General features: G+C 47.4%; 28 protein-coding genes, 2 long non-coding RNA genes and 1 pseudogene across 71 annotated transcripts in view; 14 read left to right on the forward strand and 17 right to left on the reverse strand.

Annotated features, from left to right (window-relative positions):
• Window positions 1-402, reverse strand: part of denr (density-regulated protein) — a 2854-nt gene extending 2452 nt beyond the window's left edge. The window contains exon 1 of the mRNA XM_057018662.1: window positions 249-402. The gene's annotated coding sequence lies outside the window, so the exon portion shown is untranslated. The remainder of the gene's footprint in view (window positions 1-248) is intronic.
• Window positions 403-505: 103 nt separating this feature from the next.
• On the forward strand, window positions 506-4137 carry ccdc62 (coiled-coil domain containing 62). 3 transcript variants are annotated; one of them, XM_057018652.1, is made up of 13 exons: window positions 506-893; window positions 979-1019; window positions 1101-1256; window positions 1338-1530; window positions 1664-1770; window positions 1838-1939; window positions 2029-2200; window positions 2301-2402; window positions 2472-2560; window positions 2811-2911; window positions 3054-3162; window positions 3260-3467; window positions 3578-4137. In XM_057018652.1, exons 1-13 carry the CDS (start codon window positions 839-841, stop codon window positions 3703-3705), a joined length of 1563 nt encoding a protein of 520 aa, XP_056874632.1. In that variant the 5' UTR covers window positions 506-838; the 3' UTR covers window positions 3706-4137. The 3 variants fall into 3 exon arrangements, with proteins under 3 accessions (XP_056874632.1, XP_056874631.1, XP_056874633.1); XM_057018651.1 differs by having other exon boundaries at window positions 507-893; window positions 1604-1770; XM_057018653.1 differs by having other exon boundaries at window positions 508-893; window positions 1604-1770; window positions 3260-3445.
• A 94-nt stretch (window positions 4138-4231) lies between these two features.
• Window positions 4232-11730, forward strand: LOC130517052 (huntingtin-interacting protein 1-related protein-like). The gene is made up of 33 exons (XM_057018639.1): window positions 4232-4515; window positions 4649-4712; window positions 5020-5162; window positions 5255-5311; window positions 5392-5472; window positions 5543-5619; window positions 5707-5768; window positions 5851-5991; window positions 6066-6123; window positions 6206-6281; window positions 6410-6544; window positions 6634-6756; window positions 6827-7010; window positions 7088-7176; window positions 7248-7364; window positions 7455-7556; window positions 7636-7830; window positions 7929-8039; window positions 8112-8306; window positions 8386-8533; window positions 8626-8712; window positions 8793-8900; window positions 8990-9126; window positions 9205-9315; window positions 9395-9453; window positions 9536-9566; window positions 9652-9714; window positions 9806-9906; window positions 9984-10089; window positions 10164-10287; window positions 10371-10432; window positions 10627-11187; window positions 11265-11730. Exons 1-33 carry the CDS (start codon window positions 4435-4437, stop codon window positions 11301-11303), a joined length of 3828 nt encoding a protein of 1275 aa, XP_056874619.1. The 5' UTR covers window positions 4232-4434; the 3' UTR covers window positions 11304-11730.
• A 440-nt stretch (window positions 11731-12170) lies between these two features.
• Window positions 12171-18568, forward strand: rilpl1 (Rab interacting lysosomal protein-like 1). Of its 3 annotated transcripts, XM_057018655.1 has the most exons (9): window positions 12171-12856; window positions 13553-13700; window positions 14195-14313; window positions 14574-14810; window positions 14936-15106; window positions 16016-16173; window positions 16246-16350; window positions 16761-16848; window positions 17469-18568. In XM_057018655.1, exons 1-9 carry the CDS (start codon window positions 12569-12571, stop codon window positions 17472-17474), a joined length of 1320 nt encoding a protein of 439 aa, XP_056874635.1. In that variant the 5' UTR covers window positions 12171-12568; the 3' UTR covers window positions 17475-18568. The 3 variants fall into 3 exon arrangements, with proteins under 3 accessions (XP_056874635.1, XP_056874634.1, XP_056874636.1); XM_057018654.1 differs by lacking the exon at window positions 16761-16848 and having other exon boundaries at window positions 12190-12856; XM_057018656.1 differs by lacking the exons at window positions 14936-15106; window positions 16761-16848 and having other exon boundaries at window positions 12215-12856.
• Window positions 18569-18673: 105 nt separating this feature from the next.
• Window positions 18674-23456, reverse strand: kmt5aa (lysine methyltransferase 5Aa). Of its 2 annotated transcripts, XM_057018660.1 has the most exons (8): window positions 23256-23456; window positions 23109-23159; window positions 22049-22196; window positions 21680-21962; window positions 21521-21596; window positions 21220-21279; window positions 20812-21002; window positions 18674-20725 (listed from the first exon to the last, which is right to left on the reverse strand). In XM_057018660.1, exons 2-8 carry the CDS (start codon window positions 23115-23117, stop codon window positions 20515-20517), a joined length of 978 nt encoding a protein of 325 aa, XP_056874640.1. In that variant the 5' UTR covers window positions 23118-23159; window positions 23256-23456; the 3' UTR covers window positions 18674-20514. The 2 variants fall into 2 exon arrangements, with proteins under 2 accessions (XP_056874640.1, XP_056874639.1); XM_057018659.1 differs by having other exon boundaries at window positions 23109-23454.
• Window positions 23457-24573: 1117 nt separating this feature from the next.
• Window positions 24574-36046, forward strand: sbno1 (strawberry notch homolog 1 (Drosophila)). 2 transcript variants are annotated; one of them, XM_057018637.1, is made up of 33 exons: window positions 24574-24911; window positions 26781-26900; window positions 26984-27088; window positions 27202-27432; window positions 27574-27709; window positions 27972-28072; window positions 28151-28247; window positions 28393-28553; window positions 28657-28790; window positions 28883-28973; window positions 29054-29215; window positions 29327-29462; window positions 29548-29653; window positions 29738-29891; window positions 29985-30167; window positions 30299-30396; window positions 30479-30633; window positions 30714-30905; window positions 30977-31144; window positions 31217-31386; window positions 31517-31648; window positions 31731-31866; window positions 31988-32100; window positions 32181-32252; window positions 32328-32427; window positions 32516-32590; window positions 32676-32822; window positions 32898-32992; window positions 33072-33158; window positions 33297-33434; window positions 33512-33588; window positions 33757-33950; window positions 34129-36046. In XM_057018637.1, the coding sequence occupies exons 2-33, from the start codon at window positions 26781-26783 to the stop codon at window positions 34269-34271; spliced, it is 4209 nt and encodes a 1402-aa protein (XP_056874617.1). In that variant the 5' UTR covers window positions 24574-24911; the 3' UTR covers window positions 34272-36046. The 2 variants fall into 2 exon arrangements, with proteins under 2 accessions (XP_056874617.1, XP_056874618.1); XM_057018638.1 differs by having other exon boundaries at window positions 27577-27709.
• A 406-nt stretch (window positions 36047-36452) lies between these two features.
• Window positions 36453-39062, forward strand: LOC130517066 (cyclin-dependent kinase 2-associated protein 1). Of its 4 annotated transcripts, none has more exons than XM_057018667.1 (4): window positions 36453-36610; window positions 38052-38152; window positions 38263-38389; window positions 38473-39062. In XM_057018667.1, the coding sequence occupies exons 1-4, from the start codon at window positions 36583-36585 to the stop codon at window positions 38538-38540; spliced, it is 324 nt and encodes a 107-aa protein (XP_056874647.1). In that variant the 5' UTR covers window positions 36453-36582; the 3' UTR covers window positions 38541-39062. The 4 variants fall into 4 exon arrangements, with proteins under 4 accessions (XP_056874647.1, XP_056874648.1, XP_056874646.1 ...); XM_057018668.1 differs by having other exon boundaries at window positions 36568-36610; window positions 38055-38152; XM_057018666.1 differs by lacking the exon at window positions 36453-36610 and adding an exon at window positions 36998-37200 and having other exon boundaries at window positions 38055-38152.
• A 229-nt stretch (window positions 39063-39291) lies between these two features.
• On the forward strand, window positions 39292-47550 carry LOC130517054 (M-phase phosphoprotein 9). Of its 2 annotated transcripts, none has more exons than XM_057018640.1 (24): window positions 39292-39455; window positions 40130-40401; window positions 40483-40630; window positions 41270-41359; window positions 41441-41946; window positions 42036-42201; window positions 42342-42408; window positions 42531-42634; window positions 42808-42924; window positions 43004-43425; window positions 43548-43697; window positions 43769-43856; window positions 43955-44170; window positions 44381-44428; window positions 44554-44618; window positions 44727-44828; window positions 44981-45139; window positions 45218-45363; window positions 45461-45721; window positions 45891-46011; window positions 46095-46180; window positions 46248-46432; window positions 46584-46649; window positions 46734-47550. In XM_057018640.1, exons 2-24 carry the CDS (start codon window positions 40166-40168, stop codon window positions 46833-46835), a joined length of 3651 nt encoding a protein of 1216 aa, XP_056874620.1. In that variant the 5' UTR covers window positions 39292-39455; window positions 40130-40165; the 3' UTR covers window positions 46836-47550. The 2 variants fall into 2 exon arrangements, with proteins under 2 accessions (XP_056874620.1, XP_056874621.1); XM_057018641.1 differs by lacking the exon at window positions 39292-39455 and adding an exon at window positions 39688-39989.
• Window positions 47551-47804: 254 nt separating this feature from the next.
• Window positions 47805-71311, forward strand: LOC130517051 (membrane-associated phosphatidylinositol transfer protein 2-like; annotated as a pseudogene).
• An 807-nt stretch (window positions 71312-72118) lies between these two features.
• LOC130517056 (kinesin-like protein KIF2A) lies at window positions 72119-78660 on the reverse strand. Of its 2 annotated transcripts, XM_057018648.1 has the most exons (21): window positions 78502-78660; window positions 77617-77711; window positions 77340-77450; window positions 76892-76946; window positions 76613-76732; window positions 76172-76272; window positions 75961-76056; window positions 75767-75821; window positions 75534-75696; window positions 75344-75434; window positions 75207-75270; window positions 75040-75131; window positions 74821-74963; window positions 74543-74747; window positions 74314-74424; window positions 74168-74235; window positions 73875-73964; window positions 73394-73532; window positions 73212-73313; window positions 72926-73061; window positions 72119-72855 (listed from the first exon to the last, which is right to left on the reverse strand). In XM_057018648.1, the coding sequence occupies exons 1-21, from the start codon at window positions 78560-78562 to the stop codon at window positions 72770-72772; spliced, it is 2184 nt and encodes a 727-aa protein (XP_056874628.1). In that variant the 5' UTR covers window positions 78563-78660; the 3' UTR covers window positions 72119-72769. The 2 variants fall into 2 exon arrangements, 1 of the variants encoding a protein (XP_056874628.1); XR_008947632.1 differs by lacking the exons at window positions 73875-73964; window positions 74168-74235.
• A 12912-nt stretch (window positions 78661-91572) lies between these two features.
• zswim6 (zinc finger, SWIM-type containing 6) lies at window positions 91573-111620 on the reverse strand. The gene is given in 15 exon segments (XM_057018870.1): window positions 91573-94115; window positions 94201-94282; window positions 94360-94523; window positions 94628-94785; window positions 95640-95775; window positions 96149-96409; window positions 97019-97165; window positions 97251-97397; window positions 97472-97648; window positions 97929-98108; window positions 98842-98992; window positions 99097-99245; window positions 99962-100229; window positions 100231-100319; window positions 110960-111620. Coding segments are annotated over 15 exon segments (3399 nt in total). The 5' UTR covers window positions 111387-111620; the 3' UTR covers window positions 91573-93252.
• LOC130517171 (uncharacterized) lies at window positions 111612-114702 on the forward strand. Of its 2 annotated transcripts, none has more exons than XR_008947652.1 (3): window positions 111612-111714; window positions 113735-113841; window positions 114248-114702. It is a non-coding gene; the product is annotated as an uncharacterized LOC130517171 (long non-coding RNA). The 2 variants fall into 2 exon arrangements; XR_008947651.1 differs by having other exon boundaries at window positions 111623-111755.
• Window positions 114703-121269: 6567 nt separating this feature from the next.
• Window positions 121270-130190, reverse strand: LOC130516829 (aryl hydrocarbon receptor-like). Its single transcript, XM_057018129.1, has 11 exons — window positions 129920-130190; window positions 128379-128557; window positions 125282-125388; window positions 125129-125218; window positions 124628-124739; window positions 124267-124394; window positions 123803-123993; window positions 123622-123731; window positions 123391-123532; window positions 122059-123304; window positions 121270-121963 (listed from the first exon to the last, which is right to left on the reverse strand). Exons 1-11 carry the CDS (start codon window positions 129976-129978, stop codon window positions 121868-121870), a joined length of 2460 nt encoding a protein of 819 aa, XP_056874109.1. The 5' UTR covers window positions 129979-130190; the 3' UTR covers window positions 121270-121867.
• Window positions 130191-130812: 622 nt separating this feature from the next.
• On the reverse strand, window positions 130813-133663 carry mat2al (methionine adenosyltransferase II, alpha-like). 3 transcript variants are annotated; one of them, XM_057018131.1, is made up of 10 exons: window positions 133539-133660; window positions 133176-133350; window positions 132828-132905; window positions 132509-132631; window positions 132322-132434; window positions 131934-132077; window positions 131606-131824; window positions 131341-131523; window positions 131072-131205; window positions 130813-130998 (listed from the first exon to the last, which is right to left on the reverse strand). In XM_057018131.1, exons 2-10 carry the CDS (start codon window positions 133249-133251, stop codon window positions 130896-130898), a joined length of 1173 nt encoding a protein of 390 aa, XP_056874111.1. In that variant the 5' UTR covers window positions 133252-133350; window positions 133539-133660; the 3' UTR covers window positions 130813-130895. The 3 variants fall into 3 exon arrangements, with proteins under 3 accessions (XP_056874111.1, XP_056874110.1, XP_056874112.1); XM_057018130.1 differs by having other exon boundaries at window positions 133176-133663; XM_057018132.1 differs by lacking the exons at window positions 133176-133350; window positions 133539-133660 and adding an exon at window positions 133021-133155.
• A 307-nt stretch (window positions 133664-133970) lies between these two features.
• Window positions 133971-135789, forward strand: si:ch73-234b20.5 (uncharacterized protein LOC449923 homolog). 2 transcript variants are annotated; one of them, XM_057018138.1, is made up of 3 exons: window positions 133971-134132; window positions 134705-134875; window positions 135279-135789. In XM_057018138.1, the coding sequence occupies exons 1-3, from the start codon at window positions 134130-134132 to the stop codon at window positions 135414-135416; spliced, it is 312 nt and encodes a 103-aa protein (XP_056874118.1). In that variant the 5' UTR covers window positions 133971-134129; the 3' UTR covers window positions 135417-135789. The 2 variants fall into 2 exon arrangements, with proteins under 2 accessions (XP_056874118.1, XP_056874119.1); XM_057018139.1 differs by lacking the exon at window positions 133971-134132 and adding an exon at window positions 134176-134463.
• Window positions 135067-139157, reverse strand: LOC130516831 (heterogeneous nuclear ribonucleoprotein D0-like). 7 transcript variants are annotated; one of them, XR_008947595.1, is made up of 9 exons: window positions 138868-139157; window positions 138614-138782; window positions 138282-138443; window positions 138012-138143; window positions 137831-137927; window positions 137475-137624; window positions 137303-137395; window positions 136872-136973; window positions 135067-136109 (listed from the first exon to the last, which is right to left on the reverse strand). XR_008947595.1 is itself a non-coding variant. In XM_057018134.1 (8 exons), exons 1-7 carry the CDS (start codon window positions 139032-139034, stop codon window positions 137328-137330), a joined length of 945 nt encoding a protein of 314 aa, XP_056874114.1. In that variant the 5' UTR covers window positions 139035-139157; the 3' UTR covers window positions 135067-136109; window positions 137303-137327. The 7 variants fall into 7 exon arrangements, 4 of the variants coding, with proteins under 4 accessions (XP_056874114.1, XP_056874115.1, XP_056874113.1 ...); XR_008947594.1 differs by having other exon boundaries at window positions 136872-137395; XM_057018134.1 differs by lacking the exon at window positions 136872-136973.
• A 275-nt stretch (window positions 139158-139432) lies between these two features.
• Window positions 139433-142655, forward strand: enoph1 (enolase-phosphatase 1). The gene is made up of 6 exons (XM_057018137.1): window positions 139433-139723; window positions 140267-140368; window positions 140702-140904; window positions 141168-141300; window positions 141422-141545; window positions 141818-142655. Exons 1-6 carry the CDS (start codon window positions 139640-139642, stop codon window positions 141955-141957), a joined length of 786 nt encoding a protein of 261 aa, XP_056874117.1. The 5' UTR covers window positions 139433-139639; the 3' UTR covers window positions 141958-142655.
• A 796-nt stretch (window positions 142656-143451) lies between these two features.
• On the reverse strand, window positions 143452-147366 carry LOC130517442 (transmembrane protein 150C-like). The gene is made up of 8 exons (XM_057019326.1): window positions 147219-147366; window positions 146776-146875; window positions 145386-145439; window positions 145282-145317; window positions 145147-145214; window positions 144952-145079; window positions 144704-144881; window positions 143452-144498 (listed from the first exon to the last, which is right to left on the reverse strand). Exons 2-8 carry the CDS (start codon window positions 146871-146873, stop codon window positions 144314-144316), a joined length of 747 nt encoding a protein of 248 aa, XP_056875306.1. The 5' UTR covers window positions 146874-146875; window positions 147219-147366; the 3' UTR covers window positions 143452-144313.
• A 2118-nt stretch (window positions 147367-149484) lies between these two features.
• LOC130517443 (transmembrane protein 150C-like) lies at window positions 149485-151518 on the reverse strand. The gene is made up of 8 exons (XM_057019327.1): window positions 151389-151518; window positions 150955-151054; window positions 150703-150756; window positions 150599-150634; window positions 150464-150531; window positions 150269-150396; window positions 150023-150200; window positions 149485-149819 (listed from the first exon to the last, which is right to left on the reverse strand). Exons 2-8 carry the CDS (start codon window positions 151050-151052, stop codon window positions 149650-149652), a joined length of 732 nt encoding a protein of 243 aa, XP_056875307.1. The 5' UTR covers window positions 151053-151054; window positions 151389-151518; the 3' UTR covers window positions 149485-149649.
• Window positions 151519-153712: 2194 nt separating this feature from the next.
• Window positions 153713-154785, reverse strand: LOC130517444 (transmembrane protein 150C-like). The gene is made up of 5 exons (XM_057019328.1): window positions 154751-154785; window positions 154616-154683; window positions 154421-154548; window positions 154173-154350; window positions 153713-153969 (listed from the first exon to the last, which is right to left on the reverse strand). Exons 2-5 carry the CDS (start codon window positions 154680-154682, stop codon window positions 153800-153802), a joined length of 543 nt encoding a protein of 180 aa, XP_056875308.1. The 5' UTR covers window position 154683; window positions 154751-154785; the 3' UTR covers window positions 153713-153799.
• A 4375-nt stretch (window positions 154786-159160) lies between these two features.
• LOC130517441 (transmembrane protein 150C-like) lies at window positions 159161-161716 on the reverse strand. Its single transcript, XM_057019325.1, has 8 exons — window positions 161587-161716; window positions 161155-161254; window positions 160905-160958; window positions 160801-160836; window positions 160666-160733; window positions 160471-160598; window positions 160223-160400; window positions 159161-160020 (listed from the first exon to the last, which is right to left on the reverse strand). Exons 2-8 carry the CDS (start codon window positions 161250-161252, stop codon window positions 159836-159838), a joined length of 747 nt encoding a protein of 248 aa, XP_056875305.1. The 5' UTR covers window positions 161253-161254; window positions 161587-161716; the 3' UTR covers window positions 159161-159835.
• A 185-nt stretch (window positions 161717-161901) lies between these two features.
• Window positions 161902-172678, reverse strand: sec31a (SEC31 homolog A, COPII coat complex component). Of its 5 annotated transcripts, none has more exons than XM_057018443.1 (28): window positions 172474-172678; window positions 171497-171576; window positions 171091-171214; window positions 170811-171009; window positions 170636-170731; window positions 170352-170492; window positions 170110-170252; window positions 169916-170015; window positions 169680-169841; window positions 169138-169290; window positions 168812-169042; window positions 168654-168728; window positions 168514-168555; window positions 168144-168398; window positions 167907-168015; window positions 167606-167784; window positions 167406-167532; window positions 167171-167316; window positions 166849-167022; window positions 166448-166681; window positions 165903-166004; window positions 165392-165491; window positions 164692-165033; window positions 164160-164215; window positions 163830-164078; window positions 163389-163508; window positions 163235-163306; window positions 161902-163152 (listed from the first exon to the last, which is right to left on the reverse strand). In XM_057018443.1, exons 2-28 carry the CDS (start codon window positions 171573-171575, stop codon window positions 162973-162975), a joined length of 3990 nt encoding a protein of 1329 aa, XP_056874423.1. In that variant the 5' UTR covers window position 171576; window positions 172474-172678; the 3' UTR covers window positions 161902-162972. The 5 variants fall into 5 exon arrangements, with proteins under 5 accessions (XP_056874423.1, XP_056874422.1, XP_056874424.1 ...); XM_057018442.1 differs by having other exon boundaries at window positions 164641-165033; XM_057018444.1 differs by lacking the exon at window positions 165903-166004 and having other exon boundaries at window positions 164641-165033.
• Window positions 172679-173228: 550 nt separating this feature from the next.
• On the reverse strand, window positions 173229-181069 carry lin54 (lin-54 DREAM MuvB core complex component). Of its 7 annotated transcripts, none has more exons than XR_008947613.1 (16): window positions 180894-181058; window positions 178312-179107; window positions 178020-178131; window positions 177790-177920; window positions 177445-177600; window positions 177096-177297; window positions 176893-176966; window positions 176585-176779; window positions 176396-176481; window positions 176214-176285; window positions 176033-176135; window positions 175816-175953; window positions 175514-175716; window positions 173924-175396; window positions 173538-173585; window positions 173229-173343 (listed from the first exon to the last, which is right to left on the reverse strand). XR_008947613.1 is itself a non-coding variant. In XM_057018449.1 (14 exons), exons 2-14 carry the CDS (start codon window positions 179053-179055, stop codon window positions 175195-175197), a joined length of 2418 nt encoding a protein of 805 aa, XP_056874429.1. In that variant the 5' UTR covers window positions 179056-179107; window positions 180941-181069; the 3' UTR covers window positions 173229-175194. The 7 variants fall into 7 exon arrangements, 2 of the variants coding, with proteins under 2 accessions (XP_056874429.1, XP_056874428.1); XR_008947616.1 differs by having other exon boundaries at window positions 173852-175396; XR_008947612.1 differs by having other exon boundaries at window positions 173229-173585.
• A 339-nt stretch (window positions 181070-181408) lies between these two features.
• On the forward strand, window positions 181409-184540 carry cops4 (COP9 constitutive photomorphogenic homolog subunit 4 (Arabidopsis)). 3 transcript variants are annotated; one of them, XM_057018450.1, is made up of 10 exons: window positions 181409-181558; window positions 182057-182136; window positions 182226-182377; window positions 182466-182569; window positions 182658-182811; window positions 182881-183031; window positions 183148-183318; window positions 183388-183503; window positions 183605-183689; window positions 183953-184540. In XM_057018450.1, the coding sequence occupies exons 1-10, from the start codon at window positions 181485-181487 to the stop codon at window positions 184084-184086; spliced, it is 1221 nt and encodes a 406-aa protein (XP_056874430.1). In that variant the 5' UTR covers window positions 181409-181484; the 3' UTR covers window positions 184087-184540. The 3 variants fall into 3 exon arrangements, with proteins under 3 accessions (XP_056874430.1, XP_056874431.1, XP_056874432.1); XM_057018451.1 differs by having other exon boundaries at window positions 182057-182132; XM_057018452.1 differs by having other exon boundaries at window positions 181506-181562.
• A 436-nt stretch (window positions 184541-184976) lies between these two features.
• Window positions 184977-186528, reverse strand: LOC130516974 (placenta-specific gene 8 protein-like). Its single transcript, XM_057018453.1, has 4 exons — window positions 186337-186528; window positions 186163-186262; window positions 185959-186083; window positions 184977-185469 (listed from the first exon to the last, which is right to left on the reverse strand). Exons 2-4 carry the CDS (start codon window positions 186245-186247, stop codon window positions 185365-185367), a joined length of 315 nt encoding a protein of 104 aa, XP_056874433.1. The 5' UTR covers window positions 186248-186262; window positions 186337-186528; the 3' UTR covers window positions 184977-185364.
• A 2048-nt stretch (window positions 186529-188576) lies between these two features.
• adamts6 (ADAM metallopeptidase with thrombospondin type 1 motif, 6) lies at window positions 188577-226216 on the forward strand. Of its 2 annotated transcripts, none has more exons than XM_057019212.1 (25): window positions 188577-189059; window positions 190047-190466; window positions 190558-190940; window positions 192279-192453; window positions 193082-193305; window positions 193420-193503; window positions 194082-194227; window positions 195587-195630; window positions 198262-198367; window positions 200315-200461; window positions 203822-203963; window positions 207195-207302; window positions 208873-209018; window positions 209686-209749; window positions 211107-211209; window positions 212361-212494; window positions 213628-213751; window positions 214281-214361; window positions 215322-215485; window positions 216834-216972; window positions 218441-218570; window positions 219930-220134; window positions 220230-220406; window positions 222194-222350; window positions 223202-226216. In XM_057019212.1, the coding sequence occupies exons 2-25, from the start codon at window positions 190367-190369 to the stop codon at window positions 223309-223311; spliced, it is 3393 nt and encodes a 1130-aa protein (XP_056875192.1). In that variant the 5' UTR covers window positions 188577-189059; window positions 190047-190366; the 3' UTR covers window positions 223312-226216. The 2 variants fall into 2 exon arrangements, with proteins under 2 accessions (XP_056875192.1, XP_056875191.1); XM_057019211.1 differs by having other exon boundaries at window positions 190050-190466.
• A 5431-nt stretch (window positions 226217-231647) lies between these two features.
• Window positions 231648-249605, reverse strand: cwc27 (CWC27 spliceosome associated cyclophilin). The gene is made up of 14 exons (XM_057018518.1): window positions 249389-249605; window positions 249016-249112; window positions 248606-248718; window positions 248383-248526; window positions 248131-248229; window positions 247942-248039; window positions 247666-247735; window positions 247489-247565; window positions 247376-247409; window positions 247119-247288; window positions 239697-239800; window positions 235023-235126; window positions 234835-234941; window positions 231648-232151 (listed from the first exon to the last, which is right to left on the reverse strand). The coding sequence occupies exons 1-14, from the start codon at window positions 249428-249430 to the stop codon at window positions 231989-231991; spliced, it is 1422 nt and encodes a 473-aa protein (XP_056874498.1). The 5' UTR covers window positions 249431-249605; the 3' UTR covers window positions 231648-231988.
• A 541-nt stretch (window positions 249606-250146) lies between these two features.
• ppwd1 (peptidylprolyl isomerase domain and WD repeat containing 1) lies at window positions 250147-253711 on the forward strand. Its single transcript, XM_057018513.1, has 11 exons — window positions 250147-250334; window positions 250459-250561; window positions 250702-250805; window positions 250973-251093; window positions 251176-251623; window positions 251700-251890; window positions 252190-252379; window positions 252454-252635; window positions 252721-252802; window positions 252881-253063; window positions 253273-253711. The coding sequence occupies exons 1-11, from the start codon at window positions 250205-250207 to the stop codon at window positions 253414-253416; spliced, it is 1878 nt and encodes a 625-aa protein (XP_056874493.1). The 5' UTR covers window positions 250147-250204; the 3' UTR covers window positions 253417-253711.
• Window positions 253463-257617, reverse strand: trim23 (tripartite motif containing 23). 4 transcript variants are annotated; one of them, XM_057018514.1, is made up of 11 exons: window positions 257462-257617; window positions 256784-256946; window positions 256542-256663; window positions 256182-256460; window positions 255887-256069; window positions 255587-255802; window positions 255375-255509; window positions 255170-255299; window positions 254984-255094; window positions 254746-254870; window positions 253463-254669 (listed from the first exon to the last, which is right to left on the reverse strand). In XM_057018514.1, the coding sequence occupies exons 1-11, from the start codon at window positions 257558-257560 to the stop codon at window positions 254490-254492; spliced, it is 1743 nt and encodes a 580-aa protein (XP_056874494.1). In that variant the 5' UTR covers window positions 257561-257617; the 3' UTR covers window positions 253463-254489. The 4 variants fall into 4 exon arrangements, with proteins under 4 accessions (XP_056874494.1, XP_056874495.1, XP_056874496.1 ...); XM_057018515.1 differs by having other exon boundaries at window positions 257468-257613; XM_057018516.1 differs by having other exon boundaries at window positions 257425-257580.
• mzt2b (mitotic spindle organizing protein 2B) lies at window positions 256977-260034 on the forward strand. 5 transcript variants are annotated; one of them, XM_057018521.1, is made up of 5 exons: window positions 256977-256995; window positions 258041-258229; window positions 258350-258513; window positions 258947-259084; window positions 259530-260034. In XM_057018521.1, the coding sequence occupies exons 2-5, from the start codon at window positions 258057-258059 to the stop codon at window positions 259676-259678; spliced, it is 624 nt and encodes a 207-aa protein (XP_056874501.1). In that variant the 5' UTR covers window positions 256977-256995; window positions 258041-258056; the 3' UTR covers window positions 259679-260034. The 5 variants fall into 5 exon arrangements, with proteins under 5 accessions (XP_056874501.1, XP_056874499.1, XP_056874500.1 ...); XM_057018519.1 differs by lacking the exon at window positions 256977-256995 and adding an exon at window positions 257832-257937; XM_057018520.1 differs by lacking the exon at window positions 256977-256995 and adding an exon at window positions 257832-257927.
• A 6333-nt stretch (window positions 260035-266367) lies between these two features.
• The window catches only part of LOC130517364 (uncharacterized), a 5736-nt gene continuing 2325 nt past the window's right edge, over window positions 266368-269778 (reverse strand). Inside the window, exons 2-3 of the long non-coding RNA XR_008947709.1 lie at window positions 266805-266914; window positions 266368-266644 (exon numbers count right to left, since the gene is read on the reverse strand). This is a non-coding gene — a long non-coding RNA (uncharacterized LOC130517364). The remainder of the gene's footprint in view (window positions 266645-266804; window positions 266915-269778) is intronic.

Here is a 269778-nt window from a genome sequence, read left to right on the forward strand (position 1 = left end):
CATGTCACTTACAATGATTGTGCAATGTAGACAAACTACCAAATCGGATATTTTTTCTCCTGGGGTCTTAGGGTGGAACATTTCCAAATGTTGTGTCACTGGCTTTATTCATTAAATAACTTTGAATCACACAGCTGTCAACGCTAGCGCATCAGTTTACTGGGATTTAGCTTAGCTGCTAAACATCTTGATAACGTACAGCAACAGAACAAGACGCAGTAGTATGGATGATATGTCGAGTTACGTACCCCACAAAAGTAACTCTTATTAATGTCCGCTCCGTAAAACCACCAGCATTTCTAGCGTTAGTCAAAGTTTAAGGAAATCATTCTTATTGAATGAGGTACAGTTGGTGAATGGTGATATACTTTGAGCACGCCTTGTAACGCTTCTTATTCGGTTGATAATTGTATTCACTAGGTCGCAACAGCGCCCCCTCTTACTCGGAGTGTGTAACTACAAGCAAATACGTTGGTATGACGTCATTGGTAGTTCCACTTCGGCTAGTTGACAAAACAAGTTTAAAGCTAACAATAGTCAGAGCTCAAAGTTTAATATACAGTATATATTGCACCTACAGTGTTTAGTAATGCCGAAGGGCAATTCTGACATGTGAAAGAATTCGACTTGCTTAATTGGACGCGTTTCTTTTTTTAATGTTGGAGTTGCTTTCAGAGGTGGAACTTTAGCCTTCCTTACTTAGCGAGCCGAGGGTGCACAGAGGATGCACGCACGGAACCCACTACAACAAAGAAAGAAGCACAAAACTGTTGGTGAAAAACAAGAAATAATGTGTGTTGGACCATGCATTAGTTGTTCCGGGAATTGTTAGGATGCTATGGACGAAGGGATCGCGGCGAATGGAAACGCCTCACGCTTCCCTTGGTCCGATGGTAAAAAAAAAAAAACACGTTCTCGATTATAATATAAATGTGAAATATGTACATTCCCCCCAACTGATATATTTTTCTGTTTTAGACACGACAGCTGAGGTCTGGCACAGTACTCCAGTCAAAACCGTCGGTGACATTTCCATTCAGTAAAAGCCGAAAATGCCTTTTTATAGACTTGTTTATATATTTGCCTTTTTTAATTTTAAGGAAAATGGTTGCGTGTCAAGGGGCAAACCAAGGGTGGTGAAAAGCTTGAGCATGTCTTCACCCCCCATCCCAGCTGTGGACCTGGGTGCCTCCAGCATGCGGAGATCAGGTCTGGGCACCGATCACATCCAACAGGCCACCATCCATTGTTTGCAGGTGCAAATCCAAATGCCGCGTGATCTGAAGTGTCTCTAGGGTTGCACGTGCACGTGTGACACGTGTGTCTTTCTGTGAAAGTTCCACGCGAACGACCCGGGTGGCTCCACCATCCAGCGGCAGAGAAGAGAGCTCCAGCTGCTGATGGCTGAGCTGAAGGACAGGGAACGGGAGCTGAACGCCATGGCTGCCTCTCATCACAAGCAAATTCAAGCCTGGGAACAAGACCGGCGGCGGATGCTCACGATGGAGCAGAGGTGCAGACATTTGGACGGTGAGGACACCAACCGTGAGGATCCACACACGCGTACGCCGCTGTAGGAAAGAGATTTACGCTGTCTGTGCAGAGGAGCTGCAGAAACGCAACGAGGTGATCAGAGTTCTAACTAAACGTGCCTGGGTGGTAGAATCCAGGGAGAAGGAGGTCCAAAAGGAACTCCGCGTCGCCCGAGAGCAGCTCGGTGAGTTCCGGCAAAAGCAGCAGTCTATCAGCCAAAAATGCGAAGACTTTGAGGTACGGTTTACACGACGATGCAAAAATAGGCCAGAAGCGGTCAGGAGGTCACTGTGGTGTCTCTTAGGAGAAGAACCAGAGTCTCAACTCCACGGTCATGACTCTTTCCTACAAAGTTGGCTCTCTGCAGGTCAGGGAGGAGGAGCTGAGTTCCATGCTCAAGCTTAAGGTGCACCATATGTTTCAGTCGTGTAACCTTTGTGATGACATCTAGTCTTTCGTTGGTCCCTAAATGTAATGCCGTTTTCCCCCCGTCAGGACAAAGATGTGGTCGAGGCTTCCGGCCACATCATCGAGCTGACGGTGCGTCTCCGAGAGCTGGAGGCGCTGCTCAGGGAGAGCCGGTCGAGGGAAAATAAACTCCTGAAAGACTTGGAGGAAATGAAACGCCGGCACAGAGACGCAAAACAGGGACTCTCGCAGCTTAAAGGTGTGCATGTCGACCCTGTTTCCTCTCCAAATGACCGCTGGCTTATGTTTCATCTGTCTCTCGGTCAGTCCGTCAATCCTGCCTTCTGTTGTTGCCGTAGAGGAGCTGCAGCAGCATTTAACGCAGAGCAGCACGCAGAGGGAGGAGATCATCCGCCTCAAACAGGAGCTGCAGCTGCTTCACAGGGACCTGCTCCTGTCTGGTACGAGAGCCGCAACGCAGCGGACGCGTTAGCGGCTTCCTGACCAACTGTTTCCTCCTTGGTCACCAGGAGAGGGAGACAGCTGGAAAGATGAGCTGCTGGAACTGGCTCGCTCCAAACAGGAACGCACCGTGTCGGAGCTGCGCTGCCTACAACAGGTACGCCGTCTCGCCTGCCGTCCCTCCCTACGGCCGCCGCAACACGGGGCGCTTTCATTTGAGAGCGCCGAGGCGTGTTTCCTCATTCCTGAAGGTGAACTCGGAGGCATCTTTCTGGTCCGGCAGCATAACTGAGTGGGAATTTATTTCTCTCTCTGGGTCATTGTCTTGTCCATGATGGTTATCTAAACAGCTTAACAGTAAAAATAGGTTTGAATTAGAGGGAATATCTTCCCTGTGTGTCCCTCAGGTGTGTGAGAATCAGCGGAATGACCTGCAGCTCCTGCAGTTGAACCTGGAGCGCGCCCATGACACCAGGAGAGGAAAGGTCAGCCAGGGGTCAGACGGCAGGTGATTCTTTCAGAGGGAAATCTCAGTGAATGCAGACAGCTTTCCTGGGGGCGTGGCCTTGTTTTCTGAACTCATAATGAGGCATTGTGGGTACTTGGATTACTAATGTTTTAGCGATGTCTCAATCTTTTGGACGTCTCAGTCAGGGGGAGACAAAATGTGTCCCTGTGGACAAACGCTCACCTTCGGCATTGGGGCTGCAGAATACAGTCGTCGCAGACCTGGGGGGCTACTCCACCCACCTGATGGAGGTAAGATGATGTCATCTTTATGACTAGAAATAAAGATGTTTGTGACATCACTCTGGGAGTCTCCTTCCATTTCCTGGCCTGGTCTCTCTCCCACCAGGCTGACGTCCTTTCGTCCAGTGGTTCTCTGCAGCAGCTGCTGGAGGAGTCCAGGCAGGTCATCATGGGCGCTTCAGAGCACAGCGGCTCAACGCCCCCCAGCCTCTTGCTCAACAACCCTTCGACCACCGACCGCCCTCGGAAACACCACACGTGTCATTGCTGCCACACCGGGACGACGCAGAGGGTGGGAATGGGTTCCACTTCAGGTTTATTTTGGATATCTCTGTCCAGGGGTGCAGTCACAACAGTGGTGTTCGGCCTTTGCTTTGGGTGTGCTATGACAGAACGTGTTTTATTGTCTTTTCTCTTTCAACAGGATGGTGGGACTCCACCCGCAGCCGTCCCGCCACCCCAGCCAGACACGTGGACGACCTCACCGTAGCCAGAAAACACCCTCCAGGATCCACCAAAGACAACAAAATCAGTGTTATTGAACCTTTGTAATCAGACAATCACAGTTTTGTTAAGAAAATAATGAATCTACACAGACAAAATAATGAAATGTGCTTTCAAAACACCTGATCCAAAGTAGTAAAAATGCTAAAGATGGAGCCTTTTTACATTCTTGATTCTGTGGGTTTTTTCTACTGTTTGTGTATCAGACATTAAACAGCACATATTGTGCGTTTTTAAAAGAGAAATCTTATCTATGATTTTGAAAAGCTTTTATTGCGTGAAGTGGGCGAGATGTGAAACCAGTCCTACAGGGCTGTGGAGTGCTGGCTCTCTGGTCTTTCCAGTTTCACTGTCGACGCATTCAACTGGCGACTGGGAGCAAATTAGCCTTCGTGTTTTCTTTAGTTTTTATTACTTTATTTTGTAACTGGGTTGTTGTGTAGTTTTAAACCAAATAATAAAAAAGACATATTAACGCCATATTAGTGACAATTTTCTTTCCTGATTTTAACATTAACTCGTCCCTGATTTATTTTCCTGTGCGCGTTTTTACGCATTTGGCAGCGCTGTTTACGCACGACGGACAGGTTTTACGTTTGGATCGAACAAAAGGGAATCTGAGCATTACTGGTCTTCAGAAGGTAAATGAAGGATGACTTCTTTGTTGTCGAACTGACCAGACGCACCAGTTTTTGCCTTGAAGCGGAGCAAAAGCGCCGACGAGCAGCCGAAACTCGGGTTCATAGAATCGAGCCTTGGCCGGAGTGAAGCGACAACATGAGCAAACAAAAGACCAAAAATGAAAATAAGACTGAAAAGGCTCTGGCTGCGGAGAAAGAGCAATTTAATAAACAACAGGTAAGTGTCGAATTTGATGAACGCTTCTATCAACAGCCCTTTAAAATCCTCTTTAATCAACGCCGGTGCAATAATTAACTGATTAAATCTCGTATGTAAGCAGTTACTTTGATCTCTCTCGTGCTTCTTCCAGCTTCAGAGTCTCAGTAAAACGATCACGTCAGCTGAAGTGCCACCCAAACAGAAGTATGTGCGCAGTATCCTTTCGTGTGTTTTCGGAGCCAGACCTGCTGTGAGCTGTTTCTGGTAGTTTGACGTGTTTGATCGGGCTGATATTTCAGATTAGGTTAAAAAAAAAAACCTCTGTTTGTGCCCCTTATTCAACAAATCTCAAAAGAAAAGTGTAACTGTGAAGGAAAGTTCCTCTCAACTATCTAAAAAGTTTAACAAGAAGGGCTGCTCCTATAGGATCCATATGTAAAACACCAGAGGAATCCGTGTATCTCTACAAACTCGGGTCAGTTTGGGGGTGATTGTCATGTAGGTTCCTTGACGGCCGTTAAGCGATCATCATGGGAACCCATAAGGAGGGGGGCGCGACCAGCTTCTGGTCCTACACCCTGAACCTGCCTCTGTCCAGCAACGCCCTGATCAGCTGGAAGTTCTGCTACCTGCTGCACAAAGTGCTGCGCGAGGGACACAGAAATGCACGTCTGAGCCTCGACATCACCTCATTTCACTCTAACCCCCCCCAAAAAAATGTCAATTCTGTTTGACGCGTGTTTCCTCTGACGTGCAGGTGGTTCAAGACTCTTACCGACACTGTCCCACCGTCAAAGATATGGGTCATCTATGGGTCAGCACACGTGGCATTATAACACAGCAATAACACACACGTTATGTGTCCATTATGATTGGAATTTCTGCTCTTCCCAGGGAAAACTGCATGATCGGTATGGCCACATTGTTGCCCTGTATGCCAAATATCTCTGCCTTAAAATGGAATTTAACGCAAAGGTAAGTGGGATCCTGCTGTGTTTGTGGAAAACCCCCTGATTCATTTGAACACGAACCTCCTTTTGAACAGCACAAGGTGATCCCTGGTAGTATGGAGATCAGTGACGAGACTTTGCACAGGGAAGCAGGAAATGACATGACCAAAGTGTACGTTTTTCTTGTTTTCCCTGCCAAATGCCTATTTTTTTAAGCCATGCGTGTAGTTGGCGCTGAGCTGGTGTTCTCGTGTTCCAGGCTGGATATGACGCAGGAACTGCTCGACTGGCTTGATGCTGCACTAAAGATGTCTGACACGGGTGGGTGTGTGCAGTCTTGGGGTTTGTTTTCATCAATAGCCACTATCCTCATGCTGTCCTTTCATTTGGTGATTGCCTGAAGTTCTGCGTCAGATGGACGCCAACGGGGTCAAGAGTACGACTCCGGCAGGACATTGCCGGCTGACTCCGCTCGTCCCGCTCATACTGGACTGCACCTTCCTCTACCACTTCTCTGTCCTGTTGATGTTTAAGCTTCACAGCCGTGAGTATCGGACAAACCTGTTCACCAACACACTTGGCTCAGACCTCACGTCCAGCACTTGCTCGGGTTTTCAGGCATCGCCGCAGACGTTCTCCTGGGACATCGAGAGCGCTTCCGTGATTTATTCATGAGGTGGGTTGTCAAGGTTGAAGGTGCGAAGGCGTTCCTTTGTGGTGGGATTATTCGTTCTTATTAGCGCTTTTCTCCTCCGCAGCCTCACACAGTTTTTCAACAGAGCCAGAGAAATGGAGTTCTTTAAGAGGATCATCCAGATCCCAGACCTGCCGGATGTAAGTGACACTTTTCCACACATTTTCCCACGTGTGTTGCTCTTCAATGCCGATAGGAACAATGATATTGATAATTCAATGGCTGTGGGGGTGGTTTCCCATCACGTATACCTGCTTTTACCCCTCAGTCTCCTCCAAACTTCCTCCGAGCGGCTGCCCTGGGCGAGTATAAAAGGCCCGTGGCCGTGATGCCGAGCGATGAGCAGGAGGAAGAGGAAGCCGAGCCACAAGCGGAAAACAGGGAGTCGCCTCAAATCACGCAAGTGTGTTTCCAGGACAGAAAAAAGCGAAATGATTCATTCAACCTTTATTTCCTGGAGCCACGACTAACATTTTGCTTTCTTCACGACAGTATTATTTGCTCAGTCAGGCGGGATCCCCCGAGGCTTCCACGGAGCAGCGGGAAGCAGAGAACGACGGCCTGAAGAGAGAGCTGGAGGTTCTCAAACCGGAGCTCCAGCTCATCAAGACTGAGGTAATTTCCGGGGCCGTGATTTCCTGCCATCTGCGTTACATGGCCAGCATCACTTTTGTCTCGGTCTCAGGCTCAGAGGTGCGTGACAGAGCTGAAAGCTCAGGTCAACCGTCTGGAGGCCGAAGTCGAGGAGCAGCGTGCGCACAAACAGCTCGCCATGGTGGAAAACGAACAGCTGCGGCTGGAGGTGGAGGGCCTGCGGTCCGCCAGCGTGGCCGGCGTGGGGGCTCAGATCGGGTTAAAAGAAGCAGACAGTGAGCGCAAAGAATTGTGTCCCGGGGGATTAAGTGAGTTTGTGTGTCACCTTCATCTTGTCCTTTTTCATCCGCAGCGAGAGCTCAGGCGGCGGAGCTCCGCTTCTCTCAGCTGAAGGAGCGACACGCAGAGCTGATCACCAGTCACGCAGATCTAATGAAAAAGGTGAGCTCTTGCTTTTTTGCGTGTGAAGAAAATGCTAAAAAGTTTCTTACGGTGAATTTGAGTCTGTGCAGAACGCAGACACGGCGAGGCTCCTGTCAGCTACCAAGCAGGAGCAGGACGACCTGCTGAGAGCCAAACGCCAGGTGGAAAACGAGCTGGAAAATCTCCGGCAGGAGAAGAGGAACATGGTGAGACACCGGCAGGAACAGGAAACACCTTCAGTTGGTGCGCAAGCGTCCCGGATGTGTCCTCAGCTGTGCGCCTCCTCTCCCGATCAGGTCAATCAGCATCAGCAGGAAGCTCAACAGCTGAACCAGGATCTCCTGCAGCAAAAGGCGGAGGTGACGGCGCTTCGCAGCAGCCTGGAAAACAAAGAGAAAGTGAGACTCATCCACACCAACTTTCCTCCTGGCGTATTGCTGCTGATCTCTGTCTAAATCTTCATTTGCTGTGTTTAAGGAGGGATCTCAGGTCAGCAGCAGCCTGGCAGCTCTGCAGGCAGAGCGGGAGGTGCTGCTGCGCGCCGCTCGAGAGAGGGATGCTGAGATCGCCTCCCTGAAGCAGCAGGCCCAACAGCAGCAGGGCTATCAGGACCTGGAGAGGGACCGGCTCAACCGAGAGCTGGAGGCCCTGAGAGCTCAGCTGCAGCAGCAGGTAAACGCGCTGGTCGTGCACAGGAACTCTTTTTCAGTGTTTCAGGACTGCTGCTGTTTGAAAGGCGCTACCTGCTTGTTTTTGCTGCCTTTCCACAGCTGAGCATTAATGCGGAGCAGAAGCTGGAGGTCGACAGACTGAAACGAGAGCTGGAGATGGCTCGGGCAGACCTGGCCCGGGCAAACAGCAGCCTGCAGAGCAGAGAAATGGTCGGAGTCTTAACTTACTCAGTAGTTCTGCGCTGGAAGAAAACATAGTTGAGCGGTTTAAATGTTCCACAGAGCGGCACCCAGCTGAGCAGCACGCTCGCAGGTCTGCAGGCGGAGCGGGAGGTGCTGCTGCGCTCTGCGAGGGAGCAGGAGGCCGAGCTGGGCTCCCTGAGACGGCAGGTTCAGCTGCACCACAGCTCTGTGGAGACGGAGCGGCAGAGGAGCAGCGTGGAGCTGGGGAGCCTGCAGGCCCAGCTGCAGCAGCAGGTAGCGCGCTCGGGAGCGGCGCGGTGGCGGCGAGGCGCGTCCCGTTGACCTTCTGATGAGTCTTTCCGTCTCAATGCAGGCGTACCGCGAGAGCGAGCTGGCGCAGAAGCTGCAGGAGGAGCAGTTCTCGCTGCTGCAGTGTGCTGTGGTGGAGGCCGAGGGCATCATACTGGATGCCGCGTCCAAGCTGGACGACCCCATACACCTGTGCTGCATCAGCTCACCTGGTGGGAACCAACCACCGATGTTTGCCCTGCTTTAATAAATCAGATTTAGCATGGAGGAAGCTCAAGATTTGTTGCCCTCTCCTGTTTTTCAGATTATTTGGTGAACCGGGCCGAGGTCACGCTGGCGTCCTTAGACAAGCTGCAGCAGAGCCACATGGTGTACCTGGGGAACAACCACGGTCCGGGACCATTGCTCCCTGTTCAGATTAGAGCCTGGCCGCGTCTCTGATTCTCTTCTCTGTGGTGTGATTTCCCTCAGACGCGAGCGGTTTGCTGAGGTCGGTCACGCAGTTCTCCCACCTCGCCGCTGACACGCTGGTCAACACGGCGGCCACGTCGCACTCGGCTCCCACCGACCAGGCCGACCGTACGAGCCGCACTCGCACCCGTCCGGCAGATCGACTGACTGTGTTCCGAACGACCGGCTAACGTTGCCGCCTGCTTCGTCTCTCTCAGGTTTAATCGAGAGCTGTCGTGACTGCGCCAACAGCCTCCTGCAGTTCCTGAAGGACCTGAAGTTTCAGAACAGTCTTCCCGGAGCAAACCCGTCGGTGGTGCGCTACACCGTCCAGCGCATCCACGCTCTGGGACAGGTGAGGCGCGCTCAGCCCGGTAGCCCAGCAAACCTGACAACGCTACTTCCTGCACCTCTGACGTGCCTGTGTGTTCAGGAGCTGCGCCCAAAAGGGCAGGACGTGCGGATAGAGGAGCTTGGCTTCATGGTGGATAACGAGATGATCGCTACGTCCACCGCCATCGAAGAGGCCGTGCTCCGGATGGATGTGAGGACGCGCTCCTCTCCGTCAAAGCTGGGACGCTCTGCTCCTGCTCCTGTTAACGGGCCTCCTTCTTGTGTTTCAGGAAATCATGACAAAGGCAAAGAAAGACACCAGCGGCATTCATCTGGAGGTCAACCAGAGGTAACGTGGTGTCATCTGTTAGTGCATTCACTGTCTCCTGGCTTCGACTGGCTTCGTGCATCTAATGTTTCCTGTTTTGCAGCATCCTGGGGTCCTGCTCAGATCTAATGAAGGTCGGGATATCCATTTTACACACTTCTCTGCGCTCCATTACATATTTCCCTCAATATTCCTCCTTGTTTGCTCTTTGGTCTGCAGGCTGTTCATATGCTGGTGACAGCTGCTACTGACCTGCAGAAAGACATCGTCGAGGGGGGCAGGGTGAGTCGATGGGGAACCCCATCGGGCCGTTTGGTTATCTCGGAGCAGAAACCACAGCCGAGTGTGATATGTTTACATGCCCTTCCTGTAGGGGGCAGCCACTGTTACGGAATTTTATGCCAAAAATTCTCGCTGGACGGAAGGGCTCATCTCCGCTTCTAAAGCTGTGGGCTGGGGCGCCACGCAGCTGCTGTGAGTGTCAATGCAAACGTCTGGTTATCATCTCTTCTCCAACTGGAGGCTAAACTCCCTGTTGCCTCTGCTGGTAGGGACTCGGCTGACCGGGTTGCCAGTGAAAACGGTCAATACGAGGAGCTCATCGCCTCCTCCCATGAGATCGCTGCAAGCACTGCGCAGCTGGTTGCTGCCTCCAAGGTAGGCAACATAAAGTTGCTCTGCGAAGCCTCTCCGGCCACATTCATGCTCATATTTAAACTGTGCTACTGCAGGTGAAGGCCGACCGCAGCAACAAGAAGCTGAATACGCTTCAGCAGGCCTCCCGTCACGTCAATGACATGGCCGCCGTGGTCGTCACCTCCACCAGGCACGGGCAGCAGCAGATCTCTGACCAAGGTGAGGAGATCTTACGCAACGGCCCCATATTAGAGGGGTTGTTGTCCACAAGACTGAGCCCCGATGCTCTGATGTGTTTCCAGGTGTGATGGACTTCTCTGGGCTGTCTCTGATTAAACTGAAAAAAGAGGAAATGGAAGCTCAGGTGAGTGCGTTTACGTTCTCGTCCCCTCCGAGTCCTAAAATTACAGAGAAACTTTGAAAAGCTACTCCTCAGTGAGAGAGTGGCTCCGTGTTGGGGTACGAGTTAGGGGGGAAAAGTGAGGTTTTGCGACAATAATGGCCGCGTCGTTTAAGTTCCGTGTGTATTTTGTGTGACTGGATACTGTCGACCTGCAGGTGAAGGTGCTGCAGCTGGAGACGCAGCTGGAGCAGGAGCGGGTCCGTCTGGGGGAGCTGAGGAAGAGGCACTACGTGCTCGGAGGCCCTGGAGCCAACGGTGGCGATGATGACGCCGATAGCTTCCCACCGCCACCACCGCCAACGCTGCTGGACTCCACAGCGGAGCTCCAGTCACTGCCACAGGCGCAGCCTTACCTGAACACGCAGAGCTCCCCCCCCATCAATCCCTTCGCCCCAGCTCCCACGCAGCCCTACTCGATGCCACAGCCTCACACCTACTCGCAGAGCCACATGTTCACCCCTCCCGCTCAGTCCTTCGCCCCTCCTCAAACCTTCCCGTCCTCCCGTCCGTACATCCCCGCTCAGCCCATCGTGCTAAACCCAACCCCGAATTACTTCAGCCCTCAGACTAACTTGCTGTCGCCGTCAAACACTTCGGGCCGCGCCCATTCGCCGTCTCTGTCCAAGAAGACCCCGCAGAACAACACCGAGGCCGGCAAGAGCTCCTCAAAAAGGTCAAACATCTTCACCAAATCCGGAAGCAAGCTGAAGAATGCAGTGAGTGCTGGATATTCCTTTGCACGCCTCGATCAGATCCAGTATGTTTATGCCTCTTTTTTCTTTTCCTGTCACAGTTCAAGAAAAATGAAAGCGGAACGGGAGCAGAGTCTTGAAGGTCTCACCTAAGAAGACTGATACAAACAGGACGCATTCCTGTCGTTGTGTCATCTGCGGCTCTTTAAAGTGCTGTGGGTACTTGATGGCGTCACACAATCAGTGTATTTTTGATAACATTGCTAATTAAAAGGTGGTGGAATATTTCCAGACTTATTTTATGTACCTATGGGGCTGGAATATGTGAGTGCAGAGACAGTGATGGTGATCAGAGGTCTGAGGAAGAAGCTGCTGGTCTCAGCACATCCTTGGTCCAGGTCTGAGAGGCTACTCCCAATAACCTTTTGGGCCTTGATCCTTGAGTCTCTCGAACAGCTTGTAGATAGGGAGACGGGCTGGTAGCATAGATTTTTAATCTAGGCTTGTAACTTTTACTGTATTAAAGATCATTTGGTACGCTCCTAAATAAATTTAAAAAAAAGGAAATGTCCCATGTCTCGCCAACATGTTACATGTTTAAACTTTTATTTGACTATATTGTGATCTAAAACACCCACCGCCGTCAAATACAACACAACAATGCAGAACTGAATTCCAGGGAAAATTGTGTCATCTATCGTGCACAATGCGCCCCTTTTAATATTCCATTAGGAGCACATTCTGCAATTTATTGCTAAATTAGCACGGGAACGTCCACGAACAATTAGTTTGATGATGGTTAGACCACGTGAGCCTTTCCCGTGAGCTGTCATTTATCCTCACAGCGACCTCATCTGTCTGTAATTTCCGTCATGCGCAAAACAAACTGCAGCCTCACCACCATGGAAGTTGCCACTGCGACTCCTGTGCGCTCCGAAGTGGAGCTGCGTCAAGGCGGCGGAAATTAAGATTGGAAAAATCCCGTGACTACAAAATACTTTATTTCAAAGTAAAAGCAAGATGAGGTCATGTCAAAGGAAGGGGCGGCGTTTTGGACCCGTTTGGTTTTATTTTGAAATCCCAAACCGGAAGTCTGTATTGTAAATATGGCGCATAGACGGTGGGTTATGGGCAGGACAGTGATGGGCCACAGCCGCGGAGGGTCTCCGGTCACAGCCGATATTTATTCCAATCAAATCAAACGGAGGCCCCGAATCTGCTGCCGGCGATGGAGAGAAGACACTTGTGGCGTTTAATGCGGATTTTTTAGTGCGTTTATCAGCCATTTCGAGACGCGCAGCCCTTAGAGTTGAGCTCACTCGCCAGAATTGTCCCGGAGGAAGGAAGTTTGCTGTAGCGGGGGAAACATAATAGGATAGCGGGGAGGGCCAGAAGAACCACCGCCATGGAGGACTCCGGGTCTGCCCTGGAGAAGAATGTGGCGGACCTCACCGTCATGGACGTGTATGACATCGCCGCGGTGGTGGGCCAGGAGTTCGAACGGATCATAGACCAGTACGGCTGCGAGGCTCTGTCCAGGCTGATGCCCAAAGTGGTGCGGGTCCTGGAGATCCTGGAGGTGATGGTGAGCCGCAACAGCATCGGCCCGGAGGTCGAAGAGCTGCGGCTGGAGCTGGACAAGCTGCGCCTGGAGAGGTTGGATCGGATGCAGAAGGAGAAGAAGCACAAAAAGGTCAAAGGACAAACAACAACAACAACAACACTATGCATTAGCTACGTATAATGTCAATTTTTGAATCGACTGCAGTTTATTTGAATGCACTTATTTCACATTTACATTAATCCCAAAAACCTTGTTTTTTAAACAGGGGAGCAGAATATACTGCTGATTCAAAATAGTGGTGTAATTTCAGAGAAACACGGTGGCTGTAACCATAGTAACTCATCAGCAAATGATAGCCTGGGTCCTGATTTGGATTTGTGTTGGGGTTTGTCCTTCTATAACCTGTCCTTCTACGCTGTATGTGGCACAGATATGAGGGTCACCGCTCAGAGTCGCCTCTGCTCTGTGCAATAAAAATAGTCCAGCTGTAAGTTTCTTGTGACTGTGACTCAGTCGCCAGGTCACTGAATAACAGAGTTTGTGCAGCAACAGCAGTTTAAAATCTCCTACGTGGAAGTCTGGGCTGGAAAAAGGAACATATACTGTATGAGGCAGGAATAGCTTCCGTCATTTTTTAATGCAAAAGTTTGCTCCACCAACACCGTGGAAAAGTCTTTTGAAAGAATCTTGAGAAGCACGACAGATGTTCCCACACTGACAGGATGTGCTGCCGGCTGCACATGACTCACTTCCTGTCTGGGAGCTTCATCTTTGGGGGATTCTGGGTGTGAGCAGACAGTAACGGAGAGTGATGTGTGACTTCAGGAGCTGGAGCTGGTGGAGGACGTCTGGAGGGGAGAAGCTCAGGATCTGCTCAGCCAGATCGCTCAGCTGCAGGAGGAGAACAAAAGCCTCCTCACCAACCTGTCCGTCAGAGACCCCCTGAACGAGGAGGACCTGCAGAGGCACGAGGGTGCGCGCACGTGCTGCTCAAACACACCCAACACCAGCTCACACCCTGCATCGCAAGGTTGCTTCGAAATTTACAACCCTCAGTCAGCAGGTTGAGGAATCTCAGAGGAACCTCGGGCATTAGCAGACATTTGGAATTTTATATTTAAATTTGGTCATCTAAATATTTATCAAGAAAATAATGGGCAGAGATACAACCAGCAGGAAAATAAATATTATTACACAAAATACATGCTTTTACCTCTCTGCCTCTCTCTCTCTCTCACACACACACACACACACACAAAGCAAGTCCTTTCTGCGTCTGAAGGGGAACCAGTCTTGTTTCCACAAAGAGGCCACAGTCAGCCCGAGATACTGTGGACAAAACAGTCTCAGTGTACCAACACACCTGCCACACACACACACACACACACACACACACACAGAAAAGCCAAATGGTTTCTAAAACTCAGCTGTTCAGCATCGTTTTTGTTGGCTTATTCGTGTACTCAGGTATGACGGAGAGAGAGAGGCAGGTGATGAAGAGGCTCAAAGAGGTGGTGGACAAGCAGAGAGACGAGATCCGGGCCAAGGATCGAGAGCTCACCCTGAAAAACGATGACATCGAGGCGGTGAGGCTTCTGTGTTTGCCTCTATCACGTTATCTCATGGAGAAATTCATTGGGAATGTAATCAACAGATACTTGGTCTCATTTGGCTGAATTTCTTCACGATATTGATAATATAACGACTCCAGCCACTGACATTAGCGTTGGCAGAGCGACCCCTAGTGGCGGAACTCAATAATACAATTCTACAACTCAAACGTTCCTCAGTGTATTCTCTGATGAGACCAAAGCTCTGTTCACAACACGTGCGTGTCTACGTGCAGCTCCAGCAGCAGCAGTCTCGCCTGATGAAAATCAACCATGACCTGCGGCATAAAATTTCTGTGGTGGAGGCGCAAGGGAAAGCGCTGATCGAGCAGAAGGTCGAGCTGGAGGCCAGCGCTCAGGCTCGGGACCAGGAAGTCGGTGTCCTTCGGCAGGAAGTCGCGCGCCTGAGGGAACGACTCCAAGGAGATCTGGCCCCTGAGGAGGCTCCGGCTCAGCCGCCCTCACCTGCCGAGGTAGCTCTTCCTGCGTGTGAAAGGGTCAGCGCGACGACCTTTGTTGGTCTCCTGTCGCACGTTGCGGGTGAAAACATGCTCCTTTAAATGCGTCGGGTGTCACAATACTTGCTTTCCTCCGTCAGAGCGGTAAAGGCTTGAGAATGCTGGCGGGGGTGGAGGGCTGGTCAGGCAGAGCTGACCCCTCTGAGCCAATGTCGGGCAGGCTTGATGCCGCCGTGCCACCCCTGCCCGGTTCCCTCAGTCCAGAGGGACGCATGAACGAGGAAGACGAGGACGAGGCGGCGTTGATTTGGGTAATGCGGCGCTCTGACTACCGAAGCAGAGTGGTGTGACTGTAGCTCCAGCAAGGCTGCTTTAAAGAAGCACGTTGTGGACTAACATTGGTGTGACCCGCGACCAGCGCCAGAGTGACTCGGCGCGGGTGTCGATAGACTAACAGAGGGGCGACAGGACCCGTGGCACCGGTGGAGCGGACGACAGCACGGGCGACCTTTCTAAATATAGAGGGAGCCTCTAACAGCACTTGGCTATGACCTTTAATGCGCCACAATCCTGAGAGTCTGACACAAATACTGAAGCAGGAAAACAGATCTGCACCTGTAGATTTGGCTATTTCCATACACACATGCCACACACACACACACAAAAGCTTTCTTCCGTTTGTGTTTGAAAGAGACTGGGATTGTGAGCAGCCTTACCATGAAACAGCATGGACCCGGACTTATTTCTCATAAAATGAGTCGCATGAATGGCCTCTGCCTGATACTGAGGTGACAGCCGACACAGTTCAGCCATTTTGTTGCTGCGGGCGTCCCAGAAATCATTGCTGATCCTGTCAAGGAGAAGGAATGGACAGGAAACGAGACAGTTATGTAATGGGTTATTTTTGGCTTCCCGTGCATGAGCGCCAGCTGCACGAGCTGCGTTGTCCCTAACGTTCTGTGCTTTTGAAGTGTGGGTGGTCAAAGCATCAAAGAGTATTAGTTGAAAGGGGGGAGGAAGGCTGAAGTGTTGGAACGAGGCCTGATGTCTCAGGTTTCACCCTTTGCCACCAGGAGGCGATGTGCGATGAAGACATGCCTGCTGTGTTCCAATATTTTACCCAGGTATCCTCGCTCCCTCCCAACCTCCCTTCTTCCTTCCCGCCCCCCTCTCCTCCGGTTTTACTGCCTCCGTGTCACTCGTCCTCCCCTCTGCGGCAGGAGGCCTTGTGCGACGAGGAAACGGGGGGCGGCCTCGACCCGAAGGACCCCAACCGGCCCCGCTTCACCCTGCAGGAGCTGAGGGACGTCCTCCACGAGAGGAATGAGCTCAAGGCCAAAGTGTTCATGCTGCAGGAGGAGCTGGCTTATTACAAAAGGTGCACCTGCGTTATTCTGCGGGGGGGGGGGCGCCGATCTGATGCTGATGATTCTGATGTTTGCGTTGGCAGTGAAGAGACAGAAAATGACCCCGTGACCCCAAGTCCTTCGCCCTCGCCAGAGCTGAGGAGCCGCTCTCGTTCTTCAGCGCAGCCCGAGTCTGGAATCAAACGCCTGTGAGTGGTTCCTGCCGGTTCCCTCGGCCCGTCGTGACCTCCGCCCCCGTTTCTCCTCTTTCCGCTGCTTCACATTCGCAATTAACATCATGTATTTAGCGTCGGTTGATGTGTGATCGACCTTTAAAATCACTAACCCGGCAGCTTTTCCAAAAAAGTGACAAATCGTTTGAACGTAAAGGCAGAGGCGACGTCCTAATGTTCCTCCTGATGCATTCTGGGAGATGTGACCCGCCTGCTGTGTGCTTCCCTTGTTTGCAGCTGAGCATCATTTGATTGTGTAGATAAAGTGTTTTATGTGAACTGTAAATGGTCTTTGGGTGGAACAGAGGCTCGAAGTTGATGTTGGTCCCTCTCCCCCCCCCATCATGTCCCTTCCTGTTTGTGCATTCTTTGCCTCTGTGTAACAGGATCTTCACAGCAATTATGCCGATGGTGGCGGCTGGTTTGATCCCCGATGACCCCACTTTACAGCCAATCAGACGCCTCCTATCTACTGTATGGCTCTTTATCCGCTCGCTTTCTCACCGCTAACGGTCTCCAGCAGATTTGCACGTGCTGGGGTTGCAGTTTGAACCTTTATCCCAATTTTCCATATTCTGATTGGCTGATCGTGGGGGCTGTTTTATTCAAAATTGTTGCTGGAATGTTTGTGCTGGTCATGAAAATCAGCCAGTTGGAATATGAACTTTGAGAGTGTTGTCTGATCTCCAACACCATCTGCTAGAAACGCTCCCCTCAACCCTAAAATAACTGTAGAAACTGAATTTCTTTTCATCACTTTTCTTGTGCTTTACTAAATTCTCATTTTTGTCTGAATAAGTAGAAAACAAGAAACATTAACTCGACTTACATGAGTATAAAGTGCTGTTATGTACCATTTAGCATCAATCAGATAATAGACGGTAGCTAAAACCCTGCTGGCACTGGCGCGCTCACCGTTTGACTGATAAAATCCCTTCTTATCGTTTAGTCAGCATCGTAACAAATAAATAACATTTCTGGCAAGATATGCACATCAGCTGGGCCTAGCAATGCTAATGCTACACTCTTATGCTGACACCTGTCACCCTGTTGTTAAAAACACCCCTCTCCACCTCTCCGTCTTCTCCTCTCAGGTTTAGTTTGTTCTCACGAGACAAACAGCGCAGCCTGCAGCGAGGCGATCACCTGGACAGCAGCTCGTGGCCGGCGAGAGACAGCGTGGACACAGAGGAAGCCCAGGAGGCCTTACAGCACCTGTAGTCACCAGCAGGGACCCACCGAGGTTCATTCAAACACCAAAAACTGGCTTTAGACGCTCCCGTGTTCTTCACTCAGCCAGTTTCGGCCAGTTGTGTACCAAACCATTGTTAGCGACTCACAGTTACTGAAAGCTCATGGGCTCATCGTGCAAAGGTCAAAGGGAGGAAGAGTGAATGGGTGAAGAGGGAAAACTCAAGTCGACAGACAGGAAGTGTGAAGTTGTAGCTGCACGAAAAGGCTGAAGGTTCACGAGAGGTGCGGGGACGGAGGACGCGTCCCGCTCTTCTCAGAATTAAGCTGCTAAGTGCTTTTAAAAGTGCCGCCGCAGAGATTTACTCCCGCCATAACTGCTGCGCTCCAAGAAGTTCACTGGGTTTCTACAATTACGCGTGCAGCAGAATCACCAGCAAACCTGCGACCCCGATTCTCTAACCGTGTCTGGGATTTAATGTTCAACAAAAATCAGCACAAATGTCCAGGCGGTGGAACCTGAGCAATAGATATTGACCTCTGTCGAAGCGGAGCAGCTCCCAAGTCATTTAAAAGACGTATTTATTGAAGATGTGGAATGGAAAAGCACATAAAAGATCATTGGAGGTTCTAAAGAGCTTTTATTTGCCAGTACGTCTCCAGTTTAGCAGCAAATGCAGCTACGAGGAAACGGGTTTCCACCCTTGTGCGCCTATGCATTGTTTACAGTAAACACCTTTCCATAGCCACATCGTCAGGTTGCTAATCACATGTTACTGACAGAATTGGGAAGACTTTTAAAAAAAAATGGAATGAAAACAAGGCGTCGTGTGTTTTACAGCTGTGGTGTTTTTAGAGATGGAGAAAACATTTTAAAATGGCCCCGAGAAGGAATAAAGAGGAGGAGGAGGAGGGCTGAGGAAGGCTGAAGGTGTTTAATGCCGTTGGACTGCACATCCAGAGAAATCATCTGTTCAATAATAAAAACTGGGGCAGATCCTCAGCTGTGTCTGTCTGCTCACGCCTGTTTTAGCTCCTATACAAGGACGCCGTTTTTAAGGTTACTGTGTTACTTCAAAACATGTCAACACACACACTGTTGTGTTCACTTGCATATTTTTTTATTCCCCAGAATTACAGTTTGTTCAGAGCTACAACAGCAAAGATCTATCATCCTAGAACAGGTCAGTGTTGCCAATGTGGGCCATTATTGCATTTGTTCGCTACTTTCAGTAACAGGCTGGAATATTTGGAATAGTTCAGGATTGGATTTGTCGTTTCCTAACCCAGAACACACTCCGAAAGCAAATAAGTGTTGACAAAAAAAACAACTGATTAAGACTCAAATCAAATTCATCTTTTTAAAAAAACAATTACAATTGAGGGGGGTGCAAACAAACTTCAACCAAACACCAGCCGTAGGAAGAAGAAGATTTGTACAGCAAAATAAATAAAAACAGCAAAACATCCCCAGAAATGTGTTGCGCTGCTACATTAGTAACGTCAGACCGGAAAGTTTGAATCTGGATTCTTGTCCTGAGTCACTGAAATTTAACTTTGATGGCGCAGTTAAAGTAACGCTGACACCCCAGCAGCAGTGAAGCCTGGTAACGCTAACCTTCGAGTCTGTCGTGTAAAAGATGTGTGTGTCCACACACACACACACACTCGCTGCAGCACCCAACATGGATGAACCCTGTAGATGCACCTTTGCCCCTGTGATGAGAAGCTACTGCGTTTATTACCAAATAAGACGCTGCCGCAGGGCTGTCGGAGGAGAAATGAACAGTGACTCATTTAATCAAATTAATTTGAAAAAATAATGTGCTTCTAGTTTTAAAGATAAGGAAATAGAACTCAAATTCACAGGAAGAGCCGATTGGAAAACTCCAGGAAGCTTTAAGGTGTTAAAAGTGGATTATCTGGTGAAAGTGAAATACTTTAAACCTACTAATACGTCACCTTTGGTGCATCCCGCAAATACAGATTCAAGAGGATGAACGAGACGTTGTGAGAAACACGTTTACCGACTGCGTTCGCGTCCTACAGCTACGACCGGGCTCAGAGCGACCACGGAGGGGGGAACGATTACTCGTAGATTGAAGCTTTGGGGAGGGGGGGGCAGGTGAGGTGATGCATCATGGACCTGCAACACTGCAACAGGAAGCCAATAAATATATTTACAAAGTGCAGCCAAAGTGAGACCGTTTGAAGGTTTCTGATAGACGCCAGCAAAGATATTTGCTTTTTTTTTTATACAATAATAATAATTGATTTGGACGCCGTCGGTTCACATGCTGCGGAGTTTAAACATTAAAAAAATATCTCAGCTAAAATGTATAAAAAGACAGAAGGAGCTCAATGGTTTCTGCATCTTTGCAACCCTGCGTGTTAATTTACACCGGAAAATAAGGAATCCTTCGGTCCGCCGACACACGCGGTGCAGCTGGCGTCCAGAACTGGCGTCCAGAACTGGCCCGTGAGGGAACCACTCGCTACCCTCCACCGCGCGACTCCCGACGAACCAAATCAAACTCCGCTCTGACAATATTACCCAGTCCCCCCTTTAAAGGTTTAGTCAGTTTGCATCTGGTAGTTTTGGGTGATCCAGAGGGGTCATAAATACAACGACTGGAAACTACTAATTAAGAAAAAGCATTATAAAAACGCAGGGCCTTAAAGGAGACCTGCATGCTGGAGGAGAATCCGTCTGTCGGAAATACAAAATGTACAAAATAAACGTCCTGCAAAACAACCACAATGTTCCGTATTCAGATAAATAAAACGGTACAGAAGCCATCTGACGAGGCAGATGGATCTCAACTGAACTGTGACACTCCCGCGGCCCCTCCCTCCAACAGTAGGGGGCGCCTTCTGTTCCTAAGGCATTCTGTACAGCTAAGAAGAGGTGTGTGTGTGTGTGTGTGGGGGGGGGGGGGGGTTCAGCCATCAGTATTTGAGCCACGGGTGGGCCGCGATGGAGGCTTTGCTGCGGTCACCATAGTCGTACAGCAGCTCCTCGCCCTCGTCGATGTTCCGGGAGGCGACGAGGATGAGGTGCGGGACGCCGTTGATGTCGTGGAGTTTGGTTTGGCAGTTTCCGTTCTTGCTGTGGTTTATCAACCGGCCCATGCGGCCGGTCTCTTTGGTGGCGTCCACGCTGCACAGACCCAAAAAAAAAATAAAAAAATAGGCATTTAAAACCACGCTGGGCAAAAGGAAATCCTAGAAAAGCAAATATCGGACCAGTATTTCTTGCAGAGGTACTGGAAGTAGTACATGTAGCAGCCGGTGGCGGGGTTCTGGGCATATTCTGCCTCCCGCTTTTTGGCGTCGGTGAACTGCAGCAGGTCGCCGTGGTACTCCACCACGTACTCGCCTTTCTGGAAACACCGCGTGGCAAACACTGCTCTGCCCTTTCCTTCCACATGATGCACCTCCAAACAAAAATACCAAGAGTAGCGTCAAGATGCTAAATATGGCCGGAGTGGAAGGGTTTTATCTCCAACTCGAGCCGAGCCACCTCCGACCTTTCAGTGTGTGGAATGAATCAGCCATTGTGATGAAAGAGCCAACGGATCAAACCTCCCTGGTAACGTCCCAACAAGCATTCCCAACATTCCTGATAGGGAACCTCAAACTAGATCAACGTACCTCCATTCCTTCCTCTATTCCGTTGGTGATGAGATCATCTATCTGCTTCTTCTCTTCACACTGGTAACAAAAAGGACGGTGAGAACGTTGCACTGAAGTGGGGGGGAGGGGGGGGGCATTTTCACCTTTTATCCACCTTGTCAGGACATCGTTACTTTTACCATCTTTTTGTAGCGTCGAGCGTTTGTGATTCGATTACTCCGCTCGTGCGCGTTTGTGATTCGATTACTCCGCTCTCGTGCGATTAAAAGGTGAAAAGGGCCCCGATGTTCAGACGGGTTGGTGGGGGGGTTCAGCTCACCTTCAGCTCCGTGTTGCTTTTTCTTGAGCTTCGTCTTATTGGATAGTAGTCGGTCACTTTTCTGTTTCCTCCAGCTCTGCAGCAGAAAATACAAGAACCGTGGGTCACCTGTGCGACAGGGTCATACTGCAGCTCTTCTCTAAAGACACCACAGCTTACGTTCTTTTGGCTGATTTATTCCCTTTAACCTTGAAGTGGACTCTCCTCTGCCGGCTGTGTAGAGCCCTGCTGTTTTTGCTGTTGTTGTTGTGGAGGGGAATGGTGGTGGTGAGGTTGTTGCTGAAGGGCAAAGAAAGGTCAGCGGGAGGACTGAGGCAGGTCTGAGGAGGCGCCGGCTGTTCGTCTGACCAGCAGAGTGAACGCTGGCTGCGGCTGCTCTCCATTTCTGGGAAATCTGTCTTTGAGTCTTTGGGTGTGTTGCTGATGGTACCGGTTATCCTGTCTGGAAGGGTGGAAAGATTAGAAATACAAGAAAGAGAGCATTTATCCTCAAATCTTCAGCAAATGACACAATAAGCAGATATTTACCGTCTGCCTGCCTCTGAGCACCGTTCGCTTGGCGGCATATCGGAGAGCACCTGCCCTCTTGGGGCTTGATCATCTCTTCATCATGAATAGATGATACAGAATTGGTGCAGTTAAAGGCAGTGACAACGGGACTATTGTACAGCGCCTCCTGTAAAAGAGCAAAAAAAACCAACATCTATGACATGATGGACACATCAAACTGTCTTTTCTATAACAAAAATACAAAGCCAAACAAATGCTTAAAAACACATTTACCTGTTTTGAGATCAGACGAATGTGGCAAAATGCAAAATCTAAAATGTTACGTTTCTTTGAATGTGAATAAAAACATTATTAAAGCTTTATTTAATTAATACAAACGTTTTTGGGTTGGAAAGTTGTAAAATTTTAGAGGCAAGTTAATCATGTCTTACACATTTGAAACAAAACGCCCTAAACTAGTCACGTCTGTTTCGTCCAGGGGAGAATTCTGTCTGAATTGTAAACTACTGGTGGAATATCTGAAGTAATGTAACGGATTACTCGGATTACTGTAAATTTCCCCGTGTGGGACAATAAAGGATCTGAATCTACTCGAGTAAATGTCCGCCGTTACTTCCGGAAGTGGTGTGGGCGGGGCCCCAGGAGGGATCCGGGCTGCTCCACCCAGCTGTCCCTTTAAACAGACTGTCATGGCACGAATGCGCCCTCAACTCACGATAAAATCCATCATTCCGATCAAACTTACATTTCAATCTGCACCTGCTGTAAAGCCGCGACCCTCCCCTCTTACAGACACATTTAAAACCTCCGCTGTCGGTAAAACTGCTCTGCTCGGCTAACTGACACATGGAATTAGCATGTTAGCTAAGCACTCAAACAAAAAAGGAACCCGATTGTAACTACTGCACAATATTTGACTGTTACATTCAGAAACAATTCACCCAAATGTGACGGAGTGCTAATACGCGCACGCCCGCCAGTGTAGCTACGTTTCGAAGGAAAGATTTTAACATTTAAGGCGGCTTTCATTGAGGTGATTTAACCTGTGTTGTGGTGATGCCCCAACAAGCAAACTTACACCGTTCATGTCCGACTTGTTTTCGTGGCTCCTGGATTAGAACCAGCGTTTCCTTTCGGAGGAAAGAAAAGAATTCAAGTTTTAGGCCGGTTCGAGATGAACCTCCCCCGCTCGTAGAGCAACGTCCTCCGCGCAAGCAGCTCCTTCCCACGGCGATTTTGTGCCACTCTTTCTATTTTTAAAGCACCACAAGCTCAGCCGAGGAGGACCCCACAGCCCCGGTTCGCCATTTTTCAACCAGTCGGTGGAGGAGAAGCGCAGCGAGGTCGCCCTCTGTCTGCAGGCTCCGGCAGATAGGAGCCCCGAGTGGGTTAAAGAAGAGAGACAGCTCCGAAATCAGCTCCGAAAATGCTCCACACGCTGCTCTCGAGGGTGAATTCAGAGTGATTTAAGGGCTGAGGGAGGAAAACCCCTTAATTGACTGATTGATTGACGCCTTGATCAATGAGTGTGCATGATAATGGCATATTGTTATCATAGAATGGGTAATATGAAGGGACTGCGTGAGTCAGTCTTTAAAAATGTGATTAATTGACAATGTAGAAGCAAGTCCTTGAAAAAGCAGACAAAGGAGCTGCTTTATTCTGTCACTTTTCATTGTTTGTCTGCTGGAAACCAAATATATAAATAAGCTGTTGTCAGCTGTTGTAGTTTCAAAACTTCTCTTCCAAACCCCTTGAAAAACATAAATGACAAAATAATAATGTATTATTATATATTAAAATATAAGTTAATGCCCCTTTAAGGGATTCTATCTCAGTGTTAAGAATAGACTATTTCACTGTTTATCCTGAAAATACTACTATTACTACTACTACAGTGAAACTACACTACTACTACTCGCCATAATAACAGTAGTCTATATGAGAGTGATATTAAATGTAATAACTATTTCTCCGTGATTTATACAACCATATTACTATTTTTCTCTTGTATTACTAATTTGTACTCATGCCACTGTACTGTTACTTCTCTTTTAAATTACCGAAGTGATATTATTAGGGCTCAGTTATTTAGATGTTTAACTATTTTTGTGGTGACTCATTTTACAATTGTGGAACTTAATTAATACATTTGTCTCATACAATGTCTCTTAAACTGTGTGCCTTAAACTGTTTTATTCTGCGAATGTGAAAGCATGCTCTCTATATTTGCTGTAAAATGCTAAATTAATCCAGACAATTAAGTCATATTTTCCATTTGTCTTGACGTATAAATTTAATTTGGAAAAAAAACCCAGCTTTGTTGTAAACCCATTTTTGCAGTTTCATTTTATAAGAAAAAAGCACTTAATTTGCAAACAACGTGGATTTACAATAAACAAAATCCTTAATTTAGTGCCATTTTTAGCCATATTTTCAGAATATTTAAATCTAATGCAGCAAATTATTTTATACTCATGAAAACAAGTAGATACCGAAGAGAAAAGAGACCAACGAAGAAGACGTTCTATTGACGTCACTTCCCGTCAAGCGTTGCTTGGTCACGTGACGTCGTGTTAGCTCGCTGGTTCTGCTATGTTTGTCGTATGTGCTAATGTTATAGAAATGCGGAATTTCGTGAATATCTCAACCCATCGTCGTCCAGGGACGCACCGCAGCTCACGCAAGACCGATTTTCGTCGATACCGCGCGAGGAGGTTGACTGCTAAAACGCCCGCTGCTGGCCTGCGTGTCACGTGACCTGCATGCGGCTGAGCGTTTGATAAAAAGATGGCGTGAGCTGAGCGAAGCGACGAGGACAACAAACCCTTAATTACGGAACGCTGCCGATAGCGAGTCGGAGAGGCAGTTCAACTGTCAAGTAAGTTGACGCTATTGTAAAAATCTACAGTAGTAGCTTGGCTGACATTAAGGATTCAATGTTGCGCTGAGAAGAGCCAGAAGTCTTTTAATAAATGTAATTTTTTATTTAGGATAGGTAAAACTGGCACACAGAGTACCCAGGGTTTTACGTTCCCGGTTGCTAATGGTAGCTACCAACTGCAAGTACACAAATATTAAGACCTCCCTCAAGAATTTCACAATACAAGGGGGTTGTCAGCTTGTCCAGCTATTGTATATTGGGTCGTGAAGGACATCCTATGAAACCTTGGGAGGTTTTTACATGCTCGGTTTTACTGCTGTAGTTAGCTTGCTAACCTCATTTGACAGGAGCACGATATGATCTACGGTACCCAACGCAACTAGCAAATTTTAAAACACGTCATGTCTGATTTGTTAAATGCTCTTCTGCGTTACATCTGAGACACGGGATTGAAAATATACAATTATATTATCTTCAATTCAAGTATATTGCAATGTACAAGGTACATTGGTAGCCAGGAGCTACCATTGACATTTGTAATATGTTTGTTTTTTTTTTTTAAAACTCAATAAGTTGTTTTCCGTATTTTCAAATTGTTGGATTTGGTTACCTACTGTTTTGCTTGTTGTTTTGCTAACTAAAATGAAGTGAATGCGAGAGTAACTTTGGTTTTAGTCCGTTAGCATTCTGTGTAACTAAGCTGTGTCACCCTGGTTAATCGGGGCCTGTAAGCTAGCTCGTGTGACTGTCAGTATTTAGCTCGTGCAAACGGGAGCTATTTGGGACACTTAAACTGTATCGATCGGTAATCGGTTTACTCTAACCGTGCATTACAGTTAAGATCTGTTCAGTCTGGAAATATTGAAGTAATAGTGCGTGAAGGAAGTTAAGTTGAACGGGCGCTATCAGGAAGTTTAACGGACTCGGGGGTGGGGGTGAAACCACGTGTTGTTTTGGGTCATTTCGAAACCAGACTCGCACATTTAGCATATTGACCTTACCGTCTGAAAGAGGAATGTGTGATTATATTACTTTTGGTCAAGAATAAATGCATGTTTCGACCGTGTGTTATTGTATTTATGTGCAGCAGACAGAAACGGGACGGGAGGATTTTTGTGTCGTCCATCCATATAAAGTACGCCTCCGTAATTTATAAACACAAACTACACAGTAAAGAAGACACAAAGATGCCCCCTTTAATGCCCTAATTAAGCGTTTTGCTGCTTCATTTAGTCTGCTCCATAGCTTGCTGTGTCTTAGACACATGCAGATGTGAGCACATGGAAACTCTGTGGGGTTTTCCAATAAAGAGGTTGTGTGGGAGCTGGAATCCATCTGTGTCCAAAATAAACCAAGGAAATTTTCAGGAAATTTTGAAAATGGGTGAAAGGAAGAGCTGGTTGCATTTTGATGATGCTACCTTGCATTACTATTGCCTATATAACATAGTAAAGGCTTAGTTTGTCTTTCTATCATAACTAAAACACTCAGTTAACTTTTTCAATGCTCGGGGTCCCCTGATGGTGTGACATCTCGGATCTCTAATTGGGAATTCTTTCACTGTGTCTAACTCATATACAAGATGGAAAATATATACAGCGGCAGATATATTTTCTGTTTTTGTTGAGCAAAGTCCATTAGTGGAAGAGCGCTTGCTGAAACACCTGCCCCCTCTACAATAACACACACGCTTCGTTTGGCAGTCACAATATGTACAGAAATGAGCTGCTTGTTTCTCATTTGAAACACTCATTTTGTATTTACACATTTCTGCTTGAAAAAAAGAATGGATACTTTTTTGATGATAATAATCTTATGTAACAGGTAATAGTGTCAGTAGTGAAATATGCAAAATGTGTGTTGCAGATGGATCCTGGACAGGATTTACTTCTCGCTGCTCTCAGCGAAAGTGGCATTTGTCCAAATGATATTGGCCAATTTGATGTTGATGCTCAGGATGTTGCACAGCCCTCCACAACACAGCAGGTAAGGCGGTTAAACACTCGCTGATCATTGTGGCATGGATCTCTTTTAATCTGTGAATCTTCTGATGTCTGCTTCTCTTCCAGTCGATCTCTATTAGTGCCCTGGGGGTTGGTGTTGGGACAGAGTCTGCGGAAGTTGTCCGTAGTGAACCCCCAACCGCTGCTCCTGTAGTCAATTATAGTATCAAGGTGAATTTTTACACTTGAATTGTCCTGAATTGTCTTTTAAAGGTGGGGGTAAATGCTGTTGGTGCTCTGTTATTTACGTATGAGTCTAATTTTCTCTCTTTTTCTGTCATCAGCCGAATAAACCTCAGCCATCCACCACCACATTTGTCTTAAATCAGCTGAATCATTTGCCATCGCTCGGCACTGTTGTCACAAAACAGTCTGGCACAAACAACATCAAACATACCATCACTGTCACCAAGGTGGTCCACGTTCCCAATTCAGCTTTGCGGAGTTCTTCAACATCATCCACAAGTATTGCTGCTTCAGCATCCACAGTCGTGCCTTCTACCAGATCTGACCAGGTACTTTTTATAGACAAATATCAAATGAAAGTGTCAGTCAGCGAAGGCCAGAACAAAGAATGCAATACTTTTCATCTCATGCTAAATATGTCTTCCGTAAATATTTGATCATTGTTTTTTCTGTTTTCCCCTCCCCCCTAGCAGATTCAGTTGAAAGACCTCCTTCGGACCAGCAATGTGAAGAGCTCTGATCTGAAGGGTGGGAGCCTGATGGAGCTCATGAAGCTAAAGCCTCCACCAAACATCACTACACCAGTAGCAACAGCAACTGGGACAGGTCATTTCTTCTTTTGTTTGAATATAGATATAGAGATAGCTATATATTAAATTCCTTGCCTGAGGTCTCAGATATCTGAAGGACCTGTGCTCAACCCAATGAAAAACTCTTCTGTTATTTTTTGTCATTTAAGAGACCACAGTGCTAAAATGTACCAAAGTCCGCTATGGTGAAAAATGTGATTTCTTTATCGCGCTCTAGTGCTGATTTGCCAGCGCTCAAGAAAGGGCCAGGTTGTGTAACACTTTGCTGGTGTTTTCAGGTGAAATAAACAATGGGATCAAGAAGGAATCGCTGGCTAAAGATACGCCGCGGCTCTGGATTAATGACGGGATTAAAATGCAAACCTTCTCACATTCATTGGTAAATGCGTTGTTAATTTAAAATAGAAAACGAGTTCGGCAGGTCGTGCTTCATCAAATGTGTGTCCTGTCTCTCCAGAAGCATCCTGGGATCAAGGAAGAAGATGAACCTGAGGAGGAGGAAGAGGAGGAACTGGGACATGCAGAAACGTACGCAGAGTACATGCCAATGAAGCGTAAGTGCTTTTCTATGTTTAATATGTATGTTTCATAGTGAATTGGTACCTTAATAAAATCATTTTAAAGTCAGACAAATTACCGTACGGCTGTACCGGACCAGTCTTGGCATCCTGTAACTGACCAGTCAGCTTCTCCATGCAGTGAAGGTTGGCCTCCGGCATCCTGATCCCGTGGTGGAGACCAGCTCCCTGTCCAGCGTCAACCCTCCTGATGTCTGGTACAGAGTGTCCATCCCAGAGGAAACCATTGATCGTGGCTGCCTGTCTGCTCTGCAGCTGGAAGCCATCACATATGCAGCTCAGGTAACATCCCATAAATGGATGAATAAATCAATTGGTGAAATTTGAAAAGATGCCGTTTGTGCGTACAGTGGAAAGTGATGTACACAATGCTTGTGTGCCGTAGCAACATGAGACTTTCCTGCCTGGAGGGGAGCGAGCTGGCTATTTGATTGGTGATGGAGCCGGCGTGGGGAAAGGCCGGACGATTGCAGGGATCATTTATGAGAATTACCTTTTGGGCAGGAAGAGATCACTTTGGTAAATAGGCTTCCTACTCTGTAGAGACACAAATAACCTGTCAAGTGAATATTTCCCTGCTTAATTACCTCTTTAAACGTATATGTTTTCAGGTTTAGTGTCTCAAATGACTTGAAGTACGACGCTGAACGGGATTTAAGGGATATTGGAGCCAAAAACATCCAGGTTCACTCACTAAACAAAGTAAGATCAGCGAGTAATAAAGGAAGCAGGACAACTGTGTTTGCAAGCAGTTCTCACACATACTACTTTTTCTATTTTAGTTCAAATATGGGAAAATCTCGTCTAAACACAATGGAAGTGTAAAGAAAGGTGTGATCTTCGCCACCTACTCCTCCTTGATAGGAGAGAGCCAGTCAGGTGGGAAGTACAAGACCAGATTCCAGCAGCTTCTCCACTGGTGTGGGGAGGACTTTGATGGAGTGGTATCCTTCTGTCAGCTGAAAAGAATTAACACATTTCATGTCAACGCCACATACCTGAATTAGTATTGAAACAATAGTTGTTAGAGAATTTCCTTCACTTGATATCTTAAGATTATCTATGATGAGTGTCACAAAGCTAAAAACGTGTGTCCGGTCGGCTCATCCAAGCCTACAAAAACTGGCCTGGCAGTTTTGGAACTCCAGAACAAACTGCCAAAGGCTCGGGTCGTTTATGCAAGTGCAACAGGTTTGGAGATATCATTTTATTTTAAACTTAAAAATAAGAAGATCCTGTCTGATTGACAGATGAATCTCTGAACGTGTCTTTGTAGGTGCCTCTGAACCACGAAACATGGCCTACATGAATCGACTTGGCATCTGGGGGTCCAAAACACCTTTCAAAGAATTTAGCAACTTCATCCAAGCCGTTGAGCGCAGGTATGTCAGGTGACGGAAAACAAAACCTTCAGAGGATTGAGTGATGCTAACCTTTCATTTGTGTGCCTTAATTCTTTACATTAGAGGTGTCGGTGCCATGGAAATAGTTGCTATGGACATGAAACTGAGGGGGATGTACATTGCAAGGCAGCTGAGTTTCACAGGTGTCACTTTTAAGATCGAAGAGGTCCCTTTAAGTCAGAAGTATATCTGCATGTACAACAAATCAGTGAGACTGGTAGGTGATATTTGAGCAATGAGTCAATGGCAATCTGTTCATTTTTGCAGTCCTTGAAGTTATTGAATCATTATCCGCCTTTGCTCCTTCCAGTGGGTGCGTGCACGTGAGAAGTTTCAGCAGGCTGCACAGCTGATTGATGCAGAGCAACGCATGAAGAAATCTATGTGGGGCCAGTTCTGGTCCGCTCATCAGAGATTCTTTAAATACCTCTGTATCGCCTCCAAAGTCTGCAGAGTGGTCCAGCTGGCCAGAGAGGAGGTCCAGAATGGAAAGGTGTGCGTTTGCCAAATTTGGAAGTGTTCGTTTTAAATGTTAGCTTTCTAAAGTATGGAAGGAGCCTTCTTTACCGCACCACAGAAGATATCAATGGTTTGCTCTGTTATTAACATGGGGGATTTCTGCAGTGTGTGGTGATTGGTCTTCAATCCACCGGTGAAGCCAGAACACTTGAGGCCTTGGAGGAAGGAGGAGGAGAGCTCAACGATTTTGTGTCGACTGCAAAGTATGTAAAACCAAAGATACTTCTCTTTTCCTTCAACAGTGGAAAAATCACAACCTATAGCTAAATCATATTTTTCTTGGAGGGGTGTGCTTCAGGCTCTGGTTGAGAAACATTTTCCAGCTCCTGACAGGCAGAAACTTTATAGCCTGCTGGGTATTGACCTGCCAGTAAAGAAAGCACCTGCTCCCAGTGTGAATACTGCAGCTAAAACAGAACAGAAGGGCACGAAGCGGAAAGGTAACACATCCTTGAAGTTGGTGGGTAATAGACGTAACGCCTTAAACGAACCCTTCGTTCTTTATTTCTGACACCATCAGGTACTGATGTTAAGAAGCAGCAGAAGAAGAAACCCCGCAAGCACGGCGGCCTCTCGGGTACCAGCTCGGATGAGTCAGAGGACTCGGACAAGGACTCCGACAGTGACGACAGCTTCAAATCTGTCAGCTCTGCCGACGAGGATGATGATTTCAACCCATTCAGAGATGAGTCTGACGATGATGAGGAAGGCGGTAAGATTCGTGAGTTAAAATAATTCAAGTCGTGGCGTTCCTACAGCAGGACTTCTCTTTTCCTCTATCAGATCCCTGGCTCATTAGAAAAGAACCCAAGAAAGGAAAAGAAAAGAAGAAGAAGAGACGGAAGAGTATTGATCCGGACTCTATTCATAGTGCCTTGTTAGCTTCTGGTCTGAGCTCCACCAGACCTTCCTTCACCGCCCCTGTTAACCCCCCCAGCACACCTGCCCCAGGTAAGGTTGCTTCCACAAGGATGCAGAAATGGGTTCTAGGACGTGTAGGTAGCATTGTCACCTTCTGTGCAGTTAAAGCAGAGAGTCAGGATAACTCTGTGACGAGCCAGGACGCAGTGGAGAGTGCCCAGATCATGAAGAGAGAACTTCTGGAACGTTTGGAGAAATTATCCGAGGATCTTCCACCCAACACCCTGGATGAGCTAATCGATGAACTGGGGGGCCCTGAAAATGTAGCCGAGGTATCGGTGCTTTGATTTTCTATCAAGGTTCTGTAGTTTGTGCTTGAATTATTTCGAATCTAAGTCATGTTCCAAGCGAGCGAACGTTGATGCTTGAGGCTGATTTTTTTTATTTTTAATTGCATGACAGATGACTGGCCGCAAAGGTCGCGTGGTGAGTAACGATGATGGAAGCATCTCCTATGAGTCCCGCTCAGAACTGGATGTGCCGGTGGAAATCCTCAACCTCACAGAGAAGCAGAGGTTCATGGATGGAGAGAAGGTAAACAGCTCCTTCTAGAAGTGGACGTGTCTTTCATCCTGTTCACCATCTGCAAATATTTGACCAATATTTGATCAAACAGAACATTGCCATCATCTCGGAAGCTGCCAGCTCAGGTATTTCCTTGCAAGCTGACCGTCGAGTAAAGAACCAGAGAAGAAGAGTCCACATGACACTAGAGCTGCCTTGGAGTGCTGACAGAGCCATACAGCAGTTCGGTCAGTTGATACAGCTATAAAAATAATGATTCGTAAACAGGAGGATTCCTTTGTACCCGTCATCGAGCCAGTTTGAGCCGGATGGCTAATGAAAGGTTCCAAACCTGTCATTCATTCACAGGGAGAACTCACAGGTCAAACCAAGTCACAGCTCCAGAGTACGTCTTCTTGATATCAGAGCTTGCGGGAGAGCAGCGATTCGCTTCCATTGTGGCTAAAAGATTAGAAAGCCTGGTAACCATCACTTAAATCTCTGTCATTCTAACCATTTTTAGGGAAGGTTAAATATGACAGCAATAAATATTTTTTGACAGGGTGCTCTGACCCACGGAGACAGACGAGCAACAGAAACCAGAGATCTCAGCAGGTTTAACTTTGACAACAAGGTGAGTCAATAAATGAGGAATTTGCTGCATCGGCTCGGTTTTCCTGTGACTGACTCATACCTGCCTTGGTTACAGTACGGCCGGAACGCTTTGGAAATCGTGATGAAATCCATTGTGAAATTAGATTCTCCGTTAGTTTCTCCGCCCCCGGAATTCAAGGGAGATTTTTTCAAAGGTATGGCTTTTATTGCATTGAATAATTTATTATTATTCAGCATTTCCCGTCCGTGGTTGTGACTAATGATGGCGTTTTCCTTCTCCAGAAATCCAGAATGGGTTAATAGGTGTGGGCCTCATAAATGTGGAGGACATGTCTGGCATATTAACACTTGACAAAGGTGAGGTTCTTTTTTAATGCTGAACACAAATGTGTCTATTAATGTACATCCCATTACACCTGAACGAACATATATGTGCCTGCAGACTACAACAACATCGGGAAGTTCCTGAACCGTATTCTGGGCATGGAGGTCCATCAGCAGAACGCTTTGTTCCAGTATTTCTCTGACACACTGGCAGCAGTGATACAAGAAGCAAAGAGGAATGGCAGATATGACTTGGGGATTCTTGGTAAGGCGGAGCTTTCTTTTCAACATTAATGGGGAATCACAGCATTAGACGTTAACAACCAGCTCCTTGTTGTAGATTTGGGCTCCGGGGATGAGAAGGTGAGAAAGGTTCACTGCAGGAGGTTCCTGACCCCGGGCTACACCACATCTGGGCATGTGGAGCTGCACACTGTATGTTAATGAGCCTCCCAGTATCTTAGTTTAGACCTTATGGTGAGATTGCAGCAACATTAACTGGCTTTTTAAACAGGTGAGTGTGGAGAGAGGAATGTCCTGGGAGGAGGCAACGCACATCTGGGCAGATCAGAACGGTCCAGATGATGGCTTCTATGTCCAGGTATGCAGAAGAAGCACAAGTCTGAATTCTAATCAGAAATATTTCACAGCTCCGTTGCTGTGTGCGTTTTTCCGCAAGGCCCAAAATAGTTTTTGGCCATATTAAGATTAGTTAAAGGAAATGGAAATTTATTTTCAGATGAGGAACAACAAGAAAACAGCCATACTGGTCAAAGAGGTGAACACCAAGAAGAGGCTTTTCCTCGTGTACAGGCCCAACACTGGCAGACAGCTCAAGCTGGAGACGTATGCGGACATCAAAAAGAGGTTTAAAAAGGTGATGAACCAAAAGTTTCATAAAAAGTGCTGTAAAGGCGCCGCCTGATGGAAATGTTTTACTTTTCGCACCGTTAGGTCCTGTCAGAAGATGCCAAGCAGCACTGGACTGACCAGTACAAATCCTCGGCTCAGATTTGTTCTCATGCGTATTGGTAGGTGTTCTTTTTAGATCTTTTACACGTTTGGTTACTTTACTTAGTATTTATGTATGTAATTCATGTGTTACACACACCAACCTGCATGAGTCGGGATCAAATGTTAAAAGACGATCTGTCAAGTTTCCTTTCTCTAAACTCTTGTGTTCTCTCTCTTCTGCTCAGGCGAGGGAACTGTAAGAAAGTGTCGGTGGGCCTGCAGTGTGAAGTCGGGCTCCGGTGTCGGACGTATTTCGTCCTGTGCGGCTCTGTGCTCAGCGTGTGGAATGAGGTGGAACTGGTGCTCGCGCCCGTCAGTGGAGCCAACGTCAAAGTGCAAATCGTGCGACTCAGAACAGAAGACGGACAGAGGATAGTTGGTAAGTTTTAAACAACCTTTTGGAAAAACATGTTTACTAGTGAAGTACTGTTGAGTAACATAACTGATCTATTAGCTTTGGGGCGTGCTCGAGCTTGTTTTTCCTGTTTAAGCTTTCCAGGAGTGTCAATTCATTAGGAATACTTTTAAATTTCTACCTTTTGTTCTTGCTCGCGCAGGACTGATCATTCCAGCGAACTGCGTGTCTGCGTTAATCAACAAGCTCTCCACATCGGACCAGTCGCAGCAGCTGGCTGTGCAGGAGCAGCAGAAGCGTCTGCAGCTCCACCCTCAGAGCCTCAGTCATGCCCCCGGTCTATAGCTGCTCACCGGAGACACCTCCACCTCCACCTCCGCCACCTCGCCAGTCTGAAGGGATCTGAGAACCACTCCCTCACGTCTGCACTGCAGTCTTCAGGACCAATGCCCCCTTGTTCTGCACCCCCCCCAAACCCCCCCCAAAGTGTCTCTAAGGGGTCAGAAGTGCAACACCAAGCTGTGACAACCTCAGATGGAGAAGCAGCGGCTGTACAGCAAAAACATTTCAGGGTCTACTTTTTATTTTTAAAATCTCTGAGTTTTTGCTTTCACCTAGATCAGCTTTGATGGGTGATGTATTTGTCCTCTGACATTCAGAGTGGAAAGATTTGTGATATATATTCCTCGAGATGAGCCCCAGAGGGAGCGTTGGACTCTGGCTGTTGTTCTTTCTGTTTTATGTAATGAAACAAAAGGTGGATGAGACAAAGACCACTGTGTTTGAAAGTCCCAGAACTACATTTACTGCTGAGCTACAATCTGATGCTAATGTAAGATAAATACTGAGTCGTTTGTTAATGTTTCAGCACGAACGGAGCAAATGACAAATTGCAGCTTGTTCAGTGCTTCTGTTCTGATTGATCTTGTACGTGCCCGAATTCTCTTCCCGGTCAGGCTTCAATGACATTGTCACACAGTTCCTATTCACAGTTCCTCAGTTCCATTTTATTCCTGTTTCTGTCAGGGGTGTTCTTCGCATTGTTCCAGTCACAGATGAGTTCTTTTTTTCTTTTCCCTGGTCTCTTAACTGTCATGTCCTCGTGCGTGTCCCTTCTGCATCCTTCCCACGGCACCATTAGTGTGCAAGAGACAGATTTGGACACATCGGGTATATTTAACTGAATGTCTGTTTTTAATTTAGCTGATGAACTGAAGGGGTGATTAATCCTCAAACCCAAAAACCGCCAAGAGTTTGTCTTTTGAATGTGCCTTTTACGCCTGTCCGACGATCCCCTGAAAAGATGCTTCACTTCAAATAATTCTGACCCCTGTTTTACGTCTGTAAGCGGTCCGTTGATTGTTCTCCCAAACCTGGATCCCCTGTAGCGGGGGCTCTGTTGCAGGTGGAAACATGCTTTGGTCTTTGTCTCTTCAGTAAACTGCTGTCTGCTGCAACCTCTTGTGAGAAATGGCAAATGCATGTCAGAAACCACCTCTGTCGGAACAAAAAAAAACAAACAAAAAAATCCGAATTCTTGCTCAGGGGATGAACTCAAACAAAGATCCTCTTTAGGAAAATGGAGAAAATATTCAGACTGAAGCATGACCGTGACTCAAATTCTCCCTCGAACGCTGGCGCAGCCGTAATCGAACCTGTGATCCTCCATCTGTCTGGAATCTGGTGGTTGCTCCTGTCGGCTGCTGTGGCTCTTGGTCCAACAGACTGAAGAGTGAAAACAGGATCTTTGTCACAGAATTCACCTTTATGCGTTCAAATACAAGCATATTGGGAGTTCTGTCATCGTGCGTCTGCTACAATTAAAAGCACTAAAACGACTGTGCTCTGATTGGAAGTTGCATCTTTGAACTTGAATGTCCTCGTGTCGGAGAAGCCACCACGTTTGTTTTTGTCTTCGATATTCTGAACAAAAAGTTGGGACATTTTCAGACAGGTTCTGTTCCTCAGTAGGAAAAACTTGAAGGACTCTCCCCCCTTTCCTTGTTGCACGGGGTTGCACTACTGACAGTTGTACAAATATTCAGTATGACCTATTCATGTACGAGTGCAATGCTCAATAAAGCTTGGCATAGCTCTACTTCATCCTTTTAAAAACTTAATTTTGATATTTTTTGTCCTAATTTAATGTCTTCATGAGTTAAACCTATGCTATCCTAGCTTTAATCAAATGTGATGTGGGAATTTTATTTTACTTTTGACACATTTATACATCACTGCCCCTCCAAATTAAAGGCTAAAGTGAAACCTTGAATAACCTAACCTTACATTTCCAAGTTGAGTCGCTGTTAATCTCTCACTAAAGTACATCTTGTGTGTCAACAAGAGGTAAAAAGTAAGAAAGAAAATCAACAAAACCTTAAACGCAACATTTTTTAGGCATTAAATACGTGTTTATTCTGTGCTAAAAATACACTTTTTAAATTACAAACCTTTTTCTAGTTTGGTAGATAATGATTTTCTCCCTCACCCATTCATTAAAGGAAACTAGTTTAGACGTGAAAACCTGTTTTTAAACCCTTGAGCCGGACCTGTATGGGCTCCCGTGCGGGGGCCCGTCGCTGCGGATCGGAGGCCCCGGGGCCTGGCACACACTGGGCCCGAGCCGTCTGCTTATCTGGGCTTTATTTCTGGAAACATGGATGCGCCCCCTCAGACAAAGACAGGTAACCGAGCCCGCTTTTGTTGTCTCCGCTCAAACTCTCCGCTCTCAACCCGCCTTAAAACCACGTTTGTCACCACGTTTTCACTTAAACCTTCAAACCCTCCAAGTTGGCTGTTAAGTTCTTCAAAAACAAAAAAAACAAAACAATCATCTGCCAGAAATGTATTTTAAAAATGCCACAGGACGCCGTGGAAGCGCGCGGCAGAAGTGTCATTTTTATATATATATAAAAAAAATTCTACTTTTCTTTTTAAAAAAGTGCCTTAAAAGTGCGTTTTCGAGCGGAGCTCCCGGTTGACGCTAAGTAATTGTGCCAAGTGTGCGTGAAAGCGCGTGTAAATTCCGCGGAAATCCCGCATAAACACTTTTAGTTGCTAATTCCTGATGAATATGTGCGCGTTCGGAAGCACAGTGGGTGTCAATATAAAGTGACGGCCATATTTGCCGGTGCCGCTGTTGTAAACAAAAAGTGAGAGACAGACGCTTCACTGAATTTCGGGTCATTTTTATTTCTTTAATTTACAATGTCTTTGGGAATGTCTTATAAACCCAATGTCCATCAGCTCATTCCGGGAACTTCTGGGAACCAGGGTAAGGAGAAAAAACCGGGCAAAATCAAAGTATCCGCGCGTTAAATCGAGTGTTAAATTCGGGGTCTCGGAGAATACCTGGAGAAAGACCGTGTCTGTAGTTTTTGTCCAGTTATATATATAGGGTCAGATCGTGGGAGCTAGGCTAATTCATATCCGCCATTATTACTAATGTAAAAGAGCGCCATCCGCGGCGCCAGGCGCTGGAAAACCACGATTAAGAGGAGAAAGGAGTAGGAGACGTTTCCTAAAATGTGCCGGTCCGTGGCCGGGGGTCCTGGTCCTGCAGGATGGGTGCCGTTAGACGGTGACAAAAATGTATCAGTTGTGTCTTCTTGAGCCAGCCTTGTTCCGTTTCCTCCATGATGCTCCTCGGTCGGAGCTGCTGATTGATCTGCCTGGGAGATTTTTCCGACTCTTCGAGGACACCTGCCGGCGGGGGGCGGAACTGCACCCGCGGAGCCGCAGGGAGTCACGGCGAGGAAGTCGCAAAGCTTCCGTCGTTTTTAGGGACATTTCAGGGGGGAATCAGGCTACGATCCGATTGTTGGGTGAATTGATCAATGGTCAATGTTTTACGGGAGTAATATGGTGTATTTTTTTATTTAAATGTGCTTGTGGCCAGTCGATACAGTGACAGGAATATCCACAAGAGCTACTCATTTGGCATTTTAGCTTTATGGTGTCTGGGCACATTTACGCACCAATCTATACAATTTAACCTTTATTTAGACCTTTATTTATTGACGAATAATCAGACAGATATCAACAAGGCCTTTTGTATCATTGGTAATACATCAGTAAGGTTAAGAGTGTTTGGCACGTGTTCTTTTTTTGTCTTTTTTCATACAGTAGGAAACCTCCATTCGGCCTCGGCTGCTAATCTGGCCACGCTGCAGTCCTACAGGCCCCTTCTGAGTGACTATGGCCCTCCCTCTCTGGGCTTTTCACAGGTAAATATGATGATACTGTTGGCACTTTCCTTAAAGGTCCCTCAGCATAAATCCCAGATCATTCTCACTGAAGTGTGCTGAACCAGGCTGATGTTCTTCTGCTCCCGTAGGGGTCCGCTGGCAGCCAAGTGCCTCAGAACAAATATGCAGAACTGCTGGCCATCATTGAAGAGATTGGGAAGGAGATCAGGCCCACGTATGCTGGAAGTAAGAGTGCGATGGAGAGACTGAAAAGAGGTAAAGCCTTCAACAGTTCCAGCGTGCAGTGGGTAATGCTGCTGCTGATTGGGTGGCTCATCTGAAATTTCCTTTCTTCAAAGGAATAATCCACGCCAGAGGGCTGGTGCGCGAGTGCTTGGCCGAGACGGAGAGAAACGCCAGGTCCTAGCTACAGATGCAGACGGTCCTTGCTGCAAGAACAACTAACAGCGCGTCTCAAACAAATAATAACTTGCATGGCATTTCCTCTGAGAAGAGGAAGTAAAACTTTAAAAATAAAAAGGAAAACTAAGCTCCTGGAGAGAAAAAAATACAGTAATTCATGACTCTGGAGAGTCAAACAAATATTGTGTGGGTTATTGGAATTCAATTGAAAGAAACTATGTTTTTATCCCCCACTTTTGGGACCCTAATTTTGGTTTGATATTTAAATTGTTGATTTATGCATGCGAAAGGACCTGTGGGTTAATTCTAGACAGTGCATGGCTGGTATAAGGGTAGGTAGATTTTGACCATTTGGTCTGTTTTTCAGACACTTGTGACACGTGATTGGGGAGGGAGGGACGGCAGTGTGCCAAATGCATTTGTTCATGTGTTATCATTGGTTTTGGTATTAAAAAAAAAGAAGAAAATGCTGTTACTTGCATCTTTGTATGTATTTATTACTCAGTGTAATAAATTGTATTTTCAATATAGTTGTCAATGTGTGATTAAGTGCTTTTATAGCCCTGTAAATCTACCTAAAACCCCACGTTATTGTGATGAACAAAAAGTGTATTTTAGCTCCTTCTATCGTCAAAAACACTGACATTTGTCTGATGTGATGCTTTCGCCCTCTGTCCCATTCTGACGGCATTCAGAAATACATTTGTGCGCCTTTGCCCGACCAGCCAATCAGATGGCAGAAAGAAAACACCGACCAATCACAGCTCAGGATCTTCACCACAGCTCGACCAATGGCGACACAGCTTGTGAGCGTAGCAGCAGCCATAGATCACCGCAATGCTGCAGCCAACCAGCAACTAGCCAGCTAACTTGTCTACTCCGAGAAAAATATGGATGAAATGACGGTACAAGTAAACAGGTAGGGGTATTCTTCCGTGAGCGACATCTGTGCTTTTCTCTGTCATTGCTATTTTTTTTTGCATTTACGTTTTTTTTTTTTATCTTCATCTCCCGCGCACTCCCAGCCTGGCTCTGCTTACAAACATGTAATAAACACACATAGGAGGCTAGCTAACCTATTCAGTTGTAGCGCCAGTTGCAGCTACCTTGTTAGCTCGGTAACTTAGCTCGACCGACCCAGTCTTCCGCGGAGTTGTCCACCAACTTGACTGGGAGATTTTAGCCGTCTGCAACGTCCGCGATGGGGCTTTTCAACGTAGCTCGGACGGCTAACGAAGCTGTTGAGTGTTTTGACGCTTTGGTGGGAGGATTCTCGCTGCATTTGAAGATGTTTATGTGTGCAGATGTTTATGTTGTCAGTCAGTCCGTCAGACCCAGACAGGTTAGACGAATTGATCAGGACCGGACTGGAGACAAAAGTCATGCTAATGTGTGCCGTTTTTGATTCACCTTTTTCCGTTTGGTACTCTTCGGTGGTAATAACACATGTATGGTGAGGGTATTTTTCATGACTATAAGCTTAGGTACTACTACTACTTTATCAATGAAACATCACGTAGACGTGAAAGACTCTCTCATCAACATTGATAGGTCGCTAAATACCATTCATTTCCCCTTTCTCTTGGCTTTCAGCGGTCTGTGTGAACCCCTCTCCACGGGCTCTTAAACATGTCCACAGATGACAGTATATCTGAGGATGTGTCCAGCTCGGGGGCTTTGAGCCACTGTCACGCCAGTCCAGATGGGGATGGAGGTAAGGAGAGCGAGACCTCTTTGCTGTCCTCAGAGGCCACATCAGCCTCGGGGTTGGTTGTATCAGAGGAGAGACACACGGCCTCCCAAACACCAGGGGGCACTGTGGAGAGCAGACCTGTGCACATCACACCAGCATGCAAAAAGATCAGGTACAGTTTGCACAGATGGACTTTTACATAATTTAAAGCACATGAGATCGTAACGTGATCCAGTTTTGCTTATGGCCTCAGGAGTCTCTGTCTGAGTACAGATGAAGGATTTGCACAAGACAAGAAGCTGCCATTCATCAACCCGAGCTCCCTGGAAACCCTGAGGGTCTTGGTACAGGAGATTCAGAGCAGCGGAGAAACAGACCCTGAGATTTGGAAGGATTGCCAGGTGAGAAGCGCCAAAAAGGCAAATGATATTCTAGAAGATACCAGTAAGAGAGCAGTTCATACTGGTGACATCGGCAGACGGAGCTGAGGTCAGCGGCCTCGTGCGTTGTGTTTGGTGGCTGGCAGCCTCAGGTTTGAGCCGTCGCTTCCTTCTTGACAGGTGTCGCACTACTGTCGCATGTTATAAGAGAAATTTGATACACACACACACAGACACACTGAGCAATGCAAAACGTGAACCATGCAAATAACATTGGGAAATATTATGTAAATGATGTGAAACCAGGCTTGACATTTGTTTTTTTTAAGTTCTCTGAAAAAGAAAATAATCAAAGAAATCATTTACTTTCCAAATAATTGCGTATTAGTGATTTTCCTTCACAGTCTGTGAATTTATTTCCATCATTTGTGGAGGGCTCAAACATTTAACTAAAGGTTTCAAATTAATTAACAGGCGCATCTGTGCCAAGCTGCAGATTAACAGCTGACGCAACGAGGGCATTTGTAACCGCGTGACCTGATTTGAGCTGGAAATGTTTGTGGTGTTTTTCATGTTTTCATGTCTGCTCCAGCTGTTCTCCCTGCAGGTTATTATCATGTTGGATGAGGGCTAAGGTATTTGCTCCACTCTGTGACGCAGGGCCGGTGGTTGCACCTCTTTCGGCTGGTGGAGAAGCAATATCAAGATCAGATACTTGCACAGCAAGAGCAGTATCAGTGTCAAATACAGGTAAGGGTCCATTTAATGGGCCATTCTACTCAACTTGCTGTTTGTGAAAACATTATTTTTAAGCACATTGTGCTTTTTCAGCTGATACAGGATGAAATTAAAGCCATGGTTCAGCTCCAGAATCGCCAACCCAGCAACCAGTCACACACAGAGTTCTCTCCAAACCTGGCGATCAAAACCTCGACAAGCCGGAAGGACTGTGTTTCCCCGCTCTTCCCCAGTCACGGCACAGGCCTCAAAAATATCACTCCTGTAAATGACATGGCACCCCCTGCCCACACAGGCTTCGGTTCCCATGCACTTCCACTCCAGGGATCGGAGCCTGCCAACCAGATGGAGGAGCGGGCAACCACCGGGCTCAGCAGTGGGTATGGGACTCTGTTTGCTCGGGAAATGAGTCTGGACGTCGCTGGGTCTCCCAGAGAAGATGAGGGTGGAAATCAAGGGAGAGAGAAGCAGAACTGGCCCTGTGACGTGCAGCAGAGCAGAGAGACAAGTGTGGAAAGAAGCCAGCAGGATTGTTTCGATGACAGACCCGTAAGAGTGGAGGAACCAAACCCATTAGAATACCAGCAAGGACCCTCTGGGTGAGTCTGCATGGTTTAGAGAGGACACAACGAATAGTTCTGTCAACATTTAGTAGACGTTCCACGTACCGTGACTTTTCTCTCTACAGCATCAACCAACCTTTGACCTCCTGGGCCCAGAGGCAGAAACTCAGGGCAGAGAAGACCAAGGTAGCACAACCTTCATCACACAATTCTGAGTACAAGGAGCAACCGTGCAGCCTCGGAGAATCTCACAAACAAAACCTCCCACAGTGGCCAGACTCCCAGGAACAGGTGTGGCTCCCAGTCATTCCTCATTAATGACACAATTTCCCTCAGCAAAAAAAAAATATTTTCCTTTCCCTGAGTTTGGAGGGCGTTGTGGGTGTATTACTGCCCCACTTCTGAGGCAAATCTGTTCTGTTTGGTCTCAGGAGCAACCGGCAGCATCCAGCTCTTTTCCCTTGATCAGGAGCGACAGTGTAATCTCTCAGACATCAGGTAACAGCTGTACTCAGCATAACAAACACAGCATAAAGGCTGAATTCTACAAAATAAACCTGTAAATGATTTATAGACTTGGAGGTATTCAGTTGACAAACGATTACTCTAATTCTCTCCAGGTCTGACTTACTGGCATTTGAATGAGAATGAACTGTATCACCCGCTTCCAGACAGCTTTGACAGCGGCGCTTATCTCCTTCTGCAAGAGGCATCTATGAACCTCGTGAGTATTGACAATGTGGCCCGTTGTGCTCGAGACGAGTTGCTGAAAACCATCCCAAGCAGCTGCCTGAAACACGTACCGCAGCCCCAAAGCGCACTCTGTTTTATTTCACCGATTTCGGAAGCTTAGCTTTAATGACTTCTCCTCACTGAGGTCAACGTCGTCTCTCGTAGAGTCTGACCCCGGAGCCGCGGCTGTCGCTTAAAGAAATCTATCACAACAAGCAAAGATCGGGCTCCAAGCGCTCCGAATGTGAAGGCTTTGCTACGGCTAGCTCTTTGTCCCCGCAGGTTCGTGACATGACTCATCTGTGATCATTGTAGCCGTTTAATAAGCCTCTGACGCTTCATGTCTTTCTTTGCGCCTCAGATGCTGACCTTAGATCCGTCAGGTAACCAGCGACAGTCCGATCGTACCTCTGGCTTCACGTCCCCCTCTCATTTCAGCAGCCCGTCCTTCCACCTCTGCCCCAGAGTGCAGACTCCTGTGAGCCCAGACAGCATGGTGGAGTGCAGCCCCAACCCCGGAGATACAGACGGTATCTCTGACACCTCCAGTATCTCAGCTGCTAGACCTTCGTCTTCTAAGGCACAAAGCACGTGGGGATTTCATAACAAAGCGTCCTCCCACACACCCAGCCAGCAATACAGAGTCAGCGCCCCATTGGCAAGTGAAGAAGAGGGCAGCAACACACACACCAGCACTCTGATCCCTTGTGCTGCTCAGGGGTCTGCAGCCAGCCCGCAAATGGAAAAGACCTCATCCACTGAGGACCCTGTTGTCCTTTCTCTGTAAGTGTGATAGTGTTTGTTCTTAAAAGGGTTATCATGTAATGCTAAAAAACTTCTGAAGGGTGTAAAACGAGTTAAACCTTCACGAGGATGGTTCACATTTATTGCACGTCACTCCTCAGAATCAGGCAGAAGCTGAGAGAGAAGCACGCTCGGCACGTGGCTGATCTGAAGGCGTATTATGAATCTGAGATTCAAGCCCTGCAGGACAAACTGAAACTGGGAGATCTGCCTCGGGACGTAGAAAAGGCCAACCAGACCCTCACAAAGAGGTGCGTTTGATTCATATCGCTGTCATCCTCTATGGTTCTTTCTTCACGTTTGTGGCTTGGTTTTCCTACAGATGTAGACACTTGGAGAAAGCTCTGTCTGAGGCCACCAAACGCGTTCAGGAGCTAGAGGCAACTAACTGCTTGCTGGAGAAGAAACTGGTACCTTCGCAGCGAATTTGCATCATAAAAATGTCTGTAGCTGCGCCGAGTTGTGTCTTTTATGCTTTCTACTCCCTCTCCTTTGTCTGCGACGTCAGGCTGAATGGCCAGAGCGCTACGCAGTCGCCGGCGCTGCCGTGAAGTCCTTACAGCAGCGACTGGATGAAAGCAAACGCTCTGAAAAGGAGAAGGACGCCACGGCGGCGCGATTAAAGAGCCACGTCCGACAGCTGGAGGAGTCGGTGCAAAAGGCCCTCAGGGAGGCTGAAGAAAAGGACGCCAGGAGGGAGCGAGAGTACAAGAAGCTGCAAGATGTAAGTCATGACGTGGTCCTACAACCGTCCTGCACCCCCTTATTAAAGATTAAATGATATATGGGGAGGCAGATGATGCATCGTCCACACTGACATGTCGCCTTATAAGCAGAACCGAGATTAACTGTCAACTTTATCATATATAAATCAAAAGAGAATGCATAGAAAAGGGTATAAGATAGTAACGTCTCCACTGTCTTGTGTCCACAGCTGCTGAGGGAATATGAATCTCTGAGGAGGGAACATGAAGAAGTGAAGGTAAAGAATCTCTGAACACACTCGTGATGTTAGTGAGGGAGTTCCTTTTATCCTTTGATAAACACTTTTGTAGCTTTTGGCTACAACTTTAAGCCTCATTCAGGCTTCGTCTTTTCTGTCCACAGACGAAGTCGTTGTCAATGGAGAACAAGCTGTTTGATGCCAACGACCAGATATCAGAACTGAAGAGGTAAGAACTAACGATGGAAGCTTAATCAGCAGATAGTTCCCCAGTGAATAGATTCATTCTTAACATGAATCTTTGTGCTGTAGAGTATTTGCCTCTTTGTCTCCTCAGATTCATCTGTAAGCTGGAGTCTCAGGTGAAGCAGCTCGAACATGAGAACCAGGCCAGAGCGCGTTTGAGTTCCCACAGCAACACACGGCCTTCTGGAGCCGGGTGAGAGTTGATACTGTAGTAAACTGTCTAGAAACAGTCGCTAAATCATAATATATGGAGCTCTCAGTCGCTCTGAGATAAAAAAGGACAGATTCAGATTTGAAACGTTGATGGTAAATCAATGAATGTCTAAAGGACGACTGTGTCCTCAGCCTATTCCACCACCCCGACGTCACCAGGACGTCCCCTTCAGCTGAGCAGCAGATGGGTGGCAGAACTTCTCAATTTCTTCAAGCAAATCAGTCGAGTTTTCACCCAAACCAGCCATCATGTTGCTCTGCAGATGCCTCTCCAGGCGCCAGTAACTGGGGGTAAATCATCATTTCTTACTCTGGTAATTGTGGATCGTTTTCATCTTAGATCTCAGATGATTGTTTTCTGTTCTGCAGCAAGCTCTCAGAGGGTGACCACAGCAGGGCTCAGCCCAGACACCGGGACCAGAGCCAGCGTAGGGAGCCAGGCTGCACGCTGACGCCCATGATGAGGGCCCTGATTGAGCTGGAGGAGGCTAAAGCGACGGAGAGTCGAGCCCCCTGTGAGGAACAGCTTCTGCCTGATGCTCACACGTCACGCCCACGTCTGTAATCTGACAATGCTGTTTTTCTTTTTTTCTGGTGAATTTCTGCCTGCAGGGGGCAGCAGTCAGAGGACCATGTTGGGCTTTGTGGAGCGCAGATACAAAGACACCATACAGGATCAGCTTGAGCTCCAAAAGGCCGAGAGAGAGACGGTCAAACCCGGAGAAGCCCGAACAGAACGAGACGGAGCGACGGGTCCAGGCGGAGCAGAAACAGCTGGAGCTCGGCTCAGAGCTCAGAGGAGTCTGTCTCCAGAGAACCACCGATCCTCCTCGCTGCCTCCAGCACATCGGAACGGACCTCCAACTACACCCAGTAAGGCCCCTCCCAAGGCAAAAGCAGGAACAAACACACGTGCAGGCCATTCAGGGGGAAAATAAGACGAGTGTAGTGCCTTATGGATACTCTGCTGTGATTACATGTAAATAACTGTCATTATTTAACAGTGTTTGTAATAAACAGAAGAAAAATTTGCTCTGTCCAGCAAAAAGAGAAACCCTGCTCATGCCTCAGTCTGCCAAGTCCAGCCCGAAGCGCTGCCCCACCGAGAACTTCTCCACCGTGTTTGGCTGCATGATGCCAAGAGAAGAATACCTGCCCAAGGGGTGAGGAGCACGTGTGCCAGAGGGATCCAGTTCAGCTGTAAATGGTCTTTGACTCCACATATATGAACTGACTGTGCCAACAGATTGGATGAACAGCAGAGACGTCATTCCTTCCACAGCAGCAGCCCCAGGAAGAGACTCCAGTTCACGTCAGCTGACCGAGAAGATGGTAAAAGCTTTGAGTTGTGGGCCTGGTGCAGTAACCCTCCTGTTCAATATGTGTTTTATTGTTGTAGGGGTCCAGCAGGCGCAGCCCTCTTCTGTGGAGCCACCAGACAGGAACGCCCTGCAGGGCTGGGAGGAGCAGAGCGCCTTCCCCGCTCCTGAGGGCCACGGCTCCCCCGTGCCCCTGCAGGACAGGCTGCACTCGCTGGCCGAGGCGGAGAGACTGTTAGACGAGCTGGCGCGGGAGAAAATGCAGGTGGGGAGCGTTTAGTGTGACCCACCCGCTCATCAGGGCTCAACATGGAGCAGCCTCTTCTGCCTGTTTAATGATGGAGGATTGTCCCTTTCATTGAGGGCTTCAGAAAGTCATTCCCTCACCACTGAATGGTCCCTGTGTTTGTGTGCAGATCGAGGCGGCTCTGAGCCAGCTGCCCAGAGGAGGTAAGGTGAGTCTCCAGGCCAGGTTAGATGAGGTGAGGATTTTCTAGATCAGAACTGTATCTACCAAACGCTGCGGTCGGGACGGGACTTAACTCCGCCCCTCTTTTCCTCCTCAGGCGGCCTTAGAGAATCGACTGGAGCGAGTGAACCGTGAACTGGGCGCCATCAGGATGACTCTGAAGAGGTTCCATGTCCTCCGCTCCACCGCCAACATATAGCAAAGTCTGTTTTTTTGGCTTTCTACTCTGCACTGATTGTCTCTCTGTGCCATAAACATGTGCATCTCCACCGTGTTTTTATACGTTTTACTCTGGGATATTTTTATATGTCGGAAAGATACTACGATTTGTAGACTATATTTTTAGTAAAAGACAGATTTGTACATTAATTTACTTTTATAGTCACAGGAATGATCAAACAAAGTGTTCTATGTGCCACGTTCAGGGGTGGATTTTTAAAATCGAGGATATTTGTGGTGTAAATGGTCACGGCTGCTCAGTCTAGACATTCAGACACAAATATTACGGCCATATTTGCTTTAAGGTATTTATTTCATGTCTTTGTTCAGAAGGTTGAAATTTGCTGCATTTTACTTGTTTTCTAGGTTCTTTTTTTTAATTGTTTGGACCAAATCACCAAACTTGAAGTAAATCTTTGTTTACTTGACTACAACTACCTTTTATTGTTTACTTTCCATTATTACCTGCCGCTTTACATCCCACATGTGCTCAGGCCATTCAGATTAGAACCAATAGTGGACCCAAACCAGCACACCTTGTCAGTAAAACCACACCTTTGATTTATTTTTGCTATGCTGAAGCATGGAATTTCTTGCACTGCTTATTTTGCCATATGCTCTTTTCTATCTGAACCTCACTGGAACTATAAATGTTGCCATTGCACAATAAATGAAGTTTGATTTAAAAACCACAAGTGTTTTTTTCTTTATAAAAATGCACAGCAGTTCAATGCAACATAACTCTTGTATATCACCACACAACATCAGTGTTTTACCTTTACCAAAGTCGTTTTGTAATTAAAAAAAGGCGCTTTGCCTACCCTTAATTTCAAAGATTATTATAAATAATGGCGGTATTTAAAATGTATCACATATTTGAAGGATATGTAGATATGTTCTATCACCCGGGTGCGGTGCGCATGTGTACCGGCAGGGGGCGGAGTTTGTCCTCCGTTGGGTCAGAAACGGGTCCTGTCAACATGATGTAACCCGAATCCACCATCGGACACCGGCTACACACTGGCGGAGCACCGGGCAGGACAACCGTGTTTTCTGGGTGATGGAGGGGCAGCGGTGAGGTGCAGACACGCGCGGAGGAGAAGCGGAGCTCTGTGGCTGCGAGTCAAACGCTGTCGTGCGTGTGGAGAAATTACAGCTGCTATGTTGCGTTCAGGCTCTCTGAATCACCGGGACTGCAGATAAACAGGAGCAGGTGAGTCTCTCTTCCTGTTGTTGGAACACCGCGGCTCCAACCTTCCGTTCCACTGCAAGTATTCTCAAATGTGGCGTTTCTTTATTCCGGCGTCCTTTAAAGCCGCGTGACTGAGCTGCGGCGGCTTCAGCGGCTTCCATCACCGCTGATCTCAGGTGATCGGGACAAATAACACCCAGACTGCACCGGGATCTCCACGATCGTGGCTGTGATTGAAGGTGCAGAGCTTCGCGGGCCTGTGGTGAGTTTCTAGCTGTTGCCCCCGCCTTTCCTGGGGGGCAGTGTCCGCCATCAGGTGTGTGTCTGGAGCACAAAATGGCCCAGACTTGCTGGAGGTTGTCTAACCCCAACAGCCTCAGTCACATCTGATGCAAACAGCGGGAGGGGGGGGGGGGGGCTGGAATCAGATTACCAGAGTCATAATCTCATCCAAAATTGCTGTTTGGACCTTGCGATGCCATTTTTCTGGGTACATTGTGAGCCACAGTAATGTAGTGGCACTCCTTTAAAATGGCGTGCACCTGAGCGTGCACCTGAGCCTGCACCTGAGCCTGCACCTGAGCGTGCACCTGAGCCTGCACCTGAGCCTGCACCTGAGCGTGCACCTGAGCCTGAGCGTGCACCTGAGCGTGCACCTGAGCGTGCCGGGATGCCCTCTGGTCCCTCGTGAAGTTCTGCCAAACTTGAGGCCTCCAGATCTACGATGGGGGCTCCTCATGATGTCACTCCTGATGACTACATTCTGTGGGGGGGGGGGGGGGGGTTGATGTATTTCTGGACAGTTACAGCATCGCAAGGTGAACCCGAGTGCGAGGAACACAAGGTCCCCTGGTAGAATGGCAGCAGGGAGAGGCTGGGGTGTCCACTGGAGTGGACGGAAGTCCAGGAGGAGTGAGGACGAAGAAGGATGAATTGGAATGGTGGAGGAGGAGGAAGAAAAGCTGCAGGAGGACGACTTCAGATCTTTAATTTTTCATCCCATTAAACCTAAATGAAAGGCCTTTTCCCCCTGACCAGAGGTTCAGATGTAAAGCAGCAGCAACATTAGCAGAAACGCTGCGTCTACGCTGACGCAGGGACGTACAGAGCTGTTCTGAGACAGCGGAGGCCCCAGCACGTGTAATCCTCTCAAACCTTTAACACATTCAGACGGACGCTCTGCTTGAAACTTTCTAGGAAGGGCATTTTAAACCTGGGAGGGATTTATAGCCTCTTCTGTCAACACAGGGCTTTAAATAATTCAGGGTCCGCAGAGAGCAACAAAACAACAGTAAACAGATGACTTAATACCTGTTTACTGGTCTACAGAATGTAAACAATTATTAACGAGCAACCTTATTCTCCTGTTATTTAACAGCAAACTCTGCGCTAACCTAGCACGCTAATCATGACGCTAATCTGGCTCCCTCTTGTTTTGCTACAACGAATAGAATGAAATGAAATAAATTTGCAATGTTCATAATATATAACGCAGAGTCGGTGACTGTGACCATTCATCATCTGAGCCGCTGCTGTCGGCTCACGTCCAGCGATGCGCATGAAAAGAGAACGATGGTGGGAATGAAATGAAGTGTGCAGGGATCTCGCCACCAGGCTCTGCGTGATTCCGCGTGTCCTCGTGGTGGACTGTTTACACTCTTTATTTACTTTACTTACACTCTTTATTTACAGAGACTCACCACAAGCGTGGTGAATCTCTCCAGGGTTTTCCTGCCGCCGGCCCAGAGCCGCCGACATCTTGCTGGGTGCCACGCTGCTCCGCTATCGGCGCGGCCATCGCTGCCTCCTGCTAATGTCCCGCGGTCGCTTCCTCCCATTTCAGTGCATGATTTGAGAGTGCGTGGTGGGAATGAAGGGAGACGGAACCATCCAGGATCTGATTATGGGCCCCAATGATTAGGTTTGCTTTAATGAATGCTGTTAGGAAGTGGCCACCACAGAAAGAATGACTCATGCTATTGATTGCCGCCCCCTCCTTCAGGAGCTGCTTTTCACTGAGCTCCTCCCCTGACCCCCCCCTCCACTCACCATCTTGCCCATCCATCCCTTCTGTGTTCTCCCCTGCTGCCCCCCCCCCCCCCCCCTCACGTGGACAGGACAGTAGCAGCCCCCCCCTCCTCCACCTTACATTATTTCTTCAAAGGAAACGTCAGAGGGAACTGGAGCAGAGTGGGCACGCGGGTTGCATACCAATAATGACATGACTGGGGGGGGGCTGGGTGCGGGGGGGGGGGGGGGGTCTGGTCACGAGCAGCCACGTCACCAGAGTGTGTGGAATCTATTTTTAGCAGCGTAAATAGAGGGATTCCAGCCCACCGATCGTGGCTTCACAGCCTGGGCCGTGTCGTGGGAGGAATGGACGACACTTCTCCCCTCTCAAGTCCGTCTGGCGCCGCCGCCGCCGCCGCCCACCCGCCACCCGACGGCGAGAAGCGCCGCAAATAGACCAAAAAGCTGGCAGCCTGACACATATGTGTTTGTCATATGGAGACGTGTGGCAGGGAGACCGATGGTGAGAGGTAAACAACACCGATGTTAGGAGATAAGAAAACGCAGATCTGGCTTTCAAATGTGCCCCCGAGGCTGCCGCCGATGCAGATGACCTCACGTTTGACTGATCTCACCAGGAGTGACATCGTATCAGCTGGATCTATATGTGCTGCCCACATGTGAATGTCCCCCACACAGGCCTAAAGACGCCATTTACCCTCATTCTGTGTCCTCTGCTGTGGTATTTTTAGGCCCACATCAATGCAAACAGACCGTATATATAGGCTGTGTGTGTGTGTGTGTGTGTGTGTGTGTGTGTGTGTGTGTGTGTGTGTGTGTGTGTGTGTGTGTGAGAGAGAGAGAGAGAGAGTCACATGGTGCCCTCTCAAGAACGCTTTAAATTTAGACCTGCGCTTTGATGACGTCCCCAGATGGAGGGGGCCGGAGGGGGTCACGCCAGACTCAGGTCGGGCATGTGGGTCGGGCCGGTGTGCAGGGCTCGGCCGGAGCGCTTACTCTGATGAGCAGCGGCCGGGTCTTTGTGCCTGCTCACCTGATACCCGCAGCGTCACCCTTAGTTAAAGGTCAACGGCGTCCTCGATGGTGAGGCTGTGCTGAGCGTCGACACCCTTCGCGGAGCCTTCGGGAGGCTGCGGTTCATAAATAAACATCAAGTCTCACTCCTGGATGGACGGATGATGAGTTCAAGGTCCATGTTGGAATCCTACCATTGGTGTTTTGCCAATCCTTGTGTTTTTCTGCACATTCATCAGCCGGTAACGGTCGTCCTTCGCTCCAGGGAAGCAGGTTTCCAAAGGTCTACGGAGTGAATTTCGAGTGTGGCTGAAGCGAGAAGCTGTTCACCGTCCAACATTAAGACAGAGCTACACGTGGAGACGCTGCTGTGGTCCCTGATCAAGCTTCCGGACCGTTCTGGCCCCCCGCCGGCCGCAGTGGCGTTGGAGCCGTGCCAGACGCTGGTGTTTTTGGCCGGGGATCCTCTTCAGGAGTGTTGCTACCTCTCCATCCAGCACGAAGAAGCGTCTCGTCTCTTCTCCCCACTGTTCTGAAGGCAAAAGCTGAGGAAAGGCTTCCGCCCTCTTCTGTTCCAGATGGTGCCTTTGGTTCCCGTTTAAGGGGAAGGGGACTGTTACTGAGCCGTAAAGGAAACCTCTGCATGACAATAATGACACGTTCCAGCTCATAAAAGAGCTTTTTAACGTCTGCTTCAGTCCACACTGTCCCTGTGGTAGTTTTGCTTCTTACCTATCCAGAAAGTTCGAACAGGACCTAAAATTGGACTGATCGTGACGGCGTGAGCGAATTTCCTGCAGAAGAGGAAAGAGAACATCAGGCTGCTCCCTCTCGCAACAACAATGAGCCCCCCCCCCCTCCACCACCATGCTGCTCTCTGCCACCACCCCCCAACCCCCATCATCATCATCCTGAGCTAAAAATAGCCCTCCTCCCTCCCTCATCACCGGGCCATCACGCGTTCCCTCTCATTAGCTGCCCCCGCCTCTGAATATCCTGGTGTGGTGGCAGTGATCAGACATCAGTGAATGGATGCTGCTTTGGTTCTGATATTTTTGAATGAGCTCTTGGTTCTATGGTCAGTTCCTCCTGTTCTGTTGGGGGGGGGGGGGTGCTCTCAAGAAGGCTTTCTTGTGTTGAGCCTCATCTGCTTCTCATTCACAGGAACGGCGGGTGTGAAGCTCCGCGGGGATGGACCGCAGGTCAGTGGCAGCACGTCATCACGTTCTCTCCAGGTTCTCTCAGCCTCCCCCAGCCCTAAGGTTTGTCTAACGCCTGAAAATCCACGCGAGATCGACACTTTGATGTCACTCGAGGGTCCATCCAGGTGGAGATGAGACCCCCGCTTGGTTTGATCACACCCAGTCTCAGTGGAGGTGACGACCCACTCAGGAATCTGAAGTTTCCAGATAATTGTGTCATAAATCTTCAAAGATTTTAAATTTATGACCCCTTCAGAGGCTCAATTGGTTAGATTAAAGCACAGCTAATAAGAGATAAACTCTGTCAAATAAAAACGATGTCAGCGGCGCCGACGGCCGGAAGGTGTCCGCCTGGTTTTGATTAAAATGTTCATGATAGATGAAGAGACGCTTCAGCCTGTCACTTATTCGGCCAAGACAAATTATATGAAGCTGCTCAAAAGAGATGGAAAACAACAGCTAACCTGAAAACGCCGCCTTCTTCTCATGCAGCGTTAGCTCAGAATTCGATCAAACGACGCGGCCTTCGTGTAGCTGAAGCCGTCGTACCATAAAACACCCGTGTGGATTTAAACAGATGCGTCTCTCTGCAGCGGCGCTGCCCCGGCCGCCAGCAGCGCCACGGCGGCGGCGGCGGCAGCACCGTGGCGGCGCCGGTAACCTGCCGTCCTGAGTGTCTGGCGAGGAGAGATGCTGCTGACAGGATGGCAAATTAACAGCTGTAGGAGAGGCAGGCGCACGTCTGCGTGTGAAACAGGATTCTGATCGCGCTGCTCTGTTGATGCTCAGATAAACTGTGTGTGTGTGTGTGTGTGTGTGTGTGTGTGTGTGTGTGTGTGTGTGTTTGGGGGGGGACCTGTCAACAAGTCATTTCCTGGCGAGGCTGCACAGCCCTGCCTGCTCAGATAAAAGGGTCCCGCTTGTGAACGGCAGAACGGCGTTTCTAACCCTCCGCTTGGCGCCCGTTGGAGTGTTTCACCATCAGAATGAAGGAGGAGGCGGGTTGTTTTTAACCTCCCGCCCCCCGAGGCGCCGTGGAAGGATGTAATTAAAGGACGCGGACGCCTGGGAGGCGTGGCCGATCCCGCGACGGCTGTCCTCACCTGCTGTCCGTCGCCTCTCTGTCAGGGACGTCCTCGTGGGCGGAGCCTGTGGGGACCTGGCATCGGCGCCCTGTTGCCCAGTGACACATCTGTCCGTGTGGAGCCGCCCAACGGGCTTTTTAGCCGCTCATCTCCGCTCCAGAGCTCTTTCAGGACTCGCCTGACACTTTTGTGTCCTTTGTTCTGCTCCTCGCTGATGGTTCTGATGGCGTTCTGGCTGTTGCTCAGCTCGGACAACAGATCAATGCACGCCATCATCATTAATGGAGACAAATATTAGCGCAGCATAATGCAGGAAATTGCCTTTTCCTCTAATGCAGCAACCTTTAACCCTCCCTATTTATAGCTGCTACTGCCATCATGGCGTAATGGGCCGCCCTGCTTCTAAGCTCCGCCTTCCTGAACCAGCACTTCGGCTGTGCAGCCAGTTACATCTGTGCACGACTGCGTATGAATTTGCACCATCTGTCGGTCACCGGTGAAGAGTTGGCCCGCTGGACCGGAGTGTGCCTGGAAATACAGCTTTAACCGCCGTGAGAAGACAGTCGTAAGTTTTTAGGTGTAGCGCCACTGCGGCCGTTTCCACGGAAGCCGGCGAGGCGGCCTCGGAGTGACGTCATGGCTACGGTCTGGAGGAACAGCGTCCGAGCCGCGCCGAAGCCTTGATTTATTGGTCAAAAGAGGAATCCTGCGTCCACGCCCGGCAGGCTGGCTCATTCAGATTCTGCGGACGGTGCGGGCGGGACCAGCACACGACAGGAGAGGCAGGATGGTCACGACAGCCGTGCAAACGGATGAATAATAGAGCGAGCAGGTGATCTGGGAGCAAAGGCAGAGGTGATTCACGCACATGATCAGCGTTCCCCACGTCACTGCCGAGCGGCCGGGCATTTTAGTCCGAGTCCCACTGCTTTTGGACCGGAATCGGCTCGGGTAGAGTTCCCTGCAGTGCAGCATTTGGGTAGAGCCGCCACCCTCGGAGAGGTTTTCGGAGCACCGGAATGGTTTAAACATCAGCCCATTCCTCGTTTAATAAGTTCCGACGAGGCTGATGTTGAGGGAAGAAGCCGTCCGTCCGGTGGGCTGCACCGCCGACACGCTGCATCACAACAACCCCTGCCAATCAGGGCTCAGCCTCACGCGTCCCCATGGTAACAGCGCTGCCTCGGTCTGGAGGAGGTGGAGGGGAAAGGCAGCGCAGGAGGGAGGTAGATGGAGCAACAAGGGAAGGAAGAGGTGGGGTGAGGATCGATACCTGCTCTCATTTCGCTGTGAGGATTTTTAAAACCCAGACTTCTTCCTGGTTCGGAGGGGGGAGAGAGAGAGAGAGAGAGAGAGATGGGGGGGCGGGACAGGCCGGTGAGGACCGGCAGAGGAGAGTGCAGCGGGGTGGAGGGGTGGCAGGGCTGCATCTGCTGAGTCCAGGACCAGGATCTGCAACCCCGAGGCAGCTGTGGTGAGGCGCACGTCCGCTCTCGTTCACCCGCCGCGGCGCCGCACGGACCGTTATGTAAACACGTGAGGGCGGCGGCACAGGTGACGGGGGGGGGGGGGGTCAAGATCCGCAGGTGGCTCCCGGTGGAGGCGGTTTGAACTCCTCCTCCGGCGCGGAGCGTCTCCGCGCCCGGCGTGCGACGCACGCCGCAGGGCGACGCCGGGGGTGCTTGTGATGTGCTGCACGTTCAGAGTTTTTCATCTCTGACGGGAACGAGCTGTGAGAGCGGCACCGAGGTAACGCTCGGCTCCCGGACCTGCTCCCTCCCTCCGGATTAAACCCGCGCGCCGCGGAGCGGGGGATGCGCCGCGGAGCGTCCTCGCCGGCTCCGTGTGTGATGCGGCCCCGCCGTGCGCTGTACGTGCGCGGCGATCATGAGGAGCGGAGGCGGTCCAGCCGGGGGAGCTTGTCAGCGCAGCGCGGCTCCTCTAACCTCAGAAATCAGAAGCATCACGCTGGGACGGATTCATGCGCCTCATAAATATACATAGATGAGGCAGATCAGCGGTTATGGATCCCACCTGCACGTCAGGAGGGGTTTAAGTGCGTGTTTGAATATGATCAGACAGGACGTGTCGGGCTTAACCTGCTAGAATTTAAGGAACGAACGGTCGATCTCATGGTTTCAGACAATTCAGCTGCTGTTTTAATCCAGAATTCCTCATCTGTTGCTTCATCTTTTGTCTGAAGGATGAGTCTCATGTGCTGTTTTTCAATGCTGACGGTGGGTTTTTGTTGAGGGGGGGTTCATGTGTACAGGAGGGTTTTTACCCCCCCCAACCCGGTCCCTCCATTTGGGCTAAAACTGTCTCCTCATATTTATTCCCTTTCTGAATTTCTTTCCGAACAAGCGTGTCAGGATTGGATGGAACCGACCTCTCACCCAACACTTACTTGCGGTTGTGCAATCGGAGCAGTTTTTCCAGCAGTGGGGAAGTCTTAAACCCCCCCCCCAGTTGCTGTTTGGGGGGGGGCTCTTCTGCTGCGCTGACGTCCGTCCCTGTGAAACGGGCGTCGCTGCCTGTGATGGATCAGGGCAGCTCTCCGCAGAGTCGCTGCATTTTAACCGCCGTCCTGCCGTCACGCCCCTCTCTCTCTCTCTCTCTCTCTCGCCATGAATGGGTTCATTAGGTCCAACTGGGCAAAGGTTCTGGACTTGGAAGTATCAGTCAGTTCCCCGTGTTGTTTCTGACCACGCGGCCGCGAACATGTTGCAATTTGCCTGCTGTTCATATAGAATATTGTGGGTCTTATTTAGCACCAGTGGAGCATTCTGAGCCATTTAGCAGCATCCTGAGCCATTTAGCATCATTCTGAGCCATTCAGCAGCATCCTGAGCCATTTAGCATCATTCTGAGCCATTTAGCAGCATTCTGAGCCATTTAGCAGCATTCTGAGCCATTTAGCATCATTCTGAGCCATTTAGCAGCATTCTGAGCCATTTAGCAGCATTCTGAGCCATTCAGCATCATTCTGAGCCATTTAGCATCATTCTGAGCCATTCAGCATCATTCTGAGCCATTCAGCATCATTCTGAGCCATTTAGCATCATTCTGAGCCATTCAGCAGCATTCTGAGCCATTTAGCATCATTCTGAGCCATTTAGCAGCATTCTGAGCCATTTAGCAGCATTCTGAGCCATTTAGCATCATTCTGAGCCATTTAGCAGCATTCTGAGCCATTTAGCAGCATTCTGAGCCATTTAGCAGCATTCTGAGCCATTCAGCATCCCCTGTTGTTAGGGTTAAAGCTGCCATTTGAGGTGCACGTTTGCTAACTGGCCGCAGAGAACTTTGTTTGGCCGGAGTTTAAAGCAATTAGAGAGGATGAAGTGGCATCACTGGAGGGATCAATCAAGACGTGGAGACAGAAACCACTTTATTGGGTGGTGATAAAGAACTTCCCGTTACTGTAATATGGCTGAGGAGCAGCGCGGGGTTCTGTGCCAGCCTGTTGGACGGAGACATTTCTGTGGGCTCGGCCTCCGCAGGCCCGAGCGAAGGCAGATTGAGTCTGATGTTGCAGCTGCACGTGCGCGGTTACATCAAACACATCGACGCGAGGCCCGTCGGAAGCTTTCTGCTCGGGAAAACGCTCCCGTTACATTTACATTCAGTCTGTGTTTCAGGTCATTTCATCATGTGATCGGCTCTGACACCTCCGTGGGTGAATCATCGTTTAGCTTCTGTGGGTGTTTGTTGTTCCTCTGTAAAGGTCGCTAACGTGGTGACGCACAGCCGGCGGAGGACTGGGTCCTCACGCACGTCTGTCCCTCTGTCCCTCTGTCTGTCCCTCTGTCTGTCCCTCTGTCCCTCTGTCTGTCCCTCTGTCCCTCTGCCTGTCCCTCTGTCAGTGTGTCCCGCTGTCTGTCCCTCTGTCTGTCCCTCTGTCAGTGTGTCCCTCTTCGTCCCTGCCTGTCCCTCTGTCAGTGTGTCCCTCTTCGTCCCTGTCTGTCCCTCTGTCTGTCCCTCTTCGTCCCTGCCTGTCTCCCATCCTGCTCCATGGGGATTACTCTGGAGCTATAAATAGCAGCTCTGCTGGTGGAGGCTTTTCCAGGAGGGAAGCGCCACGGTTGAGAGACGCAGGTGGAATATTCCAGCCTCCGTGCGCGTTGGTGAAGCACCTGTAGCCGGTGCACGGACGGAGAGAGCGGAGCGATGCGATGCCACCGTGTCAGTGAGGTGTGAACACAAGAAAGAAGGGAGCTCATCTGGATTTTCTTTCCTCAGATGTTTTTGAAAGAAATTTGTGGTCAGAGCATTTTTTATCCGTCGGCTAAGCAGCCGGCAGCATGAATAACCCGACAGAAGGCTCAGGCTCCTCCTCCCTGTCCCGGAGGGACGGCGTCTCCTACAGCGCTCTGTAATCTGACTGAGATTAAGTGGCCTCTGTCATGTGACTCCTGGGGTTTGAGTGGAAACATCACCAAAGCGTTTGGGCCGAGGCCTTAACTGGATGTAAGCAGGGGCTTCAGAACGGGCGTAGGGGGAAGGATTTAGCCGCTGCACCGGCCACCACTTGGCTGAATCTTTGGTGCGTGGACAGAGTTGGGATTTAGGTTGCCGGGGGATTTCTGGGATGTCGGCCGGTCAGTGGATTACCTTGTAATAGATCCGCGGGAGGGATGTGTTGTCTTGTGTACGCCGATTAATCCTCCCACAAACACGCTAACGCCCCCTTCTCAGGAAGTAGCGCAGGAAGCTAAATTCCGGCCTGGTTTCTCCTCTCAGGGAAGGACGGCCATGACTCCCATCGCGCCTGCTTGAATGTGCTGTAGCCACGCCGGTGGAGCGACCCCCTCACAGACCTGCCTCCGCACACACGCCCAGTCGGCCCCATCCAGACGCGACCATGCTGATAAAGGAGTACCGCATCCCCATGCCCATGAGCGTGGAGGAGTATCGCATCGCTCAGCTCTACATGATCCAGGTACGGGGGCGTCTCCAGAGCATGCGGGGAAGGGAGAGGGAGGCCAGAGGTCGCCAGGGCGTCCAGAGGTCGCCAGGGCGGGGGCTGTCCTGCCGACCTGATGGTGCTCCATGTGCACGCGGATTAGGTCCTGTTTGATATCGTTTAATGCACGTACACGTGAAAAAAAAGATCCCTTTTTATTTAGACAAAAGGGTCAATATTAGGGTTTTTTTTATACTGAATCGTAATCAAGTGACATTAAATATTCATCTGTTTGAGGCTAAATTTAAAATCTACAAATTCAGCAGCCTCTTGTTGGGCGTAGGCGGGCTTCGAACCCCGCAGGTGGAAGGAAAACACACAAACACAAACAGAAACAGAAGTAAACAATCAATCAGAAAGTGTCAAATAAATAATCAGTGATTAATAATAGTTTTATGAGACAGAGAGACTGAAAGAAGCAGGTCTGAAGCTGTGAAGATCACACACACACACACACACACACACACACACACACACACACACACACACACATTCTGGACCCCTCCTCCTGCTCAGCGTCACAACTGAGCCCTGGTTGCCGTGGTAACCGGTGACATCAGCTGCAGCGTGGCAGAGGCTGTCATCATTTGTTTGTGATAATGGAGATGGGGGGGGGGGGGGGGCAGAAATGATGGTGCAGTCAGCGTTACCACGACGACATTCTGTCTGGCTCTAAATACAGGATCCAGTTATATTTATCACGCGGGCGAGATGCCGAACCGCACGCATCATCATTCACCTGCAGACGCGCTTGTCGTGTGTGTGCGTGTGTCCGTGTGTGTGTGCGTGTGTGTGTGTGTGTGGTGTGTGTGTGTGTGCGTGTGTGTGCGTGTGTGTGCGTGTGTGTGTGTGTGTGTGTCCGTGTGTGTGTGTGTGTGTGGAAGGGAAGTTAATAAATGACCTGACAGGTTGATGCACGGGCGCTAACAGCCGCCAGGTCCGAGCTGAAATCCGAGCGTGGGGAACAGCAGCTCCACCGGCGGCGGAGCCCCGACCAGTGTTGCACGATAAGACCTGATGCACGAGGTCGCGCCGCAGCGCCGGGCCCGGGGAGGGCGGCCCTGGGCCCGGGGAGGGCGGCGCCGCTCCCGGGTCTTTGCTAACCAGGCCGTGTCCCATCAATAATTCAGCCGCAGAAACGAGACCCTCAGCAGAGCCAGAGCCTTCAGAGTCCCACTGGCCGGGTCCAGTCGCTCCTGCCTTCACGACAGGATGTCTTCGGTCCCCCCCCCCCCCCCGTTGGTTCCGGAGCGTCGCCTCTGATGGAGAGTTTGGTTGTTGTGGGACAGCTCGGCGACGGTTCCGCCTCCTTCCATTCTCTCCGTGTGTCTCCTATCGTCCCGGCTCCTCCGTTACCTGCTAGATTCCAGCTGTTTGCCTCTCCTGACCTTCATTCCTAACTCCGCCTCTCCTGACCTTCATTCCCGACTCCGCCTCTCCTGACCTTCATTCCTGACTCCGCCTCCCCGACATCTCCACGACGGGGAGCTCTGTGTCCCACTCTCGACCCCGGACGCCCGTCTCTCGCTGTTAATAACGATGGCGTCGACCCGCAGCCCGTCACCACGGGAGCAGTCACGCAGCCCTTCAATCACAACCCTGGAATGTGGCGGCTCCCGTTTGGTCACGTGACCTGACGTGCAAATGTTGAATGGAGCAACCGGGAATCTGAATCTAAAAATAGGCCGGCCGGATTCTTTAAGAGGATCTGGGAGGGTTTGATTGGTTGAGTGGGACGAGTGAGGCCAGTTCGGACCTGGTCCGTGTAGCGAAGCATCTGCTTCCTGTCATGGAGGCAGCCGGGACGCTCCTCTAATCTGCCTTTAACGAGCCTTTTTAAGCTCCGCCTCTCCTGAGCGCCGCAGTGGCGACGACACCAGCGAGGGAGCTCATTAACTTTAAGGAACGGAGGCCGAGGAGGAGGTTCTGTTTCTAACGGGTTCGCTAACGCTAACGTTCCAGAACGGGTGCGACACGGTTGACGCTAACGTGCTGAACGAAGGCACGTGGGCGCCCACCAGCAGGGGGCGCCCACCAGCAGGGGGCGGGCCTGCGTCTCACGCTGTCGCTCCGCTGTCCTGCAGAAGAAGAGCCGGGAGGAGAGCTGCGGCGAGGGCAGCGGGGTGGAGATCCTGGAGAACCGGCCGTACCAGGACGGCCCCGGGGGCTCGGGCCAGTACACGCACAAGGTCTACCACATCGGCAAACACATCCCGTCCTGGTTCTGCGCCATCCTGCCCCAGGCGGCCCTGCGAGTGGAGGAGGAGTCCTGGAACGCCTACCCCTACACGCGGACCCGGTGAGCCCCCCTAACCCCGCCCCCCCGATGAACCCCGAGTTTTACATTAAAGCGTCAACAGGAAGCATGAATAAAACTGCATCCATGTTGGTTTTTAGGACTTTTCCAAGCATAAATTTGCCGATGAGGTGCTTTTTCCCAACGTAACCTTAAGGAAGGATTTAATTTAGTTCCTTTTCTCTGGACTTTAACTTCTTCAGAGCTTCAACTCTTAATTGGAATCATTATAAATATTTCTGCATCTTAAATGAGCCGATTGGTGACGGACTGAGGTCGGGAACGCCGCGGGTGGCTTTGTGTCCCTTTAAGAGTCCCGGCCAGTCACCTGGTTTCCGTGGTTACGCAGGTACACCTGTCCCTTCGTGGAGAAGTTCTCCATCGACATCGAGACCTACTATAAACCAGACACCGGTCGCCAGGGCGACGTCTTCAACATGTCCGCCGCTGAGAGGAGACAGAGGACTGTGGGTAAGCAGGGAGGACGCGTCAATATTCCCACAATGCAATGCAACCAAACACACTTACCCCCTCCTTCTGCAGACCCCATAGACATTGTGAAGGACTACATCCCCCCCCACGAGTACCTGGCGGAAGAAGACCCCAAGCTCTACCAGTCAGTCAAGACCAGGCGGGGGCCGCTGTCGGACGACTGGATCGAGGAGATCAACCGGGATCCGGCTCAGGCCGCCGTCATGTGCGCCTACAAACTCTGCAAGGTGGAGTTCAGATACTGGGGCATGCAGTCCAAGATCGAGAGGTTCATCCACGACGTCGGTGGGTAACTGACCTGCAGGGGGGGGGGCGCAGAGTGCACGAGCAGAGCGTGCACGTGTTTCTGACATTCAAGGAAAATTCCGCAACATTGATGAAACCTGTAAAGACTTTGCTAGTTTTGACGGCGCAGCGCCCCTAGTGGCCACAGTTATATTCACCTGAGTCGGCTTTATTATTATTATTGTTATTATTATTATTATTATTATTATTATTATTATTATTATTATTGTTGTTGTTGTTGTTATTGTTATTGTTATTATTATTGTTTATGAACAAAGTAGGAAGGATGAGGGCCGGACCAGCTTCACCATCCCAGTTAATCCCGGTCTGCGTGTCTCAGGCCTCCGTAAGGTGATGGTCCGGGCCCACAGGCAGGCCTGGTGCTGGCAGGACGAGTGGTACGGGCTGACCATCGAGGACATCCGGCAGCTGGAGCTGGAGACCCAGCTGGCTCTAGCCAAGAAGATGGGCCATTTCAGCCAGAACGAAGAAGGCGGAACCGAGACCAACGGCTCCTCGGTCGGCCCGGACCAAGACCCGGGAGCCGAGACCGCCGGATCCCCCGCGGAGGCCGAGGGAGGAAAACTGGGAGACTCCCTGGAGGGTCGGAGGGAGCTGACCAAGCAGTGGTCCACGTCGTCCCGCTCCTCCAACAGGTCGTCCAAGAGGGGAGGTGAGGGGCAGTTTCTGGTCTTTGACCCCGACGGGGGGCAGGAGGGCAGCAGCATCAGCTGTGTTCCACACGTTTGCAGGGAGTCCGTCTCACCAGAGCATCTCGGAGTGGAGGATGCAGAGCATCGCCCGGGACTCCGAGGACAGCACGGACGACGAGTTCTTCGACGCTCACGGTACGTTCCGCCGCCCGCCCCCCCACACACCAACGGTTCCGTCTGCCGCGTTGACGGTTTTCGTCCTGCAGAGGACTTCTCCGACAACGAGGAGATGTTCGTGAAGGACATGACCAAGTGGAGCTCCAACGACCTGATGGACAAGATAGAGACGATCGAAGTGGAGGAGGCGCAGGGTAGGAAGCGTTAGCATGAACGGTTGAAGCACAGGGTAGGAAGCGTTAGCATGAAGGCTGAAGCACATGGTAGGAAGCGTTAGCATGAACGGTTGAAGCACAGGGTAGGAAGCGTTAGCATGAACGGTTGAAGTGCAGGGTAGAAAGCGTTAGCATGAACTGTTGAAGTGCAGTGGTGGGAAGCGTTAGCATGAACAGTTGAAGCGCAGGGTAGGAAGCGTTAGCATGAACGGCTGAAGCGCAGGGTGGGAAGCGTTAGCATGAACGGTTGAAGCGCAGGGTGGGAAGCGTTAGCATGAATGGTTGAGAGGAGGAACTCAGTTACAGCAGCTGCTCTGTTTGCCTGAACAGACGTGTTGTACCAGGAGTCGGGCGGCCCGTTTGCCGCGCTGCGTAACGAGGGGCCGCAGACGGAGGTACGTCCGCCCGCTTCTCCGCTCGCCGTCCGCTCGCGTTGACCCTCGTTTTTAACCACCGCTCCGTCTCCTGCTGCAGGACTGCTCGTCCCAGCGGTGCCTCCAGCCGTCCAAGATCCACGTCCTCGTCCTGGTCCTCCACGGAGGGAACATCCTGGACACCGGGTCAGGTACGGCGGCAGCGCCGGGCCTGCGGGCCACAGCGGCACCGCCGGGCCTGGCGCCAGCTCACAAACGGCGGCGTTTCTTCTGTCCCACAGGCGAACAGAACAGCAAACAGGGGGACGAGAACACGCTGAATGGGGTGTTTGAAACCGTGATGAGGGTCCACTACCCTGCGGCGCTGGGCCGCATCGCCGTCCGGACCGTGCCCTGTCCCGCCGTCTGCGTGGACGCCTTCTCCCTCGTTTCCAAGTGAGCAACATTAGCTAACATCCGTTGGCGCCTATAAAGCCCGCGCGCGGCTAACGCCGGTCCGGTCCGCCCGCAGCCTCAGCCCCTACAGCTACGACGAGAGCTGCCTGTCCAGCAGCCAGGACCACATCCCTCTGGCCGCGCTGCCTCTCCTCGCCACTTCGGCGCCGCAGTACCAGGACGCGGTGGCGACCGTCATCTTGAGGGCCAATCAGGTGTACGGTGACTTCATCAAGTCCTTGGAGGGGGAGTCGTTTAACGGCCAGGTCAGGCGTGGAGGCGTGAGTCCGTGCTCGGGTCCTAGCGCGTGTTCACCTGTGGCGTTCCCTCCGGTGCAGGTGTGCGTTCTGGGAGACTGCGTTGGCGGCATCCTGGGCTTCGACGCCCTCTGCAGCAGCTCTGTGACGGTGTCAGAAAGCCAGAACAGCAGCAGGCGCGGGAGCACCATCAGCGTCCAGGTATCCGTGCTAATGCTAATGCTAATGCTAACGCTAACGGCCCACAACTGCCACTCAGTTTGGTTTCCTTTCCTCTTCGCCTGTCCCAGGACGCGGACCTTCTCTCCCCGGGCATCATCATCAACAGCGTCTCCCCCTCCTCGCCGACCCTGGAAGGCAGCCGCCACCTCAGTCGGAGCAACATCGACATCCCCCGCTCGCTCCGGGCCCGACGACCCGAAGAGGCAGCTGCCGCGCAAGCGCAGCGACTCCTCCACCTACGAGCTGGACACCATCAAGCACCACCAGGCCTTCCTGTCCAGGTGCCGCACCCATGAAATGACATCATTTCCTGTTTGCTGTCTCCGCTCTAGCGACGTTTCCTTTTTTCTCAGCCTTCACTCCAGCGTGCTCCTCGGGGAACCGGGGTCACGGCGCTCCAGCAACAGCACCATGCTGGAAGGAGGCTCCTTGGGAAAGTTTGACTTTGAGGTGGCGGACTTCTTCCTGTTCGGTTCTCCTCTGGGGCTGGTCCTGGCGCTGAGGAAGACCGTTGTGCCCTCGCTGGACGGTGAGGAGATGATCCGATCGAAACGATTGATTCATGCCACCAATGTCTCAAAAAGGTCAAAACGGATCGTTGTGGAAATCTGTTGCTTTGACGTGTTATTCTCAGGGTCTGAAGAGAAGGCAGGGGTCAGAGGTCAGGCGTCTCGCCACGTGTCTGACCTCACCAGATAAGAATTTGGCCGAGAAATGGCAAATACGTGATTTAAGTCACACAGACGCAAATCTGTGTGTGTTGTGGGACGTGAAAGGAGAGGCCACTGACCCGCGGCCGCTGTGTGAACATCTGGCCCAGCAGCTGTTTGTTCTCATCCCGGCAGAAGAATCGCCTAAAAATCATTGTGTACCGTAAACAAATGAGGAAAAAAAAGCAGTTAACGGCGAAATAACCATTCAGAATTACATGAAAGGATGCAGACCACAGTGACAACTACACAGTCAATGAGGCCCAGTTAGCTTAGCTTAGCATAGTTCAGTTCAGGTGTCTGAAAAGACTGACAGCTCAGGCCAATGCTAAGGTTAGCCGCCGGGATCAGCTGCTCGCCACAGCTCCATAAACCCCCCCCCCCCCCAGAAAAACAAAGCTAGCGTTTGCTAACAGTGGCAGATGTGCATGTTAGCATAGTGCTTGTTATGGGAATTGTTCTGTTCCTCCAGTCTCCGCCCTGCGGCCCGCCTGTCAGCAGGTGTACAACCTGTTCCACCCCGCGGATCCCTCGGCCTCCCGCCTGGAGCCTCTCCTGGACAAGCGCTTCCACACGCTCCCCCCCTTCAGCGTTCCTCGTTACCAGCGCTTCCCTCTGGGCGACGGGCACTCGGCCCTCCTGGGTGAGTCCGCGCTCGCCGATCATTTTTCCCTCCGCGCTCCGGAAACGCCGGCTCGTCATCTCTTCCCTCCCCCCCCCCTCTAAGTGGAGACGGTGCAGAGCAACCCCCAGCTCCTGATGGAGCCCGCCGGGCCGCGTCCAGCCGCTACCAGGACCCCGTCGTGAGCGAGACCTCCATCCTCGTGCCTGTGCTCAACTGGCAGCTCCAGACAGACGGTGCGTTTAACCACGCTAGCCACGCGAATCGAGCTAGGTAGCGCTATGCTAACTCCCCTCTTGTCCATCCAGAGTCCTCCCACACACACATCACCGTGGACGGCCAGGGCCCTTCGTCCACGTCGCCCGGGGTCCCTCACCTTCGTTTTAACCGCAGGGCGAGCGAGGCCAGCCTGGCCAGCCAGGTGTCGGGGCTAGCGGATTCCTACACCGCCTCCAACATCGCCACCAGTAAGTCCGGGTCGGCCGTCCGATCCCTGTTTTCCGGTCCGAACATGGATGTGTTGACGCTCTCGTTTCCTCCCTCCGAACGTCGCCTCAGCGCACGCGTCCGAGGTCAGGCGCACTAAAAGGCCCCGCCTGATGTCTCGGCTGGCGCTCCCCTACGATAGGTTTGCCCCGCGCAGAGCGCCCCCGTGGTCGCGTCACAAACCCAGTCGGGTGTTCCAGAACCCCAGCGGCGCGGAGTCTGAGCCCGGCTCGGACTTCAGCTCCGACCCGACCTCTGACGCGACCTCTGACGTCACCGATGTCACGTCTGATGTCACAGACTGTGGCTCGGTGCCCCCGTCGCCAGGGGCGCTGAAGAACATAGAGCAAGGTACCCTGGGAGTTGTAGTAGGAGACTGGGGGAGGAGCCTAGGATCCGCCCTTCCTCCCTGTGTGGTTTTCTCTCGTCTCTCCTTCCTCCTCCGTAGCTTCTGAAGCTCAGATTCCAACTTGACCTGACAAAAACCTTCTCACTGGCTCTGAACTGTAGCCTGGTTTTAGTCCCTTCTAGGTGTTTGCTGCAGAATGTGCTGCCACCCGGGTCCCAACCATCAGACTCCTGACTTTTCTTTCCCATCTCGTCTCGCTCCAGTCGCCTCCCGGTGGTGGGGCAGCAAGAGGATAGATTACGCCCTGTACTGCCCCGACGCCCTGACGGCCTTCCCCACGGTGGCCCTGCCTCACCTCTTCCACGCCTCCTACTGGGAGTCAACAGATGTGGTCTCGTTTTTGCTCAGACAGGTTTGCTTCGGGACTTTTATGCTTTCCCATCGTTAGCTTAGCGCTGGTTAGCGGGGGCGACCTGAGCTTGCATAAAACTGAGGAAACTCGGCATGTTAGCATCGTTTTAGCATTCTGCTCATTATTTCTGATAAATGCTTCGCTCAGTGGCTGAATAGACGTGAATTTTGACTTTAAAAAGCTTAAATGCTGCGAGTTTATGACCTAGCGAGCCTAAAATGAGCAGCGTCCATTTTAGTTATTTTCTTCCCAGGTGATGAGACACGAGAACTCCGGTATTTTGGAGCTGGATGGGAAAGAAGTGTCCGAGTTCACGCCGTCCAAACCTCGCGAGAAGTGGCTCCGCAAAAGGACTCATGTTAAAATCCGGGTAAGATCCCAGTTTTCACCGCTAATGTCGAGATTCTGACTGTGTCAAACGTTTCCTGGCGGCACCAGAACGTGACGGCGAACCATCGCGTCAACGACGCCGTCTTCACGGAGGACGGGGCCCAGACGGTGATGGGGCGTTTCATGTACGGCCCCCTGGACATGGTCACCCTCACCGGCGAGAAGGTGAGGCGGCGCCGCGCGCCACGCCCTCGCCGTTTTGGCCGAGGCGGAGTGGTAAACAGGAAGTTCTGTGGTTGCTTCCTGCAGATCGACATCCACATCATGACCCAGCCCCCCTCCGGAGAGTGGGTCCACTTCGACGCCGAGCTCACCAACAGCAGCGGGCGCGTCTCCTACGTCATCCCGGAACACAAACGCCTCGCCATCGGCGTGTATCCGGTCAAAATGGTGGTCAGGTGACCGACTCAGTGAACCTCTGAACCGATGGACCCGAGTCCACGCGAGCAGATTTCATGTTGTCCGTCTGATTGTAATCGGATTACGAGTGCAATGAGATCGCGGCTAATCTGATTAGAGCGTCGTCGGATTTAAAAGCGTGGTAGATTGAACGCGCTCACTGCCCCTCGCAGGGGCGACCACACCTCCGCCGACAGCTACCTGACCGTCGTGCCGCGAGGGACCGAGTTCGTGGTCTTCAGCATCGACGGCTCCTTCGCCGCCAGCGTGTCCATCATGGGCAGCGACCCCAAGGTGCGGGCCGGCGCCGTGGACGTGGTGAGGTAAGAGTCCCGGCGCACGAGGCGGCGGCGGCGGCCGGGCGGCGGCGCTCACCGGCTCCTCCCCCTTTCCCCTCCCCCCCAGGTACTGGCAGGATCTGGGCTACCTGATCGTGTACGTGACGGGCCGGCCCGACATGCAGAAGCAGCGCGTGGTGGCCTGGCTCTCGCAGCACAACTTCCCGCACGGCGTCGTCTCCTTCTGCGACGGCTTGGTTCACGACCCGCTGCGCCACAAGGCCAACTTCCTGAAGTCGCTGATCGGGGAGGTAAGGAAGCGTCTCGCGCCCAATCCCCAAAGCCCCTGAACGCCGACCTCGCTCTTTGACCAGGCCCACATGAGGATCTTCGCGGCCTACGGCTCCACCAAGGACATCTCGGTGTACCTGTCCATCGGCCTGCCCCCGTCCCACATCTACATCGTGGGGAGACCCACAAAGAAGATGCAGAACCAGTGTCAGGTAGGGGGGGCGGTCCGGGCGGCGCTCCCTCCTCCGCCAGGCGGGCGCCACTAACGTCCTCGTCTCTTCCAGTTCATCTCCGACGGCTACGCCTCCCACCTGTCCCAGCTGGAGTACAACCAGCGCTCCCGTCCCGCCAAGTCCTCCGCCGCCCGCATGGTCCTGCGCAAGAGCAGCTTTGGCCTGAGCGCCGCCGCCGGCGACTTCCTGCGCAAGCGCAACCACATCTTTCGCACCATCTCCGCGCAGCAGTCGGGGGGTCGGGCCCGGTCTCCCCCAGCCAGCCGGGACGGACCGAGCGCACGCTGAGCCAGTGCGAGGGGGAGCGGGAGCGCGGCGTGGGCCCGGCCGCCCAGAGGAGCATGAGCATCGCCGCCGGTGCTGGGGCCGCAGCGGGAGCGCCCGGGAGGGCAGCGGGGGGCTTCTGGGCCCGAAATAAGCCTGGGAATGTCAGGGTGGTGGATTCGGGGGGACCGGATCTCCGGAGCGGAGGAAGAGGAGGGAAGATTCTGGGAGTTTCCAGGAGGAGCAGAGAAATCAGGAGGAACGTTAAGAAAAACAAGCGTAGCACGACTTCAGACAGGGTCCAGGGACGTATTATAAGCCTTAAACTAATCTCCAATTGGACCCCCCCCCCCACCATCACCCCCCCATCACCCCCCCAACCGCCTCTTCTCTCCGTAAACACACACGTGAACGCGCCGTGCGGTCCGATCCCTGAGCTCAGGACGCTCCAGCCTGCCCCCCGTGTCTCTGTCCCACCGTCTCCGCCGGCAATAAGAGCAAAAGTACAAAACCATCGTAGCAAAATTAGGGTCAAAGGTCACTCGGACACCGGAGAACGCTCCGCGCAGAGAGCTTTGGAGTTATTTGTCGCTCTGTCGTAGCTTCTAGAAAAACCAGGTGATGCTAGAAGTTGTCTTCCAGTCAGTTCGTCACCTTTTCCATACATGAGGCTGTTAGGGGGAGAACCCCCCCCCCCCCCCCCCCCCCCCCCCGCCAAAGCTTTTTAATCAGTCAGTCAACAATAGACGCGTTTAGTGGCCGTAGCCACGTTGCCGCTGCGAGCATGTTAGCATGCTGATGTTAGCGTTTATCTCCACCGTTACTGACTCCTCTTCAGTTCTGTAAGTGCCACAGACACATTTTAGTCCCTCCCCGTCGGGCAGAGACAGACACAAATACCCGGACTAACGACCCCACGCCCGTCTGCATCTGTAACGTGGCCGACTCGCCCAGAGGCGAGCGTGAACCCTCTCAGCGTGGCCTGTGGGCCGCCCAAGGCCTTAACCACCTCCAACAGCACCACAGACGGAGCAGAGAGCAGGAAAAACAGGGCATGCGGCATTAAAGCAACAACTGAAACTCTGTACAGTCCACAGCAACAATCCCTTTATCTCATCGGCTTGCAATACCTCTGATCCGCCTCTAGGCGGCGACTCTTTCCGGCTGCTGCTGCTGGGAGATGCTTGTGTTTTGTCCACCTGCATCTCGCTCTTCTCATCACGGAGGTCTAGAAAAGATGGAGCTGGCGTCCACGCGGGAGCCCGACCGCCCCCCCCCCACGGCTCCCGTGTTACAGACGTGTCGAACTGTGACTGTTTTTACCAAAAGGAGGGAGCGATCCAGCATGAATGTCCAAAAGAATCCAGACTCTCTGCTGCCGACGCGAGGAACACACGAGTCGGGCGAGAGGATCTTCCGTCGCTTCTGTCTGGACTGTAGATTTAGGGAGGTCGTGGACGAGGAGGAAGCCGCCTGCTCACAAACTCCGCAGGAGGCCGTGTTTCTTTTCCAGATGGTGCCGCTCAGATTTAGCTTATTTTCGAGGCTGACTTGAAACCCCATTATTGACCGGTGATGGCGCCATTGAACGGTCGCTCCATCTTCGGTCCGGTTTTGAGTCCTAAAAACAGGTGGACTGTTTTTTTAAAACAGGAGACGAGTGCAGGGACGGAGGTCGGGTATGTTCTGCGGGGTGGCGGTGCGGCGAGGTCATCGCGAGCGTCAAGTCAGCCTCGAAGAGGCGCCAACTGGGCCAGTGAGGGGCGGAGCTCCTCCCCTCGAGGCGACCACGACGCCTCCGGCTTCCACCACGTCTTCAACCAACCACGAAAGCCAAATCGTTCTTTACGACTGTCGTGAACCAACTATATAACCTCATTGTCGCTCTCTTTCTGTTAGCTTCCGCAGCAGGTCGCGGCGGGGGCGCGCCGCCTCGTCCCGCCACACGCACACGCCGCTCGCGCACGGGTCTTTTGTGTTGAGTTCAGGGTGAACGTGCAGGTGTGCACAGGTCCGTGGGCCGTGTCGGGCTGGAATGACGAGCCACAATCGTGCCAAAGCATGAGGGGATGCGTCCGGGCCGGGGGTTCCCAACACCTGGCGTCCCTCCTCCTTTTATGCTGTAAGAATCCAAACTTGATGACACGTTGCCACGACCCGTTGCCATGGATTCAATCAGTCGACGCCACTTCGGTCCCACGTTTTAAGTTTTCACGATCTGCCGGAACCTGGATGTTTGGATGTTTTCAACCTTTTTCTCTCTGTAGAGTGTGTTTTTTTTTATTTTTAAAAAAAGAACCAAACTTATTTGTGTGGTAGCAGTTTTAACCATTGAGGTCTCAGAGGTTGAGACCCCCTGAGGGGGGGCGGTGCAGGCGGGCCGAGCCTCTCCCTGACAGCTGAAGAGGCCTTTCCCTCTCTGAATGCAAACCGGAGGCGGAGAATGTTGCTGTCAATCAATGAAAATAAGCTATTTTGCAAGAAATTGTGGATTTTTCGCAGCCATTTCAGTTCCGGCCGGCAGGTTTTTGCCTACAGATTCCGCATCGCTGGGTCGAGTGTCCGTGTTGGGGATCTGGGGCGGGTGTGTGCGTGTACATAATGTAAAGATGTATATGTAGGACTTGTATGTTTGAGAGTTATTTATTTACCTAAAGATCGCCATGCTATTCTGGAAATTTCAGGTGAACTATATTTGAAATATGTAGCATCCCCCCCCCGTCGGTGTGCTAGTCATCCAGTCTACGGACCAACCCCTGGATAGTTTCCTTTTGAGCAGTGCAATATTTTCCTTCCGATCCGAGCCGGGCAGAACCACAGAACTCACAGCAGGGGCACAATCTACCACAACACAAAAGCTCTTTCACACCTCATGAAAACTGTTTGTACTCCAGCTGCTGCTGCTGTTGCCGTCTCTTTACAGCAACCAGCCCCCGGGCATTTTATACCACTCCCGCTACCTATTTTTCAAACCGCAGTATTTTACAAAACCTTGGAACTTTGAATGGTTTTCAGTCTTTGGGTGCATGAAGAAGCAGCTCTATTTAATAAGCTGTTGCATGTCATGCAGTCAGATTGGAAATACTTAATCACAATGCTTAACACTAATAAATCAGTTGTCTTGTCCATGGCGTCGTCACTGTGTCCTGATATATGAATGGGTTTATTTTGAGTCATCAATTGTGATTCGACTTCTATATAAAAGGAGTTTAAGATGCTAAGTGCTGTTTTCCAAGCTTTTTATGTCATCGTTTCCTTTAACATGTTTCAATTTTAATTTAATTCAGGTACGAAACGGTGCCATCTAGCGGCGAGAAATATATTACAAGCACTACATACGTTGATATAAACACAAAACATTTCATTAATGTCCGTAAAATACTGTAAGATTATATGCAAAGATATATACAAACTCACGGTGAAACGAGTGTCACAAACAATTAGAATATTTCACCTTCAGTCCCAACGCAACACACACTGGGTGTGGCGAGCAGATGACGGTCACGTGACCAGGACTATAAAACTGCAGTCCTACAGGAGGGAATCCTGCCGGGATTTCTGTCTGACCAGGTGAAAACTGGTCTCCATTGGACTTTTTAAGAGCAGTTTTCTACCTGGGAGGACAGAAACTGGGCTGGGTTTGGGCCCTCCAGGATCTGGATCCCCTGATATAAATAAAATTAAAGGAAGGAGCTCATTTCTGAAGGTAGCTCAATTAAAGGCTCCACATAAAGGTAAATTTGTGTTACTAAGGAATAAAAACGGTCATGTTTGCTTATTTCTGAATAAACGTAATAAATCTTCATTAAAAATAAGTCTTATTTAAAAAAAAATAAACATTTTCCTTGAAGCAGAAACGAGTCTGGGTTTTTATGGGCGACGTTAACTGTTCAACATCACACTGTCAACACGATGAATCAGACGCACGCGGAATGAGACCCAACCTCCCTTTATTTTTCATTTAAAATAACATTTTCTGTTGCAACTGTTACACTTCAAAATCAAACTTTGTCTGTTTCCAGGGATACTTTTGTGTTTGAGTCAACCAGTACTGCACAATATATTACATCCAAAGGTAAAATATACACACATCGGCTCATTTCGCACGCACACACACACACAACACACACACACACACACACACACACACACACACAAATCGACTTCTGTGCTATAAAAGGTGCAGAAGTGGAGGAAAATTCCTCCAAATATTGCACAACATGGCAAGTTTGTGGCTCATAAAAGTGGCCCAAATGTAGAATAAGTTACGATTGATCATATAAAATGTTTCTAACACAACAGTTTTCTTTACACTGAATTAGGTGCTTGTGAGTATCACACACGAAATCAGGTAAATACACCAAATTTTCAAAAGAACTCGAGTCTTTGGTTTAACCTTTGACCAATGCAGATGCAAACTGACTGTACAAGAGCGTCTGAGGGAAAATTACAGTCAATGAATCAACCAAAGTCAGGCTAAATCCGCTTATTGTCTATCAGCAACGACCAAAGAGAGCTCAGAAGCTTGTGTGAAAGTCAGATCACGGGGCAAAAACGTCCAGGTTAGTGTAGATGTTTTAGTGTCTATAATGCACGAGGCCTCTTGGGAGTTATCTGTTTGCTAGCTTGCTCTTCTTGTTGGAGCGCGCAGCGGAAGGACTTGACTTTATCTGGAATGGGAGAGCATCAGGTTCTCAAAGACAGCTCCGTGCACACATGCCCTCGGAGATCGCACTTTACCTCTCAGCTCGGTCAGAATGTCGATCTTCAGGTCCAGGATGTGCTCCAGCTGGGTTGCATATATCTCGCTGTCGTAGTCCACCTCCTCGGTCATTTCCAAAAGCCTCTTCTCATCCTCCAGCCAGAGGATCGACTCCTGCAAACAGAGAGACGCTTTCGAGTTCAGCCCAGAGGAGGAGGCTAAATGGACCCTTTCAGAGCGGAGGGCAGCTGTTTGTGCACGTGCTTTCACACGCCTCTACCGCCGTTACCAGCATCCAGCTGCACCTCTGCCCCCAGGCCTCACCCCAAACACGGCCCTGTGGTCCTCCAGAACCTGCTCCTCCATCTCCACCAGCTGGGAGACGGCCTCGTGAAAACTGAAGAGCTGCGGCGACACCTCTTCTTCCTGCGGGAGACACGAGCGGGCCTTTACACGGCAGCACTGGACACGGCGGCCGCCACCTCGGGGTGGGCTGCTCGTCTTACGTTCTGCTCGCACAGCAGCTTCAGGTCGTCCCTCTGAGGAGAGCTCCCCACGTCCCGCTCCAGAACCTCCAGGTGGTTGGCGTGCCCTCGGTGGCGGGTGTCCATGGTTGCCGCCGGGTTGAGCGTGAGCTCCTTCACCCTGAGGACACACGAAACGTCCATCGGTGACACGTCCGCTGAAGACGCAAAGGTCGGGACCTTTGATCTGAGCAAAAGCGAGGAGCGGCATGCTAGCTGTTAGTCGCATGCAACGTGCAGGCTTGTTGGCGGTGAGAAGGATCGGCGTGCTGACAGAGGGACTCCGTGCACACGTGAGGGGAAACAACACTCGGGTACAGAAACGGCAGGTGAAAGATCAAGACTGATGGAGGCGGCGACTTCTGGGAGAAATGGTTTGTTAGCGGTGGGTGCGAGCGCAGCGCTAGCATGGCGGTGACTGATGACGCGCACGGAGGACGGACGTGGTATGAAGTGTTCGTACTCGTAAGAAGGTGAGAGCTCAGAGCGACCCCCTCCTCCCCCACTCTGGGAGAAGGGAATGTCTGAGGGACTTATCCCAAACTCCTTGACTCTGCAAACATGGTGGGAGACAGACAGGAGAGGAACGTGTTACGTTGGGCGACTCAGCGAATTCTTTTGGCAGAAACGCGTGAAGGAAGATTATCTGGGACACAAATCTAACCAGCGGGAGTAAATTAACATGACGACTTTATAATTCTCCTATTTTTATGAGTGTAATTCCCTTTTTAGCATAAATACTGTGCAATTCTTTACCGGTTAGCATATCTCAACGTGTTCAAGGTGTTTTCGCATGATCCCATTCCAGGAGAGATGGTTGCAATCTGTGTAGCAAAGCTCAGTTATTTATCCATCTCCATCTCTGGTGTGTGACGCCCCCCCCCTCCGGACGTGTGTCTCACCATGCACGTTCGCGAGTTCTCTCCGATGAAGGAGTCCCTCAGGACCTGGGTCAACTTGCTGGCTCTGAACGGAGTGTGAGGCTTGTTCCGGCCCAGAGCGCGAATACACTCCTGGAGGACGAGGACAGGGACCGGAACAGTGTGACAGACCCACCTGCTCTCCATTCAAACCTTCTTCCTGACACATTTGGGTTCGGACCCCCGTGCTGGCGGGTGGTTCTGCCTTTACCTTGAGTGCTAACAGGCTCTTGTTGATCTCAGCTCCCTCCAGGCGCGTCTGGCGGTCAGCGCTGGACGTGTCCGCCCCCCTCTCGTTACCGGCCAGGTCGATCAGGGAGAACTTCCCGTGCATTTTCCCCCGCCGCCGCAGGATGATCTGGAACACGGCGTGGCTCCGAGAGGAGTGGGCGTTAGCGGCGGTCTGGCCAGACGTCCTGCGGGGGGGGGGACGAAGAGGCGACAGAGTCAAGGTCGTTCCCGGGGACAATCCCGGTGCTGCGGTTTCACCTGCAGCTGTTTCCCACTTCGATGAGCTTCAGGACGTCCTCGGTGCACTTCACCTCCCTCTCCTGCAGGCCCACCACCTGCACCTGCTGCTTCCCGTCCTCCAGCACCCGCAGCTTCGCTTTCCGGTTGAGCAGGTCGAACACCTGGAAACGCAAAAGCGAACCTTGAGACGCGCACGCTCCCGATCCCGGCTCAGGGGCCCTGTGTGGAGACACTCGCCTTCCCGCTGTAAATCTCAAAAAAGGTTGCAAAGACTTGGAGATCCAGCTTCTTGTAATGCGGCTTGTTGAGCATGAGGAACACGTCCCTGGCTGCACAGAGAACAGGGGGTTAAATTCTCTCAGCTGGAATCAGCAGCAGTGAGGAGAGGAAGGAGTGATGCTGACCAGCCAGTGCATAGATCCCTTTGGAACAGTCCTGGTTCTTTCCTGAAAAGTCGCCTCCCATCGTCTAAAAATCCAACAACGATTAGAAGAGAGGGCCCCACAAACACGGGCTCAAGTCAGAATTACGGATCTCTCACGTGTGTTTTCCCGCTCCCGGTTTGTCCGTAGGCGAAGCACGTCGCCATCCCCCGGTCAAAGATGGTCTCCACCAGCGGCTGGGCGGTGAACCTGCAGGCAGGCGGGCGGAGAAATAGGCAGCGTCCAGATGCTCGCGTCACAATATCGGAATATTCTTTTGTTCCTAATACTGGTTTGGTCAGAGCTCACCTGTAAACCATTTCATTGGTGGTGTTCTCATCAAAGGCGTAATCAAACCTGAAGGTCTGGTTCTCCAGGTACCGGGTCAGGTCCACTTTCTGTTTGGGCTCATGGACCATGACTACGTCTTTACTGGGAATGGTGATCACGTCTAATTCCTTCATGGAGGACTCTGCGGGGACGCGGAGCAGCGATGAACACACACACGCGGGCTGAGCAGACGCACATTCGGTGTTTCTGACCTTTTTTGTTGAGCGGACGTGCACGAACGCACACGCATATTCTGTGCTCTTCGATCTGGGGAGAGAAATTTTACTCGATTAGAGTTTAAATGACACCAAAAGGAACCTATTTCGACCTTGAGCTCGCGAATATAAAGTTGCGGCGCCGTTGCCATGGAGACAGCAAGAGAAAGACACCCCGAGAGCAGACTCACCGCATCGTTGCCAGTCAGGGGCCTGTAGTCCAAACTGGCTCGGAAATCTCTGATCATACACATGATCTCATAGTTTGGCACATTAACATCCACTTCCTGTAAAGCAAAGCAGGGAAATGTGTCGACCGTAGCGAGTGGCAACCCCTCCATCCCAGCATAAACAGTCTGTAGCGAGCGGTAACCCCTCCATCCCAGCATAAACAGTCCTCACTTGGGCCTTTTTCTCTCTCAGCTCTTGTTGCTGGAGGCGCCTCTTCTCTCGTTTCTCCTGCAGCTTCTCCACCTCCTTCACACAGTTGGATTTCTTTCGAGCTGCAAAGGAGCGAGCGACAGTCAACAGTCCAAGGTTCTTATTATGGGTTGTACTTCCGGGGCCTGTTGAACAGACCGATGACGGTGCTGCAGCCAGTCCACGTTACCATTAGTTACCACCATCCACCGAGACACTGATGAGACTGTGGACAGCTCCAGTGAAAGAGCCTTTGACAGACCCGCAGCTGCATGTGTGTGTGTGTGTGTGTGTGTGTGTGTGTGTGTGTGTGTGTGTGTGTATGGGGGGGGGCATGACGTCACACTCCACTAGAAAACAACAGCACACACCAAACCGCAGATACACCATCACACAAAAGCAACGTTAGGCCAACTGAGGTACCATTCTGCTGCTGAATCAGGGTCTGGTTGAAGGCAGCCGGGGGTGGGATGGACGGTGCGGGGGGGTCCAGGTGTTGGCTGTGCTGGCTGGGACGGGGCCGGGTGGTTCCCACGGCTGCAGCTGAGAGAAAAATCACACTGGTGAACAGCGACAGTCGGCCGTCCCCGTCTGTGAGCTCTCATTCAGAGATCCAACTCCTCCTCACACAGGTCAGAGAAGAACCTTGCTGAGCTCACACACACACACACCACACACACACACACACTCTCACACACACACCTCTGTTCTCACGCGGAGCATTCTCGGGTTTGGGGATCGCTGTGACCCGTTTGCTCTGGAAAATAGAAGACACTGGTCAGTTGGTCCCCGTTTGTGGTAGCACCTCTGGTTCAAAGGAGGACGGAATAATTATCATATCTTTGTTCAGGAAAACTGCATTTTGAATGTTTTACATCAGCAAAGGGGGAGCTTACGTGGATATATTATCCTTCTGTCACAGGGGCCTCATTAATTAGAATTTTAGATTTACATTAAGAGCACAAGGACGTTAGTGGTGAATAACTGATGATGCAGAATGACTATTGTTATTTTAATTGAAGTGCATGTGTTTACAATACACCTGCATCTCAAACTGTTTGGTTAATCAATAATTCAATAACAATACACGCAGGCACAACATGCTAAAATAGTGTGCTATATTAGCAAACAGACGGGAGCAGAACCGGACCTTTGGAAGTTTGCTGGTTTTGGCAAAATTGGAGGAAGGACCCTCAGGACTGGGTATCTCCTCATCTGGAGCAACATCTGGATTCAGGGCAAAGACGCTCTCCAAATCGATCTGAAGCAGAGACAACGCAGATTCATTCCATTCAGTCGGCACAAAGATTTGGCTTCTATATTTAAGGTTTGTGCGCCCAGAAACGTCCGATTTATTTATTAACAGCTAATCATGAGCGAAATGGTGAGCACATCTGTTTCTGGAACAATGCAAGATCACGTCATGCCTCTTTTCCTTTGGTGTCTCCACTCTCGATCCACTCGACGGTCACGCTCTCGTTGTCCGCGTGCAGCGACGTGACCATGGCTTGGTGTATCCGTCCTACAGAGAGAAAGAGAGTGATGCCAGGCCTCTGTGGAACGGGGTGCGCTGCCGTGACCCAACACATGAAATCATCAAACAGGCCCCAAGACGAACAAGGTTCAGACACAGGTCACATCCCACAGGGAGGACATTTGATCCCTGCAGGGAGAGGATCCCTAAAACAGGGATCCTGAGACGCTACTGGGTGTGGCTCCTGGTGGACGGTGATCCAGAGCCTGTCACTTCCTTATTTACACCTTTGTTGCGTTCACGGACTGCCCGCTTTTTCTCCGGGTGGTCCCTCTGCCCTCCAAACACAGATGTTACATTTATGGAGCACTAATGACTGTTTTTCCCAGTAAGTGAGGGGCAACCATGCTGTCAGCCAGCAGCCCGTCATTTCCAGCCAAGGGCCGGATGAGGCGGCGCAGGTTGGCTCGGCTCCCGACACCGGAGGGGGTTCGGCCGTGATGCCTACGAGGGGCAGCAGCCGCCGCGGGAGCTGCGGGGCGGAGCAGGTGGCATTTTTGGGGCGGGTAAGCGGCACCGGGGGACGGAGCCGCCTGTCTGCTCCCCGCGGTCGGGCCGCGTTGAGCGACAGTCGACGGGGAGAAGAACATCACTTGCTCAAGGGTTCCAAGGCCGACGTGCCGCTGTTTTAATGAAAGATCCATGACGTGATGTAGCACTTGCTAGCTAACGTTAGCTTCTCTCATTTATAGGGATGGAGAGCGGCGTGTGCGTGTGTGTCGGTGCGTGCGCGCGCGCGCCGGTCTGTGTGCGCGTGTCGGGGATGCTAGCTACATACCGTCGCTGCGTTTGATCTCCACGTAGGTACCGACGGAGATTTTCCCAAAAATGCCGGCCATCTTCTCAGCTCGTGCCGTGTATTTCTTAAATGCGTGCGCGCGTGCTGAGCCTGCGGATCGCGAGGTCACTGGCAGGAGGAGAGGAGTCAGTGCGCATGCGCGGGTGGTGTCAAGACGCCTGCGTGACGGGAGAGTCCTCATCCCGCAATTCCAAGAGGAATCGTGCGGCTGATGTCACAAATCTCTGCGCAAACATGCATAGACACATATGAAATAATATTATACAGTATTAGTGTATCGTAATGTTTTATTACTCTTTAAATGTTAGATGATGTTTGGATATAGTTAAGGCCAGGCCGTAAAGAGAATAAGGTTCAATTGTAAGGACTTTAAAGCACGAGAATAAATCATTTATTGACACGGAATTCATTCTGTTCGGGTCCTCGAATTGTGGAATCGATTTCCACTGCATTCGCGCTGCTATAAAGTCCGAGTCTTTTGAGATTCTTGTCAGAGAACGAGGGTGAGATTATTGATGATGTCGCAAAATCAGTTTAAAATGGTCCTTCCAGGCTTCGCCTCCTACAGACCACAACTTGATTTACTCAACAATGTTTGCAACGTTTCAGAAGTAGAGCAAGTTTAAGATCTTTATCAAAGTGTTAGGAATGTCATATGACATGGAAATGGTTTGAATTTTAGGTTAAAAAGCTGGCTATAATGTGAATAACATTTATGAACATGAAAGTATGTGATCTTTTAATTCCAGCTATATTATTAGAGTTCCATAAACATGGATTACCGGAAGCTGCGGTTTCATCCCCCTTGTCGCCATCTACTGACGCTCTAGTGTAATTACATCAAATTGTAAACTGATCTGTTTGATCAATTTATTCAGAAATATCTTCAGTCTTCTCCAGAGGAACATATTGATAACACAAAGCTGCTCTGAAACAGTTAAAAAAGAAAATATTAAGCAAATTAGAATCCTTTACAAGAAGTGCAAACAATAAAATGATCTCTTCTTTTTAGCGAGTTAGAAAGGAAGTCTCATCTATCTATATGTTGATGATCCTGTTACTTGAAGTAGCATAAGTGCCCTTAATTGTGCATTTTCCCCCAGCAGTAACGGATCAGTGCACCTCCTCCTGCCGTGTTGGTGCATTTTTGACAAGTATAATGCTGCTAATTAATAATCACTGCCATATCTGAAGGAGCAGGTCTGTGAGGTCCGAATGGAGCCCCACGAGGCTGAAGGAAGCAATCAAATTAAGCCCTCTTTTACAATTTCATTTCCATGAAGGATCCCCCCCTGGTCTCCGGCACACACGGGGCCCTTAGTCCTGTTCACTGGAGCTGCAACATCCCCCCAGGGTCTCCCTGGCTGTGAGACAGAAGTTCTGCTCGTCATTAATCTCAAACATCGCTCTTACACACACACTAAAACTATTGAACTCGGGGGCACAATTTACTTGTTTTGATCACAGAGTTCAAATCAAGATCAAATGAGATCATTTAGAATTCATGTGAGGGTCTGTATTTAGGTTACAACACAGAGCTGCTTGTCAGGGAACAGACCCCAAGTCTTTAATTGGAGCAGCTGAAGGAGGAGGAGGAGGAGGAGGAGGAGGAAGATGCAATATGGGTGAGACAAGCAAGACCTCTCCGAGGATAAGGTGCTTTACTTTGAAGTGCGTGCCCCCACCCCAGTCCTTCGTGTTTGCCCATTATTTTTTCATGGGCTGGTTCCCGGTGTCTGAGCCGAACCTTTGGGCCCAGGAGAGTTGAGCTCCGGGGGACCAGGAAGGAGACGTGTGTGTTTTATCAGCTCAGCTGTCAGCGAGGACTGACATCAGAAATGTTCCCTCAAACCCAGGCGACACCTCCACACGTGGAGGCGGTTTCATTGTGATCCGGCTGACAGGTGCATGGCAGCCAGTCGGCTCATGTGGAGCCCGTTTCTGTTCCGTCTGTTCACCCGGAATTTTTGCCTCCTCCTGCCTGTTTTTTTCTCTTTATATCAAATAATCGTCAAAGTGAAGATCTGTGAAATCGTCTCTGCGGCAGACACCCTTAAACAGCATTGGATCATCTTATAAGCCCTTTTTTGTCCACACTGATTTCAATCAAAGTGTTTTTGTACAAGAAATCTAAAAAATATATGTAATAAATAAAGCAGAAAATGTTTTAAGCCTCTGTTGAATCAGATGTGGCAATTTAACTAACATGAACCTGAGATATTGTGGGGGGCTTTGGTGCATCCATCCTTCCTAAAACAGACTAAATATTATGAAAATACCCCATGTAATCAGTTCTTTCTCATTTATTTAATAGGTGAAATCTATGCATATTTAAATGCTCCAATTTAATTTAACAGTACGTTCCTGCCTTGCAGGTGAAAGGATCCGAGGAACGGTGAACACTTCCGTCCATCAGGCCCAGAACCTCAACATGGAGCCGTCAGCTTTACGTGGGGCTGCAGTCATAGAATTTCCCCATTTTTGACATCTGAGTGAAAGTGACACCCTGTCACACGAGATTCCTGCTGTTTTAAATGGGATTCTATTGATTTGCTGCCAGCGCTCCCATTATCTGTGACACGTTGCCTTCCCAGGACGACACAGCCATTATTGCCTATTCAGATCTGCCATTAATGGAGCAATTCATTTTTTCCAGCGACAATACCGCTGCCCTTCCTTTGAAATGAGCTCATATTTGCAGGAGAGGAGACGCTGTGATGCTCCAGATTGTGACAAATTGACAGCTGAGCCAGGAGGAGAAACAAACGCATTTTATGGGCCTTCAGAATAAAATACACTGACGAGGTTAGGCCAAGTGTGGCATTATTATTTTAAAAATAAAATGTCGTTATAGCATAATAATGTCTCCCCTTTTTTCATCTAAATGTCAGCTGGACCTTCATCAAGATCACAGAGGACTTTTCTGTTGACTTATATTTTCTTTGTTTTATTTTGAAGTGGCCTCGGAGTTAAATCCCATCCAATAGTTAAATAAAAGCACCTGCTGAAGATAGTAGCAAATGTGACTTACGTGAACGTGCTAAAGCTTTCAGGGACATTACGTTGACCTCTGCGGCCTGATTTCATACGCCATTTTACACATGAATTCTTAAAATACTATTAAAAATTGCTAAAAGGAGCAAATCTTCCAATGATATCAGAGCAGAGTGTCTGCTGACGCTGTCGGACCTGCACAGTATGGAATCAGAGATCTGTTAAAAACATTATTGTTGTTGGGAGCATCTCAAGGCCTCAATCCCGGAGGAGCCGTGTTGGATGGCCACATGAATTCTTTAGGTCTGTAGGTTGGCAGAGTCGCTGGGAGAAAATATATTTGCTATGAAATATGTATGTTGTATTGAGCAGAAAAACGTGTCGCCACAGCTGAGCTTCTTTCCGTGATTTGTCTTTTATGAAAAATGCACGTGCAGGACCCGGCTTCAGCTCGATTAGGGGGGAATCAAAGCGGGAGTGCTGGCAGAGGAATAATTCATCTTCATCGAGATGTGTTTGGTTTCCATGACGCTGAATAAAGTGGAAGAATCCTCTCTCACACTGGGAGCCTCCTCCATCATGGAGCTGCTGCAAATCTTCCACCGCCTTCACCCTGAAGACGGTGGAATAAATCAGTAATTACAGCAGAGAGATGAAAACTTTAAAAAGTGAAATCCAAGGATGATGACGTTTTGGACGCCGGTGCCTCGGATCATCTTGGAAAGGGCAGATTTACAGTGCCGGCTTTCATCTTTACCTTCACTTTCACCTGAACTCCTGGAATCAATCAGCACAATTAGTTTCCAAGCAGATTTGGAGCATGGAACGGCCTCGTGGCTGCAGAGTTTAATCCTCACAACGCTGATCATTCCAGCCAGGATCCGAGAGCCCAGCGCTGCATTTACAGTGTGACACCAGAGGGGGGCGCTGCCACAGCCGCTGCAGCTCTGGGGAGACTGAGGCCTCTCTGTCCGTCTGTCCTTCCATCCTCTGAGCAAGTATCCCCTCAAGTCTCTTCAACCACTCTCAGTCCTGCCGCACGGCGCCCAAAATATCCGGATCTCTGCAGGAACGTTGCTGCTTTGTTTATAACAGCGCGTCAACAACAACAAGGGCAACAAGGCTTCACCGCTGGCCTGATGCAGCGAGATCTTCCCCCCCACAACCACAAACACGACTAATCGCAGCTCCCGGGAGCCCGATCTGGTTCCCCGTTTCCGCTCTTTTTAACTCGACTCCACGAAGGCAGATCTAAACTGACGTGGGGTTGAGTGATGTCGCAGCGGGGTTTTATCAGCACATAAAGGGTGTTTGATCACAACGGGCGGAAGCGTCCGACGCCGGCAGCGGCTGCGGATGAACCCGGGCAGCCTGATTTACCCGCATGTAAAAACAGCACCGTGAAACGAATCCTCATGACTCTCATCACACTAAAAGCATTCGGTTGCAGCAAATGGGGCAGCGCACTGTCAACTCTGACGAATGTACCGTGCTCTGCCCCCCCCCCCCCCCCGCATCGCTGCAGCAGCTCACATTAAAGCAACGACCGGAGAGATCCGGATCTCACAGCTGGGAAACTTCAGCTTGCTGCTTGTTCGTGTTGCCTAAAGTCGATGACGCGACCCTGGATCGCCCAGCGCCATGGAGACCGTCAGTGTCGCCAGCCCGCTGTTACTATGGGTTACCACGGACCTGGGCAGGATGCAGAACCCGCATAGATCTAAAGAAGCGCTGTTGGGGTGTGTTTACGGGAGGGGTCAGGAGCTGGCTGAAGGGTAACTGAGGGGCGGTGGTGGACATAAACACAGGAGGGGGTTTATTTGGCTCCTCTGTGGAAACTTTGTGCGGATTTACCAAATTGAATTAAGGGATCAAGAGTTCTTAGCGCGATTTGTGTCCATCGACATTTTATGGGCTCTCCGGTTGACAATCGATGGCCTGAGTCTTCCCCTTCCACGGCTGTTTCTACAGTCCAGGCGAGTGTTGCTACACCCCCCCGGGACAGGTGTACACACACACACACACACACACACACACACACACACACACACGCCGGGAAGCCAGCAAGGTGATCAGGATTCACCTCGTTCATATATTCTGCTCACACTTTAATGGAGAAGTCAGATGGGGGGAGGGGAGGTGGCACATTGTGCACAGCTGACCTGTGAATGTCAGGGAGGGGGTGGCACGTCATTGCCATGGAAACCCAGACCAAGAAATGTTTGACTTTGATCAGCCGCGACGTTCCACGAGAGCCCGCGCTCGTTTATTGGACCGGGTGTGGGAAAACTCAAGGCTAAACTAAAACACGTGCACGGGCGTCACCTAAACAAGCTGGGACTGAAACGGAGCCGTGGGGCGGGCCCCCCGACCCCCCCCCGACCCCCACCCCGGCACTATCACGGGTGTGAAACAGCAACTAATGCTGGAACAGGGAGGCGGAACGAAACCAGCAGTCACCAGTAAGGTCTCCTTCGGCCCAGTTGTGTCTCCATGCTGACACTCCGGCCCAGAGAGCAATAACCTGCTCCGGAACACCGACATTTCCCACAGACGGAGAACCGAAAACTGGATATTACTGCATCTAATAGTGCACGGGTCCGTGTGTGCTATATGGACCCTTCTGTCTAGACACCCATTACCGGCCCCCACCTAAAACAGGGGGATCAATACCATCGCAGGGGGCCATAATAGCCCAATTACTGTTTGTAGGTTTGTCAATGGCGCCGTCTCTCAGGACGCCTGTGAAAGGCCACAGGAGCCCCGTGTGTGAGGGTGAGGCCACACGACTGTAATAAGGTTGGGTGACATTTAAGACGAGCGGGCCACTGAGTTATGTGTTTATATAGTGAGTTTTAAAGAGAAATCACTATATAAACGCCACATCTGTGGGTTCTCTAGGTGTCCTGAGGGGTTTAATCCCCGAGAAGATGCAGAGTTTGATACCCTGACGAACCACAAACAATAGGGAGCGTTACTAGAGCAACGTCATCCAGGCTCAGTCTTTGGAGATGGAAATCTGGAATCTTTGGAAGCTCAGAGCCTCGTCAGGAAGCCGATTCCCGTTTCCCCAAGTCATATCAACCAGATTCATCTTCAGCTTGTCGCAGGGCGTTTGCACTGGGAACGCACCAGTACTGATGACAGCACTTTTGGAGAGGGCCTTCATACCTCTGGAGAAGGTACTGGGAAGGTGTGAAGGCCGGTTGATTTTGTCCCGTGTCATTAATGAATGTGGCGGAGCGTTTTTCTGCCCTCCATCCCTCATGTGGACCTTGTTCTATACCCTCCTCCTTCTTCAACTGAATGTGATGAATGGCTTCATGCAAAATACATAAATCAACAGCCGCACAGCACACACACACACACACACACACACACACCTCTGTACTAGAAGCATTTACAAAGATCCAACCAGAGCCATTGTGGATGTAACAGGACCAAAAACGTTCATAAGCAGGTAGGAATGACAGTGACGGGTTTTAAAGACCCGGGGTGGCCCCCCACCGATGGTCCGCTTCACGCTGAGGCCAGGGAAGCGTCCGATAGGAATCTATTTGGGATCATTACTCAAAGTCGGGGATGCTATCAGGGCCTTGATTGCAATAATGTGGACCATCCCTTCGGGGTTCTCTCTCCTTCATTCATATTCAACTCTTTAAATGTCCTATATCCATTACAAGCAACCAGTGTTGGTGTGTGAATATAGGGGCTGCCAATAAAATACAGCAGCTACTTTTATTCAGATATTATCACTCCATATATGGAAGATGTCTGCTGTGTTTTTGAGTAATTATATTACAGTTGAGTTAATGGAGTTATCACATTTTGCACAGTGTATAATCATTTACACAAATTTAAATCCTCGATGGATCTTCATGCCATCTTTTTACTCATTTGTACCCTAAAAGTAGCAGTCAAATCATATAAATGAGCGTGATGTCCTGCGGGTTAGGTGGTTCTGGAGGTTCTGCTGCAGTTCCGGTTCCTTCACGATACAAGCCTGTTTACCTCCGCTTTTCTTGGTGCTTGTTGCCCAATTTAAACCTGGGTCGCTTAGTTGTTGTTGTGTTCCTCTTCGCTGTCGCTAGCTCGATGCTAGCTCCAGGCTAGCATGTTGTCGTGGCGGGTGCTCGGATGACGTGACGTCGTCTTCACGGTGGCGAGTGTCCCCGTCCCGGTGCACATTTTAAACTCACAGTCGCTAAAAACAAAACTGAAATAGTGTGCAAATTTACATCTTTGAACAGATTTGGCCATCCTCCTTCCGTGTCCTCACTCTTCTTCTCGATCTAGAGCCAAGTCGTGTCACGTGAGTGGGGTCAAACGAGGTCAAACGTAAGCGCGTGTGGAAAGGTGCGTTTGATTTGGGTTGGGGTACTCCCGTAGAGCAGCGCAAGTTTCGAGATGATGCGTTTCATTTCTGACCTGTAATGTCATTTTTGAGGTTATTTATAGCCAAGAGACAGTTCAGCCTTTGTAACACTAGACGGCGAAAGAGATGAAACATTTTCTTGTTTGATATATTTAATTTTAGCAATGCCACTACTTTTACATTTTATGGCAGATGCTTTTCTTTTTTTTTAAAAAAAATCGTGGTAAATTGTCACACTGTAATGTTTTCAGTGTATGCTGACATGTTTTGTGAAACTATGATCAACGCATGCCGAATTTTAGAATTGGAAGGATTGCAATAGCAGGTTGGGTTCGGGTTAGGTCTGAATAGGTAAACATTAACGTATCCATATGATCAGCAGCAGCTGGCTTATCTCCTCTTGTGGTTTGTGTTTGATTTGGGGCAGGAAGCATCTGTATGAGGCCACATGCTCAGAACCAGCCAACTAAACAAGCAAGACGTAACATGAAGGGAGCAGAGATGATATATGCGAGGGACCTTCTGAATACCAGACGATTAATCGCATTATTTTGCTTTCCATAATTTTATTCATTTTGGGTTTAATTGTATGCAACAGTCAGGCAACTGACACAGTTTTTTTCTGTGATTGGACTCATTGATGTTTATTCTACCATGCTAATATGACATTTATAGAGGTACATTTGACCGCATCATGAATTTTAATGCTAACTTTGATGCTAACAATGTCTTAAAGTACCGTGGTTGTCTTGGCAACATGTCCGACAGTGCTTTGTAAGTGGACCACTTCAGCACCTGCATGCACCTGTCTCTTTCCCCTCATGCAGCATCTTTTGCTTCACCTTTCTCCTGCCGTCAACCCCTGTCAACGTCCCCGCGCCCCCTGAGGACCGGCTTTGCTCGCAGCTTGAAACCCTCCAGGCTGCATGGATTTAGCAGCAGGGACAAACAAAGGGCAGGAGACAAGGGGAAATCAACACCGCGGCTCGCTCTCGTGGTCCAGATGGAGACGGAAAGCATGCCGCTGTCGCCTGCAGCCCGCAAAATAATTGCCGCCATTTAGCCGGGCGCGTGGAGGCTGTAAACGGCCCGGGCGTTGAGACATACACACGGGTGGAGATATACAATATATACTGTAATTCACATGAATAATAGATAACACACTGCCACCGGCTCAAATGTGAACCCAGCATACTGATGAGACTGAAAAAGGCAATTAATTTCCACTGTGCGCTGTGGTTTCACCGTGACTGCTAAGGCAGCATTAGCATCGGGGCTCATAAAACGGAGGAACTGCTATGGCTATGATCGAAGAGGTGATATCTGTGGTCGACCCGCCCACGTTTCACGCGTCCTGCATCCGACGCCCTGGCGCTTCATGCACCATCATGCAAACCGTTCCGTGAATCCCACCAGATTTGGAGGCCGGGATGATCGAGACGGACAGTGGCGGCGTCGGTCCACCCAGAGGAACGTCACGTTTGATAACGTTTATGGCTCCAATCAGGGCTGCGGGACTTTCAGAATCATCTGAACGCTGCGAACTGCAGGTTCTAATTGTGCCTCCTGATGAGGAGAACCCAAGTCCTGTTCAGTTCTAACACACTGTGAATACTAATGTTCACTATTCACACACGCATCTGCTCGGATCGCTGAGCTACGACTGAAACAGAATAAAATAACATAATCTGAGCCACAAAGACACGCTAATGCTGCTGTGTGTCCACATGACTGCTTTTGTTGGTGCTTCATCAAAGTTTTTAATGCTGGTGGAAGATTTGAACACAAGTTGCAAATCTTGTGACTTCTGTCTCATGTTTCCTCTTCCTGAGTCACTTCCTGTGGAGAATTTACCGCAAGGCCGTCATACTGAGAGTCTAATCCCGAGGCTGGCGATGCGCTGGTAAAAATGAAAGAGTGGTTATAATGTGGGGATATTAAAAAAACGAGGGGCAAGAGCATGATTGTGCCCCATCTCCTGCGTTTCCCTCTCAGGCTCTCGCCCAGTGGTGGATCTTCGGAGATTCTGACGGGGTTTGAAGGGCTCCTGAGAGGGATTCTTTTTCTTTTCTCCTCCTCCTGCTGTCACCTTTGTCTTCTCCTCCGCCTTTCTCCTTCTCCGCATTTGACGAGCTGACACCAAAGCCTTGTTTCATCCCTGCTCCTCACGCTGCCGATGACACCTCACTCAGGTGGAGGAGCGCGCCTGACTGACACGTGCGGCTGACGAGGAGCCAGAGCCAGAAAGCCCCTCGTGTCTGAACCCGAGCTGGAGACGGGCGTCGGTGGAGGGGGAAAAGCACTATTCAAAGAAAGAAATACGAAGGAGGCGCATTATTATGCTCTCGGCTGCAGCTCTAACGCCACATACACACTTTACAGTTGTAAAGGAGCGTTTAAATCACGGAAAACAGAAGATGAATTAAAGATGATGAATCCCTTTGTTAACGTTTGAGGGGTAAAAGTGTTGCAGGAAGGTCAAACGCAGCAGGGAGGAGGGGACTTTGATTATTCTGCTTCAACGAGGTGATTTTGAGTGAAATAAATCACGTTGCCTTGCACAAATGGCAGCTATTAATCATCTGACACGGATGATATGAAAGACACGGGAGACTTAATTAGGATTTAATTGTGATCCTTCGTCATAAATATCAATAAAAGCATCAACACCTGGAACGAAAATGAAAGTAAGCCAACATCTCGTCTGTAGCCTTCCTGAGATGAGGTAGCTGAACTTGAAAATATCCCATCCTTTTGTGCTTTAACCAGCTGGCGCCGGATCCTGAGGGGTCGCCGGTGTTTGGGTCCTGTTGGGTCTCAGTCTGAGTCTGACCGTCACCAAAAAACGCAGCTTTGATGCCGAAGCTTAACAATGAGTGTCGGAATTATGAAACCACAACCGAAGACGGCGGAGACAAAGAGCTCCCCGACCAGCAGCACTTGTTAATGCCAATCAGCAGGCGAAGAGGCCCACTCTGTTGCTAGGAGACGGGGAGGGAGGGAGGGAGGGGGGCACTGATTGGTCTGCAATCGCCGGTGTTACTGACCGTGAGTGAAATTACACAAATTTCCTCCTGGCAGTCGCCACCTTCGGGCCCAGCGACTGTATCCTAGCGATGAAACAGCTGTCGGAGGTGGCGGGAACATGGCGGAGCGAGAGAGCGCAGCCAGCCATCACGCCGGCGTCGACGCCCAATCAATAAATATCTCGGGGAGGGAACAGATCTTCGCCTAATTACAGCAGTTATTGAAATGGAAATTACCCTTTGAATGAATAAGGAGCTGTTCCATTGAAACCTGGCTTTGCCGTGCGGGGAAGGAAACATCTTTGTTGCAGACAGACGGCCTTTCAGGAAACGCTTAATTGCTATTGGTCGTTTCATTCCCCGTGACATTTATGAAAACTTTATGGACGGCGGCCGCTTCAGAGTGTGACATTTTGGAGTCCCTTTAAAGGTGGGAATGCGGAGGGTTTTGTTTTTTTTCCCTCATCCGCCGAGGCTGTAAATGAAAACAGGCTCTCAGATGGCGGCTCGCGTTGGCACCGATGAAAGAGGGACGTGAGGGAGGAGGTGTTCTCATCCCGCCAGGAAAGGTCATAAACACGGGGCGATGAAGACAGACGCCTGGTTCCAGGTGGAAGCTCTTTTCACAGGTTGTCGACGCTGCTGAAATGTTGAGCTAGCGAGGACGCAGGAGGAAGTGTGTTCGGCTCACGTTGGGGGCGCTGTCACTGGCTTCCATCCAGCTGTTGGTATTGTTCTCGTCTGCAAACGTTTGTGAGAAGCCAAAGTCCCAACAGCAGGAACGCACACACACTTCGTGTCCCTCTTTGGCTCTAATTTCACAATCACATGAGCTTGGATGCTAAAAATGCAAAGCTGATGCATATTTGCTTCAAAGTGTCGTCACAAGGACTCAACAACAGTCCTCAGCAACGGTGACCTTTCACCTGAATGTGACTATTTAACCTCAAATATGATGTCGGGTGCTTATTGTCTCCAAAATGAACTTTACTCTCAATCTCAAATCTTGTTCTTGCTTTTTTTTGCGCTCCAGAAGGCCTCGTAAACACATGAACCGCCACACGCTAGCACGCGCTAGCACCTTCAAATACCAACGCTGGGAAGCTAATTTGGTTGCTGTGATTCTCAGGCCTCGCTGATTTGAAGGAATCTGCCGAGCGGCTGTAATCTGACATCAGATCTGCTGTTGGGGTTACTTGCGTTGAGGGGCAGGTGGACGGTTCTGCCTGCACTCAGCACACGGAGGTTCATTTGCATGCCGGATCAGATTATATATTCCAAGGACGAAGCCTGAGCGTGATGGATGTTTGCTGCAGTCACGTCATCTCCATCGAGTCCGTCGGAAAAAGATTCATCCTCATCGTTTGTTTTAACGCAGAAGGGAAACATTAAACATGTTATTTCAATATAAAAAGTAGAAAATGAATGCCCAATATAGGTTTATGCTACAATGTATATGATTCATAATTGTATGTTACAGAAAAATGGTTCAAGGGAGGGAAAAATGAAGCTGCACTGAAGCTCAATGATGACAATAATTAATCACATTAACAATGATTGAAGCGCCTCATTAATCTTCATCATATTCACCCTCCTGATTGGTTGGTCTTATTATAGACGCCACACAGAATTAATAAAGTGTGATGTTTGTCTAACGGATGTAAAAGTTTACTGTGAGGTTTGGATGAGGTCGGGTCCAGAGGACACTGTGGACACTTCATTTCTACGCCTCGCCTCAGGGAAACAGACGCTGGTCGCTCCCAAATGACACCACGCTATTTGTATACGTCCTAATCCTTTAATGGTGCAACTATGTAACGTGCAACATAGAGGATAAAAATACTTTAACTCGATGGTGCTCTCAAATGTCTCGCGTTTGTCACATTATTTGCGGTCGCGCACTTGAGACACGTCTCGTCTCTGCTGTCAGCAAATCATCTGATATCAAGTTATAAAAAAATAAAACCTGCTTCTCATCGCAAATAATCCGGAGTTGAAGATGAGTACGACAACTTGGGGAGCAGCAGACAGATCTGTGGAGCCACAGCTGAAGATACAGAAATAAGCTCCTGCTCCGTTACAGGATGTGTCCTCTGATTGGTGGAGACACCAGAAAACAGCCCAGAGGAACCTCTGGCATCTGCAGCTCTGAGATCCAATGTGATATGTGTGCAAGCGAGCCTAAGAGACGGCCGCGTTTCACTGGAGTCACAGGATCGGCCGGCGCCAAGGGCGTCCTGGTGTTTCACATCTGCTGACTCGGCAAGCTGAGAATTTGGCACCGTGCAGAAATTAGCAGAGTGGAATTCCCCAAAGTGGAGAGACTTTTTTTTTTTTTTTTTTAAAAAAGGGTGTGTGTGTGTGGGCGGGGGGTTCCTTTCTGGACGTAAATAATTCTAAAGTTGACCTGCAGGAAGACGATGCCTCGGGAATTACACATGAACGTAAACAAGTGTGTCAAAAGAGAACCTTGTGGATGGAAACGAGCATTTTATCTCGTGAGAGGGGACCAGAGACAGGACCTTGGGGAATGCCAGATAAGATCTTTGGAATTAGAAAAATCTGTCACATTACTGCAGTTTAAATGGAAATTAAATATTGTTTTATCGATAGGGTCAACCGACCGGCTTTTAAGATAAATAAAGAACACGAGGCTTTATCCTGTCAAAAACAAAAGGTTTAATCCAAACAAAAGTCGTATTCATCGACAAGGTCGTAAAACAGTGATTTAGTTACATAAATAAATCAATCAGTGTATCAAATCTTAGTTTCAACTTCATGAGCATGTTGACATGGTTGTACAATCATTTCCCTAAAACAATAAATAAGAGCGAGGACATATTAAATCTAAAAGAAAGACAAGGCTACAAACAGGCTTAAAATGAGAGAACAAACAAGAAACAACACTGAAGAACGGATGAAACGAGCTTTTAAAGCTCATCAGTTTCATATCAAAAGACACTAAAAGGTTTTGTGTCTGAACTCAGTTTGGTAGTTCCAACTCCCATTTGGTTGTTTTAAAGCATTAAGACAAGGCAAGAAAGAAGGCTGTTCTCGTGTGAGGAACTCTAGAAAGAAAGCCAAGAGGAGGAAAGTTTGTAAAAAAAAAAAAAAAAAGAAAAAAAGCGGAACAGTCAAATACCTACGGTATAGAACAACTTTCTGTCCTGCACAAAGTTGAGATGTCAGACGGAAAGGCGAGGACACTGAGCTGGAGCAGGGTTCAGCTTCCTCCGTTAACTTCAGCGGTGTGGCTCCGCCCCCACGGGTGTGGCTCCGCCTCCCCGGTGCTGCCCCGCCTCCACTGGTGTGGCCCCTCCCCCGCCGCTCCGGCTCCGCCTCCGGCCGTCTGACTCGGACAATCCTCGGGACTCTGGCGTGTTGGGGGAAGACACGCGGCGTGTCTCCACCCCAGGAATCAGGCGTCCGTAGCCTGGCGCCCGCAAGGCCGACATTTAGAAGTCCTTCTGATATGTTTTGTCTTTCCCCGAAAACGAAAGTACTGCAGTTTCAAGTATTATGCCTTACATAGAATATTCTGTCATAAATTACTTAACATATACATTTTTTTTTTCAATATTCAGACATACCTTCATATGTACAAGACGATAAAATGCTTTTGTTCTCTCGTTTAGTCTTTTTTTTTTGTCTGCTTTTTAGAGAAATCCCTGAGAATGAACGCTGACAGTTTCCACCAGAGCGAGGACCGCGACGGATTTGCGTGTTTTGTGCGTCAAATCGGACGCGCGTTCGAGGCGACGCAGGAAAAAAACCACGGAGCTCGTAGATGAATTCTGGCTGAATTTGGAGTCGAGGGCTGGACTGGAGGGGAAAAGGTGTAAAGCTGGGTCCATAGAGAGGTCCGTGTGGCGTCAGATGGAGGCGCTTCACCTGGTTTAAAGCCGTTTGTCTCCTCTTTGAGGCTCTGAAGGGTGGGAGGAGCGCAGGGTGGACGCTCACCACTGAGCGGTACAGTGTTACTCAGTGCAGAACTGTTCCAACACACCAAAGGGAGGTTTTCTCCAGACATTTGCGTCCTAAAACGTGCGTCCTAACGACGACAGGCTCCGTGGAGCATCCAATACTGAGGTCGGCCTCAAGTGTGTGTGCGTGTGTGTGTGTGTGTGTGTGTGTTAACAAAAGGTTCACTGTAAATGGCTGCGACGCAGTCTAGCTACAGTCTAGTCTCCAGGATGTTGGGTTCATCACATTCAACCCTGCAGTGCCAAATCAGAACTTCTGAATGGGTTGTGTGTGTGTGTGTGTGTGGGGGGGGTTATCTTCAAGTGGGAGACAATAAAAGGGAGTCAAGTAAACCACTCAGTGGATCCTCCTTCATCCGAATCTCTCTCGGACGAGCGTCATGAGCTTCTTCTTGCCCTTGTATATCTGCTTCAGGTTGTCTATAAACTGGGTGAACTGAATGTGTCCGTCGGGCGCCATCAGGAACGTCTCCCTGGCTTTGCTGAGGAACTCGATGAATTCGCTGTAGTGGCGTGGGCTGATGTGCGTCAGCCGCGAGTGTGTGGTGTTGATGTAGGCGCCGATGGTGGCGTCCAGCAGCTGCCTGAGTGGAGCCTTGTCGAGAGGCATCAGCTTGGCCGAGTTTCTGCGGCTGTGGAGCGTGACCAGGCCCGGCGTCGTTAACGTGCAGCGCCGCAAAATGTCCGACAGCACGGTCGCGCACTTCACACTCTTCACCACCAGGGGGATGACAGACGCCAGCTCATTTTTCCCCAGGGAGTGGCTGAGCGCGCAGGCCCAGAGGACGTCGTTTATTGCCGGGTGTGTGTCTTGGTTGTAGGTGAGGTTGAGGTGGGTCATGGCTAATGTGGCCAGTTTGTACGCTCTCATAGGATAGCCGCGGTGTTCCATGTAGCGCGCGATTGTAAACAGCTGTGTGTAGTTCATTCCTGTGGCGGATGCGTCCAGAACAATCTGATAAGCTGTCTCAAAGGCAATGTGGTCCTTCTCACAGAGCGTCAGAGCTGACAGGGCACAGTTTTGGGGGTCTTTCACGGCGCACTGCAGGGCCAACGTGCGCGCGGATTTGGCCAGTTTGTCCTGTTGGTGGCAGTCCAGGTGCAGCCGGACGATGGTGCTGTTTGACATGACTGTGCTGGCCACGATACTGGTAGCTTCAGTGGGGGTGAAGAGGGTGAACCAGTTCTGCATGATGCTGTCCAGAGCAAACACACCTACACGCAGAAGAACCGCAACATTACTTTTTTTTTTTTAGGCTTTTGTTGGCGTGTTTTAAGGCAACAAGCAGCGATTCCTCACCGGCTTCAGTCGCACAGGTAACCAGCCATCGCACCATCTCCCTCCTCCTCCAGTTCAGAGTCGACAGCGTCATTCGCATCACCTAGAAGGAACATCAGGTGTAAATGTGCGCGACAGAGATGCGACTGGCGGCGCGACTTTGCGGGCGCTGTTGTTTACCTGGAGACCCAGCTCCAGGGACACTTTGAGCAGCGTGATGTCCGGCAGACTGTCCATGAGGGTGGCGATTTTAAAGGCATCCTGGGCTAATTTGAAGATGTGTGAAGCTGAGTGGATGTTCTTCTGGATGGACTCTAGCATGGTCTCTAGTTTACGAGCATCACCTGGAGGACAAACAGCATCATTCGGGTTATTTTGGGTTATTTATAACACAGCAAGGCATAAAATGCCTGCGGGCTTGGGTTGAACTTCCTGTGTTTGTAGGTACCTTTGGCAGCAGTCAGCATGGTGGAGGCCAGTTCACACTGTTGGGTCTCTATATGGCTGAGAGTGAACCAGCGGGGGAGGCGGTTGGGCACCACTGACACAATATGATGAGGTTGAGACAAGTCTCCAGAGGGGGCTGTGGACTCCAGAACTGGCAACCTGAGCAAAGAGAGCAACTTTATTAGCTCTTTATTGCACATAAAAACAGAGAAAGCGACGCGTTAAGGAAGCTGAACATTTCACACACGTAAAGAAGTTATCAGAGCGAGAGACTTTTTTCTTTTTTTTTAAGTATTAATCAATAATTTCCCAGCACACCTCAGTTCAGGTGGCGTTTGCCTGAGGCTGTGGACTCTGAGAAGAAGTACCAGCTTTCACACAACACAACCATGTTGTCTCTGTTATTGCTGCTGCAGTGGAACTGAAGTCAGAGTCCATATAAAGATTTTTACATCAAACGGGTTTAATCTGGTTAAACATGAAATAAAGTTTCAGAACACCCGTGGCTGTTGGAGAGGAAACCAACAGTGTAATAATTCACAGATTTTTTCAAAAAACAAACCAGAAGTGGTAAATCATTTAGTGAAAAGAGCAGTATTTGTAACTAAAGGGTGACCGAGATAGCTCCAGAAATTCTTTTTCCCCTCAGTGTTAAACTTTCTCAGACAGAAACTCCCTTTATTTGTTTTACCATTTTATTCTGTTCCGTCTCTTCGAAGAATAAGTGCCTAACATTTATGCTTTCAATTTCAGCCTGCGATTCACAATTTGTCTTATCTGAAATGACTCTTTTCCAAAATCCAATCAAAGAGGTGTGAGTGTTAAAATACCGGCAGGCTTTTCAAAACAAGAACCCGTCACGTTTTATTGAGCTCAAAATTAGTCAGACGACACATCTACAGTCACAGGCTGAGAATCAGGAAAAAGGTCAAGCTGCCATCAGGCCGACAGAACAAGGTCCACATCTCAAAGAGTTCTGGGCGGAACACAAACAAGGTCGGAGGCCTACTCACCGCATGGCTCTCAGTGCAATTTTGTACGCCAGGTCGGCATCGTGAGGTAGCAGGGAGGTGAAAAGATGCTTGGCAAAGGTGTGCATGGGGACGCTTTCCCTGAAAAGAAGCTCCCCCAGACCGCTGTATGGACCGGCTGAAAGATACACGGGATCCACACAGGAATCAGTTAAAACTACAGTTACACACAATCCTAACCCGACACAACGATTACTTAGCGTTGCACACAGGATAAATGAATGTGGTTTAGCAGAAAGTAGCTAAAAATAGCTAAATCGTGTTCTATTTGCACTGATTACTGATATTAACTGCTGTCACGTCGGGCCAGTCAATATCAATGTGTTGCCATGTTGACAGCCTGCTAATATTAGCCTACAGGAATGTGCTTTTGTGCTGTCATACCACTGGTTTGTGCCTCTGACTGTCTTCAGCTCTATTATTTTCTTAAATTCTTATTTAATCTTGTATTTGACAAAGCACAGGAAACAGAATTTTAAAGTCTTTCTCACCCTCTAGCAGGATGCTGCCCTGTTTCTGAAAGATCTTCACCAGCTTTTCATCGAGAGAGATCTCTTGAAGCTTGGCCAATAACTGCTCTTCGTTGCGACACACTTTCTCCTGGGCGTAGAGGCCGTCTGGCATCACCCTCTGCTGCCCTAAACCAATCAGGGCCGTTTCCACCGCCAGCGACACCAGCGACTCCCCAGCCTCCAGGTAACACTGCACAGGGAAAACGGGATGCTCCATCCTTCTGCCTGAACTTAGTGAGCCTGGGGGGAGGAGGACAGATGACTTAGGAGGGAAAATGTCTAGAGTATTGATAAAACTATTGATCCGTTCGTCCCGCCTGCTGTTCTTTTTCAGTATGTATTCTCTTGAGGATGGTAATCATGTGTTTTAATGGCTTAATGATGTCTTAGCAGACCTAATGGCACATCCCAGGGGAACTAAAAGTCCCCCATGAGCACACACAGAAGGAGAGTCAGAGCAGATAATCCAAACACTTTGGCAACTTTTTCCATGCAGGGGACCCTGAAAATAAAAGCTTCAACTGAGATCAGCCATAGGATGCTGAAGTTCTTCAAGCTGAGCTCCCCTGCATAATTAATGCACTTTAATTGAAGTGTTTTTTGCTGCATTTTTTATTCATGAGCTGTTACTGGAGGATGACTGGAGGCCAATCATCGCATCTGTACCAGGGCTGCTGCTCGCAGCCCTGCGGGAATGACAGGTTCACAGAATCACGGCAATGTAAATGAATCAGGCAGGAAGTTTTAAATTAGAACCGAAATAATAAAGCGCGTCATGAGAAGTGCACAGGCAGCTGGCGGAGGTTCGTTTAGATTGTCACTCTAACCTAAATATGGGTTTATCCCTACCTGAGAAGTCGAGCAGGGGCGTGGGTCTGTCCTCAGTGGCCCTCCCCATTTCCATGAGTGTGCTGAACAGTGTGCCAATGGGGTCCAGAGGGTGGCCCACCCATCCCTCCAGGTTGGTGACTGAGGTTATGCCTTTATGGAGCAGTTCTGCATTCATTCGCAGACGAAGCGTTAAATCCCTTCACTGTTGAATTTAGCCGTGACAAACACTGACGAAAAAGCAGAAACTGACCTTTTTTGTGAGCTTGGAAGAACTCCAGCTGTTTCTGTTGTTGCCTCCGCATCGTGTTGACGATGGCGACAGCGAGTCTGAGTGCTTCCTTCGGGTAGCCGTGTGATCTCAGGGCATCCACCCGAGCGCACGCGGTCGGGACGTGTTCTGCGGGAGAACGGATTTGACGTCAGCTCGGTTTTTCCTTTATGCCTCCTCTAAAACAATGTCTCCCGGCTCACCGTGCCACAGGGGCCACCCTCGCCTGTCAAAGAGGGAGCTGTCGGGGTTGTAATTGTAGCCGTAGTTGGTGTAATGGTCCTCGGTGATGATGTGCTGCAGGTGGGGGTCCTGCCAGTGCAGGTCGCAGGCCTCGATCGCCCGTGTGAACACTGTTCTGTGAGGCCTCGTCAGGGGATCTGCGAGGCACAAAGACACTAAGACATCAAACAACCATCAGTGATAATAACACAACCGTGAAGCCACTACGGAAAAAGCTGCAACCACGATAACGGATATTGCAGAACTCTTCCTGTGTCTCCTGTGATATAGTGGCAAAAGCTGCAGAACCCTCAGAGTGTTATTAGGTTCATTCTTACTGTATATTTATATAAATATAAAACCATACTGAGTCAAGAGGAGGAGAGAAGAGAGACTGTAGAAAACAAGTTCAAAAATATATACATATGAGACAGTAACCTGGGTTTCCCGGTGGATTCTGTTGCAGGGCGTTGGTCAAATTGGTCAGCTCGCTGACATGGTTACCGTCCTCCAAGGGGCAGACATCCACGCTGTTCCACCTGTGAAGCTGGTGGAGCCAGAGAGACTTCTGCTCGGGTTTAGAGTGAGGGTTCAGTACGATGCACATCCATAAGGCCCCTACGGAGACATGCCACCAAAGATATCAGGTGAGACTGACCAAGAAGAAAAGCATGAAGGTCAGTGATGACAAACGTTTCCCAATAAAAGCTGTAGTTTTATTCTCCTGGATACAGCGTTTCTATTGGATACCCTCAAGTGTGGATGATTTATGACTCCCCAGTAATCATCTAAATCAACGAAGATGCATTTTTCCAAAGAAAATATGTTTAATCTTCTGACAAATAGAAGTGAGCTGGGATCATTAAAATTGAAGCTGAGAAATCTGCAGAAAGAATGAGGGGAAAGAATAAATATCTTCAGAGTTAAATTCCCAATGACAGGATGACAAAATGAAAGTGGAGAGGAGAAGGAAGTGAAGTGAGAAAAATGGGGGAAGATGAAGGAGAGGTGAGAGGGTATTGAGAGCAGGAGGGAAGGAGGGAAGGAAGCCGGGGATGGGGGGATGGGACAGGGAAAGAGGCTTTATCCTCCATTCCTTTGTTGAGACTGCTTCAAGGACAACAATACGAAGGGAAAACAGAGCGCTGAGGAGGGCGATGTCAGTCAAGAGTGAGGAAATGCAGCGAGGAGTGAGACAGAAAGGGAAAACAAGGTGGAGAGGAAGAAAAAATGTCAGGTCCCAACATACAGTACATACCTGTACTCTAGCGGTTCATATTGTTATAAACGTGATTTGTGTGTGCGTGTGCGTGTGCGTGTGCGCGCGTGTGTGTGTGTGTGAGAGAGATACCTAGCTCATCCCATAGCTGTCTGTACTTGTCAGTCATGGTGGTTCCCTGTTGCCTCCACAGCACCAGTCTGGGGTCACCCATGAACTGCTCTGTGATCAGCGCTAACATACGAGCTCCGTTGGAGTCCCTCATCTTCAGCATCTCTCTCACCTGCAGAGATCCAAGGTGCGTTGTGGGTAAACGTGGATTTACAGCCCCCCCTCATCTCCCGCTAGTGGACGCGAGCGGCGTTTTCTGGGAAATGACCCCGTTACCTTGCTGAACAGTAAATTGAGCTGCTTTCCTGAGCCGTGGTACCCGCCCTGGGAGAGGAAGAGCTTGACCTGTTCCTGAACCTGCTCCTCGTCGAGGTGCCAGCAGTTCTCATCGTCCACGCTGGCACCCGCCGTCGGATCGGGCGCGCCTGCAGCGAACAAAGCACATCTGTCAGTGGTGCAAGAAGTTCCTGTTTTCCCCAAAGGTTTAATAGCACAGCGCTGAAACCCGGCCCTGCACAGGTGAATAAAACATGCCTGACTACAGTTTGCTTCCATCAGCACAAAGTTCAGCGTTGCATTAAGGCAGTAATGCATTACAGGTGAGGCTTAAACACTGATCAATAGCATAAACTCTCTGCTAACTCAGCAAAATTAACCAGCAGACATGAGTGGAGCTCAAAACGCCACCAGGGAGAACTGAATCAATGCCACTCAGGATGAAGCTCAATCAGTGTCCAGTGTCCAACAAGCAGTGGACGTTCATCAATCTGAGACACGGGACAGAATGAAACAGGAGATAATGTAGACAACCTGGACCGAGGGACAGGAACTGTTTCGCAGCAGCCATCCTGCCGTGGCCCTTAATTCTAGAAAGGCACGTAGCTGAATAGCTGAATGTCTCATGTACGTGTTCGTCCCACTTATAGCAAATTAAAATAGCAAAGTGCTGATAATGAGCCTCCTCCGAGCCTCCTCTAACCCTCCTCTAACTCTCCTCTGAGCCTCCTCTGACCCTCCTCTAACTCTCCTCTGAGCCTCCTCTAACTCGAACTCTCCTCTGACCCTCCTCTGACCCTCCTCCGAGCCTCCTCTAACCCTCCTCCGAGCCTCCTCTAACCCTCCTCCGAGCCCGTCCACTCACCGTGAACCTGGTTGATCTCGGAGTTCTGCGACAGGATCTCATCCGCCAGTTTCTGGGCCGTGGGGAGAACCTCCGTGTGGTGCACCGTGATCAGGTACTGAACGAACTTCTGCAGCTGGTCTCTGTTCATCTGGAAGAGGGTCTCTGAGATGGGCAGCCGCAGCTTGACCTGCTCGGGCTTCCGTACCCGGTACAGCGAGAGCGCCACAACGTGGGCGCAGTAGAAGATGTCCTTGTTGCTGCAGCTGCACGTCACCGCGGTGATTTTGGCAGCGGTCGAAGCTGACGCTCACGTTGCAGAGCAGCTCTGGTTCCGAGGATGTGGCAGGTTCCCTCACGGTGCCGCTGAGGTGAAAGCCTGCAGGAGGACAGAGACGCCAGAGTTAGAGGCTTTCATCTTAAACTGCATCTTTTCTGTGGTGGCTACATCTGAGTCAGCTACTGTCTGTCTCAGGCTGGAGAGGGAAACAGGGGGAAGGCGGTGGGGGTGGGGGGTGGGGGGGGGCAAACTACCTTTATATTTCCACCTCTTATAGCTTCAATCATATACAGTATGTCACCGTCTGAGTCAGGTTTTCAGCAAATGTGGAAAATCACCTTTTTTAGTGAACTACGCCCTGCATCACGCGTGTGCTCATGCTACGGTTCTACTCTCTTATCACAGACATCAGCTAAGTCATTGCTAATTCTTGCGAAATAAGAGCGGGGCTCTTTGGGATGTATGGCGGGAGCACGCGCCGGAACGCCTGTGGGCGCTTCAGTTTCCACTTTGTCACACGTGTGACGCCACGTCACCCGACACACAGCTCGGGTGGAACAGCGCAGTGGGTGTTTGTGGCAGTTACGGTAGGTCGACCCAAACATCGGAGAGGGGGAGCCTCGAACGTACTGTCAGAGGGAAACTGACAGAAAGGCACACGGCACCAACCACCAACATCCTGTCACACAGGCGTGCGCGCTATTCTCCGCTGCACGGGCTTCTGTCATGTCTGGCCTACAGCTGAACTACTGACGTAACAGAAAGAGAGTGACTCCGAGAGCAGCCCGAGGAGGAGGAGGAGGAGGAGGAGGAGGAGGAGTGGGGGGAGGGGGGGGTGCTGGAAAATCGGTATGCCCTCAGCTGAGCGTGCGAGTGTGTGTACACATGTAGGACTGTATGCTTGGCTGCCAGCCAAAGCCCTGAGCTCAGCATTCTGTAATGCACTTCCTCTCTCTGTCTGCGCTCCACGGCTTGCGTAATGCAGCGCCGCTCGCTGCGTAGCGACCCGGCTTAACCCCTTCGCTCCCAGCCAACGCCAGGGTTCCTCCAGAGGTCACTAGGTTAAAGTTAAGGCTCCCCCGAACGAGCCAAAAGTGGGGCGGATAAAAACCCCTCCTTTGCGCTGTGAATTGAAGATCTGACTATTTTCGAAACTTGGTACTGAGCTGACTCAGATTCCGCTCATGACGCCACACGCTCTGCGCCCATGTGAGAGCTTCCTCAGCGCTCTGTACTTCAGATGTCAGTGACAACGGTGATGAAGAGGCGTAGCGGAGCAGCACACGACCCGTCAACACTCACAGAACGCAGGTGGCGTCCCATTGCATTCACAACAGCATCACTAAGAGAGGCAGGAAGGCTGCATTGGTCTGAACGAGTCCGTGTAGAAACTATTTACCGCTAGCGTCCTGAGGGAATCACAGAAAGCTATGATATGACACGGTCTAATGGTTTTACTCCATTTCTGGGGTGGGAAGACTAAATATGGAGGTGAGCGTTTGGGCGGTGCTGCGCTGTGCAGGTACACCAACCACACGGGTCACGGCGTTCAAGATGAACCTTCACGCAAGCTCAGAATGGGGTCAATGAGGGTTTAAGTTAATTGGGTCAATCTGTGTCTGTCTCAGCAGCAGCTTCTCAGGGTAGGAACATGCTAATCAGTAGCCCCGCCTGTGAATGAAGCCAATGTTCACTTCTTCTTTTCAGCTCGACCCCCAAAGTATCGAACCTCACTGAAATACTGCAGGGATGAAGGAGTCGTCCTCCACCGAGTGGGCTGAAATTCCTCAGCTCTGTCAGAAATATGAGAGGCCGCCGCTACAACACATGAGAAATAGCAAATAGGCTCATCACGCAGACAACAACTCCAGCACAGCCATCGCTTAAAAGAGCTTTTGATAGAAATGAGTGTCTGATTACAGTCCTACAGGCTTCAATGAGAGCTGCAGCTGGGGCAGGAAGGAGAACTGGAACTAAAAGAAGCTTATCAGCGTATCAAGCTAAGCTACATAAATTACACCGTAGCTACTTGACCTCGTTAGCTTTATGTTCCATCGCCTTCAAAGCTAATTTATTCAGGCTGGCACTTCACGTAAGAAAGAAACAACATTTTATAAAAAAAAATAACCATTCACAGACAGCTTACATTAAGCCTTTAACATGAATGTTGAAGATAATCTATTACATCAACATGACCGGCCGGTGTCAAGTGTCCTTTAAACTCGGTTCCTCGAACACATCACGCTTTACAAACCAACATTTCTTCCAGTCAGAAGTCATTTTGCAGAGCCATTAGGCAGAAGTAGAAGTAGCATTACCACGGTGAGAAAATCCCTCATATACTCTATTCCTAATGTGTATTAAGTAACCCTATTAGTTCCTTATGAAACTATCTGATAATGGGCGCCATACTCTTCTGGGACAGGCAGAAGCACTGGGCTGTAGTCTGAAGACCTTGAAGACAAGCGCCTCGCATATTTCCTCCTGATAAAAGCCGACCTGGAATCACAGTCAGATAAACACATCCCTTCCCGTCGGCGTTTTGACATCAGAGTTCACATCCAACGCCGACGTGGACGGAATGAGGACTTTTCACCCGCTGTGTCCGTGTGAGCACCGCCTGTTCAGAACCGGCGTGGTTTGTTACACCAGACCAGTCAGTGCCTGTCCTACCCATGTGCGCTTGTTCCCACGCTGAGAGACACGTGTAAAACCAGATAAGGTGTCAGATTAAACCTAACATGCTGCTGTTCTGGTTGGTGCTGCTCAGCTAACAAAGGTAGCTTATCTGAGCACAAAGACGAGAAACATGCAGTCCCGTCCTGCCGGGCTGGCAGCTTCCATTTAGCGAATAAGCTAATTGTTATATCTAGTACAACTAAAGTCCCTGAACCCTCCATGTCAAAGTGTCTTGAAGGAAGACACTGGAATCCCCAAAATATTCATATCAGGCTGTTTCTGAATCCTGAGGGGTCATTCTGCCACCAGCTAGTGAAGGACAATAATAGAACCCTTACTTCACCAGAAAAATGAACAGAAAATCCCAGATTTTTTATTGTGCTAGCCAGAATAAGCTTCTAAAAAGGATAATGATGGGTAGCTACACTTTCCCCCTGACCTAAAAAGTGACTCTGATAATATTCAGAAGGCGGATATCCAGTATAACAAGTGCTGCTATCAGTGACGCGCCACCCCCACTACAGAGTACGCTGTCCTCGTATCACCAAAGACACACAGTGAATCATATCAAGTAGATGCTAGACATTTTGTACCTTCCTGCACACAGCCTTTATGGGCACCAGCGTGACCTTTGACCCGTCAGCAGTGACTTTCGGTGATAAACTGTATGACACCTGAGCGGCGGCGATAGGGTGGGAGAACAATAACGCAGCAGTTGATTTTCACGTCTAAATGGCTGCTTTTTCAGATGTGAATGGCGACCGATTCCCTTTCTTTCATCGACTGACACTCCGCTCATTGTTGGTGAGCCGGTTTGGGCTCATTGCTTCGACATCAGGTCCAGATATGTTGGGTTTTGTCAGATGCGTTACGAAATCAAGTCGAGCAGCTAGCCCAACAGCCTTATCTGGGCCCGCCTTTGTCTCCGATGGCTGTTTAACTGTCTCTGCGACGTCATAACGGCACCGGTAGGAGAAAGGAATACTTTCCTACATCATCATGCTGGAGGAGGGGCCTCTGCTGTGAAAACAGGATGCAGGTTACACCATATCACAGCGGCGTATCCAGCACAATTACTCGCCCTTGCGCTCCTTTGTGACCAAACAGACGTTAGGAATGGCTCGACATCATCTAGGCTCTGTGTAAATGAGCGTGGATGCCTGAACGGTGATACAACCGTGCCTAATCCTCCTGATCTGTCTCTTCTCCACGCAAATATTTTGGTTTCGGCCGTCTGGCTGCAAGTCTTTTCACGGGCAGGAACGGGCGGCAGGCTGTCTCCTTTCTCCGTGTTCCTCCCTCAGCAGCTGGATCGGCCCCACCCGTTCAGTCCGCCACGCGCTCGCACACCAACCTGATCACAATATTCTTCATTTACGACTGACGTTGAAATGACAAAAGTGGGTTTGAGTGACACCTCAGTGTTTGTCCTCCTCTCATTAGGCCTCTGAATGCAGCTGCGTTAGCGAGCGTTCATCTGATTACCCTCCTCAACGGTCCCATCCCCTCCCCGCCCCTCCCCGCAGCACACCGCATTATAGCTCAGTCAATAGATTCAGGTGCATCCTGTTTCCATTGCATTCACTGGAGTTACTCATCTTTTAGCATGAAAACAATGAATCAACGTGTAGGTGCATGCCAGGCATACCCTGTTGGAGTGGAAGCTAACCGCATTGGCTTACAGGGCTTGTGGCAGCTTGTGTCAACCCTGAGGTGTGTGTGTGTGTGTGTGTGCGTGTGTTTAGAACCTGGTTGACTGCCTCCCTGGAAGTTGGGAGCAATATAAATTAAATGTGATTATGGATTATGGTGTGTCATCACCATTTGAGGCCATTATTGTGCCGCAGAAATGCAAATAATCTCTCCTTATGATACACACCTTCAAACCTCTCACAGGCCACATTTGAATGCCTGCAATTACACACTCATAATTTCTTGGCAATTATGTGCAAAGAAACTTATGTTTGACAACAAAGATGTGCAACAGTTTGCCTGAAAGTATTTAGCTAATAAATACACGATCAAATAGTTTCAGGATGTGCCTTAAAACCTGGCTTAGCCTGGCTTAGTTTTAACAGGCCGTACCTGTTGTACTCAGCCTAAAGCAACGGGGATAAACCAGGACGGCGACGAGCTGCAGACGGGAAAACAAGCCTTTTTTATCACTTCTACATATGAGCGATAAATCAGCCTAATGACCCAGAGCCAGTCGGAGACCCACACATGAGCTGACATTTGCTCAAGGTTCTGGAGTCAAAACCAATTGTGTGCATGTAATTAGAGCCCAGAAGAGTATCCACAGTTTTCACACGCGCCGCCTTTCGCTGTGTGTGCACAAAGGCGGCCCACTGAGTGCAGGGCTGCAGTGGGGGGGGCGCCTGCTGTCTCGCCTCCTGCTCTCCTCTCTGATCAGAGAGCGGCTCCTTTCAGAGCACAGTGCATTTTAATGTTGAGGAATGTTTGAAGGAAACACGCTTGTGATTTAGGATCATTTGATCTGTGTCAAAGGTTTTCAGAAAAAGCTATTTCGCAAGGAAATTGCGCGTCAGTTTGGCTAATTTTAGCATAATTTGTTGCCTTATAAAGTCTGTCCACTCACTGGGAGCTGTCTCTCACACACACAGGTTTGTTTCTGTCTTCAGTGATTCCATTTATGCTGAATACTTACAAATTTCATTGTATTTTAGCAGTGAACTTAAATCTATCACCTTTCCTGAGCTACACAGAGCTAAATGACTGGTGGCATGTGGCTCTCGGTCCTGCAGGGCCTTGGAGGTGCAAATAAGCATCAGTTTGCCAACATTTAAAATTCATAGTGTTGTTACTTTGATGGTTGTTGTGTATAAAGACGGGATACAAGAGCATTGCACTCCAATAAACTCCAACTGCGAGCTATTGCAACAGCCTCTAGTGATGGACACCATTAATTTCCAATAAAAAAAGGTAAACAGTACAATTTGCTCTTTAGACTTAAGTTGCGAGTTGCCTGAATGCTTTGGCTCCTCACTCGTTCCATCTCTTCAACACACCTTCTGCAAACACTTATTTCCATTCTCTCTTTTACTGAAGAGGGTTAAATAGGGGGAGAGTTTCAGCGATGACCTCTGAAAACCACGAGGGTCGCTCGTATGTTTCAACTGCTGGAAGCAATTCACCTGTTGTTAGCTTAAGTGGCCCATTGGCAGAGCCGCCGGGGGCCGGAGGGCCCCGCTCTCGTGACCACCCCAAGAGGCACCGGCAGCAGGCCATGACTTGCTCAACCGTTCGTGGTTGGATGAAACTCTCCAAACACCTCCAGGGAAAAGCCCCCCCCCTCCCCCAACTGTTTTTAAAAAAACAATAGAAGACCAGGGGCTGAAAGATTGGGTGGGTGATCAATAAGTCACCCGATATCTATGTTATTAGGAAAACTGATGAATCCAAGATCATGAGGATTCGCTGTCTTGTCACATTCAGTTCCATCTGACCAGAGATGTTTAGATGTTCTCAGCTACCCAAAACCCAAAGTTCTACACTCCAAGAAGCCAAGGGGGTGTAAGACGAGAGCGCCGGGATTTATTGAACAGACTGAAGGTAAACTAGTCCCCCCCTCCTCCGTGCTTCCCTGCTCCTCCTCCCCTTCCTGCTGTTACCAATGAATAACAGAGGAATACAGATCAGGACGGAGCTCTGGATACTAGCAACATAAACGCCACACAGCAGTGCATGATGGGTAGCTGGGGTGGGATTCCTGTTAGACGAGGCAGTGGCTCTGCCTGCTTTGGTCACATGACTACTGGCCACGTGGACCATGGAACCAAGTGTGACGACCCGTCATTGATTAGCTCGGCCGACCCCCACGCACGCTCTCACCCTGCCCCACGTGCTCAGGAAACCAAACGCGCCTTAACCGGGGAAATACAACTGTGATTAGCTGTGGACATTTTGCCGGAATCGCGCTGTTCCGGAGCGTAAATTCAGGATACGTCCTTGGAAAACTAGGGCCCGTCGCTGTAAAGCTACAGGAATAGAACACTACGCCGCGGCCAGCGTTGTGGGAAACCATCCTTCAAAACGACAGATACCGCCGACGCTGTTCTCCGTGTTTGTTTCAACGCGCGCCCCCACCGACGTCGCTCCGATAAAAATTGATCCCGAAGAGCAGAAGCGCACCGAAGCGCTATGCACGCGCCATTAATGCTGATCAACGGCCTGCGAGGCTGCGTGTGGCGCGCACGTGCGTGCTAACCCTCGGCATACTTAAAAAGCTCTGCATCATTCAGCGTGCGCACTGATTCATTGATTCTTCATAAAATCGCAGAGGAGAAAGCAAGCTGGCAGCATTGGGCGTGCACGCGCGTGCTGGTTATGCATCTTGAATAAATGCTGACAGCGGCTGGGCTACCGACCCTCGCGGGGAGCAAAAGCAAAAGCTAATGCAGCAAAACGGAATTTCTGACATCCTGTTAGATTTGGTTAAGGTTGCAGATCCTCAAATGTTGATAGTGGATGCAATTTCATGCTAAGGACGGCTTTGGAAGCGCGTGTAGACCCTCGCTTTGGTACCTCCGAGGCCCAACACACCTCGATCGATACGCGTCCGTTCCAATCGAGATCCTGGCTGATCCCCGACCCACCCGGCAGCAGGGTTCGCCGAGACCCCTCCGTCGGTTTTCATGGTAATCCTGCTCTCACCGCCCGCTCATGCAGGAAGAATCAACCCTCCGTGTTGATCGAAACACAAGCAAGAGGGTAATTAACAAGTCTGAGCGTTTCTTCCTGGCTGAACCACTAACCCTCCCCGTCAGCGCTCCCGGAGCTCTCACATGGAACTCTCTCAAGCTCCCGTCCAACCAAAGCCGAATTCCACCTGCTCGAGACAGAAAGAGAAACCTGGGGAGATTTCGCTGTGTGGCGACGGCGGCCCAACACCTGAGCGCAGGAAGACACTGTCACACGAGAGGCGACGGATGCGGCGTGGCTGCGCGGCGAGTCAGAGCGGCGGGACGCTCAGACTCGAAGGCTCGCTCTCAAACCCTGCACGTCGGTGTGGATTGTGAGCGCGAAGTGGCCGCGAACTGGTTCTGAGGGCACAAAAGACGGGTAAAACACGCTTCTGGTCAGGCTGAGACGGTCCTGCACCATCAACCATCGGCGGTGTCTGTTTACAGCACCATCGACCACGGCCGGAGCACGGTTACGCTGCGACGGAGGCTCGGTCGATGGAAACACTCAAGGAGGAATTTCATCATCCTTCAAGGTGTAGGCAGCTTAAATATGAGCTAATCGCCATCAACGTAAGGGGAAAAGGGTAAACATCCCATTAAAGCACGTTTTCCCTCCATATATGGAAACTGAAGGGGTGTATTTTCTGGTAAATGCACATTATCTTTGACGGTCTCGGCTCTTTCATTCTGGGGATGTTTTGACGAGTGCAGGTGAGTGTGTGCAGCACGTAAACACTCCGGTCTGTACTTTAACACGCCGAGGAGGAGGCCTATACTGCGGCTTTATGCTGAGCTCTTGGCTAGACGGTAAATTGAAATGATTCGGACGCGTATGGCGGCACAATTTGTGGAGCGTTGGCTCCACGTCGTTAAGGTTGACGATCTTGTCTGAGGTCTTTTACCACCAACACGCTGTGGCTGTGCAAAGATTCAGCTTTAGGACATAAATGTAGCTGTTCGGGGGGAAAATCTACTCACAAGAGTTTGTTTTTAACTTGTAGGAAAGTTTTGTCACGGCTGAAAAGACCAGATGTTCCACGGCAGATAAATGTCTGATAAGATGTTTACTCTAGGTTAATCTTTCCACTTCGGATCGGCATAAAAACCCCCGTATAAAGTTCGTTTCTGCTCTTTGACCCTGTGTGCAGTTCCACAGAGCTTAAAGACACTCACACTTCCCCAAACAACACTCAAACCTATGAGGACCAGTTCTGGCTAATGTCAAACGTCTGAACTGCGGCGAATTTCTCCATCACATTAGACGCGTTTGCTCACATCTATTTGCAGTTTGTGGCCACATTCAAGGCGCGATAGCATCGCTACCACACTGATATCGTCCACAGCCAGAGGAATAAAGTAGCCGGAACTGGAACTCCTGCAGCTTGCTCTTGAAAGAAAAATGCCAGCCTTTATCTGTGCACCGACTAACAATGAGGCTTTATTGTGTGTTATGAGTCCACGGCAAACGTGCGCCAGTTCATTTCCTCGAGGTTCGCTGTGAGAAAACCCTCCTTCCTCCGGTCCAGCCCACACACGGGGAGATTACATCTTTTATTTATCACTTCTTGGCTCTATTTTTCCAGCAAATTCCAGGCTAATGTGCAACGAGCCAAGAAAGAAACCCTCCCAGTGTATGAGAGAGAGCGCCACTGTTATTGTGGGCATCCAGATCGAGCCCCCTCGCTCTCCGCCCTAACAACCCAGATTCTGTTTCGCCCCTGCAGAACCATTTGCCAATATCCAGGAATATAGGCCTCTCATTTTGGCAGGACACAGGGAGGAGTGTGTGCGTGTTGTGCGTATTCTCTCACAAAGACCTCCAGCATTTTAACACTGGGGGGAGAGGATGAGGGGGGGGGGGTCATGCAGAAACTCAAGTGTTCAGATTGCATTACAGATTAACCATGCAGAGTAATGGGATTACAACAATCTGTGATCTCCGAGGAGGTGTCTGCGACTGTGGTGAGCCCACAGGTGACAGACACGGCAACACAATCAAACGCCAGGAGCCTCTTCATTAACGCGGCCCACCTCTCCCGGCCTTCCCTTCGATTACAGATGCAGACAAAGACGCAAAGCCCCAATCAATTGGCCGCGGAATGGTGTGAATCACAGCCCGTTTAAAAGAACTACTGTGCTCAATACGCTTCCTCCTTCCAAATCTCCTCTACCTAACAAGGGAGTGAAAAGAGGCTTTTGTTTGCCGCCCTTTTGGGGGCGACGGGAGGTTTGAAAGACACAAATGAACATGAAAATAGGAACAAAGTGGCAAACTCACAATGGCGATGCCGGGCATGTGTGTACGGGGCGACTCAAATCTGAAAGGGAACCCTGGGTAAGAGGGATGGATAATCTCAAATGTAGGGCACAGCTTCAAAATGCTGCACTTGTGCAGAAAAGTTGCGACGCAACAGCAGCTGTCAGCCCAGAACACAAAGCATCTGTTCCTGTTTCACATCATCTTTCAGCTGACATGCTGCAACGCCGACGCACGCACCGTCCCCACTTTAAAAAAAAAGAGAGAGCGAGAGAGAGAATGAGCTTTAATCCAAAATCGTATGAGAAACTAAACGCAGCCGCCATGCGTGATCGCAGCTCCGGACAAGGCTTGTGCGGGCCGATCCGAACCGGCAGACGCTCCAACGGGCGTGGGACAAAAGCATTTCAAAACCAGAACGACTCATTCGTTCGCACCGTCGGTTGGGACCCAACCCAACGCTCAGCACTTCCCGTATTACTCAAAACAAAACAAAAAAAGGACAGATTTTAATTGCCAGCTCTGACTGAATGGCAAAGCTGTTCTCCTCAAACAGCCGCCGTGTCACATCGGCACAACTGGATTTGTCAATGGGATGAAAAACACATGATGCAGCAAAAGTGTCATTTTGATGCGCGCGGTGCCAGTCCCATGACCGGACCACACGCCGCCGTGCGCGGACGTCCCGTCCGACCATGCTTTGGATGGCTACTGATCCTCAATCTCCAAAAGTTCCTCGCTGACCTCGGGTGGGTTTCCAGAGGCTGAAATGTGGGAATTCTTCTTACTTAAAGCCACGGTTAGAAATGTAGCTGCAATTAGAGGCTTTGTAGCAAACGTTTCACATTCAAAGTGCCCCCCAGCAAAACAGGATTTAAATGCCTCGGTCACACATTCCCATTGAATCACTCAGCAGATTTAAAGCCCCATTGTAGCCGCTCCGTGTCTGACGCCACAAAGCTTCACCCTTTGTTGTTAAATCGAGTTTCTCCTGGGCACACAGGAATTCACAGCAGATATGATATGGCGTGAGGGTTCGGGGGGGGTTTGTTTAAACGCTGGTTGGGTTGGGTTCGATGGGAAATCGCATCACTCACCCACTTGAAGAACATTGTCCACGCAGCTGCTCTCCAGCAGAGCGATGCCCCGTCGGAAAGGCAGCCGCGTCTCGTCGCTGTTCTCCCCGCTACTTCCGATCTCCTCCCCGCCGGTGTTGAAGGACGAGTACATGCAGATCTCCCGCTCGCTCCTCGGGAAAGACCAGTAAACGATTCGCCTCTGTACGGGCTCCGGAATCCTCTCGAAACGCTCCTCCACCCTCTGAAACGGCCACTTCTCCGCTACTTTTCTCGCCGCGATATCCAGCAGGGTCTCCGGGCTGTGAGTCTTGCTCGACTCGCCGTGAGCGGACGCCGACCCGCCGCACGGAGCCCCCGCGGCCCGCTGGCCTTGCCTACAGGTTGCGTTGTAGCCCAGTCGACAGCACAGCCGCTTGGCCGGGGGCTGCTGGACGCGCTCCGCCATGATAGCTCCGATTTAGCGGCGACGGAGGAAGTTCGCGCACCACATGAACGGCGGAGGAAAGAGGAAAGGTTACTCACGGCTCGGCGGTCGGCCGTGTTTTATGGAAACATGGGGGCAGGGCTTCTCCGGGCTTGTCAAACCCCTTTGTTGACAAATGAAGGCGAAGGCGGGGTCTGCCCCGCCGGCTCCCCGCTAAATAAGGAGCAGGGGGCGGAATTCCCGCACGGCCGTTAATCCTTTGTGAGGCGCATCGGGGACCGGAATGAAAAGGCCTCAAAACGACCCCGTTGTCTGGAGGCCGGAGCCTCTCTGTCCCGAGGCTTTGACGGTGGGTGTCGGTGGAGGGACGGCGGAATCGGAAGGGCCGAGGTGAATTATGGGGCGGCGATTGGCCTGTCAACACCGGTGCCTCGTGGTTTGGGGGGAGGGGCGTCGAGTGTGGCACCGCCCACCGTGACGTTTCGGGTCCGGGGCCTGGAATGTGGGCCATTTAAAGAAAACACGGCGTATTATGGGAAATATTGTCGCTTTAGAAATCTAGGTTTTTTCCAATTCGGCGGTTCATATCATGTGGTGATAGCTACAGCATGTGGAAGATATAACTTGTAGGTGCACCACGAAGGTGGTGGAGAATTCTTTTATTTTAAAATTTGGCACAAAATGACGCGTTCATCTGGTGAATAAGCTACCCTGTGTTCTGTTTTGCTGATTATATGCTGGGAAAATAAAGAAATTTCTATAACCTGGGGTTATAACGGCTCTTGTATTTAAGGGGATTGTGCAACATGTTAACAAACTATACCACATGCAACAGTGTTGAACTGAAACTGGGTTTCACATGCCTGCACTCAGTATAAATGTACTTCTGTGTAATGCACTGGGCTTTGCATGTTTCGAAGGTTACCATATTTATTCTGACAACCTCCTTGTAGGTTTTGACATCATTTGCATTACTGCATTTAGAAAAGCTGCCCTTGAGGCCCAACTGCTGGATTTGTGTTTTATCAGCTGGTTAGCTCCACCTGGATTCTGTTGTAGAAACAATAGGTTCTTTATGATAGTGTTTTCTATTGTGCAGGTAAGTTGTATGTTTAGTGTATAAACGGCTGTCTGTTAGACACAAGGATGTGGTTCGAACAGGTGATTAACATGTTAAACATTATTGAAGAAAGACTCTACCACACCTGGATCGTGCCCCTAGTGTAGGAATAGCGCTGCTCTTAATTCTCCTTTGCTAATTTCACACATTGCTAGACAGAATAGAAGCACATAACAAAATGCTAACTTCATACCAATTCTTACATCTGTGGTTGGATAAGTGCGTTTTGGCTCCCACTTGAAATATGAAATAGGAAGAGGAAAACTCAACGTGCGTTCATGTGAGCAGGAAGACGGATCTGTGGAGTAAATGAGGCTAGAGGAGCTAAAGAGCTGCAACGCCGCAGATCTGGGCGATGATCCTCTGTGGGCTCGTTCAAATTACAAGTGTTTTAATTTAGAGTTAATATGAGAAATATTGATTAATGGAACCTCAAGGAACGAGGCACTGATGGGATCCCACTGGAGGGAGACCTAAATTGGAAAAAATATGACAGTCGGTGAAACACAAGGGGGACAAAGGTTTCACTCGGCTTATGAAATCAGCTGAAACAGTTGTGTCTTGAGGAATTCCGACCTTTCTTTTGCATTTTAATTTCACGGATTCTACAGACACTGTCCGTGGATGACAGGGAATTGACAGCGATTGCATTATTTTGCATATTCTTCAAGCACCCCCTCGGTTTAACCCGATAAAACTCCTTTCCCGTTGCTGACACTCGCAGAGATGTTCAATATCCTCTCTTTGATCATCCAGATTTCAGACAGCATCATTCATGCGTAAACACGTTATCTGCCGCTGTTATGACTCCGCGTGTCATTTCCCTCCCTTTCCTCCCCATTTTTCTCATTTACAGTACCCCCCGCTGCTGGTGCAGGACAGCATTATCAGAGCCTCGTTTCCACACGCGTGCGCCATGCTGTGTAAATGATTAAGGGCTCCTGGTTGAAAATCGTTAGCATTGTTTCATTTTACGCTGTGGAAAGAGCCAGTGAAGGGCAGTAATGACTGAGCCTATTCACCCAGCATGGTGGCAGCAGTAGGTGGGCTGAGAGAGGAAGACGTCTATGACACACTCTTTTGAATAAAACAGAGCCGTTGTAGGGGGGGAGGGGGGGGGATTCATGTTTTAGGCATTTTCCATCCAGTCTATTATATTTAGATGTAAGATGCATATAATTTAATAAGGCCTGAGGGGAAATGTGTCATGGAAACATCTGATACTTTGACGCTGCCGCTGTATTTTCAGTCAGAAACGTGTTCGTGATCCAAATTAGGAAGGATTTCTGGTACTGGACCAAACCCTGCATCCCACACGCTGTCATGCTGGAGCGTCCTGTGGCACCGAGAGCAAAGGTATGTAGCCAACATTTCCATGCAGAGGACCAGGCGCTCTCAGCATCCACAGTTATTACTTTAAATTAGTAGACCTGATTACAGCAGGAAGACGTTTAATTGAAGTAATTGCTGCTATAATATGGTGTTGCCATGGCATTTACAGATGAAGTTTGAAGTCTGCGCAGCCCTCAGTGCAGCGTTTGAGAAAATATGAACGTTTACTTGCAATTTATAAAGTACATTTGGGTTTTATTTTTTAAAAGAGGTGTTCGGTCCTGATGGGGCCCAGTGGATGGTGAGGATGTATGTTTTGTGGGGAGGGGAAAAAGCTTAATTAAAATGATTTATAATGATTATTATGGTTGTAATGATCTATGGTTTAGACGGTGTATATCTCAGCTCCATATCTCTCCTCTAAAACCAGGCTCCCAGTTCATGTGTTGCTGTTACACAAGCCTCCACCTGCTGCCTTTATTTCTGTCTCCAGCAGTTCTGAGGCTGCTGTAGCTGGACAAACGATCTATAAAACACAGCAGAAACTCTGTAAGTGTCCTTTTGTATTGATGCACTTTGTGGTTTGCTTAATCAGAAAATGACATCAATTATGAGTCATTTAAATTACACACAGCAGATTTTTGGCGTCAGATTTGTGTGTGTTTTCAATCTTTATCACAGTGCTGGATTAAAATGTGCTGGGTTTTTTTTTTTTTTTTTTGAAGATGTGATTAACATTTTTATTGTTAATGTCTCGGTGCATCTCTGGAGCAGGTATGTGCTGAGCCTTCGGTTTCTACACTCGTATTTCACAGCTGTGTACATATCTGAAGGTGATTTGCATGTGCAAATGAAGCCCAACACTGAATAAAGCCCATTTCTTGCGACATATAGCATCATATGTTAAATACTCGTCAGGTTTCCGAGCGTGGAGAATTTTCTTTGACTCCCATTAACATGCTTTCCATGGGTGGACTCTCGCAGAGCGGCTAACATGCTAGCGATGTGATAATGACACTCTGCCTCACTCCTGGGGATAATAACACTCACGCACGCACGCACGCACGCACGCACGAGAACAACACAAACCATACTATCCTTTCACGCTGGGTTCATTTGCATTCTCATCAGTATGCATGAAATTTCTCACCAAACTTTAATACCCTAACTGCTGCATAATACAATTTAATGAGCATAAAAGTGAGCATGACAATTAAAACTCACATTAATCACTAAACGCTGAAGGGAGGGGATGAGATGAGGGTGAGAGGAGGAAGGGTGGGGTGTGGGTGGATTCTGAGAATGGGGTGGGGTGGGGGGGGGCATGAAGAGCACTCCAGAGAGGATGGGGTGGAAGAGAAACGGAATTGAAAAATGAGGAAAGGGTGGATGAATGGTGGTGGGGGGGGGACTGAAGACGAGGAGTGAGGTGAGAGCTCTCATATTCTAGTGTTGAGGAGCTGGCGAAGGTGTCGCCAGGGGAACAGCAGATGAATGATGTGTTTTGTTCCCTCGGCAGAACATGGACAAGCGCTTCCTTTCAGAGCACCCTTTTTATTTTCCTCCATCCTTTTCCTGTTTCCTCACTTTCTGCCTTTTGTCCCTCCTCCCCCCTTAAAGAGAGACAGGGAGCGTCTTTCACACGACGCTTGTGTCTCCTGATAACGGCAACACAGCAGTTCCGTCGCACATTTGACGTCCCCCGCTTTGATCGTTTGGGGCTTATGAACGCGTGGAAACGTCTCAATAATCTGGTTTGGACCCGTCCCTCACTTGTGATCCGTTCCTCCAAGCTGAGGTTTAAGTCGTACACTCCTTTGTGAATTCAATTCTCCAAAATATGTCACAATTAGAGGAATACGTGACATTCCACCAGGCCAGATACGATCCATCTCACATCACAGGCAGCGTTTACCTCTGCGGGCTAATCTGAATGACGCTCTAGTCTCATTAAACCCTGATGAACACATGTATCCCTTCAGCTCTACTCATCTCTCCACTCTCTCCATCCAGTTTCCTCCACCCGAACGTCTCACACCACGGCCTCATGCAGATATTGTCTGCTCAGATGCCCCCCAGGGAGGGCATGTGCAGGGATGGAGCACCATTGCTGCCCTGTTTGCATACGTGAATGTGTGCGGCTTTGCGTGCGTGGCCATGGAAGTGGTCTCCTGGAGCCAGATGTGATTGTAATTCCAATACTGACACAGGAAATTCCTTTTCTGTTTCATTTCTTTATGACGTGCATGAAAAGGCATGAACTGAACAGAAGAAAAATCCAGGCCCGTTACTTACAGCAATTAAATCCTCTCTTATGTGACATTCATTGTGCTGCCAGAGGAAGCACAAAGGAGGACAAAGGAGGTCATATGCAGCAAAAAATGTGAGAAAATCTGCCAGGAGAAATGTAATTATTTGTGTGTGTCAGAGAGGTCTAATAAAGGCTCCGTCTACATTTGCATAAATCTGGGTGCTTATTTGGCTCCGAGAGCGAGGCCCCGGGCCCTCGTGGATCATAGGTGGGACCGTGAATGTGGGATTGACTGTATGACGCTGTAGCTACCACCTACTGTTGTGGCTAAATGCATTTGAAAACGCGTTCGTTTCTTATATCTTCGTCCTCTGGGGTCTTCAACACTGAGGCCCCGCCCACATTTCTTTTTCTCCAATAGCGGGCCGAGCTCAGCCGTCAATCACGACTAAATGAGCAGATTAATCAAAACACTTTATAAATTTTGCGTGTAGGGCCTTGATGCAAACCGCAGCTCCACGGCCTCCATCAATCCAACTCACGGAACTTTTAATGCGGTTTGTGAAGAGTTGCGATTACAGCGAGCCGCCCGAGCCATAATATTTAATAATTTATGCGGCAAAGCTAATACCAGGCTGTTAATATAATAAAAATGTAAGCTGCGTAGCCGACGTGATTTTCAAAATGAGCTGTCCAGATGAATCATTTAGTGCACGAAGCTGCTTAATAAATGTTTTAACAATCTGTCTGCTCTCTGGATCTACTTGAATTTAGCTTTACTGTGAATTCTAAATGCTCCGTGCAGCTCAACGGTCACCCTGACTGCAAGTCCTGACCTCAAAACTTTGCAGAAAATGGATCCCATGACGACACATATGGCTAAAACGGAACACCTATTCAATATTCATTATTGTTTAAATTATCATTCGTAAATAATGAATAATGGCCTTGAGAATCATTGGATTATTACAGCAATGGTTCCCAGTCAGGTGTCAGAAATCAAGGTGGCGACTGAATTCCTATTTTCTGTTCAGTTTAAGCACCAAATCTCTTTTTACCCGAGAGTGGAGACGTTTCTGCCGCCGCCACCGCCGCCCAGCTCCACGATCCCTCCCGATCTGATCCAGTGGGTCCGCGGTGCTGGCCAAATTGATCCCTGGGGTGGGTGCAGCGACGGGCCCGAGGAGCCTGGATCAGGAGGCAGAGAAAGGGAGAGTTTGGCCTCTGAATAATACAGCACAGCGGCAGGCAGCTAACAAAAGCGTTTGTGTAAGCTAAGAGCGAATCCGAGGATCGACCACAGAGGAATGATTACATTACAGGAGGGAGACGTCCTTCTGCTCTGATGCTTCGGTTAAACATCGATGGGAGCCAGAGCCAGATGCATCCAAACTCCCCGTCTGACCTGCAAAGAAACTGGAGGCAGGAACGTGGAACTCTGGGTCTGACTCCCCGATGGACCGTTTCTTTCTTTTATATTTCCCAGTAAAACACATCTTTTAATACTCTTTTACACTTAATCGCATCGCCCACGGGTGGAAAAAACAAATGACAGCCATGAAGTGATTGTATCCAAAATTCCCAGGATGTGATTAAACATAAATGTGCTCGTGCGCCTTGAATAATTGAAACTGCTGTATTATATTGCTGTAGGAATTATTCCCCCCCAAAAAATGCTAATGTCAGCCCGCATACATGGGTTTCTTTTTTTTTTTTTACATTCATGCATCTAAAGAAATAATCGGAGGGCCCACACACTGCTGAATATTTCATCCCCCTCTGCCTCTTCTTTTTTTTTTGCCACCCAAAAATGTTCAGGGGCTGAACGATGGCTTTTGCGCCCAAGAAAAGGAGGATATGAATATTTCAGGCAGTTTAAATAATTAAGCCCAAAGTGTTTGGGGCGGTGAAGCCCTGATAAACTAATCTGATGCAGAGGAGAGAAAAAGGTCTGAGAGGGACATTAGAAATTTATAATTTTATCAGCAGCTATTTATTATTAACACCGAGAGATCCCATTAGCATTCATAGACAAAGGGACTCCAGGGAGGATGCCCTGCGGAGCTCAAGGTGATCCATAAAAGACAGGAAGTTAAAGGAGGGAAAGCGTCGCCCTCACCCCCGATCTGCATAGCAGCCCGCGCCTTTCAGCCGCCCGACGGCTTCATCTTCTCAGAGGTCAAACGTGCGACTGGATGGCAGATTTAGGGCACAGAAATGAATCCTGCCGACCTCACCGAGGCGCACGGCAAATCCCTAATGTGCACGTACTTGGGATACAAATTGGAGAGGCTTGAGGAGGTGAGCGGGGGGGCCTGGTTGGACGGCGGTCCGTCCAAGTGGTGGCAGGCAGGAAAGCATCCGGGTTAGGTCGCTATAGAAACCATTTAGACACATTCGCCCGCGGTGATCCAGCTGTGGGACGGAGACGTGCTAAGGTCTGTCTGTGCAGCCATCTTCTGCCATGTTTACCTGGGGGCAGCAAAAACAACAATTCACACCTAAGAGGTCAACAACAAAGGGTCAACAATAAAGGGTCAACAACAAAGGGTCAACAATAGGGTCATGTGTCCCCAAATGCACGTCTCTGTGGGAGGAAGCTGCAGCCAAACATGTAGACATGGAGAGTACATGCAAATTCCACATAGGAAAGCCTCTGGGGATTCGAACCCAGAACCTTCCTGCTGTCATATATATACTTAAATTACATTTGATGGCATCACATAGCTAAGTAGAGCATAAGTGAACTCCAACTATGTAGACCACAGTAGTTATTGGCTATTTCCCTCCTCTCCCATCCCACAGAGAGAGGAACAGCTGAGGACACCTAAAATCCCATTACACACACACACACACACACACACACACACGCACACACACGCACACACGCACAAAATTTAATCTGCGTCTGCAAATTTTATGAGCTCGCCGTCCTCCTGAATTTGCTTGTCAAAACAATATGAGCGGTGACATCTGACACACGCAGCATTATTCCGTCACTGGGGCCGATTCTTTCATTAATGGATGAATCTGTTCTCGTTTCACACCCTCGCCGTTGCTCTGCTCATACCGTGACCTTTCTTTGTGCCAAGCTCCAAAATTTCCTCTTGCTCTATATGTAACGGGGGAGATGCAACACCGCAGGATTGCCTATTATCATCTGCTGCTTGGAGAGAAAATGAGATCGAAACAAAGAGGAGAAAGCGTCAGCGTGGCATCGCTGCTATGGCGGTTCCACCCACGAGGCCAGAATATTGGCCTCAATACAAATACATTTGCTGCCACGTTTAGCAAAGTGCTGCTGGGTTCTTACAAGTGTGTATCTGCTGATTTTAGTTTTTAAATATATGAAAATAATATCGCCATTGAACAGAAGCACGGCAGATTAAAATATAATTTTCAGTAGCTTTTAAAAACTACTCCCCCTAGTGGTTGACCAACCGAATAACAACCTATTGTTATAATTATATATATTTATTTTAAATTTGATTATTATTGTTGAATATCATAAATGAGATTATAAAAGAAAAAATATGGATTGTTTCACTCGTTAACTGTACAAAAAAGAAAATTATACTGAAAACATTGTCAAAATAATAAAATAAAATAAGAAATGATATTAAATTATTCAGGTTAGGCCCTCATACTTAAACAATCCTTTTATTCGTCATCATTTCTTTGTTAAACTGGACCAGTGGTGCAGGGGATGCTAGGTAATTTCAGCGGGTCTTTGCCTGGAGTGATAAAGCTCCTTTGTGACCAAATACTCATCTCTTCTGTCACCCAAAAGAACTCATTAAAATTTCAAATTAAGGCAAATAAGTTTAATGATGAATAATTGCCATCACATCAAAATTCAATTACATTTAAAGGGTGACAAATTGCTCATTGAAAATGATCTTTTTTGACAGAATATGAAAGGAGACAGACGTAAAACATGTTAACAAAAGGTGATGTGTCAGCATGGATGTCATGATGTGCACAAACAGCACACAAAAGAATTCTGCGTCCAACACATTCAAGCCTGATATAGTGAAACACAAATCTCCTGTTTCCCTGTCATAAGCATGCAACTATAGTAATAATCATAATGATTATCTTAATAAAAATGCCCTTGAACTTGTTTTGGTTTCCTTATTGGCACTTTCGGTTTCAAATTAGTGTTGGAAAAACCCTAACAATACCTTTTTATGCACATATTAAGATGTTTAAAAACTCAAATGTTTTATTTTATTGGCCTCACGCATTTTTTTTTTTTTTTTTTAAATACGAGCTGCTCTAAAGGTGTTTTTTCTTCTTTAGATGATATTTGGTGCTTCAGGATCAACTTTAACGATAGTTCCTGTGCTTTTACCAAATAAAATATCACTTTCAGCTGCAGACAGCGACACAGACTTTGAACTAAGAAACTTCCTGTTAAAAAATTTCCATTTAAAAAACATGAAACGATCCTAGGTACAAGTAGAAAATTCTAGGGAAAATCCTCCGCCAACGCGGCAGGAAGTCATTCACCTGGAATATAACAGCGTCATCTCGAGGAAGTTGTTGTAAACACTCAACAAAATGCTCCAGTACAAGCTTGATATTTATGGTTTAGGCTAAATAGCGCTGTCGGCACATTTGAACAGTTATTATGTCCAACTGAAGCTTTCAGGAATGAACAGGTTGTGCAGATACGTGAAGTAGTCTGCAGGGGGCGCTATTGGACCTGGCGGGTGTGATGCTCGCACTACATTTACATTTTCATGCGGAATCGATACCAAATGTCATAAATAACACGATTAAATTAGTTCTGTTGCTCGGGGATGAGAAGTGCATGATGTTAGCTAAATGCTAAATAATAGCAATGATGTCATGGTGACTCTGTCGTAACTGGCGTCATTGTAGACGTGAAACACCTCATTGAAACTTTTAAAGCACGTGCCTGTCAGCCCACGACACCACACAGCCCTCAGTTCTCCAGCACGCTGACCTTTATCGCCACCCACAACACGGCCTCTGGGTCACGCTCACGAGCCAGAAGAAGCAACACAACTTATGAAAGGAAGAAACAGTGGCGTTTTGTTCCATCCCTGGAGACGTCGCCGGCGTTTGCTAGCGAGACACAAGGTGCATTTTCAAGCGATAAGTGTTGGTGTTCGCGCCAGCTTCAGACGGACGCCGCCGGCTGTGTGGGAAAACTTAGCGTGGGAAAACATGAATGGGGAATAAACCATTCTCACGATTTAATTCAGCACTTTGGATATAAGTTAGCAGCTGGAAGCACAATACACAAAAGATTTAGAGCAAACAATAACAGTGCAAAGTTGTTGGGAGCAAGTGGAATAAAGTTTTTCAACGCATTTAAAAAGAGGAACTTTTTAAATATACATATATCATTTTATCTTAAATACGTGGTTCTGTAATCTGCTTAATCTGAATGCCTGATTCACTTTACAGTATCGTAATACTGCATCTTCTTCAGTGCAAAACGTATTAAATGATGTTTTTATGACGATGGGACCAGATTTTTATCCGTGGCCTTTAGTCCAAATGTGTAAGAGAAAAGAAGCGCACTGATGATGCAAAGTTGAATAAATATCTGCAAAAGGCTGCGTTTCAGTCTACTAGTTGGAGATCCCCTTAAGTCCAAATGAAAAACAGGAAACAGTTGATGAATAACGCATGGCTGCTGCTCTTTTACATGATTAAAATGTTAAAAAAAACACTGAAAGAAGTTTGAGATTAAAGGAATACAGACAAAGTAAAAGTTCCACTGGTAATAAAGCGCTTTTCTGAGAACATCTGTCCAGAGCGCGGCTACATTCCAGTGTCCTGGGAGAGGCCGACGCACTCGGTAGGATGGACGGTGAAGGACAACGGGTCAGGGACACCGTTCAGGGGGACGGTGGGGATCTGTGAAAGAACAGGGGGAAGAGCTTCGATTAGCTTATTCATTCATGAACAAAAACACTCATTAAGATAATAAATGCTTGTTTGTATTTCTTTACCCGAGCTTCTTCCTGCCAACAGCAGGACGGCTGTAACGACGCATTCCTGTAAAGATATTCTGATGGAGCCACCTCCAGGCCGCCACTGTCTCCGTGCAGGTGAAGCGAACCGATGTTGTCCACCTCTGGGCAGGCGGCCGCGTGAGGATGGGACAGGGTGAAGGGGCAGTTCGGGGTGGTGGGCGCTGCCAGGCGGCGCCCTCCGGAGCACGCCGCCCCCGGCAGAGTCCAGTTCATACACAAAGACGCAGCAGCAGCGTCGCCGCTGTGTCCGTTTCTGTTGCCGTGGTCGCAGCTGCCTGACAACTGCTGGATGAGCAGGTGGTGTGGTGGAGCGGCGGCGCTGGGGCGGAAACTCGGGGGCTGCTGTTGTCGGCATGACGACGAGCCCTGAAGGCCGTGCGTGTTTATCGCCCGTTTTAAATGATGTTGTGCTTGGTGGTCGATACTGTTGGCGTGTTCGACAGGCAGGTGCCACGACTGCTGCAGGGAATCAGGCTGGAAAACACCGCAGGGCTGGGAGGGAATCATCGGCCTCCCCTGGGGGGGGACGCAGCCACCCGGGGGCCACGGTTGTGAGTTTTGTGTGGGGGTCAGGGTGCGGGCAGTCTCAGGAAGTCCTGAACTCTGCAGCGGGCCTCTGGTCTCCCTCATCAGAGCTTCCTCCACGTACGAGAACACGTCGTTAGCCAGCGCCTGGTTCAGGAGATTCGCTGCATCCTGCCTCTCGTGGTTCTTCTGAACCAGAGTGTTCTCCCAGTCCCTCAGTTCCGGCTCCTCGATTTCAAAGTCCTCCATTCCTCCATCCCCAATGTCTCTCATAATCTGCTCCAGGGATTCGATCATGGCTTCTGCCGTCTGGTCCCCGGCGACAGGCCTCCTCTGCGGAGCCTGGCTCTGACCCGGCACGCTGAGCAGGGCGTGGCTGTCCCAGAAGGCCTGCTCCAAAGGCGACTGAGGAGGTTCCGAATCCAACTCCTCCGGTCTTTGAGGGAACCTCTGCGGAGGAGGTTTTGGAGCGCAGGAGTAGACAGAACGATCCTGCCGGTGCAGGGACCCCAACAGGGACGCAGGGTCCAAAGAATCCACCGCCGCGGGTTTGGTGACGCTCGCGGCGTCAGAAGCCGGAGGCCCGGGCAGGGAGAAGGGTTCCATCCAAGTGTCGTACAGGACGCCGTCGCCGGTAGAGAGGTTAAAGGGAAGCTGCCGTCTTCTCTGGTGGAGGTGCTCCTCTCCTTCCTCGTTCCTACCCCAAAAAAGTGAGGAAGCTTTGGTCGCTATTAACACCCGAAACAGGCCACGACTCCAGGCTGTGAAGCTTTGAGGACTTACGTGAGGGCTTTCTGACGAGCAATGATGAAATCCGGTCTCCCGTTCTTAAAAACCACCCTGGCAGAGGCTTGAACCCACAACCAGCATCCTGTTTTAGTCAGCAGCCTGAAGAAAGTGAAGCCACTGTTTCCCGTCTTCATCACTGAGGACAGAGGGCACAGACGCGGGGCAGGTTTACGGATGTGGCGGCGGCTTCGCAGCTTAATGCGTGTGGCCGACGGGGTAACTGACTTTTAAGGTGGTTGTCAGCGCAGTACATCATATCGGCAGCATGGATGAACTGGTAACCAGAGCCTCTCGTGACCAGCTCCGTCTCGGAATAACCTAAAACCAGCTTCCCTCTGGAACCAAACACACACGAGATTGTGAGGCCGCCACCACGGGCCGCTCAGGCGCCACTCAAACCACCCACCTCGTGTCGATGCCCATGGGGGCAAAGTCCATCCGGTGTTTGGTCTGAAAGATGAAAGTCTTTGTCCGGATCTCCGTGATGGAGGGAGGCTCCACGGGTGTGGCGATGGCAAAAAGAGCAGCGGTACCCCCATCAGCCCCTCTGGTTCCCAGGAGGCTCAGACGCTTCAGCCGGCCGGTGAAGTTCAAAGCCTTGAAGGTGAAGAAAATATACTTAATTTCCTGGATCGTGCTGTAAAAAAAAGGCGGTTTTAGCAGCATGTGCAGCAGAGGAAGCTTCATGCAGATGTTCATGGTCCCCAGGGGATGAATCCATGTTACCATGAGTTAGACCCAATAAGGAATTTATATACTTGCATTTTAAGAGTTTTTTGTTCTAAAAAAACCCCCAAAAATCCCATTGAGGAGAAATCAAATCTTCAACAGGAGGCAGGCAGCAAGCGGAAGCTTCTGAATGTGTGGTACCAGGAATCCAGATGTGTTATCCAGCAGGCAGCGGAGGCGACAACAAAAGCTTCTTTCAAGGAAAGAGGAGTTCTCTGGAGCGGTGTTTTGAGGCAACAAGCTCACGGGATCATTACTGCAGGACCCGCCTGCACAGAAACCAGCGCAATCAGTGCCGAGTGGTTCCCGTAGCGTCCAGGTTCATCATAGCAGCACAATAAGCAAACATGTGACATACGTATGCATCCGTCAGGATGTAGATATAGAGATATATGATGTTAGCTAAATGCTAAATGATGGTAATGATGGGCGTGGTGCATTCACTGCCCGTGGCCACTCAATTCAGCATCACAGCACAAATCAGCGCAGGTCGAGTTCTTACTTTCCGCTTTCAGGTCGGAGTCGGCGCCGCCGGAGAACTGGAGCTGACGCCTGAACATCTCTCTGTCGTCCGTGTGAACCAGGTTGTAAACGCTCTGCTGGACCACGTCAGACTGAGGGCAGAGAGACGGGACGATCTAGTCACAGAGCAACCGCTGTCCTGGAGCCAAAAAGATGCCTCCACGCAGAATCGGCCGAAAATAAATGTACTTCTGCAGTTTAGCCAAAGGAAATCGGAGCGGCCGCCGCTGTCAGCGTGTTTGGGTTTGTTCGCCTTAGCGCACGTTGACCGACGACGTGACTCCGCCACAGAGACGGGAATTGGGACACTGAAATGATTTACTGTGGGCTCCCACAGAGATGGAACTGTGACTGTCAGAATTCAAATGGACACGCTGGGTTTTTTTTTATTTTTAAAAGAAAGAGGCACCAGCGTCGATGTTCGACTGTTACAACCGGCAAAGCTAAGGTGAACCGGGTCGGTCCGGAGCCGCAGCCTCACCTGGTGGAAGCCGAGGAAGTCCTGGATGGTGGGAGATGCGTAGAAGACCATCCCGTCAGCCATCACGGCCAACACAAAACCGTCCAAAGCCTAAGAAAACAAACTGATGAGCGCAGGCGCGCACGTGTCAGACTCTGCGTTTAGATCCTGTACCTTCAGGAGGAGTTCTCCCTCGGAGAACCCGACTCCACCCAGAGACGCCACGTTTCCATTTCTGCCGTTTGAAGGGGGGAGAGATGCCGAGCTCTTCTGCAGGGGTGCTGAAACACAGAGCAGCCGCGAGATGAAGGCAAAGCCGACGTCAACACGCGCGTTTCAGCCCAGTCGACAACATCAGTGAGAGTCCCAGTCAGGCTTCATAGATACGAGAACAGTGAAGGAACAGAAGTGAGAGGAAGGCGCTCATTTGATGAGAAAGATTTATGTATTTCAGGTCATAATTACGCTATCATAAGTCTGATTTCCTGCTCGGGTTCTTTCTCTCTGAAGCTATTATGCAAAACAAGGCGCAGCAACGTTCCAAGAGGTAGAAGAGATTTACGCCCAAGTCAACAAACAACAATCCCGGCTGGTTGCCAGGGCGCCTCCACAATCACAACACCCCAGATTTGCTGCAAACACTCCCAATCTAACACAGGGAAATAAAGCATTTTGGGAAATGCTCAAAAAATAAAAATGGGCGACCCCTTCTGCCATGGATGTTGACTTTTTGTCTCCGCGTGAAGACGTGGCATCGCCAGATGTCGAGTAATCTAATCTGTGGCGGCTGCCATTCACACAACAAAGAAAATCTCCTTTCCTTCTGCACGCTACCCTCCACATTCGGCTGCACCATCCTCACTCCTCAATAAAAAAAACCCACTGGATGCGTCTTCCTCTGCTCGTGACCACACATAATCACAGGGGGGGAGATCTTCAGGAATCTTCTCCGTCATCAAGAGCAGCATTCTTCAAACTCCTGAAGGACTGAAAGCTTCATTTTGTTATTATAGGACAAACTTAAGACACGTCAACAACTCAACAAGGGTCAGAGGTCGAAACCAGGTCTTATTTTGACAGTACAGTCCACAAATTCTGGCTCTCATCCCTCTGGTATGAAGGTATTTCCCACTATTGCCAGCATGACCTGCTGCTGATAAAGCTCAGATGAGGAGGCTCTGACGTGCGCTGAGGAGATGATTTTATCTCCGTCTATCAGCGCCCAACTTCACAGACATAAAAGAGAAAGTGCTCATCGAGAGCTCGTGAAGTCGCCCAAACGTGGGCCCGTTAATATAGTCTGATAGTTGCAGCACTGAGGAGCCTTAATGAAGAGAGAAAGTAGCAGCAGCCAGACAAGCTTGAAAGTATCTGGTACCTGTGAGAGCCTTTTCACAGGAACTACAGATTTCTGGAAAGTTGCACTTCTGGTGAGCTAATAACAGCCGTTCGGTCGTGTCAACACTTATCGGCACATACAGGAAGCAGACATGAGCGACCCACATGAAGCAAATCCCCTCTTCCCCTGCGCCGTGGTTTCAGACTTCCTGCACCGCTCAGACTCTGGGCGGTCGCCACGGTGACGATGGTTCGCCATGATAACCCGCACTCCCGGTGTTGACTGAAGGGGAATGGTATCACCTGGGAGTCATTCAAGGCTCACCGGAGGGAACAATCTGTGCTCAGAGGTGATTCGGCATTGCGGGAATCTGTTGGACCCCGTTCGGTTTGTGTTTACGACCCGCAACAGAGGGCCCGACTCCTGCCAACGCTTCACGCTTGACGTCATCCCACCGACCAAAAACATGGCATCATTTTATCTCGCCATCAAAAAAAACATTGTCAGGATGAGATACAAGTCCTTCTAACATGCAAATACAAGAAGGCAAAAGCTCAAGAATTGAACAAAAAGCTCATTTATAGGTTCCACCGGTTCCATTTTAAGCAACCCAGGGACAATGGACGCCCCTCCCAACATTTTATCATATTCACTTTGATATCAACAGTATTGAAAATCCACTATTATTCACCCCTCAACACACAAGCAGAGGAAACGGGTGCAGGAGATTAGAGAGATGAAGCAAATGTTAAGGATGCCAGGAGGAACCTCTCCTCTGGAGACAATGCTAACTACACCAAAGCTGTTATTGCATGATTTTTTATTTTTTCCCCCAATCAACCTGTTTATTGTTAGTCAGACTGGGAATGACAGCGGGGCCTTTCTGCTCCTTTAAATACAGCTGGTTGTTAGGAGCTTTTATTTTTGGTAAATGACTGTTTGTCACAGGGAGCGGACGCGGTTGGTGGCAGCAACCGTCTCGAGGGAGTTGGAAATGTGAAGTGATGCGCGTGTGGGGTGAAGGCGGGCCCGGGCGGCCCGGCGCAGCAGATGGGCTGGTGGAGCGCAGAAACTGCTCGTCTGACACAGGGGGCCCATGCTGACCCCCTGACCTTCAGAAGTGGACCGGGAAGCGATGCAGGGAGGGGTCCTGGTCTGATAACCTGGGCTCTGATTTCACCGGATCACCAGCCGAGTCCACGGCTCCGTCGACTCTACTGGTCCACGTCTGCTGGTTCACCATGTTCACTTGAGCCAACGCGAAGCTCCGCGGCCTTGTAAGGAGCCCCCATGTCGTGCCAGCGAGCTTCCCCCACCCCCTCTGATCCAGCAGCAGCAGCAGCAGCGATCAGTCAGCTGATAGCGAACCAGGAGGCCACAGAGCAGAAAGGGAGGCTCCTCTGCTGTTGAGCTGCTGCCAGGATGTACCGAAGATGCGTTCGAGGACAAACTACGGGCGTGTCTGTGCCAGCAAAAGCCCTGAAAAGTGACTGGAAAGAGAAACCGAAGAGGAAGAGCAACAGATGGACCGCTGAACCAGGTCGATGCACGTGGAACCGCTGGAGTAGAACGCAGACCAGAGACAAGAAGAATACGCTCATGCTCACTCAGTGCTGAACAACATCCTTTTAGCAAATACACACACTACTGATGCTGTCGGCGACCTGGACTCACCTCAGCCTGGGTGTGTGTGTTTGATTAGGATCAGAATAAAGACCTACTGTTCCAGTCTGGCTGTCACGTGATCCCGATTAAAACTCCCTTTTCCTCACACTCTTTCCCCTCCGGCATGGCATGTTTACATTAACCCGGTGTCAAGATTCCCTCCTCCCAAGGCTCAACCACACAGCCGTCAGCACCCGACCGCGTCCCCAACAGCGTCCCCCACACTCCACGGATAGGACAAACGTCCAGGACGCAGCGATCACTGACCTTGGAGGCAGCTCTTGGCCTTCAGGTACCCCACGCTGAGGCGGAGCACCGACAGCTTGTCCAGGCGGCTCCTGATCTCCTCGGAGAAAGGCAGCAGACTGGCCAGGTGATCCAGCTCCACGTTCAGGCGGTCCCGGTGGCGTTTGGACGGATTGGTCTTCGCAGGTGGAGGCTTCACACTTTAAAGATGAGATGAGGACATTTTAGTGTTGGGGGAATGAGGTCCTTATTTCAGATGAGGAACCAGGGAGCAGGCAAGGTCTGCGCGTGTGAGCACACATCAGGCCGACTCTTCCGGCTCACGCCAACAATGCTCCTATTGAAACATCGAGCGCTTGCTTCTGTGCGGCGCTGCCAAAATAAACGCTGAAGGACAAACACAACTAATGAGCTAAAAGTAATAACAGAGGTGCAGCGTATGTTGTTACATGTAAAATAAACAAAGAAGTGCAGAGTAAGTGGCATTATTGAATTAAAGAAAAAAGTATATAAGCATCATTTAAGTTTACTTCCTGTTGACTTAATCATAAAGTATCTGTAGGTTTGTGGGCCTTTTAAGTATGGAAGTTGCTGAAGATTTGCATTTTGGCAGGTAAATTCCATAATTTACCGTATTTTTATATATAAAATAACATTTTAGACATTGAATATGATGAAATAAACCCCTCCCTCTGTAGGATGCAACCTCTGCAGACCATGAATGTGCTTTCAGTCACCAACGTGAGCCTCCCGTCACCTCACTGTCAGCTAATTTTAGATATTGTGATTAAAAATCTGACATTTTTGCAGTGAAACGGCCTGGTCAAATGGCCAGGGGCAGTATTTACCATTTACAGCTGAAATAAAGTATTTTCTCTGGAGCATAAAGACATAATATCAAATGGTTTATAGCGTGATGATGATGGAAATTCACCTTTATCCTGAGAGACATTTCTGACTGACAACAATGGCAGATAAATCCGAGATAATTGGAGGCCACTTTAGCAGGGAAAGATGCAAAGCATCCTGCATAAATCAGGTGCAACATTTAAAATTCCTCTATAGATGTTTCCTTCCTGCAATATTCACAAACATGAAGGAGGACCCAAGTTAAAGATGTGATTTACTGTATTAAGAACATGAGGCTTGTTTGTTTGGTCTGATCGTTTCATTTTGCATGAATAAGTCTTTTCTTTAATCATGTTTGCTTCTACTGAAATGTTTAGAAAGTGATTTGCTCCTTCAGGTAAAGTCAGTGAAGAACATGCAACAATTGGCCGACACTTCAGATAAACGACGCATTTCTAAAATGGGTGCAGATCACGCGTGATCGCGCTTTTGCGTGACATCTTCTGCAGGTGAACTTGACCTTGAACTTTCTCCACATTTTGGGTAATCAAGTCTGCCTCAGAAAAACGGAATTGGTCGCATCGTGGTGATTACAGATATGACATGTGGAAACACAGGAATGGAACACTGAACCGTCCCGACGCCACCAAACGGGGGCTTTTGCTTTGCTTTCTGCCCGGGGGCAATTTTGGGGGAATAGTGTTTGAACCTACGTTTTCTGGACGGGCTTCTTCCTCCTCCTGATCGCATAAGGTCCATTGTTTCCCGACATGGTGACGCGTCCAACGTTTCCCTCTTCTATTACTTCGAAAATGCATCCAAAAGTGTCCCGACGACTCTCCCGACACAACCACCCGAAATCCCTCCAGGATACATAACTTCAACCAAGAGACACTAAATAATGTCTGGAAGTTGTGCTGACCCCGCCGAGAACAGAGAGATTACGAAACTAAATTTCAGGAGTAGAGAACGCCACAAACGCCTCCAGGCTTCCGTACATTTATATGCTTTCGTCAGCCAATCAAAGGGTCCGTAACATTACCACGTTTGTGTTCAAGGTTGTAATTGCTGCATTCTTTTCCGAGGTTTTTCTGAAGTACAGTAATACAAATTACTTTAGCACACGTGGGTATAGGTCATTTTGCGGGTAGCATCAAAAGAACCTGTTTATTTGGTACCTAACCTCGTCGTTTCTACTGTTTCATGCTCTCTCAATCGCCATTTGACCCATATCACACACTAGTAGACAAATGTAAGTATTTATCGAATTTCTTCAGTTTCTGTTGAATTTAGATCATATTTAAATTCACTCGAATTTTACTTAACAAGTTTCATTATGTTCTGCATTTAAAAAAAAAAACATGATTTACGGGCAGATTTTTTCCTCTCTCGGCTTTTGAACCTTTGTCGCCATCTAGTGGACAAATGGTGTTTTAGGCATTTCGCCAGTTTTAGTTTAGATTTGACTTCAGTAAACTGTAATCTGGTGATTTTTTTAAACAACGATTTTAAAAATAGATAGTATTGGATATTGCTTCTATTTATTTTTAAATCACTAAAATGTAATTCATTGATTTGTTCATTTAGTCAGAAATTGACAAATGTGTTATATTGTGAACTGTATTTAGAAAACATAGATCGCAGGACACAGTTGGACTTGATTGTTTCTGGGTGGAATGTGTCCCAAACTCAGAACACGAGAGACTTTGGTTTTTCCCAGGGAAACTCCTCTCTGCCAAAGTGGCCATAGCAGGCAGTGGACTGGTAAATGGGACGCTTGAGGTCGAGTTCTCTGTAAGAAGAGAGGGACGATTTTACTCCGAGTAGACAGAGAAAGACAGGAAGACTGAGAAAACTGGACGTACTTCACGATGACACCTGGCCGCAGGTCAAAGTTCTTCTGCACGATCTGCAGCAGCTCGTCTTCGTCTCTGTTGGACGTGCCGTAGTGGAACACTGAGATGGAGAGCGGGTGGCTCACGCTGATGGCATAGGAGATCTACACAGAGTAACAGACAAGAGGAAAATCTCAAAGTTCCTACTGTTTCATCTTTATGTACAGGAACATAAAGAAAAACAGCAGAGTTCTATGCTGCTTTGACTTGATTTGAGTGTTTTTTTCTCTCTCCCTCACCTGAACCAGTGCTCTCCTGCACAGCCCGGCTTTGACCAAAGATTTAGCAACCCAGCGAGCTGCATACGCTCCGGACCGATCCACTTTGGAGTAGTCTTTTCCAGAGAAAGCCCCTCCTCCGTGACCTCCCCATCCTCCATATGTGTCCACGATGATTTTACGCCCAGTGAGTCCTGCGTCACTCTGATGACACAAATCCATCAGACGTCTCCTGCTTTTGGTCAAAAAGTCTGTTGTTTCATTTGACTGGTTGCATCTTTATCACCTGCGGGCCCCCTAGAAGGAACTTTCCGCTTGGCAGGAGATGGTAGATGGTCTTTTCATCCAGGTACTTGGCAGGGATGACCACCTTCACCACTTTCTCCATCAAGTGGTGCCTGATGTCTTTCAGGCTGATCTCGGGGACATGCTGCACTGACAGGACCACAGTGTGGACACGCAGAGGCTCCAAGGCTCCCTTGTTGTCCTGGTACTCCACAGTGACCTGCAGGAGAACACAGGCCTTTATCCCACCTACTCTGTTACTACTGCATGGAGAGGCGAGAAAATATCATTCGGATGGTCCACATATCATGGCGAAACACAAGGCTCACTTGTGATTTGGAATCTGGTAAGATCCAGGGACACTCTCTAGTGCGGGACAGCTCCTTCATCCTGTAGTTGAGTTTGTGGGCCAGGAGGATGGTGAGCGGCATGCACTCCTCCGTCTCATCGGTGGCGTAGCCGAACATCAGACCCTGGAGGAACAGAGGCGACCACATATCAGGAAAATAGGTCAGCATAAATATGAACATTTATAGGCTCAAATCTTGGACAATCTGTGTCACTGCAGCAAAAAAACATACATTCAAGGACAAAAGGAAAGAATTCTGCATTAATATTAGATATTTATTGGAGGTGTGAAATGAACTAAACAGTTTTTTGTTTAATTTTTCGTGGTTTTTTAACGGCATCGCAGCATATTTAACCAGAATACTGAACCTGGTCTCCTGCGCCGATGTCCTCCTGATCCCTTCCTTCAAACACACAGTCGGAGATCTCGGCACACTGAGGCTCCAGGGCAACCAGCACGTTGCAGGTCTTGTAGTCGAACCCTGCGGATCACAGCTGGGACTCAGCAAACGACGCCGTTCAATCACAACAAATACGGAATTCCACCGTTCTGCACCTTTGGCGGAGTCGTCGTAGCCGATGGACTTCACGGTATTCCGGACCACCTTCTGCAGATCCACTGTGGCTTTAGAGGTCACCTCTCCAACCAGCAGGATCATTCCAGTCTTGGTTACACACTCTGTAATAAAAGGGTCTTTACGCCTCTGATAATAAACCTCGGTGACGTAACGCTGGAGTGACCTTTGACTAAGGGGTCACAGTTGAATCTTGACTAAGATGCTTGTATAATCGTGCTAATGGTCAGAAATGCGCATTAACATCGCGACATTGGTGCATATTAAGAGCCTTTGGTAAAGATCTGGGCGCCTCATTACCACAGGCCACTCTGGAGTCAGGGTCTTCTTTCAGGTAGGCGTCGAGCACAGCATCACTGATCTGATCGCACATTTTATCTGTGAGACGCGGAGGAAAAGAAAAAGGTTTATTTGAGTTTGAGATGTAGGTTTATCTGAGTTTCTGTCACTTTGAACATGGTTTCTTGAAGCAGCGTGGGACGCTGATACTCACTTATCAACAGAGACATTTTAAAATCCAACAGTAGAACATTTCTTTCAAGCTATTATTGGGATTGGAATTGAATTTAACTGTACATCCAGCGTTGTTCGCTGAGGTAAGCATGAGACGGCAACATGTCCACGCATGTCCACGCATGTCCACGGTACCTGCGTGTCCTTCTCCGACTGACTCGGACGTGAAGAGAAACGTTCTCCCGCTTCTGGTGGCTCCGCTGGGGTTCATCTTCAGTTCCGAAACGAAAGCTGAGTGACTAAAAAGACGTGGAGGAAGGAAGCGTGGCGCTGGAACGTCGCTGAGTGGACTGAAGCTATCTGAGGAACGCTGATAAAGGATGAAGTAGCAATGATTAACTCTGCAACTCGGAAGTGGAGTTTTTTTCTGCCTAAATGACAACATGAAGTGGGAGGCATCTTAGCAAAAGTAGTTGGAAATTCACATATGATTATACAAAGGCAGCCATTGAGTGCGGACTTAATTTCATTTTGTTATTTCGGAGGTTTATTCATTACATTTTTCCGTTAAGAAGTATGTGCTTCATGTTTCGGGACACCCAGATTTTTCCATGTTTAGCAACACGAGTTCGAGACAGTAAACATGTAAAAGATGTTCCTGGACACCGGAAGTTCGGTTAAATGACAGCGGATGTAGTTCCGGGGTCATTGGGGGCGGGTTACGTCAATTTCATCATCTGCAAGAATCTCCGTCTCTTTTAACATCTCAGTAAAAGTCGAAATAAAAGTTTCGAACCTTCTTGATTAAGTTATTTTAAAACAAAATGTATAGAGTAATATGACCTCATCACGAAGTAATATCAAATTATATCATTTTACAGTTGCAAAAGTTCTGTTTTATTAGCACTTATGTGTGTGTTCGCGTCCGAAATGTGCACCAATTTGTGCATGTTCATTATTATCTAAAATTTATTTTAAATATTTTTTTTCTTTTAAAGAAAATCAGGTTCAGCTTGAGAAAGTACAGGAAATGAAGTGCTGCAGCAGAGTGACATCACTTTTTACTGCCTTGCAAATATCACTGTGTAGAAAAAGGAGCCCTTTGCCCGGACATACCTGCCAACAACTCCGCAACTTCAGCAGCAGAGGATGGTATGTAAAAGGCAGCAGACCTTTACAACTCAAATGTATTTGTTAGTAGAATTTAAACTGTATTTATAGGCCAAATTGTGGCTGATGAAAAGAGGAAAAGAAAAGAGCTGCGTGTCTCAGTTCCTGATGTTGTCTGATTCCTGGTGAGACAACCATACTTAGAGGCAACAGTTCGGTTAATAAGTAACAGAAAGGTGCAGCCGGTTGCTGGGTCAACTCAAACTGTGGCTCAGACGGCAGCAGGAGCCCAGAAACTCCGGGTTTATCAATTATTACGGCAGGTGACATCTGTATGCAGCGGGAGAGAGTTGCTGGTTGAGGCTGACTGATGGTGAGTGGTGCGCTCGACTTTTCGCCTTAATTATTCTCGAATTGTGGCAGATACTCGCGCTTGGTCGTCTAAAAGGCAGGTTTACTTAGTAACCTGGGCTGGAGGTTCGTCATGTGACTCTGGCTCCGAGCCCTGCGTCGTTTATTTTCCTATTATCTGGACTGTGGCGGCGAAGATCAGGCCGACGCAAATGGGAACTTCAGAGAACCGTTGAGCACTCTGGTGTCGTCATCTCCCGCAGGATGTCACGAGCCCTCACGAGCCGACCCGCGGCCAGTCGACTCAAGTGGACCACGTGCAGAATCAGGTCAACGAGGTCAAAGTCATCCTGACGGACAACATCAGCAAGGTGCTGCAGAGGGGGGAGAGGCTGGACGACCTGATCGGGAAGTCCGACGACCTGCAGGCCTCCGTGAGTGTTTAACCGCACGAGCCGCCGACCCGGATGTTTTAAAGAGGGTAAACATGTTCGCTCCGGGTGCTTATAGATGATGTCCACAGTAACAGATCACCATTCATCTGCTATTAACATCTACCCCCAATAAATGACTGTTGTCTACTCAGAGTACTGGTACTGCTTGACACACTTTTCAAGGAAATAACTTTGGTGCAATCATTTTATTCTTTATTTCCTTCCTTGTTATCTGACAGTCACAGCAGAGGACCCATCTTTTAACTTCAAGAGGTCTCCTTTGTTTTGAATTTTTAATGCAGAACACTCATTCGCCTCAGAACCAAAGACAAAGTCAACAGTTGCCTCTTTTTTTAAGGATCTTTCCTTAGTTTTATTGACATGATTTTTCTAATTTTTTTAGGCAGACTCGTTCCAAAGAACGTCTACGCGAGTCGCCAGGAAGTACTGGTGGAAAAACATAAAAATGATGATTATAATTGGCATCATTGTGCTGATCATCATCATCCTCATCATCCTCTTCGCGACGAACGTCATCTAAACCTCAGATCAAAGCAATCAAGCTGTAGGATGACTGATCTCACCACGTCAGATCATTTGATCTCTTTTCCTCCCTCAAGGTCTTAAATATTTATCAATTTCAAACATGATTTTGTGACATTCTTAAAATGAGAATACTTGTGGTTAAGTTGAAACCGAGAACGGAACACTCCAAGTTATTAACACAGGTCTTTACATTTCAAAAAAAGATCACAAATCTAAGTGCTTATCGCGTTTATTATCACATTCCTTAATGTATAATGATCACCTGTGTGTATATATGTTGATGTTTATGCGAGTCAAACTCTGTAATGACAAATATAATGTTGCCGGTGTGTGTAAAACTGTAAGAAGTCATTTTCTATGATCTACAACAGGACTCGGTGTGTGATCTGTTCAAACCAAACAAGCATTTTAGTCACGTCCGTAAAGAAGCGAGTCACAAACAGCGTAATAGAACAACAAATACAAACAGGAAGGGAGGCAGTCATCTAAATCAAGGCAAGACATCAAAACCTTTGAATATACGACAAATACTAGGTAGAGTCAGACGAAAAGGGTGTAGGTCATAGTGCTCTCCGCGTGTTTCTTTACGAAGAAGAAAAGAAAACAACAATCATATCGATTGTTACTGGATACATCATCTCTCTGGCCAATGATCCACCAGCTCAGCTGCCTTTGTTCGCTCTGAAACCTATGAAAAACATACAAAAACAAATCAGCTTCAGGTGAAAAACAAAGACCACTCAAATACAGATAAATTAGGAGTCCCCTGTGTCTTAATGTTACAAAAAAATTAGGAAAAGCAAACTGAGAACATTAACATTTTACAGTAAATTAAGTGCTAGAGATCCTCAAGTGCAATAGCCTGAAGAGGTCAAAGCCCAAATACTAAACGAAAAAGAACCTTCGAGACACACTTTTATAAAAGGCAATGCATGCAAATTTTCTGGAAATGTGGTGACATGTTTGTTTGTGTTATTATTTCTCTTTTTTTTTTTCTTTTTTTACAAAAGAGGAAAATTCAAGAAATTACAAGAAAGTTAACAAAAGAGGAGTCTTTTCCCAACGCCGTCCACAGAGCAGTACAGATACACAGAGTAAAGCACTTTATCCCCCATCACTGTGGAGTCCAACTACGAACCAGCTTTAAACTCATGGACTAAATAAAGAAACAAACATTTCAGTAAGATTAGGAATACATATATTAACAATAGGAACTGGGAAGTCCAGAGAATGCTGTACATATCCTTTGAAAAACAGATAGTTATATTTATAAAGTTACTTGTGGGGGAGTTAGGGCCTGTAAAAAATGACAATTACAAGTGTGTATTTTAATTCTTACATTACAATCAATTGCAAACAGCTTAAAAATGGAAAGGAAGATGACAAAGCTGGACGTGTCCCATATTGTTTTAGTTTAGAAATGCTGATACAGGATGTTGTAAGACCATACCAAATGGCAGCATTCGAGAGCGTACGCTTCTCGTACCCGGTCCGCATTGAGCGGGCCCTGAGAGTATCTGGGAGTCAGCTCATGGCCTGCAAGGAAGCTCCGCTGGCAGGTACAAACAAGGTATGTCAGAGTTAGGAGACAACATACTTCCTTTTCTGTTTCCTTGCACATCCTTAACTTTGGCATCCATTTACAGTAGTAGCAGTACTTTACCTGTTAACTTTACAGTTAGAAAAAAAAAAATTTTTTTCAAATGAGGCAGCAGAAGGCCGGCTGCTTAAGTAATCGAGTGTAGCCTCTATGTTACCACTACTGTAAAGCACATGAGGGTGCTGAGAAAAAGAAATTTACAAATGATGTTACAAACAACAAAGTAAGATGACTACTACAGAACGTTTACAGGAAGTGGTATAATTGTTGGTGCTACATACCTGCTTGAGGATGAGGATTTCCCCATTAATAGGGCTTGTAACTGTTGGTGTGTCCACCACGCCGTGGTGACTTGCCATATCCCCCGGATTGATCTAGAAATCAATACGAGCCAGATCTAAAAATGCTGAAAATAAAGGCAAAAGTGGGATTTTCACCAATAGATCCACTTACCGTTGTAGTCACCATATCCGTAATTGTAACCAGAATAATCGTAGCCACCATATCCTCCATACCCTTGATTATTGTAACCATAATTCCCATAATTCCCATAGCCTTGATTCCAGTAGTTGCCGTAACCCTGGTTCCAATTTTGATTGGGACCTGTGTTGAAAGAGGATTTTAGTTCCAACTACGATTACGAAACAGGTGGCGGCGCTGACCCGAACCTCCTCGCAAGGATGTTTCAAATGCGCCGTCGCCTTGTGTTTATCAAAGCACCAACGAATCGTGCACGGCATTCGTGTACTGTTGCTATGCCGTTCAGAAGCGTGTGCTACAGCCACATCTACTGAATATGTTCCACCCACCTCCTCTTCCTCGAGCCCTGGATGAGTATCCGCCACGGCCGCCCCAGTACTGCTGCTGCTGGTACTGCTCCTTTGACACGGCCACTTTAATTTCACACTGAAAGCAAGAACGTTTGATCTGATTCAATTGGAATTCTATATCACTGGTAGGAAATTCGGTAGATCTAAAAAGGGCAAGCACCTTGCTCAGTCCGATGTTGTGAAACTTTTTCTCCATGATGCATTTCACTGGCTCTTCCTCTTTGAATGTGATGAAGCAAAAGCCTCTCCTTTTGTTTGTTTTGGTCTCCATGGGAAGTTCAATTGACTCCACCTGTTCGGGATGACAGTATATATATGAATCATTTTGCAGTTATCATGTGGCGTATGTTAAATATCAGCACATACATCACATAAATCAACTCTGCTAAATGAGTGCAAGGATTCAAAACAAACAAACAAACATAGGTACCTCCCCAAAGGCACCAAAGTACTCTCTGACTTTCTCTTCTGGGGTGTCTGGAGAGAGACCACCGACAAAGATCTTCTTCACAGGCTCCTTCCCCTTCATGGCTTTGGCTTTTTTAGGGTCAATTACTTTCCCATTGAGTTTATGTTCCTTCTGCGAGGCAACCTTTATTACAGTAAGAACCGATACTTCATTTAGGCACGGTATAAGAGTGGTCTTCAAACATGCATGCATATATGCATCTGACTACACCACACAGCTGATGTCCTATAGACTGTATCACCTTCTGCTTTCATTTCTTATCATGCACATGATGTAGACATTTGTGTTTATACCTTTTCAACACTCTCAGGTTCTTTGAAGAGCACAAAGCCGAATCCCCTCGATCTGCCAGTTATGGGGTCCAGTTTTAACGTACAATCTACCACCTCCCCATACTTGCAAAAGTAATCTTTCAGGTCTTTCTTTGTTGTGTCCCAGCTGAGCCCACCAACGAACATCTTCCTATTGTCAAAGGCAGCGCATTTGGGTGATTAAGCTTGCACAATGACGGGAATTCAAAGAAGCGCTGCAGCCACCGCAGCCTTACCCCTCATCCTCTTCGTTTTTGCTGGCGTCGATCCGCGACCCGTCGGCCTCGTCGCCCATCGGGCCACAGTCTCCAGCCGCGGACATCGGATCATCACAGTTGGCCTCCCCGTCTTCTTCCATTCTCGTCATGATCGTGTCGTCGCTAAATTCGTAGTTTTCACACATGGCTTCGGTTTTTCGATTGCTTCCAAAAGTCGTCAGGAAGAACGTTTGAAAAAGCGACTAATTCTGAAGTCAAGCTGGGCTAGCTCACGCTTTAGCGGTGTTAGCTACAAGCTAATGGATCTGCGGCGATGCAAATCCAAAATAATTCTCCAAATTCGAGTAAAAGGGTGATCTCATTAGCTAGAAGAAGCTTAATCGCTGTTCTAAATTTGCGCAAAGCAGTGTACCTTGGAGGAAAAAGCGGTTCAATTTGCAAGTTAGCTCAGGGTACCTCCCGAACGTCGTCATATATTATTCGCAGTTGCCGTCTTTATCGCGAGATTACGCAAAACAGCGCCACCTACCGACCGAGCGGCCGAACCGACAGTTTAGAACATGTGCACGCAACGGTGATGTGAATCTGTGTTAGCTGCGAGATGACAATAAGGATAGCCCGCTAGTCATCGGCCCAGTGTCCCGTTAGAGCGTTTCTTACGGTTTGGATTCTATTTGTTGTACCGAGCTGGTTAGGGGCGTCAGCCAGAAAGAAGCTGTGATTGGCTTTCCAGCGGCGTTGTTGCTAAGTAAGCTAACGTCAGCTAACCATCTCTCCCTGACTTCTAAAAATGGCCACCGTTTTCATTCCTGCTTCTACCAGTGCAGTATTGCTGGACATTGAAGGGACAACGACGCCAATCACGTTTGTAAAGGTAAGTCACAATAGTCCTCCGATCGGCAGTTGTTTAGTCTTATTTTTTAACTGTAATGCTTAAGCACGAGCTATGCTAACAATAGCCTTTTGCCCCGGAGCAGCGTTGTTTGATTGTTGTGGTTCCCTGCAGTCATGTCCAATTGTAACACTGCTTTTTCCCCGTGCTTTTGTATCCTTTTTGTATGGTGTGTTGATTCATCCCTATATTATTTTATTCAATCGATTATGGACCCCCCCCTCCCCGACAGGATCACTATATGGCGCGTTTAAATGACTATGGGAAATGTCGGAAAAAACATGCTTAATATTTCCCACTGTAAGTAAGGTTTCTGTGCACGTTTGTGCCCTAATGCTACTGATTACTGACGCCAAAAGTACGCCTGATACACGACACAGTAAAAATAAATATTGTGTAACTATCCTATTAATACATGAGCTTACAGGCTCTATCGTCCTTATAATGTAGGATGAATACATGAGCATTTTCTGTTTCTGTACCTGTCCGGAAGCAGCTATGAATGCCTGCTCTGTCATTTCCTAGGATGTCTTGTTTCCATACATCAGGGAACATCTTGAGGATTACTTATCCAACCACTGGGAGGAAGATGAGTGTAAGCAAGATGTTCAACTCCTAAAGAAACAGGTGAGGCCTTTAGTTTCCATTTAAATGAGCACAGAAGTGCAACATTTCACAGTAACTTCAGTTGGAAGCAGGAAGACTTGTGTTGAATGTCTGTGAGTGATTGTCATTCATTAATCATTTCTCCTCTTTTCGCTTCATGTAAAAAAAAAAAAAATCTTAAAAATCATCAAGAGCTGAAGTAGGGGATGGAATATTGCCTCAGCTTGTAATGGCTTCTGTTTAAATTATTAATCCCAGCTTCCTGTTATGTACAAGATGCTATTGGCAGGTGCCTCATCGCTGATGTTGTTTTGACAAAGGTAACACAAAATATACTGTCTTCCATTATGGCAGCTTGAAGAGGACATTAAGCATAATCGTTCATGTCCTGTCCACACTGTGGACCAGACGGTTCATACAGATGAGGAGAAAGCCATTAGGGAAATAGTGGATAATGTGCTGTGGCAGATGGCAGCAGACAGGAAGTCAACAGCACTGAAACAGCTTCAGGGCCACATGTGGAGGTCAGCCTATGCTTCTGGGACAATCAAAGGCGAGTAAGTACATTAATCAATTTCTTTTATTATGCAACACAGATGCTCTCCTTAGTTTGAAGTAAAATCCCAACTGCTCAGAAGGTTCAGATGCATGGAAACTGCATGCATCCAAGCTATTTGAAATTTATTTAAAACTGCATATAAAGTTTAGGTTTCTCTCCTTAAATATAACTATCTGCATAGGTCATTAGGAGGTAATTTTGTCATTAAAACGGGGCTGAAACAATAACCATTTGAATCCACTGTCATCTTGGTGCAAACAGGATTTACCAGGATGTGATCCCATCTATCCGAAGGTGGAAAGAACTGGGACTGAAAGTGTATATCTACTCCTCTGGAAGCGTGGAGGCTCAGAAACTGCTGTTTGGATTCTCTGTTGAAGGAGATGTTTTAGATGCAAGTATTTATCAGTAATCTGCCAAACTCCGTTTTTTTTGGGTTTTTTTGCTCGTTGCATTTCTAAAGTCTTGGCCACAGTTTGCTTTCGCTGATGAGACTTTTCTTTTTTCCGTTTCAGTTATTCGACGGGCACTTTGACACCACTTTAGGAGCTAAAGTGGAAGGCAAAAGCTACGAGAGGATTGCAGAGAGGATCGGCTGTCGGCCTGAAGAAATTACGTTCTTAACAGACGTCACCCGGGGTAAATATGACAAACATTCCCGCTCCGTTTCCTGTAACGACCAATTACTGTGTTTTAAACTAGCGCGTGCATTGAAAGGGATCCACAGCCGCATGACATGTGATACAAATGTTGCTGATTTGTTAACGTTGTGCATAGATCTTCTTCATCTTTTCAACTCGGTATTATCACCTATGGTCAGAGGTAGAGCAGGAAAGCTCCGTTGATTTCACCTCACAGGGAAATGGATCGATTTTAGGATTTTGTTCTCACCCCTTCATTTGTCGCTGCAGAAGCAAAAGCAGCCGAGGAAGCTGGAGTGAACGTGGTGGTGGTGGTCCGGCCTGGAAACATGGAGCTGACCGATGATGAGAGAGCTCATTACAAACTCATTACGTCCTTTAACCAACTTAAACCGACGGGACCTGTTTAACGTGGAGACCGCAGCGAGACTGGGAGGACTCTTCTAACTTGATCTCACAGTGACCCGTTCCATTTCTCTTTTGTCCACGTCCTCTGCGCTCCTTTATGTAACTCTCTTGTCCTAGATTTTCCCTGCACTGACAGACCAGGAGGTGCTCCTCTTGCAACATCCGCCAGATTGGCTGTTGCAGCTCATCTGTTCAGATTTCCCAGACACATGTCATATTAACAGTTCAGAGGGACTCAAATGGAAAATGACCCTGAATGACCTTGGGAACTGCGGAGGCACTTGATCCGTCATTTTTCTTTACCTCCCAGTTTTCTGTATTTGGATGCCCCTTTGTAGCCAGGCCAGTGTTAATATGAACTTCCCAGATCCACATTTGTGAGTGTAAAATGTCATTTTGTAAACATTTTCCATTATACATTGTTCTCTCTCTACGCACACAAACACACGTTGCAGTGTTTTAAAAAGTAGAACTAAAGTTTAGCCATAGAAAGTTTGCATTTCAGACTCTTTAAAATGTGTTAATTAGTTTTACCGGTGTCGGGTGTCTGTTTAAATGTGCCATCCTGGTTTGTTCAACTGTAATTTTGGTGCTGGAAACTTAAAGTAAGAATTGCCAAATTGGGGTTTTGTGTGTAAATGTTTATTCAGGAACGATAATTTGAAATGTTGCTCCCAATAAATGCCTTGTTTCACACCCATGATGGTCTGTTCTCAGTCTGAATGTTATTTTCTAAACATAAAACCAGGTAGGTCTCTGTATCTGACAGGTTCCTTCTCTAAAACGCAGCAGTTACATTTCATACATTCCGACTTATTTTGAAATCAATTTGAAAAACGACTAATCTCAATCAGACTCCAGTCGAGTCTTTCACTCGTTTGCAGCTTCTCACATGCTTACTGATTTTTCCTGTAAGCATGTTGATCATGTTGTAAGCATGTTCTTTGCTGCACTTCCCCTGGAGAAAGACTTCCTCCACAACGTCTTCATATGCCAACAAAGCGACTACAGAAGATCTGCAGAAACCAGACATCTGACAGCAAACACTAATGGAACCATTTACCACTCCAGAAAATGTAAAAAAAAACAAACAACTTGGGGTATTTATATAGTGTTTTCAAGGCTTCACACACGTTATAAACTGGAATGTTGGCGCCCCCTTTAGGCAGATCACGAACTGACACTCACTAATCGGGCGCTCCATCCTGAGGTCCTGCAGGACGTTCAGGGCCTCCAGCCGTGCGTGGTGGGAAAAGTGTAACGATGTGAATGAGCTTTGAGCCTGTTTGAACGATACCGTCCTCTCCTGGAGAGACTCGAGTACAGACTCCTGACTTCCTGTATCAATGCGCATCCTCGTCACACAGCGTCGATACTTGAGTCTCATATCCCTACGCGGCATCAAAATATAGAGCATTCAGGTGTAATGTGACAGATGGAAGGATTTACAACTTAGATTTGTTTCATTATTGTCATTAAGTTAATGCATTTTTTAGATTATTTTGCTTCACTCCCACCATTTAGTTGCATAACTGAAAGAAGGAGAAGAGAACAGATTGATCTATTTTGGTTTGATAACCTGCATTATTTGCCCGTCATTCTTCTCTCTTTCTAAGAATGTTGGATTTGCACTGCTATTCCCCATTCTTCTACACAAAAACCTTCCTTTGTTTAAGGCTCAAACCGTAACATCAACTGTGTTTTAAAATATTTAAACAGATAAGAAAGAGTTTTCTCATTTGTGGAGAATAGAGTTTTCTGTTGTTGTGGGAGACTGCAGCAAAAAACGCTTCCATAATGCAACTGATGGGTAGAACACAAGCAAAATGATCAGCACTGTTAGTCGGTGTTGATATGAGGACAAATGAGAAGGTCCTGGCTGTTTATATAGTGCCAGCATCTTTTTTTTTTATTTTTATAAAATCTAAATAGAAACAACCTGTTTTCAAATGTACGCATGTGTGTCATATAGACACAGTATATTAATGGACATTGGCGTGGTTGGACGTGGAAAATGGGCTCATAGTAGAGATGCTTGTGTTTATAGTATCTAGAAGTGGGTGGTAAAGTTAGTTGTGAGGTTTTTTTAGAGAGAGGAAACCTAACACTGTATTTGTGTCAATTTACATGAGATTTGGTGAAATTTCATAGAAATAGTGAAGAGTTAAAGACGGAGCTTCTTTGTTTTCTGGTACATGGCAGCAAATAAAATAGTCGACACTTTTTCCTTAAAAAAGAGTTGTATGCTATGTTTCTGTTGCAAGGCTGGGTTTAATGCTGTAAAATCCTTCAGCTGAAACCTTTATTTATTGTAAATCAGATCACAACTCCACCACCTTGGAACCTGAGACATAAAGACTATTGCTGGCTGGGCCGACAGCTGGTCACCTTGGTTGATGGACAGGTGTCTGTGCACGTCGTTTCAAAGCGACTGTGTCGGAACTCGACTGCAAATGTGCCATAAAAGAGGAACATGAGCATCACCGGAGCCCACTCCAACGGAACCGCAGACGTGCAGTCGCCCTGAGCATCCAGGACCGTAACTGCATCATGAGTTCAGGTTGAAACAGTTGAAACAGGTTGTGGATATGACGTTTCCTTTGTTTTTTAAAAAAAAATGCAACATCATCAATGATCACTGCGTATTTGACTTTAATCACATGATTGTCACGTGATTAAAAAAAATAGCTGATTAGATGATATTCAGAGTTTCTGACATGTAATGTTTCCATGACAACAAGAGGATACAGAGCACCATGCCGATGGTTATGACTCCGGAAAGCAACGCACGGATGATGCCGATCTTCATCCCTTCATTCTTGATGTCTATCTTTATGGTGATCCAGGTCTCCAGCCAGCAGGCCACCGATCCCACCACAAACGACAGCCAGGCACCGATGTTGTGTATGGTTGGATCAGCGGCATACTAAAAACCAGGAAGTCATTATTTGATACACAGTCATAAAGGGTAAATGTCAGTTGTCTGCACTGTTTACCTGGAAGTTTCCCGCAAGCGTCATTCCAAAGCAGTTAATGCAATTGGCCACCAGAGCGCTGACGTTCAGCCAGACTTCCTTTAATCTGGGTTTCACCTGGAAGAATCTGTAGCAGAAGAGAACGACTCCTGCAAAGGAGAGGAAAAGACAGTCGAAGTGCTGGATATCCAGTTGAAATAGCTGACTCGGTCTCACCTCCGTATCCTGCCAGGTTCATGACCTGACCCAAGATGCAGCTGGCAGGTGGATAATTACCTGCCATGCTGAATACAGAGAATAGTGTCACTGACATTATTGAAGGACCCATTCTGTCATTTAATCACTTCTTACCTAATATAGGGGGGCTGGAAGAATTGATTCTGGCAGCTGACATGAGATCACGCAGCATTAGATCAGTCTGGATCATGTTGAATGTGCACTTGTTTATTTCTCACCTGTAGGTTGAACCGAACGGTGCAATTTGCTCATCAATAATGGCCATAAAATAACTGTTAAAACAAACAGAAAAGAAAACGTGTTTATGGAATGACAACTGTCAACTGTCGTGAACCCCCCCCCCCCCCATGCCTCTTCTTCAAGTCTTTTTTTAAATGGCTGCGCTGGGAAGCCTCAGAACTGCTGTTACCAAACTTTAGAGTGAAATGTTCCTTTAAGGCAGGGGTGGGGAACCCCCGGCCTCCGGGCCGTATACGGCCTACGAGACCATTTCTACCGGCCCGCAACGCAATAAGATTTTTATATTTTATATGTGCACTTATACAGTGGGACCGTTCGCTAAACTCCGCGAGCTGCGAGTAGCAGCGGTAGCGTATTTTTGCCTTTCGTATCCTGAAATTTCTTTCATAACAAGAGGAAATATTTTCCCGTTTTCTGAGATGAAATAGACGGTTATGTTATGTCCGAGTCAAAGTCAGGGTCAGTGAACACAGCATGTGATGTACGTAGTGGGCTGGACTGATTGACAAGGACAGATGAGTTTGGATAAAATTAATGCTCTTCCTCAGAGTTTGGAAGCTCAACAAGCAGCTTTCACACGACCATGTACCGACAGAGAGAATATTACGCGTGCAAGGTTTGTGGTGAGTGAATTAATAGCCACGAAGCTGAAACCTCACGCCGAAGGAGAGTTCGTGAACGTGCCTCGTAGCCGCCGCTGAGGCGCTCGCGCCAGACAAAGTAAAATTGTTTCAAAGCGTGAATTGTTTTCGTGAATAACTATTGAACTAGGACATATATTGTTATGATTCCAGTGGCTATCGGTATGTTTTTTATGGTCAAGGAATCTAAATATGTAGTCAAAGTATATGTGGGACTAATATTTATGGTGGAAATCACAATATGCCAGGAATTGTTGCGCTTGGCGGAGGTCTGCGCTCTCCGAGTGCTTTCTAGTTGTTATTATTATTGTCTTTATCTTTCTTGCTTTTCATTTATTTTCTTGATTATCTTGTTATATTGCAGTTTTTGTGAGTAGAGGCCTCGAACAGGCCCTTATGGGTCTCTTGCCTCAACTCTGCACCTCTTTTTTTATTGTTATGTATGATCATGAAAACATATTTTACTTGTTTGTCATTTTATTCTATTTTTTGGTGATTTTATATGCATGTGTGCTAAATAAATAATTCAAACTCAAATGCTGTAATCATGAGACTTAGTAACACAGTGGTTATAGACTTTTTTTGTCTTTTTTTTTGCATCCCTAGGTATGTGTTCATAATAGTATGGCCCTCGGAGGACTTTATAAAAATTGAAATGGCCCTCGATATGAAAAAGGTTCCCCACCCCTGCTTTAAGGCGATAGCAGGAGAAGTGCTCAGGACTCACACCAGCCACAGTCCTGTGACAACAGATCCTGAGTAGAGGATGGGCATGGCAGCCCACGAACTGCAGCTGGACATCTCCCCTCTCCTGACACCCTGCATGGCTGAAAGTTAGAAATAATATGTGTATGTAGCCTTTTTCAAGAGTCAAGCATGTCTCACTGAACGTTGTGACGAAGAATTCTGAATAAAAGACAGTAAAACAAGAGAGGCTGGTTATTCTTCCTTAGTTTTATTTGAATTATTTGGGACGTGTCTTTTAAGGGATAGAACAACTGGAAAACACCCCCCCCCCCCCCCCCCCCCACCCAATTCTGCATTAGCACTGGTTGCTATGGTGATTTGAGATCCCTGTGGCACAACCTCAATCAATTCTTTGACAACATTGTACAATCATCAAATCCTTCTGCCGAGACCCCCCATTGCTGATAAATACCATCTACTCACTCAATTATGCTCAGCGATGGAAGAGAAGGTCGCTGTCGCCAGTCTTTAATCTTCCTTCCAAACAACAAGGGTCTGGTTACTTTAGCCTGAGCTGAGTTTGACAAATATCCACTTTGGGTGTGACTCCCCCTCAAGATAAACATAAACACACAAGCTCCTGCTTGTTTGTGTCGAGAAACCGGTTTCGTGTTGAAACGCCTCTAAAACACTAAAAGTAAAAAGTGATATTTGTTCAACCCGTCTGTACTTTAGGAGTCGTGTTATCACGATCAGACCATCTAGCCACACCACCAACAAAAAGACAAACACCCAGAGTTTAAATAAATACTATTTATTGAAAATATTGCAGGTAGTCAATCTAAAACAGACTTTATTGACAACATAAAACGAGACCGACCGCTCGAACTGCGACGGGTGCAGTTTAGGACCCAAAAGCAGCACTCTGGAAAGCTGGACCGTAGTAATGACTTTTATTAACCCACGGGCAAACAGGAACTTAGGCAGACCAGGAAACACAGATAATAGTCCGTTCTTCTGGGCCCGCACAAAGTCTATGGGTTGCAGGCTCGGGGAGTGGGACGAGCAGTAGCGAAGTCGGGGCCGGGCGGAGAAGTCTAAACCAGGCGAGCAGACAGGAACCAGAGATGCTGAGGCAGAAGTCGTAGTCAGGGGCAGAAAGCAGGTAGGTTGTCCGGGGAACAGGCAAGGCAGGCAGAACGAAGACAGGCAGGGTCGGTAACGGGTAATCCGGCAGGGAAACAACGCTGGAAAGTCTTGCATGAGAGCAGAAGAACAATCTGGCACCGAGTGAGTGTGAGGCTGGAGAATATATACACTGGTAGGTGAGCTGATTGATGAGTGAGGGCAGGTGTGTGATCCGTGACTGAGAGCAGGTGTGTGATCAGAGGGTGTGATGTGAGCAGGGTAGTGGAAAAGTACTGGGACAGGAGGGAACTGAAGAAAAGGGGCTGTGACACGAACGACCAATTACTGTGTTTTAAACTAGCGCGTGCATTGAAAGGGATCCACAGCCGCATGACACGTGATACAAATGTTGCTGATTTGTTAACGTTGTGCATAGATCTTCTTCATCTTTTCAACTCGGTATTATCACCTATGGTCAGAGGTAGAGCAGGAAAGCTCCGTTGATTTCACCTCACAGGGAAATGGATCGATTTTAGGATTTTGTTCTCACCCCTTCATTTGTCGCTGCGGAAGCAAAAGCAGCCGAGGAAGCTGGAGTGAACGTGGTGGTGGTGGTCCGGCCTGGAAACATGGAGCTGACCGATGATGAGAGAGCTCATTACAAACTCATTACGTCCTTTAACCAACTTAAACCGACGGGACCTGTTTAACGTGGAGACCGCAGCGAGACTGGGAGGACTCTTCTAACTTGATCTCACAGTGACCCGTTCCATTTCTCTTTTGTCCATGTCCTCTGCGCTCCTTTATGTAACTCTCTTGTCCTAGAGCATTCGGGTGTAATGTGACAGATGGAAGGATTTACAACGTAGGTTTGTTTCATTATTGTCATTAAGTTAATGCATTTTTTAGATTATTTTGCTTCACTCCCACCATTTAGTTGCATAACTGAAAGAAGGAAAAGAGAACAGATTGATCTATTTTGGTTTGATAACCTGCATTATTTGCCCGTCATTCTTCTCTCTTTCTAAGAATGTTGGATTTGCACTGCTATTCCCCATTCTTCTACACAAAAACCTTCCTTTGTTTAAGGCTCAAACCGTAACATCAACTGTGTTTTAAAATATTTAAACAGATAAGAAAGAGTTTTCTCATTTGTGGAGAATAGAGTTTTCTGTTGTGGGAGACTGCAGCAAAAAACGCTTCCATAATGCAACTGATGGGTAGAACACAAGCAAAATGATCAGCACTGTTAGTCGGTGTTGATATGAGGACAAATGAGAAGGTCCTGGCTGTTTATATAGTGCCAGCATCTTTTTAAAAAATAAAATAAAAAAAATCTAAATAGAAACCACCTGTTTTCAAATGTACGCATGTGTGTCATATAGACACAGTATATTAATGGACATTGGCGTGGTTGGACGTGGAAAATGGGCTCATTGTAGAGATGCTTGTGTTTATAGTATCTAGAAGTGGGTGGTAAAGTTAGTTGTGAGGTTTTTTTAGAGAGAGGAAACCTAACACTGTATTTGTGTCAGTTTACATGAGATTTGGTGAAATTTCATAGAAATAGTGAAGAGTTAAAGATGGAGCTTCTTTGTTTTCTGGTACATGGCAGCAAATAAAATAGTCGACACTTTTTCCATAAAAAAGAGTTGTATGCTATGTTTCTGTTGCAAGGCTGGGTTTAATGCTGTAAAATCCTTCAGCTGAAACCTTTATTTATTGTAAATCAGATCACAACTCCACCACCTTGGAACCTGAGACATAAAGACTATTGCTGGCTGGGTCAACAGCTGGTCACCTTGGTTGATGGACAGGTGTCTGTGCACGTCGTTTCAAAGCGACTGTGTCGGAACTCGACTGCAAATGTGCCATAAAAGAGGAACATGAACATCACCAGAGCCCACTCCAACGGAACCGCAGACGTGCAGTCGCCCTGAACTTCCTTGACCGTAACTGCATCATGAGTTCAGGTTGAAACAGTTGAAACAGGTTGTGGATATGACGTTTCCTTTGTTTTTAAAAAAAATGCAACATCATCAATGATCACTGCGTATTTGACTTTAATCACATGATTGTCACGTGATTAAAAAAAATAGCTGATTAGATGATATTCAGAGTTTCTGACACGCAATGTTTCCATGACAACAAGAGGATACAGAGCACCATGCAGATGGTTATGACTCCGGAAAGCAACGCACGGATGATGCCGATCTTCATCCCTTCATTCTTGATGTCTATCTTTATGGTGATCCAGGTCTCCAGCCAGCAGGCCACCGATCCCACCACAAACAACAGCCAGGCACCGATGTTGTGTACGGTTGGTTCAGCGGAATACTAAAAACCAGGAAGTCATTATTTGATACAGTCATAAAGGGTAAATGTCAGTTGTCTGCACTGTTTACCTGGAAGTTTCCCGCAAGTGTAATTCCAAAGCAGTTAATGCAATTGGCCACCAGAGCGCTGACGTTCAGCCAGACTTCCTTTAATCTGGGTTTCACCTGGAAGAATCTGTAGCAGAAGAGAACGACTCCTGCAAAGGAGAGGAAAAGACAGTCGAAGTGCCGGATATCCAGTTGAAATAGCTGACTCGGTCTCACCTCCGTATCCTGCCAGGTTCATGACCTGACTGAAGATGCAGCTGGCAGGTGGAAAATTACCTGCCATGCTGAATACAGAGAATAGTGTCACTGACATTATTGAAGGACCCATTCTGTCATTTAATCACTTCTTACCTAATATAGGGGGGCAGGAAGGATTCACTCTGGCAGCTGACATGAGTTCACGCAGCATTAGATCAGTCTGGATCATGTTGAATGTGCGCTTGTTTATTTCTCACCTGTAGGTTGAACCCAACGGTGGAATCTGCTCATCAATAATGGCCATAAAATAACTGTTAAAACAAACAGAAAAGAAAACGTGTTTATGGAATGACAACTGTCAACTGTCGTGAACCCCCCCCCCCCCCCCATGCCTCTTCTTCAAGTCTTTTTTTAAATGGCTGCGCTGGGAAGCCTCAGAACTGCTGTTACCAAACTTTAGAGTGAAATGTTCCTTTAAGGCGATAGCAGGAGAAGTGCTCAGGACTCACACCAGCCACAGTCCTGTGACAACAGATCCTGAGTAGAGGATGGGCATGGCAGCCCACGAACTGCAGCTGGACATCTCCCCTCTCCTGACACCCTGCATGGCTGAAAGTTAGAAATAATATGTGTATGTAGCCTTTTTCAAGAGTCAAGCATGTCTCACTGAACGTTGTGACGAAGAATTCTGAATAAAAGACAGTAAAACAAGAGAGGCTGGTTATTCTTCCTTAGTTTTATTTGAATTATTTGGGACGTGTCTTTTAAGGGATAGAACAACTGGAAAACAACCCCCCCCCCCACCCAAGTCTGCATTAGCACTGGTTGCTATGGTGATTTGAGATCCCTGTGGCACAACCTCAATCAATTCTTTGACAACATTGTACAATCATCAAATCCTTCTGCCGAGACCCCCCATTGCTGATAAATATCATCTACTCACTCAATTATGCTCAGCGATGGAAGAGAAGGTCGCTGTCGCCAGTCTTTAATCTTCCTTCCAAACAACAAGGGTCTGGTTACTTTAGCCTGAGCTGAGTTTGACAAATATCCACTTTGGGTGTGACTCCCCATCAAGATAAACATAAACACACAAGCTCCTGCTTGTTTGTGTCGAGAAACCGGATTCGTGTTGAAACGCCTCTAAAACACTAAAAGTAAAAAGTGATATTTGTTCAACCCGTCTGTACTTTAGGAGTCGTGCTATCACGATCAGACCATCTAGCCACACCAACAACAAAAAGACAAACACCCACAGTTTAAATAAATACTATTTATTGAAAATATTGCAGGTAGTCAATCTAAAACAGACTTTATTGACAACATAAAACGAGACCGACCGCTCGAACTGTGACGGGTGCAGTTTAGGACCCAAAAGCAGCACTCTGGAAAGCTGGACCGTAGTAATGACTTTTATTAACCCACGGGCAAACAGGAACTTAGGCAGACCAGGAAACACAGATAATAGTCCGTTCTTCTGGGCCCGCACAAAGTCTATGGGTTGCAGGCTCGGGGAGTGGGACGAGCAGTAGCGAAGTCGGGGCCGGGCGAGAAGTCTAAACCAGGCGAGCAGACAGGAACCAGAGATGCTGAGGCAGAAGTCGTAGTCAGGGGCAGAAAGCAGGTAGGTTGTCCGGGGAACAGGCAAGGCAGGCAGAACGAAGACAGGCAGGGTCGGTAACAGGTAATCCGGCAGGGAAACAACGCTGGAAAGTCTCGCATGAGAGCAGAAGAACAATCTGGCACCGAGTGAGTGTGAGGCTGGAGAATATATACACTGGTAGGTGAGCTGATTGATGAGTGAGGGCAGGTGTGTGATCAGAGGGTGTGATGTGAGCAGGGTAGTGGAAAAGTACTGGGACAGGAGGGAACTGAAGAAAAGGGGCTGTGACATGAACGACCAATTACTGTGTATTTTAAACTAGCGCGTGCATTGAAAGGGATCCACAGCCGCATGACACGTGATACAAATGTTGCTGATTTGTTAACGTTGTGCATAGATCTTCTTCATCTTTTCAACTCACTATTATCACCTATGGTCAGAGGTAGAGCAGGAAAGCTCCGTTGATTTCACCTCACAGGGAAATGGATCGATTTTAGGATTTTGTTCTCACCCCTTCATTTGTCGCTGCGGAAGCAAAAGCAGCCGAGGAAGCTGGAGTGAACGTGGTGGTGGTGGTCCGGCCTGGAAACATGGAGCTGACCGATGATGAGAGAGCTCATTACAAACTCTTTACGTCCTTTAACCAACTTAAACCGAAGGGACCTGTTTAACGTGGAGACCGCAGCGAGACTGGGAGGACTCTTCTAACTTGATCTCACAGTGACCCGTTCCTTTTCTCTTTTGTCCATGTCCTCTGCGCTCCTTTATGTAACTCTCTTGTCCTAGAGCATTCGGGTGTAATGTGACAGATGGAAGGATTTACAACTTAGGTTTGTTTCATTATTGTCATTAAGTTAATGCATTTTTTAGATTATTTTGCTTCACTCCCACCATTTAGTTGCATAACTGAAAGAAGGAAAAGAGAACAGATTGATCTATTTTGGTTTGATAACCTGCATTATTTGCCCGTCATTCTTCTCTCTTTCTAAGAATGTTGGATTTGCACTGCTATTCCCCATTCTTCTACACAAAAACCTTCCTTTGTTTAAGGCTCAAACCGTAACATCAACTGTGTTTTAAAATATTTAAACAGATAAGAAAGAGTTTTCTCATTTGTGGAGAATAGAGTTTTCTGTTGTTGTGGGAGACTGCAGCAAAAAACGCTTCCATAATGCAACTGATGGGTAGAACACAAGCAAAATGATCAGCACTGTTAGTCGGTGTTGATGATGAGGACAAATGAGAAGGTCCTGGCTGTTTATATAGTGCCAGCATCTTTTTAAAAAATAAAATAAAAAAAATCTAAATAGAAACAACTTGTTTTCAAATGTACGCATGTGTGTCATATAGACACAGTATATTAATGGACATTGGCGTGGTTGGACGTGGAAAATGGGCTCATAGTAGAGATGCTTGTGTTTATAGTATCTAGAAGTGGGTGGTAAAGTTAGTTGTGAGGTTTTTTTAGAGAGAGGAAACCTAACACTGTATTTGTGTCAATTTACATGAGATTTGGTGAAATTTCATAGAAATAGTGAAGAGTTAAAGACGGAGCTTCTTTGTTTTCTGGTACATGGCAGCAAATAAAATAGTCAACACTTTTTCCTTAAAAAAGAGTTGTATGCTATGTTTCTGTTGCAAGGCTGGGTTTAATGCTGTAAAATCCTTCAGCTGAAACCTTTATTTATTGTAAATCAGATCACAACTGCATCACCTTGGAACCTGAGACATAAAGACTATTGCTGGCTGGGTCAACAGCTGGTCACCTTGGTTGATGGACAGGTGTCTGTGCACGTCGTTTCAAAGCGACTGTGTCGGAACTCGACTGCAAATGTGCCATAAAAGAGGAACATGAACATCACCAGAGCCCACTCCAACGGAACCGCAGACGTGCAGTCGCCCTGAAAGACCAGGACCGTAACTGCATCATGAGTTCAGGTTGAAACAGTTGAAACAGGTTGTGGATATGACGTTTCCTTTGTTTTTAAAAAAAATGCAACATCATCAATGATCACTGCGTATTTGACTTTAATCACATGATTGTCACGTGATTAAAAAAAATAGCTGATTAGATGATATTCAGAGTTTCTGACACGCAATGTTTCCATGACAACAAGAGGATACAGAGCACCATGCAGATGGTTATGACTCCGGAAAGCAACGCACGGATGATGCCGATCTTCATCCCTTCATTCTTGATGTCTATCTTTATGGTGATCCAGGTCTCCAGCCAGCAGGCCACCGATCCCACCACAAACATCAGCCAGGCACCGATGTTGTGTATGGTTGGATCAGCGGAATACTAAAAACCAGGAAGTCATTATTTGATACACAGTCATAAAGGGTAAATGTCAGTTGTCTGCACTGTTTACCTGGAAGTTTCCCGCAAGCGTCATTCCAAAGCAGCTAATGCAATTGGCCACCAGAGCGCTGACGTTCAGCCAGACTTCCTTTAATCTGGGTTTCACCTGGATGAATCTGTAGCAGAAGAGAATGACTCCTGCAAAGGAGAGGAAAAGACAGTCGAAGTGCTGGATATCCAGTTGAAATAGCTGACTCGGTCTCACCTCCGTATCCTGCCAGGTTCATGACCTGACTGAAGATGCAGCTGGCAGGTGGATAATTACCTGCCATGCTGAATACAGAGAATAGTGTCACTGACATTATTGAAGGACCCATTCTGTCATTTAATCACTTCTTACCTAATATAGGGGGGCTGGAAGAGGATTGATTCTGGCAGCTGACATGAGTTCACGCAGCATTAGATCAGTCTGGATCATGTTGAATGTGCACTTGTTTATTTCTCACCTGTAGGTTGAACCAAACGGTGCAATTTGCTCATCAATAATGGCCATAAAATAACTGTTAAAACAAACAGAAAAGAAAACGTGTTTATGGAATGACAACTGTCAACTGTCGTGAACCCCCCCCCCCCCCCCCCCCCCATGCCTCTTCTTCAAGTCTTTTTTTAAATGGCTGCGCTGGGAAGCCTCAGAACTGCTGTTACCAAACTTTAGAGTGAAATGTTCCTTTAAGGTGATAGCAGGAGAAGTGCTCAGGACTCACACCAGCCACAGTCCTGTGACAACAGATCCTGAGTAGAGGATGGGCATGGCAGCCCACGAACTGCAGCTGGACATCTCCCCTCTCCTGACACCCTGCATGGCTGAAAGTTAGAAATAATATGTGTATGTAGCCTTTTTCAAGAGTCAAGCATGTCTCACTGAACGTTGTGACGAAGAATTCTGAATAAAAGACAGTAAAACAAGAGAGGCTGGTTATTCTTCCTTAGTTTTATTTGAATTATTTGGGACGTGTCTTTTAAGGGATAGAACAACTGGAAAACACCCCCACCCACCCAATTCTGCATTAGCACTGGTTGCTATGGTGATTTGAGATCCCTGTGGCACAACCTCAATCAATTCTTTGACAACATTGTACAATAATCAAATCCTTCTGCCGAGACCCCCCATTGCTGATAAATATCATCTACTCACTCAATTATGCTCAGCGATGGAAGAGAAGGTCGCTGTCGCCAGTCTTTAATCTTCCTTCCAAACAACAAGGGTCTGGTTACTTTAGCCTGAGCTGAGTTTGACAAATATCCACTTTGGGTGTGACTCCCCCTCAAGATAAACATAAACACACAAGCTCCTGCTTGTTTGTGTCGAGAAACCGGATTCGTGTTGAAACGCCTCTAAAACACTAAAAGTAAAAAGTGATATTTGTTCAACCCGTCTGTACTTTAGGAGTCGTGTTATCACGATCAGACCATCTAGCCACACCACCAACAAAAAGACAAACACCCAGAGTTTAAATAAATACTATTTATTGAAAATATTGCAGGTAGTCAATCTAAAACAGACTTTATTGACAACATAAAACGAGACCGACCGCTCGAACGACCTATTACTGTGTTTTAAACTAGCGCGTGCATTGAAAGGGATCCACAGCCGCATGACACATGATACAAATGTTGCTGATTTGTTAACGTTGTGCATAGATCTTCTTCATCTTTTCAACTCACTATTATCACCTATGGTCAGAGGTAGAGCAGGAAAGCTCCGTTGATTTCACCTCACAGGGAAATGGATCGATTTTAGGATTTTGTTCTCACCCCGTCATTTGTCGCTGCAGAAGCAAAAGCAGCCGAGGAAGCTGGAGTGAACGTGGTGGTGGTGGTCCGGCCTGGAAACATGGAGCTGACCGATGATGAGAGAGCTCATTACAAACTCTTTACGTCCTTTAACCAACTTAAACCGAAGGGACCTGTTTAATGCGGAGACCGCAGCGAGACTGGGAGGACTCTTCTAACTTGATCTCACAGTGACCCGTTCCTTTTCTCTTTTGTCCACGTCCTCTGCGCTCCTTTATGTAACTCTCTTGTCCTAGATCAGGGGTGGGGAACCTTTTTTATATCGAGGGCCATTTCAATTTTTATAAAGTCCTCCGAGGGCCATACTATTATGAACACATACCTAGGGATGCAAAAAAAAAGACAAAAAAAGTCTATAACCACTGTGTTACTAAGTCTCATGATTACAGCATTTGAGTTTGAATTATTTATTTAGCACACATGCATATAAAATCACCAAAAAATAGAATAAAATGACAAACAAGTAAAATATGTTTTCATGATCATACATAACAATAAAAAAAGAGGTGCAGAGTTGAGGCAAGAGACCCATAAGGGCCTGTTCGAGGCCTCTACTCACAAAAACTGCAATATAACAAGATAATCAAGAAAATAAATGAAAAGAAAGAAAGATAAAGACAATAATAATAACAACTAGAAAGCACTCGGAGAGCGCAGACCTCCGCCAAGCGCAACAATTCCTGGCATATTGTGATTTCCACCATAAATATTAGTCCCACATATACTTTGACTACATATTTAGATTCCTTGACCATAAAAAACATACCGATAGCCACTGGAATCATAACAATATATGTCCTAGTTCAATAGTTATTCACGAAAACAATTCACGCTTTGAAACAATTTTACTTTGTCTGGCGCGAGCGCCTCAGCGGCGGCTACGAGGCACGTTCACGAACTCTCCTTCGGCGTGAGGTTTCAGCTTCGTGGCTATTAATTCACTCACCACAAACCTTGCACGCGTAATATTCTCTCTGTCGATACATGGTCGTGTGAAAGCTGCTTGTTGAGCTTCCAAACTCTGACGAAGAGCGTTAATTTTATCCAAACTCATCTGTCCTTGTCAATCAGTCCAGCCCACTACGTACATCACATGCTGTGTTCACTGACCCTGACTTTGACTCGGACATAACATAACCGTCTATTTCATCTCAGAAAACGGGAAAATATTTCCTCTTGTTACGAAAGAAATTTCAGGATACGAAAGGCAAAAATACGCTACCGCTGCTACTCGCAGCTCGCGGAGTTTAGCGAACGGTCCCACTGTATAAGTGCACATATAAAATATAAAAATCTTATTGCGTTGCGGGCCGGTAGAAATGGTCTCGTAGGCCGTATACGGCCCGGAGGCCGGGGGTTCCCCACCCCTGTCTTAGATTTTCCCTGCACTGACAGACCAGGAGGTGCTCCTCTTGCAACATCCGCCAGATTGGCTGTTGCAGCTCATCTGTTCAGATTTCCCAGACACATGTCATATTAACAGTTCAGAGGGACTCAAATGGAAAATGACCCTGAATGACCTTGGGAACTGCGGAGGCACTTGATCCGTCATTTTTCTTTACCTCCCAGTTTTCTGTATTTGGATGCCCCTTTGTAGCCAGGCCAGTGTTAATATGAACTTCCCAGATCCACATTTGTGAGTGTAAAATGTCATTTTGTAAACATTTTCCATTATACATTGTTCTCTCTCTACGCACACAAACACACATTGCAGTGTTTTAAAAAGTAGAACTAAAGTTTAGCCATAGAAAGTTTGTATTTCAGACTCTTTAAAATGTGTTAATTAGTTTTACCGGTGACGGGTGTCTGTTTAAATGTGCCATCCTGGTTTGTTCAACTGTAATTTTGGTGCTGGAAACTTAAAGTAAGAATTGCCAAATTGGGGTTTTGTGTGTAAATGTTTATTCAGGAACGATAATCTGAAATGTTGCTCCCAATAAATGCCTTGTTTCACACCCATGATGGTCTGTTCTCAGTCTGAATGTTATTTTCTAAACATAAAACCAGGTAGGTCTCTGTATCTGACAGGTTCCTTCTCTAAAACGCAGCAGTTACATTTCATACATTCCGACTTATTTTGAAATCAATTTGAAAAACGACTAATCTCAATCAGACTCCAGTCGAGTCTTTCACTCGTTTGCAGCTTCTCACATGCTTACTGATTTTTCCTGTAAGCATGTTGATCATGTTGTAAGCATGTTCTTTGCTGCACTTCCCCTGGACTTCCTCCACAACGTCTTCATATGCCAACAAAGCGACTACAGAAGATCTGCAGAAACCAGACATCTGACAGCAAACACTAATGGAACCATTTACCACTCCAGAAAATGTAAAACAAAAAACAACTTGGGATATTTATATAGTGTTTTCAAGGCTTCACACACGTTTCATGTGGTTAGTTATAAACTGGAATGTTGGCGCCCCCTTTAGGCAGATCACGAACTGACACTCACTAATCGGGCGCTCCATCCTGAGGTCCTGCAGGACGTTCAGGGCCTCCAGCCGTGCGTGGTGGGAAAAGTGTAACGATGTGAATGAGCTTTGAGCCTGTTTGAACGATACCGTCCTCTCCTGGAGAGACTCGAGTACAGACAGACTCCTGACTTCCTGTATCAATGCGCATCCTCGTCACACAGCGTCGATACTTGAGTCTCATATCCCTACGCGGCATCAAAATATAGAGCATTCAGGTGTAATGTGACAGATGGAAGGATTTACAACTTAGATTTGTTTCATTATTGTCATTAAGTTAATGCATTTTTTAGATTATTTTGCTTCACTCCCACCATTTAGTTGCATAACTGAAAGAAGGAGAAGAGAACAGATTGATCTATTTTGGTTTGATAACCTGCATTATTTGCCCGTCATTCTTCTCTCTTTCTAAGAATGTTGGATTTGCACTGCTATTCCCCATTCTTCTACACAAAAACCTTCCTTTGTTTAAGGCTCAAACCGTAACATCAACTGTGTTTTAAAATATTTAAACAGATAAGAAAGAGTTTTCTCATTTGTGGAGAATAGAGTTTTCTGTTGTTGTGGGAGACTGCAGCAAAAAAACGCTTCCATAATGCAACTGATGGGTAGAACACAAGCAAAATGATCAGCACTGTTAGTCGGTGTTGATATGAGGACAAATGAGAAGGTCCTGGCTGTTTATATAGTGCCAGCATCTTTTTAAAAAATAAAATAAAAAAAATCTAAATAGAAACCACCTGTTTTCAAATGTACGCATGTGTGTCATATAGACACAGTATATTAATGGACATTGGCGTGGTTGGACGTGGAAAATGGGCTCATAGTAGAGATGCTTGTGTTTATAGTATCTAGAAGTGGGTGGTAAAGTTAGTTGTGAGGTTTTTTTAGAGAGAGGAAACCTAACACTGTATTTGTGTCAATTTACATGAGATTTGGTGAAATTTCATAGAAATAGTGAAGAGTTAAAGACGGAGCTTCTTTGTTTTCTGGTACATGGCAGCAAATAAAATAGTCGACACTTTTTCCTTAAAAAAGAGTTGTATGCTATGTTTCTGTTGCAAGGCTGGGTTTAATGCTGTAAAATCCTTCAGCTGAAACCTTTATTTATTGTAAATCAGATCACAACTCCATCACCTTGGAACCTGAGACATAAAGACTATTGCTGGCTGGGCCGACAGCTGGTCACCTTGGTTGATGGACAGGTGTCTGTGCACGTCGTTTCAAAGCGACTGTGTCGGAACTCGACTGCAAATGTGCCATAAAAGAGGAAAATGAACATCACCAGAGCCCACTCCAACGGAACCGCAGACGTGCAGTCGCCCTGAGCGTCCAGGACCGTAACTGCATCATGAGTTCAGGTTGAAACAGTTGAAACAGGTTGTGGATATGACGTTTCCTTTGTTTTTAAAAAAATGCAACATCATCAATGATCACTGCGTATTTGACTTTAATCACATGATTGTCACGTGATTAAAAAAAATAGCTGATTAGATGATAATCAGAGTTTCTGACACGCAATGTTTCCATGACAACAAGAGGATACAGAGCACCATGCAGGTGGTTATGACTCCGGAAAGCAACGCACGGATGATGCCGATCTTCATCCCTTCATTCTTGATGTCTATCTTTATGGTGATCCAGGTCTCCAGCCAGCAGGCCACCGATCCCACCACAAACGACAGCCAGGCACCGATGTTGTGTATGGTTGGATCAGCGGCATACTAAAAACCAGGAAGTCATTATTTGATACACAGTCATAAAGGGTAAATGTCAGTTGTCTGCACTGTTTACCTGGAAGTTTCCCGCAAGCGTCATTCCAAAGCAGTTAATGCAATTGGCCACCAGAGCGCTGACGTTCAGCCAGACTTCCTTTAATCTGGGTTTCACCTGGAAGAATCTGTAGCAGAAGAGAACGACTCCTGCAAAGGAGAGGAAAAGACAGTCGAAGTGCCGGATATCCAGTTGAAATAGCTGACTCGGTCTCACCTCCGTATCCTGCCAGGTTCATGACCTGACCCAAGATGCAGCTGGCAGGTGGATAATTACCTGCCATGCTGAATACAGAGAATAGTGTCACTGACATTATTGAAGGACCCATTCTGTCATTTAATCACTTCTTACCTAATATAGGGGGGCTGGAAGGATTCACTCTGGCAGCTGACATGAGATCACGCAGCATTAGATCAGTCTGGATCATGTTGAATGTGCGCTTGTTTATTTCTCACCTGTAGGTTGAACCGAACGGTGCAATTTGCTCATCAATAATGGCCATAAAATAACTGTTAAAACAAACAGAAAAGAAAACGTGTTTATGGAATGACAACTGTCAACTGTCGTGAACCCCCCCCCCCCCCATGCCTCTTCTTCAAGTCTTTTTTTAAATGGCTGCGCTGGGAAGCCTCAGAACTGCTGTTACCAAACTTTAGAGTGAAATGTTCCTTTAAGGTGATAGCAGGAGAAGTGCTCAGGACTCACACCAGCCACAGTCCTGTGACAACAGATCCTGAGTAGAGGATGGGCATGGCAGCCCACGAACTGCAGCTGGACATCTCCCCTCTCCTGACACCCTGCATGGCTGAAAGTTAGAAATAATATGTGTATGTAGCCTTTTTCAAGAGTCAAGCATGTCTCACTGAACGTTGTGACGAAGAATTCTGAATAAAAGACAGTAAAACAAGAGAGGCTGGTTATTCTTCCTTAGTTTTATTTGAATTATTTGGGACGTGTCTTTTAAGGGATAGAACAACTGGAAAACAACCCCCCCCCACCCAAGTCTGCATTAGCACTGGTTGCTATGGTGATTTGAGATCCCTGTGGCACAACCTCAATCAATTCTTTGACAACATTGTACAATAACCAAATCCTTCTGCCGAGACCCCCCATTGCTGATAAATATCATCTACTCACTCAATTATGCTCAGCGATGGAAGAGAAGGTCGCTGTCGCCAGTCTTTAATCTTCCTTCCAAACAACAAGGGTCTGGTTACTTTAGCCTGAGCTGAGTTTGACAAATATCCACTTTGGGTGTGACTCCCCATCAAGATAAACATAAACACACAAGCTCCTGCTTGTTTGTGTCGAGAAACCGGATTCGTGTTGAAACGCCTCTAAAACACTAAAAGTAAAAAGTGATATTTGTTCAACCCGTCTGTACTTTAGGAGTCGTGTTATCACGATCAGACCATCTAGCCACACCACCAACAAAAAGACAAACACCCAGAGTTTAAATAAATACTATTTATTGAAAATATTGCAGGTAGTCAATCTAAAACAGACTTTATTGACAACATAAAACGAGACCGACCGCCCAGGCTGCAGCTCTCATCGATGATGGAATCAAAATCAAGTATCATCTTGCCTCTAGCTTCCTTCTGACTCACAATCATTTACCTAAAAATACCTCGAAATAAGAGATGGCCTGTGTTTGAGCATGCATACGTTCAAAATTCCATAAAAAGCAGCCTCTTTTTAAAATCATCCTCAGGATTAAGACTGAAAATAAAACAGGAACAAATAAAATCGGAGAGAGGCAGCGAACAAGCTGTGGAACTTTGGATCGACCCGCTTCTCTCGGACACAATCTTGGTCCAAAGGGTTGTGTGGCATGACACCAGTGGTGAAAGTAAGCAGGACAGAAGGGACAGACTCCTCTTCAAAGTCACAGAAGAATTGGAAAATAAAATCGTCTCACTGATCAAAAGAAATTACAATTTAGCGCCAAATTAAACGCCCCATTTAAAAATACATCGAAAACACTCACTTATTCATATGTATGTGCCCTTTATTTCTTACTTCAGAACTAAATCCTACTTATTCATAGAATTTATTGGTGATCAATAAAAACAAATGAAATGACTGAGCAGCTGTCAGCTACAGCGTGCTGCTGTAATCAGTTCATCAATCACTTCGTTAAGATTGGCTTTTACATTTGACTCCATTATGACCACAGTTATTTTTAGTGTCATACACGTAAACAGAAAAGCTCTAAAATATCCTGTTAATGATACAGGAGTAGAAAGGATTTCTTTCTGGCAGGTTCACGTTACTCCATTAGAGTACGCCATTTGAAACTTGCAGTAAGTTTAGTGGTACTTTAACGAAACTGTCTCCAACTTTTGCCTGTACAGCTTTGCAGGATCCGAATTTACTTTCACCACTTGAGTTGTGTCAAAAAAGCAAAGACATGGTTGGCACGTAAGGAACTTAAAAGCATTTGTTGTCCTGTCTGAAGCAGTCGAGTGAAATGGCTATGAACCACGCTCCGCCCTGCCTGAATGGCCTTGTGCGCCTCGTTTACACCCCGAGTTTGTTGGCCTGCGTCAGCACCACCTTCAGGACGGGCATGAACGCCGACGTCTCGCTGAAGTTGCTGCTGCTGACGATGTGGGTGTGGATGTTGAGGCCCTCTGTGTAGCACCTGGTCTCTATGCTCCTGGCCATGTTGTGTAGGCCTCCTACAATGGCAGGAGAGAGCTGTAGAGAAGAAGAGCACAGGAGACTGGTGAGCACACCGGATGGTGATTGTAGAGGCAGGAAGCAAACCCTGGACTCTCACCGTCTGCTCTCTGAGTTTGTCGTAAAGAGCCTCCAGACGCTTGTTGGCGTCGTCAAGTTTCCTCCTTGTTTGCTGTTAAAAAGAAACAGAAAGTCTACATTTCTATTCGGTTTTGCGGAGATCAAGTGAGCTGCTGTCTGTACGATTGACTCACAGGGTCGGTGGCTACAGCCAGACACTTCTGGATCAGCCCCTCAAAGGTGGTCTTCAGGACTACGTGCTCATCGGGGATGGGCTTCTTCATAATTTTCTCAGTTGGGATCGACTGTAGAGGCTAAACAACACAGCAAACGTATGAGGCGTGAGGCTGCCACATTTGACTTTTGTCGTGATTGTTGGGTACAGTCGTTACGTTGAGGCTGCTGTGATTTTAAGATTTTAAAAGCAACTAAGCAACAGTGGCTTATTTGCACAATCATCTCTGGCAGAACATGGTTGTGTCTCCCATTCCCATGGGGTGAATTTGTTTTAGCTGCTTACTCTTGCAATGATTTTTTACATGAGCTCATGGTGGAAGGATAACCAGATGGGTGTTATTAAGAGCATAAAGTTTGATTTGTGGTTTGCATATTAAAAGGCGGTCAGAGTTCCCCACCTGTATGACATCACCGGTTGGTGCTCCGGGTGCACCCTCCACACTGGTGTTGGGCATCACTTGATTGACGGCTGGGGGGGCGAACTGCTGCTGGTGCATGCCAGAGTAGGGCACCTGGGCCCCGTGTTGTCCCTGGACCATGGCCTGAGGGGCCCCGGAGGACACTGGCTGGGCTTGAGGGTCAGCGCCCAGCGGAGCCATGATGGGTGCAGTGATGGGTGCAGGAGGGGTGTAGTTCTCCAGGACCGGCTGAGTGAGGACACAGTTCATTGAATGCATCACGTACGTGTCGTTTTGTGGCCGTTACTACTTTTTGCCAGCCAAACTTACCTTTTTCTTTGATGCCCTCATCAGTGCTGGAGGGTCATTCCAGCCATTCTGGGGCCCTATGTGAAAAAAAATCTACATCATTCTATATCACATTATCAAACAAGAAGCAAGGCATGTTTTATTGATTATGATCAAATCACATCCAGAGATAGCCAGGAAGAATGTTCATATACTGAACAGGAAGCTACAGCTATTAGCGTTGCCCAGTATTTAGGTAAAAACAGGAGAAAAACCCAGTTTATCTATTTAAGCCTTAAAATATCAATCCTCCTAAAGCCTATAGAAGCAGTAGGTCTATGAAGCAAAGCTAACAGGCTGCTGCTTCCATCTCTTAACCATTAAAGTCCATTTCAGTCCAACAGGTATTAAACATTTTAAAACCAACCTAAGCCCACAACAACCTTAACTGGAGCCTCAGATTCCTCCCAGTTTCAGTGATAGTGATAGAGTTTGTGAAGAGGATGATCAGAATCATGCAGACCTGTTCGCTGAGAGGCGGGAATCAGCCCGGGTTGTGAGTCATGCAGACTACCTGAGACTCCACTCGGTGGAGGAGGCGGCATGTATGACACAGGAGATCCTGGACCGCCGTGCTGGAAAGATGCCCCACAGGACGAAGGAGGAGAAAAAGAGGAGGATGCGGATGGGAAGAAAGGAGGATGGGAGGGAGCAGAGGAGGAAAGGCACTGGCTGTTGGGAGGCTGTCCGGGATAAACCGGAGATGTTTGCTGAGGTGAGGTGGGCTGAGTGTAGTGAGAAAGAAAGCCAGGGGGCTCCGCTGGAGGAAGAGGAGGAGGACCAGCGGAGTACTGGAGAGGCTGATAGACAGACACTCCCCCAGCTCCAGGTTGGTACTGGCTGACCTGGGGGTAGACTGGGAGTCACACAGGATGACAGAGAGCTGTTAAAGACTCAATGAAACGGCATCATGCAACAGTTCAGACGTGAAACTCTGACATATGACAGTGCTGCTAACATGCTCACGGTCACTCTGTAGGTTATACAATACTTGACAAGCAAAGAGATTAATGAACACTGCAAGAAGCTATTCTTGTTTTGTTTGGGAAGGAGAGTAAGAGAGTACAAATGACAGAATTAAACATTTCCAAAGGAAAATGTTTGAGGTTAGAGCACTTTCTCTTTATCAATATATCGTTCTGCCAGGTGTGTCACGCAGCCTCACCGCTCCTCTGTCTTCTATGGCCACCTGCTATAATATGAAGAGGACTTACGCTGGTACTGATGGGAGATGTATGCAGGAGTGGAGGAGGCTGGAGGTGGAGCAGATGAACCCGGCGGCGGCATCCCATAGACAGGGTTTATAGGCTCTGCCTATAGAAATGAAACAAAAACAGAAAAAATACCACTGACAAACTAATAAAGCAGTTTTTATTGTCTGGCCTTCGTAAAAGATAAAGCTGGAGCGGCAGCGCTGAGCAGGGTGGACTGTTCTGAGATGAAATGGATATGCCGGGTCCTGAGGACTGCTCTCAACATCACTTTGGATCAAATAGAATTCCAACAAAAAAGGGAAAATTCAAACATATCAAGATAACTGGCGGCTTTTGGTAAAACACATCAGCTCAAACAAAATTTTCCTTCTGGATGCAAACTGCCTAGTACCATGGTTATTACGCTGCAGGGGAAGACGAAGAGGCAGGTTTGGATCAAATTCATGTAAACATGGTCATGCGAGCGCATCTGCAGAGGTGTGTGGGATGTTGCGGCGGGCGATCGTTGTACCTTGTGTTCTGGGGCGTTGCCTACTTGAAGAGGAAGTGGGACATTTGGGAGGGCTGTAGGAGTTTGGTTACTCCAGGAGGTGACAGTGGAAGCAGCCCTCACCTGAAGCACACAGAGTCAGCACATACCGATGATGGAGGGTGAGGGAAGAGGGGGGATTGGAGAGCGGGAGGTAGGTGGGGGCGTGGGTCCAACAACAAAACATTGGAGCAGAGCCAGGGTTCAAATGACAGAAACATGACAGGTCACAAAATACAATGTGTATAGGAAGGTAAACAAGTTTGCTGCCGGGAATACATTTGGGATTCCGTGTGTGATTTCAACCCTGGCTTGTAATGGAAATCCAACCAGTGAAATGACTACGAGACAAGAGCAGATCACTCTTCACCAGGTACACGTGGAGATGGGGTTAGTCTATATGTCTGTTCCAAAGTCCCATAAAACCTCAAAAATGAATCTGTATGAATCCCAATAAAAACCGAGTAAGCACGGGTTTCGTACAGATCCACATCAAACCATGAAAAGCATAAATTTAGCGTACGTACAGGCTGATAATACTGTGGATGTGCTGGCGCAGAGGCCGCAGGAGTAGGGACGGGTACAGGAGCTGGAGCGGCTGGTCGAGGCACCATGGCGGGTTGGATCGGGGTGAACGAGTGCTGGGGCAGAGGCTGAGCTGTGGCGGGCTGCGCTTTACGAACATGTGTTGAAGCTGATGGAGCAGCCGCCTGCTGCCCCAGAGCACGACTGAGACGCTCGCGAAGCTGCTGTATGGCAACCTGCAGGGTCCACAAGAGAAAGTAATTAAATTGATGTGTTCTCCCCGGTTAAATGACGCAACTTGGACAAAAACAATCAATGAAAAGGGCGTCACAAATACAATTAACCCTTTTTTAATGGCTGGGCTTTAAATATAATATCTAGCCAGGCCTGAAGTGTAACCTACCTGGTTGGTGTTGTCAGGTAGGTACTTGATGGCTGTGGACAGACTGCCCTGAGAGGCCAGCAGGTTAGCATACTGGCTCATCTTCTCTGCCAACAGGATGCCAATAGCAGCAGGACCAGACTTCTGGGTCACCTCTACAGCCCGCTGCAGCACCACCACCTTCTCCACCAGGTCCTGAGTGATAAATGAAACCCACATTATGGCCTTGACAGACATTTCCTTCATGCTCTACAACTCTAGGTATCACAGTTCCATTTAAAATTGGCTTAAATGTTGCTAAAGGAACAGTTTCAGGCACATAGCTAGGAGTATGTAGATCTACCTGAAGGGACAGGGGACAGTGTCCATCCTGGGCTCTGCTCCAACAGGACACAAGTTTTTCTATGTTTCCTGCGCAGATGTAACACAGGCAGGCCTGGGCTCGCAGCTGGATGTTTTCTGCTGCCTCCAGTCTGCCCCCGAGAAGATCTGAAAAACACACAATCGCCACACACGTTCGTGAATGAGGGTTGATTTGAGAACATAATGGGAGCAGCGGCCTATAACCTTCAACCGACCACAGAGGGAAGAGAACTCCTCGGGCCGAGCGTATGTCATGACAGCAGCCAGAGCCTCCTTCCAGTTCTGCAGCTCACACGTCTGCAGGATGTCGTGCCAGTCTTTCATCACCACCGCGCTGATCAGCTACGGAAAAAAAAAAAAAGAATCAATAATGAAGCATTACATAAATTCCATAAAATAATATACACGTTATTACCTTGGTTATCTTGCTATGTGTTTTTGTAAAATACTTCTTCTGGGTTTTCTCTAAGAGCTCGGGTCCTCCGGCGATAGCCAGAATAATGCTGTCTGCCATCCGGTTGTCATGGAGACAGAGCTCCACGGCACCCTCAAAGTTTCCAGTGAGCAGGGCCTGTGTGATGAGTCCATCCACATCTGACAGGAGATCAAAAATGTATTTCACAACCACCAGACACTTCAAATAGTTTGGTCCTTATTACTAAATATAATATTTAATTGTAGTAATAAAAAAGCCCGTGGGAATGTGAGACTACTACCTTGACTGGTGCTGAGGCTGATGCCCGTTTCAGCTGGAGTTGGAGCTGGAGCTTCTGTGGGCTCTTTGGGGGCTGAAACAGACTCCTCTTCTACTGGTGCCGTTTTGTCCTGCGAAACCAAGGAAACCTTTCATATACAACCCTCCTCTCTTCCTCCTGTGTGAATTTGCTCTCACTATGACCCAATCTGAACTGAATAACTGAACCAAACATAGTCAAGAAAAAGATAAAAGATACCTCCTCCAAGGGGATCTCCTCCTCCTCTAACTCCTCCATTTCTTTGGGTTCATCAGAAGCATCATCCTGGAAATCTGCTGCCACCTCTGGCTCTTCAACCTCAGTGGCTTCCCTGTCGCTCTGCGGCTCAGGTGTGGCTTCTGTTAGAAGGTTTGATGCAGCAATCAGGTCAAAAGCTGCCTCAGGATTGTCGGTAGGAGGCAGGAGGCTGAGGTCCACCACAGGCTGCAGGCTGGCTGATGCAGGCAGCTCCACCTGACAGACAGGTCAGAGATACTATTACATAAAGTCTGAACCATAAAGTTGGAATTCAAACTATTTCTAGGTGATCAAATAAACAATAAAAACAAGCAAAATGATTTGTTTTTACCTGTATAGGGTCAGAAGGCTTTTCTTCTAGTGCTGCTGAGATCTGACAAATACACAACATGAATGAGGGTGACTGCAAGCACAAAAGACTCACTTCAAGTAAACTTCAACCTTAAATGTGGAGCCTACAGGATATCTCACCTTTAAGGCTAGTTCCTCCTTATTGTACCCAAGAAGTTCCAGGTACTTACTGCGGACATCGCTTTCAAAATTGGCCTGTTAACGGACACAAAAAAGCTATTTGTAGATTCACAAACAAGAAATATAGAAAATGCTGACATCTCTTCTCAGTTTCCTACCTTGAGAAAAGACCAGAGAGTCTTTTCAAACTCATTAACAGCAGCACCGATCTTTCCCTGGCAGAAGTCCACAAAGGTGCCCGTGTTCAGAGTGGCCTGCAGTTGGTCGGATCGCTTCAAAAAGTCTGTTTCCGTCACGACTTGGCTGATGTGAACCACATGTGGACCGTGCTGCTGAGGCTGCTGAGGGTTGGGCTTTGGATTCTCCAAAGAAACCAGTTTCCCACCAAACTATAAAAGAGAGAAATACCAGAAAAATATGTTTCAGACTATAGGATGAAAAAGGTTCTGCGCAAAATCTCTTAAGGACTTGAAGCTAGACTTACTCCAAAAGAGGCTGCTACTGGTCTGCGGATCCATTTAGGTGGTTTCTTCATCTGTGTGATGGTGGCTGAAGGGGCAGCTGCCTGAGGCAGCTGAAGAGGAGGTAAAGTTTGTCCAGTACCGAAGGGATCCATGTTCCCAAACGAGGTGCTAATCTGCAACAGCCACACAGGTCACATTATAAATGAAGCCAGGGCAGAGGTTAGTTGATGCCACCAAATCCAGACAGCCGATATAAAGTTCTTGAGGTGATTTCTGGCCGATGGCCAAGATGTGGCGACTTCCTCCTGCTGTACTAATGTGAAGTCATGGAATATTTGGACAGCAGGGTTAGAACTACCTAATTATGGATGACAAACACCAAATCTTCAGCTCTTCGTCATAAATTGACTAATTAAAAGTGAAATGTCAGAAAATTCCAGGCGCTATGATGACGCGGTCGTGCTTTCTGAGGTTAGTAAACCAATCAAAACGTATCAATAAAGAGTAAATTCTCCTCTGTCCCCTGTTTGAATGAGATTAGGAAAAGGGGATCAAAAGTCACCTGATCAGCATGTCTCTGGCTTTGTGCCTGGCTGCTACCTCCCATGATAGAGAAAATGTCAATGTGTCCATCGAAGCCTGCTGCCGACAGCACTGCAGGATTCCTGGGACACCACTGGATGTCGAAGCACCACTGGCTGCTGGTGGGCAGCTCGTACAGCACCTACAATGTTAGACGGGTTCACCAATACTGGAAGATCCGCACAGTCTTTCTAAGCATCAACAAATCTTTTTTACCTCCGCTGTGTTGGGATTCCAGCAAAGGATCCTGCTGTCTTTCCCACAGCTAAGGAGCAACTCAGGATCTGCCATACTCCAGGCAATGGAAAGAACGCCCCTGATGATGAACAAGTGCACATTTATGTGTTAAAACTTCATACGGATTAAAGGATACGCGTGACAAATCTACAGCATTGTTGATGTTGGGTTACCGTGTGTGATTCTCTAAAATCTTGAGAGGAGAGGTCGCAAAACGTAAATCCCACATCTGGATGACAGGCATCCGGTCGTCCTCAGAGGCCAAAATCAGCTGGGTTGCTACTTCAGGGTTCCAGGCTAACCCAGAGCAATGCATCTAGAGACACGCACCGACACACATGAGACAGCGAGCAGAGAGCCGTGGAATCGCAAAGAAAACCAACAGGCAGAATCTGAGCGAGGAGAGGACACATACCCTGTTGCTGTGGTCGCTGACTTTAATGATGAGGTCATTCTTACGCAGGTCCCAGACTGACGCTCGCCCACTGGGGTTGGCTGAGGCCAGGATGTGCTGGACTTGTCTGTTCCAGGACACGAAGCTGATGTCCTCCACGGGCTTTCAGACAAAAGTCAAACGACCACAGTTAAAAACAGCATTTGCATGCATGACACAACACAGCTGCCATTGTTAGGCACCGACTGACGAGGCCAAAACAGTAAAATGTGGGGGGTTCAATAAGATAAAAGTCAATAAAACACCTGGGTTTTTGGTCCTGGTGTCATTGGAGAGCCAAAATTATTCAAGTCCCAGATGTAGATTTCAGACTCATTCCCACCTGATGCAACCAGGTTTGTCTGCAGCAGAGGCGAAATTCAAAAATGACCACCGGGTTCATGCACTTATCAAACGAAACATGAAGAAAAAGGCTCATACTTGAAAGGGGTTGATGTCTAAGGCTCTCACAGGCCCCGTGTGCCTGTCGCTCTCAGCAATGATCACGTCACTCTCTCCAGCCATGATCTTGGCAGGGTCATAGAGGATGACGTCGCCGTTCTCACCTCCTGCGATGAGGACTCCAGATGGGTGACCGCTGTCATCCATCCCATGTGGGCCCCAGACCAGTTTGTGGTATCTGTGAGAGGAATCTGGGGGATGAGCAGTTGCACTGAAAGCAGGAGGTCAACAGGATGCTTGCTGTCAGCAGGATTAATACCTGTGGGAAGAGGTGAAGCTGCCACAAGACTTCATATCCAGACATGGTTCCGTAAAGTCCAGCTCAAAAAACTCTAAGGAGGCATTCGTGCTGAAGGAAGCGTCCAGCTGCTGAGCAGATGTTCCTGCACAATAAACAGCTGCCTTTAATGCACATCATTATAATATAAAGGATGCTACCATGGCCTAGGGGCTTGTATTTTAAAAGTATGTCGATTTAGCATCAACAGACATAAAAACAGACAAAAATAATAAAGCAAATGTTGTGAATGAAGTTCATGCAATTCCATCCAATTGTAGAGGGCGTAGCACCATAGAAACGCCAGTTTTTAAGTCTTTTTTTAAAATAACGCTACAGAGCTGTGCAGCAGCAACGATGAGGGCAGTTACATACTGCATATTCATACCTGTGGCAAGAAAGATGGGGTGGTGTTGTGCAGGACTCCAGCTCTGGATGGCGGTGCGCTTGATTTCTTTTAATTTCATCCTAGGAAAATAAATGCATTTACAGAGTGCATACAGAGAGTTTTAGCTTTGTTATTAAGCAGGATAAACACATGTGGTTATAAAACCCACAATAGTGGTGGTAAAAGTAGTAGTAGCAGGTAATTGTTGTTTTTTTAAAATGCCCTATGTCTTCCAACAGGGAGGCATTTACAATTATCAGCCACTCTTTAAATATAACACAGTTGACAGTTGAGTACAATTTTGCAACAAAAGTTCTCTCTTGAACAGTTTTAAGGAAGTGGGGTTTTTTTGGGTTAAAGTGCATTGTGTTGTACTGCCAAGAGTTCCTGCCTTTGCACCAGTTTTTCTTTTGGGGATTTATTGAAGGATTGTGGCACTTGACTACAATTGTTTAAATGGGTGCAACAAATTTAGTGGCAAAACAACAGCAGCTACATGGCCAAACAGACGGTGCCCCACACTCTACAGCGGCCTATTTGGCCGACAATTATCACAGCAGGGCAAATGCATTGGAGCTCTGCTTTGAAACGGCAATCTAATCATTTTGGAACATTCGAAAATATGAATCAGTCGGCATACACGATTAACATCTTTCATTTTGCAACCATAGAAAAACACAGCAAATACGAGCTAGCTGGTAGCAGCAAGCTAACAGCTGACTGGCCAATGAACAGCAAGGGAACCAGTGTATTTCGGGAAATGAAACATGAAAAGTGGAAAAATAACAACGGTATCAGCAGGTTGGTTGCAATCCCGTTTACTGGGACGCAAAATGAGCAGAGCGGGTCTTAAATCTGGAGGGGACAAATGATTTGTTACCCGCTAGCAGACTGTGCGATTGTGAGATAACAGGGGTAAAACAGATTGACTCCCACAAAAACATCTGACAACGTAGTACTCCAGAAAACCGTCTTACCTTGCTCTGGTTTATCCGTCTTACATAGACACACGCAAAATGGCAGCAATTGCAGTTCCCAGTTGTTGTTCCCCTTCAGGTTCTATATCAAAATTAATGCCTGCAAACCTGAAGACGAGGCTACCGGCTCCTGGCTGCGGACTCAAGATAGACTTCCACGTCCCCACTGGTCTCCATCAACGTGGCACTAGGCAACGGACTCCTCCTGCCACGAAGAAGAAACACTTCCGGGTGACGCCAGGAAGCCATGTTAGCCTAAGCTAAGCTAAATTGTTATTCTAGGTGGAACTGGCATTCATTTTATTATATAACTGTTCTTTATATTGGCCACTTTGTGCCTTGGGGTAGTAAGAACCGTTTCAGTTGCTCAAAACCATGCCGTTAACATAAACTATACAAGGAGCTCAAGACAATTAGTTTTAATACTGTTTCAATGTTCACAAGTTTTATTGAAGAACCCTTGACATTATCACAATCATTAGACTTCAAAACCTAATCCTTCTTCACCAGATACTTCTATAACCAGGGGGTATTGGTAAATTTCTTTATTAGTAAATAATTCTGACAAGTTAAGGATGACTTTAATAAATGGAATTGTATAAAACAATGGTCTAGTTACAGTGGTTTTGCTTAAACAGGGTGGTCTGGTAGTTCATTTTTGGAATAATTATCAACTCCCAGAAAAATAATTTTCTGATATAGTTGTGTTTCCAGAGACAGACCCTACACACTTATCATAGAGCACACATCACACATTTTTGCTGCAAAAAAATATTTATTTAAAATATACACAAAGTAAAATGTAATTATTTAAAACACAAACCATCCAGGTTCAGGGCAAGGTCTCATGCATGTTACAACCAGGAATCCCTGAAAGAAATCAACACCAAAGCATGTTAAGCATTTACAAACATAATGCACCACTAAGTTTCTAATAAAATGAACACCCTCATTTGCAAGTTCTTATATAATCTTCCCCAGACAAGAGAATGGGTCAGATGGGTAGTGATTGGTATAATCATTGGGATCGATATTTACTGTAAACAATATAACTATATACATACTTCCATATCAAGTCCAAATTTCCACTGCTTCTTTGGTCACTTGGTGGCCTGCAAAACATTTAAGACATAATTTAATACTTGTAATTTATGAAACAAAACACGTGCACAGAATTGCATAAAACCTGATTGTTAACCATAAAATATATGCTGAGATACATTTTGGTGATCCCAGCTAATAAAATATCTGCTAAATATTCCCTTATTGACTCAGATTAGTGAAAAGGAAAAACCACATGTGGATTTGCAGGTCTTGCTAGCGCTCCTAAATGAACCCTTGCATCAAAATACCGGAGAGGAATGCTACCATTACGTACTTTATATTAACACCTTTCTGCGCAACAATAACTCCAACTCCTCTTTTAATGATTTCAAATAACGTTACTTACACAGACATGAGCACCACAAAAAAAATCGTGACACTCTCCGAAGCACGCTGCTTGATTTGAAGGCAATTTCTTGTGGTTCATGGACGATATTTGGGGCTGCACCGCCCCCTGCTGTTTAGGTGCGATACTACACATTTCCGTTGTGGCGCAACACTGCCCCTATAGGTCACCCTAAGCCATTACACTCATTGATAGTCTTACCTCGAAATTTTATATACCGTCGATACTGTATATTACAAAGTAATACGTAAGTATTTATCCCGAATAATATGCCTTAAGCAATTTGAAGGTTTTTCCCAGAGTATTTGTATTGTAATTTAACAGCAACTGGGCAAAACAAAATGTGCAATTTCAATAATCGAAGATTAATTATGAATATGAAAAACAGTGGATTCCAGTGCTATTAATGTTAAAACACATAATTCCCCTTCATCTCTACTGAGTTTTTAGATTAACAAATCAGTATTTTTTTGCCATTTACCTGAAGCAAGTAACACTATTAACATAGGGGTCAATTTTGTTTTATTCATGGTATTTTTAATGTGTATATTAAAACAGAACAGCATAGAGCTGTTGAAATGGGAATTATAATCCAACTTGTTTTGAGCAATGTTCTCTATGTGGATGTATGCATAATGAATTAAATGCGTTAATTTATTTTCAGTTTAACCATCTGCTTTCCCTCAACTTATTTTCATATAAACAATTTAGCCTAAACCTGGTTAATAATTAAAAATTTGCAGCACTATAAGCCACTCAATATTAGCGTTCACAAATTGATTACAAATACTTTTCAAAATAAATATCAAAAGATACATGTTTTGTGTCTACCGTAAGCACAAATGATTACATAAAAATTACAGGATCTTTTCCCCTAAATCCCAAAAAGGGAAAGCATAAAAGGAAGAACAGTGTGAGAAAAAAAAAAACAGCATTGATAGTGGGGAAAACATTGTGAAGAAAGAGTTTGTGTTCAGCGTCAGCGAGCTGACAGTCATTTCTGTCCATCACAACCACAGGAACAAGTGACAGCAGTTAAAAAAAACAACTAAAGAGGTTCTGATCTCTGTCCTTCAGCTACAGTCTGAACAGACTCAGAGTCTGTTGCTTGTTCCAGCTGGTCCTGGTTTGCCCAAGCCTGACGAGACAGACGGCCCGTTTGCCTTCAGGACGGGAAACTCGGGGGTCCGTGACGCGGCGCAGCGTTACCGGGCGTTCTCGAACCCCCAAAGCTGGGGAGGGACGTAGTGCGGGGAGAGCCGGTGCTCCACCTAGCAGTTAATGGAAGCACAGTCCGCTTTGGCTTTTCCTGCAGAGTTGATTATCGACATGAGGCAGTGTCCGAACTCCTCTAGGATCAAGCGCTCCGCCTCTGCCCGAGGCTGATGAGTCTGTTCTGCCTTTTTGGCCCGTTCCAGTAGACACTCGCATGTCGCTTCCAGAACCTCCTTTGTGACAAATGTATACGGCAACCTAAAGGGACACGGAGACAATCATCTGTGTGTACTGAATGACGTGACACATGTTACAGCCTTATTATAGTTATTTTATTATATGTTATAGCTGATGTGGAGAAAGGTGTTCCCGTACCTGCCCGCTCCACTCGTGATAACAGGTGTGGTTCTGGTGAGCAGATCTGAGATCTGTGAGGACAGTTTGGTCTTGGCTGCCGTCTGCTGCTGCACCCTCACTTCTGCTGCGTCAGCTAAGTGCATCAGCGTCTTCCTCTCTGGGCTCTCCTCGAAGTTCTTGCAGCCGATGCACTTACAGATGGACGAGCACATGATCTTTGCCTTTTCCAAGAGGAAGAACAGACATAAGCGGATGTAAACCCCAGCTTTTTTTCCCTCCTCCCAAGAGACAGTTAGACGGGAACGGCTCCTGAAACCCACCTCGTAACACTCGCAGTAGTTCTTCAGGCAGCCTGACCGTTTGCAGTTGCAGCCTTTGCTGTGTCGCCGGTCCGACTCGCCCTCTTTTCCCTTCCCAATTTTGGGTTTGAAGGCCTCTGGGTTCCGGTCGAGGCAGGTCTGTGATAAAAGGGTCTTTTTCAGTTGATTCCTCCTGGCTGGAGGCAGCTTGAACCTCAGTATCACCCTCCAACCTCACCTTTATAGCTTTGAGACGTTCCGTTTCGTGTTCCAGGTTATTGAAGCAGTTGTTGCAGTTGCAGTTGTTGCAGAACTCTCCGTTTGCAAAGCAGTCGCAGTATCTGTTGAAAAAGCACATTTCTATTTAAGAATGTGGAAATCAAGAAGTGGACCAGAAGAGAAACCACAGCAATACTCACAGTTTGAGACACTGTGACTTGGTGCAGTTGCAAGGTTTCCTTGGCCTGGGTGCCGTTTCTGTTGTAGATGTACTGCAAGCCAATAAATATGACTTTAATTTGAGAAGAATAATGCCGTTTATGTTAAAGCTCAAATGGCTACATACACCCTCACATTAAAACAAAAATAGATCAAATTTTACCCATTAAGGGGCATTCTGGCCTGTGACTGGACACCAGTGGATGTCTGGAAACTAGAGTTGCTGGCAAGGCTCACAAATGGAGTTTGCTAGATGTGACAGGTGACACCCAAGAACAAGAAAACGGTGATGCGTGAGAATCAGAGTACAGTCGTGAGAAAGATGGAACCAGAAAAACACACCAACACTAACCTGCGTGACATATTGTGCTGGCACGATGGCGTAGCCAACATTCCCGCCTCCTGGAGCTGGTGCCAGGACAGTACCCGGAGGGAGGTTGGTGAAGTTGGGCTGGATCTGGGGCAGTGGAGTTGCAGGCATGATGAGCCGTTGTTGGGTCTGGGTCGTGGTTACCACTGCGGCTGATGTCAAAGGCTTAGGCGCCACCTACAGGAAGCAGCCGTTAATGCAGCTCCATTTTTCATTTGAAGAACACAATTTATAAGTAAAAAAAACAAAAACAAAAGACAAGACACAAAGACAACAGATGTTGAAATTACCTGTTTGATGGTCTGAGCTGGGACAATTGGCACAGACATCCTAACTGCTCCAGTATTGACCACCATGGGTTTAGCTACAACACAGAAACCAGCATAAGTTGCACTACCTGGGATTATGGACAACAAAATTCCAGTTGCCCTGGATAACTGAGAACTCACACTGACAGCCAGACACAATATTTGCAAGGGGGTTATGGTGTCACCTGTCGGTATGGTGCTGGTGCTGGGAACACTGGGCTGTCCCGTGCTGCTAGCTGTGGTTGCTGTGACCAGCCGCACATAGTGGAATCTGCTGCCTGGCACCTGAATCTGCTGCACGTTCGGCTGGCTTGCGATGGGAATGATGGTCTTATACTGGGAGCCACCAACTCCGCCCACAGAGACAGACTGCACTTGTTTCATATTCTAAAAAATGTTCAGACACAAGGGGGAAGTTATTAGATCCAAAAGACGCTGAAAACAGTGAGTCACAAGCAATTATCTAACTTTTTGGCTCTTTAACGTCAGGTGAGTGGAGGAGCCCCCAGTCCGACAGGAGTGTGTTCAACTGACCTGCGTCGTCGTTTGGCTGGTGGCCACTTTGACCGGAGATACTGGTGTGGGCTGCTGAACCGCCAGGATCTGCTGCCCGAGCGCCACATTGACAGGCAGCGTGACAGATTTCTGAGAAGCGTTAGAGGTCGGCGAAGCCACAGACACCACGGTGACCTGGGTAGACAGGAAGGCGGCACGTATAAATAAAATGAGGGGACTCACTCAAACAAGCTCTCAAGAATACAGGATTAATTTAAACCTATGTGCCAAACAACAACAGCAATTCAGGAGGTTCCACACGGCCGTGACGGGAGAGGAAATCTGTCCGTGATCTTTATTTAGAGACCAATAACCAGGTTATACCTTGCTGGGAGTCTTCAGAGGTGAAATGGCGATCTTTTTGCTAGGAATACTTTGTATACTGGTGTTGTGTTGCTCGGAGAGCGTGATGGTCCTCGGCGGGATCAGTTGGGAATTCTGTGTCAGGACCCGTCCTGAAGGAGAAAAGCAAGAGATTTAAAAAAAAAAAAAAAATCTAGATCAATATTTTAGATTACACTAGACGGCAATTCTAGTATCAAGAATCAACCCACCTGCAATGACGGGAGACACGGCCGTCTGCGTGCTTAAACCTTTGCTGTTCACGGTTTTTGTTATTATAAACTTTATCGGCGCCGCCGAGGATGTTGGCGTTTTCTTTGAAATCTGTGGAAGCACGAAGGCTTAATTTCACTCACACTAAAAGTAAATCTTACTGAATGCCGAGTTGTCGCCAACGGGTTTTTTTTTTTTATGATTTGGTTTCGTTGCATGACACAAAAATAACAGTTTTTCTGCAGCAAAGGATTCATGGATAAATGACATCAGAATAATAAAAAAATATACCTGCACAGTTTTCAGCTGCTGGGCTTGTAATGCGGTCAACTGGTTACCAGCACTTGCCACCACTGGCTTCAGCTCTGACCGCCCACCGATCGTTACCACCTTAAACTGGGTGGTTTGAGGTTTGGCTTCTCCTAAAGTCTGTGAGCCGCCTGGCTTGTTGCCCGTGTGAGGCAACTGCAGCACGATGGGCTGGCCCGACTTCCCTATTGCTGTGACCAAAAGCTTTTGTCCTTCCTGCTTGATGACCTGCGTCCCCGCCGTCTTTGCCGCTTCTGTAGCTTGAGATGAAGCCACCTTGTTGAGGATGATCTGGTGGTTTGCGGGCGAGATGGTAAAAGGAGCCGTGAGTTTCTGCAGCCCGCTGGTGGAGACGGCAGATCCGCTCAGGCCGTCCGTAGGTTTGGTTGCCGACGTGGTCGTAGACGTAGGCGTTTTGAGGGCGAGCTGCGGGGACGACGCACCGGGAATTGAAATAGGATGCTGACTGCCAGCGCTGATGCTGCACGCGGAGTCTGTGGATGTGGTCAGAATCTGAGTGTGTTCTGTGGATGAGGAGCCCGAACAAAGGCTCAAGCTTTCTGAAATCACAGGTGTGTCCGTCTCCATCGGGACTGGCGTGTCCTCGCTCAGCTCTGTCTGGACCACAGCGCTGTCAGGCTGGGGGTGAGACATGTCCTCTATGGCCTCTGTGTCCATGATTTCATCAGGAAGGAGGCTGTTGAGCTCTGGCGACACCACATCCATGGTTGCAACGTTTCAGCGCTTCGTTAATCATATGAGAAATGCAGGACCTGATCTAAAAACAAACACATAAAATGTTGTTAACAAACACGGTTCAAAATTTAATGGGAAATGACTCAGACCAAAGCAGGAGGATTTTTAAAAAAAGGCTTCATGATTAAACATTTAACGCAAAAATAGTTTAGGTGACAGTGGTAACAACCTGCTACCTTTCTAAATTAATTCAGACCAAGAGGCTGAGAATATAACGCAGTTATGCACTAAACAAATTAAATGTGAGGATGTGGAAAAAAAAAAAACAGATCCAGTGAGGTAAACAAAGGCTTGGGAATATAATCATAAAAGCTGGCATTTGGTCATTGTGACAACCTGAAGATGCTATAAATAAAGTTTAACGTACAAAAGGAAAAGGAAATAAATGCTTTTAATATTCAAAAAAATAGGATTCAAGTGCTGAAACTGTGTTTTGCAGACACTTCACGCTTGCCAATAAGCTGCATCTGCAGCAAAATCCCGCGATTGAATAACTTTTTGTGCGTAAAATCGCCGTGATCCGGTGAGGCGTGTGCGCGGAGGTCTGCATACGGTCGCTCCGGAGTTGCCCTGACACAGGCTGACAGCTGATGCTGGTTGAGCTAGGCCGCACCGATCATCTCAGGCGTATCTTTGTCCTGCTGCACTCCTCTCAACATTAATCCACCTAAGCGCAAATAAGAACTCCCCACAAACACGTCGCTGGCGCTGACAGATGTGCTTGTTTCGCATCTCGGTCGCCGATCGGTTGCGCGCATTTCTGCACCAAAAGCCCCCCCCAGACGAGCCCACGGTCAGGGCAAAGAGAGTGAAAAGGGGACAAGCTGCTTGCTGGCTGCGTTACTATTTCAGGTTGGGGTTGGATTTCGAAAGATCCGCCATTTTTACTTCGTCATCAACTCAGTTAGCTCCCCGGCTAACTCTGATGTGCACAGAATGAAAGGAGGTTTTTTTTTTTTAAAACCACCATTTATATCCTATTGCGACATTTTAACTGGATAGTTTCCCACTAAACAAAGGCCATGCGAGGAAAAGATCCTCTCTGGAAAGCAACTGCACGTCACCAGCAAGTGTCAAACTCTGAAAGATCCCTGAGCGAACGTAAACAATGCTAGCTTTCAATGATTCCTCACTTGTCACTTGAGACACCGACCCAGAATAACGTCTGAGAACAAATCGTTTCACTTTAGGCAACTATAGCAAAACCCATCTGATGAACTTTGGAGCCTCAGCTTTGGGGGAATGCCTCAAGTTAGCCTGGGTTAACATAAATAATGCCATAATGCAGTTGGAGCTAAAGTGTACATCCTATTTTGTCCCGGTCGAACACTGAACTGTTCCCCAACCAGAGAATCGCCGGTTAAGGGAATAACAACAAGATATGCGACAGCTAACAGCAATCACAACTGCTTATGTGTTGCATTGCTGACATCAAATATGAAACAGATAATGCAGAAGTCCCTCTGCTACCTCACCAAAACAACTCCCTGCGCGTCTCGGTTATCCTTGAAGTTAGCTTTTACTTCTCATTTGCAGAATGAACTACTCATAGGTTGAATTGACTCCATCGCCTGACTAAAATCGGTTCCCAACACGTGCAAACTTTGTTGCAGAACGTAAGATATTACTGGCGATGGAGCCCAGCGGTTATTCCGGGTCCGGGGCACTTCAATCATATCTATCAGCTCATCAAGGCAGCTCAGCGGGCAGAACTGTACTAGCGAACTTGCTGCGGTTGCTAACATAAGCTAGCTAGCACAACATTTCTAATACAGAACAATCGCTTAAGTGCGCCGGTTTCGACTCACCGTAGTGTCGCGCACCCTAGGAAAGGCCGATGAATCGTGATGCTTACCCGATAGATTTACGCCAGGCGGCGTTACCAGACGATACGAGGAAAGCAAAGGGCGATTGTTCAAAATACCGCGCCGAGCGCCATTCCTCCCTGACATTTCACAAGTTGGCCACGCCCTCCGCGCCCGTCGTCACCGCCACGTAAAAATTAAAGGTACAGTACACCTTCACCAACGATCTGACCTTTGTAAAAAATAGCGAGGGATTTATTTCTTTATTTAAGATTGTGACAGACGCGTCATCAATTACTGTTTTGGTCAAGATTTATGAAATGAGAGTTACAACTCTAACGAGCCCAGAGAACATATAAAACCAGGCCCGAGAGGCATATATGCATTTACTCTGGTGCGGAATTAATTAATATTCCTATTATTGAGGATGATTTATCTAATTCAAAGTAACCTAAAGATATCTTCCAGTCCCACCAGAACCTGTTGATGTGTTGTGATTGGAGGACCGGCCGGGGGCCGCGCTGTCCGACGGACCGGAAGTTTCCTTTTCTTCTTGACAGGAAGCCGGAAGCTGATGTTGTTGTCACTTCAACGATGGCGACCGAAGTGAGACAGGAGCTTTCACAGCTGATGAATTCAAGTGGTTCTCATAAAGATCTCGCTGCCAAGTACGTAAGGCTACTTTGTAGACACACATTACATTCCACCTGAAGCTACGCACGTTCCTGGATAAAGAAAGTTCATTACATTCAGCTACCTTCCACCGAAATAGCCATTAGCTCTCATAAGCTAGGCGAAGCTAACGTAGCCTCTAGCCTCGCATTACGATATGAAGTGTTGGTGTGAATAAAACCATACTTGCTAAAGTATTCCACCTAAAAGGTTGCCGTTTCGATTAATAAAGCATTTAAGCATCTATGTTCGGTTTCAACATACACGTCGTCCTTGCAACACGTTATAGCAAATAACGGCCACAATGTCAACATTGCATGGCAAAATTGGTGTTGTGCATCGAGTGAATTAACGTTCAGCTTGTGAAGAAGTAGGAAATTATTACACGACAAATTTTGTTTTTACAACTGCCACCCCATCATTGTATTGTCGCTGCTTCCCCCATTCATTACGATTACGATTTTTTCAGTGTTTTTTTCTGTAATGTTTCATAGATATCGCCAAATCTTGGACAAGGCTATTCAGTTTACAGATGCGGATCAGTTGGAGTCCTTGAAGGCCTTTGTTGAAGCAAGTATGCAATGTCCTCTCTCAGCGTTCTAACCTGTGAAACCTGGCTCGTAACCTGATGTCATGCTGTAATATTTTTCTTTTCGTTTACAGTGGTCAATGAAAACGTAAGTCTTGTCATCTCAAGGCAACTTCTCACAGATTTTTGTACACATCTGCCAAACCTTCCTGATGCCACAGCGAAAGCCGTATATCATTTCACCTTGGAAAAGATTCAGCCAAGGGTCATCTCTTTTGAAGAACAAGTAAATGCATTTGTACCTTTATCTCTTATCGCTTAAACTGCAGTATTCTGGCTTAATCTTGCAACTAAGGCTTTATGTACATTCTCAGGTAGCCTCTATCAGGCAGCACTTAGCAACAATTTATGAAAAAGAGGGAGATTGGAGAAATGCTGCCCAGGTTTTAGTTGGGATCCCCCTGGAAACAGGACAAAAGTGAGCAAAGATACTGGTGTATTTTTATTCATACCTTCAGGAGTGTGATATTGATGTCTTACCGTACCTTTTTTTTTCCCTTCCCCAGGCAATACAATGTTGACTATAAGTTAGACACATACCTGAAAATTGCCCGTCTTTATTTGGAGGATGATGATCCGGTGCAGGCAGAGGCTTACATCAACAGGGCCTCACTGCTTCAGAACGAGTCCTCTAATGAACAACTGCAGATTCACTATAAGGTATTTGGTCCGCATGACGACAACAGTTAAATCGCCCCATCGACGCGTTCTGAGCAGTTTGTGTTTTAGGTGTGCTATGCCAGAGTGCTCGACTTCAGAAGGAAATTCATTGAAGCCGCACAGAGATACAACGAACTGTCTTATAAAACAATTGTCCATGAAACCGAACGCCTGGAGGCACTGAAACACGCCCTAAACTGCACCATCCTGGCTTCTGCAGGTGGGTGTCAATAACAATAGTGCCTCCATGTTCCATGATGGAGGCAGAAAATAGTCAAATCAATTGACTTGTCAGTGAATTTAAGGTCTGTCTCATATCAAGATGATTTGTTTCAGGCCAGCAGCGTTCCCGAATGCTGGCCACCCTCTTTAAGGACGAGCGCTGTCAGCAGCTGGCCACCTATGGAATCCTGGAGAAGATGTACCTGGACCGTATTATCAGAGGCAATCAGCTGCAGGAGTTTGCGGCCATGCTAATGCCTCATCAGAAAGCCACCACTGCTGACGGTGAGACAGAAGAATGAACTTTAAATCTGGATCTAATCCAAGCTGTAACGTTTGGTCTCTGCCCTGCAGGCTCCAGCATCCTCGACAGAGCTGTGATTGAGCACAACCTTCTGTCCGCTAGCAAACTGTACAACAACATAACTTTTGAAGAACTCGGAGCTCTGCTGGAAATCCCGCCTGCAAAAGTGAGGAGATTATTGAACTAGACAATGTCAATGGCGTGGTGGTGTTTGGTTTTTTTGGTTGTCACTGTGCGGCTTGTTGATCGCCCTTTGTTTTCTGGCAGGCTGAGAAAATCGCATCGCAGATGATCACGGAGGGACGGATGAACGGCTTCATCGATCAGATTGATAGCATCGTACATTTCGAAAGTGAGTAACGATAGGCGGTGGCGGTCTGTTAACTTTTTACATCTTCTGTTAATCCAGCATTATTTGTTGACCCAAAGCAGCGCTATCCTTTGTAAATAAGGAATCTTGGAGTTTGGACTTGTTTGATAGAGGTTTACAGTCACAAGTTAAATGTGGCTTTTATCATATGAGCTTGATCAGTTAACCATAGGTCATCCTCATAAAAACAAAACCACAAGCTGCCTAATTAATACTAATTTCCTTTTCTCTTTTTTTAATGTCAGCCCGTGAACCCCTCCCTACATGGGACAAACAGATCCAGTCTCTGTGTTTCCAAGTCAACAACCTTTTAGAAAAGATCCGCGTGGCTGCTCCAGAGTGGGCGGCGCAGGCGATGGAGACCCAGATGACCCAGTAGCTTCACCCTTCACTCCTCCCATCACAGAGATGTCAGAAACTGCACCCTGTCGTCCAGTGTTGTCCAGCTGGTGAAACAGCCCAACATCTTCGGTCTTGTTTTCAGCCAAACGCAAAGACAGGCGCTTCTGTATCCCCGTCAGCTTTTTGAGGTTTACTTTAGTCCCCAGGGAAGATGCTTCAGATCTGTGTGCAGTGTAGAGGCCACAAAAGAAGGAGCCTAAGCCAACGTGTATTTGTGACTTCCTTCTGGAATTTCAGCACGTTAGAAATTTGATTACCCAGAAAGCTGACGTCTAAGAAGGTTATAAAGAAGTAAAAACACGAACATCTGGCTGCGGTGTTCTGGCATTCTTGTGTTTTTAGCTTAACGTAATCACACAGCAATATCTTATTCATGCTTATCTGTCCACTTTTTGTCATTATTGTATTAAATAAAAAAGTATTAAAACCTGTTCTGTGGCGCATTTTTCTAAATTATGTTCTCAATAATCATGCTACATGACCCAGCACAGTTAAAGTCCCGTTTATGAACACCCTTGGGCTAGACGTCACTTCATCTTTGATCAGATTTATGCTAAATATGGTCAGCTAAGTGGTGTCGCTGTGGAGCGTCCTGCTCTGGGAACAGGTTCATGTTCATGCTCGTCCTGGGAACAGGTTCAGTAAATGATTTAATCATGCCAGTAATGTCTTGATATTGTCTGATATATTTATGGCAGATTTTTTTTTGATTTTATCTTCTGCTTCCTCATGATACGGACAAAAAAAGCGTGAGAGTCATCACTGGAGGGAATCTGCTCCCAGAGGTCACTATTGTGTAATCATTTTATGGAACATCTATGAGATAAAGAAGTTATTAACAAATGAATCACACTGTTTTTATCATGATTGTGGAAGTTTATGACTGAATTTATTAAAGAAGTCCAAAAGACAAAGCTGCTTTAGAAGAGTGATACAATACAACGGCAGCCATCTCGAGCAGTTAGCAACGCCATGATATTTACCCAGTTTATAGACTGTGTTGCATGTAATAAACACTGTTGATGCCTTTGTAGTGTCACATCTAGTTTTAAACCAAAAAATAAGTCTAAACCAAAAAATAACACCTTTGCTGATTTCCGTTCCTCACAATTTGAGTTTTTTTTCTCCACGTTCATTATAACACTATTACTAATAACAGCAGTAAATTTCAGGTCATCTTCAAACACAGAGGGATCTCATTGCTGGTCAGGAACTAAAATGGATGAATTAGAAAAAAAAAAGAAAAGTGGATCGCTCAGAAAATGTTTTGCTCCTTCCTTCGATTTATGTCTCTCTTCAGTTGGCAGGTGGCGCAGCACATACAGAAGTAATTTGTCACAAAGTCGTTACACATGGAGCCCTGCAAACACAGACGAGCACAGCTGAAACACTGAAAACAGAGGCATAAATGTGACATTTCCCCTCCTCTTGACATTCCCCAAAGACCATTTGTGAAGATATCCTACATCCCTATATCCTATATACCGATACAAATGACAAGAAAACAACATTTCCCCTATTTCCAGCAATAAAATAGAATCAATACATTATGCATGACACAGTTATCTACATTCTTTTTTCACTAAAACCTCCCTGACAACCAATAAAAAAGATTGTATGGGCAAGTTATGCCAGGATGTTAATAAAGTGGCTGACCTTTTGTGGCTTTAGTTCATATCTGTAATCTATTATTAGTTTGGGTTAATGACATACATGTATGTATGGTATAAAACATGAATTTATGCCTATAAGCACTGTATTAAAGCTCATTCTGAGGAGGAAACACGTGATAAATCTTAGCCACCACTATTACACAGTGTTCTTATTCACATAGGCGTTGAGATCTTACTTTGATGTTGTATTTGGTCCTGTAGACGGCGCGGATGGGCATGCCCAGGCCGCACAGGCAGCACTCGTTCATGTCACTGGCGATGGAGCAGCCTACACACAGCGGGCACAGCAAGGTGTACCAGCCTGATTGAGAGAGAGAGGAAACGGTCAGGGGAAGCAGGCGATCGGCGCTTGAAAAGAATCCTGGAGGGATTGTGCTCACAAACTCCGCAGTCATCGCAGCACTCCATCAGGCCGGTCTGGAACTCTGAAGGCTGGAATCTGCCCGGTTGGTTGGTCACAGCCATGATCACAAATACGACCTGAAGATCGGACGACACTCTTTTAAGGATCATAAATCATGGACAGAAGTGAACGATGAAGGGTTGAATCTTACCAGATGATGGAGGAGAAAGAAGGAAGGAGATCTTCTGGACCCAGACTAAGTCTAACTGAGAGCACGAGGGTGCATGTGGGTTTTATTGATGCTAGTGACTAGGTGTTTCCACAGCAGAGTCCAGTGACACTCCTAGTTTGTTTATGACTTTATGACATTTTTCCTTTGAAAACACCTGACCCACTGGACACAGGCCAGAATCTTAATCGGGTACCACGGACGCAAAGACTTTTATCCATGTCTATGTTATCTTTTAAGCTGTAATAATCATCTATCTATTTATGGCACTATCAAGATGACGCAAGAGGGATTAATGCCAAAATCACATCATGCTGGAAGATCTGAGCGTCACCAATGATGGGGTGACCAACACGGCAATATTAAATTTTATAACGTGCAGCGCCTTCTGCAAACAGTGCCAGGCAGTAACTGCCCGAGTTTCACAATAAGTGCACTTAAAAATGCATAAAGAACAGTAACCACGGGTGCTGATCATGTAGATATGTGAGGAAATTACTTCTGTCCTAGCTGGAGTTCTGATTCTCCCCATGACCCGGATCAGGAGGAGATTAAAAGGCTACAACATTTTACAGTTTACTTAGAGTAGATATTCTACAGCCACTGTGGGACAGCGGGAGGTTTGAGTTAATTAAAGAGTTGGCTCGGTTGATCGTGTTTGGCATCAGTAATAGCATGCTGTTAACTTGGCGTGTGGTGTGAGCCATGGGATGTTTACATGGGGCCTCAATCCCTGGCAGCTCCCCTGTATGTAATTGAATCCTAAATAAGTGTTCCTGCCCATGCAGGTGTTGTACGATTGAGCAAATGGGTTTTCAGGTCCAGCCACTAAGACATTCATAAGATTCGCGTATGTGCTACGCTTCTTCTGGCCACACGGTGGCACTGTTTCCCACCAACCACCAGCACCGCACGCAGGCTTTGCGGGCGAACGCATGATGATGACCTGTCTGTAATGATATGGGCTCCTACATAATGAGCAGCTGTAACTGAGTCCGGGGTAAGCATCATTTTCAATTTCCTAAAGACTAAAGATAGACTCGAGTTAAATTGCAGCAATGACACACGGTTGCCATTAGCCTCCAGTCTACAGCAGACCCCTAAAATACTTTCACCAGACAGAACAGAGATGATTTCTTTGGAACTCTATATATTTATGTTATTTTTAATGCAAGTTTAAAGATCTATGCAGATATATTTTCATTTTTCATCAAGTTCCTTGCTGATTGTTATGCTTTTGGGTGCTCAGTCTGCAGCAGCATCACTTGTACTACAGAATACTACACATTACTACATTTGTTCAAGGGTTTACTCGAGTCTAATATGTAACGTTTGTACTTTTCCACCATTTCTAGTTCTGGGATCAGCTATCTGTCGTGATGCTTCAGTCCATTTTTGTGGTCCCAGTGGAGAGCGACCCTTCACCTTTACCCAAACCACTAAAATGGAATGCCTCCTTGACATAATTCAAACCAATCAAAGTCATTTAACTGCTGGAAAAATAAATCTATATACAATGTCAGAAGGTCTTTGTTCGAAGGAACTGAAAACTAACCAGTGAGAAAAAGAAAACAACCTGACGAGCAGGTTAAGAGGTACGTGGAATCTCTATACCACATGTTACCACAAGGGGGAGGTAAAGACGTGGCTCTTGACTTCAGCCAATATCGTCTATAGGTAGTCTGCCCCCCAAACTGAAACTCAAAAATCTGCAAATGACACATCAAACGTGAAAGAGTACAAAAAACACGATTGCTATTATTAAAGATATAACGATAAATGGAAGTTGGAACTACATATTACATAGTCCTTAAAGGGCCCACAATAGATTATGCAAAATCATGACAATGAGTGCATTTAATAGTATCCACAACCCTTTTTTTTAAAACAAAAGAACAATGAATCAGTGCGTCATGCAAATAGAGTTGTACCTAAGTACGCTTGAATTAAAATTTAATCTACTAACGAGTGTATAAAGGAAATTATTGTCGCTGATAACGAAGTTGATACTTTCAAACTCACAGGATTAAATGATGAATATGCTATTTTATGAGCTCTGCAAATGCTTTTTTGATGTGCTTCTCTAGTCGCTTTTACTGTAGTAAATGCTGCGAACACCTCCTCGATTGTTGGTGACAGAGCTGAAGTTTACGGTGTTATTTCAGGGCAGCACTGATAGACATGCGCACAGCTGATGGAAGACAAGCACATCTGCACTGACGTCACCTCCCCCCTCTGAAAAAGCTGCCAATTTGAAGCTGTCCGGGACTGGGACAGACCCGGTCTCTGCAATGTAGTGAGAAGAAGCAGCTCCAAGACAACTTTTTCTGGTGTCTGCAAGCACTTTTCTTCTCTGTCTAAGAAGACGCCCGCCGGTGCCAGAGCACCCGCTGTCACATCAGCAAACTTCAGGCACCCCCGAATCCCTGTAGCAAGATCAGAAAGTCTAGATTGCAAAGACGAAAATAGCTTCTTCTCCTGGAGTGGAGCCAAAGCCATAAAAAACAGTTTTTTTCTTTTGCTCCATTGGAGGCTGTGAGATACCGCCGCTGCTGCCGGTGTCTGCGCTGACGCAGTCTCAGAGGATGGCACAGTCCGAGGGGAGATGAGAAGAGGAGGGCAGCGGAACTCCATAGCTGCACAAGCCTTTTGTCCTGAGCTCTCCCTGCACACTTGGACCGGCGCTGGCAAGGAAGATGAGTATGGTAACTACGTGCAAACACCGCTGAGCGCACAAGCGATGTCGTTCAAGTAGTTTTGCGAGGAAAGGGAAAGCAAAAGTGGCTCAAAACGCACATTTGTGGAGTTATTTTTTGCAGAGGGTGGGGGGTGGGGGGGGGGGGGTGGGGGGGCTTTGGATGGGATGTTTGTCACTTTTGTGCGCTTTTAGCTCTGGATGCGCATTTGCGCGGTGCTTAGAGACGCGAGTCCACGTCTGCAGAGAGCACTGGCTCCAAACCTTCTCAACGCGAGGTCAGGTGGTGTTATTTGGAAATCTGAGGTACCGGTGCAGTGATCCGGTTCGGCTTTTGCGCGTCTGGTACAGAGTGACAAAGTCTGGCGCTGCTTTGGCTGTCAGAGAGCCAAGACAGATAACAGCGGCATGTACGTAACTCTGGTTTAGCCTGAACGCATCACCAACCCATCACCTGGACTCGCTGACGTGTGTTTGGAAACGTAGTTTGCACATGGTGCCATGAAGCGCGTCACGTTAAAAATAAATAAATAAAGCTCATGTTGACTGGTCATCGCCGCTCCGAACACGTCCTAACGCGGTCGTTACGCGTCGCGTACGCGGCACAGAGCGCCGCTTGGGTTGCTCGAGTGCTCACCCATTTAATTAGCAAACCGAGGTCAGCGAGTTTGCGTGGTGGTGTTTTGTGGCGTTAATTGGCGTGTTCGAGTTGAAGAAGAGAGGTGGGAGACGGCAGATAATCAACGCGCAGCGATGAGAGTCGCGCGTCCATTCCCATACGCAAAATCCCATTAATCCATAGATTAGGAGGAAAATGTATGTTTTCCAGGTTGTAATGGTCTCACAATATTACAATAATAGTTGTGTTTAATGGTCACAATATTTCTTTCCTGAACCTGACATGTGTGACATTCTTGCTCGAAAACTGAAAAATTCAAAGAAGCAATATTGGACTAATAGAACAATTTCTGACTAAATCCTCCACACTTTCCCTCAGCAGGAATGCAGATGGATCGGTCAGGACAAGTTCCCAGTATAGTTCTTCCTGTGTGGAGTTACACCTGAGAGCGACAGAGTCAGATGGATTACGCTGTCTCCACGGCGCTGCTGACATGAATCTAGAGGCCAGTGAGATGTGGAAGCGCTCGCCTTCAGGAGAAATCTGAGACCTGGAGGATCCTCCAGCACAAGAGCAGCATTCTAGCGTAGGAGACAAACCATGGACCTGTTACGGTGCGGCACCGGAGCCGCTGTGCGCCTTTAACCTGTTTGTAGCACCCTCGACCCCTCGCCCCATGTCACAGCTTCCCCTGAAGGATGGAAATTTTGTGGAAGACGCTGACTTGGATTCTGAGCCTGGTGGTGATGGCTGCTTCTGAATTCCAGAGCTTCAACAGACTTTCACACAACTCCCAAGGTATGAAAGTGTTCAGGGGGATTTCTGACACCGGTGAGTGACGGTTCATTGCCTCATCTTGTTGCTCCTTTCTTTTTTCCTCCAAACAAAGAGGAGTTCCTGTCCTACCTGCAGCACTACCAGCTGACCGTTCCGGTGCGGGTGGACGAGAACGGAGAGTTCCTGAGCTACACTGTGAAGCACCACCGGCCGGGCCGTCGGAGACGCGGAGCGGGGGACCCTGTCGTTGGGCCGTCGCCCTCGTTGGACCCCCTGGAGTCCCGCCTGTTCTACAGCCTGTCAGCCTACGGGAAGCACTTTCACTTAAACCTGACGCTCAACCCCCACCTGGTGTCAAGACATTTCGCAGTGGAGTACTGGGGCAAAGACGGGCTGCAGTGGCGTCACAACACGGCAGATAACTGCCACTATGTCGGGGTCCTGCAAAATCAGCACGGCACGACCAGGGTGGCGCTGAGCAACTGCAAAGGTCTGGTGAGTAGGGATCCCACCCACACCCTTTCGCTCTCAACCTGGCAGTTTTAAACTCTATATAAGGAGACCAGGAGCCCTGCAGTGAAATCATCGACGTGATTCAACACGACGCGTCCAAGCGGGAGCTTCTTCTCCAGCCATGGGAATAGGTCTGACCCTGGCTGCTCAATCCCCCCCCGTGAATCTTGCACATGTAACCCAGTTCGCGCTGCTCTCATGTCAGCCACTCTTTCAGAGGATTAGACCAATTGCAGAGTCTTGGCCCGCGTCCACCTGGCGTGCACGGGCTGCAGGCAGCTTGTTAGGTGATGCTCTCGGCGATCTGTCTGCAATAAGTAAGGTGGCCGATTTTTAAAAGCTCCCGTCTGAGCTTTTAGACTCCCCCCGCCCCCACTTCCCCAGGCTCCTGCTTCAGTTGAATGTATGGCCTCTTTTTGCTAATCAGGACAATTGGAAAATGCTTTAATCGCTCTTATTCCTCTCAGACGGGAGAAACAGCCCCTGCTTCTTTTTGGCAATAGTAATAATGCGGACAAAAACCTGAGGCCAAACGTGTTGGCAAGACCTGCTGGTGGAATCATAAATTGAATCGGTGCTTGCTGTTATTATTTTTTTTCCCGCAACACCAAAAATGGAGAAAACTCTGCCTTTGCTTTAATGTAATCAGCAGTCTGGACAGTGTCAGGTCTCGGCACCACACGTTATTAAAGCCCTGCGTCGAAGTATGTGCCTGTGTGAGGTGCTGATACTTGCTTTCAGAGCAGATTTTCCCTGAGCCAAGGCGGCGCAGGCCATGTTTGAAGGAGTGTTGATGCTCCACAGAGGGTGCTGAAGGATTAGGAGCGACGCTGTGATGTTGGTCTTGTCACTAATGGGTTTGACGTGCTAAATCACGCCATTAAAGGAGGAGAACCAGCTTTCTGTGAACCTGCTCCCGATGAGATCATTGTGATGACATCACAGCCAGAGGAGAATTTCCTCAAGAACAAAAGGAAAAGTTCTTCCACACCTAAAATTCTACCACCAGGACCATCTAATCTGCATGGCTGCCAACTGCTGTAGATCCACTCTATTTGTCACAGGAGCAACAACTGTCAGAGTTAACGTTGCTTATAAATTGAATCTATAGAACATTGGAAGACGGGGAGGGAAATAGAATATCTTCTATCAGTATTTGGGGTTAGAATGTTGTGAAAAACAATCACATTCGTCATATGGGCGTTCCACCATGCCAGGAAACACACTGACATTCAAATATGAATATAAATTTACCCACAATGCAATTTCACTGTTTTGATTTGTGACCTTTTCTCTCATTGACCTGTTTCCTCCTGCAAGCACGGAGTTATAACCACAGAGGAAGAACAGTATTTGATCGAGCCACTGAAGAACACATCCTCCACCACCTCCAGTGAATGGAACCTGGAGGAAGCACAGCAACATGTTATATATAAAATGTCTGCCATTCCCTCGCCACAAGAGCCGAGCCAGGAGTTCAGCTGTGGCATTTCAGGTTGGTGAACCATCTGGGTTGGACTCTGTGTGGGTGGAACTGACGTGTAGGAATAACTATACATAGCAGGTTAGAGGAAGTGCTGGTTTGGTTCTAGGCCCATGTTCTGGAAGACATAACCGGCCCTCTTGTGCGCTGCAGTCGCTCCTGGGCTGGACACCTTTCAACCTGCACGAAAAATCCAGGCTCCCGCCCTCACAAAAAGGCCCTTCAGTGCATTCAGAGTATTTGGCTTTTAAAGCCGCACAAATCCTATTAATAGAGCTGACGGCCTTAATCGGATTGTTGAGTACGAGCAAATCCATCAAACGCTGTATGAGGAATTGGGAAAAAAAAAAGAACCAGCTGGATATTTTGGTATTTGGGCCAAAGTCTTATAAGAAACAGCAAAGGCTGTCATCGGCAGGAAGCTAGCATGCCTTAACTTGCACCATCTTATAGCTTTTCCCCAGAGCGACTGGGTCATAAAGCAAAGGCCTTGGCTGGAGGGTTCAAAGGGGCAGATTTCCTACGTGCACCTCCACCTCTAGAGGTGTAGGTTCCAGAGGTGTAGGTTCTAGAGGTGTAGGTTCTAGAGGTGCACCTCCACCTCCAGAACTATGCTACACTTCTCAAATTATCTCTGCAGACCTCATCAAAACCAGCTCACCTTGCCAGCTCAGCACGCCATCACCGCTCCACCCGTCCACCGAGCCCAAGAACGGCAGCGAGCAGTCGGGCGACGGCCACAGGCGGCGGCGCTCGGTCAGCAGCGAGCGCTTCGTGGAGACGCTCGTGGTCGCCGACAAAATGATGGTCGGGTACCACGGACGCAAAGACATCGAGCACTACATCTTGTCTGTGATGAATATTGTAAGTTTGATCCTGCTGGTTGGAGTCTGGCGCCCCCCAGTTTGGCGCCCGGCGGACGCCACAGGCCACACAACTTGTCTGACTTTGGGTGTTTTTTTCTTTTCTGGAGGTCAGGTTGCCAAACTTTACCGTGATGCCAGCCTGGGAAATGTTGTGAACATCATTGTGACGCGGCTGATCGTTCTGACCGAAGATCAGGTGAGGAAAACATAACCATCCGTGTCCTTACCTGCACGTGTCTGACTGATGCTCGCGAGACACGGTATTTTGGGTGATTCCCGGTGTGTCGGGGGAGGAGAGTCTTATTCTGTATCTGTATCCCCCCTCTATCAGAGCGGCAGTCCTACAGATATTCTTGATGGACCTTAAGTGTCACCTTTATTTGGCGCTTAATGCCTCCATGGTAAATCAGACAGAGAGAGGTCATTTTACAAGGTCTTTCCTTCATTCATCCAGGGATGTGAGGATATTATTTTACACAGAAAACAGTGGTTCGCCCTGCGTTTACAATATTTCACATTACCATCTTTTCAATGTATATGGACAAACAGGCGTAATTAGAAACTGGAGTATTTTTCTGTCCTACTTGCCAGCTGCAAATTTGCCGTAATCTCTTTAAAAAGTCCGACCATTTCACCACAAAAAGTCATTATTTGTCATGTTTTTTTCTTCTTTGATGTCCTTATCAGGTGATCTGTACCTGTAAAATAGCCAGATCACCTTGGTTCAAAGGTCCGAAACTCTCTGATCATAATGGGGTTTTTCTTCTTCTGCAGCCTAATCTGGAGATCAACCATCACGCCGACAAGTCTCTGGACAGTTTTTGTAAGTGGCAAAGGACCGTCTTGTCTCATCACAGTGGTGGCAACAGCATTCCTGAAAATGGGATGGCTCATCATGACAACGCCGTCCTAATCACCAGGTAAGAAGAGCGGTGGGGTAGCAACCCTCCAACCCTTTTAACGTCAGGTCCCATAATAAACCGCACTGTTACGGACAAATTCTAGTGTACCTGTCAAGCTACAATTTATAGACTCGGTTTTGCTGTAAAACAGCAAACTGTCATTACCTGGGACTGTTTTGGCCACGTATCCTAGCAACTGGAGCAAACCCTTAATGGTTTTGTCAAGACAGAGGAGAGAGGATGGTGTGCTGTGATTGACAGAGGCTTAAGTAGGACTTTTTCAAGTCTCTGGGCTCTTCAAAAGTGGCTCGGAAGGGTTCTTTTTTTATTTTTTTTCCACGTGTTGTCTGTCAGCTGATGTTGTCCAGCTCTGTTGGCTCCAGCACCGGCGCTAAAGGCTGCTCCATAGATTTATACAACGTACGAAAACGCAGACGCCAGCAAACCCCCTCTGCTTTAGGAATAAACCATTTCATTCACAAAGTAATGAACACAGATGCTGCAACAGTTAAAACAGTAACTGACTGATAGTTAAGGAAATCCTTAGTCGCGGCCCATCGCAGACATGAATGCTAACACATTCATGTGTCATAATTTGGGTTTTTAATTAGCTTAACACTCGTCAGGTTGCTGACTGCAGATGTTTCGCTAATAAAAAGGAATAAACTGTTGCAAGAAACAAATATAAAAGGTCTTTAGTGTCTTTCCGGGCTACCAGGAGCGAGTGCTGGTGAAGGAATGCTCCTCTGTGTCTTCATCATCACTAACCAATATTGATCTCCTGCAGAGGTGCCCCAGGAGCCTTTTCATCTCAGTTATTTACTGACTTGTCAGTACTTTATAAGGATTTTTTTTTTTTTTTTACAATCTGAGGATAAACTGAGTTGCCTGGAAGGACTTTCACCAGAGACAGCGAGGACTGAGCGGGCATGAGAGGGTGTGAAATTGGAGAGGAAGAGGAGATTAGAGCGAGGGAGGGAGGGGGTGGGTAGGAGAGTAAAATTACATTTTTGGTGCCCTTGGTTTTAATAGATTAAAAGCTTCAGGAACGATTGGATGGTTCGTTTGAATGTAAAGCAGCGTGGCTCAGCGTGTCCTGCCTCTATTGGATTACCTGTTGTGTGAGTTACTGGGTTTACAATTGGGACACGGCGTGAGGCCTTCGTGTTTGTGCGTTAGCCAAGTGACACAGTTTGCAAAGGCCCCCCGCGTTCAGACGGAGGAGTCAGCGAGGTGTTCTGAGCTTCATTAAAGTCTCCTGTAATAGCAGCGCTTGATGTCGTGTCCTGCCAAACCCGTGATTAAACATGGAAAGAATGGAATGGCAAAGCTCCAGTGGGATAAAATAATTACTTTCCTCCTTCGTTCTCTCCGCAGGTATGACATCTGCACCTATAAGAACAAACCGTGCGGCACCTTGGGTAAGTACACTCACGCGGAGGTTCATCGATGCCTCATTTAATTGCCAGAAATTGAGTTTTTTTTAGGTTGACTATATGATTCTCCTGCTGTGGGGTTCGTCTGTATCCTTCTCCCTCTGGGGAGGTTTTCATTTACAGGCTCGGACCCTCCATGTGTCCTCAGACAAACCTCATTTAGCAAACTCTGCCTTGGTCTCCTCGCCCAGACGGCCTCTCCTGCGAGACATAATGAGAAGGATGTTTTTCCTGGTGTTGTAATAGCTCCTCAGCGACTCCACTGTTTTAGCTGAACCTGCGCAGTCGTGGTCACCACCTCGCAGGGCTCGAGAAAAAGACCCCCATCCTTCTCCTCTGACCCTCTGTTTGTGTAAGAGGGAGCCCAAAATAAAAAAATCGGGCCCAAGTCGAGGGCCAGTCGGCGTCAACGTTTACTGAACAACAGATTTGAGCTGTGTTTTATCCACCAGCAGACAAGTTACGAGACAAATCTGATGTCACCTCATGGGTCAGACTAGACATTCATATGGCCAAACAAACGCAGCCCCCAGGCTGGCACCTTGAGATGCATGGCCCGACCCGAGGACTCTTAAGGTGTTTACACTTGCGGTGGTCATTCTGGGAGAAAGGAAAGGTTGGGGAGATAATGGAGGAGATTAAAGCAAGGTGAGCAGGGGGAGGGAGAAGAGGAGGAGGAGCCGGGAGGAAAAATGGAAGGGGAAAAGGACAATTACAGGGAGTGTTAAAGTATGCAGGAGGGAAATTAGTGGGTGATATGCTGGTGGTGGCAGTGGTTTGAGGTGGAGAAAGGACAGCGGGGAAATGGCAGAGACCCCCCCCTCCTTATTCTCCCCCTCCCCTTTCTCCACTTCAAACCCTTGTCCCTCCCCAAGCCTCCCGACCCACCCGGCCCCTCTCTCCCACTCTTATCTTTGTCGAGGCCCTGCAGGCACCACAGTATATCTTGGAGGTAATATTGTGACTTCAGGGGTGGTTTGACAGATTGACCGCATTCGTCACATTCCCTGGTCGTTTTAATTGCCCTGGCATCTGCTCGGCTTCCTCGTCGTCTCAACCCCCACACCCCTCTCCCCCCTCCTCTCCTCCCTATCCTGTTGGGGGATCTTGCTCCCAGGTCAGATCTTTGGCCTTTAGGGTCACCGAGTAATCACGGGGCTGGAGATAATACACAGTCCACCCGGGCGCAAAGAAAACAACACACTGTGTGTGTGTGTGTGTTTGTGCATGAGTGTGTGTGAGGATCTCTGCTACACCCCAACCTACTTCTCTCACACGCATTCTTAAACTAATAGTAAAGTAGCCTCTCTCCTTCCTCCCTCCCTCTCCTTCTCTCTTCACCTTCAGGCTCTCTCTCTCCCCACGCTGATGGCCTCATGATTTGCGAGTCTATTCTTGTTTAGCTCCTTGGCGGAGAGGAGGCGACCGTTTACGACGACCACGTCCAGCTTCCAAGTTCGCGAACACTGACCGCGCGGGGATGTCGGCTGTGCCGCATCCACTGTCACGCCACGCCGAGCATGTTTGGCCCTTAAAAAAAAGTGGCACCACGTGCAAAAACAAATAGAGAGGTTGATTTCTGTGCTCCCCCTCGCTGAAAGCCATGAAGTTTCCATCTACGTGCGTGCGGATGCCACAAATTTGCCGGTCAAACGAGCAGAAAACGAACCAACGTGCAATGGAAACGGAGAGTAAATTAGAAAGTCCACTGAATTACAAGCACACCCCAGAGTTCTGGGAACTGACTGACTTCTTTTTTTGCATCATTGCAGGGAAGAAAGGCCTATTTTCTGCATTACCTTGATTTACTTTGACTGCAGCTCTTGAACAGAAGGTCCAGAAAGGAACCTTCGCATTAGAGTCGCAGATTCAAACCGTCGATGGCTTTGCCCTTAACCCCCGACAGCAGAGATTCGTCCTCGCAACCCCGCGATAGGAAGCGGGTGCCGCCTGCCCGGCTGGGCTAGCGTAGCCGCGACTGAGCGATGGAAACAAGCGCGCGTACTGGTGGTTTGCACAGAAGCAGATATCCCGGACATCTGGTCGATCTTCGCAGTGTTTTGACATCCCTAATTGCCTTCAGCCGCGCCGCATCCGTCAACGCTGACAAGTTGTTTTTTTGCGCAAATGCAGCAAATTAAATCTCACTGACCTTTATCCCGGTGAACATTTCTCGGCAGATTTCAGTGCCAGAACGTGTCAGATGGCTCAAAACACGCGCGCCGATTTACAAAAATGGGTGTAACAAAGATAAACTGCTTTGATGCACCCCTCCCCCCCCTGCCCCAAGCTGCCCTTGCAGTGTCATATGAGCCCCACTGCGCTCACCTGTACGCGCCATCTTTGAAGAATTGCCTCTTGTCTGCTGATCCAAAGGTTTAAGCAGAAGGAAAAAGAACCATTAACACCTGGGGAAGTTTTGTGGGGAAGTTTTAACTTTTTTTTTGGAGGAATCCTAATTGTTCTTTCAATGGCTGTAATTCTAGATTAAATACAGTCATTGGAATGAATATAAATCAAATTTTCCCCGAGAATAAACAGTAATTTGGTCAATTTTGCATTCCCAGTTGCGCCACCCTGCTTTATTCTGTCTACTTGTTTGCTTTGTGTGTTCAGGCTTGGCTTCGGTGGCTGGAATGTGCGAGCCGGAGAGGAGCTGCAGCATCAATGAAGACATCGGCCTGGGTTCAGCTTTCACCATCGCGCACGAGATCGGCCACAAGTGAGTTTCGAGGTTTTTGCAAGCGGAAAAAAATGACTTATGCTGCAGCAACATTGCAGCACTGGTCCAAAAGTTGCATCCCCAGTGCTTTTATTTACAGCCAGGCAGCAACGACGTCCTCCGGTAATGCACAGATGTTAATTAATGACTCCGAAAACTGGAAGCGGACCACCCAGATGCTGGGGAAGCAGATTTTGACTCTGGTTTTACAGCAGCTGAGATATAACAGTGACACAACGGGCCAACGAGGAAAGCAGACATAGCTGGAGAGCAACGCGTGAGGGCAGGGCCAGCGCTAGTAGCAGGAATGGCCAAACCGGTAGAATAGGCAGAAAATGATGACGAGAGCTGTGATGAAGCAATCGAAAACAGCGTCCGAGCATTCAAACACACAAATGTAAACATTCAGTTTCCACATCGCGCTGGTGTAATCTTCATTTTGGACCCCTATTGACCTCCCCCACAAGTCACAACTCCTTAAATCAAACAAGATCTGGCGTCCCGCTCTGCACAGCCCGAAGCGCTGCTGTCGTTATTCCGATGGTCGTATTCGGCGGCCTCAATAGTGTTTATTATCCCAGTTTGGGTTTTCAGAACATCCCTGAAAACTATTGTTGCGCCTGGTCGCTCCTGTGAAAAATGATGCTCAAACGTGCCGAACATCACGAAACACGCGAAGTCAAACATCCCTCCCAAACCTGTTAATCCATTATTGGATATTTGACCTATCCGTGTCAATGGGAATAACGGTTGCAATCAATCCAGGTCACTCTCCGGTCCATAACCTCATTCTACGATGATGAATCACATCAATTGTAGGTCCAGGCCACACTAAATGACCTGATTAAGCCACATTCGATTCCATCCAGGCCCCCTTTAATCCTCCTTGCTCCAAACCGTTTTCTCTTTTGCTCTTTATAACCATTTCTTACAACTTAGGTCTGCCAGTGGTGGATGTACCCCCCCAAGGCACCCTGAACATATTTCCCTGTGCAAATGTCAGCGTGCACATACCTCTGGCTCCCTCTTCCTGAATATAAAGGAAAATAATGATGATGTATTAGTCTACATATCCCTCCCAGGAGACTTTAGTAAGAGGCTGATTTCCTTTATTATGTCTCGCGTCTGCTCCTGTTGTAGAGCCGTTGTAAAAATAGTCTCCACTTCTGGAGGATGTATTAAAAAAAACAACCCAGGGCAGCAGGTTTTCAACCGCCTGATTTATCTCCAGAGTGGGGTAGAATGTCACAAACGCACCCCTGTAGAAAAACCGGTGGTGCGATGCGGTCGGGTTTGTTATATACATTAGATGTCATTTGTGCTTCAGGGAGACGTCAGCTTTGATATCCTGCTGTAAGCGGAGATTTCCCCTTTGAATGATATCCAGACAGATAATGGTTTTTTAAAGAACTGTGTTTTTTTTTTTCCTGCAGCCGCTCGGTCGGCTGATTTTGGGAGCCTCGTTCTCGCTCCGTTGGGTGGCGACGCTGCCTGGTGGCCTGCTCAGACCTGCAGCTGATTGACAGGCAGGCATCAGAGTGGTGATTACAACTTTCTCATTCCTGGCGAGCTCCAGACAGGCTTTGACCCTTGACCCCTGCGGGCTCTCCTCCACACAGCTGTTTCAGAGCCAGGGTGCTCGATCTTTACAGCCAGGGCCAGCGGACGAGTGCAACGTGGTGTCCAGTCTGGACAGCCATTTCAAAGTCCAGCTCCACCCATTAATTAAACCTTTAAAAACTCATTTTTCTTTGTGAAATCACTCCCTGAAAATATCCCCTGAAGTGGCTTGGAAGCAACGCTGTAGTGCAGTTGAGTTAGTCCCACCTCACTCTGCCCTGAGCCCACATTGGTGGCTTTGCCGCCCGCAGACAGGTGGAGTGTTTCGATCCCGATAACATGCCCCGTCTCAATACGGTCTCAAAGATTTGATGTTGTGTGTTGCAGTTTTGGGATGAACCACGACGGGATTGGGAACTCCTGCGGCACCAAAGGCCACGAGACGGCCAAACTGATGGCCGCCCACATCACAGCCAACACCAACCCTTTCTCCTGGTCAGCCTGCAGCAAAGACTACATCACCAGCTTTCTCGAGTAAGTGGATGATGGTTGTTTCCTTGGGGAGTTTCTCAAAAAAAAAAAAAAGGGTGCGTGCTTCGCTGCTGGCCCCTGCGGTGACCCGCCGGCCTCTCATATGCAGCCGCTCCTCCATCCGAGTCCTGCCAGACCTCCTTTTGCGGCGGCGTATGATAACACGGTGCCTTACATCCTTGCATCACTGCGCTGCAAGGCGGGTGATGTCTAAGCCCGTGTAATCCTCGGCGGCAGGCTGCCTTCAACTGCCGTGACACTATTTTGTAGAAAAGTCGCAGAAGACCAAAAAAAACCCCCCCAAAAAACCCACAAGAAACAAAATTCGCAGAGTGAAAATAAACAGAGGAGTCCGGCGGTGACATTTAGGAGAGTCGGAGATTACGGGCTGCGTCCTGCCAGCCTGGCACGGTCCAGCGTGCGGAGGCTTCTTGGAGAGGGAGTTTCGGCGAGCCAGACAAAACATCTGGAGCAGGCCTTCAGCGTCTGGCAGCGCGCGGCGAGTTCCTGAAATCTTGACAGGACTGCATGAACTCAGTGCTACTCCCATGATCTCTGCACGACACGGGCGCGCTGAGCTGAAGCAGCTTTTTTTTCTTCTGGATTCCCGTTTATAAATCCAGCTTTTTCAGCAAATGACAAGTGAAATCCCGTCGAGCAAAATACAGGCCCCAGCGCCACCTATAAATAATCCCTCCCGTCCCTCGCTGGTCCGTGCAAAGGTACCGGAATCACTTTCCTGGTGCAAGGACAGGCCAGGGTTGTGGAATGACGTGATGTAGAGTGTCAACGACAAGGATAAGATTTAAAGCGGAGAACCGCAGCTGAGAGGATGACTTGTGGGAGTTATTAGCCGAGGAAAGAGGCCATCCGTCACCTCCCAGAGCAGCAAACAGCTTCTGTTGTCTTGTTATTTTTATTCTTTCACAAAGTGCTGTTGGTGACCCGAACATCACAGATGACAAGCGCCTTTCTGGGAAACCAAAGTCACCCCCGCTCCCCATTAGAAAAAAAAAAAAATCAGCCCCATTGTGTGTGATTAAGACTTACAACAAGATGCACGGCAACATGATGGAACCTCTTTTGTGTGTCTGCTGTTTGTGTATTCACGTCCAGCTCGCAGGGCCCTCAGGGAAAGAGTGACCGCGGTTGTCAGATGATGTTTCCGGCTGAAAGCTCGTTTGAGGAGGGTTAGAGAGCGACACTTTTAGAGGGATTATATGCCAGTTTCCAGCCGGGACACAAAGGAGTGCTTCTCTGCTGCTCTGCTGGGTTCTGTCCATTCCTGGCGCGGGTGTCGAAGGCTCGCAGAAGAGGCCGGTTGTTTGCTTGTTTTCCAAACAGAATCAAACGCTGCCCAGCCTATTAAAGGCCCATTTGAATCCGTCTGTCGCTTTTCCTCCCCCCTCCTTCTTCATTTTGGTTTAATTAGCTTTATGCTTTCCCGCAAAAGGTTTCTGTCCGTAAACTCTCAATTCCTCCCTTCATGTTTCCCTTCATGAATAAGAGTTTTTGAATGAGTAAAGTAAACAACTTTGTTGGGGGCCTCGATTCATTGTCTTCCTAAGCGGTGCGTTGTTTGGGTTTTTGAACGCACTCTAAACTCGGTCACAGTTTATTCTCTCAAATCAGCGCGCCAGTTTGTTGTAGATGTTATATTGCAGGCAGTCAGGATTATTAATCACTCCCAGACCACATGCCCTGCGACTTGCGCCTCGCGATAATGTTGTTTTTTGTTTTGTTTTTTTAAAAGGTTAGCTTGATTGAATCATGCTGCTTTCTAAGCACATGTTGGATCCAATCAGCATGGCTGATGTGCACAACTTTTGTCAGAGTTCAGGGGTTCGCTGATGGCTCTGCTTCTTGAAGGATATTTCCGTTGAGCATGATGAACTTGGCCCAATCTGCCAGACAGGAAGCCTTAGCGACAATGTCAAATAATAACTTCTATGTCTAAACTTTGACTGTACACTGTATAGTCTCTCTCCAAATCAATAAATAAATGCCCCCAGACTCCCCGTGCACTTAGAGTCTGGGGGCCTTAGAGACCGCTTCTCCCTTTCTACATAATGAGAGGGACCTCAGAGGAACAAGAGCCAAGAAACAGGATTATTCCATTCAGTAACTAAGAACAGAGGACAGAGAGCACATTAGAGAAGCAAAGAAAAAAAAGAGAAGCAGAGGTAGAAAGAGGTTCCTCATCCTCATTCTCATGAAAATCACCAGCACACAGACCCGATTGGTGCTGAGATCAGTGAGGGCATCCAAGGAGATTGATTGATTCTATTCACACGTGCATTTCTTTGTCTGAATGCAGTTCTGATGAATTATGCTGTTTGTTTTTCCAAATTAGCTGAGCTACTCTCAAATATTTCCACATGCCCTGCAGAACAGAAGAATTACCTTCGCGTATTAGACAGCGAGCGTCCGATGGGCCTTATTTAGGCACATCCAGAAACTTTCTGACCATGAAATGTCATTTCTTTTCCCCTGTAAAAGCAGTCAGATTATCCTAACCATCAATATGCCACCGCTGTAGCTCCTGTCCGTAGCTAATGGGTGCACTTTATTGCCTCATTTTTTCCTTCAGGTGGGCTGGACGGCTTTGCTGCAGCAGCAGCTGAAAGTGTCATCAGATATTGGTAGTAATATTTTGAGAGAAACCTGACGCAGGGAGAATCAGTGGAGGTAGAAATGGAAATGAAATACATCTGTTTGTTTATTGGCGCTTGCCTCCCGTATGATTTTGGCATCTCGCGAGCTTCGCTATCTCGATCCAGAAGAAAAGAGGCAACAAAAGAAACTCCATGATATCCTTGGATTAAGTATTATTTATGTTAACTATTGAATAGCTGCGTGTGTGCGTGCGGCTTTCCTGCGAGTTCACTGTAAGCACACACATTTCTGTCTGACAAAACAGACTAAACATAATCCCAGGACTGGACATATGACCCACGGCTCACTCCAGATCCCCCCGCTCTGTTATTTTATTGGCTCCTTTGTGGATTCAGTGTTAAGCAGTGACACACAGAAGACTGCAGCCACATAATCCCAGAAGGTTGGTCTTTTAAGGCAGGCCAATCGGCCCTCTTTGCCTCTGGTAAAATGTCTCCGCCCGTGCCTCAGCACTTCCTCAGATGAGGAGGTGTTGATGTTTAATATCAACAACGACGACCTGCCCGTTAAGATCTCTGACGAGCTTCCTACAATGGCAATTTTGTGGTAAAATTACATGACTGACGGTAAGAAGGGGCATGTTTAATTATCCAGCCTTGGCATTTGTGAGGCTCCGCATCCACCTTAAAGACAGAGAGCCTCCTTTGTGTAAGAAACAATCCTATTGTAGGTTTGTTTTTTTGACAGCTCAGGTCGGGGGACGTGTCTGGACAATGAACCTCTGAAACGAGACTTCCTGTACCCAACAGTGGCCCCGGGGCAGGTGTATGAGGCAGACGAGCAGTGTCGCTTCCAGTACGGAGCCTCCTCCCGCCAGTGCAAGTACGGGGTAAGAACTCATCTTCTTCTCCTCGTAGTCTTCTCACCAGTCCAACCAGACCCTTGCCACGTTTCCACTGGAGCTGCTCTTTACGTCGTTCTCGCCACCATCTCGGATTTTCAGACGGCGGTCTCACAGTAGCGCTCTCGGAGGCAGGGTCACTCCGGGTGTCCTCGGGTGCTTTAGATACGTGGTAAATTTACCTTCTGGGAGTCGTTTTCATGGTTATGGGATGAGGAGACAGCAGATAGCACCTGTGGAGCTCTGGATGGAGACCTGAAGCCCTGAAGTTCAGTTCAATTCATCTCCATATTTTCTTTTTGAAGATTAGAATTGTTAATATGCGTCTAATAGGGAAAAGTTTCAGATAAATGTGATGGATTTCACAACAAACCCCTTTGTGCCAGACTGGGACTCAGAACAGGACACAGATGCAGAGAAGGACTTCACGTCATCATACATCACCCCTGACGGAAGAAAACCCCCACAAGACTAAAAGTTTACAAAATTACAAATAAAAGTCTGTCAAACTATGAACCAATAATGAAATTTATTACTAACGCAAAAATGAAAGCGCCCCTTTAAAAATGGAGATTCGACAAAATTCTTGGGAAATTCACTTGAAATAATAAACACTCAACAGTAAAAACTGCCATGAAAAGACCCCTCTGTAGTGTGAGACAAGGACAAGGACATGGACATGGACAAAAGGCTGGAGCGCACGACAGGACAAACCACTCCAGCACAGGACAAGGAAGACGAGGACTATATATCCACGTGAGGATAATGGGAGACAGGTGGAAATGAGGAATCAGGCAGGTGACACAGGACCTGAGACGAGAGGAACTGCTTTTCAAAATAAAACAGGAAATCAGGCGACAGAAGACAAAGCCAGCGGTGCGACAGCTGAAGGGGAACTCGTCTCTGTCTCTGCAGGCTGTTGCATCTCGTCCAGTACAGAACAATGTGACGGAAATACGATAATAGCAGTTTTCCTTTGGTTTGTGTTTCCTACTCGTGATTAAAGGCTTGTAAAAGGGCGAAGGGGGTAATTATTCTGTTATTGTCTGACAGCTCAAACAGGTTAAAAGGCATCATTTCACACGCTGATTTGTTCCTTCTTTTTAATCTTTAAGGTTTACCCAACAAAGATATGCAGGATTAAAGTCTGCGCTCCCCTTCTTTGTGCTTTTAAGGTCTGTGATGTTAATCATTCCCTCCTTCCCCCAACGGCCATGCGGTAAAATGATCCAGTTGAAAGAATCCTCCGAGATTTAAAGAACAATAACACGATATTGTTTTGCACTGCATAAATATTTGGGCATAAGCTGGATAAAGGGCACGGAGATTAGCTGAGATCATAGAGTTATTTCATGTCACTGAAAGAAATATCTGACAGCAGATTATAACAGACCCCAAATCAAGCCCTGTTATTTTGGCCCCTGAGCTCATAATTGTGGTTTCAGATCAGCATGAAAGGCACATTTAGGAGTTTATTGGATTCTCCCGCTGGTTACTCTGACGATCGGGTCTATTTCTTAGAGCCATCTGTGAGAGAGATGCCCTTTGTGATGCTCACGGGACAGACGTCACCACAAAGAAACGATAGAAAACCCTAAAAAAATGGGGTTTTGAGGGTTTGTAGCTAAATGAGTCGTACAGTGATCCTCATTCCTCTTTCAACGCTGGCAGTTTAGCCATCCAGCTAACTCTTATACATACTGTTAATGTAAATTGCAGAAGACTAGATATAATTAGACAAGAAGCACTCAATGCATGATCCTCTGCCAAGGGCGAACAATCCCTTTAAATTAAAAAACCCTGGATCGGTACCAAAATATAATGGCTTCTTCCTTGGCACCGTCCTCCTCCGCCCACCGAGGAACTATTTTATTCATTAAATTAAGGACTGGCATTGGAACCCAACCCTCCACTTTGTTTTGTATAATTTAAGCTCCTGTGCCCCCCCCCACACACACATCTGGATCAGCACCAACTCTTAGTGGATCCACCTTTAAGTATCCATCCAGTCCGTGCAACAAATGTCCAGCACTCTGCTTTTATTTTGACAGCTTTGGTGTGATCCAACGAGGTTTCGCAACAGCTTTCACTGACTAGACGGGACCCGGTTCCACTCCTTTCCACCATCGATGTGATCCCTTCCCCTCGCCGCCGTCGCCTCTGAGCAACTTCAGAGACACTGGTGGTCTGAAAAAGAAGCCGCCTCTGATGGCTGTAGTAGCGAGGGCCTCCCCCGAGTCCCCCCCTGCCCTCTCCATCACTAGCTCGCTCTCCCCCGTCGTAAATCAGTCACGACCACATCCACGTTCATTAAGGCCCCGGACGCTGACCTTTCAGCGGGGCCGAGATAGTGAGTGGAGCAAAGGGGGGGCTTATTGGAACCAGCTGGTGGTGGGCCAGTTGCTGCAACCGGAGTGACAGTCTGCTGCTTTATTTAATCTGGACAGGCTGAAGGAGCTGCGGGAGCGGGGCATATTTACTGACCCCCGGGGTCAGCGGATCTGCGGGCGGGGTCGTAACTCTTCTTCATGGGCCGACTCCTCTGCTGTACACAATTGTCCCGTCGAAGCCTTTGAAGTGGAGACGTGAGGCAACACTGTTCAGTTTAAGGGGAAATCCAAAGCAAGGTTGTGCAGCGCTCTCCTTGTAACGCGTGTTCACTTTATTTGAGTTTTATTTGGGGGCAGCGCGGTGCTACGCGCTCACACGCGCAAACGTGCACACTCGCGCTGCAGTAATCTTAATGGATTCTCCCACTGAGGAGTGGGGAGAAGACAGAAATATGGTGTTTGCTCAGACCGTCCAGTAATTCTGCAGATATTTGTTAGGCCTAAGATTGTCTTTATCTCAGACGTGGGAGGCCCATTGCTCAAAAATTGGATTTCTTGAACTGATGTCACGGTCCCCGGTGGTGCTGAGGTGAATGTGAGTAAACGTTAGTCACGGTGTTGGTCCAGCTGACTCTCCATTTCTCATAAGAGAACATTAACAGCACCCACTGACCTAGACCAGATTGCTCACCATGCACTGTGATCCAAAGCATATGGAATTCTGGGATGCCTCTCCGAGGCCCTGTTGCGGTCATATCGGCACCTTCTCCTGTTTGGATTTTCCGTGTTGCTCGTTCTCTCTTGCTGCAGAAAACCAGCTCGGGTTTCCGAGGAGTCTGCTAGCTGAGACGATGACTCCTGACCAACTTGCTGTTGCCTTCTCTCCTAGGAAGTGTGTAGAGAGCTCTGGTGCCTCAGCAAAAGCAACCGCTGTGTCACGAACAGCATCCCTGCCGCGGAGGGGACCCTGTGCCAGACAGGCAGCATCGACAAAGGGGTGAGTGGGGACACTTACAAGTTCTTGAAGTTCTACATTTATTCGACAATTTTATTATGCTCTTAAGTGCAAGGTAAACTTTATTTCCTGGATTTCTTGGACTGGGACCAGAAGACATTCGCTTCTGCTTTAGGTCCTAGCTGCACGTTAGCAATGTGATGTTAGCAATGCTAACCCAGCGAGCGTTACTTCTTCCACTTTAGGAGAAGTTACCAGTCTCAGCACTCGTGCAAAAGATGCTACCGCACACATAGCCAGCCGACCCGGGTTTAGGTCACCAACCCGCTGTTGATGCCAGCCAGGTTAGGAGAGACAGATTTAACACGGATTACGGCTGCCATTGTAACAGGACGGTCCCCGTTCTAAAAGGAAGAATGGGAGAGTGTTACGAGCTGTCATCCGCAATTACCATTAGCTCAGTGGAGCCTTTGAGGGCCGGGGCCAATGGACAGGGTCCTGGACAACACAGGGGGCCCCAGGTTGAGCCCGGGGGGCTTTGGAACAGCTTTCGGAGATCCAACGGCAAACCCCGTCTGCTTCTGCTGGGGATGGCTTCAAAGGAATATGAATGTCAGCCATTTCTCACCCAGCGTGTAATGTAGGGGAGGCCCCTCCAAAAGGGAGGCGAGTCCAGGGCAGAGGGCAGAGAGATAGCAGCAGACCGGCAGAGAACTCTTTACTTCATCATTACATGCAAACAGCACAAGGATAGAAGATCGTCTCTCTCGACTCATCGGTCTCGGGCCGCCGCTGACGTAGTTTAATCACAATCTTGAGGAATCAGCGCGTAAGAAAAATCATCTTAGCCGTGAGTTGCCTCTGAGCCATCCATCCCGAGTACCACCCAGGCTCTGACACCCCTGGATCTGACCCATTCTCTGGGTCATTGCCAGAACCTAATGGCTTCTCCCTTGGCTCACTCCCTATCCTCCCACTTAGCTTCAAGTTGTAGTTTCATCAACTGGTGCTGTTCAATTTAGCTAATCGTGGCACGATGTGGAACCTCGATCTGGCTTCCATTTCCACTTAGGGAAATGCGTGGCTACAAGCAGGATATCGAAGGATCGTGAGTCCGTGACCAATCAGGGATGAAGGACATGAGACTGAACTAAAAAGTTAGCAAAAATACCCTCGGATATCGAACAATATACAACAAGTAGTAGCAATGAGTAGCTTAGGCTAGCATTTTGCAAGTTAATGTTATTTCATTTTGCATTATCAGCCCTTTTGACAGCCAAAAGCTGTAAAGTGTAAAGTATTTATCGTAAATTTATACGCACCAACCATCCAGTAAGAAAGGAGGGGCGGCAATAATGGAAAATAGCAAAGATAGAGATGGGACATCACAGGACTAATGTGGAAAAAAGTATTGTGTGACTAATAATGGAATCACAAGTGTGCATGTGAGAAGAGAGGGAGCGCGTTTGAAAGTTCATCAGTCATGTTCTGTATAGTCTAGAATTGAGTGTGTGCAGGAACGCACATTTATATCGAGCTGAAAACGATGCTTGTGTGTTATTGTCCTGCTGAAATGAGCCGGCTCTCCTCCCTGCTTGTCTCCCTTGGCTAGTGGTGCTACCAGGGGGAGTGTGTGGCGTTCGGGACCTTCCCTCAGAGCTTGAACGGCAACTGGGGGCCTTGGTCGATGTGGGGGGAGTGCAGCAGGACCTGCGGGGGCGGTGTGTCCTCCTCCATGAGGCACTGTGACAGCCCAGCGTAAGTAGGCAAAGTAAGCCACAGCAAACTGAACACACACATCCCGGTCCTGCCGCAGGGTGTGTGTTTGTGTGAATGCGAGTGTGTGTGTGTGTGGGAGGATATTGGATTAAAGAATTACCAAATTAAACAACAGATTAGGATTCTTGTTAGCCTGATAGAGTTGCTGGAGGTGCGAACGGCATCAGGTAGGACGCAGCGCAGTGATAATGGCTCAAAGTCCTTTGGTGTTGCCGGGCCGACCGGAGCGCAGGTGCAGAGGAGGAAGAGGGGTGTAAAGGAGAAGGCGTCATGTCATACACACCCGTGGAAGGCGAGCGCCGCGCTCCATCCCTCTCTCGGGTCAGCCACGGGTCACAAGTGCTCTGTCTCCCTTTTCAAACCGGACCGCCGCGTCACGTGCGAGCGCCCCGGGAGACGGTCGGATTTCACCGGTGAATCGCTGACACGCACGCTCGGCAAGGCAGCTAATGCGGACGCACAGACACACTCTGTCCTCGGGCAGAGACTTTTCCAGGCCCCCGACATGACCCGCGCTCACCAAACCCTCCCCGATGGGCTCGCCGAAGCGGCAAAGACCGGTTCTTTCATGAGTTCCACTGTAATTTGATGTAATGTGCTGAAAATGGCTCTTCTGTCACTCACCTGACTCTCCTGTGTCCCTCAGCCCATCCGGAGGAGGCAAGTACTGTCTCGGCGAGAGGAAGCGTTACAGATCGTGTAACATCGACGTGAGTTTCTTCCTCTTTCCCGGGTTCATCACCGTGCTCTCGGACTCTAAACCAAACTTTCTTAGTCAAGCAACTGGAATAAGTCGAGGCCTTCAGAGCCGGGATGCTCCTGGTGCTGAAGGACCTCCACCCCCACCCCCTCCCCACGGGCGCTCTGTAAAAAGCAGGGCCGCAATAAAAACACACAGACACAGATTTAATATCCCCTAGTAAGTTTGGGTTTATTTTTCTTTTTTTAATTTCATAGTTTTGTGTAGTTAATCTTGATAGTTCCTATATTGTGACATTTCTTTTGAGTCAGGGATGATGACAGCTCCAGGGTTTTGTTCCATGGAAAGCAATTCACTGGGGTGGGGGGGTGGGGGGGGGAGGTCTGGAGCGAGACTTTAAACAAATATTTAATGTGGCTGCGAGTCGAGATGTCTGTTCAACTATTTGTAGGTGGAGCGGTTTTTTTTCAGTAGGTGAAAATTGAAATAGTTGCGGCCTCGCTCGGACGTTTTTACGGAGAGTCTTAAAAATAACAGCTGAGAGTGAGCGGCTGCAGTGTTTCCTTTGGACAACAAACAACAACCTCAGCTACTATTTCAGCGCTGCACCTTGTCTGGGCCAGTGTGTGTGTGTGTGTGTGTGTGAGGTGCATGGATTAATGCTCATACCTCGCTGCTGTTGTTAAAATGACGACTCCATCAAAATATGCGACAAGATGAACCCCGACTGCTTCGTTTGGCGCCGCGTTTCTAAAGGATTATATAGAATCTGGGAGGATTCTCGCCGCCATTTTGGAGCAAAATTCTGCGCTGTTGCAACCTCGGCGCCTCGTCCGTGTTTCCTCTGTTCTTGACCACTGCAGCTCCTGGATGGGCGGTTCCGACCCGGCCCAGATGGAGTGACAAAACCAATCCTCTATCGTAAATTTGGCGTGTTTAAAGGGGAACGTCTAAGCGTAATTCGGCCCGTGTTGTTACGCGACACAATAGCATCGCCGTGTCTTCGCAGTGTTTGATGTGCACGTTTAAAGGTGACACTGGAGTTTGGTGAGCTGAATATCCCCAGCGGGCCTCTTTGTTCTGAACCACTTTAAAGGTGTCGATCTTTGCTCTGACCTAAGAGTCTTTATGCGTCCCAGGGGAGAGCGTCTCCAGGTTTCGAAGGATCTTTTCACGCCAATAAACTGTTTCTTCTCACTTCCTGCTACCTCTGGCACGAAGGAAACCAGTCACCTCAAACCCAAAACCCAATCTAATCCGTGTTGTTCCTCATTGATTTTTCTTCATTTTATTTGCTCAACCTAAAAAAAACCTCTCCTGTGTTGAATGACTACGTTTATCATCTTCAATATGTCCTCTGTTTACAGGCCTGTCCTGCAGGATCCCGTAATTTCCGAGAGAAGCAGTGTGCCGATTTCGACAACATGCCGTTCCGTGGAAAATACTACAACTGGAAGCCGTACGCCGGCGGTGAGTTCGGGCCCGGGGCCGCACTGGCCCATCAGGAAAAGGGAGAAAATGGCGAAAAATAAGCCGCAAAAGTCGCTCCGCGCATCGGAGTTTCAACTTTCACCGGGGGAAATGTGGTTCGATGAGAAAGGACGCTGCGCTTCGGTCCCTCTGTAGGCTCCGGTAGCTCTTTTAATTTAAGGCCCAGCGTGTACAATTTAGCGTCATGAGTAATATTAAACAACACTTAAATCATGTCCAGACCTTTTTGTTCCGTCCAGGCTACTGTAGTATTCATTCCAGCACACATGGAGAGGGGCCCCATCAGTATTTATATATGTACTTTAAGCCTAAGTCAACAATGACATAAACAAAGCCTTAAACACTTGACTTTTGACCAGAAAGAATATTTTCTGATAAGATTGTCATGTGGAATCCAGCATATTTTCCGGTTCTGCACCTACTTTTTACTCTCCAGAGCTGCTAGCCAACATTTCTCCCATCTTCGAGGCACTTGTAGCACGTCGCTCTTTTATTCTTTCATAAATCTTCACCCTCATAAACATTTACATTCCAGAAAGCGGAATCTGCGATCCGGGGTATTTCTCCTCTCTAATGTTGGATGGCGTAAATGTTGTCGTCCTCAAGCGACGTCACAGAAGACGAGGCCGACCCGTCTGGTGCGTCTCCAGCCGGAGGACGGCTTCGCTGCTGCGTAGAGAATTCCTCAGATTCCTGAAGGCGGTTTTATGTTTAGGGAGTCTTCTGCTGCCGCTGCTTCTTGTCCGGGGAGCTTTTGAAACGGAGCGACAGTTTAACACTCTTCATCTCGGGGAGGGGGCGACATTCTGAGCAGGACAGACCTTCAGACCAGCAAAATAAGCAAAAGCCAAAGCATGTAAACAGAGTTTCTTCTTCTCTTTTGTCACGTGGAAGCATCAACTGACCCTCGATAACCCCCGTGAGAACAACGCTGTCGCTGCAACAAACATTTTCTTTGTCCGAGATCCGAGCGCTCAGTAACGGAGAAAAAAACTAGTTGAGAGGGGGAGACCTGTGGGTCCTGGGTCCCTCTGGGCCGCCGGTCATTTCTGTTGTGTTGTGGGTCCTCGGTGGGCAGGCCCAACCGGAGATAACATCTCCTCCCTCTGCGTGCGTTCTCTTTGACCCAGGTGGCGTTAAGCCCTGTGCTCTAAACTGCCTGGCAGAGGGCTACAACTTCTACACGGAGCGCTCCCCTGCAGTCGTCGACGGCACCCGCTGTCAGGCCGACTCGCTGGACATCTGCATCAATGGCGAGTGTAAGGTAAGGCCGCTGTGCTGCCACACGGGTCGCGGCGTGGCAAATTCCTCACGGAAAAGCTGCTCGCAGGAACTTTTAGTGATATTTTCAAAGCATGTCTGTGTTGAAACTCTTATTTTTGGTGCATTTTTCATGGACACCTGTTGTGTTGCTATGAGGATTGAGTTTGAAGCGACACGCATCAGACGTCAGTGAAAAGCCAGACGTCTCAGTGTCAGAGCAGACTAAAACTCTCCTCAGCAGACCTTGGAGGAGTTGCTGACTGATGTCAAAAGGTTGCTTCAGCCTTTGTGCGAGTCTTTATCTTTGACAGCGCAGTCAGATGCTGAGTTCATAAACACAGCTGCCGGAGCACAAAAACCCAGCAGCTCTGCGCAGAGGAACAATCGGGCCTCCAGAGTTGCTGATTGCGGCTGATTGTCATCGGGTGACTGGCTTTGCTCTCTCTGACTCTTATCAGGGCTGCGCAGCCCCGACCGGGATTGTTTTCCACCATAAATAAAACACAAAAATCATTGTTTTGATTGAATAATGAATTCAAACATCTCTGAAAAGTTTGATTTAATAACGGGGCAAAAACGACATTTTATTGAAAGGAGTTGGCAGTTGGTGCTGCCTTTGTTTTCGTGAGCATAAATCATTTGTGTGTGTGTGTGTGTGTTTTCTGACACACAGCTGAAATAACTTTGGTTGCTCTCCTTAAGTGTTTGCTTTGACTTCCACCTGACCGTACAATCTGATTCCCGTTTGGCGTGGCGGCGCCGCATCTGTGCCAACAGAATTACTCCGGTTCTAATACAAAAACACAACATGCTGCGTGTTTTAATGGGAATAAAAGCCCGATAGGTGGAAATGCTCCTCGCCAGGGGAGGACTGCCGGTTTGTTTCCAGTCTGAATACAGTGTGGCGTTTAATTTCTGCGGCTCAGGGCTGTTTTATATAAGCCGTCTGCTTGGAACGCGGCACCGTGTTCGCGGGTGTTGGAAGGAGACTAAGGCAGAGGTGGGTGGGTGGGGGGGTCTCTGTGTGTGACAGTGATCCACGAGGATGTTTTGACACTGATTTCCAGGCCGCACATTAGTCTGTCACCGCGCTGAATTCTTTTGAAACCAACTCTCGCTGTTTACATTTTAAAGCACGTGGGCTGCGACAACATCCTCGGCTCGGACGCCAAGGAGGACCGGTGCCGCGTGTGCGGCGGGGACGGCAGCACCTGCGAGACAACCGAGGGACTTTTCAATCAGTCTCTGCCCAGAGGAGGTAAAAAACACCAAAACCCAGCAGGCCCATCGGGTTCATTTGGGGGGGGGGGGGGGGGTTGATTTTACCTGGATTCAGTTTGAGTGTAAATGTAAATTAAAGACATCGGCATCATCGGCATCGTCAAGGTCGCAAATGAATCTATAAGGCTGAGATGAGTTCAATGGATGGAAATTAGAGTTCTGCCTGGATCACCCATCAACGGATCACGCGTGCTGTAAATGATGTTGGCGAGCTACAAACCAAAGCATCTTTTTACAGTAACTACACCATGACTTTAGCCTCAGGTGGTGGGCTAGGGAGAGAGAGAGAAAACATATTTCTCCTTCTATGGTATGGCTAGTAACCCAAGTGTGTGTGGGGTGTGTTGTTTTGTCCTCCCGCTTTGTCCTTTTTGGGTGATTGGGAATTTATTCCATACAGTTTGCACTCCCACCTAACATAAGATGTATGATGCTCCGTCTCCAAGAGTAGGGAGGAGGACAGTGGGAGGAACAGCACCTTAAAGATGGCTGTATTTCTCTTCCAGGCTACATGGAGGTGGTTCAGATCCCGAAGGGATCGGTGCACATCGAGATCAAAGAGCTCGCCATGTCAAAGAATTATATCGGTAAGTGCCAAATCTGCACACGGAGTCTGAGCCAGGCGCAATCCCAATAGAAATATTAGGCAATATTTGAGTGTCACGTGGTCTTTTAGCATGTTCCGAATTCATCCATCCAGCCTCTCAGAAGCTCATGTGACTCTGGATCCTGACATTGGAACAGCAGACCCTGGACTGCACTAGTTTGTGGTTAAATTGGCAGTTTGAGACCCCTGGCTGTTACACACGCGCGGCTCCCTTCTGCGCCGACACCACCTCCTCAGGTTCCCTTTTGTCAGTGTTGCCTGATGGAAAACCGCAGGACAACGTATACGTTAAAAAAATAAATAAATAAAAAAGTTCTTTATGACACACTTGGCACGGAGTTCTGGGCTCCGTTCCAGAATCCACAAGAACCGGCTGCATCAGACTGTAAAGGGTCAAACAAACAGATTCAATTAAGCCTCCTCTGTGGGTTTCCATTAACGGGAAAACGAGGAGAGGTGCTGAATTTATGGAGGACGGTGTTGATGGAGGGCTTGTGCTGCGCTCTGAAACCGAGAGCTGCATCAGATTTATAGGGCTTCCTGCTCCGCCAGGATTATCGTGGCTCTGACGTCTATATATCACAGCGTAAAGACTGCAGGCCTGGCTGCGGTGCGCGACGGCATCCTCCCATTCAAACAATTTTTTAACCTCGTAACACATTTCAACTGTGACCCAGATGATTATTCAGATCCTGTTCTTGCTATTTAGGTCAGCTTTTTCATTTTTTAACCTTCTATATTCAGAGACAGCGCAACAGAGGTGATGGCGTCATTCGGCCCATCGTGGAGTGGATATTTTCAGATCGGTCGGGCTCAGAAAGGACTTCTTTCTGCACCCAAATCAGTTACGGGTCCATGTTGGTGCTCGTGAAGGCTGCCGGAAATGTTGACGGTTTTAAGATGTCGCAACTGATTTTAAGATGCTCTTTTTTCTGTGCAGCTTTGAAATCTGAAGGGGAGGAATATTACATCAACGGAGCCTGGACCATCGACTGGCCCAGGAAGTTCGACATCGGGGGGACCACGTTTCACTACAAGAGACCCTCCGACGAGCCGGAGTCTTTGGAAGCGATGGGACCCACCACTGAAAACCTGTTTGTCATGGTAACAGCACAGGGCACAACAAGCTGGTTTCTGAAGTGACTGATCTCAAGTGGATGAAAGTCAACATTGAATCCAGTCCGCACTGCTGCTGCGTGCTCCCTCAGATGGTGGGTCCCCTGTGGCTGTTCTCAGCAGCCGGAGGGTCACCTGTGCAGTTATCATGCTGTCTGACCAGCAAGATTCCCTCGAAGTTCTGCTCATTAAAAATAGGAGCAGAAACAAAAGTGCTGCCTTGATATTTTGGTCAGCGAGCAGCGGCAGGCGCTGGGTTCTGGAATAGGTTCAGCTCAGCTGATGTGAGCTGGCTCGAGCTCTCAGGAAGCCCGACTTCCACGTCCGGAATCGACCTAAACAGTTCCCAGCTTGATACAAGAAATAAAGTTATGTCAGTTTGCAATTGACATGTATTATTTTTGTCTAGTTGGGATCGCCTAGCTGCGCCTGCTGCTGTTAGCTGTTTAGCACTATCAGGACGCTGCTCCATCTGTCTCTGGTTGTTGCGCGCCCAACTTTACTAGAGTTTCTTCAGAATCTTGCGGTTGTGGTTGTAGCGGCAGACAATTTATTCACTCAGACCGTGTATCTGACAGCCTGAGATCATGCGAGAGGCCATTCCAACTGTTAACCGTCTGGCCCGTTTCAGCAACTGCGTGGGACGGATCAGCTTTCACCACAGCTGCGTTGCAGCTTCTCAGCGTTCCAGCAGAAATTGCTTCGAATATCACGTTTGATTCGCGCCACGATATTGAGGATAAATACTGAGAATGTTTTTTATGGTCTTCACAAGTTTGTATTTTCTCATGTAACGGCCTTGTCCGCTCAGCCAGAAGCTGCTTCTTTGTTGCCTCCAGACCCTGAAACCTTCAGACCTCCTCTGCAAACAGCCGACCAACACAAACCCAGCAGAGCCCCAATAATCTGGACTGTTCAAACAGCCTGTGAAGCCGCTATGATCAATATTTGGATACGAACAATGCTTTGAATGCCTGTGTGTTTAATATCAAAGGGGTTGTTGGTGGTGACAAGCCTACAGAGAGCCGCCGGCCTGGTTCCATACTCCTCTATAGAGCCCTACGGTTACTGTCGTGTCTTTGTGCCTTATGATCTGCAACCCCGCTGTTGTTCTTCTGTCTCAGCGCCCTCATCTGCTGTGTCCGACAAAGAACACACGGAGACGCCACTGTTTGCCACTTTAACGTAGCGGGGGGAAAGTTTCTCAGGGGGAAGCGGAATCCAAAAAGAGCGTCTGACAGAGGAAAATATCGGGACACCGACCAACTGCTGCTGTGGCTGTTTTCCCACCGACTCTTCCTTCTGTCCTCACCCCTTTTTTTCTTTTCTTTTCCAGGTTCTCCTTCAGGAGCAGAACCAGGGAATCCGGTACAAGTTCAACGTGCCTATCCAGCGCACTGGAAGCGGGGACAACGAGGTGGGCTTCTCCTGGAACCACCTCCCCTGGTCTGAGTGCTCCACTACTTGTTCTGGAGGTAATATAGCGCAGCTCAGCAGACATTTTTCATCTTATTGGACCTCATGCTGCTCATCAGCATCATATGGTAAACCTTTTATCCAGTCCATTTCCCTGCAGATTGCTGTATTTAATATAAACAGCTGCATGCAGGCAGCCAGGCATAAAATCTACAATATTCTGAATTGCTTTGGAAGTTCCATCATTTCCACTTGCATCTTTTTTTTGGTGACAGTTGGAAGTGAAGTGAAAGCAGGTGGATACACGAAGACAACCTGGATAGTTGTCCTTGTCTGCAAAAAAATAATAACGGCACCTTTCAAGATCACTTAAATAAGACTGAAACTGCATTTCTCACATTGTTGTGGTTGAGCTGTTCTGCTGGGCCTCTGGTTCTTTAGTGGTCCACACAGATGACACCAGTCTTCTGTCCCACGCCGTCAGACCTCTAGAATCCGAAACCGCCGTGCAGTATTGACCGTGGCCTCAAGTATGTCCAAACCAAACCTTTTAGCCGCAGGAGCAATGGGTTTCATGTAACAATAATTAGTGATTCTTCCCAGTTGTCAAGTGCGGCCTGGATGGGTTTGTAATATTATATATTTAGTTAAAAGCATGACTGAGTAAGCATGCGGCTTTCTGAGGAAGGACTCCCAAGTCCTGAGCAGACGTTTGAATCTCTTCCCTTAGATGGGGAAGAACACATGACCTTCCACTGTTGTAAACATGCCTCTGCAACCTCGATCCAAATGCTCTAATTTCTGTCGGCTGTGTGCGTCTGGCCGAGTCCAGCTTTAAATCAGTTATTTAACTATGCAGCCATCTGATGCAGCTAGCTCAGCTAATCATGGCGTGTTGCTTAATATGTTACTACAGTAATAAAAGCTATGAAAAACACCTTTTGACCGCCGTCCAACTGGAAATATTTCACCCCATGCCTTGTGCTATTCCTCCAAACTGTATTTCACGAGAGGGACCCATGGGTAGACTTTCTTCATATGCACTATCTCGTGGCAACAGCCACATCCTGGTGTAGTTTGGTTTTGTTCTCTTATGCATCCACACACACACACACGAACGGTGTTCCTTGTGGGGTTATTTAGTTAAATAAACAGTTAATATCTTCAGCATGCTCGATGTCCTCTCCTCTGTTCCACCCTTTTAACCAGGTCTGTTGTGGGGATACATCCCACCAGGGGCCTAGACAAACCTTTTTATTTTTTATTTTGGGAGTTGGCATCCAGCACACACACGGTGGGAGGTGTGACACAGATACGGTAGCCTTCACTTTTTCCAGCGCAAGCCAAAGTAAAGAGCTCTCTGCTCTGTAAAAGTCATTTGCCAAGATGTCCTGCAGAGAATCAGGAATTTTACATGTCTGGATTTAGTGCGGCCTGAAAGCGATACCACGACGGCGTTTCTGAGGTGGGGTTTGAGGTGCGGCATCAGCTGAGCGCACGGCTGACCAACTTCTCTCCCCCCTGCAGGTTCCCAGAAGCAGGAAGTGGTCTGTAAAAGGCTGGATGACAACTCAGTGGTCCAGAACAACTACTGCGACCCCGACGGCAAACCTCCGGAGAACCATAGAGACTGCAACACGGAGCCGTGTCCCCCAGAGTACGTGACTCTTAGTTTCCATTGACCTGACCGCGAGCTGAGTCCGAGGTAGAAGGAAGCTTAAATACTTACATTTAAGGTGCTTAAACAACTTAAACTACAACACCCCCGACACATGAAGCATTATGATTGTGGCATTTAAATGAAAGTATTGCGGATCAAGTCGAGGCTTCTCAAAAAAGCGAATGCCCCAGGACTGCGGCTGACTCACCTCCTAATGGCAGTGATTTATAACTTCATATGTTAACTATTTTCAGCGTTTGCCTCATGCCAAAAATTAGAGCCTTGAAAACGACCACCTGTGTTTGATTGTTTTGGCCTCCTCGCCGATCCTCCCGGGGCAACACACACGTACACAGGTGGAATCTGAACTCACGTTTCGTGGCCAAGCGTCTGCGAGCCCCCCCTCGCTGCTGCTGGAAGCGCCACGAGACTCAACTTCCATCATGTCTGGAAAAAGTGTGATGAAATGCATCGGGCTCATTAGTTTCAGACTATCCGACAATTACGCGCGTATTAGAGCAGCGCGTCCTTGTCTCTCGGCCGGTCCCGGGCCAGAAGGAGTCATCGCATCATAAATCTGTCGCCTAACTGCTCGTTGGTTTCCATACGTCCAGCCCGTAGACGCAGGTTCTTTATTTTCACGTCTGCATTCAGCAGATGCAGGATTTTGGTATCTCATTTATTTTGATTAGTACCTGAAGGCTGTCGTAATGCATGCGTGAATATTGAATTACGGCGCACGCATGACATTTATGCCTGCGAGAGGCCGACCCCCCCCCCTTCCCCAACATTTCCGCAGCCTCCTCCAAAAGGGCCAAGTAGAGGAGAGTGGGGTGGGCAGAGTTTTATGGGCTGCAGTAATGAAAGCTAACACAGATGTTTGAACACGTCGTTAATTCTGTATACATTCCTGCAGATGATGTAATATCTCACAGGCTGGATGGGTTTCGGAGGGCTGTCTGCAGGTTTATGATATTATATGGAAGGCTTGGGAAGGCCGTGCTGGACACTCGGACTCACTCGGACTCACTCAGTAACGGTGGTTGTTCGTTTGTGTAATGGATCATATTCATCAACGGTATTTGGGCATTATTTACTGGCACTTTGCCTTTGGTCTCGTCTTCTTGACCGCTTTATCCCTTTTGGGATCACGGGGAGGGTCCACCCCTGGATTAGTCGCCAGTTCACTGCACTATGTGAGCATTTGTGGGGTCAGTACCTTGCTCAAGGGTACCTCTGCAGGGCTCTGAAGGTGTCCTGGCACTTTCCCCTACTAACACCTTCCATATCTAAATATTATATCTATTTTTAAATAGGTGCTTAAATATCCTGTGCACTGGACTTTTTCTCCTCCAGGTGGTTTATCGGCGACTGGTCAGAGTGTGGAAAGACGTGCGACGGTGGAATAAGGACGCGATCCGTTCTGTGCATCAGGAAGATCAGTGCTGCCGTGGAGGAGACGCTGGAGGACGTTCACTGCCTGACCCACCGCCCAATCGAGCAAGAGTCGTGCAACAACCAGTCCTGCCCGCCGAAGTGGGTTACCCTCGATTGGTCAGAGGTGAGCTGATGTCCCGGGAAAACGAATCCCACTTTAACAGGCGGAGGCGCTGCGCCGTTGCCCTCACAGCTCCGCTCTTCCTGTCTCCCCCCCAGTGCACGCCTAAGTGCGGCCCCGGCTTCAAGCACCGCATCGCGCTGTGCAAGAGCAGCGACCTGGCCAAGACTTTCCCTCCCGCCCAATGCTCGAGCCACAGCAAGCCTCCAGTCCGGGTCCGCTGCAGTTTAGGGCGCTGCCCACCGCCGCGGTGGACCCCTGGCGAATGGGGACAGGTAAGACGGAAGAAACAGAGCAACTTGAGCATGACGTCGATCAAGGCTACTGCGGTCAATCCTCTAAAAGTTGGGAAGACGGCAAAGAAGCGATAGATTCCATGTTTTTGGTGGCTGGTTAATTTAATCTCCACCTTGATGACAGAGTTCTCAGCAGGTCTGTGATGAGTTGCCGTACATGTGGGCTCCGGCGGGCCTCGAGTGTGTGAGCCGCGGCAGCAGAGCACTCCTGGCTGTTTGAACTTTATCTCTGCCTCGGTCCAGACCGCTCTTAACGCTTCCAGGAACGCGATTTAGCGGGACAGAGGAGTAGCGTTCTTGAGCTCACCCTGACATGAGTTAGTGCGCTCGGCGAAGCCGCGGAACACTTTGCAACACGGCTGACTCACGCGGGGCCGGGGGTTCCAGAAAAACGTGCGTCAGAGCGCGCTGCGTCTGCAAGAAGAACGGCTTGTTATTTGGTGGATTTGTTAATAGCTCAACGCAAAAGTGGAGTTTTCCAAACAGGGCTCTGCGATGTTTAGAGGATGGATCACTCAGCAGAATGATAATATTCTGGTTGTGGCCCTGCTGGCTCAGGCCAAAGGTCAAAGGGTCTAGGTCAGTGTTGTCCCTGGGGTTCTCTTCATAACACCCTCGTGTGTGTTTACACAACATCGGCAGCCCATATTTTCATTCTGACGCCGACGCACAAAGCAGGTCTAACTGGAGCGGCTTCCTCGTCACGCGTAGACCTAATCTCCCCTAAAGAAACAGATAAAGTCGGCGCCCACGCAGCATCTTCTCCTGTGCGTGTGTGCGTGCGTCTCCTTGTCTTTGGTTCTAATCGCAAGCCTCGACCTCGCTGCTCACCTCCCAAAGCCTCAGCGAGGGGAGATTGTTGCCAGCCACCGAGGACATTTTCTCCCAAGGCCAAAAGGTCACTGGTTCAAATCCCACTTAAGTTGCACCACTGACGTATCCCATCTGTCATGGCCGGCAACGGGTACTAATAAAGACTCACTAATTGGGAAGGGATGACATGTGGACTCACTGATCTGAGGCGGCCATAGAGGATCATCGAAGGTGACAGAAAGCCTCCAGGTTCTCGCCAGAGGGTGAGGGGGCATCTGGGGTAGATGGTAACCATGGCGATGGTTAACAGGTGTGGGGGTGGTGAAGCACATAAAATACACTCTTTAGTGGCGCTGTAATTGCAAAAGTGTTCTGCATACACTTCCTGTGCCAGCAATCCCTGCTCCACAAGCATTGATGAGGAATAATCCCTGGTAGGACTGTAATTATTAAATGAGCTTAAAGGACACAAACCTTGGAGCAACACATATACTGAATACAGTTTCCACCTGAAGGCGTTTGCGGTTCTGGCTGTCTGTCAGCACCATTGAAGGGCCGTGACCTGATGATTTCATTTGAAATGGTTTGGCCTCTGTCAGCTCTTGGTCTGAAAGGAATGAGAGCAGGATTCCTCGCGTGAAAGCGGAGGCAATCTTCTGGGTGTTTTTTTTTTTTTTCTGTCGGCAACAGTTGACCTGGTTACTCCCTGAAAACACTGACAGCCTGTTGAAAACAAAGGGAAAGGTAACTCTGGCTGCCTTCCTGTCCTGATGATTGGTTAATTGGATCAAGTCGTGCGCTGTGTGTGTGCAGGGATTACTCCCTTCCTGCGTGCTGGACCGAGCACGGACTTAACAGTTAAGCGCTCCAAGAAGACGAAGGATCTTTCAGTTTTGTAAAAAAAAAACCCCAAAAAGCAGATAATCGGCCTGACTGAGGGTTTTCTGTTCCAGTGTTCGGCCCAGTGCGGCCTGGGACAACAGATGAGGACGGTTCAGTGTCTGTCCTACACCGGGCAGCCATCTAACGAGTGCTCGGACACCCTCCGGCCTGCCATGATGCAGCAGTGTGAGAGCAAGTGTGATGCCACGCCCATTTCCAACGGTGACGGTAAGATGACGAATCCTGCACATGATGAGACAAACCACCTGGTCACTAGTGGGTTCCTATTAGAACAGCGCCCCTCAACAGCTGATAAAAAGGGTGATAATGTCATTATAAAACCCATTTAAAAGGCTAGAAACTGTCTCCATCTTCATCTCTGCTTCACTATGACCTAAACACTTTTGGATAACACACTCCAGCACACTTCGCCAGCTACATTAATCTTTCCACTGGCGTGGGCTCCCGCTCAAAGCCAAACAGCTCGACCGTCCACATACACTTTCAAATGATGGATGGCGGCTCAGATGCATCGAGAAGGGCCTTTCGATTAGCCTGAATGGAAAACGTGAGCAGCGTTTACAGGCTTGCTAATGGGATTAGCTGTGGGCTAATTGTTCTTTTACGGACAGCACTGAGGCAACGTCTCGTTTCATTTGGCTCTGCGGCGGCAGGGGCCAAAGCCTAATAAGGGAAGACACTCTGATCGTGATAAGGAATTTAAAGCACTGCCTGTTTGCTATCCAGTGAGCAGTTTAAGTGTGTGTGTGCACTGTAGGAATGGCAGATAGCCCAGTTACTGAACGAGGCCAGGATCCGTCTCAGTGTGTCCAAGTATAGTTGCAGGGTTTTACTCAGCTGAGGGAGACCCAGCAGGCCTCAGACATCAGGTTAGCCCTCGTTTGCACCTCTGCGGGGAGCAAATGAAGAGAAACTCGTGGGATGTGCAGGATCTCTTTTCACCGCTTTCACCAACTTACTTACAAAAGCAAACAAGACAGCCAGACGCAAAGATGAGCTGGCGCCGAGACTTTCAGAAGTAATTCGGGGAGCCTAACCTGTCTCCTCTCTCTCTTCAGAATGCAAAGACGTAAACAAAGTGGCCTACTGCCCGCTGGTACTGAAGTTCAAGTTCTGCAGCCGCGCGTACTTCCGGCAGATGTGCTGCAAGACGTGCCAGGGCCACTGACCCGGGCGACGCCAGGGCCACTGACCCGGGCGACGCCAGGAGATGTGGAGCATGTTAGAGGCACTGAGAGGGCCCGAGATTAAAAACAGGGCCGACCTCTGGACCCACGTCGGTCAGATCAGTGCTGGTGAGAGAAGAGAAGCCCCCCCCCATCCTTTTTGGTTCATTTTTCCACACCTGGTCCTCCGGCCCTCCCATCACGGTGGAATCCCACCCGCTGCTCAGCTCGCAACGCTGACACAAACCGCTTCCGTTTACCTTTTTTTTTTTTTTAATTTTCACTTCTGTGAAGTGGAACTGAGAAGATGCGTCTGTCGGTGAAGTTATTTTTATTATAATAATAATTATTAATATCATTGTTAGTCTTCCTTGGTGCTTTGTCGTCTAATGAATCCAAAGTGCTGGACACGTCACTCACGGATGTATCATGTATCCTGGAGACGGACTCGCCCGAGCAAGGAGGAACATTTGTGGGACTCTGACGTGACAGCGATGGTGCTGCTGGCAGGCAGACTTCGGTGCACCCCCCCCCCACCCCCGTGTAAATACCAATTTACCACTCCAGCAGGACAGAACACGGCCTTGTACTGTATATTTATTGTACCATTTTAAACAGAGCTGAGATTTTATCCTCTGACAGTAGCCTGTTGTCAAGGAAGGGAATGTAGCCTCGTTAAGTTCAACCTCTCTGTGCTGGAATGAACCTATTACATACTGTAACATATATTAAACCCTTCTATATTGTGAGGATTTGTATATTATCTAAGATGTTAATCCAGGACCAGAAAGTAACACCTAATTTAGGAGGATCATTAAATCATTTTTTCATTTCGCCACGCAGGTGCCTTAGTTCCTAACGGTCAAATAAATGAATTTCAGTAGATCGATCTGTGCCTGAGCCGCGCGAACACTGTTCACCAAACAGGCCTTCGGGAGACGCCGCCGTGGTCAGCTGACTATTGGAGGACTTGATTCGAAGGAGCAGCCAATGAGATTCTCATCACAAAGTTTGTTAGCAGCCACCCTCACGTCAGTAAACGCAGCGCTCTAGCAGGGTCCCGTCAGTCAAAGATTGGAAAAAGGAGCGAGTGGCTGAACCTTTTTGCTCCGGTACCTCTAAATGTTGCATTTCTTTCCTTGAATCCGTCCAAAAAAAAAAGAAAAAAGCCCCTTTCACATATGCACTGCAGAGAATGTTTCCATATTTACACATGCAGCAAACAACAGAATCTTTGATTGATTTTTACACATGAATTTGTGCCACAGCGAGGAACGTCTGAGTCGATACCAATGTGGACTTTTGGGTTTTTCCACATGCCGCTGCTCCGATAAAATCTCCCATTCAGTGCTACAGTGCCTGTGTTAAAGAGGACACCAAATCAGATCAATTCTCTGATCAATATCGGTGGAAACTCTGTCACAAGATTCAGTCAGTTGCTAAATACCTGAGATGTACATCGCAACCGAGCTCGCCTGTGGAAGGGAAATGTTTTAGGAACCAGGAAGTAGTTTAGGCTCAGAGGCCGTGCAGACTGGAACAAACAGAAGGGGCTACGCTAAGCTAAGCTGTTGGTTTTCAAGATGTAGTATCAAGTGAATAAAAGACATGAGAATGGAATTTAAGATGTCCGCGCAATGCAACAAATAGGCATATTATTTGGAATGAATGGAAATTGCTCCCGTGAGTGGGGCTGCCGGTGGATTTTAGGCTGCAAACAGGGCGCTAATGACCTCCACGTCATGACTGTGGTGTGAAGATAGTGAGGAAATATTCCGTTTTTGGTGAACTATCCCTTTAAGATTCTAGAACACGTTGCATTCCTAATGTTGCCAGACCACGTTCTGGGGCTCCAGACACCCTCCACTCAAGGTTACCCTTTCATCTCCCCGTCTTTGTCCCGCACCGACGGCCAACTCATCCGTTCCCCCTCTTTTATCCCTCGATCCGGTTTTGTCATTTCCACACCGATTTTTTTGCCCTGTTTATCTCCTGCTCTGGGGGTTGCAACCTTCCCAGGCCTCCAACGCTATCAAGCGGTTGCTTCCGTTTGACTGTCTCCGGTTGGACCTGAATCATAATGGGACAAATGTGGATCTCTGTACTGGTAAATGCTGGCCATGCTGTGTTTTTATGTCTCTGTTTATACCTCACACTGGGAAATGTTTTTCAACTGTGTATCGTGCGCGCTTGCAAAACGGACGCCCGCCCAGCCGCACCGCATCCCTTTTTTTGGCCAGGTGACTTTGTCTTTGCGTCGTCATGGCGTCCATGGAGCGTCTCCATCGCATTAAGGACACGCAGGGAGGGGGGGGGAGACAGATCAGAGAGACGATGTGCAAGAATCTCACAAGTGATTTCTAATGTTGCTGCTGCTACTTTTCTCAGTGTGTCGGGCAGAATTGTGTCGTCCCCAAACCCCGAGTCGTGCGGAGAGGCAAAAGATTTTTTTTTTTTTTAAAAAGCGTGACGGGTGGTGAGAGAAGCGTTTGAAATGGAGCTGAATTCGAACGGCTCGGACCGAACCATCTGCTCCCGCGCACACGGAGCCTCGAGAAATCAAGAAAACTGGTACTCGTTGCTGTGAACCTGGATGTCTGAATGTCACATTGCTCATATCTGTACCGAAAGTGCAAAAGAAACGAAAAGGCATCATGTGATTACTTGCTTCTGTTTTGTCTTCAGTATTATTGTTGGTACACTGTTACTAATTTTGTTTTTTCCCTCCCTCAAATGTAAATTATGTGCTAATTTATTGCGTTGTCTCACCTGTATGTTTATTTCACTGCATGCCAACTGAACTTTAGCATAGTGAAAAAATTGCAGTGATGCAGCCCTTCACCAGACCCCCCCATTTTTTTTTTTTTTTTTTAAAGAGTAGACACAATAAAAGAGAACTTTTAAGGAGACGGTGTCACCGGATTCATTTTTCCACTTTACTTGTCAAAAAAAGTATCCTAAACCAGTATCCTTCCTCACGCTAAAGGTATCACACCCTGTACACCAGTTTATAGTTAACAGTGGACAAATTTAAGGTATCTGGTCCTGAAGGTGGTTACTGAGGGTGCTGCAGCACCATCTGCTGGCGGGGATGTTACTAATTTTCTCTAAGTAGCAGCGTTTCAGCTTCTTCGCAATTCTGTAAATGAAATAAGCTCAACAAATGTGTTAACCTGAAAACGCCTCTAAAATTAGTTCCTACAGTGTCTGTATGAAAGAGCAGTGTGTTTCAGGGCTAAAAATGTGACGTGTTGATATCAACCAGCCAGGTGAGCTGCACGCCGCGGCTCCTGCGCTGGTCTTCCAGTGCTTCCCAACACTGGATCGATACCTAATCAAGCTAACCCACTATAAAGAAGTAGCAAGTCCTCCTCTGACTCAGTGGTTCAGGTAAGGTGCTGCCATTTCTCATCTGAGCCTGGGGTGTCTGGATTCCCTCACTCAGGAGCTCTCTCCTTGGTAATTAATTCCAAATAAACACTAACTTGCCTACTTGGCTTGGAAGTGCTCAATTACAGAAGGAGACAAATGGCCCGCTCGGTCTAATATAACCAGTTTAAAATACCAGCAATGCCTCGTCTGACTTCTGTCTCCTTCGCTGGCCGTCTGCTGCGCTCGCTCTGTCCACATCAGAAGACAATGCAGTAACACTGAGCTACCTGAGACGGAATTAGAATAAAGTGCAGGTATAATATATGTAACGCTAAAGTAAACGCTGTATTTTCCAGCATATTTTCAGTTCAGTCTCAGCACTCAGGAACTGAACCCATTTCAATCAGCCGATTAGCAAAATGACTACTATTGGGCTAATGCTGACAATTGCCAGGGGCCCCAAATTACAAGGGGACCAAACAGACAGCTCTAATACTGTTATTATAATCAATTGACCTTCGACGAAAGGCGACCCTTGAGTGAGTGATTCAACTCTCAAAACAGCTGACACAGAGCAACTCGGGGAGAGGTCGCACTATTTCCCCTGAGGGAAGCAGAGCAGTAACTTTAACATGCAAATGAGGAACGCCTTGACAAGAACAAAGCTTTTTAGAGAATTGGCAGTATTTTGTTCGCAGGGGTCCTGAACAGATCCAGACGGTGCTGGCGGTGTTGCATATTTATTCTCCAATGGGGGGGGGGGGGGGGGGGGGGTGAGGATTAGCGGAGCGACAGGCGGCGTTGTTAATCAAAGCTCCTGCAGGTCTTCAGCGCGCTTCTCGAGTGGCTGAAGAGTTTTCGGACACCGTTCTATGCGAACGCGGCAGAGTGGGACAAACAGCTCTCGATGGTGTGGCTGGAGACGGTGCATGCCAGGATCCGAGGGCGGGGGCGGGGCGGGGGTTCTGATAGCCAGGAATGCTGGCCTGGGACGGGCAGGTCAAGGCTCCAGCACCTGCTATCTGCTGGGTTCAGGCGCTGTTGAGCTTCGCCACATGTTTCCCACAGATGAAGCCCAGATTGAATGGGCCGAGCAGAGGATCAAAGCCCACGAGGATGATTTTTCCCCTTCACACCTTCAAAGATGAGAAGAGACATGTTTCAGCTGTGCACCGTGACCTCTATCTCTTGTGCGCTTCCCTCACCAGCTTTGAAGCACGTGCGGCGTGTGGGCGGACACGCAAAAAACAGTTTGGGACCGTTCGGGTTCGATTAAGTTCCCCTACTTTAAACGGCCACCTCCACCTTCTGCTCAAGTTAATTTACTAAATGGTTGTTCTGGTCTCCGGGGTGAAGGTTCCGACAGGATGTCAGGCAGGACAATGTCCTTCAAAGACCACGCCTGAGAACTCACGGCGCCTTTCTGATGTTTAAAGCACCCAAATGGGATGGATGCAGTTTTCTATTCCACCCACACGGAGGTCAACTTTTATATTTTCCACGGCGTCAATAGCACAAAACCTCAAGTGCAAAAGGACGTGTGTGTTTGGTTTTTCTGTTCCTGTCAAGACGTCACTTCAAAACAAAGGGAAAGAAGATCTGAATGGATTTAAAGTTGGAAAACAAACAATACAACCGGGGCAGAAATGTACTCTGGTTTATAAGCTGATTTTGTGTGCAAGCTAACCGAACCCGACATCCGGTCTGTTTGTTAAAAACAGCCGCACTTGGACTTTGCGCGGTTACGACCGCGTACACAAATGGCAGCTTCAGCATCGGCCCAACACATGCAGAACTCAAGCCGTTGCTGCAGGGGTCTGGTTTGTGTCAGGGAGGGTCCAACACGTCGTCTACAACCAACATCACTGCATCAGTCGAACAAAATATGCTGCTCCAGCTGTCTAATATGACCCAGGGGGAAGAATTCTACCTCAGAGTCCTGACTGATTAGTGTAGGGGTGTGTGTGAGCGGACGCACGTAATCAAACACAAGCACAAACCTATTTTGTAGGAAGCGCTGCTTGCTGGGCTGCGGCTGGAACGTTTTTTAAAAAAAAAAAAAAAATGTATTCATGTATTGACTTCCTCCACCAACAGGAATATTTTCCCACTTTTGCTGCTCACAAATAAACACACATCAACTGTGAACTTTCCAGGCTAAAACGCTAGCAGCTAGTACCAAGCCCAAGCTGTCCTTACTTTTAAAATAGACTTTGCCCATACAGGTAGCTCACAATTCTTACGTAAATTATCTAAAAAATACCCAGCTAAAATTAAATTTTATGAAAAAGAAATAAAAGAAAGCTCCCCAAAAGATAAAAAGGGGGAAATACTTGATCGGAAGTTGTTGTTTTTTTTGCATTTCATAAAAACCCTGTTGTGGTTTCTGTCCCCTAGTGGCCAAACCAGAACTAACAGCTTTGAAACATGGAGGAATTATTATTTCATTCCTCCAATGACTGTTACAATCCATTAAAACAATAAGTGGGTACAGCTTCACATGGATGTCATCCACCTCTTCGTCACCGAGGGTGGAGGACGCGCCGGCTGTGATACGGAGAGGGAAGCAGCACTACAGGGTAACTGGGCAGAGCAATAGCCACGTGTTCTCCTGGAAGAAATAAAGGCGGTCCCACCGGCTGAGGGGGGCAGAAACGCAGCGTAATTCAGTCTTGATGGATTTCTGGAGATGGGCGGAGTGTTTAAGTACGTGCTGCAACATAAAGCGCGCCGTTCGTAGGGCGCATCCACCCAAAAGATGACACAGGCAATATCACTCAGGGTCATCCACGACCGAGCAGAAGCTCTTGGCCTCAGTCCACTGGCCTAAGTGATTGGCTATTGATTCTTTACACACATAATCCATTTACATGTTGTCTACCTGGCAGACATGGCACAGGACGCCATTTCTTAGAGGTGACCCAGCGAACTGCAGGAGGCCATGCAAACTCTGTGCCCTTGACCCGCCACGAGAGCGGCGGCTAAATAAACAGCCTCGTGTTTTCGCCGCTGTTGTCGTAGTGCAGCTAAGTTTATTTACTCTGGTCTAAATCCGTGAGTTCATTTTCTAAGAATCAGAGGTTTCTCCCTGTCCAATTGTCCTGCTGAATTGCTGCGGTATTGGAACTGTCACGGGAAGGTTTTACTTGAAACTCGGGTTTGGCCAAACGGAGCGCTGCAAATGTCTCAACGCTGTGTTTCTCCGTGTCACAACAGCACTGACTCGGTCCTTTCGGTCGAAAACTCTGACTCACTTTGAGGGCGCGCCACAATTCACAGGATTCAGTTTACGTTCAAAAACCACCGTGTAACAAACGTTTGCAGGCGAGTGCGTTTCACAACACTCCAGAAAAAAGGCCGACAAGACAAAGGAGACAAAGGAGACAAAGGAACAACAGCTTTCTGATTTGCCCAACATGCTTCCTCTGTTCTTGATAAACGAACGCATTAAAATGGAACTTTTGTTCAGCAGTTGTCAGTCAGCTTGTTCATAAGGTGCCTACGTGCACTGAGGCAACAGAAACACATGGTTGACGACAGCAGTCCGCCAATGAGAAGCTCAGAAAGGTAAAATCACGCTTTCCCATCTTGCGTTTCATCCTTTAGGCCATTTTATTTTTTTTGTTTTACCAACAGCTCACAAAATGTTCGCACCACACTTTCCAAGTTGCCACTGAACCGGTCTGATTTTCCAAAGGTCGGGCTGTCTGCGGAAGGTTGGCGGGTTTCTGAGACTCATCGTGATATTAAAGAATCTGATATTATTCAGCACGTCTTAACGCCAACAAAAGCTTGAACTTTGGCTTTAAACTGGTAAAAATGTGCTCAATATCAACTTATACAATTAGTTTCAAATTAGATGATAATATAAGCAGTATTGCGGCCTAAAGACTAAAACACATCAAGGATTTAATCAGTGATTACACACTGCAATGATCCCTTTCTCGTCTGGTTTCCCCTTCAAGAGTGTCCGAATCAGTGAGTGAAATTCTGAGCATCTTCGTAAAAACAGCCAAAACCCGATGAAAAGTCCTCTCAGCAAAACGTCAGCAGCACTTTTCTGACCTGACCCGAGCCCAGAAGCCCTCAGCCAGATCACGGCGTCACCTGGTTTAGATTTGCGGCAACTCTCCTTCCTGTTCTATATGAAAATCTGAGTGTAATCCCAGAAGTGCAGTAAAAAAAAAAAAAAAAAAGCACACTCCGGCCAAATGCAGCTCCTGGACACACACGCGTGCGGCAGTGGCAGATCATTTACCCCCGAAACCACTGCAGTGAGGTAAGTACTCTGGTTTAAACAATTCATTTTTACAAGCTCTGACTGCTCCAGCAGTGACCTGGGCAACCCAGACGGCCAGATACCGCTCAGCGCGGTTGGTCTGTCACTGCTTTCTGCCACATCATTAAGCAAATACTTCATCATTTAGGGAAATACATTTCTTCACTTTCTTGCCAAGAGCCAGAGCAGACTGACACCAGTGTGATGAGAGGGTAACAAAATGGCGACAGAGGGTGTATCAGGGGCTCAAGAATGAGCAGAAAACTGTTTTACGTGGATGAAACCAACAGATGATTACCAACAGACCGATTAGCGAGCTTTAGAGCGACAGGTAGGGGAAGTTTCTTGTGTCCTGCTGTCTGCATTAATGCTGAGATAAGCTGAGCATCCCCTGGCACATTCAGCCTGCATTATCTAATAATATTTACGCTTCTGACGTCTCCTTTAATTTGGTGGAGAACGTGTTTGCGAGGAGCCTCCAGAAGGAAGAATCAGTGATTTAAGGATGAAGCAAACTATTCATTCACCTCCTGTTGTCTGTAATTATTCTAATACCACTTGTGTGCTATCGTATTGGTGATGAATGTGTCTAGAAACCGAAGACGTTGTGTCTGAGGTCACTTCTCGTTATCTACCAGCTACAATTTCATCTACTCGTGTTCAGGATAAAGCCAAAAATCATTACTGTTGCTTCTAAATGTGTTTATTTTGCTCAAACTGAAGCTCCAGACAAATGACAAAATAAGGAAAGGCAAAGAAAAGTTAGCAAGCCTCCATGACCGCGGTTGAACCGTGAATCATCTAATCGTGAGGACAAACGGATCACAGTCCGTTTGGAGATGTTTCAAACAGAGAGGCCTCTTCATCGCACATCGCAGGGATCGTACACTTGAGTCTTCGAACCAGATGTTCGAGCCGGGAGACCAATTAAAGGGCGTTTGGAAGCGATGGAAAAGCGGACAGGCAGAATGCTGTGTGACCAGTCTCTTTGGGTCAGATGGATGGGCCTGACCTTTGACCGCACGACCTCACCTCTTGGCCTTCTTCTCCTTCAAGATCTTCTTGCTCTCCTCTCGCCTCCGCTTGTTGACAGGGTTGCGCGGGTCATAGATCTCGAAGGTGTCCTCGTCATGCATGTTGGCGTCCTTGACTTTCCTGGATTGCTCGTCAAACTGCAGAACGTGGCCCATCCTAAATCAGACAAAGACAGGGGGCGAAGCGAGTTCAAAGGATGGCGGCGAGAGCAGCTATTAAATCAGAGCTCTGTTTCGTTAGATGGTAGACAACAGGGTTCAAGAACAAAATCAAAAAGGGACCAAACCTCCACCAGGATGACAAAGTTCTTTTCATACTTCTCACCTGTTACCAATGAACCTGTTTACCTGTGGAATGTTTCCAACTGGGATTTATGGAGCGTTCCATAAAGACCATGTGCAATTTTTCCATTCCTTTGCTGCCCCAATGAACTCATCTGTGTGGCAGTATTGATGGAAGCAACAGCCAGGTCTTCATGCATTTTAAAGCCTGCTATCAAACGATTACCTTCTACAGATTTTCTATTACTTCAGCTGCTGACAGCAGGTAATAATGGAGCTTTAGGGCAGCCCTAATTATTCCTCAGTATGGCATCAGGGGAAAAAATGAAAATCTACTGTAAACTGTCAGCAGCCGGATTTATGATCGGCAAAGACAACACAGACATTAGCTCAGCCGCTAGCACATTAATACGACTTAAACTCAAGTGATGAGCACTGGAAACATGGCCGCTGACGTCACGAACCATTTTGATTTACCTGTAGGGAATATCGACATAACGTGACAATAACGTTGGATTATTTTTCAGGAGCTTTTCCAAGGCTTTTAGGACACTTTTATGGTTATTAGACTGCAAAAAGAAACTACAGGAAATTAGAGGGAGGGGTGTGACCTGGAATGGTCGTCTCAGCATGAAATCAACCCGGGGACCTTGCGGCTAGACCAGGACAGCCCGGTGTTGAACTCGAATGATGATCTTTTAATGCCATTGATGAGCAGCAGTGCACAGCAGCCTGCATTGTGTAGGTCTGGCTGTGCATTTTGTGTCCACACACACCGCCCAGTGTTTGAAATTCCTGCATCAGTGGTATAGTCTCTGGTGAACCTTGTTAAATAGTTTGCATTTGATGACTTGTCTGCTGCGTGTTGCACGTGGCGTGTGTCTGGCTGCGTCTGGGTGTGTTGCTGGTAACTGCGTTGGCCTCTCCAGCGTTGAATTTGAAAGCTGCAGGAGTTATGACAGCGCTTCTAGAATGTCGTGGCTAGACACCGGGCAGGCTCCTGCAGCGTGAGCAGGGCTCCTCCGATAATTTGTCTAACAGCCTCGGTGTTGACAGACAACCTCAGAACTGCGCACCGCTATGGTGCATTTCAGGCTTATCAAGAACGCTGCGGGATTATAACATGCTGTCTTTAACTTATTTTCCTTTTGGATGGGGCGAAGGGATACCAGGCAGACTCTGCATTGAAAGTGTGGAGGTTCTGTGTGTTGGCTGAGACCGTGACGAGGGGGGGATAGGAGGGGGGAGGAAGAGGGAAGCAGAATTTTGTAGACGCAGACACAGATGGAATAGTTTACCTCCTCTGGCCCAGACTTGACTTTGAAAGTCTGACCTGTTGTAACCCGTGGTTCTGTTCGCAGCACTCCTAGAGTGGCACACGCTTCCCGCTGGCGTTCTCCTTTGGCTGCTTTGCTACTGTCCCTCTCCCCCCCTCCCCATCGCACCACTGCGGGCGGCACAGTGAGACGTCTACAGTCAGGAGAGGCTCCAGGGGTAAGCCGAGGCCTCCCTAAAATTCATTAGGCCACCCCTCTGACACACAGACTGCACATCAAGAGGGCTCCTCAAGACTAATAGCAACTACAGATTTTGTTATTTTAAATCTCACACAGACACTTTGCTCATATTCAAACACATGGTATTCATTTCAATCCCCGGCTCTTAGTTAGGCTTCAAGATCTACGGTGAAAACACAGCGTCAGGGCTGATTTCCTGATGGCCGGTCCGGTGGCTACGCGTGCGTTGAGACACACACACACACACGCGCGCACACACACACATTTACGACTTGAACTTTTGCACACATTTATCCGGACCTGAAGTCAGCTTTGGATCTGCTTAAACTTTGGTTTCATCGTTCAAACTACATTGAGTTTTATTTATCTGAACGGCTCGATTAGGCCGCTGCTTTATAATAAATAATTCAATTTGCGGTGATGACTGTGAGGGCATCAATAAGAATAACACTCCAGTAACGATCCAGCCGAGGCCAATGAAAAAAAGCCCCGCTGTGCATTTTTTTCCCCTTGTTGGCCTGTCATGCTCGTCCGTAAAAAACACAACTGGGCCAAAGTGTTTTTTTAAACTCTGGGGAGCTCTCAGGACTGCAGTCTGCTCACATGCTGCTGCAAATATTCAAAAGAAAGTGGTGTCATTAGTCTAAAGTTTAGGACGAACGTTCCCATGGCAGCTACTACATTCAGTCTTGCTCTGACAGCGCTGTGGTGGAAATGAAAAAGATGTCTGGCGTTTCTTCGTTTAATGCGAGATGAATGGAGCTGACACGGACTCCTGGTGGACGGGGGGGCTTTTAAAATTCATTTGTGGTGGCCTGTTATTGCAAAATTAGTTACCTGTGCTTGCTGAGACAAGACAAAGGAATGTTTACATCATAATGCACTCCTAAAGCACTGCGTGAAGTATGATGTCGCGCTTTCTCTGAGGGCTGAGCATTATGTCGTTGGCACTAAATGTGCAGTTTTCTGGTTTGTGTCGTTCTTCCGCAGCCGTGACGCAGATGAGGTTTTGTGCAGTAGAGCCTTGCCAGCCTTGCTCACCATCCTTTGTCGTCGTCTTCTTCGTCGTCGTCCTCCACAGCTTCCTCCGGTGCGTCAGCGATGGCTGAAGTCAGTTTTGTCTTGAAACTGTTGAGGAGAGCCAGAGTCTGCCAAAGAGGACAGAAATGATTGACACGACGTAACAAAACCCCAACAGCCTCCTGACATGACGTGTTGCGTTATTTCACCTGCTGTTCTCTGTTTGACCCTTTCTGTTTTTGTTTTCGGAGACCGTCGTACTGCTTTCGGCCCTCCAGATACTCCGCCACGGCCTCGCTGGATGGCTTTTTCTCTAGAGGAGAATCACTGTTATTTAAGTCTATGAAAGCGGGCAGGATGGATGAAGATGAGAGGAGATTGAGGTGATGAAGCTCCCGTGCGTGACCTGTCGCCATGAGGAGAGAGGGGAACCGATTGCCTTCAATGTCCTGTCAACCTTCTGAGAGATGTTCAGAGAATTCTGATTCTCACCTTCCTTGATGAGAAAGTTAAAAAACAACAACCCAACTTTAAAATTGATGTCTGACAAGGCAAGAAAAAGCTTCTCCTATCGGGAACAGAGAACATATATCTTCAGAAAATACTTTAATCTATTCCTGAAACACTTAGATTGCACAGCTTTACTGTATTATCTTTTGATTTACCACTTTCTCCAATTATAAATTCAATAACAAAAGGAATTAAGTGGTTTAGTATATAAAACTGTGCACTGCGGTAACTACAAATTAAGGCTTCTGTGAATTATGACAGGCTGAGAGAGTAAAGTTGCAGGACTGACGCCAGTGCTGGGAATAATTTTCCACCTCTGCAGCGTGTGTGATGTAGCCTCTCATCATGAATGAACGGGGAGACAATCAGTGTGCTGACACGGGTGTCTCAGGCAGTTAATGCTTGTGTAAATCTCCCAGCTCAGACTGTGCTCGGCCTGTGAAGTCACAGAATGGCAGACGGTGAGCACAGTCTGCTGGCTGCTGCGACGCTGCCTTTCCACAACAGACCGTGATGTCACGTACAAACATACGGCGAGCCACGCCGCAACATCGCGCCGCTGGGCCAGCCAGGCCCCCTCCTGACTGGACACTGTGTCCCACCTTCACCTGCACCAAATGTATGATGCAACTGAGAAAACTGTTTCATCTTTCTTTGAAACCTTTGTCTTAGCAACCCTGCTAAGTTGTGCCGCTTATTTCTTCAATGCTGGGCGTTACATATGTTAAACTCAGCTATTATACGTCCGCCACACAGGACGGGAAAGCAATGCAAATTCAAGCACTTGCTTCACAAATCCAAAAAGTCTGAAGGTTTTCCTGCTGTGCCTGACTGCACGACCCTGGGGTATATTCACAACGTGCAGTTACAGATGTCATCTGGGCTGGAAATGGCCTGGCATCCTCTGGAAGAAGCCAGGGCTCAACCTGCTGACATGACCCTGGAGTAGCTGCACCAATAGCCACAAAACGCAAAAATGCTCACAGGATTGTGTTTTAGGGGGATATATATTAATCTGAGGACATGAAGAGACACCGGAAACAAAATGTATTCTATTCTGCAGCAAAGCAGCTGTTTCAGTCTCTGTGATTGACAATGCTTAAACCCTTTAGTTTCTATTCTACTGTTTATTTTATAATCCTAAGAGGTCCCCCAACCGTGATCTAAATTAAGGACAAACCAGAATGGCACAGAAAAAAGTTGGGGACGTCTTCTCTCCTGCCGAAGGGGAAAAAATCTCCCCCCCTTTTGATTTATGGGACCAACAAGTGATCACCTTCCACCCCTGGATCCCCCCTCCTGCTCTACCTCCCTTCTCCAACCTATGACATGCTGGATGCTGACTGATGATGCCCCGAGGTCCTACATGGAGAACACACAACACCTTCTCCAGCTGTTGTCACTAACTACTATCTTTGAGTTTGATGCCCTTTCTAACTACATTCCTCCTCTCTCCTGTCACCGGGGCTCAGGGGGGCTACAAATCAAGCCGCTGATGTTGTAGCAACAGAAGGCTGTTGTGGACGACTAATGCCTCTAATACAGGAGAAAAAAGCTCCTCCTTTTTTTGTTAATCAACTGCTTCTCAAAGGAAAGTCAAACAGCGAGCAGCTTCCTGGCTGCATGTCTGCACAACCTTTAGACTCAGTTATAGTAAAATAGAAAAACGAAGAAGATTCCTTTTAAAAATGAATACAATTTTTGTGACTTTCTGTGCAGAAATGATTAAAATGCCAATTAAATCACAAACTCAATGTCCAAACTGTCTTCAGCCACGGAGACCTTGGCAGTACCTCCAGCCGGCCTCCCAACCGCAGACAACATGTAGCCGCGCCAGCTCGCGACCTTTATATCCGCTTCTTCACCTGCATGAATGTCCGAGAGACTCGGCCCGGCCAGCTGATGTGGCATCGCAACCAAAGAATTTCTACACAAACTGTCAGAGGTTGTCTCAGGTACGCTGATCTGAGCCCTGGTCTTCCTCACGGAGGCCTTGAATTCACTGCAGGGTCAGCAAATGCTTATTTTTATAGAAATTTGACATTTCAGATGGATTTTATAGGTCCTTGTAATGAACGGGTCTGGTAGGCAATGTACAAAAATATTTTTTTTTAGATAAAGCGATCGTTAATGTGTCCAAAAACCATTCTAGACAGACATTTTTGGCACTTTCCCCTCAAATGTCACTTGTAAACATTTGATCTATAATGATAAATTGTCATTACTTTGCACCTCAGAGCAAATTATTTGGTCTCTGAGGAGGAAAGTTAGAATAAATCAAACAATCCGGGCGTTATTCTACCAGTATAGAATCACATTTACACATCCCTAATTGTGTCTACTGAATATCTGTGCTTAGTATTTTCAACTTCATTCATCCGAGTATCCTGTAATAAACATATCTTGCTTAAAAATCGCTCAATGTCAGAGCTTTCTAATCCTCATCGTCGTGGGTAATTGAGGTTTCAAATATCGAGCTGGACCGACTATATGCAAAAGGAGACGGCAAGAAAAACCGCAGAGGCTTAACCTGTATAATATCTAAATAGGATAAAGAGAGCTGCCACATCATTTAGGCTGGCGTTTGAATGGACAGTGGTTTCAGAACGGCTCTTATTTTTGGCTCTGGTACCAAACATTTGTGCCAAGACAGTAAAAGCCAGACTGCAGGACCACGCTGCGATTCGTGTGATGAAACCTCAAGTGATGCCTTTCTTCACTTCAAAAAAGGTAAAAGAGATATATATAATGAGCGACTGGTGCATGCTGAAGCAACGCTTTTGGTTTTTGAATCAAATTAAATGTAGGTTGTGCTTAGGGGGCGGTGGAGAGTCCAGTCGCATCTGCAGAATTAAGACAACCTAAGACGCCAATTCCATCTAAGACGCCTGCATTAATTAAGAGCAGCAGACAGCAGGCTGTTGCTATCATTATGTATGGTATATGTCAATATACACAAACTTCACAGCCAAATTCCGACTCCTCCTGTGTGCTATTTAAAGAAACGGAAGCCGTGGAGCGTGTGCAAAGAATGGGATGGGATCCATAAAGAGTCAAACTTGGCTCCAGAAATCAGTCAGTGGATGTACCATTTATATACAGAGTACCAGGTGTGCTAACTTTAAAGCCTGCTAACGGTTTAAAGACCTGAGCCGACGTTTATAGATGCTGTTGGTGTGTCAGGAAACACCGGTTATCCTCATTCAACCAGGAGGATGATTTAGGTTTTAAGTGATGGTGAACTGACTGTGTGTGACTTCAGTGGGATAAGATAAAACAAATCCTCGCCACAGTCTTCCTCTGTGGCTAAGCTCCGCTTGAAGATTTACAGCGTTCGAGCAGACATCCGTCTCCCCTGCAGTGGCCGCTGGCCCATGACATCTAAGAATTCTATTTAATAGAATTAACTTGTGCTTCCAACATGGAAACGTAATGAGGAACTCTTAAAAGAAACTCCTGCCCCCGGGTAAGCTGCCAGAGACACACAAAACAAAGGTTCCTGGCAGAGTTTAAATAGCTGGGAAGATAATGGAGGAGCTTAGGCTAGATTCCACTCAGAGTAACAATGCCGGGCTGTTACTGACTCAACACTCCAGTTAATAACCGGGTCTTTTAAGAGAAGGCCTTTTTCTGCTTAGTATGTTTATAGAAACAGCAGATATCACTAAGAGCAGGACATTAAACCCGACTCACCGACAGAATGAGCTAATCTGACTATTAAAGCACAATGTAATGATTGTATTGAATGCGTTTTCAAGAAAAGTCTTGAACCAATCAGCAACAATGTCCAGAGAGAGCTCAGGGTCTGTGCTTAAGAACACAAACCTGTGTTTTTTTTTTAGAGATTTAGAAAAGAGATTCTAATCAAAAAAAAAAAATCCCAGGATATTCTTGTATTCTTTGGCTGATTCCTTCATCCCACAAACTATTGTCCTTTGTTACAAACACCCAAACAAACACAAGCTTACCTCTGGACCAAAGTGGTTAGGGTCATTAAAAAACTGAAAGACATTGTGACACACGGAGAACCAACTTGACAAGCTCTGGGGGCAATTTGTCTTTCTACAGAAAGAGTGCAAACAAACACAACGGGACTGATGTGCAGCAATGGCAGCCGCTCAAGTATCTGCACTCCCACGACTTTCTGTGAGCTTCAATCGAAAAATGCAGAGCCTCGAGGGGCTAAAGAAACAGACTGCAACTTAATGTCACAGACACACACACAGACACACACCACCTTTTGTTCTCACTGAAGTCTCCATAATCTCCCTCAAATGTCATTAAGATGCACCTCAGTGTGGTCACACACGGTGCAGAACCAGCAGCTCAGATACCAACAGCACACACTTCCATCGGTTTATCTGTGCACGTACCCTCTTTGACTGGGTCTTCAGCTGGTTTTGAACTTTCTTCCTTCCGTTGCTTTATCGCCTGGAGTTCTTTCTTCAGCTGTCGCACCTCTTTCCGCAATTCGTCGCTGTGAAATGAGAAATTAGGGTGAGCGATTTAAACCCTGCATATGTAACCAAAAGGGAGTAAAGATGGAGGACAGAGCAACAGGTTTACAGGTAAATCTGAAGAAATAAGGACCAGAAAATAGCTTAAGCAGGCTCCAAACCTGCCATCAACTGTTTTAAGTTGTTACGCCACTCAAAATGTAATAGTCCTGGTTAATTATGTGGTTTATAAAACATAAAAAGCTGTGTGTCAGAGCGAAGAATGCACGTTAAAGGTTTGTAGCGCTCTAATAAATTTGATGGAGTCATAATAAAGTAATTGCCCTCATCTCCAGGCTCCTGGACAGCACCAGAATGAGCGTCGTGCTTCAGCGGAGTTAAGTCCGCTGAGAGAACAAAGTCTGAATCGACGCGGCTTTACCTGTATTAGCGATATTTAGAAGAAATCGTGCATGAAAAAATATGATTTGGTAATTGTCCATAATAGAACAAAGTTTCGGGATGCTAGCCTTGTATTGAACTGGTTGGTTCAGAGTTGTTGGTTCAGTGCGGGAACTCAAACAAGCATGGCGTCCTCTGCTGGTTATCAAGTGAAATTGCAGATCAACGAGAAAGACGCCCCCCCCCCCCCCCCCCCCCATATCATTACAAAATTCTCTAAAAAATTTTTTTGTTATGAAACATGAAATAAGATGATAAAATTCTGATTTGCAAGTCATGACCAAAATTGATCAATGATGGTCAACAAGTATAAAGAGAATATGTCCCAAATTAAGCCGTCAGTCACCCTTGGTAGATCTGAGGTCAAGCGATATAGTAAAGCAGCCCAGTTGTTGCAAAAGAGGGTCACACATCTTTTTTGGATTTTGTCACAACACATCTGAGGTCATCAGATTAATTTCTGAGCAAGAATAAAGACCATGTGTTATTTCATGCTGTGTGCAATAAACTACTATATAAACATCCTGTGACACACGATACACCGCTGCAAAATGCTGGTGAAGTCATGAAAACAGTTATTCTTTCCACAAGGCATGATAATAAACATTGCAGGTACCACTCGTGTCCAGTGAGTGACTGCTAAAGGAGAAAATGGTGTCTGTAAATCAAGGTCTCATCCTCGGTCCTAAGTGGTCCAAGGCCTAACTCATGCTTGGTAATTGGTCATCTGTGCACTGGCCAACTTTGCTGGTCATTACTCCTTGACTGAGATTAAAGCCAGTTGTGAAAATATGATAAATTAGCAAACATTTTTTTTAAAAATGCCAGGCAGTTTTTGAAGACATGTACAGCAGGTAAAAACAACTGAAGCTCCTCCAGAACAAACAATGGCGGCCGAAAAAACAAGCCGTTTTCCCATCCTATGGGGCGTTCCACAAATGACACAATCTGCAACGTGCAGTGGTTGACATATTCATATTCTGAAGACATTTCAATGCCGGAAGAGGAGGACAGGACAACCAGCATGGTTAGAACTGCAAAATGCCCATGATTGATCATTTTTGGCTAAGCTGCTAACAGCAGCGACAGACACCATCCATTAGCATAAACTTCAGAATCCAAGAATCCAAGCAGAAGAGCCAGAGGACACCACTGGGATAAGGGGAGGTCTGGTCCAATGCTTGAACCTTTGGCCAGGTTTAACGTACAGTATCCATCAGATATTTAAAAAAGAAAATCCTAATGAGTCCCCTTTAAGAGCTGTATTGATGTCACATTTCTCCCTTGTTAGTCTCCCTGCTGCTCCTGAGGACACACATGAGGAATCAGTCAGACACACAGTTGTTAGTACTTTTTCTTTAAAAAAAAAATAAAAAAAAATGGTTTGGCTGAATCCAAACCAAGCAGCCAAGAGCGAAACTTGTTGGCAGCGTTGGACTTTGCTCGCAGAGGGAAGTCTGTTCAGCTCCGTCTAGGAGCAACGGCAACACAGCACTTTTTACAATACACACTCAGTGTTCCTAGTCAGTGTGTTGATGCAAAGCTGGGTAAAACTGACCTAATAATTTACTACTCGTGCCACAATTCTTAATCTTACATCAGGTAAAATGTTTGGTCACACAGAAATAAGGGGTTAAAATCAAAAAACACACAGATGGTGATTATTTAATTATGTCACTAACTGGCCCAAATGAAGAAAATTAGCCTTTACTTGTTAAATTCTGATTTCTTTTCTCATCCAGATCTCATACAAGTCAAGGAAGTGAAGAGTTAACAGAAATTCCATGATGCTTGCAGAGGCAGCTACGCAACTGTTCCAGCTTTCTCAAAAGAGCTGAAGCCTTCAAGCTGTTCTCCAAGTTTCTCCAGCTGATAATATATTTTTACAGCATTTACGTCTTGGTCGGTTTGCATTTTAAATAGTCAAACAAACAGGTCATCTCTCTGGATTAGTTATGAAAATCAGCAGAATAAAACTGTAAAGTTCATGTGCAGGAAAGTGAAACCTCCCCGTGACTCTGGTCTCTCACTAAATGTGCTGTCAACATAAACTCCTGCATTTCCATGTGTAATATGGACAATAACCAGTTGGATGTGATAATATTTGGTGATGCTACCCATGCCTTGTTTGGCCACATTTTAATATCATATTTATATATTAAGTTAGCCAGTATGTTTGCAGCTTTATATTTCATGTATTTCATGACTGTGATAATAAATAGTAAACAGTGCAATGATGGGCATCAAGAGCCGGATTCATTTGTGCAGTAGCTGAGTCAAATACACAGTGAACTGCACCATACATCCACTGATCAAAAGCAAGGAACATTTTGACCTGACTGATCATTTTCTTCCTGCCTCGACGTGCAAATGTGCTGGAAAACAAGACACGTATCCAAGGCGACAGCCAAACAATTGGCTCTGCCGCCACGGTGCCATAAAAAAAAGGGGGGCCGGAACGGACAGTGAAAGTCCCAATAACACCTGCTTAGACACAACGTGTGCCTCAAAAATACGACAATCCCACTATGATTAATAAGTACAAAAACTGCCAAGTAAGCTCCAATTCCCCACTGTGTACTTGCTCTGACTTGTGTTGTGTGGGACAGCTAGGTTTCCCACAATGCCTCTCACCTTAGCCAGTGACGGCAGCAGCAACAGCAGCCAGCTCCAAGTACGTACTTTAGGTCACACGTGCGTACTAAGAAATGAGAAACAGCCATACTTTTCTACTCTCATAGGCTGTCCGTTCCAGTGCGACCTGAGATTTCAGCTCACAGGCTGGTGATTACTCCAACGTTACGGTGTCTAGTATCTAATGAGCGCCTTCAACTTCTATCCATAATTTCTAGAAATTACACCTTTAAAAGGCAACATGCTGGGCACGACCAGCGGGAATGTGAGAATTCTTTTTATGAATCCCTCCCAGTCTTAGTGGCCTGAGTCCACTTGGGGGCTGCCAGCTACTGTCACTCTTGCAGAAAAATATAAAAAAGTGAAACCCAGAGGGCTGCAGATGATTAACTTTTCATAAAGAAAGCATATGACACGACTGGCAGGACACCAAGAACTCTCATGATTCAGAAGTTTTAATACTCTGGTGTCTAGCAAGAGTCTGAGGCTCACACAAGAATTTGACAACTTTAAAAATAGCCCAGTGACTGTATGGCCCTTATACATTTGATTGATTTCCAAACTGGCTTTTTATATATTTTTTTAAATATATTTTCTTTCTTTAATTCTTTCTTTAATTTGATGTTAACACGTGCAACAGGGCCACAATTGGCCACGATATTTTTGTGAATTTAACAAAAACACTAACATTTAACATGTTCACTCTTCTTGAAGTGCAGCATTGGGATGGCAGCAGAAGGGTCTCCCTGCTGTGGGAGACTCAAACACGTCTAATGACTGAGCAAGTGATGTGGATGAATGTGCTAGAAAAACAAAATGGCTGGGCAATCTCCCCTTAGGGGGTGTTCCACGGTTTGGTCCAAAGCCAAGAAGAACTATGAGCTGGAGTGGAGGAGTCTACCCTCCACACAGGAATCTGCATGGCTCTGCAAGCTGCTCTTCATCTTGACCAAAACTCCCCTTAAGCAGCAACTTCTCTGCCTTCCCCCCCGACGGGGTCTTTTTTGTCTCTGGATGCGTCGCTTGTCCGGAGCCGTTTCCAGTCACCAGGTGCCCCATACGGAGCGGATGTGCTACGGAGGGCTGGTGATGTGCGAACCTGGCGGTTCCAAAACATACACAATCCCGCTGCCAAAAACGGGATTATCTCAAAGGGTCTTCTACAACAAAAGCGGGGCAGAATGCTTTTTTGATCCCTGCGACCTTTCCTTGTGACGGCGTCAGGTTATGACCGATGACAAGAGACAGGTGCAGCCAATTAATGCGGAGTGACGCGGCGTCCGGGGGACGCTAACTGGGTCAGGACGAGTGGACCATGTCCAATTTGGGTTAGATCTTCAACTGTCCACAGTGCTGAGAGGAACACTGTTTAAAGAGGAAAACATCCAACCAGGAGGTTTCAAACGAGCCAAATTTGTTGCTTTTCTTGTTTCTTTTTGGGAGAAAACCCAAACATTTAAAGGCATCAGCTGGAGGTCCCCAACGTTGTAATAAAAACAATGAGACTAGAAAACTATCAGCAGTATAACAGCTCAGCAGGACCACTAACCGAGACAAATCACACGCAAGATTTGCATTCCCTCCAGAGCCGATGTGTATGATGAGTGACAACACCTCAACAGAACCAGAACCAGTTATTCTGATGCCAGATACCACAGGGCGCCCTCGGGGAGCTCGCGGCGCCCTGTCCTTTGACATCAGAGGTGATATAATACCGTGTTGATTAAACATAAATATCTGTCAGCCACTGAAAACAGGAAACGCGACATTGCATGCGTCGGTCTGCGCCCAGTGATGGCAGAGCGGGCCGGGCCCTGCTGGCACCAGGAGCTCACTCTGTCCCACAGCCATATGGAAGCATTTTTCTTCCTTCAGTCATGCTCCTTCAGGTTTAACAAAAGCGGCGGCGACCACATACACTGCTTTTGGGACTTCATTCAGTGTGTTTTATAAAGCAGGACCCAGAATGTGGCCCACTTCAGACACAGGAGAGGCCCACTTGAAAAACATCCCAGCAGTTTTAAACAAACTACATAAGTAGCGTACATCTTCCCTATAGTCACTTTTGCTTTCTGGAGATGTTAGCAAGCAAATTCCTCGTAGGTCCAAAGATTTTGTAATCCTGGAATGTTGCAGTGGAAGATTGTCTAGCTGTTGGCGAGCAGAATGAGACAGTTTTGACCTGTAAAAACTCTTTCAGTTTAAGGAGAGTCCCAATATCACTGTTGTCTCAGGAGCATTGATTTTTCAGGAGGGGAAAGAGGCTCTTGGAAATAAAATTTCAACCAAATGAAGTGCAACAACATTGAAAACGACCTTCTATTCACACATATGAAACTCATAATGCTAAAAGCGCATGAAGGGATTGTGAAAACCATCTTTGCTTTTGTAATCTATTTTAGAACAACTATTTTACACGAAGTAATTTTATATTAGCACATACAAAATCAAATTTTCAAGTAAGAGTTAAATTCAAAGATCGCTTGAGGACATAACAGGTATCATCTCCCTCACCTTCAAGCACCTACTAGAGTAGAGCTGAGACATGAATCTGGGTTAATTACATTTGCAACGCAAATAATTTCTATAATGAGGATGAGATGACACAACAGAAGCTCAGAGAGAGGCATGAGTGTGTCAACACTCTCAGTTGGATGGTGTTTTAGACAAGCAGGTCTTTGTGAACCTCAGAGCGACGAGGCCTGGAAATTTCCATTTTCTAGCAGGTTTACATTTCTTGCTACGTGACTGTTTCGCACTCTCGGAACAGGCGGTTTGTGGAGCTGTGATGCAAGTGACATACATGCAGACAGAAGGATCCCGCTGAGCTGTAAAATACCACAAAAAGTCATTTTCCCATCAACTCAAAAATGTTAATTTCTGACAAAGGACCCATAATTCCCTTGCACAAATCAACGCGCGCGAGTGTCAAAAGCATTTAAATGAGATGATTGTCTATTTCAAGGACGATCTTCGTGGATTTCTAACCTTAAAAACGACAGACCCTGTTCCTGAGTGACTAGACGCCAGCTGGTGTTCTTGCCTGTGCACACAGCAGCTGAAAGCTCAAAGCAGAGCGACAGTGGGAGAGAGAGCGGAGCTCACGCTGCAACAATGCCCCCTTTGTCCCGGGCTAACACTGTACCTACCAGCCTGCCCTTTGATTTCCTGCCAAGACAAACCACCATTGGGTTACAGTTCTTGTAGCAAAACAATCTGCGCTTGTGTTTAATATACTACAGTCTGCCTGCGCCGGGTTGGCTGTCAGTCAGAACTCTCTCACACACTAAACGGTCTGGGGGCCCGCTACTTATTGCATTAGTGTTAATGAGAGAAGGGTATGTTGATTATGAACGCTGAGGGCTACATGAGGATGTGGAGGAGATGCAACTGGCCCAGGCAGCTGCAAAGATAAACCAACCTCTCAATTCTGCTCAGGTTATTGTAACGCTAATGTTGTTGCACCTTTATTTCAGTCACAGGCAGGCATTTGCTTTCTACTTCATCTGGGTCGTGCGGACTCAGAGTGCCAACATTCCTGTTTCAAATAGCACAGGTCCACTGATGTTGGTCCAGTATGTTGCTACTGAGATATGCACGAGTTTGAGGTGTGTGCATGCAGAAACGGAGCTGGGCAATGCGTGGATGCAAATGAGGATCTATATTCACGTTATCGAGAGCTGTAAAGAGCTGCAATTATTCAGATCATTTTTGAGGGTTGGATAATCATAGGCCAACCTGGACATTTAGAAATACATGTTAATGCTTTTGTTGCAGATCTTATGCACAAAGTTTTTCTAAAATAAGATGCTTTCAGAAAAAAAAAACCAAGTTAAATGAGACATAAAAAACAACATTGATCTTTTCATCTGTCCCTCTTTTTTAAAAGCTTGACAGCTCGTAGATGCCACCGACTTTTAGTCGAGTTTTGTGCATCAGCTGAAATAAAATGCTTTTACTACAAACTAATCTTTTTCTGCTGTTGACTGTAATGGAAGATGTGATGGCTGTCTTGCTACAACTGTCTAGATATCATGTCCATCATATGTTGTGGTCAGATTTGAACAAATCTTTTTGCATGCAAACGCGTGTGTGGTCTCTTCATATGTTCTGTGGATCAGCAGCTCCCCCATCAGGTTGTAATGCGATATTACAACTGGGAAAATACGACTCACGGATTCCAGCAGTTAAAACATGACAGCAAAATAACCCCATCCACCTGCGGGATGTCATTTACATTTCTATGTAGAAAACCAATCGTACCTGCGGCTGATCTTCTTCTCTCGCTCCTCTTCACCGCGTTCTGTTGATTTCTCTGTTTTTTCTTTCTGTAATTTTTTGCTAATGAGGTCTCTCATCTTCTCCCTGCTCTCAGAGTCATACTCTTCATCTGCATCGCCCTCTTCAATGTCACCATCAGAGTCGTCATCTCCCTGGCGAGAACATGTTCAAATTTATGATCGCTGCCAAAGACGGAGCACGGATAAGGGAAGTAAATGTTTGGATTTTGCCCTCCATACCTCAGCTGTATCTCCTGATTTCTTCCCTTTCTTCCTGTTAAAGCAGAATTATGTGGTTTTTTGTTAGAACAAGACAAGAGCACTGCATGTAGGCCAAAGTGTTTAAAACGTACTTCACAGCTGGAACGGAGGACAGTCTGGGATCATCCTTCAGAAGGTCGTGACTACTTTTGCTTTTTCCCTTTAGTGTCTTAAGGCACACACAGATTACAGAGGGCAAGAATATAGAGGTAAGATTTTTAAGTGATTTTCCATTTAAAAAGAACAATAAACTGCATTTACTTTATTACCTCACTGACTTGATTCGTCATCTCCTCATCCTCTTCAGCTTCCTCTCCAAACGATAAAAGACTGAAGTTCCTACATAAATAATATGGTGTTCACACTAAAGCTCTGAAAACAATACTCAAACTTAACTCAGCTAATAGCGTTGCTGCAAAAAAGACTAAAACTATATGTTCAATTTGCCATAGAAATGAACACAAAAACATTAAACTAAACACCAGTCTGCACCGCAACTCTAAAAACCTTTCTTAAATTTCAGGTGAAAGATTCTAAACACTCACTTTGTGGCTTTTGACTGAGATTTCTTATCTTCTTCCTTATCCTTTTTGGGTTTCTTTAAATCCCGAGGGATTATGTCATCAAAAGGGGAATGAAGCACCTGGAGGCAAAAAAATAAAATAAAAGATTTTCTTTTTTATATTTAAAGATGAAACATCTGCTAAACAAGTTTATAAAGACAAAGCAAATACCTCAGCGGTCCTTAGTTTGTGAGGTTTTAGGGGCCTTTCATCACCGTCACATTGGACTTCTGCTAATCTAAGTAGATTGTAAACTGTGTCGCCTGTGACCTGAGAAGAAACAGGAAAAACAAAAAGAAAAGCACTGAAAAAGAAACCAAACTGCAGCTTCAGGATCATAAACAAGAACTTCACATTGTCAATGATCTTCGGTGTCCGATATTTGGTTTGCAGTTAGCTTGATTACACATATGGAATACTGACCTTTCCAAATATGGTGTGTTTATTGTTGAGCTCATCTGCACGTCCCAGGGTGAAGAAAAACTGACTCCCATTGTCATGTGGACCAGCATTTGCCATGGCAACCAAACCCCTTCTAATGAAACGCAATCTGGTGTGAAATTCATCCTGGAAATTTGAACAAAACATCAGATTTATGTCAACGTTACATTTGTTAAACATAATGGCAAAAAATTACAACTCTGACCCTGAATGGCCGCCCATAGATGGACTCTCCTCCTGTTCCTGTTCCTGTTGGATCTCCTCCCTGAATGATGAAATCTTGCACCACTCGGTGAAATATTGTGCCATTATAGTAACCTAAAGAGAAATTCCATACATACAGAGTTTATAAGACAAAATAGAGCTCTGCATATGTGCAATTTCAAACAATTTGTGCAGTTTTCAACTACTTCTCTAAAACTTTTAGGAACTTACTACATTAAAATAAAAATAAATTAATATTCAACAGAAGGAAACCAACTATTCATTGATAGTAAATTCGGTGATCATAAAGCCTTGAATATCAATGTAGTTTAATAAAATACTGTGTTGCAATTGCCTCTGCCTGTAGCTTTAGAAGGAAAACTCATAAAACTGGAAAAGGCAGAGATTTACCTTCCATGCACAGTTGCACAAAATTCCTGCATGCTTTAGGAGCCTCCTTGGACCACAACTCAATATCAATATCACCTGCTGTTGTCTTTAAAAGGACCTAAGAAAACATTACACATCGGTACATGAATTAAACTATTTACACATTATATTTGACAATATGAGTAAAATGCTTTGCAAGTCTCATGTCTCAAATTAATACATGCATTTAAATGTAACGTCAGGGTGTTTGATTAATGGACGAAAAATCAGCGAACTTTTAATGATAAAAACAACACAGAACTTCTAAAGATAGTGCTATGTTATTAGTTGTGTAATAACTATAAACCCTCTTTTGATTTTAAGCGACAAATAGGCGAAAAAAAATCCCGCTCACCTTTCCATTTGTTGGCGGCTCTTGGATATATATATTGCTCATTTTGAAAACGAGAAAATATATTTATGCTATACAAAGGAAACCGAGTGTATTCCTTTGACTGTCTCTGTCGAAATTATGATTCAGTTTTTGTAGGGTAGCTTATTAAATGTTGCGAGGATTAAAAATACAACACTTTACCCTGTACAGCCATCTTTGTTATACATGTGAGTGTACTGTTTACTTCCGAGTATGTGGGGGAGCACGACATTTTAAACATATGTTTTAAACAACGTTTGGAATATAAAATAATATGAACCATGAATTTAAAATGTACACGTACAATAAATTAAATTCTGGTGACTGACGAACTCCAAGTGGCGTAACAAGAAAACAGAAAATGTCAAGAGTTCTTTCTTAAACCCCGAATATAAACTTTTGGTTTGGCTCGTGTTACATAATAACAATCCGTCAAAAACGACGACATAGGTTCCACCCAGTTTTAATGGCAAAACTAGAATTCAGGTACGCGCAAATAAAACATAGATGAAGTTATTGACATGTTTAGACACAGAGGAAATTCTATTTGAAATTTTGGGGTCCGTATGTGTTATCTTGCAAGTAAATGTCTCAAAGGGTATTTCTAGAATCGTATGAAATATATTTTAAAGAGACAATAAAGTGACATAATATTTAAAAATATATATTCTGCCTCTATTACGGTATAAAGAGTTTGTATACGCACGCTGCCCTACACAGACAGCGCTTAAAATAAATTTAGGAAAGTCAGGTGCCGTACGGAAGTACCATAATTCAGAACGGACTACGTTACAAGCAATGGCGGCAGCAGAAAGTGTGGAACTTAAGCGAAAAGCAGACAATAACGCCGATGGGGACGGGGATGCAGAAGAGGATGAATGGGTTGGTCCAATGCCGAGCGAAGCCACTAAGACCAAGAAAAGGAAAGGTTTGTTTGGGCATTTTAATACCACCGCCATATTTACTTAATCGGTAGCTTCAGCTACACAATGCTAATCATGCTAACGAAACTAAACTTGGACCTTCTGTGTTTTTGTTTTGTTTCTTTTTAGTGCTCGAATTTGAACGTGTGTATCTGGACAATCTCCCGTCAGCTGCAATGTATGAACGAAGCTACATGCACAGAGATGTTATTACGCACATAGTATGCACCAAGTAAGTTATAATGCCCCTGAAGGCTCTGCGATGAACAATGCAACATCTTGTCAATGACATGAATACGTTTCAACATATTGAGCTGTCTAACTCTTCTCAAGGTTCATTCTTGTTTTTTAAAAATGGAATTTCTTTTTCAGGACAGACTTTGTTATTACAGCCAGCCAAGATGGACATTTAAAGTTTTGGAAGAAAAACGAGCATGAAGGAATAGAGTTTGTGAAACATTTTCGAAGCCATTTGGGTATTAATTGACTTCTTCACTGTGGATAGAAACTTAGTACAATTGCACACAACAGTCCTTAATCTACCAATAGCATGAACATGATGATGACATCATGGTATACACAATGCCACGTGCAGTATTGTTTCAGTGTGTAATCACACTTTCTGGTCTTGTTTATTGTACAGGTGTAATAGAAAGCATTGCAGTCAGCTCTGAAGGGGCCCTCTTCTGCTCTGTTGGTGATGACCAGGCTATGAAAGTATTTGATGTTGTCAACTTTGACATGATCAACATGTTGAAATTGGGGTAAGTGTAAATTACACATTAATCACATTGTAGCTTCAATGTGTAACCATGAAGTTGAAATGTTGAATGTTGGTCTGTACAGTTTTCATCCAGGCAAGTGTGAGTGGATCTCCAATCCTAGAGATGCCATTTCCACTGTGGCCTGTTCAGAAAAATCCACAGGGAAGATTTTTGTCTATGATGGAAGAGGAAACGGTCAGCCCCTGCACATCTTTGAGAAGATGCACGCCGCCCCATTATCCCAAATTCGCCTGAATCCTCAATTTCGAGTCATCGTCTCTGCTGACAAAGCAGGAATGCTGGAGTACTGGACCGGCCTGCCGAGCGAATTCAAGTTCCCCAAGAACGTCCATTGGGAATACAAAACGGACACAGACTTGTATGAATTCGCCAAACACAAAACCTATCCCACCAGTCTTGCATTTTCCCCTGACGGGAAGAAAATGGCCACCATTGCCTGTGACAGGAAAGTCCGAATCTTCCGCTTCCTTACAGGAAAACTCATGAGAGTTTTCGATGAATCCCTTACAGTAAGTGATCACGCATTATTGATCTACACCCTTAAGCATGTAAATAATGTATTGGCTTAATTGCTTTGCGTGTCAGATGTTTACAGAGCTGCAGCAGATGAGGCAGCAGCTGCCTGACATGGAGTTTGGAAGGCGAATGGCTGCAGAGAGAGAACTGGAGAAGGTGGATGGTATCCGGCTCGTCAATATCATCTTTGATGAAACTGGTCACTTTGTGCTTTATGGGACCATGCTGGGCATCAAGGTCATCAATGTGGAAACCAACAAGTATGTTCCTGTAAACTAGAGATAGGTTGGGGCTCCATAATATTCAGTGGTTATAGGAAATCAACAGTTTAACACTAACTAGTCCATATTAGAAATGCTATAATATACACTGATATATATACGCATCAGTATCCTGATCAACTCTATGCACATGAGATACGTTGGGCTGTGTGAGGCAAATTGTGGTCGCACCAGATAATGACTGGTTTTCTGCGTCTAGGGTTAAGAAGTGGCGCAAAGCTGCTAACGGCTCCATAAAATAGACAGTCAAATATCAAAATCCGGATCTTTCTCTCCAGATGTGTGCGGATTCTTGGGAAACTGGAGAACATTCGCGTGGTCCAGTTGAGCCTGTTCCAGGGGGTCGCCAAGACCGTGCAAGTGGCGCCTACAGTAGAAATGAAGGCATCTGACAACCCTGCCTTGAAGAACGTGGAGCCTGACCCGACTATATTCTGCACCGCCTTTAAGAAGAATCGCTTCTACATGGTGAGAGAACAACGAGATTCACCTCCCTTCAGTGTTTGTTCTGCAGTTGTGAACTCTTTGTTTTGACTCCCAAGTTTACCAAAAGAGAACCCGAGGATACCAAGAGCGCCGATTCAGACAGAGACATCTTTAACGAGAAGCCCTCAAAGGAAGAGGTGATGGCGGCCACGCAGGCCGAGGGCCCTAAGAGGGTGTCAGACAGCGCCATCATCCACACCACCATGGGAGACATACACATCAAACTCTTCCCTGTAGAGTGAGTGTTAGAGCACATTCGTGCTGTCAGAAAGACTTCAGTGACACTTTCCAGGACTTTTAACTTGTCTCTCTTGTCCTCATAGATGTCCCAAAACTGTGGAGAACTTCTGTGTGCACAGCAGGAACGGCTACTACAATAACCACATATTCCACAGAGTCATCAAAGTACGGCTGATAAACCTGATCTGAGTAGATGCCTGCAGATATCCCCTCATTGATGCTTCTGTGTTCCGCTGCACGTAGGGCTTCATGATCCAGACGGGAGACCCCACAGGCACGGGCATGGGTGGGGAGAGCATCTGGGGAGGAGAGTTCGAGGATGAGTTCCAACCAACGCTGAGGCACGACCGCCCCTACACGCTCAGTATGGCCAATGCAGGCCCCGCCTCCAACGGCTCGCAGTTTTTCATCACTGTTGTGCCCACTGTAAGCTATACATCTGACCATCATTCAGTCTGAAAAGTGTTGACATTCCCTCTCTTTTTGCTACATTATGCTAAGCTATTTCGTAACTCCTGGCTAGCAACTGGCAGTGACTTTACCGTTGCTTTGTTCGTCTGAGAGATGTCAGGTATGAGTCAGTATCTAGCAACTTTATATTTATTAACATTTATCTTCTGTGTCTCCTCTCACAGCCTTGGCTGGACAACAAGCACACCGTGTTTGGAAGATGCACGAAAGGAATGGAAACGGTCCAGAGGATCTCCAACTCCAAAGTCCACCCAAAGACTGACAAACCTTACGAAGACATCAACATCATCAGTATTACCATTAAGTGATACCTTTGTTTAGCGGAAGGGTTTATTAATGTGAGAATCTATTAGGTGGAGGCGACCAAACCAGACAAGGTCGGTTAGTTTATTTTTTTACAGCGTCACAATCCGAGTCATTTACAAAAGCAACAACGTAAATCCACTGGTAACAAATGTTCAGATGCGCCTTGTGCTTTCAACAGATGGACATGTGTGCGTATATGTAAAGGCTTTTCACACGTGCATTTGTGTTTTTATACATAGTATAAACATTACATAGCAATGAATAAAGGATGAAATCAATCAGGAACGATAGAAACACCACAGCCGTCCGCTTTGATGCTTTCACATTTGAGCCTAAAAGGCTGTTGATCGTGGGAGCAGCTTCACTCAGGACCTAAAGAACCCCGAAGGACTCCACCCCAGATGTTCTGTTTAACTGTCCATCTGCTTCCTGGTGAAAAGTAACGAGGCAGCAAATAAAGAGTTTTTTTTTTTTTTCTAAAAACAAAAAAAAGCCAGTGGAAGTTGCACCTCGCACCCACATTAACGTCTATGTTCCTGCTCATAAATTCAGTAGACTGCTTGTTCTGTAACGGAAAACAATTTCACAGCAACATTCTTTCCCAAACTAGCGCAGAGGCAGCAAATGATTAAAAACACAATTCATGACCCCGCGGAAGGGCATCTGTCGAGGCCCGGCCGGGAATATCGCAATATTTGTCCAGATGTTTAAAGCCACTGGATTCCACCAATAACAATCATTCCTGTCCCATCTCGCTAACCTGCACATACACTGGAATTAGCATATGGTTACATCTCAGGATTAGTTCTGACTGTACACACCAGGGGTTAATAAATTACAGGATCTGTACAGGAGTGGCTGGATGTCTCGAGGTGGCGAGGGAACGGGAAGAGTAACAGAGACTACGTCAACTTCTGAGGGAAACACTTGCAGCAGAGTCAAAACGTAGTGGCGAGTCAAAGTCAGCTGCCTTAAAATGGAGCAGAGAGCGTTCGTCTTTAGCCGGGTGTGACCTGGAGGTGAGGAGGGTCAACTTGAAGCCGCACTCTGAGGGGAGGGAAGCGGGAGGGTGGGATTAGGCCACATCCAGGACCCCTGCTGCCACCAGCTGCCTTGAGAGCCAGTCCAGCCCCTCGTGGAGTCCCATCCCGCTGCGGGCGTCGCAGCCCTGGATGTGCCAGCTCCTCCCGCAGCACAGCTTGTGCAGGCTCAGCAGCTCCGTCATCTCCTCCACCGACACGACGCCGGGGACATCCTGCAAACGTGCACACACAGGGACGACGCCAGTCAAAACAAGAGGTCAAACGAGTGTGTGCTTATCGCCACGGTACCTGTTTGTTGGCGAAGATGAGCAGCAGCGCGTCTCGCAGCTCCTTCTCCGTCAGTAGTTTGGCGAGCTCGCTGTGGGCCTCCATGAGTCTGTCCCGGTGACAGCTGTCGATCACAAACACCACCGCTGGACACACAACACGATGACGGTAAAAAACAGCCCGGGGAAGTGACCAGGTGACATCGCAGGCTTGGTCAAACCCAGAATTGAGCATAAAAGAACATTTTCCCAGATGATACCTTGAGTGTTCAGGTAGTAGTGTTTCCAGAGAGGCCTGAGCTTGTGTTTTCCACCCACGTCCCAGATGGTGAACTTTAAGTTCTTGTATTCCACCGTCTCCACATTAAAGCCTTCAGAGATGAAACGCAGGATCTAATCAGAGGTTTGCAGAGGAGACGCGGAGACCTGCCGATCGGCGCTCTTACCGATCGTCGGGATCGGCTGCATGAACTCGTCCTGTTTGAGCTTGAAGAGGATGGTGGTTTTTCCGGCTCCATCCAGACCCAGAGTCACAACGCGGATCTCCATCTTCGGACCTATGTGGACCCGGTTGTCCTGGAACAGAGAAGAGTCGACATTGATGGACTCTGAACCTGCAAGGCGAGGACGTGAGGGGGGGACGGCGCCCACCTTGGTGAAGGTGACGGGGATGCCGGCGTCCAGCTGAATGTGGTCGGCCAGCTCCGTGAACTGGTGCTGCTGCTTCTGGAGCGTCTCCAATAAGCAGCTGATCTCCTGCTTGGCCAGCACAACTCTGCAGTCGTCCTGCGACGGGAACCCGGCGTTACAGATGCGAACGCTTCCGTCGAGGGAGCATTTCGAACGCGCATCAAGTTTCCTACCTGTTGAAGGGTTTTTTCACAGTGCAGGCAGGCGGTGGACACCTGAGACAGCAGGATGGTCATGTCCTCCTGCTGCTGCCTCAGCCAGATCAGCCTCTCCCTGACGTGGGCGTCCACCACGCTCAGCGCCATCTCCTCCTGCCGACACAGCGTCTCGTGGAGGTCTGCGAAGTAAGCCCGGACGCAGGAGCGCGCGCTCTCCGCTGTGCCGGGGACCTGCGGGGAGGCAAGGATCAACCGTTACCGTCAGGAGAAGAGCGAAGAAGGTGCACGTTTCTGATCCAAAAAAAAAGGTCTCACGTGTTCTGTGTGCGCCATGCCGACGCCGTCCTCCACTATCTGCTCCCCGCCCTCTATCTGCTGAACGATTCCCACCAACTTCCGAGAGTACTCCGACACCTCGTCTGTGAAGGTGCGGATGCAGTGTGCCATGTCCAGGATGGACGCGCGGATCTGGTTTGCTTCGGTTTCCAGAAGAGCATGCTGGAAGGCCAAGGCAGGAAATTCAGCGAAAAGCTCCAAATCGAGTGCATCTATCGAAACCATACCGACAGCGTAACGTTAGATAACTTGGAAGGAAGTGTGAGGGCTCTACCTTATGCCCTTGATGTTTGCCGTACTCCTTACACACGCAGCACATGAGGGCCCCCGACTGACAGGCTTCCTCCAGGCACACAAACTCAATGGCGTGGACCTGGTGCTGCGGGCACAGGGTCTTCTCGTGAGGCTTGTCCGCCAGCGGCACCCGGCGGTGCTTGGCCAGCGTGCGGGTGGAGTGGGTGAGCTGGGAGCACTCGGCACACAGGTGAGTGGCACACACGGTGCAGTACATGGAGGCCGTGTGGCTCTCGTCCTCATCGCAGCGAATGATGCGCTGCACGGAGGGGAGAAGGTGAGTGGAAGCGGCACCGGGAACGGGACCGGGTTGGTGCTGCGGAAACCGAGGGCGACTCACCTCTCCCATGCCTTTCAGGGTGTCGTCTGCCATTCCTGACTGATTGCTCGCTCCATTTTGGAGTCGCTCAAGAAGCTCTAAAAGCGCAAAGTTCTTCTTCAAACCCCAAACTCCAGAATCCCCTGGAGCGACGTGAAGAAACGGGAGTTTTAACACAAACATTGAGTCCCTCTTGATACGTAAAAGGGAAGGATTTACACATGTTGCTACAGTAACAGTAACATAAACACCATCTGACTTACCCAGCTCAGTGACCTGTCTGTCGAAGGGGCAGCGGACCGCTCGGCCATGGAGGGGCAGCCGGGTGAGACAGTCATGGCACACCGTGTGACCACACAGCAGAAGACGGGGGACCTTGTCCCCCTGCAGGGAGAAGACATCCTCGCAGACACCACACTCCAACACCTGGAAAAGAACACACGGCGTGATGGGGTAAAACTCGATCGAGGTGAACGTGAGTTTTACGCAAGTGGATAATCTGAACTCGAGATGCGCCCCTATCGAATGCTATGATGACAGACGCAGATGTACTCGGAAATACGAGCAATGCAGTGAGGGAAAAGGAGCTCACGATACTGGGCTACACCAGCACGAAGCCGCCGCAGTCTGCCGCGGCTTGTGCCAACTAGCTAAAGAAATCTCCTAGCATTTAGCACCGTAGAAGCAAACGGCCGTTGATTTGCACAGAACTATCGACATTAATCGCAATGTAAGTGCGCAATAAGCATTGCCTGGCACAACTTTCGCTAGCAGCTAATCCACATTCTAATCTCGGTGGCTGGCATCCAGTGGCACCAGCACCAACGCCAACGCAGCAGCCATCAACCCCAAAATGCGAAGACACTACAGCTCGAGGCACCCAGTAAAAACTAATCAAAATTACAGTCAATATTTGCGGTCCAATTTGGTAGTGCAATAACCTTAACCGTGTGGGCATTAGCTCCTCTCCCGTGTCGGGTACAGGGCTCCATCACAGCTACAGCGACCTGCTTGTTTATTCCAGCTGCAGCAGCGGCCATTCTTGGACGACTGCGCAGAGGACTGAGTTAACGTTGATTTTATTCAAGATAACAATCCCTCAAGTATTTCCGGTTTCGGTCTGTCAGCGTTTTTATGGTAATAGTTCTCTTTAGCGAAACGTTTTATTGTTTGTCCGTGTTTTTCCTCATTGCTCAAAATACATTTATTTATAAAAGCCATGCATTGATTCAGATCAATACACGCAGCCGCATAAATCGAGAAATACTGAATAATTTAATTTTAAGTTCGCAGCGCATGCGCGATGACACCGGGGGTTCACATGATGACGCATATTTTGCGCGACTCGTCTGCCCCAAACAAGTGTTTACCGTTTTTACAGTAACAATCCCAACAAATAATTTAGCTGTGCGTACCTGTAGGTTTTATTCATTCGCTGCTTACATCGCCTATCTTTTGTAACATCCCATTTATTTTTGTCTTCGTTTCGATTGAGTTTTTAATTGTTTTCATTCCCGCAGACCGATTCTGTCAGCGATGTCTCAGCCAACACAACGCGCAGCCTCGGCCCCTGGATCTCCTGCGCTTGTGGTCACCAGTATCGTCCAGAAATACGCCATGAAAAAGAAGAAAATTCTCAGTGCAGAAGATGCCGAGCTGTTTGAATTGACACAGGCTGCGGGGATCAACATGGACCAGGAAGTGTTTAAGTTAGTACCATAACAGAGCCATACACTTAACAAAGCAGCATCTGTAATCTACAATCAGAGCTTGATTTCAGGACTGATATTCATTTTCCTTTCTCATTTGTCTCATCTCATCCCGACCAGGATCATTGTGGACCTGCTGAAGATGAATGTGGCTCCCCAGGCAGTCTTCCAGACCCTCAAGGCCATGTGTGCAGGCCAGAGGATTGTTGAAACTTTGGGCAGCACTGAGTCTTCAGCTGCCTCCCAGTCGACCAGTGTCGCCGCTGCACCCACAGAGCCAAAAGGTCAGTGAACGCAGCACGCTCATGTATGGTATATATCATATAGACCTAAGAGGTGAAGCAAAACCTGGATGACTGCGTTGGTTGATGGTTTATTTGTCACATATTAGCAAAGCTCAACCATGATTAGAAATTAGAATATAAATAAAACTGTAAAAATAGATAAAACCACTAGAATGTACTTCAATTTCCTCCCCCATTTGTTGGTGATTTTCTCACTTCTTTCTCGTGCATGTATATATTAATTCCTTTCCTTAAGCACTACTGTCTGCAGATAATTGGCTCGTTTTTGCAGACACCCTTCACCACCCGCCTCTTAAGATTTTTTTTTCTCGACACGTTGGAAGTACAGCAAATGTTTGGGTCTGAGCTTCACGCTGTCATCAGTCTTCTGTTTCTTTTCTGTCCTCTTTTAAATTCTACTCTTCCACTTAAGAAGAGGAGCCTTTGGTCTCTGGAAAGAGCCCTAAGCTTCCCACAGCTCCCCCCACCTCATCTGGCCCCAGAGCCACAAGGGTCAACACTAAGATTGTGGTCTACGGCCCCCAAGACACTAACACTCCTCACTCTCAAGGTTCCCTTTGGTGCACTTTGTCCTACACCTGTCTCCATCTGCCCCCCTGCCTGCTTTATCCATTGCCTCATATTTTAAAGAATTGAAACTTGTGAGCGGCGACCTGCATGAATGCGTGCATGTTAAACAAATATCTCAACCATTTAAAAAAAAACAACAACCTTGAATCATTAAAAAATGCTGTGTTATCCCGCAAAAATTATTTCAATTCCTTTGAGGATGGTTATGGGATGTCTATTTCACACATTGCAATAATTTTCAAATTATTTTCTAATACTAAAGAGAAGATCATAGACATCCTGTCGTTCCATCCTTTCCTCGCCACCACTTGGTTCCATGTTCGTAAGGTTTGCCATGTCTGCACCAGGCTTGTAAAGCACAGCTCTAGTAGCTCGAACCTTGCTTCGTGGACTGATTTCTTTTCCTTCTTTTGCCTGTGTGCCAGCGGTGCGCAGTAAAACAGGAGCGGCCCACGGTGAGAAGAGCAGGGAGACCTCCAGTCAGCGAGTGCAGCGGCAGCCCAGCGCCACCAGGGGGCAGAAGAATAAGAGCTCCGGGAGCAGCAGCTCCTCTTCCCAGATAAACTCCTCATAGAACTCCATTCAGTGTTTGCCATTTGTAAATATTTTCTCTTTATGCCTTTATTTTAAGTTTGGTTTAGTTTACAAACAAGTAAAAAAAAACAACTTTGGAATGACTTAAAGTTCCTCAAAATAACCACATGAAGACACTCCATAAAGTAATTAATAATTACAAATTCTATTCTAAATGGTAGCTCAGGATTTATAGACAATTACTGCTAGACTAATTTCTAAAATGACTTCTCTCAGTGACTTTAAACCCTGCTGTGAGCTCTAAAACACCCGTGAGGTGCACTGGGTCAAGTCAACACACAGAGGTTGTATAGAAAACTGTTGAACATCAGCCAGACAATAAATGCTAAAACCACGTGTGGGTACGTTTTCTGTTCCGATATAACGGCAAAAAGTTTTGTGTTCTGTGTTTATATCGCAGACAAACACAAAAAACTTGTTTTACTCCTGAAAAGTGAATTTAATGTGCAATCTTTTTATACAATTTGTCTTAAATAAATTACTGAATAAAACAGTATTGAATATTTTTCATTTGGGGAGGTTTTTTTCTCAGATTTCTGACTGGTTATTTTCTAAGAATATGCAGATCTCTGTACAATATTTATAGAGTTTTTTTTGGTAAATCAACAGTATTGGATTTTCAGTCATTTTCACCACACAAACAGAATATCGAGCTTCTACTTCCAGTCTCGGTAATGGCTAAAGATGGTACAATGGCAGAAGAAAATTCTTTTGTGCGGGTCTCACGATGGTGATGCTCGGGTCTGTCTTTCTTTGTGTGCTGCTGAAGTAGAACAGCTGTCCTGTGTGGTTCAATGCTGGGTAGATAATACGGGTAGAACCTTGAGGAATCCCTGGCCAGTGTGTTATGGAGAGGACTGCAAAGTGTCACTTTCGAAGATGCTCACTTGATCTGCCTGCAACGGTCTAATGAAGGACATTTCACCCGTCTTCGCTGATTGCAGGGGACATTGTTGGGATTCGGAGGCGGAATTGTCGGAATTTGCCGGCGCTTCTGACCCGGCTGATGGTTCTCCTGCAGCATCACATGGGGGCAGTAGCAGCGCACGCTGTCGTTCAGCCACATTTCTGCCTTTCCTTAAAGGCAACGCTTCTCCGTCAATGAGTGAGGCCGAAATCGCACGCTGCATTCTTTTTTGTGCATTCGGAACAAAGCCGCCTCTGGTTCACCACCAGCGTGGCACAGACGCAAACACGGGCGGAGTGTGGAGGCACACGTGTGTGTGTGTGTGTGTGTGTGTGTGTGTGTGTGTGTGTGTGAGGCAGTCTGCAGGGCTTTATGTAGCCGCGGGCTCTTTTATGTGGCCGTTTGTCCTGTTTATGTGCTCCTGCCTCTCCTCTGTGCTCTGCACTGATGGCAGTGTGCCTGTAATTGATGGCACCTTATTGCTGTGGTGTAGCAGGTTTAATGGGGCTTGACAGAGCAAGGGGAAGCAGCATGCAACCAGGGAGGGAACTTAACCCTTTCGCACACAGACCCACCCGCTCTCCATCCACATCCCCGTGGCTTTCTGCACCCTCCCCCTTTGCATGAAATACAAATGAGAATACAAACAGACCCTCTGTGATTAGCTTGTTTATGATTCCCACTGTTATCAGTGGTCATGGTAATGGCATTTTGCTTCATGATCAAGGAAGCCCAGACACCCCTCTGACTCCTCTGCTGAAAATAAACACTCACCAGCTGTTTGCACTCCCTCTCTCTTCTCTTGCTCTCTCTCTCTCTCGCTCTCTCTTCCCACTGCTTTGCTTGGAGGAACCTAAATGTGTTTGACAAAGGTAAACGACGGGGAAATTATTTCCACGCGCTTGCAAGGAAGCTGCGGTTCCACGGGCGACCTATAGGGGTCAGTGTGGGTCCAAGCTCCGGCTGGAGACCTTCCGCCACCTTTGGTTTCCATAGGCATCCGCTCAAACATTTTAGGATGTGTTTATTTTGTCATGAGGGGATTTCAAAGCTAGTGCAGACTCCTCCATTAACTAGAGAACGTTATCCTTCACCCCCCCCCCCCCCCCCACACACACACACACAGAGGCAGAGGAGGCCGTGCACGTGCGCACTGTATGCACCATTAATCAATGGAGACGATAAAATGATGCTATTGTGTGCAAGGAAAGGGGAATGGCACATTGAATAATGAGCTAGTCAAAGCTGTTGGCAAATCATTAATGCAAGGTGTTGGTCTAAACCTGGTTCTCACACTCTCTCTGTGCAAGCTGTTCCCAGGTGACAAAAAACAGGGAAGAGGCACTATTTTAAGAGCCAATATCATACCTTTCCTCCCCACCACCCACATTTCTTATTCCCTCCTGATTCTCTTAATCTGCAAGAGCCCTTGATGGAGGTGTGGCGGAATATCATCCTGTTTTCTTCCCTTTCTCCTGAGTATTATTCTGCACTCACGCCGTCTTCATTTCCCTCTGCATTCACAGGCCGGGTTCCCTCACTTGTTGTCTCTCTACATCCTCGATCCCCCCACAACAGCCCTTCCCACTCCATCATCACACCTCCCTTCTCCACTCCCTGCCATCAGCCTCCTAGCCAGGCCGGCTGCAGATTGGCTATTTCCTGCACGCGCTCAGTAGAGCCCTTATCAGGGGTAGAGTGCTGATTGTTGGTCTGTCTCTCAGGCTGACTGACAGTTCGGCCTGTGCAGCTGAAATGCCTGATTTGGTCAATGTTTGTCTGTGGTGCCTTATCTCCCCGGCTTATATTAACTGCCTTGACAGTATGTGCAGACAGTCTCTCTCCATCTTGTTGCGCTGCCTCCCTCCACCCTCTGTCTCTATATCTCCATCCGCTCTATATTCTGTGCTGTGTACGCTGTCGTCTTTCATGCTGATCCTCCTTTTCTGTCTGTCTCTACCTTGAACCGTTGCAGGGATCAGAAGGTCGCTGTGGGCAGCTGTGATTGTAACTTAGGCATTGAATTGGCTCTCTTTAGAATGCAATTAGGCTGCCATTTCCTCTACTTTTCCCTCCAAAAATTAGGAAGTTGCCAGGAAGATGTTCTCACGCAGAATAATTTCACACACAAATGGAGTGTTTGAGAGTTGCTTTTTTTGTAATGTAGTCAGACACCGAAGCAGTGAACAGGGCCTCTTTATCATTGTCTGTTTATTCACTTTATTAGCACAATGATGAACGCTCTGTCTGTTAATAGCAGCTGTGGGAACAAAACACAGTTAACACCTATTTGGACTCCTATTGTGTGATAGGTTGGCAGGTTACGCATAAACACTCATCAGGTGAGACGCGCTCGCCGCCTCTACGTGAGGCTCGTCTCACAATAATTATTTTCTGGAAAAAAAGACTGTGGTTTGCCGCTCTAAAGTGTGTTCACAAACGCCTCGCGCTGTATAACAAGTGTGAGTCTGCTGTTGTTGTGGACGAGTGTGTTTAGTTCTGTTTAATCAGACCTTGATGAGGTCCTTCCCGGAGAGTTTCTGGGCCACCCCAGTGCACAATGGGACCTCTTTATGTGCACGATATCCACAGTTTTGAAGGGGCAACAGCGGAGTTCCAGTACCTCTGATATAAAACAGCAAGCTTTGTTTGTGATGCTGCTGTCGTCCAACTACCACCCATTCAGCACCACAGTCCGTCTGTCAACACTAATAATTTAGAAGATTCTTCTTTGGCTTCTTGTGCGAGCTTGTTACCAGGCAAATGCACACCAGTGGTTATCGAGTTGTCTCACGATGGTTTTTGTTGCCGCGGGAAACACAACTTGCACCTTTGCGGTGGTACAAACACTATTAAATCTTGAGAATATCATTTCACTTCATGTTCATGTAGTAGTGGTACCCAAATTTGTTGGATGGGGTTGAGGGCTGAACTTGAAGTCCATCATTTTCAGTGTCCCAGGTCGTTCTGGTAAAAATATATATTTTTATATTAACCCTTGAAAAACAGGACATCCGATCATGTTTGCAGTCCTTTGGAAGGGGAGAAGGTACTTGTCTAATTATACCAAACAGTCTATGGACTACAATACCCAAATAACCTAAAATCCATGTGTTTAGTATCCATGTGTTTAGTAGGATCCCCCCCCCCCCCCCATAATAAAGGGTTTAATGGGTTAATGGGCTTTTAATATTGTTTTAGTGTAAAAGGACCTGTTAGCAACGTTATGCAAAGAATTTATTGCTAAATAATAGCTTGTTTGTTAGAATTGCCACACAACACAGCCCTGGATCAGGAATCGAATATCCTGATCTGATGAATTCTGCTTGAAGCCTTTTGTTCTTTAAAGAAAGTCAGAGAAAAGCTTCCATGGAGAACAAATGCAATGGTTTGGCTTGTGGGCTGCTAATTGTTGATGGAAAGAATGAAGCCCAGAAGAAAAGATGGTTTCATCATTTCCCAATTAAGAAATCTCCAAAGGTGGCGCGTGCACACGCACGTACCGCGGCGCTGGAAATTCTTTTTAATCATGGCAGAAACTGAGGTTACTCGATCTTTGCCTCGGTTGTAATTCATTCATTCATTTTCTCCTCTGTCTATTTCAACTGTGGGGAGTTTTAATTGCCTTTAATTATGCATGTTTAATTATTACACCTTTGCTTTACAGTTTGGGAACTTATTTCCTGACTTTTTCCTTTTGTCTTTACACGCTCTGGAAATCCAATACGGTTAAAAAAAACCCTGGCAAACACAAATTACCTGTAAGTGGTGCGAATAGATTTTCTCTTTCCATTCTCTTTGGTTTATGCCGTGATTGTTGTGTGAGAGGCATCTGGCTTTTGTTCGTTATGCGGCGTTTCTGCCACAAATACACGCAAAAAAGTGTGTGAACTGCACATAAACAAACCAGTGGCTGTCCCGTGAGCTCCCAGCACCAGAGAACCCTGGTATATGTGAGCGCTGTTGTGCCCTGACACGCTCCCACAATGCCTGCATGACAGTTTTGCATGTGTAAAGGAAGATGAGACGCACCTTTTTTAACCACATGCTTTGATTTGTCCGTGTGTGAAAGGGTGTGTGTGTGTGTGTGTGTGTGTGTGTTTGGTCCCACATGTGCGCGCATGTGTGTGTGTGACTGCTGTGATGCTTAACCATTGTGTTTGCTCCACACACACACACACACTGGAATAATGCCAACAGCTAGCCCCATTGTACACACTGGAAGGGGTGGGGGGGGGGGGCTCTCTGTCAGACACACGGCGCACATTCACCTGTCTGTCAAAGCACACGACGAACACGACGACCCCAGAATGGTGTAAATACGCGTGTATGCTGCCGGTCCTCTTAAGGTTAATGCTGTTTCCATTCAGCTGGTTGTTCTGCTTCAGTCGTCTCTGGCGTACCGGAAATTCAAAGTTAGCGGCCCGAGTGTGTCTGAGAGTGACCGCAGGGCAGAGCTGCCTCATTGATTTGTTAAATGAAAGCCAAATGAGGAGTCAATTGTTTTGATAGCAGGAGGTTGACTGGAGACTCTAAATTACCAGAGCTGCTAGTGTGTGGGTGAATGGCGACCTGTCCAGGGTGTGTATTCCTGCTGGGACAGACTGCGGCAAACTGAGCAAGTGAGATTTGAGAAGAACCTTAGTGGACAGTTATTGGTGATTCATGTTCGTTGCATTTGTCTGTCAGCTCCACGTGAGTTGAACCATGACTCGTATGTTAGTTTTGTAACATCTTCATCACATCTTCTCAACTTCTGCTTTGTTTTTGACTCTCCTTCCAAACCCACTTCTTTCCTGTCTCCTCCAGCCCGCTAGCACACTTATATTCTTCCCCTCTAGCCCCCCCTTTTCCTCCCACTCTCCCTCCACTCTCTCCCTCTCGCTTTTCCCCTGGCAGGCCAGTGATTGACACTTACAAATTACCCGGCGGCAGTGGCATTGTGTGTGACCCCTCTCTCTCATCTCCAGCCCGCCGCCGTTTTGTCATCTAATTACTGTGAATCCCCGGCCTGCTCCCCACTGCTGCATTTTTAATACGCCCTCCCGCCCCCTCCTCTCCCCCCCCCCCACACACACACACATACACAGTAACTCTCTCCATTCACCTGCAGCCTACTTTACCTGCTCTTCTAACCAATACTTGGAGAGCAGTCGTCGTGTCTGTACCCTGCCGCGTGCCCCCAGAGTGTTCTCTCTCCTCCGCCTCCATTATCGCCTCCATCACCTCTCCGTGCATCCTCCTCTCTTTGGAGTGTCACTCCATCCCACACACAGACCCGTCCGCGCGTCAAAGTCTCTGTTTGCATTCCAGATTCCACCGGTGTCATTAAAGCATTTGGTAAACATGTTGTTGGAGTCCACGTGATCTCAGGACGCGAGCATTTTTAAGACGTTGCATGGCATCCTACACCTATTCATTCATGTTCATCTTTATTTTGCTGTGGAACATTTTCACATTCCTCCACTGTTGTTTGTTTTTTTTCCCTTTGCAAGCAATTAAAAAAATGCTCCATTATAATTGATTTCAGATAAATAGATGTAGAGTTTCTGTTTGCGCTATTCAAAATATTTATGACTATTTTCTTTCAGTGAAATAAATAATAAGCACTACTAAATGACAAAATGTACAGATGACTGAAGCGCGCCACTCTTTCAACTCAAGGTGATGAGTTTACAGACTTCGTATGATTGGGGAAAAAAAGCATCGAATGAGTTATAGAATAAAGAAGAGCACAAAACATTTTCCAAGTACACTCAGCATTGTTTGCATGTAAATATTTTATTTTTCCAATGTAGAAATACCCACACGTGACACGTTCACCAGAATTTTCTCCCTGTTGGCGCGTGTGTCGACTGTGCCTCGGCCGCCCGCAGTCAGACCGAGCTTCCCTGGTGATCCGCATCTTCCAGCTAGGAATCAGCAGAGCATGGCCAGCTGCTGCTGCAGCACAGTTCCAGAGGAAAGATGGGAGGGAGGGAGGGAAAGACAAACAGGGAAGAGGGGAGAGATGGAAGAGGGAAGACGCCCTTTCATCTCCTGCAATGATTAGTCGTGTGGGGAAAGTTGTATTGCTGTTATTTAGTGATACATAAAGTCTTCGTTTTGATGGAATTTGGGCCCCAGATCTGACAGTGACACATTTATTGAGAGCCGATGTGTGACTATACCAAGTCTGTATCATTAAAGTGAGAAATACCTGAACAGCTGCTGCAGTCAGCCAGTTTCTGGGTCCGCCACCAATTATCACCCAAAGAAGAACCGTCAAGCCCAGTTCAGCACAGTTTGATGGTGTCAAGCTGGCATCCTCTTTTTAAAAAAAACAAAACAAACAAAAAACAAAACCTGTTTGGACATTTGTTCCTTTAGTTCTGTGTCTTGATAATGTAAGTTTGTCATGTATTCAGTTAAAACTGACGTCCCCAGCACTGACTATTTGACCGACCGTGGCTTCCTATTGCAGCTGCATTAAGGGTTACAGGTCTAAGTCCCATATATGTCAATGTTTTCACTCAGACCTGCTCTTCTGTATATACTTCTTAGATTTGTTTTTAATATGAAAGTCTTATAAACCCAAGAATGAAAAGAAACTAAATGTAATGTGCTTATCAATCAGATTTGATCCAAATATCTGACTCATGTAAACATGAAGTGCAGCTGAAACAGACGTAAAGTAAGCCGGGGCCAGCCAAGGGGCCAAACCGCTCCTCCACCTTCTGCCGTGGCTCCAGGGTGTGGCAGGATTTAGCATGGCCTCATTACCTTGTCAAGAGTTTGGAGATGTATGGGCCTCCTGAGAGAGAGGCTCAGGGACGTGGGCTGATGAAAAGAGAAAAGGAAGGGGCAGCTGACAGCAGTCGCACGGAGAACTCAAAAAAGGTGGGTGTGTGTGTGTGGGGGGGGAGAAAACGAGGGGGGAAGCGAGAGAGGTAATTGAGAGAGAACAGGAGGAGAGATGCTGGCAGAGCTGGAGAAAATGGAGAGATGGCGTGGAGGGATGGACGACAGCGGCGAGTGGCGAAACTAATGGTCCTGCCTGGAGAGATAGTGCTCAATCAATCATCTTTAAACAAAAGCAGCCGGCCCAAGAGAATATTTAAGAAGTGCTTATTTAATTAAAAGTCCCTTTGCTCATATTTATGGGCCATCCTTCCCTCAAATATTAACCTTCCAGGTCCTGGGAGGCCTGGGATGTCTCGGGCACACAGAAACGGCTGGACAGGGTAGAAAGCTTGAGAGGAAATTCCAACGGAGCAGGTAGACCCTCATATTGCATATAATACTCTTGTATTATTAATCAAGCTCATGTAGAAATGCTGTTGTAACTGATCGGGCTGAAGCTAAATGTTAGCGCATTAGGATTTCAGTATTTTCTAAAAATAGAATCAGGCTCCAGAGGGAGCAAAAGCATGCATTTCTGATTTTTAGCCATATTTACACCAGGATAAGTGTAACATAGACTAAAATGCAAAGCATAAATAAGTCACTTTCCTTTTTATTATGTGTTTTTTCCTCCATATATTTGCCACATGAATCATTACTCAGTACTGTAACTGACTTCTGTGTATGTATATTTACATACTCCTGTGACACTCCAGCCCTGAAGACGATACATATTTCAAGTGGGTACGAAGGTGTGAATCTAATTTCCCCGAGCTCACAAACATTTAACGGGTCACGCTGCGTGTTCCGACAGACCCTCTCCCGTCTCGTTACTCTCTCCCTGCAAACGCCCGTCATCGTCCGTCCGCCTGCCTTCGGCCGATGGTCAGAGCTGAGATCAAGATGAGCAGAGGCTTCTCCTCCAACAGAACACACACTTCACACTGTTCTCGGGGGTTCCCAGAAGGAGGAGATCACAGGTAGTGTTCACTTAAAAAACATTTCATCCTTCCTCAACTGGTGCTCAGTTTGTGGAAGCATCTGACTGTGATCAAGAACCCGCCCGAGGGAGGGCTTGTTCATTATGGTTAATGATACTTCAGACACACATTATTTTGGCTGAAACTGCAATTTATGGTATTTTTTGCCATCTCTACTCCACCTGTCCAAGATCATATTTTACCTTTTAGTCTGTGCATGCAAACACCTGCAATGCAGACACCCAGGTGGGGGTGCCTATTTCAATGGTCCAAAGTTGACCCTGTTTTAAAGCGGTCACTGTTTTAGTATTAAGGGAACACAACATAGTGGCTCCTTCAAGGCTCTGTGGCAAGTGAGCCACCAAACAGGGATGGACGCACATTAAAGGCTGGCCGGTAAACACAGTGCAGCATTTAGCAGCTAAAGAACCAGATATTTCCCTCAGGAGCTGGTGGAAACACACAAGAAAACCACAAAAATTGGTCCTGGCATCTGCCAGATGGCCACAAGCATGAATCGAAATGAACAACAGTGTTGCCTGGTATCCGCCTGGATTTGTAAAAAGTGTGTTTGTTAGTGAGGTCTCTGTGGGATCTGATAAAAGTCTGAACAATCAGTAGATTGTTTCTCTGTGCAGCGTTATTGATGGATCTGGATCGTGACTAAATTAACGTTTTCAACGTACGTGTATGTGCGCTGTAATAAAATTCCACCTCAACGTCAACAATTTTTCAGAGGTTCGGAGTGAAAACGTTGCAACATTTGACCGCTTGAACAATAACAACTTTAGTTTAAACCATAAGAGCACAAAATTAAATCCTGATTGATGGCTTGTTTGACGACATTTAATTTAATTAAATCGATGTTTATTTTCTGATTTACAGCCTATATAGTCTTATGCTACAATACAGCACGTATTTGTGCAGTCTGTGTTGCTATTCTGATATATTCACAAACATTTTCTCCAAAATATTTTTATGACCCCACAAGAACTGATACTGATAGCTGTATGTTTTATATTTGTGTTTTTCTCTTTCTAAAAATGCAGCTATTGTTAATTGTTTACATGTTTACATGCATTGTCTTTTGTCAGTAGGCGGTTAGATTCTTACTTTGTGGTGTTGTTTGTGTTTGTGTGGATTTATGAGCGTGAAAGAGGAGGAAGTCAAGTGGATGGAGGAGCAAAGTGCAGGATAGAGTGACGGGGGGGCAGAGAGGGAGGGAGGGGGGATTGTTGCTGGAAAGTGAAAGCGTGAAGACAATAATGCAAACTGACACTTTAGAAATGAGATGCTGGTCGCCTTGGCAAC

This window comes from Takifugu flavidus, chromosome 20 (genome assembly GCF_003711565.1).
Source record: "Takifugu flavidus isolate HTHZ2018 chromosome 20, ASM371156v2, whole genome shotgun sequence".
NCBI classification, from domain to species: domain Eukaryota; kingdom Metazoa; phylum Chordata; class Actinopteri; order Tetraodontiformes; family Tetraodontidae; genus Takifugu; species Takifugu flavidus.

Excerpts from the sequence above, each read along its gene's own strand:
- ccdc62 (XM_057018651.1), top strand. The coding sequence starts at position 839 with ATGGACGAAGGGATCGCGGCGAATGGAAACGCCTCACGCTTCCCTTGG. Across the intron at positions 1,771-1,837 it reads AAAAATGCGAAGACTTTGAG|GAGAAGAACCAGAGTCTCAA; the intron begins GTACGGTTTACA and ends GGTGTCTCTTAG. Across the intron at positions 2,912-3,053 it reads AGCCAGGGGTCAGACGGCAG|TCAGGGGGAGACAAAATGTG; the intron begins GTGATTCTTTCA and ends TGGACGTCTCAG.
- LOC130517052 (XM_057018639.1), top strand. The coding sequence starts at position 4,435 with ATGAGCAAACAAAAGACCAAAAATGAAAATAAGACTGAAAAGGCTCTG. Across the intron at positions 5,312-5,391 it reads AAGATATGGGTCATCTATGG|GGAAAACTGCATGATCGGTA; the intron begins GTCAGCACACGT and ends TGCTCTTCCCAG. Across the intron at positions 10,433-10,626 it reads AAGAGGAAATGGAAGCTCAG|GTGAAGGTGCTGCAGCTGGA; the intron begins GTGAGTGCGTTT and ends GTCGACCTGCAG.
- rilpl1 (XM_057018654.1), top strand. The coding sequence starts at position 12,569 with ATGGAGGACTCCGGGTCTGCCCTGGAGAAGAATGTGGCGGACCTCACC. Across the intron at positions 13,701-14,194 it reads GGACCTGCAGAGGCACGAGG|GTATGACGGAGAGAGAGAGG; the intron begins GTGCGCGCACGT and ends TCGTGTACTCAG. Across the intron at positions 14,811-14,935 it reads AGCCGCCCTCACCTGCCGAG|AGCGGTAAAGGCTTGAGAAT; the intron begins GTAGCTCTTCCT and ends TTCCTCCGTCAG.
- kmt5aa (XM_057018660.1), bottom strand. Across the intron at positions 21,963-22,048 it reads TGCTCAGAGGCAGGCAGACG|ACAGGATAACCGGTACCATC; the intron begins GTAAATATCTGC and ends CCACCCTTCCAG. Across the intron at positions 21,597-21,679 it reads AATAAATCAGCCAAAAGAAC|AGCTGGAGGAAACAGAAAAG; the intron begins GTAAGCTGTGGT and ends TTTCTGCTGCAG.
- sbno1 (XM_057018637.1), top strand. The coding sequence starts at position 26,781 with ATGGATCCTGGACAGGATTTACTTCTCGCTGCTCTCAGCGAAAGTGGC. Across the intron at positions 30,397-30,478 it reads GATTTTGTGTCGACTGCAAA|GGGTGTGCTTCAGGCTCTGG; the intron begins GTATGTAAAACC and ends TTTTTCTTGGAG. Across the intron at positions 33,159-33,296 it reads ATGATGGCTTCTATGTCCAG|ATGAGGAACAACAAGAAAAC; the intron begins GTATGCAGAAGA and ends ATTTATTTTCAG.
- LOC130517066 (XM_057018665.1), top strand. The coding sequence starts at position 37,134 with ATGTCTTTGGGAATGTCTTATAAACCCAATGTCCATCAGCTCATTCCG. Across the intron at positions 37,201-38,051 it reads GGGAACTTCTGGGAACCAGG|TAGGAAACCTCCATTCGGCC; the intron begins GTAAGGAGAAAA and ends TTTTTCATACAG. Across the intron at positions 38,153-38,262 it reads CCTCTCTGGGCTTTTCACAG|GGGTCCGCTGGCAGCCAAGT; the intron begins GTAAATATGATG and ends CTGCTCCCGTAG.
- LOC130517054 (XM_057018640.1), top strand. The coding sequence starts at position 40,166 with ATGTCCACAGATGACAGTATATCTGAGGATGTGTCCAGCTCGGGGGCT. Across the intron at positions 42,202-42,341 it reads GGCCAGACTCCCAGGAACAG|GAGCAACCGGCAGCATCCAG; the intron begins GTGTGGCTCCCA and ends GTTTGGTCTCAG. Across the intron at positions 43,698-43,768 it reads AACCAGACCCTCACAAAGAG|ATGTAGACACTTGGAGAAAG; the intron begins GTGCGTTTGATT and ends GTTTTCCTACAG.
- LOC130517056 (XM_057018648.1), bottom strand. The coding sequence starts at position 78,562 with ATGGCCGGCATTTTTGGGAAAATCTCCGTCGGTACCTACGTGGAGATC. Across the intron at positions 74,425-74,542 it reads AGAGCCTGTTAGCACTCAAG|GAGTGTATTCGCGCTCTGGG; the intron begins GTAAAGGCAGAA and ends CTCGTCCTCCAG. Across the intron at positions 73,062-73,211 it reads ACCACAGGGCCGTGTTTGGG|GAGTCGATCCTCTGGCTGGA; the intron begins GTGAGGCCTGGG and ends CTCTGTTTGCAG.
- LOC130516829 (XM_057018129.1), bottom strand. The coding sequence starts at position 129,978 with ATGTCGGGAAACAATGGACCTTATGCGATCAGGAGGAGGAAGAAGCCC. Across the intron at positions 124,740-125,128 it reads ACTTCCTCGGCTTCCACCAG|TCTGACGTGGTCCAGCAGAG; the intron begins GTGAGGCTGCGG and ends CTCTGCCCTCAG. Across the intron at positions 123,305-123,390 it reads GCTCGTCAGAAAGCCCTCAC|GAACGAGGAAGGAGAGGAGC; the intron begins GTAAGTCCTCAA and ends TTTTTGGGGTAG.
- mat2al (XM_057018130.1), bottom strand. The coding sequence starts at position 133,425 with ATGTTGTCATTTAGGCAGAAAAAAACTCCACTTCCGAGTTGCAGAGTT. Across the intron at positions 132,906-133,175 it reads AGTCGGAGAAGGACACGCAG|ATAAAATGTGCGATCAGATC; the intron begins GTACCGTGGACA and ends CGCGTCTCACAG. Across the intron at positions 132,435-132,508 it reads CTACGACGACTCCGCCAAAG|GGTTCGACTACAAGACCTGC; the intron begins GTGCAGAACGGT and ends TGTGATCCGCAG.
- si:ch73-234b20.5 (XM_057018138.1), top strand. Across the intron at positions 134,876-135,278 it reads CCGACGACCTGCAGGCCTCC|GCAGACTCGTTCCAAAGAAC; the intron begins GTGAGTGTTTAA and ends TAATTTTTTTAG.
- LOC130516831 (XM_057018134.1), bottom strand. The coding sequence starts at position 139,034 with ATGTGTGAAAACTACGAATTTAGCGACGACACGATCATGACGAGAATG. Across the intron at positions 137,928-138,011 it reads ACAACATCGGACTGAGCAAG|TGTGAAATTAAAGTGGCCGT; the intron begins GTGCTTGCCCTT and ends TCTTGCTTTCAG. Across the intron at positions 137,396-137,474 it reads CGGATATGGTGACTACAACG|ATCAATCCGGGGGATATGGC; the intron begins GTAAGTGGATCT and ends ATTGATTTCTAG.
- enoph1 (XM_057018137.1), top strand. The coding sequence starts at position 139,640 with ATGGCCACCGTTTTCATTCCTGCTTCTACCAGTGCAGTATTGCTGGAC. Across the intron at positions 140,369-140,701 it reads TTCAACTCCTAAAGAAACAG|CTTGAAGAGGACATTAAGCA; the intron begins GTGAGGCCTTTA and ends CCATTATGGCAG. Across the intron at positions 141,546-141,817 it reads CTTAACAGACGTCACCCGGG|AAGCAAAAGCAGCCGAGGAA; the intron begins GTAAATATGACA and ends TTGTCGCTGCAG.
- LOC130517442 (XM_057019326.1), bottom strand. The coding sequence starts at position 146,873 with ATGCAGGGTGTCAGGAGAGGGGAGATGTCCAGCTGCAGTTCGTGGGCT. Across the intron at positions 145,318-145,385 it reads CCGTTCGGTTCAACCTACAG|CTGCCAGAATCAATTCTTCC; the intron begins GTGAGAAATAAA and ends ATCTCATGTCAG. Across the intron at positions 145,080-145,146 it reads GAACCTGGCAGGATACGGAG|GAGTCGTTCTCTTCTGCTAC; the intron begins GTGAGACCGAGT and ends TCTCCTTTGCAG.
- LOC130517443 (XM_057019327.1), bottom strand. The coding sequence starts at position 151,052 with ATGCAGGGTGTCAGGAGAGGGGAGATGTCCAGCTGCAGTTCGTGGGCT. Across the intron at positions 150,635-150,702 it reads CCGTTGGGTTCAACCTACAG|CTGCCAGAGTGAATCCTTCC; the intron begins GTGAGAAATAAA and ends AACTCATGTCAG. Across the intron at positions 149,820-150,022 it reads AACCATCTGCATGGTGCTCT|TTACGGTCAAGGAAGTTCAG; the intron begins GTATCCTCTTGT and ends CTCATGATGCAG.
- LOC130517444 (XM_057019328.1), bottom strand. The coding sequence starts at position 154,682 with ATGGCAGGTAATTATCCACCTGCCAGCTGCATCTTCAGTCAGGTCATG. Across the intron at positions 154,549-154,615 it reads GAACCTGGCAGGATACGGAG|GAGTCATTCTCTTCTGCTAC; the intron begins GTGAGACCGAGT and ends TCTCCTTTGCAG. Across the intron at positions 154,351-154,420 it reads CGCTTGCGGGAAACTTCCAG|TATTCCGCTGATCCAACCAT; the intron begins GTAAACAGTGCA and ends CCTGGTTTTTAG.
- LOC130517441 (XM_057019325.1), bottom strand. The coding sequence starts at position 161,252 with ATGCAGGGTGTCAGGAGAGGGGAGATGTCCAGCTGCAGTTCGTGGGCT. Across the intron at positions 160,734-160,800 it reads TTCCAGCCCCCCTATATTAG|CATGGCAGGTAATTATCCAC; the intron begins GTAAGAAGTGAT and ends CTCTGTATTCAG. Across the intron at positions 160,599-160,665 it reads GAACCTGGCAGGATACGGAG|GAGTCGTTCTCTTCTGCTAC; the intron begins GTGAGACCGAGT and ends TCTCCTTTGCAG.
- sec31a (XM_057018442.1), bottom strand. The coding sequence starts at position 171,575 with ATGAAATTAAAAGAAATCAAGCGCACCGCCATCCAGAGCTGGAGTCCT. Across the intron at positions 170,732-170,810 it reads TAGACATCAACCCCTTTCAA|ACAAACCTGGTTGCATCAGG; the intron begins GTATGAGCCTTT and ends CCTCTGCTGCAG. Across the intron at positions 169,043-169,137 it reads CAGTAGCAGCCTCTTTTGGA|TTTGGTGGGAAACTGGTTTC; the intron begins GTAAGTCTAGCT and ends TCTCTTTTATAG.
- lin54 (XM_057018449.1), bottom strand. The coding sequence starts at position 179,055 with ATGGATGTGGTGTCGCCAGAGCTCAACAGCCTCCTTCCTGATGAAATC. Across the intron at positions 177,921-178,019 it reads CGTGTCTCCCGTCATTGCAG|GACGGGTCCTGACACAGAAT; the intron begins GTGGGTTGATTC and ends TTTCTCCTTCAG. Across the intron at positions 175,717-175,815 it reads ACTACTGCGAGTGTTACGAG|GCAAAGATCATGTGCTCGTC; the intron begins GTGGGTTTCAGG and ends CTCTTGGAAAAG.
- cops4 (XM_057018450.1), top strand. The coding sequence starts at position 181,485 with ATGGCGACCGAAGTGAGACAGGAGCTTTCACAGCTGATGAATTCAAGT. Across the intron at positions 183,319-183,387 it reads GAAAGCCACCACTGCTGACG|GCTCCAGCATCCTCGACAGA; the intron begins GTGAGACAGAAG and ends TCTGCCCTGCAG. Across the intron at positions 183,690-183,952 it reads TAGCATCGTACATTTCGAAA|CCCGTGAACCCCTCCCTACA; the intron begins GTGAGTAACGAT and ends TTTTAATGTCAG.
- LOC130516974 (XM_057018453.1), bottom strand. The coding sequence starts at position 186,247 with ATGGCTGTGACCAACCAACCGGGCAGATTCCAGCCTTCAGAGTTCCAG. Across the intron at positions 186,084-186,162 it reads CTGCGATGACTGCGGAGTTT|GCTGGTACACCTTGCTGTGC; the intron begins GTGAGCACAATC and ends TCTCTCAATCAG. Across the intron at positions 185,470-185,958 it reads GGACCAAATACAACATCAAA|GGCTCCATGTGTAACGACTT; the intron begins GTAAGATCTCAA and ends CTGTGTTTGCAG.
- adamts6 (XM_057019212.1), top strand. The coding sequence starts at position 190,367 with ATGGAAATTTTGTGGAAGACGCTGACTTGGATTCTGAGCCTGGTGGTG. Across the intron at positions 200,462-203,821 it reads TACATCACCAGCTTTCTCGA|CTCAGGTCGGGGGACGTGTC; the intron begins GTAAGTGGATGA and ends TTTTTTTGACAG. Across the intron at positions 213,752-214,280 it reads TCAGTCTCTGCCCAGAGGAG|GCTACATGGAGGTGGTTCAG; the intron begins GTAAAAAACACC and ends TTTCTCTTCCAG.
- cwc27 (XM_057018518.1), bottom strand. The coding sequence starts at position 249,430 with ATGAGCAATATATATATCCAAGAGCCGCCAACAAATGGAAAG. Across the intron at positions 248,040-248,130 it reads ACAAACTAAGGACCGCTGAG|GTGCTTCATTCCCCTTTTGA; the intron begins GTATTTGCTTTG and ends TTTTGCCTCCAG. Across the intron at positions 247,566-247,665 it reads TGACGAATCAAGTCAGTGAG|ACACTAAAGGGAAAAAGCAA; the intron begins GTAATAAAGTAA and ends GTGTGCCTTAAG.
- ppwd1 (XM_057018513.1), top strand. The coding sequence starts at position 250,205 with ATGGCGGCAGCAGAAAGTGTGGAACTTAAGCGAAAAGCAGACAATAAC. Across the intron at positions 250,806-250,972 it reads ACATTTTCGAAGCCATTTGG|GTGTAATAGAAAGCATTGCA; the intron begins GTATTAATTGAC and ends TTTATTGTACAG. Across the intron at positions 251,624-251,699 it reads TTTTCGATGAATCCCTTACA|ATGTTTACAGAGCTGCAGCA; the intron begins GTAAGTGATCAC and ends TTTGCGTGTCAG.
- trim23 (XM_057018514.1), bottom strand. The coding sequence starts at position 257,560 with ATGGCCGCTGCTGCAGCTGGAATAAACAAGCAGGTCGCTGTAGCTGTG. Across the intron at positions 256,070-256,181 it reads GCAAACATCAAGGGCATAAG|CATGCTCTTCTGGAAACCGA; the intron begins GTAGAGCCCTCA and ends TTGGCCTTCCAG. Across the intron at positions 254,871-254,983 it reads CTACTACCTGAACACTCAAG|CGGTGGTGTTTGTGATCGAC; the intron begins GTATCATCTGGG and ends TTGTGTGTCCAG.
- mzt2b (XM_057018521.1), top strand. The coding sequence starts at position 258,057 with ATGTCTCAGCCAACACAACGCGCAGCCTCGGCCCCTGGATCTCCTGCG. Across the intron at positions 258,230-258,349 it reads ATGGACCAGGAAGTGTTTAA|GATCATTGTGGACCTGCTGA; the intron begins GTTAGTACCATA and ends CATCCCGACCAG. Across the intron at positions 258,514-258,946 it reads TGCACCCACAGAGCCAAAAG|AAGAGGAGCCTTTGGTCTCT; the intron begins GTCAGTGAACGC and ends CTTCCACTTAAG.